A 243931-nucleotide genomic window follows, 5' to 3' on the forward strand; every position below is an offset into this window, starting at 1 on the left:
ACCCTTAACAAATTACAATGTCCAGAATTTTTAAGGTGGTAAATGTGCTTTTAAATGTATATAGCATGTGCAGCCTGGCTGTCCTTTCCATAAGATTTTTTGGTCTAGCATAACTTCAGGCCATCCACCACAGCCAGCACTGTCAGCCAGAACCTTCCCCCTCAGTTGTTGTTGTTGTTATTGTTGTTGTTTTGGAACATTGGCAGACGGATAAGGATGGCTGCTAGGCAACACAGTCAGTCATATACACAGAGCGGCAGCCAAAGATAATGGCTGACAAATTCACACTTAAGAAGAAGAAAATACTAATTTCCCCCAGTTCTGCTCCTTCTAATCCTTTGGAGTAGATGCTGGAAACTGTAGAGGAAGAGGTGCCTCCTAACAACTCTCAGCGCCCGTAACAAACTAGGGTTCCCAGGACTGTTCCAAGAAGCCACGACTGTTTCTAGTGGTTTAACGCAATTCTGCTTTAAATGTACACTTTGCACGTGAAAGTTCAGAGGTCACCCTGCTTGCTCTGTTCTCATGAATGGGGGCAGATGCATGCATATTACCAAGTCGTAAAAACAGAACAGTAGCCCAAGCCAGGAGTATTCTGGGCAGTGCATGAATTCTCTTCTTTGACCAGCCCTGCAAAATACCCCATGTCTAATCCATATGGTTGCGGGTTCAATACAAGTTCAGCAACGCTCAATATCACATTTGTTTACCCTTCCCTGTAAAGAGTAAACTCTCCCTGGTCTTGGTTCCTGTATATATGATGGTTTTCCAGATGCTCCTCCTGTCCTGTCCTCACCTCAAACCACCAACCCCTTCCAGGTCTCCTGTTTCTTAGTTTATCACCTCCTCTGCTCTTCCCAGCCTTCCTCAGCCATCAGCCCCTAGGGTCCCAGCACTAGACAATAGCACACCTTTAAATTATCACACGTAGGCAAATTAACACATGCAAATGAACATCAGCATTTTACTTTGTCTTGCTGAAAGAGATCGCCTTAATAAAGCAAATACTTCTGTGTCCTATTACTGAAACAACTAGCCCTCCAAAAACACTTTGCACTTGTGGTTCTTAGGTGTTTCTATTTTCATTCGGTGCCTTTTCTCTTCTACAAAGTATTTCTGCAATATTCCTTCCTCCTTCCTCCTGTTGCTGAGAGTTAAACAATGGATGTGGCTTAGACTGGTTCCAGTTACAGATGGGTAGCCGTGTTGGTCTGCCATAGTCCAAATAAAAAAACCCAAAAAACTTGGTTGTAAACCCAAGAACAAAGCTTGGTTTATCCGGAGCAAGACAAACTACAAGCCCAGATTCAGACAACATACCAAAACAAACCATGACTTATAACAGTGGTACAGTGACACTACTAAGCTATAGTTTTGTTGAGCATTATGTGCGAACTAACTCAGGGTAAGGCACTGTTCCTTTCTTTTAAAAATCATATTGGCTTGGAAAATTAGATTCAGAGCAGCATGCATCCTGTAGCCCTGCCTTCACACCCTCTTATTTTGTCCAAGAGACAACCTGATACCAGAATCGTTGAGAATGCCCAGCAAACCTAAGTGTTACAAAACCACTGCAGTCTCTGCAGGCATTTTCCTGTTTGCATTTCAAGGAGTAGCAAGTTTTATGCTATCAAGAGCTTAACCTCCTATACCAAGGAAACTTAACTCCATACAAAAAAAAACACCAGCAGTGCTGCAATCAGGTTATTTTACACTCTGAACTTGATAGTCGGTCTAGATGGCAACATGCATTGCTTCACCCATAATGAAGCAAGAGCTTGGTTACCCAACCTGTGGTTATCAAGGCCTGCTGCATTTCAGGGCCCTCTGTTCATTCTGCTGAGAGAGGCCCTGGACTTCTGCCCCCAAAGTCCTGTTCTGGCATTAAGCACCAACCCACAACTCCAAGTCACATTTCAAGTGTGCTAAAGCCTAATAATAATGCAAAGAAAGAAAGTGATCAGCCCAGATCGTGAGCACAAATGGTGGACCTTAAAAGGGGCTTCTACCGTCTGGGCTATGTGTATCTCTAAGTTGTCTCTTGAGGTTCCCATAGCTCAAATGAAAATGATTCCAAGCAAATCAGCTACCGGTTCTTGCATAACGCTGGCAGGCCGAAGTTTGCAAAGAACAAAAGGAAATGATTAACAGAGGAAAGTTGCATGTTCTATAAACTTCTTTAAAAAAGGTGTCAAGATGCCCCTCTGAAATGCACCTTGACTGACATTTCCCAGACGCTTGACCACTGAGACAGCCTTTCCCAAAAAAATTAAAAAGGGAGACCCACCACAGTCTTACACCTGCAAAGTGGTCCCATCATGGTGGGGCTTTGAGGCACCCAGCAGAATGAGCTGGCAGATCCCCAAATGCAGCCAGGTTAGCTTACCTTATTTTGAAGTCATAAAGAATGATCAGATATCCATTAAGTTCCCCATGCCATGTTCCTATGTAACTTACTGTTCCTGGTGTATTGCATGATTGAAAGAAGGCAAGTTCAGAGCGGTAACTCACACAGAGATACAGCAGGCACCTTCTTCTCCTTCTGTAGCCCCACTACATGACCAAGCAAATGTTCCAGTCATGCCTGAAGCAAAGATGGGACAGAATTAACATCCTCCAACAGTGACTGACTGAGAGAGTGGTAGTACAGAACAACTATTCATACAGGTGCACAGCAAGCAGCCTCCTTTACAAAAAGATAATTTGAGCTCAGATATGGCATTCACAGGGATGATCACTTGGTGGTACAGAACCTACTTTACAAGCAAAAAGTCTTAGGTTCAACCCAAAAATCTCCAGTTAAAGGAATCAGGTGGCAGGTGGTGTCAAAAAGTCCTCTTGCCTGAGGCTCTGGAGTCTAGATGCTCTAAGAGCAAATTTAAAGGGGGGAGTGCTGCAAAAGAGCTCATTCCTCCCTCTCCCCTGCCCAGACAGGATGGCAGGCAATGGATTAGATAGATGGGTGTGGCAACCTGTGTATCATGAGATGTCACAGTGATGTCAAGAGATTGATAAGTGGGTTTACCCACCTGTCAAAGATGCTCCACTTGAGCTAATCAGTTTCCTCAGCTCTGCTCTGGAAAGCTTATCAGAAAAATATAGGCAGCTTCCACTGTTCCTTATGCACTTTCTACACATTGTTTGGGAACTCCTGCCCTCATCATCACCTCCTATATTTATTCCTCTTTGTGCAACCAATAATTCCTTCAACAGATTGCTTGATTGCATTTCAAGGCATGTCCCACCCACCCAATAAGAGTAATTGCAAAAAACCTATTCGTAGAGGGTTGTGCCAGTCTTTGCACCACTCAGCCAATCGCAAAACAAAAGTATTGCTATGGCAAGGAGGTCCTACCCGTCTGTATCAGGGCAGAAAAAGCTTAATAGTTCTTTCATTTTTCTAAGTGGCAAATAATTGTTGCTAAGTAGAAATACATACACTGGAAATGATGAGTGTGACCTCCAGCAAAATATGCTCATGATTCCAGACGGCCATGGCCTTTCCCAGCAGACTCCCTTTCATCTACCGTCTCCCTCCCCAGCAAATTGACTCCCCACCCTGCCATTTTTGTTCTCCTGCAAAACTTGTGTCTTCCCCACAAGCTTGATGCTGCTTGTGCATGGATGATGCCATTTTCTGAACAAGGAGCAACAAGTTCACTGTTAAGTTCCTAAGATGACAATATTTTAAATACTCGGGACCCAGAATTGATCCACACAGAATTGGCATGGGAATGGCTTCTAGGTAATTGCACAGGAATTTGCCCTGCAGGAAGAACCAGGGATTTTCCTTGGTTGGAGAGAGGTGTGGATGACAAGTCACTGAGAACACACACAGCCCCGAGACTTGCATTGATGTGACTCCATGGAGAAGCAAGTTGCCCCACAAGAACAGAAGATCGGCTACAGATAGCAATTCCCAGCCATCATGCAACTGTGGCTTTTGATCGGTATGCTGGCACACCACACTAATTTTTTTTCTATGGTGTTGGAACAGCACAATGTGTAAACTGCAAGGAAGATGACGAAAAAGCTCCCACGATTTTCTGAGTTAACAGGGTTGCAATGGGATTTCCACCCCCACCCCGGAAACAATTAACCCAGTAATGAGTGCTAAATGTCTGCCAGATCCCGCTGGATTTCCAGAAGCGGCTTTTCCTGTCCCGTGAAAGATCGCGCAAAACACAAAAATTGACAAGTAAGGAAGTGTTGGGAAGATGGAATAAAACGGGGCTTTTCTGTTTGCTTTATGGAGGTCTTTCCCATAGAATCATGTAGGTGAAAGGCTCACTTGTCAACCGCTCGTCACTTCCAATACAAAGGTAGCCCCAGCTCTACAGTCCCTTCCAGCCATATATATATTTCCATTCAGTTCAAAACCGGCAGCATTCAGGTGCCAGCCATTAGTTCCAAAGAGGATAGCCTGCCGATTTTTTATTATTATTATTATTATTATTATTATTATTATTATTATTATTATTATTATTAGCATGCAAAATAAAGGGTCTTTGCAGAGGTATGAAGTTGAGCCAGACACCCAACCTGGCCCCTGCCTATGTTGCTGGGCTTTCATCACCCTTGACTGTTTGGCCATACTGACTGGGGCTGATGGAATCTGGACAAATATCTGGGGGATTCCACATTGGCTAAGCCCATAAAAGGAACAGATCAGGTAACTGGATGGGCAGAAACGTTTGCAAGCACTTAAAAGTAAGAACACACCCGAGAAGGATTTTCAAGCAATGAGGAACACGCAGCAAGTGCAATGCACTCTAGAGATCTCCCAACACATACACCACAATAAACCAAAAACTAGGGTATTGCCATGTATGGACAACCAATCCAGTCCTTAGCCAAGAATCTCATTGAAATATGATTCAAGTCATGAGTTTTTGAGCCCAGAGCTTGCAGTCATTCCAACTCTTGCGCTGCACCATCATTTAGATGTTGTGAACTTTGGCCTTCCAGATGTTGCTGAACTACCTCTCATCACCCCTGGCCATTGGCCATGCTTGCTGTGGCTGCAGCTCAGCAACACCTAGAGGGCCAAAGATTCCCCACACTTTAGAGCCGTGTCAAAAGCTTACCAGCCACGCATTTTTACCGAATCCACACCTCTTATCAGTAGTTCTTCCATATTTTAGAAATGACCAATAATCATACACAGCCTGAAATAGACTGAAGCATGAAAGTGGAGGGGAATTGGGTTATCCTGAAACACAAAGTATCCTGCTTCGAATACTGCTTTTTCATGGGAAACGCTAGTTTTTATCATTCCCCCGCCCCCATCACAAGAGATTTTTGTTTTGAGTCAGCAACTGGTTCTGCTGGAAAAAGACAACTCAAATCCCACCCTCTGAAGTCACCTGGCTACATACATGGTGCTTATTTTTCCAAACCTCATTCCTCTCTAAGGGGTTGGGGCCCTGCACTTGCTGATCCCTATTCAATAGCATCTTCTTTCCCCATGATTTTTTCTTTCATTCCACCCAGCAAAGGTAAGGGACCCCTGGACGGTTAAGTCCAGTCAAAGGGGACTATGGGGTTACGGCGCTCATCTCGCTTCAGGCCGAGGGAGCTGGTGTTTGTTGACAGACAGCTTTCTGGGTCATGTGACCAGCAGGACTAAACCGCTTCTGGCGAAATGCAAACTCATGACAGAAACCAGAGGGCATGGAAACACCGTTTACCTTCCCGCCGCAGTGGTACCTATTTATCTACTTGTGCTGGTGTGCTTTTGAACTGCTAGACTGGGAGGAGCTGGGACAGAGCAACTGGAGGCTCACCCCATCGCAGGGATTTGAACCTCTGACCTTCTGATCGGCAAGCCCAAGAGACTCAGTCGTTTAGACCACAGCACCACCCGCATCCCACTATTCCACCCAGTATACAGCTGCAGCCTTGTTATTTTTAAACATTGGGCTGGCCTTTAGTTGTTGCTTGTGTACTTCTGGGCATTACCATCCCACGCAGAGCGGTGTGTCCACATACGCCAAGAGTCTTTCATTTGGGATAGAAGTAATGTTTCTTAGATGATCCCTTGGGTAGCATTTTTCACACTGCTGATTACTAGGGCAGCGAAGCTTTTTCCAATCAAACTAAAAACAACAACATGCTAGCAATCAGCTAAACACATTGCTGCCTGAACTGTAAAATTAGAGGCATACCAAGCCTGCACCGCAAAAGTGGGAGAAGTTATAGCCTGCTAGGGGGTAGAGGAACCCATTCTGTAAACTTCCACCTCATTTTTACAGTACTACTGTGGAAGAGGAATCAAAGACTGTTCCCCATGAGATCACCTGGGGCTTCTGACATGTCAGAAGGTACCAAAATACAGCAACTCCTATCAGGGTATGTCGGGGGTATCCCTGAAGGCTGTTGAGTTCAATTCAACAAACAGCCCCATCATAAAATAAGCACATATTGAAGTTCCCCATAGAGCAGGTGGGAGTGAGATTGCCGTAAGGCAAGACACTCTAGCAAGCTGATGGCCAAAAACAGGGACTGAATTGGAGATTTCCTTATTTGCAGCTCAGTCTTAACCATGCTAGGTAGGAGCTCTAAAACTACCCACAACTACAAACGAACATGGCGTGGTTTTTACCAGTTTATTTTTGGTGGTGTGAATACAGTGGCATTCTTCCACAAGATGAAGCAAAGGAATTGCACATGTATTCACCCTACACAGACAAACACACCATTTTTCCAGCTTTGGCAGATTCCAGATTCCCCAAATGCGGTCAGTTTCATAGAACTCCCAGCTGCACATATGCCGCTGGCTCTCCTGCACAAACCCCCCCCCCCAAAAAAAAACATGCATGTAGCTAGCACACTTTACTGGGGTAAGAATGGGACAGAGAGGAGTGGAGTCCAGGAATTAAATTTCAAGTTTCAAACTACACCAAAAGTTGACTTTTCAGCCGCTTGGTGCTCAGCTGAAGTTCTGTTTGGTCTCTGTTCTTTTACCCAGGTGAAGAGCAGAGTAAATAGTGAGAAAAATGGAAAGGATCTTCCCCATCATCGCAGATTGCGGAACACTCTCCCAAGAGTGGTACAAATGACTCTCTCTTAATAAGTAGGTTATTGAGATGTATTTCAGTAAGCATTTCTAAAACTAAATTCCAATTTTCTTTTCTTTTGAATTCTCTGTTTGCTTGCTTTTATTTTAAAAGCTGTGTACCTAGAGAAGCAGAATAAAGTAGTAGTTTGACTCAAGCCATCAAGAGCTGGGTTCAAATTGTTGCTCAGCCCTAAATCAAACTGGATAGCCTTGGGCACATTACCATTTCAGCCAAATCTACTTCAGAGCGGTGAGAATTTAACAGAACAGCAGCTAAATGTTGATACAGAAGTTTTAGTTGCACTTGGGACCCCCTAAAAAAAACCAACTGAATTTGAATCATGACCAGCTTGTCCTATTCATTTTGGTGTGACCCAAGCACAGCAAACCTTTCTGAATACAATGGGTGGGGTGGAGACCAAGTTAGCTGCGTTTGACTTCCACAAAGATCAACAGAAGTCGTCTTTTTAAATTCCGCTGATTCCAATAGGACCCAAAAGCGCCTAGCTTACCCTGGATCTTAGTGTGGCCCCATCCCACTGTAACCCAATGTGACATTATCCTCATCCAATAACTTCATTCTGTACAGCAAGTGTGGGTAAACCTTTAGGTCGCTAGACATTGCTGAGATCTAGAGTTATTATCCTGTAACTTGGCTTCCTCAACCAAGCATAGCACTTACAACCCTCCTTCCTCCCCTACACCCACCCACCCACCCAAAGAGCATTGAACCCATCTCTTTGCAGAAGTGCTGAAAAGCCATGCACCAAGGTGGCCAAGGCTGCCTTTGCAAGATTAAACGATGAATACTTATGGCCACCTAATATTCTTCCTACCAATACCCGGGCTGCTGGTGGGCAAGGGACAAGGCAGGAAAACACCACAAGTCTGAAACAGTTTAAACACAGGACAAAAAAAGGCACATTTTAATATTTACAAAGCATAGCATTTGGGCTATAAAGGTACCCAACACAGCTAGAAAGAAACATCTGCTCCCCCTTAGTCACCTACCTTTCCAAATGGTGGTAATTCACACAATTTAAGATCACAAGCCTCCTACTTTCAAAGGAGCAAGAGACTCAAACTTGCATAGCATCTTTAACTCATGTAGTCACCTTTCCTAGACCAGTATTGAAACTGTGCTTCACGTTCATCCTGGGGAAAGTGGGGGAAAATATCTGCTATAAGTTTTAAACTAGTCCACTGGCTGAGTTGATGCTGCCAGAACTGCTAATGTTTCCTTTTGCTGCTGCAGGGAACCTTGTTCAAAGCAGAAAATTTTTAGAATATTGTCAAGAGGTTTTAAAAATGTAATACTGTTTATTTTTGCTTCAAAAACATTTCAGCATTCTAAACATACAAAAAAAACCAACATAACGTTTTTGCAAATTTGTTTCTCTTTTTAAGTACAGAGTGATTTTGAACTTGTTTTCTGCGCCCTCTCTTCACGTTTTAAGCTGACAACGAAGAGACCTACAGTTTCCGTTTCAAAACTACCCCGCTTAACTAAAAAAAGGGAAAGAAAAAAAAGATTCCATACATTTTCTCATGCCAGCTGAAGTCCCCCCCTCCCCTTCCACAACTAAGAATGGCCGCAGAATGCTAGTTTCACTATATACAGAAAGACAACTTTAAGCTAAATGGACGCCCACTGTAGTGTAAATAGATCTAATTTCGTAGAGCGTGCTTTGAGACACGACCCCTCCGTGGAAGAACATTACAACCTTCAGTTAGTCATATGCCTTCCCACCCTGAGGGCATCACTGCTCAAAGCATGAACCACAAGAATCTGTCTAGTTTTTACAAACTATAGATATGTACAGTTTTATAACCCAGGATTTTCTAGCCAATAACCATATAGTTAAAACACCACCTTACAAATTAAAAAATAAGATGCTTGAGAAACATTTTTAAATGCTTTGTTACACCAACAGGAAAGTGCACAGAGTTGAGGAGAACACAAGAGCGCCTTGCTCCCACTTTTTTTGTTTCGTTTTTGTTTCAAAAATGTTTGGAAATATGTACAACTTTGTTACAGTTTCAGGGTGCCTAAGGGCACCCGTGGCCACTTAACGTAAACTGTGGTTTGGTTGCTTTTTAGCTTTTTTCCTTCCTTCTTTTCCCCCCTTAGAGCACGTTTTATTCGAAATTCCCTTCCCCAAAGGAGCTACGTACGGCGTGGTCAGAATCCAAATTGTCATTTAAGCCTAATAAAAAGGGCAAATGAAGACACCGTCTTAAGCAACAGGTGCCTTGTTTTGTTTTCTCTTTTTCCAAATGGTGTTTCCCCTACTCTATGGTATTCACATGGAGACAAATATTATACAGTTTCTCATTCATCGTCCTCCTCCTCCTCATCTTCCTCCTCGTCGTCTTCTTCGTCATCCTCCTCCTCTTCTACCTTTTTCCGAGCTGCAGCAGCAGCTTTAGCCGCGGCACTCTTTGCACCATCAAACTTGCCTTTAGACTTGTAGTCAGCCACATCCTGCAACAGCAAGAGGGTGAGTTTCACTGGCATTGACATAATCAGCAGGTGTGTCCCCCCTACCCCAAGCCCCTTTAAGTGGGACAGTGACTCAGAATAGCCTCTCTCACATGGAAGAAGGTAAGAGCGCTATTGAACAAGTCACCCATGGGACACCTTGCGAGAGGTGGGGAGATGGCCAGGGTGGGTCTGGATCTTTTTTTAAACAACAACAACAACACACACACAACAAAACTTGTCAGTACGGAGGATTGACTTTGTAACATTGCAACTTCTTTAGCTGGAAGCTGGTGGTGGTCCTTAGCGGCTATAAACACTTGCGTTTAGAAACAATGGCTTGCCTACAGAGAACAGTGGGTGGGTTGCCGCTTGAACAAGGGGCCCCAAGCCTCTTGCACCCCCCCCCAAGATGCCACTCCACCTGGAGATGTGCGCACAGCATGGACTGCCTCCCATTCACCCAAGGAGCTCTAGGCATCTAGCTAGCAACGTCACACTCTGCGCTTTTTAGAAGTCAAGATTCGGTGTCAAAATTCTGTAAACCCCCCTCCAAAAAAAGAGCAGGAGTGGTCCCCCTTTTTAAGATGTTCAACTAACAACTCCCATCCGCCCTGACAATGGTGTGTGCTGGCTAGGGGCTCCAACAGCCTCTGGACAGCCACATGTTCCTTGTTCCAACTATGCAGATTTACACAAGCTAAGGAAAGTTGCATTATCTCCAGCCCTAATTGTTAGGAAGAAGAGAGCAAAGATGCTCCAGAACTCTCAGCCCCTGAGCAAGTTGATCAGTGACACCCGCTGCCTCTTTGCTTACAAGAAGTGCCACAAGGCACCTCCAAATTGCAAGCCATGAGTTTAGAGTAAGAGCCACAGAAACAGATTTTTCTGGGGAGCTTAGTTCCTAGTATGATTCCTGCCCCAATTCAATGTGTTAACTGGTTTACTTTAAGAGATCTGCTTTGGTGGTCCTGATTTGATAGGTAAGATACGTGTACACATGTGATGCAGCCCCTTTCAACTGACTCATGTTTCATCCCTTCTGCACACGGTCACCATATACTAAAAAATCACACTTGCACCACTTTTAAGTGTCATGGGAACTGTAGCTTGCCCTCAGAGCTGCAATCCCCAGCAGCTTTAAACTACAGTTCGCAAGATTCTGTGGGGGGAAGTCATGTGCTTTATATAAATGGTGTGTATTTAACTAAAAGCTTTTAACAATAGCCTTGGAAACTTGTCTTAACTGCTGCTTTTCCCTTAAGAGTTTGCTGACTTGTGTAAGTCAGAACATCTCTCCCATATTAATTTTACACCTAACTGATATGCCTAAGAACCTTGCATCATTCTTCCAATGCATGTAACTTTTCGGAGCTTAGACCCCCAAAAAGCCGCTTACAGGGTGTTTTTAAAAAAACAGATGAGAACTCTGTAGCAGTTCTCTGCTCATTAACAGAATACATGTGGAATTGTATGTGCAATTCAAGATTGTGTTATTGTTCCTAGGATCTCTTGTGTGCATCTGCCCCTCCTTTTAAGACTGGCTGTTGCACATCTCTTGCATACCCCACCGTCTTCTGAAATAAAGTTGGGCAACGGGCCTCATATGTGGTGGCACCCCATCTGCAGAATTCCTTGCGGCAAGAAGCAATGTTTACCTCTTCATTTATTTGTATTCTTCTAGCAACTGAAAACACTCCCCAAGCTTTTGAATTGTGTGTTGATGCTTAATTGTACTGATTCAAATGCTGGAATCTGTGGAGGGTTTGCTGCCATTTTTAGCTTTGATAACTTGTGTCTTATGCTCTCTTTTATATTTGTAAGCTGCTCTGAGCAACTCCCTTTTGTGAAGAGGAAAAGGAGGGGAATAAATGTTTTAAAATACCACCTCTTGGGAATATCATCTCAGGTCCTGTTTGCAGGCTTCCTATAGGAATCTGGTTGAACCTCTGGATATTGCACTACATGCCTGATCCAACAGGGCATTTCCTACTCTTACTTAGAATTATGAAGCTTTCAGGCCTTTTAGCACAGCCCATCACTGTTCCTTTGCGATGGCTGATGGAGAAGAGATGGAAAAAGAAGTTGCAGCTTTACAACTTTATTTTTAAAAAGCAAACAAGCACGCTGGCTTCTAGGAGCCAGGGCAAGTTGGGAAAGCTTTAAAATGTTCAGTACTGGGAGTGTTTCAGTAATTTCTTTCTGCCTTGAGCCTCCAGGACGGGGTGGGCTAATTCCAATCCAGCCAAAGCCTAGGTTTCCTCCAGTGACATGAAGACCAACGTACCATACATTGCCGGTGCTAGAAGGCATTGGAGCCAAGAGAGATGCCTTTAAGCACCTTTTCCTGGTAAGTTTGCATTCACAGATGTCACTGGAATTTGTTCCCAGTTAAGGAGCTGGCTTGGAATGCCCTGTTAAGTTGGAAAATACTCCACCAAACTGGGGACACCGCAGTTCACCTCTAAAGCAGGCTTCGCCAAACTAGTGTGCCCTCCTACCTGTGCTAGCTAGTGCTGAAGGGAACTAGTAGTGCAATGAAGCACCTAGAGTGTGCACCAGGTTGGAGAAGTCTGCTTCGAAGTGTTTGCCATGAGACAAAGTTTTGTTTTGGGAGCAAATGCAAACAAGGGTCCCTTTGGACAGAAGCCACCTGAGCCTTACCTTCTCATACTTCTCCTTCAGTTTTGCAGCCTTGTTGTTGTAAGGCTGCTTTTCCCCATCACTGAGGTTGTTCCACATTTCACCCAATTTCTTTGCCACGTCTCCAATGGAGATGCCAGGATTAGTGGATTTGATCTTGGGACGGAATTCTGAACAGAACAGGAAGAATCCAGACCTTGTGGAGGGTGGGAGGGAGAAGACAAACCACAGTTGAGAGCTGGTGTGGTGGGCCAAGGGTCTTTTACCTACACTTCAAAAAAACTGGTCTTAAAAACAGTAGCTTCTTCTCCACAGTTACTTGGTTCTGACGCAACACTACAGAGGTTTAGCGTTGCACGCCTCAGCCCTGGCCTTGAATGCTCCCCTGGACATGGCTGCTGCAAGACTGGAAGCAAAGGCTTCCCATTTCCTGCTCACAGCAGAGAATCGAGTGAGGAGTTCACGAGACTGAGGCTTATACCCACAGCAGACAGCGCTACTCCTTATAAGCACTGTTTTAGCATCGCACTATTATAGGTCCCGGGGCATTTGTTGTGGGGTGAGGTAGCAGAAAGCCCTAACACTTTGACTAGAACGAAACCAGTGAGAGAAGATATAACCTAGACAGGAGCTAGGAATTTCTGGGTTTAAATTCTACCTTTTTAAAAACAAAAGCTCACTAGATGGGCCTTGGCAAGTCACTAGTCCTCAGCACCCACATCCCTAACCCACCCCGTCATATGGAGACGCAACTTCTGGTTCATCTTACAGGACTGTTGTTAAGTACTAAATGTTATGACACACCGAACACTCTGGAGCGCCATTAAATAATAAAATTAGGAGATCAGGGTCACTAAGGGAAGTCAAGATTTCAAGCTCCTTTTCCCCACCTCCAAGATAGTCACGTAAGTGGCAAATGGTGCCACTCTCAATCAACTACTCAGTGCCAAGATTTAAAGCTTAAGTGATCAGGCATTAGCAGCCTTCAAAAGCATTAACTTTGTTGCTGTTGCTGTTTTTTTAAATTAGCAGTTGCATGACTATCTGGAAAACTCTCAAGTCTTTCTAACAGTTTGTTGTTGGTAATGGGTTAACTCTCACCAAAAGCAGCAGAGTGAGAAGTTGCAGCCAGCTCTGAAGAGGGTTTGTTAAAAAAAAAAATAGAGGTGCTTTATTGTAGCTTGTCTGATATCCCGGGGGGTATGGGAGGATAGCTCAGTGGTAGAGCACATGCTTAGCATTCAGGTCTCAGGTTCAATCCCCAGCATCTCCAGGTAGGGTTAGGAAAGACCCTGGAAGCCACTGCCAGTCAGTGTAGGCAATACTGGCCTAGGTGGACCAATGGTCTGTTTTGGCTTCCTACTGCCAAATCTACTTGTTTCTTTCTTAACTTTGTTTGAATGTAGGTTGCATCTTGCTATCTAACAAATCTGGGAGTAAGTTTATGTATGTATACTGATGCAGGGAAGTTACTTACGGTGGCCGTTTGGGGGCATTGGGGTCCTTCTTCTTCTTACCACCCTTTGCTGGCCCGTAATCCTTCATCTCTCTATCATACCGCACTTTATCAGCTTTAGCCATCTCGTCAAATTTCCCCTTCTCTTTGCTTGACATGGTCTGAAAGGCAAATGCAGGCAGTTACTCATCTGCCTTCCCCCCACCCACCCACCCAAAAGAGCCACAAACAAAGGCAGGTTTATATATCAAGATTTGCTTTGCATGCAGAAGGTCCCAGGCACAAATTTATTGAATGGGAAAGAGACCCTGCAGAGTTGCTGCCTTCCCAAGTAGGCTAATGGGCCAACGGTGTGCCACTGCAGATTCCTATGTTCCAAAAACCTGGCTGAGATGCCCTCAGCCATGTGTACACAGAAATGACCTTCCAAGTGCCCCCTGCCCAAGTCTGTAGGACTACCAGCTCACTGATGCATGCTTTGTATACATGGGAGGCAAGCTCCAAATTAAGACTAGATATGGTGGCTTGCACCCTCTTTTTACTCCTTTTGCACACTGTATGTTGATTTTAAGACCATCTTCTTGACTGGTCAGCCGTAGCTAGACCTGTGCAAATGCTGCCATTCCAGACAAAACAGAGCATGGGTAGCCAACATGATGCTCACCAGATGTTTAGGGCTCTAACTCCAACATGGCCAGTGTCCCTATAGGGCCACGTTTCCTTCCCACCCTTAAAATCAGAGGATGCAGAATTCAGCTTCCTGAGAGCTTCCATTTTCATTTATAAGTTTGTAGCCTCTAAGATTATATAAAGAATGCTTGAAAGTTTTCTGGCAATGCCCAATGAATACTCATTGCTGAAAGCGATGACTCAAGCAGGGTTTTAGACCTCTTGACTTGGGCTGCAAATCTCTCTGCAGTTATTTGAGACAAGTCCCACAAAGCTCAAAATGGGAGCTTAATGAGTTGAATTAATGGAGGCTGCTTTTGTTCCTAAAGCTGAAAGTGTGTGTGTGTTTTAAAGTGCAGGAAGAACACATTCTTCTCTTATTAGGCTGCTGTCTTTATTGCAAGTATAAGAATTTGGGTCTTGCAGACAGTACCTTCCACCTCTCTGAGCACTTCTTGGAGAACTCTGCGAAGTTGACAGGAACCTCCGGGTTCTTCTTCTTGTGTTCTTCACGGCAGGTCTGAACAAAGAAGGCATAAGCAGACATCTTCCCCTTCGGCTTCTTCGGGTCACCTTTAGCCATCTTTACTCCCTGGAAAGATATTTGGGGGGAAATCACCACCTACCACCGCAACAGACGATTTATGTTGTGTATACCAGGCAAGAAAACATAAGTTGCATTGCCCAAAGCGTATTTGCACTTTCATGCATACATGCACGCACCACTTTAAAAAGTTCTCAGCCAAAACGTGCCCATTTCTGTCCACTGGGAAGTTGTGTGTGTTTTTTGAGTCGACATGGACATCATGCAAGCCCTCTGCTGACTTGCACACATCATTATTGTATGGTATTTTCACCTGAGTGAGCATCAACTTCCAGCTGATTTGCTTACATTTGATGATCAAGGGCCATAACTCAATAGCAGAGCATCTGTTTTGCATGCAGAAAGTCACAGGTTCAATCCCTGGCATCTTCAGGTAGGGCTGGGAATGCACACCATTCAGAAAAATTAGAGGGCTGCTGCCAGCCAGTGAAGACAACACTGGGCTAGATGGACTTGACTCAACAGAAGGCAGCTTCCCAATTTCCAATGTGAAGCACATGTGTGAACTAGCCCATAATACCAAAGTATTAAAAGGGTTAACTAATACACATAGTTGTGACTTGCATTCCTTGGCTGGCCCACCCAGTAGGAAAACTCCCCTGCTACTGCTTCAGAACTTAAAAATAAAATAAAATTCATTTCATGTCAGAGTAGCTGTCATGCATCTTCTGTAGGCACTTCAGCATTTTAAAACCCGTATCTCGAAAAACAGCTTAAAATGTGTTTAAAGAGTTTATTTATTACAGCACAAGTTATAAGACTGGCTCTCTTGGTAAAGCAACATCATACTTTTGATGTCAGGTTGGTTGCTGTTTATTTAATTTCCAGAGCAGTTGCTAACTTTTTAGATATGAATGCACCTTTCCCATCTCATTTCCTGAAAAAGCAACCATTTGTGGGGTTAAAGAGGAGAGAAAAAACTGTGTGTGATTTTTTTTAATTAAAAATGTATTTAAAATAATTATTTGTACTATGCTGTCTTTAGAAGTTGGAATTAATTTTCTTTCCCCCCCCCCCCAGGAAAAAAAGAGCTCAACACTCCCTTTTTCAAATTTCCTTTCTTCGAGAAAAAAAAAATTATTTAAAAAAATCCTATTTCAGTCCCTTATTAAAAGGCTGCATGACTATCTGAAAAAGTTTCGGAGGAAGGAGGAAAAAAACCCACCCACATTTCGTTTCTTTATTCCTTTCTTTTTTCAAAAAAATGAATAAATTCTGTCCCTTACTCCCCCCGCCCCCAAGGTCATTGGGGGGGAATCCCCCCCCCCGCGTCCTCCTTTTTTGCTTTACTACATTGGGACAACTTGCATTTAAAAAAGCCCCTTTTATTGCCTTAGCGAACGCAGCTGGGATATGCCTGGGATTGCTATATATTTGCTGGAGTGGCTCCGGTAAGCTGGGTGAAAAGAGAGAAGGGGGAGAGAGAAAACGACAGGTCACGAAAGACACCAATAATTCATCTTCCATTTTGTGTAATGTTTACTCATGAAAGAAAGTACCCCTCAAATAATCCCTTCAGCTCTCCTACGGGGTGCCTTTAGCCCTAGGGGGCAAAGCCGGCTGGAGCTGGGGCAGGCGGCGGGGTTCTTGCCCTTGCTATAGCTATCTCTATAGTCTTGGTGCTTTGCTAAGGCAGGGATATGGAGTTCCCCCCTCGCCCATAGCCAGCCAGCTCCATTCGCTAAAATGGCTTCTCTACAAGGCAGCGAGACTGCTATCCCTAACAAAGCCACCGGCACCCGTCTGCTCGGATGAACCCCCCAGGAAAGGAAACCAAAGCACCAAGGCTCCCCAAAACAAGCCAGCCTTGTAGAAAAAGCTCTGCTCTTTCCTATGAGGGGGGTCTGGGGGCGCCCGGGGGTCGGGAAGGGGGGGGGAAAGCAGCTTTGAAGCAGCCACCCCCCTCTCCTCCCATGTCCCTGCTTAGCGCAATAGCCTGTATAACAAAGACTGCCATGCAGCCATTACAAGCCCTGGCTCAGCACACAGCCGCGCCGAATCGCAAGGAGATAAAAGTGCTGGAAAAAGGCAAAACGGCCCCGAAACAGCCCGGCAAGGGCACGGTCGGATAGGGAAGGAAGACCGGGGAAGGAAGCGAAAGGTTTGGGGGCTCTGGGGGCTCCCACCGGGTTTTTTTTCCCAGCGCCGCTCCCCCTCCCCGCCTCTCTGTTGCCTTTACGCGTCTTTCTTCCTTCAGCGGTGCCACCGAAACGCCAGCCATATTAATGCACACAAGAGCTCAGCTCAAAAAGCAATGTAGCAAGGGGCGAAAGGAAACGGTCCTGGGCTTAGCGGCGGTCGGAGGGGGACGAGGGGCACCTTTTCGGACAGGGGAAAAGGAGACGGGGAGGAAACGAAAGGTTCGGGACGGGTCGGAAGGCGCGGTGGAGAAGGAAAGGGAACAAAAATATACATTTTTTTCAAAAAAAAATTGTAGTTGAAAGGAATAAAGAGGCGAGGGGAGAAGAGAGATGTGTGTTATCATCTCTCCCTTCTCTCTCCGGGACGCGCAGAGCTTATCCCTGTCAGCTGCTAAAGCGACAGCCATTATTAATGCAGAATAAACAGCAAGGCACCAGCAATGCGCACGGCTAAGGCAACTTTCCTCTCTCCCCAAGAAGGCGAGCCCAGGGCAGGAGGCGACACGCGTGGAGGAGAAGCGGGGAACCGGGCTGGCATGCCCGTTAAGCGGGAGGTCCCCGCAGCCCATGCGGGGGAAGTTAATGCACCAGCGGAAAATCCACGCGTGCCCCCCGCCCCGGCACCTACTTTGTGTGTGGATCTGTATTATCCCGCCCCCCCTTGCAGAGTAAGAGACGAGAATGCATTATATATAGCCTTGCCGTGCGCCGTCGCCCTCCGTCCCCCATTCCTTTTTGCTACCACCACCCCATTAAAAATAAATATAAATAAATAAAAATTAAACCGAGCTCCATTTACACCAGGATTCGGGACAAGTCTTGATTTCCGACGCCTAGTAAAAGAACGGTGTGGTGGGTGGGAAGCCAAGAGATAAAAGTTGATCGGGATATTGAGAGACAAGAGAAATGAAATAAAATAAAAATGCAAAAGATTTTTTCCTCCCCCAATTAAAAATGGAGCGCGTTGTTTTGTTCTTAAAAAGGGAAATTAAAAAGAAGGGCTAGCAAAGCAGCCGCTCCCCCCGGAAAAAAGTTGCAAAGTGCTCCACGAAACCTACCTGTATTGTTCGCTTTAACCTAGGCGATATGCAAGCGAAGAGAGCGAGGCGCACACACGACGCGCTAAGACTCAGCGCTAGTAGCTGTGGCTCAGCCTCGCGTTGGCTTCCTACGAGAGCGGCCTGATTGGCTGCGGGGCTCTGCCGTTTAAAACAACCTCCTCGCCCTGCCACTGGACAAGGGGCTCCTGAATATTAAGCAGGGCCCAGCGCCTATTGGCCGCGAGCGGTTAAGTCATTCATTCAAAAAGAACACCCGCCTGGCAGAATAGGAGCACACACACAAAACCCAAGCCACAAACCACTCTGGAAATAGGGAAAAAACAAGGGTGGGAAGTTCGTGGAGTTGCCAGTAGTAAAGTAATAGCAGAACACACAGCTGAGGTAAAGAGCTGCAGAGCGATCGTCTCACAGCCCACCTGACCCTGGCAGGTTTGGAGGGCGCTTCTTCTTCATCATCTTCATCTTTGCAAGATCGGAGATCTTAGTAAGCATCCAGATCGCCACCGGTGTTTGCTCGGGAAGTCAAGCCCACGCAGAGTTCAAGGGGCTTGTACGCAAATCACCTGTGCTTCGGAGTCTAGTCTGACTTTTATGGCGCCCCAGCACACCTGAACTTTTGCAGAAACCACCCCAGCTGATTTTCTTCCGATGGGGCAATGCGTATTAATGATTTGGAGCGGCATTTAGGAATGCATACCCTGATAACGTGGGATGTGTATTTCATGGGATCTCCTCGGATGCCCGGTTGCAGTTCTTTTCTGACACGCTTGGGTTCGAATTCTGTTGGATGCGGGGGGAGGGGGATAAACACGCAGAAGGTGTTTTGGGAAAAGAGAACCGGGCTGCAATAGGACAACCTTATTAGCGAAGCATGATGCCATGGGGTTGAACGTTCATCTGTCATGTTCCCCATCCACGCTTAAACTACACAGCTAGAAAAATGCACATTTTTTTTATAAGTTCAGAACTTCAGCTTGCCCCAACACCCAAATATAAGTCAAGTTCTAACTGAATAAGACTTCAGTTAGGTCACCCCAAATGAGCGTGGCACTATGGAGAAAGTTACTGACCCAACAAAGTTTATAAAAGTATCAAATATATTTTTCTGAGGAAGGTATATCTGCCAAGTTGTGTGCAGTTGGAAGGAAGTTCCTCTGAACTCAATAAAGCTTTCCTCCAAATATGTTTAGAGGCAGTTTTTAAGATTGTAACAGCAGTAGCAGGGTTCACACGTTTACAGGACTTACATTTACTGTATATCCTGTCTTTCCAACAAGGAACTCTTCATTTTATCCTCACAACAACCCTGTAAGGAAGTCTAGGCTGGGAAAGGATGGGTTCAAGGCTGCCTACTGAGATTTATGAAAGGACATCACTGGAAGTGCTTTTGAACAAACTAAGCTAGATATAGGGACGCGGGTGGCGCTGTGGTCTAAACCACAGAGCCTAGGGCGGCGGTTCGAATCCCTGCGACGGGGTGAACTCCCGTTCCTTAGTCCCAGCTCTTGCCAACCTAGCAGTTCAAAAGCACGTCAAAGTGTAAGTAGATAAATAGGTACCGCTTCGGCGGGAAGGTAAACGGCGTTTCCGTGCGCTGCTCTGGTTCGCCAGAAGCGGCATAGTCATGCTGGCCACATGACCCAGAAGCTGTATGCCGGCTCCTTCGGCCAATAAAGCGAGATGAGCGCTGCAACCCCAGAGTCGGTCACGGGGTCCCTTTACCTTTACCGTTAAGCTAGATATAGGTACAGATTATCTGTATTTTGTAAGATTTATTACTCATTATAAAATATTTAATGGTTTTAAGTGTTCATTTTATTATAATATGAGGCAGGGTTGTATCCATAGCACTATTTGTTAAGACATTGATGTCCGGAGCCATCACATAAGGATTCTGTTGGCCCATGAATCCAGCATCTATCTTCCAAACAGGTACAAGACAAATGCTGAGAATTGCTGCTGCAACCCTGCATGACTCACTGTTCTGGGTAGAACACTGCCTCAGGGAAATGATTGGTAGGTGGATTCCTCTGGGTGCACACCTTTCGTTCTTTCACATCTTTAAGGGGATGGGAATAAGAGGAGCAATATATTCAGAAAAATCTGCCTTGGCTTGCTAAAAGTTGGAAAGCAATGGGTAGTGAAAAACTGTAGTACTAAATCCTCTTTTTAGAGGATTTCCCCATCTGGAATGACCCATCTTTTCAAGCCAGACCTCTGTTTTTCTGTTCTAGGTACAACAGCTCCCTGGGTGTCCAGCCACTTAGGTCATTCCCTCTAACTTCCATAGTTAAACATATTCCCTGTTGTAGCTAAAAAAAAACCCTATGAATGGAGAAGAAAAGTGATCTGCAGGGTAGAATTTGCCAGACCCCATGTGCTTCCAAAGCCAGAGGTTAATCCGATTCTAATTTAAATCTATGAGAAGCCTAATGTGGCAGTAATCTAAATATTCTTTCATATTGGGATTGACACTCTATTTAACACCCCTCCTCTCTCACCCTGCCAGTCCTCCCTGTGGTAGTTCCAAGATTCCCAGTAATTGCCGCACCTGCCCTAATAATGTTTGCTGAAAAGTGAGGGGGAGAGATATCTGCCCGTTGCTTATCTGCCATGTGTTTAATCTGTGGTTTGAAAGAATTTTCATTCATTTCCCACCAAAACTCCCACTGACATGAGCAGTTAAGCAAAGCTTTCCAAACCTTTGAACTGGAGCAATAGCAAGCAAGCGAGAAAACCCAGGCTGCAATCCTAGCCCAATTTACATGGGAGTAAGTCCTGTTGGATTCAATGAAATTTACTTCTGGGACTTGGGTGGACAAGTAGCCCACTGTTCAAAAAGTCAAGAGAGTCAGAGTCAGGACTGGCAGGGTGAGAGAGGAGGGGTGTTAAATAGAGTGTCAATCCCAATATGAAAGAATATTTAGATTATTGCCACATTAGGCTTCTCATAGATTTAAATTAGAATCGGATTAACCTCTGGCTTTGGAAGCACATGGGGTCTGGCAAATTCTACCCTGCAGATCACTTTTCTTCTCCATTCATAGGGTTTTTTTTTTAGCTACAACAGGGAATATGTTTAACTATGGAAGTTAGAGGGAATGACCTTTCCACTTTCACCTTTGATTCTACCCATGACTGTCATACGGTCCCCCCAAACTGCCTATCAGCTAATATGGCCTTTGAGCTGAACCCCACCCCGCACCCTGTGTTTCATTCCTTGTCTCCTCACCCCTCCCTACAGTTTTCCCTCAAAAGGATAATCTGTGTTTAAGGCATTGGCTCTCAAACTTATTTCTCTGGGCCACACTTTCAGAATAAAAATTTGATTGTGCCACACCAATTTTTTTAATTGGATAAATCCACTGGAAAACAAAAAGAAACAACTCCCAGCAGTGCTTGACTTATAACAGACAACAGAACTACTTTGTAGTGTGATCTTGGGACATCCAGAAAGTATAAAACAGTGCAGCTACATAGTAACACAAAACACCCCCAAAATATATTATAAACAAGCATACAGTGAGGGGGGAAAGTATTTGATCCCCTGCTTAATTTGCCCGTTTGCCCTGGTGAAGAAATGACCAGTCCATAATTTTAATGGTAGGTTTACTGTGAGAGACAGAATTTTAATGGTAGGTTTACTGTGAGAGACAGAATAACAACAGGTAAACCTCCAGAAATCCAGAAGACAAAAATCAGAGATTGATGTGCATTCTAATGAGTGAAATAAGTATTTGATCCCCTATCAACCAGCCAGGTGTCAAGCTACCTGGTATCTTCACTGTATGGAACGAGTTGAGATTAGAAGCCCCTTCTGTAGGGAGAGGTCTTACCTGCAATCACAGCTTGTTACAGTACCTGTACAAAAGACACCTGTGGACAGAAGCAATCAATCCAGCAGATTCCAAAGTAGCCACCATGACCAAGACCAAAGAACTGTCCAAGGATGTCAGGGACAAGACTGTAGACCTGCATACTTTCACCTAGTTCTCCTCTGGGTCATTCAGATGTGCATTGGCAAACTGCAGATGGGCCTGTACATGTGCTGTATTGAGCAAGGGGACTTTGCAGGCTCTGCAGGATCTCAGTCCTTCACGGCGTAGTGTGTTACCAACTGTTTTCATGGTGACTATGGTCCCAGCTGCCCTGAGATCATTGACAAGTTCCCCCCGTGTAGTTCTGGGCTGCTTCATCACCATTCTCCTGATCATTGCAACTCCACGAGATGAGATCTTGCATGGAGCCCCAGACCGAGGGGGGGTTGACAGTTATTTTGTGTTTTTTCCATTAGCGAATTATTGCACCAACTGTTGCCACCTTCTCACCAAGCTGCTTGGCAATAGTCTTGTAGCCCAGTCCAGCCTTGTGCAGGTCTACAATCTTGTCCCTGACATCCTTGGACAGCTCTTTGGTCTTGGTCATGGTGGCTACTTTAGAATCTGGTCATTTCTTCATCAGGGCAAACGAGCAAATTTAGCAGGGGGTCAAATACTTTCCCCCCTCACTGTATGTACCTTAAGTATGTATAAAAACTCAATGAGAGGTATGAGCTTGCTTTTGCCGGGTAATCTCATTTAGATTAGGTCTAATTTGAGACAAACAAGCTCTCACATCCTCATTAGCACAGAGAAGCCTTACTCTTTTCTGATCTTTCATGTTTGTCAGAGTTGAAAATCACTGTTCACCACAATATATAGAACTGTAGAAGAATAGCCAATGCTCTTGAACTGAGGTGTGAATACTGTTTCTAGTTGTTCATCCAAAAACAAATTATATTTATACGATACCATACTATACCACATTGAAATGTTTAAACGTTTATTCAATTGTCTTTGAATCTTCCTGGCACACTTACCATCCTCTCCATGCCTCACCCTTTAAGATCCACTGGTTTAGGGGATTCTGAGCTAGCTCAACGCCCCCTTGGGCTAGTTTTGTTTCCCCTTATTTTTTCCAAAACGGGTTGTTCTTTGGTCACTTGGGGTTCTCCTAAACCTGCCCTTTGGTTTGTCTACGAGCAGTGCTATTTTGATGACATAAGTGATCTACACACAGGAAGTTGTTGTTGTTGTTGTTTAGTCGTTTAGTCGTGTCCGACTCTCCGTGACCCCATGGACCAGAGCACGCCAGGCACTTCTGTCTTCCACTGTCTCCCGCAGTTTGGTCAGACTCATGTTTGTAGCTTCGAGAACACTGTCTAACCATCTCGTCCTCTGTCGTCCCCTTCTCCTTGTGCCCTCAATCTTTCCCAACATCAGGGTCTTTTCCAGGGAGTCTTCTCTTCTCATGAGGTAGCCAAAGTATTGGAGCCTCAGCTTCACAATCTGTCCTTCCAGTGAGCACTCAGGGCTAATTTCCTTAAGAATGGATGTGTTTGATCTTCTTGCAGTCCATGGGACTCTCAAGAGTCTCCTCCAGCACCACAGTTCAAAAGCATCAATTCTTCGGTGATCAGCCTTCTTTATGGTCCAGCTCTCACTTCCATACATCACTACTGAGAAAACCATGGCTTTAACTATACAGACCTTTGTTGGCAAGGTGATGTCTCTGCTTTTTAAGATGCTGTCTTGGTTTGCCATTGCCTTTTTCCCAAGGAGCAGGCGTCTTTTAATTTCGTGACTGCTGTCACCATCTGCAGTGATCATGGAGCCCAAGAAAGTAAAATCTCTCACTGCCTCCATTTCTTCCCCTTCTATTTGCCAGGAGGTGATGGGCCCAGTGGCGATGATCTTCGTTGTTTTGATGTTGAGCTTTCAGACCATATTTTGCGCTCTCCTCTTTCACCCTCATTAAAAGGTTCTTTAATTCCTCCTCACTTTCTGACATTAAGTTTGTGTCATCTGCATATCTGAGGTTGTTGATATTTCTTCCAGCAATCTTAATTCCGGCTTGGGATTCATCCAGCCCAGCCTTTTTTCACATGACGAATTCTGCATATAAGTTAAATAAGCAGGAAGACAATATACAGCCTTGCCGTACTCCTTTCCCAATTTTGAACCAATCAGTTGTTCCATATCCAGTTCTAACTGTAGCTTCTTGTCCCACATAGAAATTTCTCAGGAGACAGATGAGGTGATCAGGCACTCCCATTTCTTTAAGAACTTGCCATAGTTTGCTGTGGTCGACACAGTCAAAGGCTTTTGCATAGTCAATGAAGCAAAAGTAGATGTCTTTCTGGAACTCTCTAGCTTTCTCCATAATCCAGCGCATGTTTGCAATTTGGTCTCTGGTTCCTCTGCCCCTTCAAAATCCAGCTTGCACTTCTGGGAGTTCTCGGTCCACATACTGCTTGAGCCTTCCTTGTAGAATTTTAAGCATAACCTTGCTAGCGTGTGAAATGAGTGCAATTGTGCGGTAGTTGGAGCATCCCCTTCATAGATCACTGCCTTGCCGTGGTGAAGGGGCTTGAGAAGCTCAGAGAAGCTATGAGCTATGCTGTGCAGGGCCACCCAAGATGGACAGGTCATAGTGGAGAGTTTTGACCAAAGGTGATCCACCTGGAGCAGGAACCAGCAAGTCACTCCAATATCCCTGCCAAGAAAACTCCATGGACAAAGACACAGGAAGTTACAGCCAAGAAATCTACCATCAGCAATTAGTAAAGGTAAAAGGACCCCTGACCATTAGGTCCAGTCATGGATGACTCTGGGGTTGCAGCGCTCATTTCGCTTTATTGGCCGAGGGAGCCGGCATACAGCTTCTGGGTCATGTGGCCAGCATGACTAAGCTGCTTCTGGCGAACCAGAGCAGCCATTTACCTTCCCGCCGGAGCGGTACCTATTTATCTACTTGCACTTTGACGTGCTTTCGAACTGCTGGGTTGGCAGGAGCAGGGACCGAGCAACGGGAGCTCACCCCGTCGCGGGGATTCAAACCATCGACCTTCTGATCAGCAAGCACTAGGCTCTGTGGTTTAACCCACAGTGCCACCCACATCCCACAGCAATTAGTAGATAGGATAATATTGTTGTCAACGCAACTCCCCTATGAGGAAAGCTTTGCAACTTTTGGAGTTTTTAAATTTAAAGATAGATTGAGTAAGGAGGAACATGACAAAGGTGTATACAATTATACATGGGGTAGAGAAAACGGATAGAGAAATGTGTTTTTTCTCTCTCCCTCTCACATAATACTAGAACTCATGGGCATCCAATTAACTGGATGTTGGAAGATTCAGGGCAGACAAAAGGAAATACCGGTACTACTTAACACAATGCACAGTTAAACTATGGAACTCGCTGCCACAAGCCATTTGGATGGCTTTTAAAGAAGATCAGGCAAAGTCAGGAACAAGAAGACTATCAATAGCTACTCGGAGTACCAGTTGTTGGGAATTGCAAGTGCATAAGGGTGCTGATGTGCTCAGGTCCTGCTTACTGGCTTTCCAAAAACATCTGGTTGGCCACTGTGAAGCAAAGTCATGGTGATCATTCATCCTGATTTGCTTATGAGGTGTTTCTGCATCTTCCCATTCATCATTTGATCATCCTACACTTTTCAATGGATTGCACCATCACTTTCAAAATAGCAGAAAGCCTGTTGTTGTTTTGAAGTGGATTTGTTGTGGTAGGGCAAATGAGTGCTTTAATCTAACTTAATTGCAGAAACCTAAAGCTTTTTCGTTAGAAATGCAAACATTTTTACAGGGGAGTGTTGCCACTGAAACTGCTAGTCTGAAGTAGGAACTGCAGGAAAGAAAGGGAAAGAGGTGCCCAACCTCTGTTGATTTTTTCTCACTCTCACACTTGCTCTGTGCCAGAGGGACAGAATCCTCCAGATGTTGCTAGACTACGTTTCCCAGCACCCCTGCCCATTGGCCATGCTGACTGGGGCTGATGGGAATTGGAGTCCGCTAACGCCTAGAGGCCCACAGGCTCCCATCCTCACTGTATACCAAACTGTCACAAACAAGTTTAGGAGTCTTGTTATCACCTAATTCACTTGTCAACTCAAGGAGGGTCCATTATCCTGGCACTCTGACAGATGACAGCATCATTCCTGCTGCACAGTGACAGCTCTGGGGGCCTTGATCCAAAAGTGCACAAGGCCAGACAAATGGCTGTCATGGAGAAGCACTACTACTGAAATTATTCACAACCTCTATTTCCTTCCTACAAATATTAGATACATGATTGCATCCAGTGGCAATATGTGTAAAATAAACCACTATAAAACAATACTACTTATAGCCCTCTGGGATTGTGCAGGAGTTGACAAAAAAATAAAAAATAAAAAAACTTCTCTTTTGGCAGGGATGGTGGGAACTTAATCGTAATAATAAAGTCCAAAATCTTGTCATTTAAATCACTTCTGGGCAACTCCTGGAGGATTCTGCTCTGCATGTATATCAGTTAGAAAATTTATCAAACTTCCGTCTGGAGGAGAGACGTCGCTAATTTATATTCTGTAGAAGCACAGGATAATGCTGCACTGAAGTGACAAGATGAGTAGCGCCAGTAATCAAACTACAAATTAAAGAATTTATTACATATGAGAAGTAAGCTTAAAGATGAGTGGTGTAGTTTCGGAAGTCAAATCCCTCGCAACTTTTGCGTGGGTGAGAGAATGTCGTGTTAGTCAGATTCTGCTTGGCTCGGGAAATCCATTGCAGATTTGCTGTACACAATACCCAAGCTTAGGTCTCAGGGTGGCTGCCTAAGCCACACACACACACACACACACACACACACACACACACACACTGCCAGCCCTGCTCTGCACCTTCAAAGGCTTCTGCTCAAGGAATGTGTCCTTGAACAGTAGATATACCGGTACAAACTTTAGTATTCAGTGTTGAGGTTTAATTTTCGTGGACACTTTAAGCCATTTCATTCTGTTGGTTGCTATGCTCTTTTGGATGTTGTTATTTTATGCTGCAAACCTATCCTGAGATAACAAATTGATGGGACATTTATTAAATGCACTGAGAATTGTTAGGAGGCCTCTATTCCTCAGATCAGAGCGACAATTCGCAGAGTTCCCCAAGAAGAAGGTTGGATTCTGAAACCAGTCTGCTGAGGTTCAGCCAGTGTAACTTGCATAAATGCCAAAACAGGGGTGTTGTGGGAGCTGGGAAGGGACAATGTCTTTCCTCAGTCACCTTACCTAGCAATCTGGCAAGACATAGCCCTTAAAAAGGGTGCTACAAGTCAAGTTCTTCCACATTCTTCCTGAATGGAGTTTGGATAAGGGTAATTTACGCCAGTGTAACTTACACTAGTGTAAGTTACACCAGCTGTCCATAGTTAGAATTGCTCTCTAGGGGTTAATATGGACTTTTATACAGACTTCAAAACATTGCCCAGACATTTCAAATAGGGATGGGCAGTTAAGGGCCACATCCTTTATCAAGTAGTTTTTTTTTGGGGGGGGGGGTTGCAAGCTGTCAGCAGGTGGTGTCAAACTCATCTTATTTTCCTTGTTGCCATTTGTGGACATATGGTAACAGATAAAAGGTGTGCATTGTGTTGTGTATTATTTAATTAATCAGATTTCTTTACCGTGCTTCACCATAAGGTCCCAGGATGGGCTATAAAAATACAGTATTAAAATCAGCTGAAACGTATGCCCATAGTTATCAAATGGTTTGCCTTAATGCACCGACCACATTTGCACATTACAGGAAGCCATAAACCACGAACCACTAGGAACAAGCAGCAGAGCTATGCATGCTGCCACTCCCCGCCCCCAAGCACTGCAGCCACCCCCTCCACCAGCGCAAGTGGGAATGACCCACCACTAAACCCAAACATAGGATTGTGGCCTGAAGAAACAAACCACATTCAGATGACATGGGAAGTCAAGATTTGTGACCCGTTCCTCCCTCTTGCTTGAGGGCCAAGTACTCTCCCTTCCATCTATCAGTGAGTCAGCTACTGTCTCCATCAAGGACTTAAAACTACGAACGTTCTGCTAAGGTAGGTTAGCACTATCTCTGTATTAAAACTGAATGTGCAGAGGCAAAGTTAAAGACAGGCTCACAGGGCAGTCTTCTGACACCTTTGCTATACACACAATCTGTCCCTGAAGGTTGCACTTGAAAACATTTTGGGCTGCAGAAGCCCCTCGCCCTTCCCTTATGGGTAGGTGCTGAAAATGTATTGCATGCTGCCTTTGATCTTGGGGACCCCAAAATACAGAAGTTGGCTATTCCTTGACCATCATTGTATACAGACATGTATCAATGTGGAACTGAGGGAGACAGACATGTAAACAGAGCAAATAAGCTCAGGGGTTTTTTTCTTAAAAAATGTTCAGGGGTACTCTCATTTTCCTGCTCATATTGAAATACTGCCCCTCAATGAGGCCAAATTTAGATTCACACAATGTTTTGGGGTATGCGTACCCCTGCGTCCCCTCCCAGAAAAAAGAACTCGTGCTGCTAATAAGATGCTTGTATATAACATGGGTGAGATTTCACCCTTTCATTGGTCAGAGCGAGTGACAAATTCATTCCTAATGGAAATGTACTCCATTCCTAATGAAAAAGGTGCTTTCCAGTCTCCAAGTCTTGGATCGCTTCACCAAAACAGACTTAACAAATGCTTTTTGCCACACTTAGAAAGAGAAAATAAAAATGCTATTTTATTCCCCTGCCTTTTAAAATTGGTTTTAATGTGCTCATAATTTCCCTATATTTAATTCCCATTAGGCGGGATTAAAAAGAAAAATAAAGCTTGGACTTCGGTTTTTAAGAAGAGAGATAGACAAGGCACACGGAACCAACTCACTCTATGCAAAACTAAGAAAGGTGCCAAGAGATGTCCTGGTTCAGTGCATTAGAAAGAAAACCAGAGATGAAGTTTTACAGAGACAGTTTGAGACCAGGATGAAGGTTGGTGAGACAGAGGTAATTATACTAAAGGAAATTCCACTGCCTCCTTTCAGAAAAGTTAAAATATAGACAAATTCTTTTAACAAAGTGTTTCGCTTAAAGCTGTGGGAGAATAATCAGCTAGAGGAAAGTACTTCTGTTTCATTAAGACATTTCATACTTGGGGACCACAAACCACAAAGCAAGCTTAAGCTGATTAACTTTAATAGGAGTCTGACCATTCACAAATGCATCAACAAATGGTTCGCAGATCTCAGCAATATCTTAACTCAAAACACCACTAAAGCAATTAGTCTGTAATGAGTCTCCAAATGAACCCCAGTCCAAGCTCAGTTTGGTAAGCCATTACAGAAAAAACACACCAGGCCACACTAGCCAAAGTTGAGCTTATTTCAGCCTCCTTGGCATGAACAGAAAATAATAGTAAGCACTTGTTTAATACTTTGATTCGTGCTGTCTTGAGGCTCCAGTCTTTTTACCTGAAATCAGTAACTTGAACACAATGAGGCTCTCATCCAAATAGACATGTAAAGGATTGAACTGTAAATTTTTCAGTGGGACACTTCTTAAAATGATTTGGGAGGGGAGGGCTAGCTGGGATTGCATGATTTGTGGAAAAATTACATTTTATTATGGCAACTGAAACAGCTCTGCCTATTCGCAATACAGTAATATAATCTAGCAAAGATTTCACTGCACACCCACCCACCCACCCTTCAATCTCATTGGCATTTTGCATATTTTTTAAAACTATCAACCAAAATCAAAAAGAAAAATCTGACTTTCTTTAAAAAAGTTAGATTCAGACACCAATATAGGATATGTTAATATAAATAAAACCTATCATTTGACAAACAATACAATCTATAGAATAGCTATGCTTTTTTTTTGGCAATGCAGTATGATAAAACCTCACTCAAATGTTTTGGCACTCAAAAACATTTGAGATTATTCTTAAACAATATTTTAAAAGTCACATTTTAAAACGTAAATGATGCATACCTGCCACACGACTGCACTTTCATACACTAAAGTGTTGAATGCTGATTGCCATTGCCAATACTTGAACAATGTCCACAGGCATGGTTTCTGCTTGTGCTGCAGAGGGAAATGAGGGGCAGGTGGGGCTCGTCAACTGGGGAAGGTAGGAGAAGAAAGAAGATCTTCTTCTAGGAGAAGAAAGACTCTAATCTAAACCTTATGGAACACCTTCAAGAGAAGAAAAAGCTAAGGAGTAAGCCCCACACAAATCCAGAGTGGAGTCCCTAAGATGGTTGGTTGGCGCCTTGTACACCTCCTTCCAGCAACTCCTGAAGCTAAGATGGTGACAAACATCTTGCCCTGCTTTCCTTTGGACCACACCAGCAAGGCCGAGAGGGGGGTCTTGTCATCTGGACAGTCCAGGATCTCCATTCACGCTACCCAGGCTTGCACCCTGTGGAGGTCACTTCAGTGCTGCCCACACAGCATTTTGAGTTCACCCCCAGAAATGCACTCCACTGTCTCTCAAGACGGGCAGATGTCAACAAGTAACAGTGGAAAGGTTCTCTCAAGAAGGTGTTAGCCTTTTAGTTGTATCTTACTTTAATGCATTGTCACATGTCTTAGGAAGGGAACAAATGTAAAGGCTGGAATTAAAACGAAATTAAATAAATATGTTTTCAGACTTTAAAATTTCAGTACCAATATGTAAATGGTGATACTGTATATAACTTTTCTAACTTGTTACAGTGGTGCCCCGCAAGACAAATGCCTCGCAAGACGAAAAACTCGCTAGACGAAAGGGTTTTGCGTTTTTTGAGCTGCTTCGCTAGACGAATTTCCCTATGCGCTTGCTTCGCAAGACGAAAACATCTTGCAAGTTTGTTTCCTTTTTCTTAACACCGATAATACAGTTGCGACTTGACTTCGAGGAGCAACTCATAGAACGCAGTGTGGTAGCCTTTTTTTGAGGTTTTTGAAGACTTTGGTGATTTTTGAAGCTTTTCCAAAACTTCTTTTGCAGCCATTTGGTAAGTTAAACTTTTTTGAGGGTTTTTGGATTTTGGGTTGGGGTGTTTGGAATTCAAGGACTTGTGTTGGGGAGGGGTTTGCAAGAATCTGGAAGCTTGTGTGTTTTTTCCTGCATTTTTATGATTTTTTGTGACCATTGGGGCACTCTGCTGTTTTTTTAAAAAAATTCTGGATTTGAATTTCTGTGTGGTGGGTGGCTGGGGGAACAGTTGAGGAGGAGTTTGCAAGAATCTGGAAGCTTGTGTGGTTTTTTTCTGCATTTTTATGATTTTCTGTGACCATTGGGCTACTCTGCTGGTTTTTTTAAAAAAATCTGGATTTGAATTTCTGTGTGGTGGGTGGCTGGGGGAACAGCTGAGGAAGGGGTTCTTCAGCCAGAAGCAAAGAGTGGAAGAGGAACCTTCTTCGAGTTGTCCCCCAGAGTCTTAGAAAATGTACTGTACACTTTGTTGATTTTTAAATGTTTTTCTGTCATGTTTAGAAACTTAATTTATTGTTCCTTCAATTTTTGAAATGCTCTTTACAACAGTATGTGTGACTTTAAAGAGCACTTAATAAACTCTTGTTGTACCAAATATGGCTTTGTTTGGACTTTTTTTGACCATAGGAACGCATTAATTGAATTTCAATGCATTCCTATGGGATCTCGTGCTTCGCAAGACGAAAAAACTCGCGGAACGAATTAATTTCGTCTTGCGAGGCACCACTGTATTTAATGCCCACTTCCTTGACCATCAGCTTTGTGACACAGACTTTTCTTTTCATTTGGCATTACAAACAGGGGAAACAGCTTTTCTTGTGAACTAATGCCTTGTTATACATAGCAAGATAAAACATCAAAAAGCAAGGGATTTCACATGGGAACAGAAGTTAAACAATTGAGGGTTGTTTTGTTTTTTTGGCAGTGAGATAAAGCTTAACCTGCTTAATTTCTCCATGGCAAGGAACGATCAAAGACTTGGGGCAGTAAAATGAGTTAGCCGTCTTAAGTACATTCAGAAACAGGTGCCATAATTAATGAGGGACACTTTTTTTTCATTTCACCTATAGTTCTAAGTGAATCACTCTTGTCATAAGCCAGGAGTAGTGGAACCTCAGACCCAGAAGTCAAATGCAGACTTCAGAATCTGGCCCTGGCCATGTTCCCCTCAAGCCACACTACTCACCACAGCCTCCTCAAATGCTTTTGCACAATTAAGACCACATCTACACCACTACAGTGGTACCTCAGGTTACAGACACTTCAGGTTACGGATGCTTCAGCTTACAGACTCTGCTATCCTATAAATAGTACCTTGGGTTAAGAACTTTGCTTCAGGATGAGAACAGAAGTGGCGCGGTGGCAGCAGTGGAAGGCCCCATTAGCTAAAGTGGTACCTCAGGTTAAGAACAGTTTCAGGTAAAGAACGGACCTCCAGAATGAATTAAGTTCTTAACCCGAGGTACCATTGTATTATAACCAGTTTAAACAATCATGGGTTCTTCCAAAGAATTTTGGGAGCTGTAGTCTTTAAATGTGCTGAGAGTAGTTAGGAAACCTCTCTTCCCTTCACAGAGATACAGTTCCCTGGGAAGATTGATTGATTGATTGATTGATTGATTGATTGATTGATAAACCACTTTAGGAATTGTGAGAGAGATGGGATGGCTGTCTCCCAACAACTCTCAGCACCGTTAACAACCCACAGTTCCCAGAATTCTTTGGGGGAAGCTGTAAGTGTTTAAATAGTATATTACTTTAAGTATTTAGTAAGGGTGGGGGGCTAATCATACCCTCAAACATGTTGAGGTGAAAAAACTGGGATGCACGTCTTCCGGGGCAGTGCTCCTGCACAAGTCACGTGAGCTGTGTGGGATGCAGCCCCCCAAAAGCATCCCCCCCCGAATGAGATTGTGACATGAGATTGCACTGCCCAAAATGGTCACCATGCTCTCCTGTGAAAAAGCAGGGTGTCCTGGTTTTATCAGGGCTGTTGAGATGTATAGGTTAAGTGCATTCAACTCCTTGCTTTGAAAGAGAAATAGCTGTTTGACCTGTGTTGACAACGCTGCAGTTCAGGAGTCCTCCTATCCCCAACGAGAAATAACACTTCTGGGTTTCTAGCAAGCCATTGTTTGCTTTAAAATGGTCCTACAGACCACTCAACAGTTAGAGAAGTTTGAAATTTAATGATGGGAAAGAATGCTTTGTCGCAATAGCACTAGCCTCTCAGAAGCTACACATATTACTCTGGACTGAGACATTGAAGAATTATGATAGCTGTGGATTCATCTCTGAAATTAGCTTCCCCCAACCCTGAGTTAAAATTGGAGGCATGCTTCATTCTTATACCTGAAAATGTTTATTTTGCACAGCCTTTCCCAACCTGGTGTCCTCTGGCAGGGCTAGCCCAAAACATTTTAGCACCTGAGGCAAGCCACAAAAGGAAGAAGAGGGGAATGAAGATCACCACCAGGAACAAAGAGAAAATAAAGAGCTCCTATCAGAATCTCCTCCTCCTTTGGATCCTGCTGCCTGAGGCGGTCACCACACCTTCTCTAAGGGGTGGGTCGGCCCTGCCTCCAGATGCTGTTGGACTACATTTCCCACCAGTGGACATCATACTGGGGCTGAGGGGAGTTTTAGTCCAGAATTTTCTGGAGGGCGCCGAAGCAGGGAAAGGCTAGTTTGGAGACTGGGTAAGAATTTTAGCCAGTCTATTTCTGGTGCCCTTCAGTGTGAATTACTGCTCCAGATATGCTTCCCAACTGGAAAGGACCAAGACCAGAGCAATGGGTGTAGAGAGCAGCTTCCCCTTCAGAAAGGCACCTTGAGCTCTAGAAAAGTTTCAGTAAATTAAAAAGAGCACTGTCAGATCAGACCAAAGGTGTCCCAGTCTAGCATCCAGTTTGCCACAATGGGGTTAGTATTGCTGCTTTAATGTATTTATCATGGCAGTTCAAGTCTGGGAACTGCTGTTTTTTGTTGTTTTTTCAGACTCAACCAGCACACACACCAACACCAACACCCCATACACTAAACATGTTTCATTTTAAAGTACAGGTAACCTCTTAAATCCATATCTTCCTCCCTGCCATGAGACTCGACACACACTGGGATGTCTATTGAGGACTGCACTGAATTTGTGCAAATTATTAAAATGCTCTCTTTCCTCCTTCTAGGATCTACACCACACTGGAGAGCCAGTGTGGTGTAGGGGTTAAGAGCGATAAACTCAATCTGGGGAACTGGGTTTCACGTCTCCGCTCCTCCACCTGCAGCTGCTGGGTGACCTTGGGCTAGTCACACTTCTTTGAAGTCTCTCAGCCCCACTCACTTCACAGAGTGTTTGTTGTGGGGGAGGAAGGGAAAGGAGAATGTTAACCGCTTTGAGACTCCTTTGGGTAGTGATAAAGTGGGATATCAAATCCAAACTCCTCCTCCTCCTCTTCTAAAAGTTCTGCAGCTATTAGTACAAATTGCATTTTTTTATTACAAAAACCTCAACTGCCAAGGGACTCAGACAGGAAAGGATAGAGTTGCTCCCCCTGTGTACACCTGACCACTTTTGGCATTAATCAAAGAACTAGCTGCCCACTGTAGCATCTGTAAATCAATCTGTGCATAAGGGTTAAAAATGAAAACGTAAGTCATTACTATGGGGAACTCCATAAGGGCTTCACTTTTTTGTGTGTGAACAGCTCCTGGTGCTGAAAAAGAGAAAGACACACACCGTACTTTCCTGCTAAAACTAGTGGAATATTCCAACCAAACCCCTGGGGCACGTCATTCTTCCTTTTTCTTTGCAGAGAGATCTGACAGTGTCAACTATTTGCTGAGCCCTTGCTCTGATTTGTTTGTGAGGAGTTTAGATGATGTTGCACCCAGCCAAGTGCTATCCTGCACTTCCACAGTGCATGTTCCCATTAGTTAGGTAAAGGGACCCCTGATCGTTAGGTCCAGATGCAGACGACTCTGGGGTTGCGGCGCTCATCTCGCTTTACAGGCCGAGGGAGCCAGCGTGCAGCTTCTGGGTCATGTGGCCAGCATGACTAAGCCGCTTCTGACGAACCAGAGCAGCACACGGAAACACCGTTTACCTTCCCGCCAGAGTGGTACCTATTTATCTACTTGCACTTTGACGTGCTTTTGAACTGCTAGGTTGGCAGGAGCTGGGACTGAGCAATGGGAGCTCACCCTGTCGTGGGGATTTGAACCACCAACCTTCTGATCGGCAAGTCCTAGGCTCTGTGGTTTAACCCACAGCGCCACCCGCATCCATTAGTTACCGCATCTCAAAAAGTCTGAGCTCCTCGGCAGCAGTGGTTGGTGCCTATTAGGACTGGGTGGGTGGGTGGAAGGCAGAGATGGCAGCGGTAGATGGAAACAGGCAGAGCCAACTAATGCCAGTCCTGCCCCCATCCTCTTCTCTGCAGAGTTATTGGGCTGCAATACTGAAATTAAGCAGGAGGAAGCTGGCAAGCAGTCTGTCTCCTGGACTGGTTGTGTAAGTCAGAAGGCAGGCAGAAGAAGCTGCCGCACACACTGAGTCAGACCATTGGCCCACAATCTTGTCTACTCTGACTGGCAGCAGAAGTTCTCCAGGGCTTCAGTCATACGGGGCGATGCTGGGGGTTGAAGCTGGGGCTTTCTGCCACTGAACTATGGCTTTTCCTGGAGGTGGAGCTCTGGCCGAAGGTAGACTGAGGTTGGTGGGGCAACACCCTACTTGCTCTAATGGGTCGGGCTCCCCTGCTTCTCGCAAAACCTCCCAATCAGAAATAATTGTGGAAGCCGTAGGTGATTGAATCTCAGCCCCAAACAGTCTGGAAGTTCTTCCACTCATAAGAGCAACCTTTGAGATCCAAGGTTAATCTACATAGGAGAACGTAGGAGATTTCCACACCCCAGAGTCACACAATTGTTCTGTTTCATCCAGGGAAGTCTACTTTGACTAGGAATGCTTCTCTACAATCCCAGATGCAGAAGGAGCTGGGTGTGCTGGTCCCGTGGGTTACCTGAGAGGTGAGGTCCAAGTCCGGTCCATGGTCAAAGGTGCAACGTGGAGGCAGTACGTAGTAGCTGAAGCTGGGTGCTGGGCAGGGAGTCTGGTGAAGTCAGGAACAGGCATGCAAGCAGGGAGCCAGGGTGGGTCCAGAGCTCAGGCAGGAAAGGAGGACGGGGTTCAGGCAAGAACTAGCAACCAACAATGTTGCTCCCGCAACTTGGGACTGGGGCTGGCCGGCTTTTATCTGCCCCGAGGCATAGGGCGGCCCCAGTCCACAGGTGACTTGCCTCTCCTGGGCTGGAGGTGAGCACTCCTCCTGCGGGAACTTAGCTCTCTCCGCCTCTCTGCCCTGAGCCTCTGCAGCTCAGGAGAGGATGGAGGGTTACCAGACCCAGAGGCAACCTGACGGGGCTGAGAGTGGATCACCTGCAGGCAATGGGTCCTCCATCACCTCAGGAGCCAGAGCAGACTCAGCTGGTGCCTGCACCTGAGGATCTAGTACAGGTGAGGACCCTTCAGGCTCCAGCCCCAGCTCAGCTGGTTCTGGAGGCGGGGAATCCTGTGCAGGCTGGGATCCCTCAGGTTCAGCATCCGAGTCCGAATCCCAGGCCATCACACTGGGTTTGGACCCAAGAACTATCTGCATGCAAAGTGTGGAACAGGGAGGAGTGTGATTATTGCTTTTGCCTCTTGATCTCTTGTTGGATTTTGATACCATTGTCCATGATATCCTCCTGTACTGGCTTGGGGGAATGGGAAATGAGGAAACTGTGTGTTATAGTACTTCCGCTTCCTTCAGGACCAAGTCCAGAGAGTGGCTTTGGGAAAGTTATCTATCTTATCCCCCATGTTATTTAATATCTCTAGGAAGTCACTGAGAGCAGTCATTAGGGGGCGAGGTGCCATCAGTATGCTGATTATGCTCAGCTCTATTTCTCCTCAATCAGGAGAGGCTGTGCAATCCCTGAATCAGTGTTTGGATGCAGTGGTGAGGCAGACATGGAAGATCAAGCTGAGCTTGAATCCTGGCAAGAGGGAGGTGCTGTGTCCAAGAAATTCCTCTGTCCAAGAAATTGGTCAGTTGCGTATTATTATTATTATTATTATTATTATTATTATTAATTAAATTAGTATAACGCCCTTCATCTGTAGATCTCAGGGCAGCTCACAACATTAAATTACAATATTAAAAAACAGCACAAAAGGCAAAATAAAAATAAGAACCAAAACAAACCAATAACCTTCCACCACACTCAGCTTAAAAGGCCATAGATTGTTTAATTAGCCAGAGGTCTGGGAGAAGAGGGATGTTTTCGCCTGGAGCCTAAAGATATGTAACAAAGGTGCCAGGCGAGTCTCTCTCAGGAGAGCATTCCACAAATGGGGAACCACTGCAGAGAAGGCCCCGTTCTCGTGTTGCCAACCTCCAGACCTCTCGTGGAGGAGGCACATGAAGGAGGGCCTCAGAGGATGATCTCAGGGTCCAGGTAGAGAGGTGGTCCTTGAGGTAATGCAGTCCTGAGTACCCTGGTTGGGGTAGCTGTACTCACTGTGTGCTCTTTTTGAATGCCTACTTAAAACATCTTTGCTTAGGAAAGCCTATCCATACATGTAGAATGTTCTGTTCTCGTTTGCATCTTATCTTTGATTGCAATTGTTTTTGGATGTTTTTAAAGAGTTGGCTTTATTATTTTATTCATTTTGTAAACTGCTTTTAGGCTTCATTAAAACCAAGCAGCATATAAATTTTGTAAAATGAAACAGATGAAGTGTGATGCCTCATTCCTGAGTTACAGCCCTTACCCCAATTTACAGACTTTACGGACTGTACAGCTCTCTATATTGGACAAACAGGCCAAACCTTACGCCAAAGAATAAACGGACATAAATCTGACATCAAGAATCACAAAACAGAGAAACCAGTAGGAGAACACTTCAATCTCCCAGGACATTCTATACAAGATCTCAAAGTAGCTGTTTTACTACAAAGGAATTTCAGAAATAGACTGGAAAGAGAAGCCGCTGAATTGCAACTCATTACCAAACTTAAAACCATGGAGAGACCTGGTCTGAACAAAGACATTGGATTCTTATCTCATTATACATGACTAAGCCATTTTTCACCTTCTCGCCCCTTGCCTTTTCCTGTAAGACCTATTGCAGTCGTTAAGAGTCGTCAACAGGCTCATCTCAGCTATCTGCCAATCTCCCATTCCCACCACCCTTCTGAGTAATACCCCTCCCCACCTTCTCACTATATAGAAGGATCTGGCAACTTCTGTTTCAGTGTATCTGAAGAAGTGTGCATGCACACGAAAGCTCATACCAAGAACTAACTTAGTTGGTCTTTAAGGTGCTACTGGAAGGAATTTTTTTATTTTGATTACAGACTTTATGTTATATATATATCTCCCCATAATAAATGAGCCTGTTTTTCTCAGACACCATACTGCACACCAAAATTCTAAGAAAGAAAGAAAGAAAGAAAGAAAGAAAGAAAGAAAGAAAGAAAGAAAGAAAAAGAAAGAAAGAAACCCAAACTAGGGGGAGTTTCAAAAGCACTCTGTTATACGATACATGGAGGGTTTAGCTGCTGAAAGTAAAATTAAAAACAAATCCCACCAGGCTTGCGTGGGACGACATAAACCTTTGGATCCCAACCAGAGCTGGTAACGAGTTCCCACAATGACCTGTTCCTTCCAAAGTTGATTAAGCTGTTTAAAGAGGGGGAGAAACACCTTCAGATCTTTCTTATACATGGGACTGAACACTCTGGTGAAATGTAATACTTCTCAAGAAACAAACACTTTCAGAAATGTGTGAAGTGATGTTTAAGAGAGCAAGCTGGACAGGTATGTCACTGCTTTATGTAGCATCTTTGAGTGCCAGAAAATGGCTCCCCCCTCCCCCCCCCCATTTTAACATATCCAATGACTTCTATATAAGATCTGCAAGGGGAGACCTGCAACAAAATGTTGGTGTTTGAAGCACTTCTGTTTGTATTTCCAGGTGCCCCATTCCATCCTGCAACTGGTTTTCCATTCCTGCCCCTCTCCCCCAAAAAATCCCCTGTCAGCATTTTGAGTGTATGCTCAACCTCAATAGGCAATTTTCACTGTCTCCTCCTCTTCTAGGGATTCTTCCCCCCCCCCAAAAAAATCTATGCTTTCTGTGCTTCTGCAAACCTTTGGGATTCTCCCCTCATGTTTAAGGGGGTGCTGCCATTTTGGATACATGGATGTGGACACTTACCACTGAACATCAGAAGTAGAAGGAAATAACAGTGGAGGCTGTCCCATTAGGGCACTGCCCCACCAGTGTCAGTCTGCCCTCATCCAGTCCCCAGCTGTTCTTGAGGCCGACCCTTTCAGTTCTACATGGATTATTCCCCATTACTTAATACAGGGATGGGAAATCTGTGGCCCTCTGAATGTGGTTGGACTCTAAGTCCCATCAGGTTGCAGGTTGACCATTGCTGTGGGAAGGGTGTTTATGGATGAAAGGCTTTTATCTGCCACATTTTCTTACCTTTGCAGCAAAAAGCAATTGCTATGCTGAAATCATAACTAGATCTTTCCTGATTTGAGCTCTTAATGAAGAAACAGCATAATTAAAATAAAATGAGTCTCTGGTGTCAGCATTTACTTCCTTCCCAGACGTAGATCAAATGGGGGGGGGGGAATTCTCACATGTACACTTTTTCTTTTACTTTTTTGAGGTTAGTTTATTGGATGGCACAGTCTTAACTTGTTGAATTTTAAAAGTAACTTGCTGTTAGTTGGCCAAATCTGGCTTATTTGTGGGTTTGGGCAGGGGGAAAGGTGGTGAGATTTCTTTAATTCTCAAACATCTAGGCTGCCCTTCACCAAATGCTCCAAGAGCACATTACAAAAAATAACAATTAAAAATAAGTACAAATTCCGTCAAAGTCGTGCAATTAAACTACAGAATAACAGGATAGCAGTACACAGTAATGCAGCAGAAAGGAAGATATCTAGTCAAACAAAGGCCTGGATAAAGAGGTGCATCTTCACCAATGGTCAGAAGCAAGATGCACTTCAGGTGTTAGGTTATTCCAGAACCTGGGGGCCACCACAAAGAAGGCCCTCTCATGTACTGCCACCTGCATGAGCCATGGAGGGTTTCCTTGCTGATCTTAACACCCAGGCAGATCAATGTGGGGAAAGGCGCTCCCTCAGCTATTTTGGGTCAAAGACATTTAGAGCTTTATATGACAGCCTTAAATTGCCAATCAGTGCAGATCTTTCAAGACCAGCACAAGTGCCTGGCCAGAGATACCCTCTGTACTAGTTGCAATTTCTGAACTCCTTCTGCAAAGGCAGCACCACACAGAGCAAATTGGAACAGACTGATCTGGAAGTTACCAGAGTGTGGAGCTCTGTGCTTGAGCCGTTCCTTTTCAGGAGGGGCCACAGCTAGCAAACCAACCACAGCTGGAATAACGTAGTCATAGCCAAGGCTATGTGGGCCTCCAACAACATACAGTATATGGATCAAGGAGTCCCCCAAACTATGCACCTGCTCCTTCTAGAGGAGTGCAACCCTGCCCAGAACTGGTCATTTCCCTATTTCCCAAAGTTGCGAGTCTGCAATTAACAGTACCTCCATCTTGCCTAGGTTCAGTTTTAATTTATTGGTCTGTATGCAGCCCATTTCCACTTACAGGAAACAGTGAAACAACTTAATTGCCTTTCCTGATTCAGATGCAACAGAGAGATAGGACTCGGTGTCATCACTTTAATCCAACTTCCCCTGACAACATCTCCTAGTAACCTCATCTATGGGGGGACGACAAGACTAACCCCCCAAGGAACCCCACAATTTAGCTCCCAAGGGGCCAATCAGCAGTCCCACATTCCTACTCTCTGAAATCCACCTCAGAAGCAGAACCACTGTAGCACAGTACCCCTAACTTCCAACGTTCAGAGCCACTTCAAAAGGATACTGTGGTATCAAAAGCCACTGAGAGGTCAAGGAAAACCAGCAAACTGCACTTCCCCAACAGACCAGGGTGACCAAGGGAGTTTTCAGTGCCATATCCAGGCTTGAAGCAAGATTGAAAGGTGTCCAGGTACCCACTTTGCATTTAGTTTGGAAGAAGAGGGACAGAGGGAGGGTGATTCTCCCCCCACCCCAAAAAAAGTCACAGGAAATTCTGTCAGCCATTGGGAAAAGATGAGCAGGAGGAGGGATGGAAGTGGGATAGCATAAAACAGTAACTGGAAACATTTTGCAAGTGCAGCTAGACTGTTAAATTCTTAATGGTTTCCGAATCCTAGCTAGAAATGTCCTTTACACTGTATTAAGTAGCATCACAGCTGCAGACCATCCTTTCCCTTTCCCTTCTTCTTTTTTGGCACAGCAATCTAGAAGTACAAAGGGCTCCCAATTAAATTAAATGGGAAACAAGAGGGAAGATTATCAGTCTTTTTTTAAAAAAAAAAAACAACCATGCTGGAATGCAGGTTGTTGCTGTTGTCAACTTTGTCTCAGCTGCTTTATCTGGTCACACTTTATCTTCATGCGCTAAAAAAAAAGCTTCAATCACGGATATCTGCAGCTTTCCTAGGCTGCTGTAAAAGGCAGAAAAAAAGACTAGAACACCCCCATTAGTGGGTACTCCTTGAGGTGGTATGTACAAACACATACACACACACACACACACACACACACACACACACACACACACACACACACCATGTTTTAGCCCACAGGTGCTTATGCTTCAATAGTGTCAATATTTCTTGTTGCAGGATCTACATGGACAGGGACAACTGTTCCGAGCAAAGAAATGGGCCTAGAATTGTGTTCCCAAAGCATAAAGAAATATAAAAGCAAGAGAGGAAAAAGTTTTCACTTTTACTAGTTTGCACTTTGATCAACAACATTATCAGAGTTATTAGTAACAGCATTCCAATAAATGCTCTTAAAACACCAATTAACCTTGAACATGTCCCAAAACTGAGAATGTTTTCCCTCTGCAAAGCTGAGTAACAATAAAGAGTAACAAAAAGCAAAGGAGAGCATGCAGTACCTTTCCAAGTTCAAAGGAGAGAGAGCTCACCTGTTGTCTGGTAGCTAATTATATGGTGGTGATCTGATCCTAAACATCTTCAGCCTTGCAGCTATACTCATTTGTGAGAAAGGGTGCAGGAATAAACCCTGGGGAACAATCCGTACCCATTGCCTTGCAAGGTATCTTTGGGAGAAGCAGCAGTTACGGAGGACACCCTACACCAATCTGAGTGGAGTCACTAAGACGCATTGTACGCCTCCTTCTGGCAACTCCTGCAGCCAAGCTGATGCCAAACATATTGCTCTGCTTTCCTTTGGACCAAAACAGTGAGGCCAAGGGGGGGGGGCTGTCTTGTCATCTACAGCGCCCATAATTTTGGAGCAGTGACTGGAGTTGTAGTCTGATGGCATCTGGGGTCCCCAGAGTTGAAAAGCACTGCTTACTCTTAACATATTGGTAATTTCAAACATTAGAAATAAGGTTATATGGATGGTGCATTTTTTTAAAAGAAGAAGAAGCAAAATTCTTCATGCTGAGAGCCGAATTCATCATGCAAACAACTTTATTATTCAATCTGCTCCCAACACGGTCTAGCTATCCAATCTTCCAAGTCATGTTTTTTTACAAGATGAAAGAACTGAAGTTGAGCAACTGAAGAATTGGCCACCTCTCCAGCAACCATCACCTGGGGGCAGCTGTTCCATCAAACTATCTCAGTGGGAGAGATAGGAAGCCAGGCTCATTCCATCTGCTTTGCCAAAGGAGTAGCTCCATTGGGTACCTCCTGCCCTTAAACGTGCCAGCTATTCATTAAAAGAAAAATTGTTTAAGAAAAGGTGCCTGAGTTTTGATTTCCACCCCCTCTATTCCCAGCCTGTTTTTCCCCCTTGTGTGACTTGTTTGCTAGTGTGTTGTTTTTTAAAGCTTTGTTTTAATTGATTGAATGTAAATCATTCTGGGAGACTTTGAGGAGAAGGGTACAAGTGCCCTCAACAAATAAGATGTAGCTTTTGTGCCTCTGCAGTATGTTTTAAATATGTCTTTATTTTAAATTGCATTGTTTTGAGGGAGAGATAGAAATTTAATAAATAAATAATGATGAGTTGTTGTTATTTTCCCTGCCTCCCCACCCACCAGCATTCTTCAGTATTTTGTATGTAGCTTTCAACTTTGCAGATCTTAAAAGTTTTCGTATACAGTGGTGCCTCGCAAGACGAAAATAATTCATTCCGCGAGTCTTTTCGTCTTGCGATGTTTTTCGTCTTGCTAAGCACGGTCCGTCGCAACTGCGCCTCTTCAAGCGGCTTTTTTAAAAAAGCGCAAGACGTTTTTGTCTTGCGAAGCAAGCCCATAGGGAAATTCGTCTAGCGAAGCAACGCAAAACCGAAAAACCCTTTCGTCTAGCGAGTTTTTCGTCTTGCGAGTTTTTCATCTTGCGGGGCACCACTGTACAATTGAGGTCATTATCAGGATTAATGTAAAACAAGCAGTCTTCTATGTTATTCCATTTATTAGTTACTCCCTACCTTTTCTTTAACAAAGTAGGGAGTAATTAATAAATGGAAAAACATAGGAAATGCAATATTATAAATTAAAATTATAAGAAACCACAGAAGGGGTGGAGGGAATGTGTCCATTCAGAAGTTATTCAATTTGTATGTATGTAAAAAAATCTCTAAAACTGAAAAATAAAATTTATATATTAAAAAATAAACTTCGTAGACCAAGGCTTTGGCTAAATACATATGTACCCAAAGAAGATGAAGTTTTTGCTAGTTTTCCCTGCTTCTGTTTTTGTTTGTTGAAAGCATTCCTCTGGTGCCCACAGATATTTGGCATGAGTGGAAGATCAGATGACAAAAGGTCAAAAATTAAATGGGCTCCTTATGCGATGCTCAGCGGTTACGTAAATGGGATGGGATGGGCATCCACCCCAAATAAAATGTTAGCTAGGGAGACACATAACACTGATGGCTCTTAACACAAAGCGACTCCAGCGACCACAAGGAACTGCCCCCATTCTTCGCATTGCGCATGTAAAATTAAATAAACACAAACTCAGTTCAATAGCAACAAAAAACCAAGTGTCCTTTCTCAGATGACATCTTTTTTAAAATGTACATACACTGTGTATTTTTAAAGGGGGGGGCACAAAATAAATGCTTACAATAAGCTCACAAAGGAAGCCAAAGGTCCATCAATCTTTATTGTTGCTTAGACATCACAGTGAACAATTGATGCAAAGGAATTATATGCCCGTGGCATAGCACATGCAGACATTTTGACTACAATTTCCATAAGGCCCATCTGATTGACACTACATAATCCATCATGCTGCATCAGAACAATGAGGTGTATGAACTCGCCACCATAAGCTCACTTCCTTGAGAATAAGACCTGCTGAACTCAGTAGAATGGGACTATAGCTCAGTGGCACTGACAGAGGATATGCTTTGTGTGCAGAGAGCCCCAGGTACAATGTCCAGCAAAACGAAGAAAGGCCACTATGTGAAACCCCAGAGAGCTGCTACCGGCAACAAAAAATGGGCAGAGCAACTGATGCTACTATTACTTTTGTGCAGTAGGCTTCTTTTAAGCTTTACAAAATCCAGACGTTTGCACCTACACTTCTCTCTGTTCAGGAAAATGGGAGGCACAATCACAGTGGGGGAAAAACAACCCACATTGAAACAGCAATTTAAACAGGAGATTTGGGTCAAGAGATGAAGGGAATGCTTGTGTAAATAAGTGTGTCATCAGAAGTGGGTGGAATGCCAACACATGGGGATTCTTGCATTTCAGCGTTCCACAACACTGGTACCGTTGGGGACATATCTGGGTTCAATACCATACACCTTGTGGGTTCAGCCTGCACATTCAATAAAATCCAGACTTCAGAGCTCAGCAAAACAGGATGTTTATTTAGGCTTTGCAAGGCCAGTATGCCACAACCTCAGCAACCAGCAAGTATTGAGGGTGTGACACACATAAGCATATCAAACAGCAGTATTTATACACTTTTCAAATAAGCGAAGAGGCAGTTCATCACGAGGCATAGCTACAAGCACAAGGCATGGCAATGAGCTTCCTTATCTATTCATTCTGGCCTCCTGTTTGTCCAAGGATATGCAAAAGGCCCCTGTGTATATGCCCTCTCTGTCCCTTTCTCATGGTGTCTTCGAGAAATAATCCTTCCCTAATGCCCCTGACATTCCAACCCTCACTTGCTCAGTCCCTCTCACATGTTGCAATTTTCATTCTATAATTTCAATAATTTCTCTGGCAAGGCCCTTGTCCATTGTTGGTTGCCAACAGCGACTGACTGCAACTCTCCACCATTATAAATAGCATCATGTACTCACACCTGGAAGAAGTCTCTTGAGCTGGGCTTCTCAGCCCCGGGACCAGATTCCCTTGAGAAATCAGCCCCATCTCCTCTCCAGCCAGTTTGCCATTGCTGACAATGAACTATGTGGGAGTTAAGTGGAGCTGAAAGTGTGGGGTAACCAGCCTCATATAACCAACATGCTTAAGTCTTATGAATGTGTGAAGGAATTCAGACCATAGAGTAAGCTGTCCTGCCGTGGATAGCTCACCTTGGAATCGATTAGGTTATCAAGCCTTTGTTATCCTACCAGGGAAGTTCAATGTGTGAGGTCTTAGCTAAATGGAAAAGCACATGAATCTGACCTATGGAGAGTTTGTAAGTAAACCATTTTTAACTTACTAAACGTGCTATTTTTCTATGCTGGGGAGAAGGGGAACTTTGGCTTAGAAGGGGGGTATTTAAAAGGTCTAACAGCTTATATTTCCACCCTTTGCTTTACTGCATATTTTGTAATTTTAAATCTCTACTGGGGCTCTCTCACCAAAGAGTACCACCCCCAAACTTGGGTCTTGCCATCCAGGAATTCTCCTTCTATACCTAGTTTTCCCTTGCTACCAACAGGAAGACTGTTAGGACCCAGGCCAGATATTTATTCCTTGAAGGCACTCCACTTCTGAAGAAGAGGGTGGGAGCCTGGGAGGTTGATAAGTCCCAAGAAGAGTACAGAAGGATTCAAACTTGTCTTGAGTCCTACTGTAGGTAGGACTATGATCTGGTAGAAAACGCCACCCTCAGGTGAAGGGCTGTAAAAGAGGATTGGACAAATTTGTGGGATATAAGGCTAACCACGGATACTAGCAATGGTGGTTACGGACATCTGGATTGATGTTTTATCCGATTTTGCATTAAAGAGTGGGTTTTTCTTCGAAAGGAGCAGACCAAGGGGGAAACCACTCGGACCCATGTTTTCTAGGCATGTGATAAGTGGAAGTGTGGATGAGCATAGGAAACCTGTTCTCAACACTCGTCTGCTAACAAGTCTTTTCTAAGTATGGTTTTGGCTCGAGTTGTTGTACATTCCCTTAAGTATTCTCCTGGAAGCACTGCTTTGAGGGAAACCTTGATCAACTGCAATTGCCAGATGGTCTTTGCTTACTTACAGGAGAGCAATGCTGTTTCGCCAAGTAGAGCACCAGTAGGAACAAGCAGTCATTGGGAGTAATCGGCTTGGCTTTCACAACTTCTTAAAGTGCCAAAAGCTTGCACGGAGCTGTGGAAGGTTGATGTCTCCACTGGCACCGTAGTATTGGGATGCTGTGGGTGGCAGGGGTGGGTGGTTGGAGAGAGAGATAGAAATAGATGCTCATTCTATTCTCTGCGCCTTTTGCCTCTCCTTTGGCTTCATTCAGAAGATGCTTCTCTGCCACAGCAAATGCTGATGCAGCTTCTGAGTCAATGCTGAGAGTGCCAGACATAACTCTCATTCATTGTCAACTGGGGGGGCGGAATTATGGCTTCCCAGCTGTTTTCCTTTCTTTTGATCAGGTTCCTTTCGGAAGGAGCAGCAGCAAATCTTTTTACAAGCTCAGTTTAGAAAGAGGGTGGATATAGCAATGTATAGGGGAACAAAAACACCCCAACAGATACCAGAAGGGGTGAAAGGCCGGTGGGGGGGGGGTCGTCTGTTTGGCAAAGACATTTGTAGCAACAAAATGTACCGCTATGGAACCAATTAGATCGACAGGCAATGGTCAGTAGGTTCAACATCAGTGTTGGGTGGGGGTGGGGGGTGGGCTGCTGCTAAACAGTTACAAGACTCGGACCACAGTCCCATGATGTAAATTTGCATATGTACAGATGACTGGGCAATTATTAATGAGAGTGGAGTGTGTGTGTGTGCCTTGAAAAGCCCATGGAGATAAAAGAGTAAGTGAGGGAAGAGTGTCACCTTTGCAACTTCCTCATACTCTCCAAGCATCCCGATTTTCCAGGAGACACAAAATTACAAAAGCCATCCTGGCTTCTGATTTGATCCCAGAACATCCCTATTTTCCCCTCCAGGGCTGAATTCAGAGAGGAGGATGAGCTGGCATTTGTCCTGAGTGGTGGTGGGAGTGGCAGCAGTGCTGAGGGAGCATCCCACTGGCCTCTCCATGGCTGCCACTGCTAGCCTCCTCCCTTGGGCAGCTCATAGGGGCTGCTGGAGAGCAGGAGAGGCTAAGCCCTGAAGGATGAGCCAGCTCTGAGGTGCAGGCAGAGGGCAGGACAACCCTGGGCAGGAAGAAAGGGAGAACAGAGCCGTGCAAGGAGTCTTGCTTTAAAGAAAAATAATGCCAAAAACATTTTTGTTCAGGCAAGCCTATCTTGACCCATGGAAGATGAACATGTGTTTTTAATCTGGTTATTAGTTTATCATTGATCTTTATAACAAAGTTTTTTAATTGTTGTTTTCTACTGTTTCTAAACAGATAATTTCATTGCTTTATACTTTTTGGAGATTGCTTTGAGGGTTTGTTTGTTTTTAACAGTCAAGCGGTAAATAAATATATTGTAGGCAGCTATTTGAAGTTCCCCTGAAGTTTTCGAAAGCTGGTGAAGATGTGGAAGGGCTGCATGCAGCCCAGGTCACCTCCCCCAAACCACGTGCATGTTGAACTCACCGCAAAGCCCGCTGGAACATGGCCAGGATCTGTTCATGCTTCCAGGCCCATTTCATCACCTTTCACCCTGAAGCACCTGAATTAAATTACACAATGTGCAGTCTTTTGCACTGAACAGGAAATCAGATGGATTTAGAGAAACATTTTGAGATACACGCACACACATATATATAGATACAGTGGTACCTCTGGTTACATACGCTTCAGGTTACATACGCTTCAGGTTACAGACTCCGCTAATCCAGAAATAGTGCTTCAGGTTAAGAACTTTGCTTCGGGATGAGAACAGAAATCGTGCTCCGGTGGCACGGTGGCAGCAGGAGGCCCCATTAGCTAAAGTGTTAAGTACAGTTTCAGGTTAAGTACGGAACTCCGGAACGAATTAAGTACTTAACCCAAGGTACCACTGTATATAACTCTGCATGAGAAAAACAGAGGGAGATAACACTGAAATAGGATATAAATGAATGAAATCCTAAGGGTGGCAGGAGTTCTCCATTAGCAAGCTGTGGTTTGGTTTGAAAGACAGTAGTGAACACAGACAAGCACCTGAGATCCCTGTAAAGTTCAATCACTTTGATGACAAGTTCCCCCAGGATATAAAGTTGTATGCTTTGGTCAACTGCATTATCATCAAGGTGACCTTATTCTCTTCATTAATAGAGGGAAAACCTTGGAAGTTGAACCTCCAGCTATCTTCCAGCTCCATTACACGTTTCTACCAGCAGGGGTCAGATTACCTACTTCACATGACAATGTATGCTTTTTATATATATAAAAAAAGGTGTTCTGATCAATTGCTTTACATTACCCAGAGGCTTCTCTCCCTGTTATCATTATCAATGCAACAATCCCAAACACAGAGAGTAGTGAGTAAAAATCCCCATTGCTTAAAAGATTGCATCACACAACGCTGTGATTGTGTCATTGAATATTCCGTTGTGGTCTGAACACACACTCCCCCTTTTCTGTCTTCAGTGCCATCTCTTAAAACATATTTTTCAAAGGAAATTAGAGCACAAACATAGTTTAGAAAAGCATAGCATGGGGATTCAAGTTAAGCTGCATGCCTTTCTATCCATTTGCCAAATGGAAATGAGAGCTATGGGTTTAAACGCACAGAGACGTTGGCGAGCATTGCACTGCTGGATTGGAATAAAGTCCACTGGTGCAGAATCCTGCCTCCATTGAAACCAGCCAGATACACCTGGGGAGCAAGGCAAGAGGGGGACAACCCTCGTCCACTGTTTGTCTTGAAACAGCCTTGATTTGACAGCACCTAATGTGTGTGTTCACAGACCTGAAAAAAAACAACATTCTGGCATACTAAGTAAAAAAAATACTGAAAATTAATGATTTGTTTGCAAGATTTCTGTTCCACTTAAATCTTCCTCTGATTATCTATTAAATCTATGGCATGAAGACTCTTTAACTTCCATTGGTCCGAGGTGCATGTCTGAACACACGTGCTTGTCCATGTGCATTCAGCACAGAACTCTGACAGCACTGGAATATTTTGCTGGAGTCAGTACATGCATCCATTATGAAAGACATGTTTATCCGTAACCTTATGCCCCATGAAGAAGTCACACACACCAGGACATAGAGAAAGGTTGCTTTATTCAATGAAATGGAAGAGGCAGAGGATCCGGCCCGCGGGCCTTAGTTTGCCGACCCCTGATCTATCTATCTATCTATCATCTATCTATCTATCTATCTATCTATCTATCTATCTATGCAGGCAGCAAATCATTCAGCACAAATACACTTTGACCTTAAAGAGTAAAGGAGTCCCTAATTATCCAAGTCTGAAGAGTGAGCATGACCATTTTCCACAGCGCCCACACTAACAGAAGAGAGGATACAGGGAGGTATACCTGAACTTGGAGACTAATGGAACACAAAGTCTGGGATCAGAGATCCGAGCTGCAAGAAAAGCTGAGCTCTTCCTTTAAAATCCTGGGAACAGAAACCTCTCACCTATTCCTTGGTCTGTGGTTTAGTGAAGCATACGACTGCTCCTTGGGAAGCAAAGAGGGCGTTCCATTGGAGATATGAACTACCCAACCATTGCAAAGCTGGAGTTTAAGCACGATTTGGAGTCAACTATTCTGTAGGAGAGGGGCCAGGTCTGCCTTGGTGAGTGAATGTTAATAACACCTTTATTCCTTTATACCACTGTTTTATTTCCTACAAGATCCTGTTTATTTGCTATTCCATTTACTTTGCTAAGTTTTATGTTGCATGGACATGACCCTAGTGAGAAATGAGAACACGTAGTTCCCCATCCAGTTTGAAACCAGACCAGACCCCTGCTTAGCTTTGCAAATGTCCTAGCAGCTTTATTGCTGCATGAGTTTGCCTTTGGCAGAATATTCCATTGGCTAAGAGGAACCCAATTCTTTCCTATGGGGTGTGTGTGTGTGAAAATCAAACTTTGCTGGTAGCAAAGATTAGTATGCTAATCTACATTCAGTATTAGGAGGGCAGGCTATTTACTTATAGCCTTCCAGGTCACATTTAAGATAAGGACTAGAACCAGGGTCATTGAGGGGTACTTTGTATATCAAGTTATTTTATATATAACATTATGCTAGGTGCATTAATGGCATGACCCATAGAAATAAACAATGCAAATAGTCAAGATTGGCACTTTGTCATTCAACACAAGGTAAAAGGAAATTAATCTTTTTCTGTAATGGTTTTGACTGTCCCTGCAGTGTTTAGCTGGATGCTGGGCTGAAGAGGAACTCTGAACTTTGCCCAAAGCAATTTGCCAGCTTACTGCTAACATTTTCTTTGGACTTAGTGCACATGCTGCTAGCCAGGACTCCCTGCCTTAAGGGGAAACTGGAGAGATAAAGAACAGATTGGCTGGGTTGTTTTTTTTTAAGAAATCAAGAGAGAATACACCAGGCCCTTTTGTATGTTTGACATGAGTTCCAAGCAGCAGGTATGCATGTGTATGTGTGTGATTTCAGTAGGTTTGGCTAAAATATAGTGATTTCCCCAAAACAAAATAAAAAGATTCCTTCCAACTAAGTTTGTTATCGGTATGAACTTTTGTGTGCTTAGTTGGCCTCTAAGGTGCTACTGGAAGGAATTTTTTATTTTGTTTCGACTGCAGCAGACCAACACGGCTACCTACTGTTCCCAAGGACAGGTAACCTGTGGCCCTCCAACTCCCATTATCTCTGAATTATTCTTCAAATCAAGAGAAGGAGCCTTATACCATTTCTATTTAAAAAAACACAGGTCTCTGTATCATGAACAAGAGTAGGCAGTTCAGATCCCCCTAATCTGATGCCTTTTAGGTGGTTTAGACCAGGGATGGCAAATATGGTGCCCTCCAAATGTTTTTGGACTACAGTTCCCATCTCTGCTACTGTGGCCAGTGGTCAAGGACGATGGGAGCTGTAGCTCAACAACATCTGGAAGGCCACAAGTCCCCACCACCATTGATAAGAACTTAAGAACCCAAACCAAAAGTCCATCTGGGCAGCATCTTGCTTCTTACAGAGGCCAACAAAGTGCCTCCAGGAAGCCCACGAACAAGGCAAAAACTCTCTCTGCATTGTGCTCAGCAGCAACTAGTATCCACAGTCAGGGTGAACCTGGAAGCTGTATATAGCTAGTTATGACTAGTATATATGTCCAGACCCCTTTAAAGCTATCTCCATATCTCATGTCAGCAAATTCCTTAAGTTAACCATGATGCACTCCTTTAATTAATACTTCCTTTTGTGTTGGTTCTGATGTCCAGGGCCGAAAGGTCCTGCCTGTGAGCTTTACCACAGGGATATAGTCAGCCACTGTGAAAATAGGATACTGGACTAGATGGGGCAGGCTCTTAATGTTTTTGTTCTGCACTTCTGCCTCACTCTGTGTCCTTGTCTGTGCAATTCCCCCTACTGACCTTGAGCCGGCTACTGCCTCTCGACTTAACCTACCTCACAGGGTTGTCAAGGAGCTTAAATAAGGGGGGGGGGCGTCCTGTAGGTCGCCTTGAGCTGCTTGCAGGAAAAGGGCAGGATATAAAATCAATCAACAGAAGCAGAAATGGATAATTAACGAATTGCCTTTCACATAAGCCTCAAGGCGATTTACAATTATGTATTAAATTATATATTAAGAAACACTTAAAAATAGGTCTTGAAACAATACTAAAACAGCAGCAGCAACAACAAAATCAGAGCCCAAGAAAGCTTGGCCCAAAAACACACACACACACACACACAGAGAGAGAGAGAGAGAGAGAGAGAGAGAGAGAGAGAGAAGTGTGCATACCTTAGTAGCTCACTTGGTAGAGCATGAGACTCTTAATCTCAGGGTCATGGGTTCGAGCCACAACTTAGGCAAAAGATTCCTGCATTGCAGGGACTAGATAACTCTCCTGGTCCCATTTCTATGATTTTATGATTCTATGAATTACTGTCTCCAGCCTCATGAACAAGGATAAGCATTCTACAGAGTGGGTGTTATCACCAAAAAGGGCTGCTTCCTTGTCACCAGGTGACTGTCTTCTGATTTTGGACCAGCTAGCAAGGTTTCCTTGGAAGATCTTAAAGATCAACTAGGTCTATACTGGGGATGAATGGGTGTCAGCTTGCTAGGCATCTTGGATCCGTGGGGGTGGGGTGGGGGAGTTTAGGACTGGGGACACCTGGGTATGCTATGAAGATCACTGGGTGACCCTTTGCATTGCCACTATCTCTCGGCCTAACCTACCTTACAAGGCTGTTGTGAGAATAAATGGTTCTAATCCCCAATGAGGAATGAAGCTCCCCAAGTGAAACTGGCCTAACCTAATGCAACCTACCTCAAAGGGTTGTTGTAATCATACTGTGTATGTGTGTGAAAGGGCTCCTAAACCAGGTACTCAACTCTGTATGCCTGGGAGCCATGAGAAGGGTAGTTGTTGTTTTTTAAAAAGGTAATCAATTAGTAATCAATTGCCATTTTTTGTGCCCAAGTCAATGGACTCAAAACAGTGTTTAAAGCAGTCCTATTTTTCTAGAAAAAGAGGTGCTGGAACTCACCATGAACACCTCCTTTGTTCTCTTATAACGGTAATGGTGCCCACCTGAGAAGTGCCAGAACTCAGTTCCAGTGAGTTCTGGCTGAAAAAAAAGCCCTGGTTTAAAGCTCTAGATTTCTTAGGTCTCAAATATATGAAAGACCACCTTCTTCTCTTCTCAGGTGCTAAACTCAACAGAACTACCTTACCTTCTGCCCTCAGACGCGCAAGAGGATGGCAGATTAAGTGTGAAATTCCATTCCCAAGGAGGTCCATCTGGCACCTTCTAGATCCTGTCCTACGTTGAAGAGAACACCTAGGCTTTTGAAACCTGAAATGTAAGTATTTGGGATCCACCCTGTTCCTATAACCATGGCTTGCTTAAAACTGTTTCTCACACTGAATTTTAAATTCAGGACAGCTAAAAGAAAGTTATTCTTCGTGCAGATCATATGGAACTTGCTCCCCATGGCTAGAAAGTTGGATGGCTTTAAAAGAGGATTGGACAAATTCCGAGAGGACCATACCCTCCAATGTTCTTCGGATGAAAATAGGGACGTCCTATTTCAAACCATCCAACATTTCTCTGATGAAAATAGGGACGTCCTAAGGAAAAGCAGGATCAAATCAGAAACCGGGACAGCTTCTGTAAATCCAGGACTGTCCCTGGAAAATAGGAGGGTCTGGACGATCATGGAGATAAGACTGGATATGGCTTCTAGCCATGTCAGCTATACAGAAGCCAATAATGCTTCTGAATATCAGTTGCTGGAAACCACAAGAGGAGGAGTGCTCTTCTGCCTGGGTCTTCTTTGTGGGCTTCCCAAAATGGGCATCTAGCTGGCTACTGTGAGAACAGGATGCTGGACTAGATGGGCCATTGTGTTGATCTTACTATGTTCTTCAATGGTTGCAACACATCCTGGGATGCTATAATGAAGGACAGGGCCATAAACTGAAATAAATAAATAGTCTTTCTTCATTTCTACAGATTTGACCCAGTCTCCAGGGTCACTGGATGTGCTGTTGCTACTGTTGTTTTGCTCAACTTATTCATGGTTTGGGACAGGGGTGGGGAGGTTGCTGTGACCAAATTCTCTAATTGCAAACAATGGTTGCGAAACACAAGGACAGTGTCAGAGGGGAAAGCAAACAATCTGCTTTGGCGAATTGTTGTCGGCTGCTGCTGCTGGATGCTCTTATATGCTCAGCTCTCACAAGCTGGCCTGACTGTAGCATAATGGCCTGTTAGGGGCTGCTCAGTGATTCCTGAAAGCTCCAGGAAGGGGGGGCGAGAGAGAAGAAAAAGAAGGGAAAAATGGGGGGGGGGGAGAAGCAAAGTCTATTGAGATGCAAATTGGATACACAGAGGTTAGGGAGGGGAATTAGACGGGAGCAACACAAATGTCGCCCAGCTAGTTTCCTTAGGCTGAACTGAAGTGGGATTCTTGATTCTCCACCCCCCATTATTTTTTCATAAAAAGAGATGAAAGGGGGAGAGGCACTAGACAAACCCGCGTGACCACCTGCCAAGCATCCCCTTCACACTGGCTGCTCTGTATTCTGGGGAGAGTCTCCCCGGCCTTGCTGCATTCCCACTGCTAACATCAGCATCTTTGAAGCAAGGAGGCAGCTGAGCGGCTGCAGAAATGAACGCAATGGGGTTTTTTTGCAGGGCCAACACCCCAGCTTCATCCAGCATGCATTTCCTCCCTCTCTCCACATGGTGCTTTTATATCACAGCCCCTGCCGTTGTGCGATAATTTCCGTGCCAAAGTAAGAGGTGAGGCGCTGGGCCCTTAAGAAGCTGCCATGATTTACTGACAGGTGAAACCAAAGTATGATTAGCAGGAGACCCAGACCCCACCCCACACCCCGACTCTCACCCCCTCCAGAAAAGGAAGCAGGGGCGAAGGATGGCTGTCTACACTGGCTTTCACTGAAAGGTTCGCAGAGATAGTGGCTTAGTGGAAATGGATCGATGTGCACTGCCTGGGCAGCAGGGCTGGACCGCCCATGTGCCATGACCCTCCCCCCCCAGCAAGGCTTCAGCAGGGGTCAGCAGCTTCCCATTTTGCCCCAGGCAAACCTAGGGGTGGTGGTGGGGAAATGATTAGGCATGGTTACTTGGAATGCCCATGTTTTCCCCCCGCACAAACACATCATCTTTTTTTCAGGACTGACTCCAACCAACAATAGCAAAGGGCGAGCAACCATCTTTCTTAACCCACAGCTGTAGAACTGTAGAGCTGAAATGGACCATGAGAGTCATCTATTCCAACCACCTGCCATACAAGAACCTTTTTGACCCACAACAGATTAAGAAGCTCATGCTGTACTGACTGACCTGTCCCTTTGTGCAGGGATGGGGAACCTTGGGTCCGAGGGCTGAATGCGGCCCTCCATGCCTCTCTGGCCTGGCCCTTGGAACTCTCCCCAAGCCATATCCACTCTGGCCCTGCTTTGCACCCTCCTTGAGTGTTTCTGCCTGGCTGGAATGTGCCCTTAAAGTCTGATTGTGCCACTTGCACGCCTGGGTGGAAGGCAGAGAGAAAGGTGCACGTTTGTAAAAAGCTAGCCTACTGCACAAAAATTCACATCTGTTGCTCTACCCACGCTGGAATGTGGCCCTCTGGTTTTCCAGAAGGGAATTGCAGCCCTGCCTCAGAGTGTTAGACTAGGACTGGGGGGAGCCTGGTTCAAATCCCTATCCAGCCATTAATCTTACTGGGCAACTCGCTACCTCTCAGCCTAATCTACTTTACAGGGTTACTGTAAAGGTAAAATGGGTTGAGGAAGACTTAACAGGCACCAGCCACCCTGATCTCCCTGGAGGAAGGATGGATGTATTAGGTACCGTAAATGAATCAGGAACTCGCGAATATTGGGATGTTTTTTCAGAAATGGCTGGGGAGTTGCGTCGCCCACGAGGAGGTCACTGATACAGATCAGTAGGAACCTGTGATTCTCATTCCTCAGCAGCAGATTCGCTGGGGAAGGATCACATCTCCCAAGTTGGGGGGGGGGGAGTATGCACGAAAAATGTGATTTCATGGCATCTGAAGTGCTGCCTTGTGGCGTGATACCCAAATCCTGTATGGCAAATTAAGAGCAGTGCACATTTACTGTGCAAAGAAGCAAGCACACTAACAAAGCAACAGCAACAAAATTTGGAAATACTGCTAGGCCATAGCTATTTGGGAAGGGGGATAAGCCTATGCTTTTTCAGGATATTTATTCCAGGGCTCTTCAAACACACTTGAGCAACCCCTCTTCCCTTTGTACTGGACTAATCCCCCTCCCTTTACAACTCACCCATTTCCTCACTATTCCACCCCCCTTTGCCTCAAGTCCTTCTACAGGAGAGGAGAGGTGCTTCAGTGAGGGTGGAGGTGGTGCTACATGCTTAACCCTTTCCCCACCCCTGCTACTCTATTCCAAATTTCCCTCCAGCCAGTTTATTCCCCTCCTTTGGAAATACTCATCTAGAACCATGCAGGGTGGCAACAGTGACTTGGAGTGAGTGGGGTTTGGAGAACAGAAGTGCTAAGATATGGAAAGGGTTCAGCAACCCCTCCTCTTAGCTGCTTCTTTTTTTGAAATCATCTGCTCCTGTTGTGGGTTTTTGATGAAGGAATGAAGGAATGGCCAGTTTTTATTCAGTCTGGTCATCAAAAACCCTGCAGTTTTAAAGCAAAATGCCTCTGGTATCCAACGCTGCACTGTTATCCCTGAATGAGTTTAGCATGGGATGCAAAATATATTTGGTATGAATCTTATTGCACTTTTAAGCCCAAATTTGGTTTGAAGTGGCATGACGATCCATCTTAGCATATAATTTTAATCTTTTCAGCTGGATAACTTTAATTGATTTCAGTTTTGAAAACACACGAGTTAATTGAAAAACTGACTGGGCTCATGAGAAAGTTCTTGATACCCTTAAAACATATGAGATGGCATTTAAGTCACAGGATTTTACTATGTATTGATCTACATTCAGTTAATAAAGAAATACCACAATTAGTTTTCTCTCTCTGTGTAATAAATCACTTTCTGTGTCTGTTGGAAATTGGATTATACTGTCATTTTCTCAAACAAGTTTTGTTTATAGTTGCAGGCAACGTGCACTAGCTGCAGAAAGCTTCCTGAAACATGGTTCCATGTGATGCAGAAGGCAAGCAAGTTCAAAACGGCTGGGGAGAGAAATGCAAACCCCCAGATCCAGCATGCTGGAGGGGCTTGGATGGAGCAGAGCTGAAGTGCCCCTCTCCTCAGCCCCCCCCAAAAAAACCTTTACCAGTTGTGAAGTTCCACCATTGGTGGGGAAACATCAACAACAAGAGCCACCCCAATGTGCTTGCCCAAATTCTAGGCTGGCAGAAGCTACCACAGGTGTCATCCCTGCTATTGGTAGCCAGCAGAACTCCAAAAAACACCCCACTCCATGGGGTGGGAAGCGAGGCTTGGCTTGAGTAGCACAGGGTCTGGTTGATCCCCCTGCTTTCACATGTTGGCAACGGTGCTGCTCCAGGTCTCTTTGCTGCAACACCCTGGCAGTTGTTGCATTTTCTCCTCCCCTGCCCCAAGTCCCTCAAGCCCATTCCATTCTTGAAAAAGAGAAAGGTTAAAGTCAGCAGTTTTAAGAATGTGCATAATAAAATGCAATTGCATATTAAAATACATGTCTGGGTATAAGACGCTCCGGTGCCTGGAACAGCGCGCCCAGGGGCAGGGCGCACCATGGGGCCTCCAGAGTCTGCCTGCCTCCTCCTACTCAGCTGCCCTACCACTGGGGGGAGACAGTGGGTGGACCGTTTGCGCAGCGCGGAGCCTGTGTGCACAAAAGCCACCGCATCTCTCCCAGGAGAGACACGTGGCTCTGGTGCGCTGCAGGCCCCGTGGTTAGTGCCCTCTCAGCGGTGACACCCAGGGCGGACCGTCCCTACCGCACCCCCTTGCTTCGCCCCTGACTACATTAGCTTTAGTTTCAGTTGGTAAGGCTCGAGGATGTGGACAAGGTGCTTGGATCAGTCAAGGCGACCACTTGCGCTCTAGACCCCTGCCCCTCTTGGCTGATAAAAACCAGCAGGGAGGGAACAGCTGGCTGGGCCAGGGAGGTGATCAATGTCTCTTTACAAGAGGGGGTGGTCCCTGCCTGTTTGAGGGACGCAGTGGTAAAACCACTCCGTAAGAACCCTTCCCTGGATTCAGAAAACCTAACTAACTACCGGCCAGTTGCTAATCTCCCTTTTCTGAGCAAGGTTCTGGAGCGAATAGTTGTGGACCAGATCCAGGCACTTTCGGAAGAAACTGATTTTCTGGATCCATTTCAATAGGGGTTTGGGCCTGGTTTTGGCACAGAAACTGCTTTAGTCGCCCTGTATGATGACCTCTGTCTATAGAGAGACAAGGGAAACATGTCCCTGTTAATTCTTCTTGACCTCTCAGCAGTTTCAATACCATCGACCAGGTATCCTTCTGAAGCGACTCTTTGAACTAGGGGTTGGTGGCACCGCTTTGCAGTGATTCCAGTCCTAATTAGATGGTTGTTCCCAGAGGGTGTTACTTGGGGAATGCTTTTTAGCCCTGTGGAACCTTCAATGTGGGGTTCCACAGGGTTCAATCTTATCCTCCACGTTGATTAACACCTGCATGAAACTGCTGGGTCATTTTTATTTCCTAGGACTGCCAGTTATTAACTAGGGTTGAAATCCTAGGCACGTCTGCTGGGGAGCAGTGACACAGAAACATAGGAAGCCGTCTTATAGTAAGCCAGACCATGACCAGTTCAACAAAGTTGATGTTGAAGAATCATTGCTTCGACACTGATGATCTTTGCTTCTCCCAGTACACTGGCTTTAGTTCTCCTGTCTTCCCAAGTGATGTGTAAAAAATTTCAGAGACACCATTGATAGAATCTTTCATGGAGCTGGAGATGGCTTGCCCATTTTGTTTTTTCTCGGTTTCTCATTATTCAGTTCTTCACATCAGTTTGCCAATAAAAAAACAACAATGAATTTTTGAGTTCTTCTCCAATATATGCATTGTATTTTTAATACTGCACAATATTTGGTTGGAGAACTGCACCACAAAATTAGAAGGGCAAATTTCAATAGATAATCACTGTCTGTTTGCATAATGTTTTTGGGAGGGCAGGTTTGCATTAAAATGCGAATTGAATTTCTCCTCCCCCCTACTTAGAAGTAAGCTGTTTTGAACAGTGCAATTTATTTCTGAATGGTGCAGGATTGGGGGGCTGCCTGTCACCTATTCTTTTCCTCCTCCTGAAATTTAGAAGGTAAAGTAATTCTTATCCTAGTGGTGAGAAAAACTTTGTCTATTTAGTTTTTATGATGCTTTGCTGTTAAGGGGCTGGACACTTAAAATATATATAACTGTTTGCAGAGGGTATGAAAAAGTTTGTTTTTTCTCCTGTCTGTTTGTAGATATCCCCTCTATGTTATATGTCTAGCAATCTGTCTATGCCTGAAACCCCCTAATCCATTTCCTTCTGCTGAGACCAAATATATATTATAGCCAGCCCCATTTATCCAGGAGTCTAGACACCCCAAAGTGTTTGTCTCTTGGGTAAAAGAAATAAGAAAAAGGGCAGAATTCAGATTAAAATTCACACTTCTGCATTTTAATGGGAAAACCCCTGCTACTGTGGAACTGAAAACTATCAGTGAAACCCCCAAATGAGTTTGATTTCCTCTGGTAAACTTATCTTACAAACCTATAAGAAATGCTAGAAAGATTCTAAGATTATCCAAGATGCTATTAATGCAACATATTTTGTTCTGCCATGAGAACCCATGGTTGCCATTATCTGAAAGGTTAAACAGGCATTTCTCATGGATTTCCTCAGCACTGAATGCATGTCAATATCATCTGAATCATTGTGTTCTATTAATTACTTACTCATGGGCTGTGGTCCGACCTAATACATGGTTTATACTGGCCACTTATGGAATGCTACCTAACTTCATATGGCAAGAACCAGTGTGGTGCAGTGATTAGATTGCTAGATTAGGACCAGGGTTCAAATCAATTGGGTGGCCTTGTGCCAGCAACCATCTCTCAGTCTATTTACTTCACAGAGTTAGGATGCAGGTGGCACTGTGGTCTGAACCACTGAGCCTCTTGGGCTTGCTGATCGGAAGGTCGGCAGTTTGAATCCCCATGATGGAGTGAGCTCCTGTTGCTCTGTCCCAGCTCCTGCCAATCTAGCTGTTCGAAAGCACGCCAGTTCAAGTAGATAAATAGGTACTGCTGAGGTGGGAAGGTAAACAGCATTTCCGTGTGCTGCTCTGGTTTCCATCACAGTGTTCCGTTGTGCTAGAAGTGATTTAGTCCTGCTGGCCACATGACCCGGAAAGCTGTCTGTGGACAAACACCGGTTCCCTCAGCCTGAAAGCGAGATGAGTGCTGCAACCCCATAGTAGCCTTTGACTAGACTTAACTGCCCAGGGGTCCTTTACCTGTACCTCAGAGAGTTATTGCAGGGGTAAAACAGGGAGGCGTTGGGAGGGGGGAACCATGCATGCCACCTTGAGTTTCTTGGTGGAATGGTGTGATATAAATGTGGCAATAAATAAAAGATAGACACCTCATTCAGGTATACCAACTCTACGGGGCTGAGGCCTCTACAGCCCCTTCCCATGTCCACTGTGACAGGGCTCAGCCCCCCAATCGTGAGGGGGCAGAGGAGGCCTGCTGGTATGTTGCCCTGGGCTGCGCAGCATTGGGAAACGCTCTGCAGACCAGCGCAGCTTGGCACACAAGTGTTGCATCGGGAGGATGCTTGGTCAGCCTCTCCCAAATGCGACAGTCATCATGCACGCAATGTGCATCGCATGTGTGATATCAGCCCCCCCTTAATGTTGGGTGCAACTCAGCACCTGTGGTCTCACTGGTCTCAAAAAAGGCTCCACCCTCTCCCTCTGAGAAATAAGAAGGCAAACCCCCAAGATTTGCAGAATTTTGTTATTTATTTTTTAAAAAGCAAAGCTGAATGTAGGTTGGGAAGGTACATGGAAAACTAGAGGAGAGAGGGGAGGGGTATCCTGGAAGAGGGTGACTGAAATAGTGAACAGCAGCACTCCACTCTGCAATATTTTGTTGCAGAGCCCCTTTGTTGTCCACTTGATGGATGTGTGGATTTGACCATTTTGATTTTCCTGTCTACCCCCCCTTCAGTTCCTTTACACCTTCTCACCAGTTTGTGATTTTTAAAAAAAGAGTCCTAATGAAAAATTCATCTGCCTATTAGTGTGAATTCATCCTAATACATTTCTGTATGCGATTTTGCCTAATTTTTGCCTAGTGTACCCTCACACAATGCATTTTTGAATGCTATTTTCAGGTTTATATGCATTTTTACACTACTTGGCTGCACTGCCCTATTTGCAGAAGGAGGAATCTTGAAAGGGTGGTTGTGTTTCGGCTGGTGCATTGTTTTGGAAAGGGAAGATTAGGTAGGTTCGCCTTAAAATGCGGACTGAGTCAAATTTCTCCCTAGCCCTCTTCTTATGACCCTTTTCTAAGGGTGGTCCTTTTGTTTTATTTTTGGTCTTCTCCACTGTTATCCGTTGCCATTATCAGACAGCGACAGGCAGCCCTGAGGTCTTTATTCCTCTGGCCTCTCTCTTGTGACATTTCTTCTGTACTGTATTTACATGTTTTTGAAGAAGAAGGGGAAGAAGAAGACAAGGTTCATTGATGGAACTCAACAAGGATGCGCATCTGTTTCACTGCAGTAACAGGCTACTTGTCAGAAATCTCAAATCTTTGTCACACAGAAAACAGCTGTCCGGCTTCAGGGACTCGGGAGAAATGGATCTGGTTCTCTTGGGCGAAATACAACGTGAGAAATAATCAGTGAGATAGTGGGGGTTTGCTGGGGAAGAACCCTGGCCAGCAATCCACCCACCAGCACCCTGGAAACAGTGGCTCTCTGGCTTTGATCTCCCCCACCCCCGTCCCGAATCAGGTTTGCAGGGTGGGAGCGAAGGCGGGTGACCGGAGACGCCCTTTTTCGCGGTTGTCGGGTCCCTCAGGGTCAAGCCGGCGGCAACCAAACACCGCCGGCTCTTTCCGCAGCTTAGAGGTGGAAGTAAAATATGTAAAGAATTAGCGCTCTCTCTCTTTCTCAGCCCGCCGCCCGGTCCAAGGGAGGCTCCTGCGACTGTCTCTCTTTCTCCCCCAACCCTTTTAACTCTGGCCTCCTCCTCCCTCCCCCCGCCCTCCTCTCTCCCTCTTCCCCTCCCCTCTCCACGCAGGGCCTGCCTTTTTGCGACTCGTGCGCCCCTGCCCTCGCCGCGTCCCGCCCCCTCTCCTCTCCACGCGTCCCCGGCGCGCTCCTCCCCTCCGCGCCGCCGCCTCCTCTGCTCCTGCCGGCGCCGCTCGTCCCTATCTTTCGCGGAGGCTGCAACGAGCGCCCGACCGCCTGCCTAAGGAAGCCGCCGCCGCCGCCTGAAAGCGGGCATCTGCGCCGCGTCGACCCGGGAGCTCCCTCTCCGCACCGTGCGCCCTAGCCGTGCGCTCCTGCCTCCCCGCCGAAATGACCGCGAAGCTTTGGCGCCCCCGCCTCCTCCTCCTCGCCGCTGTCGCCTTGGCTGCCCTGAGCGGGAGAGGTAAGCAGGATCGGGCTCCCGGTAGGGTAATCCACCAGCCCATCCCGCCCGCGTTGCGCTTTCCCTCAAGTATACTGGGGAGAGGATCCCCCCTGGCCATCGAAGCTCCTCTCCCCTTCTCTCCTCTCCGGCTTGCCTGAACTAGTAGACCGGTCGCCTCCGCGCTCCTTTTGTGTCCATCGCTCCTGCCTGCTGCTCCTGCTTATTCTTCTCCTCACGTCCCGCGGCTTGGGAGACATACGGCAGGATATGGGGGGCTCCGTGCCATGCTTGTCTGGGTTGGGCTGTCTGCATCGTTGCGCATGATCTCTCTGCCCCCCTCCCGGTGGCTGGATGCACCCAGGCCTCACGGATGCAGATGAGTCCCTCCCGCACCCCCGCTCTGCACACACACACGAATAATAATATGTAATTGAATTATATAAATAAAAGATCAGGTGAGACAAAACTCATTTGGCTGGCGAAGCGGCTGCGGGCCTGCCTAACCATCGGCGCAGACCCGCCCCCCTCCACTAACCTCTATTGTGGCTCGCGGCGTGCTCTGGGCTGCATAAAGAGCTGGCGGGGCGGAGGGGGGGGGAGGACTGCAGATCACACCAGCTTTCTAAGCAAGGGCGAGATTTGGCTCTTCTAAGCCCCCTGGGGAAGGGCCCCGCTAATCCTCCAGGGGATGGGTGGGCGTGACAAATCAGTTCAAACTGCGTTGGACTGAAACGTACCCAAACGGAGAGCAGGAGCTGCAGCCTTTTGTAGCCTCGTTTATCTTTGCAGCCCTGTCGCTCCTGTGGGACTCATTCACCTTCCACTATTATCATTGTTCTTTTTTCTTTTTAAACAGCAGGGGGTAATTTCTGATAAAAGATCACAGTGCACCCAACCTGTCTTTCGGGCATCCTCAGAGGAGGGGTGGACGGGAAGCCCCCAAAATAGCGCCTAATAGGAAATCTTTCCCTTACTGGAGAACAATAGATCCACCATGAGCTTGAGTGAAGCCCAGCAGCCCCCGCCCCACTAGACTGGGTTCCTCCTGTGTGGGAATGTGCCTGCTTTCATACCTCCCCGCCCCCCGCCCTGTGCTCCAAAAATATGCTTGAGAATAAATATATTTTCAAATCTTGATTTAATCTCCACTTTGTGAGCCACTTAGAGGAGGCTTCCTCCATACTGACCTGCTTTTCTCCTCTTAAGTATTCCTCCTCTTAAGACACTGTATGTACAGCATCTCATGTTTCTGTAAGCATTAGAGAGGTAGAAACACATGTATATTATTCCCCTCCCCGTTGACTTAAATAATAGGTAGTTTTGTCAACTACCTCTATATCAACTGACTTGGCATAGAGAAATGCCAGTACGGTGCACGCCCTCCCGTATCAAAGGACTGTAGGGCGTTTGAGGGTCTGCAGTTTAGCTAATCCACACCCCCCCATGTTCTCCTCTGTGTCACTTACAACTGGTTCACCTTATATCCCCAGTGTGCCATACAGGTCCACTTCAGCTCATACAGATCAAGGATCTTATGCACATTTACCTAGGAATAAACATCATGGTCTGGCTTGCTTCTGAGTAAAAAGCATGTGTCAGATTGAGCTGTAAATTTGAGAGCCGAAGTTGTCCCAAATTTTTGTGTTGTGCCCAAATAGCACCAGTGGGACAAGGAATAAGGGTTATTAGTAGAAACTGTTTGGAAGAACTCTCTGCAGGTAATAATTGTTTGGTCTGTCAGCTAGCATGAAATGTCACAATTTGCTTTAATGTTTTGTTTTGTTTTTTAAAAAACTGCTTCAGGATGAGCTTATGAATAGAAGGCGTGTTATATTTCACATATTTAGGTGTATATGTAAAATGGTTCATCAGTGTACAGTTAAGTTCTTCACAACTGGAACCACTCTTAGGCCTTGAAATAGTCCTGTGGGTCCATTTGGTACAGAACTGGCAGCTACATCACCATCATCATCATCACCATCATCATCATTAATTTATGACCCGTCCATTATCTAAGGTCCCTGGACGGGCTGCCACAATCAAAACACAGTGTGAAAAAACAGTTTGAAACAACTTACAATCACAGAAATAAGGTGGGTCCCAAAAATACACATCTCAAGTGTCAAAAAGCCAAGAGTCTAGAGGTGTGTCTTCAGCATATGATGAAAACTACAGTGAATGTGCCAGGTGGCCCTCTGGGGAGAGAGGTCTACAACTAAGGGGCTACTACAGAGAATGACCTCTCTTAGGTGAACAGCCCCCTAAGTTTCAGAAGGTGGTAGAACAACCAAAAGGGTCATCCTCTGCTGATCTTAACACCTGAGAGGATCTGTAAGGAAGGGGAATATTTCAGGTGTTTGAGGCCTGAGATATTTAGGGCTTAAAACAAGTTGCTTGTGTTTCTGAATCTCAACCATAATGATTGACGTGGAAACTTGCAGAACATGCCCAGCGTTTGAGATACACAACAGTTGGATTAGACCAAGGGTGGCTGTCGTGTGGCACTCCAGATGTTGGTGGGCTACAGTTCAGTCGTAGAACACCTGCTTTGCATTCAGAGTGTTCCAAGGTTCAATCCCCAACATCTCAAGTTAGGGTTGGGGGAGGCTCCCTGTCTGAAATGGGTAGACACCACTGAGCAAGATGGGCAATGAATGGTCTTACTTAGGCCACTTGCTATGTTCTAGCAGTGCCCATCATTCCTCACCGTTGGGCATGTGAGCAGGGGCTAATGGAAGCTGGGAGGGGAGTTCAACCACATTTGGAAGGCAGCAAGGTCCACCTAGTTTGGTATTTTTCGCTCAGTAGTGGCCAGCCAGGTGTCTCTCAGAGCTTAAAAAAGGGGGGGGGGACTTTGAAGGTGATGGCCTGAACAGTGGGGGGAACAGACCTGGGAAGGTGGATGTTCTATTTAGCCTCTTGCCCACGAATTTGTCTAAGACTGGGAACCTGCGACCCACAGCCAGCATGGCCAGTATGTAGGGATGATGGGAACTGCAGTCCAGCAACATCTGGAGGGCACCAAACTCCCCATTCTAGGCCTACGCTATCTAAGCTAGTGTCGCTCAATTTCTCGTGTGCAGTAGTAATGTGGAATCTGTGGTCCTCCTGTTGTCCTTGGGCCACAACTCCCATCATTTCTGACCTTTGGCCATGTTGCTGTGGGGCTGAGCCCAGTCACATCCGAAGGGCTTCACACCTGTGACATACAAGTCAACTTTGTGTTGTAAAAAAGAACCATTTTCTTCCTTCCCAGTCTGTTTTGCTGGGTGGACCCAAGTTTTGTTATCATGATAGAGAAGTTGAACACTATCTCCTTCAACATTCATAATTTCATAAGCCTCTGTTGTGTTCTTGTCCGCCCCCAGCCCTGATGCTCTAGCCTTTCTTCATAAGAAACAGATTCTTGACTAAGAGCTTAAAAGTGGGGACTTGGAAACCTATGATGGGAACTTGGAAACCTCTTGAACAGCCCTGCTGGGTGTGCAAGTCTGAGAGATAGAGAAGCAAAGATGGTCTACAGAGCTAGTTCACTGCACGGCTTTCTAAAGTTTGTTCAACCTTCAAACCATAGGAAAAGCTCTGAAGGCTACTGTGGCCAGGTTATTCTTGCTTTGTAAGAGGTTAAGAGCCTCTCTCCTTACAGCAGGTAGAATATTTGGATGAAGAGGAATGGATATTAAACATTGCAGAAGAACTGTTTTTTAATTGTAGCTCTTAGTGGGCAACAGATTAGTAGAACTGGCATTTGACATCCAAATAATTAGTTGCATTTACTTTTCTTAATTAATACTTTGCTAAATTATTTCTAGTGCACAGCACAGGGAGCATCTGAAAATTGGAATCAAACTTTGTGTGGGTCATTTTTTTGTTTTTTAAAAATCCCCTTATTCATCTCTGTCCTCCTGCCAGCTCCAAAGCTGCATTGCCTACCTAAGCTTGTTCTTTTTCAAACTGGCATTTGTTTTAAAAGTACACAAAAAGCAAGGGGAAAGCTGACTGTGTAGACAAAGTGGTAGTAAACAAAGGAGAACCAGTTAAGCTAACAACAATAGGGAGAATCAGTGAACTCCCCAAAATGGGTTTTCGTGGCAGATTCACTAAACAGAATGAAATGGGCAGGCAGGGAATTCCTTGCACAGATGGATGTTCAATTTGGCTGAGGAGCCCAGTGGGACAAGGCATGATAAGTTACTCTGGATATGTTAAATATATAGGTACACCTGTGTTTCCCCTCCAGCTTAATTCTGTTTCGCTAAGCTTGCAAACAATTCCACAAACAGTTGTTCTTCCACTGCAACACAGAAGCAAAAACTGACTTCAAGATATGCTGCCAACCCACACATAATCAACAAAAGGTGTGGTGGCACATCAGAAGCCTGAAATAAACAGAGGTGCGAGTCTCTCCAAATTTATGAAAACATTGGTCTGGATGCCTGGAAGCATCTTGTATATTGCAAGTAGGAGACTATGGATACAGTGGTAGCTTGGGTTACAGACGCTTCAGGTTACAGATGCTTCAGGTTACAGACTCCGCTAACCCGGAAATGCATGGGGCCCACTGATAAGAGCCCTCCTGGATTTCTCATTACTTCAAGAATTCATATACGACTTAATTACAGTAATGCTTGATCAGTGTGTGGAACTGAATACGGTGAAAATAAAAATGAGTTAAAACTATAAAATCAGAAATCTGTTAACATTCCTGCTGGAATAAAAAAAAATGCATTCCATAGGCACCTGAAGTTCAACAGGGAAAGGTCCCATCTGACCTCAAGTGGAAGGTCGTGCTTTCAAATTGGGGTCACAGCATTGAGCAGTTCATGGGTTCATATGAGCAGTTGACTGGCTGTTGGCATCTGTGCACCCAAACCATAGGGGACCCCTAGCAGCGACTCCTCCAAAGACCTCAGAGATCAGGCAGCCCCTGTGTTATCCTGAACCCAAGTTGTTAAATGACATAAATTAATACAAGAGCCTTGAACCTCACCCAGTAGTATATGGGGAGCCATTGCACGTGTTTGAGAACTGGAGTTAATGAGCTGGCAATAGTCTGCCCCATCGACAGGCTAACTGGAGTGTTTTGCACCAGCTGGAGCTTCCAGACAAAAAGACCGAAGGTGGTCCCATATAGAATGCAAAGCTTGCTCATTGGATTTCTGTCCCACAAACAAACAGGTAGAAGCAGTGAAGATGAAGAGGAACCAATGACAATGGCTGGAGCCTGGAGCCAGCAATGGATTATTTACAAACTAGGTTTAAAGGGCATTGACAAGAAACACACAGTGATATACAAAAGGAGGAATGTTAGTCAGAGGGATACCTTTTGGTGCTGCTAGAACACCGAGATTGGAAAATAACCTGCTGGGCCAGAGAGTGCTTACATTTCCCTTCCTAGTCAGCTATTCTCACCTCGGTACATGCCAGCTGGCCTGAAAGCGGAAGTCGGCTGAGCCTTCTTCTGTCTGTACACCACAGACCCAGTTTTTACCCGACTGCTACAGGATATCATAAGAGCCTTTTTGAGTCTTTGGGTGCTTCCTGTTTCCTTTCATAGCTCAATTCATGGTACTGGTCTCAACAATTTAAAGGCATATATTGTCTGGGCTCAGGATATCTAAAGGGCCGTTGCCTCTCATGTGGGACCTACCTACTCACTCTGGCCCTCAGTGTTGGACAAGCTTTCAGGAGCAGTGACTTGGTGTCCAAGTCAGAGACTTCTCAGTGGTGGCGTCCAGGCTGTGGACTTCTCTGGTCTGGAAGGTTCTCTTAGACCAGTGATAGCGAACCTTATTTATTTATTTACCTATTGTTTATATGTTCCTTTGCAACAACTTGAAGTTATTTATCAATAAAAATACCAACAATTAAAACAGTTTCATAGATTAAAACAAAATAATTTCATATACAGTCATGCCTTGGTTTTCAAACAGAATGTGTTCCTTAAGGCTGTTCAACTTCCAAAACGTTCAGAAACCAAGGCACGGTTTCCAATTGGCTCCCGATTGCGCAGGTGTGCCAGAAACAATAGCTGAAGCCGCATTGGACTTTGGCTTCCAAAAGAACGTTTGAAAACCAGAACACTCACTTCTGGGTTTTGATTGTTCGGGAGCCGAAACGTACGAGTACCAAGGCATTCAACATCCAAGGTGTGACTGTATTAAAAAAAAAATTGAAACAATTTCACATATAAAAGGAGATTCAGTTGGAGGGGTGTATTTCCTTTGGGGGGCCCCACACGCCTCCACTAGGTGAGTGGGGTTCACATATGTGGACAGAATGGAAGGATAACAACATTTTAATTTTATTTATTTTTTAAAAAAAGACTTCAAACCATCCTGAAAAGTGTCATAGAGTTGGAAAGGGATTTCAGGGGTCATCTAATCCAACCTCCTGCAATGCAGAAATATAAAGTTAAAGAAAAAGCACAAATATATTGAGGACTGCACAAGGCACCCTAAAAGCCAAGGTCCTATAGGATATGGCAGAACAATCATTTTAAAAGGTTTTTACATCTTTCTTGAAGGCAACAGTTGAGTCAGACAACAGTGAATGGGCCATTCTACCCCAGAGAAGTCTCTGCTTTCGAGTGATAACAATCTGACATCCAAAATGCTTGTTGATAAAGCAGTATTAATTGTAGCCCCTTAAGCCTCCTCTCGAAAAGCTTACTTGGCGTTTGAAACTAGATGGGGATGCTCAGTTTGTCATGCTCTTTATTTGCTTCAGTGTTCAGGAACTTTAAAATGAATAATAACATTCCATTCTTACAGAAGCCTTTTAGGGGGTGGGGCAAGGGTAGAAATAGCTAAACCAGGAGATACCTAACTGCATAGCCACCACTAACCACAAATGTTGGCTTCCATGCCTGTTCCAGCCAGGTGGACCGTTCTTTGGCAAACAGGAATAATTTGTGGGCATGGATGACCATCTGCACCCACTGTTGGCATGGAGCCAGGAGGACCTGCCCAACTAAGCCTCCAACCATCCAAACCCTGGCAAATAACTCAGCAATGCACACTCGCTGGAAAAGCACATTGTGTGGGAAAGAAGGAGTGTCAGCTCTGGGTTTCCCCTTGCGATGTGGGAATGGGTAGCATTTAGGAATAATTGGATTGGAGGGAGACAAGTGTCATTCCACCCTCCAAAATCAGAAGAAGCTTTTTGCTGTCATCTGTCTCGGGAGAAAATGGTGGAATGTGCTTTGTGGGGGGTGGGGTGAAGTCAAACTATTGGGAGGTTGCAGAGAAAAGCCCCTTCTAGACACGGGGAGGCTTCTGGAGAGAATTTGTGGGGGTAGGAAGGGTCAAGGTCTCCGTCTCCTTGCCCTAACCTGCAAATGACAGGCACACATGCACGCACCAATACACAAAGGGGAGAGGAATTGATTGCTTAAACCACTCTGGGACTGATAGCTCTGTGAGTGAGGGGAATAGGGGTTTCCTATCAACTCTCAAGGGATGTGGGTGGCGCTGTGGTCTAAACCACAGAGCCTAGGGCTTGCCGACCAGAAGGCCGGTGGTTCGAATCCCCGCGACGGGGTGAGCTCCCGTTGCTTGGTCCCTGTGCCTGCCAACCTAGAAGTTCAAAAGCACATCAAAGTGCAAGTAGATAAATAGGTACCGCTCTGGCGGGAAGGTAAATGGCATTTCCGTGCGCTGCTCTGGTTCGCCAGAAGCAGTTTAGTCATGCTGGCCACATGACCCGGAAGCTGTACGCCAGCTCCCTCGGCCAGTAAAGCGAGATGAGCACCGCAACCCCAGAGTCGTCCGCAACTGGACCTAATGGTCAGGGATACCTTTACCTTTAGCAGCTCTCAACACCTTTAACAGCCCCCCAAATTCTTTGGGGAGGGGGTGCGTCATGACTGTTGAAAGTGGTATGATGCCTTCAGTGTGAGGTTCCAGTCTGGGTTGCAACATAATTTCTTAAAAAACCGTTTAAAATATCACTGCAGTTTCGAAACACAAAAAAGCCATTCCAGAATGGAACACAGTGAAGTAAAATGGACACGCTGAGTTAGATTGCTCTCTAGGGCGGGGGTAGCCAACATGGTTGCCGTCAAGATGTTGGACTTGAATTCCCACCATCCCTGACCATTGACCAAGCTGGTGGGGGCTGGTAGAAGTTGCAGTCCAGAAGTTGCTGCAGCAAATTCCAAGGTAACATCCCAGGTTACTGATCATGTAATTAATTTGAATTAATTAATGTCACCTGGCTCTTGAGCTAGCCCCAAGGAGTGCCTTTTACCTAGAGCTGCCACTCAATTAAATATACCTTGGTTGATGAGTTATGTGAGTCTCAGTTTTCTAATCTATCAATTCTACATGAATTTCCATGCAATAGGAAAAAAAGTCTTGTTCAACCGGGGTGGGGGTGGAGAGGGAGACCACATACTTTATTTTTAGATTACAAATGTAGATGTGCATCATCTTAAAAAGAGTCATTCCCTGTCAGTCTTCCAGAGGGTAAGGAATGCCTCTTTCTCTATGACGTTTGCCACCGCCTGCACTATTTGTAAGTTCAGCACTGACACGGAAGTTGGCTTTCTTTTGTCACAATGAGATTGTTGTTGTTTAGTTGTTTAGTCGTGTCCGACTCTTCGTGACCCCATGGACCAGAGCACGCCAGGCACTCCTGTCTTCCACCGCCTCCCGCAGTTTGGTCAGGCTCATGTTTGTAGCTTCGAGAACACTGTCCAACCATCTCGTCTTCTGTCGTCCCCTTCTCCTTGTGCCCTCCATCTTTCCCAACATCAGGGTCTTTTCCAGGGAGCTTTTCTTCTCATGAGGTGACCAAAGTATTGGAGCCTCAACTTCACGATCTGTCCTTCCAGTGAGCACTCAGGGCTGATTTCCTTCAGAATGGATACGTTTGATCTTCTTGCAGTCCATGGGACTCTCACGAGTCTCCTCCAGCACCATAATTCAAAAGCATCAATTCTTCAGTGATCAGCCTTCTTGATGGTCCAGCTCTCACTTCCATACATCACTACTGGGAAAATCATAGCTTTAACTATACGGACCTTTGTTGGCAAGGTGATGTCTCTGCTTGAGATTATTGTTTGTTTATTCATGATTTTTATATTTTGTGCTGAGCACACTGCCATTGGAAATGTGTGATAAAACTTATTTTTATTTCTTCATTGTGTATTTGGTGTTGTGGTCTAAACCACTGGGCCTAGGGCTTGCCGATCAAAAGGTTGGCGGTTCGAATCCCCGCGACGGGGTGAGCTCCCGTTGCTCGGTCCCTGCTCCTGCCAACCTAGCAGTTCAAAAGCACGTCAAAGTGCAAGTAGATAAATAGGTACCGCTCCGGCGGGAAGGTAAACGGCGTTTCCGTGCGCTGCTCTGGTTCTCCAGAAGCGGCTTAGTCATGCTGGCCACATGACCTGGAAAAACTGTCTGCAGACAAATGTTGGCTCCCTCGGCCTGTAAAGTGAGATGAGTGCCACAACCCCAGAGTCGTTCGCAACTGGACTTAACTGTCAGGGGTCCTTTACCTTTACTACCAGTAGTACAACAACTACTACCAGTAGTACTACAACTACTACTTCTAGTAATGGAAGGGGTTGGATTAAACAGTGGCCTTCCACTGGTCCAGCTCCGAGACTTGTCTCTTGACTCCCAACATGTACCATGGGACCTACTTTCACAGATTCACTTTTGATTTTATACTTAATATGCCAATGAGGTACATTATTAATCCTTAAGTGAAAATTCACAAAGCGATAAACATAGTGTTACCTTAGTATTACTTCTAAAGGAAAACTGCTTTTTCTCATCCAAAAGGCTGAGAAGCTGCTGAAAACCGGTGATATTTCTCTCACAGTTGAGTTTCATTGAGACGTCTCAGAGGCATGTTTGTTCTTTCAGATTTTATTCCATTGAGGGGTAATATTAGAAAGGCTAACTCACAACTCATTTTGTACGACTAAACTGGTTTTTTGCTTTTGCTTTTCTTCTGAGTGTCACAAGCCTTGCTCACAAAAATAGATGGTACCAAATGGCAGCTGGTGGATAATTGCTTCATTTGCCGATTCTGGGTATTATTTACTGACTGAAATCCAAAACCCTGGTAATGTTAGTTGCTGAGATTGCACTTTTAAAGGTTGTGCCACAAGAGAGCTCAGTGAATTGTTTCTCATATCCTAATTCCACTGACTCTTGTGTTCTCAGTGAATAATGATTGCATTTGCCCTGTATGCTCATACAGATTTGTTTTTTAGTTTGCGTTCTGTTGAGTTACAAGGGAAGAATTTTGCCGTGAGCTGCATGTGTGTTGGTGTGTCATGTAGTAGATTTTAGTGTGTGGAGGAGGAAATTTTCTGCATTCTCCCCATCACAGCAGACAAACTCCTACAAAGCCACTCTATTCACTCCTAGAAGGTGAATAGAGTGTCCCTACCTGCTAGAGAGCTCCATCACTAAAAGCATACCTATGGGAAGTGAGAGCTGGACCATAAAGAAGGCTGATCGCCGAAGAATTGATGCTTTTGAACTGTGGTGCTGGAGAAGACTCTTGAGAGTCCCATGGACTGCAAGAAGATCAAACCTCTCCATTCTTAAGGAAATCAGCCCTGAGTGCTCACTGGAAGGACAGATCGTGAAGCTGAGGCTCCAATACTTTGGCCACCTCATGAGAAGCGAAGACTCCCTGGAAAAGACCCTGATGTTGGGAAAGATGGAGGGCACAAGGAGAAGGGGATGACAGAGGACGAGATGGTGGGACAGTGTTCTTGAAGCTACCAACATGAGTTTGACCAAACTGTGGGAGGCAGTGGAAGACAGGAGTGCCTGGCATGCTCTGGTCCATGGGGTCACGAAGAGTCAGACACGACTAAACAACAACAACAACAAATAGGAAGGTGGAGCTTATAGTTTGCCAGAAATACCTTTCTTACTGAAAAATGCTCCTTCCTTTCTCCTGCTGCTTTGCAGTACTCATGGAAATTGATAAAATGAGAATGATTTCTAGCCTTGACGCCACATGTAGTAGCCAAAAGCATCAGGATTTTGACTTGGCAGTAGCAGTTTTACCGTGACCCACCAGCACAGCCTTCCAACCCACGTGTGGGTCCTGTGGTTAATAACTCTGGTGAGGAACATGTAATGTTCTTTCTGAGGTAGTTTATCTGCCTTTGGTCCTGTCCCCTGTCCCGCCCCCCCCCCCGGCTGCACTCAGCTCTCCCTTGTGGCTCCCAGAAGCTGTTAGCATGTGACAGCAGCCACATCCAGGGAATGGTTTCAACTGGCTGGCTAAGCCAGGTAGCCAATGGGTCTCAAACCTTCAGTGAGCTAGAGACTTTCCCTGCATGCAAAGGCAGGCTGTGTGGCAGATTGAGTGGGTGAGAACCTGCAGTGAGTCCAACGGTCAAGAAGATGGTTTCTGCATGAGCTATAGAGGGAAGTGAGGGGCAGATGGGGCTTGTCAACTTGGGAAGGTAGCCCATCTAGAAGGAAAAACTGATCCTAAACTCTGCTGCCTTGTGGCTATACTAATTCGTGAGAATGGAAGTGAGCTCCAAGGAAAAATCTGTATCTGCTGCCTTGTGGGACATCTTTGGGAAAAGAAAAGACCAATGAGTAAACACTACTCAGACCCTAAGATGGTTGGATGGCACCTTGTACACCTCCTTCCGGGAACTCCTGCAGTCAAGATGGAGCCAAACATCTTACTTTGCTTTCCTTTGTCGTTTGCACAGGACCTCCATTCACACAGCCTAGGCTTGCACCCCATAGGGGTCATTGTGGTGCTGCTCACACAGGAATCAACAATATGAGACGCCACAGTTATGAGTTACCAGTTTCTGCAGCCACATTGAATGCTGTGATTCTCCAGTGACTTGGCTTCACCCTAGAAGGTGCACTTCATTGTCTCTTGAGACAAGACAAATGCCAACAACTTGCATAAGAATAAGTCACTTCTTCTTTTTTTAAACTGCAATGGTGTCTCGCTTTCTAACAAAACAATTTTAATTGAGGAGATTCAAGGAACAGCAAAATCCACTTCATGTCTACTCAGAGGTTAACTCCTGTTTTGTTTGGTTTGGAGCTGCCCCCAGGTGTCTATACAGATTTGTCACCTAAATGTTGCATTTTAGGTTCCGCTTCAGAGTGGTCCTGAGGATGCTTACTCCAGAAATGACTAACCCCAGGACAAGTGGGTTTAGGGTTGCATCTAGCCTCCGCTTCCGTTCTGTAAGGGCAATGTGCCCCACTTACCTTAACCCCTTAATGGTTATTCAGTCGGAGGGTAAAGGGCCGTGGGGTTGTTTCCATTGATTTTCTTTTCTCTCTCCCCCCCCCTTTTTTGAACAAAAATGGGACTTTATTCGGCCGATAAACACAAGACACGGCTTTTAAACTAACATAGTGGCTAAGACCTGGTGAAAAAAACCACACAAGTCAAATATTTCTATACACCAAAACAGAAAGGTAAAGGGGGGGGGGCATGGTTAAGAGGGATTCAGCAGGAGCTTGCAGTGTTTCTATTGATTTTCTTAAGGCAGCCATGGCCTTGCGACCCATAGCATTGGCTGATCTGTGGGAACCACACAGTGGAAACAGGATTGGAGCTGTGCTTTTCATCTGGGCACCACTCTGTCATATTTATAGTGGTAAATGACTGCGGTGTCTCAAGACCCTTGAGTGTGTTCCAAGATGACAGCGAGACATGTTGTATTTATAGAAGGCTTCACTTCTGACCCGGAGTGTGAATGTGTCTTGCTAGTGGGGAGTGTATTATGGATCAGCCTTCTGAAAGTCAGAATTAGGGTGGCTTGCAATTCCATAGAAGGCACTATACATCTTTTAACAATCCCTTCTCATACATCTTCCTATTTCTCGTCTGTGATTGGGAATTTTTAAAAATGGCCAACATTTTAGACATTTTGTATACTTGTATACTTGTATACTAATTGCCTGGAGGTGTTTTTAAGTGCACTGCAGGTGAACACAGCTTTAAAATCACATAAATCAACATAGTGCAGAGGACAGAGTTGAACCTGGGAGACCTAAATTAAATTTCTATTTGCTTTATTTTGGGCTGGTATCTGTTGCACAGCCTAGCCCACCTCTCACAACCTTGCCCCCCCCAATAACAATCACTTTATTAATGCAACAAAATGAGTCCTCCCAAGACATGTGCAAATGGATCTGCATTGCCTGAAAAAATAGTCCTCTTTGTTGAGGGGGTTCACCTCTGCTTTGCAAGAGGAGCTCTGAAGAGAGGCAATATCCTTTCACCAAGGAGGAGACACGGGTTGTGGGTTGTGCAGATAGGACGTCACTACAGCCGATAGACAACATGAAGCTGCTTATCATCTGTTTGGTATCTTCTGAACACGTGAGAGTTGGCAAAGCTGATGAATGAACAGTATACAGCATCAAGCCACACATACTGAAAATCATTCCCTGTAGATTCATGTAGTCTGGTGTGGGGTCTTCCAGGGTAGGGTTGTTCTCTGTGGATGGAGGTTTGTATCTGAGAATGCGATTTGGCCGCCATGGGTCCATTATGTTGTTACCGGCCATCGTGCTCCGCTTCTGGCTAACTCTGAGCCCTCTCACAACCTTGTTGTGAAGCGATGTGGAATTGGGGGGGGGGGGAGATTGGTCATGTATACAGTGGATGCTCGGGTTGCGAACGTGATCCGTGCGGGATGCACTTTCGCAACACGCAGCATTCGCAACCTGTGTCTGCACATGCACGGTTGCGATTTGGTGCTTCTGTGCATGCGCAAAGCGCGATTTAGTGCTTCTGCGCATGCACGACTGCCGAAACCCCAAAGTAACCCATTCCGGTACTTCCGAGTTTTGGCGGTCCGTAACCTGAAAAAAAACCACAACCTGAAGTGTCTGTAACCTGAGGTATGACTGTGCTTGCTCTGGGTTGCTTGGAGGAAGAGCGGGATGGAAAAAAATTGAAAGAAACAAAGGAATTCTCTGGCGAAGCTACCTCAAAGGGTTGTCATTATAATGGTGCCCCCAGTTCAGATGAAGCACTGGAGCCCAATACTTGATTGCTCTAGGTGTGGTGGGCTCAGATAAAATCTGAAGAATATATTCCACGCTTGTTTGTGCATTTTTTGATCACAGTGCTTAAAAATGGTATTTGGCTGGAGGTGGGGCACGGTATTGCTTTATTGCCTGAGTATGTTTTCTTTTTTTAAAATGGATGTTATATGCAATATTAATATCATTCTCCCCACTTTCCCCCCTGTGGTAATATGTATTGCATCTCTCTCTCGCTGTAAATAGGTGACAGGTGACCAATAAGTCTAATAAATGAGTAAAAAGAAAGGGAAATGGATGAAAGGAATAATTCAGCATCCCAAGACAGCATTAAAAAAAAGGTTTCTAGTCCTTATGGCTGAAAAAACGGACTATAAAACGTGTGGGCAAAATGTGGCAAAGTCTTAGCTCTGGGTTCTGAGGTTTTCCAGAGCCCCTTGCCTTTCCAGAAGCAGATAACACGACTTGAAATAATGCCAACATGCAGGTGAGGCACGTTTGCAAAATTCATAGAGGCCCCGAGATTTTCAAAAGGACCTACAGCCCAGTGGTGGAGCACAACCTTGTCATGCACAAGGTCCTGAGTTTAATCCATGGCGTCCAATAAAAGGATTGCAGAGCTGAGAAGGACCTCTGCTGGAGACCTTAGACCAGGGGTGGGGGGGCCTCAGTTCTGAGGGCTGAATGCATCCCTCCAAGCTTCTCTTTCTGACCCTCAGGATCCTCCCCAAGATGCACCCTGCTCCCCAGACTCCCCCCCCCCTTGCTGTCCCTGGCCTGGATGTCTCCACTGCTTGCTTGGATGGAGAATCACAAGGTGGGGGTGGGCAGTAGAAAGTAGCCTGCCTGGTGCACAGAGGTAATGTTTACATCAGCTGCTCCTCCCAGGTTTGACTCTGGCGCTGCCCACCGCTGGTATGTGGCCCTCAGACTGAAAAAGTAAATGCCTTTACTAGACCAGCACCAGATTGAGGACCGTGCCGGCGGTTCCCGTGCACAGGACGCTGAGCCGAGGGAAGTACCAAATTGGAAATGTCCATAATTGATAAGATCCACTTTTGGCCTTGCACAGCATTATGTTACGAAAGATTGCCAGAGTTTGTCCCTGGCTAGACTTAATAACGGCTTCCAGCCATTGCAGGCAGTGTTGGCCCAGAATCTCATTCTTGCTTCCTATAATTTGGTGGGTTGTCTTGATGAATAATTCAAGGAAAATTTGAAGAAGACCACAGCTGGAGAGTCCCTGCCAGCCAGAGCCAATAAAACAGAGCTGGATTTTATTTAACAATAAGACTATATATTCTGCCCGTCAGTCAAGCTGCCAGAGTATTTTGCTATTAATTTCTTTTTTTAAAAAAAAACAACCCACAACAAAAACAATTTGATGCCTAATTAGGAGTTAAAAGCGGCAAATCTGTAAACCAGCTTAAAAACAGACATGGAGTGGACCTTTTGAGAATCAGGGACGCTTGACTGATTTTAGCACCATGGATTTCAAGGGGTCTGCTCTAACAGCAGAATCCTAACCATGGCTACATGGGAATAATCTTTCTTATTCTTATGCAAAAGGTTTATATCCTGCCCTTCCCCATTTGGGTTGCTCAGAGCTGCTTGCAACAATTAAAATCTCAGGTTATATATCTCTAGTAATACCTATTTAATGCTCCGAGGCTCTTCGGGAGTTACAGAAAAAGTGAAATCAACATGTGAAGAAGGGCAGTGGAAGTGAGCACTTTGGTCTGACTGCCGTTTCGTCCACCTTCCAGCTTGTGGAAGAAATAAGTCCTGTATTTGTGGACAGGTGCCTCCCCAATCTTAGAAACTTGGAACGCAAAGAGAGCATTCATGAATACAGGAGCTTCTGCCACATCTGTTTGGGGGAAGGTCTGTAGCTCAATGGTAGAGGGCTGGCTTTGCATGCAGAAGGCCCCTGGTTCAGTCCCTGGCATCGTCAAGTATCGCTGAGGGACATTCACTGTCCAGAACCTTGAAGAGCTAATTCCAGTTAATGTGTACCTGGAGAAAGTACCCAGTGTTGCTTGGGAATTCCAAAGAACCCAGACGATCAGTGCAGTTTTGGAAATCCCTGGTTAAAACCAATGGATCTCTGAAAGATTTCATCCGCCATCTTGATTCAAGATGGTGGCCAGAAAACCACAAGACAGAAAACCTGAACCATGATGCTGAGTTTGATTACAATATTTTAAAAGGTGTCCCAAATAGTAGACAAAGAGACAACCCTCTTTTCAAAATTTACAGTAGGTGCTGACCCAGATAGACTCAGTATAAGGCAGCTTCTGACTCTGTAATGCAGAGTCCAGATGCTTTGGACTGCAACTCCCAACAGCCCCAGCAAGCCTCCGGGGCTGATGGGAGTTGTAGTCCAAAACTTCTGGAAGCCACTTGGTTAAAAGGCTGCCTGGAAGATTTGTATGTCCCTGAGCATATTCTTGTGACTGAGGGGTAGAGTTAGTGTGCTTGTTGCTCTCTTCCCCCCTCCACATGTTGACATCACCCTAACTGTAATGTCCAAAGAAGGCTTAAGTCTGGATCCAACCCGTTCCATGAAATGAAATGAAATAAAACAGACCCAGAAATGTTAGACAGCCTGGAAAAATAAAAAGAGTCTTTGCCTGACTGGGCACCAGGCGAGCATCTCCCTGGAAAGAGTGTTTCGAAGCTGGGAGGCCACCACCGAAAAGGCCCTGTCTCGTGTAACCTCCTGCTGTATCTCATGGGAATCTGGAGAAGAGCCTATGATGATGAACTCAAAGTAGAGGCTGGCACAAGTGCAGGCAGGCAATCTTTCAGGTGCCAAGTTGTGAAGAGCTCTGACGATTAAGACTAGCACTTAGAACTGGGCTCAGCAGTGAACTGTTAGCCGGTGCCTTTGGTAAACTGCAGGTGTAGAATGATCAGAAGGTTCAGTTCCAGTTAGTAGTCTAGCCAGGTGTATTCTGGATTAACTGCGGTTTCTGAAACATCTTTAGGGTCAGCCCCAATCATAATGCACCATGGTTGCCTAACCTGTGCAAATAGTCCAGGAAAACTAGTTGGGACAGTATTAGGCAGATTGCTATGCAAATACAGAAAACGCAAAATAGAGCGTCCCCAAATTATACAGAAACCACAGACCAAGTCAATGGGACCAGTAAACATTATAAGAGGTGATTGTTGTAATTGGTAGAAAAAAAACAATGCAATATATTGCAACAATAGTACACAAAAGCATGTAAGATTCTTATTATATGCAGAATAGGCTCACAGAGTACCCAGAAAATGAGACTGAAAATGCAAATGTCTTTGTGAAGCAGAAGAAGAATGTACTACAATCGAGATCTCTTTGTTTCATTGTTTCCTCAAAACCCAATTTAGAAAGGAGGAATTTCTCATGGTTGGCAGCTGAAAACAACCCACTTAGGTTTCTTCCAAAAACCACGCCCCCCCAAACATATTATTTGATGGGAATTGTCCAAAGTAACTTAACCAGCCGAATGTCCCCTAATGGGGCTGATTGTTCCCTGGAAATTTCAAAACGCAGGATTCAATTATTAGAATTAGAAAGTGTTGCAGGGCGGTTACTCTGCGTGCTCAAATAGTGCTATTTATTGCAAAGTTTGAATTTCAGTTGTGGAATGCTTGCAAACCCCTCCCCCCCCCCCCAGTTTGCGCGGGAGGCAAAGAAATACTGAAAGAGTCGTTTCCCTAGATCAGTTCCAAGAGATTTCTTCTCTAAAGCACATTGTTAAAAAGGAACAACTGCCACTATTGATCTCCAAAGTAGAACAGAAAGAAGCTACAACCTTGCAATTTTTGTTTTTTTAAAAAAGAAAGGTGTTTCCCCTCTGAGAAGATGTGAGACAGGGGTCAGCAAAGTTTACCTTGCCTGAGCTGGTTCACTCCAACGGAGATCCCTCTGTGGGCTGGATTGTGAGCGTGCGTGCGCACCTGCGATTTCCGGCACCGCAGAAGCGAGTCCCTGCGCCGCGCCAGTTTAGCTCAGTGCATGGGGACTCGCTGAGTGGGCGGCTCGGTTCGGGGGTGGCTCGTGGGCCAGTTAAACGACCCCTGTGGGATGCTTGTGGCCCATGGGCCTTAGGTTGCCTACCCCTGATGTGAGACATTCACCTGGCAGGTGACCTATGGAAAGGGTTTGGTTTTCTTCTATCTGAAGCCTCCTCGGAGCAAGTCTGGTGCTTGATAAACTGGCCTAATATTTGCAGCAAGGAAAATGGAAGGGTTTGGGGGCAGGAGGAGCATTGCCTGCAAAATGCTTGCAAGAAATGCCACTTTTATAGAACGAAAAGCAGCCTTAGGAGGTTGCAGTTTTAGACAGCAGGTGGGAACACCCTTCTAGGACCCTTCAGGTGAAGCACTCCACTCCTGTCCTCCATGCAACTTTGCAGGCCACCTAAAAAAGCACCACCATAGCAAATCGGTGGACCCTTGTTAAATCCATTGGTGGGCAGCATGTAGTTTGCTCCTTTGAACTTACCTTTGTTCTGTAAGACCAGGGAGGCCCAGGGCAAGTAAATAATAATAATAATAATAATAATAATAATAATAATAAATTAATAATAATTTATTATTTATCCCCCGCCCATCTGGCTGAGTTTCCCCAGCCACTCTGGGCGGCCCCCAATCGAGTGTTAAAAACAAAACAGCATTAAATATTAAAAACTTCCCTAAACAGGGCTGCCTTCAGATGTCTTTTAAAGATAAGATAGCTGCTTATTTCCTTGACATCTGCTGGGAGGGTGTTCCACAGGGCGGGCACCACTACCAAGAAGGCCCTCTGTCTGGTTTCCTAAAGAGTTCCCAGCAAGCCATGCCATCTTTCCCCTGATCTTCTGACCTCCAGTGCTTTTGCCTGGCTGGAATAAAGCCTCTTCGCTGCCCCTGGTGGAGAAATGTGTGGCTTTAGCAGGGCAGGAATGTCGTCTACAGCTGCATTGCCCACATTTTGCCTCTGCCTGCAAGTGCAGAAGGGTGTCAATGAAGAAATATGGCCCCTGGGCTGAAAAAGGTTTCCCATTCTTGTCTTAGATTGGTTAGCTAGCAATAACTTGCAACCAGCAAGGAAGCACAGCTGAATGGTTAGGTATTGCTGACTCCACCACTGTGGTTGGCTGGGGCCGGTTTTGATGGCTTTTGATAAGTAAATCTAGCACAGGGGTAGTCAACCTTTTTATACCTACCACCCACTAATGCATCTTTCTTGATGGTAAAATTTCCTCACCGCCCACCAGTGCTTGATGGAAGGAGGATCCAGCTTGAGCCACAGAACCCCCTCCCGCCCACCTAGAATCCTGAAATGCCCATTAGTGGACGGTAGGGACCAGGTTGACAACCCCTGGTCTAGCAAATCAGGGAGGAAAGTTCTGTTGCAGCCCCACTACCTGCTGTACAGTCATACCTCAGGTTGAAGTTGCTTCAGGTTGAGCTTTTTCGGGTTGTGCTCCGCGGCGACCCGGATGTAACGGAACATGTTACTTCCGGGTTTCGCCGCTCGCGCATGCACAGACATGCAAAATGACACCACACGCATGCGCGGAAGCGGCGAATCGCAGACGAGGGTTGCGTTCTGCTCTGGATACAAACGGGGCTCTGGAACGGATCCCGTTCGTATCCAGAGGTACCACTGTATTAGTTTTCTGACTGCAGAGTGCATGCGCCAGCATGCACACACACACACACACACACAATGAGAGTTGTTACCCCTTGAAACTGCTTGAGAAGCATTCTAAAATGTGATCCTCCACCAACATTCTGAAAAATATAAAATTATTTCTACCACTGCAGGATAGCTCACTTGGTAAAGCATGAGACTCTCAACCTCAGGGTCGTGGGTTCAAGCACCACGTTGGGCAACAGAGTCCTGCGTTGCAGTAGATTACCTTTGGGGTCTCTGTCAGCTCTACAATTCTGTGAGTCCTTTGCACTGCCATTACATTCTACTGTAGGTGTACAGCAAGCCATTAGAGATGACGGGTGCTGGATCCTAAATTCACGATGGGCTTTTATAATAGAAAATTCCAAACCTGGATATCAGGAGTTTGATCTTCTTGCTATGAGCTGGGTGCATGGGTGGGGTGAGTTATTTTGGGCCAGTCACTGCTCCTAAGCCTAACCTACCACACAGGGTTGTAAAGGAAGGACAGAACCATATATGCTACCTTGAGCTTGGAGAGAAAGGTGGGATATAAATGCAACAAATAATGATAGTAAAGATTGTGCTCAGGAGACCATCATGTGGAGGGTTGTCAGGAATCATTCTTCTTTCTGGGGATGGGCACATCACTTACACACCTGGAACTCGCAGATCCCTGGAATAAAGATTCCTTAGAGGCAGCCAGAGTAGCAACTGCTATCTGGGGATGCTGCAAAGACACCAGCTCCACTTAGGATTGTTAACTGACCAGGTTAAAAAACGGTCTGGCTGGCGTGGTTAAACTGTGGAACTCACTCCCACAAGACATAGCTGCATGAACTTTCAGTGTTCTGGTGCAGGACCGGAGGCATTGCTGCCCTGCCTTCACATTGCTGAAGGCACCTGCTGATGGCCACAGTGGAAAGGAGCATAGGATTGGCTCTGTACCATGCTGAGCTCCCTGCTCCTCACCTGTCTTGGGAACCAGTAGTGATGCTTGGCATGGGGAGGCAGGTGAGCAACACCTCTCCACCTGGGCTGCCCCACTGACTGCTACTGTGTAGTAGCCACCGGCTAAGATGACGTTAAAAGAAGATAAAAGACAAAATGTATGGAGGGTAAAGCTATTGCTGGCTATTAGCCAGAATGGCTATGTTCTCTCTCCACTGCTGGAGGCAGCATGCTTCTGAATGCCAGGTACTAGGGATCCCAGGTAGAGACAGTGCTGTTGCTGTCATGTCCTGCTTGCGGGTTTCCCCGTAAACATTTGTTTGGCCTCTGCGGGAACAAAATGCTTGATTAGATGTGCCCTTAGTCTGATCCATCAGGGCTCTTCCATTCTCCTGTATTTTTGAGCTCCAGTGTGCGGATATCAGTAGGTGACTGATAATCTACAGGCTGTTAAAAGCTTTTGCCTGCTAATTTCTGACCCGTAAAGGGGGTCTCTCATCTGCTCTGGTGCTCTTTACAGCAGCTTGATTTGAAGAATCTGCTGGGTTGTTCCTCCCAACAGTTTGGAGAGGAAACATCACCACCTGCTAATGTCTGGACATTGAACAGCAGCCCAAAGCACTGATGTTAGTGGACTGAAAAGTTGTCAGTCTCAGTGCCACCAAGTTGTGCAGTGTGCAAATTTAGACAGAGATCGCTGCTCACTTTGGACTGAAATACTTGCAAACAGAATTGTGCGGTGTAAGAGAGTCCCCTCGCACATCGGTTGATTTTTACCTCCTGAGATTTCCATGGTATCTTTCTCTGCTCCACCCCACGTTTCTAAATAGCAGGTTCCACTGACATTTGCTCAAAGGAAGCCACGCGGGAGAAAAAATCCTCTCCAGCAAAAAGTTCATCTGTTGCTCAGTCTCCTGATCCATAATCTGCTCTATCTTCTGGGTGCAGATCAGGAATATTGTCAAGTCTAGGACTAATCTCAGCAGCCCCTTAAAACATCTTTGGCCCCTAGCAAGTGCTTGACCTTGCCTGTTGCAGGTGCCAAGGCTGTTAGCTACCAAAGAGTACCAACATGGTTTCTCAAGCTCTGCCAGCGCTAATGTTTGTAGTGTTCAGATTTGGCACATGAGCCTCACTGCTTGGCTGTAATTACTTGTCTCGTAAGCACATGCCCTTCATGTTTGTTAATATCTCCAGAGGGTTCCAAATGGAGTGACACATATATTTTATTTTTCCCACACTAGAAATGAAACATTTATCTTCTGCGCGTTCCTAGTGAATGTGTTTATTTGCCAGCTCTTCACATTTATCACAAAGTAGTAGTTCTTATGTTTTGAATGAGGCCTTCAAAGCTGAAACACTGTTCTGTTCCTTTGCAGATAGGAGGTGCAGGATTTGGAAGGGGAAAATCTGGAACTTGCACTTTTGCTTATAGGGGGAAACTTGCAACCGTGTTGAAATGAATAATTATCCTCAACCGCTGATAGACTCCATTCGTATGGCTGCATCAGACAAGAAATTATTGTGGCTGTCAATCAGTTAAAGGATTTTTAGTTGATTAATCACCTGCATTTTGAAGGAAAATGTTTTGTCATAGAATCATAGATTTGTAGAGTTGGAAAGGCCCCCAAGGGCCATCTCATCCGGCCTCCTGCAATGCAGGAATCTTTTCCCCAATGTGGTGGGGCTGTCAGACCCACAACCCTGAGATTAAGATGGAGGAAGAGCAATATAACGTGACAATTTAGTAAGCAAAGTTCATGGTTTGAAGGAAGGGTCTTTTTTCTTTTTTGAATCCAAAATTACCTCGAATAGGAAATTAGTATCCCTCAACTCTCAGCTCCATTGATAAAAATCTGTCCTTGGTGGATTTCATCAAATGATGCTGTAACAGTTGATTAGTCTAGTTTATTGCAAGGGTGAAGAATTTATGGATGTTTTTGGACTCCCATCTATGGGTGGGTGTTGTACATTCTCTTTTAAGTGTTTTCAGTGCTGTTTTTAATAGCATTACTTGTTTAACTGGTGTGTGTGTGTTTAAAAAAGAATAAATTGTGTGTTTTTAGCTGTATTTGTTTTAACTCATGCCGTGAGCTGTCTTAGGTCCTGCACTGGGAGAAAGGCAGGATATTAAATAAATAAAGAAAAATAAAATCAGTCCCAGCCAGCATGACCAATATTCCAAGATTATGAGAGTTGGCGCCTAATAATATCTCGAGGGCTACAGACCCTCCATCCCTAAATTAAATTTTAAAATTGTTTAAAATTATTTTAAAAACATTTGTCTTCAAGGCCTTGTTTGGATATAACACTAATCTACGTTACACGAATGAGCCTTGGGCTAGCAGATTTCCATTTCCGTTTTTTATTAACCCTAAAGTGTGGTTAGTCTTAACACCGTGGTTTGAAGTTGGCTTGTTTTAGTCAACTATAATTGTGACTAATCAGTTCGTTTGGGTTCAGGCACAGTGCTAAGCTAATTATATTTAAAGCTTTAATTAGTTTGGAACCGAGTTATTTAGCAGGCATGTATGAAACTGCTTGGGCATTAAGATCTACCTCGAGAGTCCATGCTGATAAGTAGGGTTGATCCAGTCAGCAGGCTTGATGACCTGGGGCCTTTTCTGTGGTGACCCCTTAGATTATTGAACTCCTTACCCCAAGAAGGCACGGAAAGCCCCCATGCAATAAGTGGGTTAGAAGGCTCATTTATTTTCCAAAGGCATTTAATAATAGAAAATATCAACAATAACAACTTATATAAATACCATTTCAGATCAAATAATGTAAAATATTCTTAATTGAGATGGTTATTTTAGCAATCTGTTCTCAGATGTATGCCAATTTTTTGCAGTTTTTTTTTTAAAAAATTAACTGACCTGCTAGGTTTTAAAAACATGTCGCAGTCTTTCCCCATTATTCATGTGTATGTGTTTATTTTGAGATGTAAGCTGCTTTTGGTGCTTAAAGAGCCAGCCTACATAAAACTGAATAAATGTGCACACACAGCCGCGGAAATGATCTGCCTGAGTTTTGATGCTCTGTTAAGCAACCACCATGCTGTCATGTGGCATCCAAAAATGACCATGGCCGCCTGCATTTTGCTTGCACCCTTCCCTTGAGGATGTGAAACCCGGGTTTGGCTGCTGTCTCTGTACTCTGCCTAATTTCGATCCCCTGCAGCTTTGCGAGAGACAGAGAAGCCACTTCTGTTCACGTGAACTGCTGAGCAGCTGTGTCTTCTGTCTCGGCAGAGAGCAAACCTTCAAGACAGTGTCTGCAAGGCTGAAAGTAGGGCAAGACACCCGGGAAAAAAGCCTTTTCTTTCTTTTTTCTCTTTATTGCAAATGAGGGAGACTGGGTCTGCCACAGTTTCCTTTGTGACAGATTGCTCTGTCTGGCTGGAGGAGCCTGTCTGCTTAAGCACGGAGAAGCTGCTTTTCACAAACATGGAAGCTTGCCTTTGAAGTTTTCTGAATTTCTCCTACTCTGTCTCTTTTCCACTGTCACAGCCACCTGTTTTCTCTGTGGTGGAAGGAGATGGGTGGGTGAAAATCCCACCCCCTACAATTGGGTCATACCTTCCTTTCTAGGAAAACTGTTTTGACTGAGGTCTTCTCGTTATTACCTAATCTTACACCTTATGCACAGATGTGCAGGCAAATTGTGGCTTTCTTGAGCAGCCCTTAACAGGAGATCTTCCGTGTGGTGAATCCAGGCTGCAGTTTTACCAGAGAACACAGAGAGAATGGGATGTGGTGTTAGGTGTGGAATTCAGAGATCCCTGTGTTCATTTTGTCCTGAACACATGTAACCAGTCCTTAATATTGCGAAGATGTTCTCGCCAGCTGCAGCCTTGGAAGCTAGGGAGTTAGCAGAAGAAATTTTTCAGGGGTTGGGCTTCAGAGTCCTGCCCTTTTCCCATAGTTAGCAATAACAGAATGAACGTTGCAAACAAAAGGGTAGCATATAGTTCCTTACATTTGCCATAATATAACAACAACAACAACAGCAGCAGCAGCAGCAGCAGCAGCAACAATAATAGTATTAATAATAGCAACAACAACAATAATAGAAAAGAAGAAAATAGTAAGAAATATCAGGACATATTACGACAGCAAACAATGGCATATAGAAACTAGAGACATGGAAGCCAGGGGAGGGTCGAAAAATTAGGGGGGAAACCCCACCCTTTGTCTGTGGGTGCTTACATTTTTCATTAAAAGATAAAATGGGAAAAGATACAGGCCAGAGCAATCCAAATCCCAAGATACAGACATTCTTCCAGAGAGAAGAGGAATGTCCACCATGGAGCCTCTCCTGTGCCCATGGAAAATTGGGCTGGCATAGGTCCACAGCCAGCTGTGTTTTGAGTGATGGCAGCTGTCATTAGGCCCCCAAAGGGGTGGAGCTGTAGTTCAGTGGTGGAGCACCTGCTTTGCATGCAGAAGTTCCCAGGTTCGTTCCCCAGCAGCATCTCCAGGTAGTCTGGGAACGGCCCTTTCCCGAAACCCTGGAGAGCTGCTGCCAGTCAGAGTAGACAGTACTGAGCTAGATGGGCCATTGAACCGGCTCGGTATAAGGCAGCATTCTAGGTTCCTAAGTGGGCATGGTGCCGATTCTTCCTACTGTCTCTTCTTTCCTGCGCTTATTTAACTGCCTTTCCAATCAGTCTAAAGCCTTTTGTTCCTTTTGACTCTCCCCATTCTAATGGGGATGCCTCTCTTTTCGCCCAGTGTCTGGTTCTTCTCTTCCAGGCAAGAAAATATTATGTCATCTTGCCCTGAACACAGCTTAGCATCTGCCCCACACCCACTTTCCTTTTCAAGCAGGTGTCAAGAGTCTTCCAGTTGGGGGAAGCGTGATGGCTCAGTCACACAGAAGTTGCTTTTGCATTCAAAAGATGCAAAGGTTGGTTTCTCAGTGGCATCTCCAGGGTAGCGCTGGGAATGCCCCCCTGCTTGAAATCCTGGGGGGCTGTTGCCTTCCGGTTAGTGTACTAGTCATGGGACTAGATGGGCAGACAGTTTGCTTAGGTATAAGCCTTCCTGTGCTCCTATACAAGTGGAGCATTGGGGGGGGGTGTGAGGTGGGCCAAAGGCAGGCTTGAACGTGCTGGATCCAAAGCTCATCTATTCCCTCAAGGGGCCCCAGGATTGGGCCCATTACCAATGCCAGCCTAGAAACTTGGTTGGGTGATTTCTCCTCCCCTACTGGGGGAGTTTATTGCATGTTATTGTTCTGTATAATGCCTTTAAAGAAAAATAAACAGTTAAAAGATAAGTTTAGACCAGCTAATCTTACGCTGGTGGAAAGTCTCCATCCTGCAAACCAAACTTGGTCCACCAGACTGTTCCCTCCCAAACCACAGCCACCTTCCCTGCACCTGATGTAATATGTGGGGCAGGTAGACATGCATTGCTGGAGGTTGGACTAGATGACCCTTAGGGTCTCTTCCAGCTCCACAATTCTATGATTCTATGTGGCTGCAATTGGGAACTATAAAGTGAGCTCTTCCCAAGCCCTACACAATGCTTTGAAGTCCCAGTCACCTGATACCAGAGGCCACTAAACAAAATGCAGCAGTTGCTTACTGCAGTCCAGCAAAACTCAGGCATTTGAGAGTCAGCATATCTCAGGCAAAACTTAAATAAAATAAAACACTAAACAAAAACTAAGCTGCAGAGTTTTCTCTGGTGAGGTAGTGGCCTTGAACTGGAATCTTGAAGTTGAAATCCAGAGTCTCACCTGATATTTCAAGGCTCCACCAACCCACCAAATTTAGCCTGCAAGAATCTGGCTCATAGCGCCAAAAGATTTCCCCACCCCTGATCTAACAAAGTAAATGCAATTGAATTAATCACCAAGGCGGTTTACAGAAATGCAAATCAAGTTGCAAGGCATTCCTGACAGTGCAGTCCTATGCATACGTGCTCAGTAGCAAGTCCTGTTGAAATCAGTGGGCCTTGCTGTGCTCGATAGGGATTGCATCCTAAGGACAACACAGATATTGAGTCATTGCTGTGCTGCTGTTATCTCCTCAGGTGGTGCAAGGAGTAAGACACAGAAAAAGCTTGGAGAGGCAGGGAGGGGCTTAATCAGGAAGTGGGCACTGCACTCTCAAGTGCCTCACCTTTTCCAACCAAGCCCCATTGGGCAGGGGAAGCATAGTGCAGGTAGTGGGGTCAAGAGCTCACGTGAGTAGGCGGAGCAGCTGGAACTCCAGCAGGATAAGGGCTGGGGCAGCCAAGGATGGGTGCTGGAAAGAGCAGGGCAAGAGCAGGATTAGCCACTCACAGTGACAAAGGTATTGTTTGGGAGGAAACGGTGCAGGAAGAATGCCAAAGCTGCAGCTACGATTTGGGGATGGGGTGGAGATTGGGTGTAAGGCTGAAGGGAGTGTTTGCACTTTTGAGTTTAGCCTCTCTCCCCTCCCCAACTGGCTGCAATTCCCCAGATGTTTTGTACTAAAGGTGGGAAGGACAAAGGTGAATAAAACACATATGGATCTGGATCAGCTGGTAGATGTTGGCAGTGCCGGATTTATGTACAGCGGTACCTTGGGTTACATACGCTTCAGGTTACGTACTCTTTAGGTTACAGACTCCACTAACCCAGAAATAGTACCTTGGATTAAGAACTTTGCTTCAGGATGAGAACAGAAATCGTGCTCCGGTGGCGTGGCAGCAGCGGGAGGCCCCATTAGCTAAAGTGGTGCTTCAGGTTAAGAACAGTTTCAGGTTAAGTACGGACCTCTGGAACGAATTAAGTACGTAACCAGAGGTACCACTGTATAAGCTAAACAAGCTATAGCTTAGGTTCCCAATCTTTTGGGGCCCCCAAAAAAGTTTAAAGAAAAAAAAACACTGGATGTACATTTCCAAAATATAAGATAAAAAACAATTACTTTGATAAAATACATATTTTGTTACGTGCAAATGGCTTTAGATATTTATTAGGTCCATAAATTACCATATAGCATATATTCAACACAAATTTTGTTGTTATTGCCAAAGGACAGCTGGACATATAAAGGGCCCCCTTACCTTCAATAGCTTAGGGCCTCATCAAACCTAAATCCGGCCCTGGATATTGGGATGATTGCCTTGCAGTAGCTAGGCAAGGATTTCTGAATCACAGTTGTTTAGGAAGGGCAGGAGCGAAATGACCCACCCCACATTATACTGCTGAAATGCAGAAAGCTTTTGGGTTAACCAGGAGTGGATTTCAGTGTGGAAGGACTGAGCTTTGTTAAGTCCTGGTACTAAAAGAACAACACCACCAAATTCCTGGGCTCAGAATTCTCTGATTTGGATTGTGTGACCTTTGGCTCCAGTTGATGGATTTCAGGGTTGTAGTTAAAAAAGGACAAAATAGATTGAAGTCTGCCCACCCAGAAACACAACCCAGAAAATGGTACTGTTCACCATCCTTACGTTGAAAATGTTCAGATTCATCCCAGACTGTAGGCGTATTTATGCTGTGATCTTACTTCATTTGGAATGTCAATTAAGGAATTCTCAGAATTGTAGTTTTGTAGAGGTGCTGAGAATTATTTTCCTTAGCCCCTTCCCACAGAACTACAATTCCCAGAATTCACTGGGAAGACAACATGACTGACTGTTGAGCCAAGTTATGTTTGTAGTGTGGGCTGTCTAATATGATACCTCCCCCCCTTTTTTCTTTTTTCTTTTTTAAATGATATTTATTAAAGGTTTAACAATTACAAAAAAAACACAGAAAAAAGAGACAATAAAGAGTTACAATACATTAAAAAAGAATAAAAAAAGGAATTCAACAATACAAATCAATAAAAAGAAAAAAGGGAAGAAACAAAACACAGAATATATCAAAACCAAAAACAAAAGCAGACAAAAAAATTAAAAAACCAAATCCACTATTCCCAAATCTTTATCTTTCATTAACTTGTTTCATCGACCTCCTCACGCCTCCCTTTTTTGTATTCTAGTTATTAATTATCTCAGCAAATCCTTTCCATCTTTCACTATATTCTGTCATTAAATTACCTTAATTATTTTAACCTTATCTTACCATAAAAAGCCCTAAAGCTTAAAACTTAAAACTTATTTATACATAATTCCTTAAAGCATTTCTACTAAAGCCAAATAGTTTCATTCCAACATTTTTTCTAACACTCATTAATTTTACAAAAATTCTCTAAATGAATTTTTAAACTTTCTTCTAATCTTCATCCATCGTCTCTTCTTCCTGGTCTCGGGTTTTGTCAGTCCTTTCTATCCCTTCCATCTAGTCCATCAACCTGGTGACCATCTCTCCGAGGCTCTTAAGTCTTTTCCATGTCCCTTCTGCAGGTCTTCTTCATATTTATACCTGCACTTTACTTTGTCTTCTGCTGATCTTATTCTTAATTTTCTTCCTTTCTCACTGAGGGGTAGATCTTGGGGAGACTCCAACTTGACAGTATCTTTATCCCTTCTCGACAGGTCAGCTGATTCTCCATAGTCAGCACTGAAATCCAAAAGATATTTGAAGGCATATTTCAAAGTCCCTCCAAGGTTAAGGGCCCCCACAACTTCAGACTCCCCCTGGCCCAAAACCAGATCCCAAAAGTCAAAACATCCCTGCATAGGTGGATCTATCCAGCTTCCCATCTCCAAACCGAACAGTACTCCCATCTCTCCAAATCTGACTTTCTCCAGGTTCAGTCGTCAGAGACAACAACTTATGCTCCTGCAAGGCCGCAACTCTCTCCATTTCTGTTACTTGAGGTTCAGCCACAACCTCCTCCTTTGTCTTCTGCACAACTTGCTCCATTTCTATTACTTGAGGTTCAGCAACAACCTCCTCCTTTGTCTCCTGCACAGCTTGCTCCATTTCTATTACTTGAGGTTCAGCCACAACCTCCTCCTTTGTCTTCTGCACAACTTGCTCCATTTCTATTACTTGAGGTTCAGCAACAACCTCCTCCTTTGTCTCCTGCACAGCTTGCCCTGTCAAAGCAGATTCCTGGATTGGTTCCTGCGTGGTTTCTATATAGGTATTCACTGTTTGTCCAAAATTGCTAACTGCAACAGTCATCAAATCCATCTTCTCATGTAGCTGTTCCAGTAAAGCACTTGTCTTGCAAAAAGCAAGCACTAAAACTTCTTCTGGGCACATTCTTATTCAAGGTCAAATGTTTGGTTCTCAGAATCCTTAATCTCCACAGCTGTAGAATTCCCCAGATCGACTCCAGCAACAGTTTCACAAGCTCCCTCTAGAGGAAACAATTTCTGTTTGTATCCATCTTTTTAAAAGCAGATCCAGCAACAAAATTCCTTTCGTCTTTCAGATATTTTGTTCCTTTTAAGTGCAAAAGGAAACATTGGAATCAATATGTTTCTCTTTTTTAACTATCTGTCAAAAAACGTTTTATTCACAGTCAATGAACTTCCCCAAAGCGTCTGTCTCTGACACCCCGTTCCCAGGTTCAAGACGGTGGAAATTTATCTTTCTTTACTCTCTGTCCTGCAGGTTTAAACAGTCTAAGATTTCCCCCCTCTTCTCCTGCTTCCAAGGGGGGGGGGATTTGGTAGTTTTAACTGATGGAAATTTAGTCCTTTACAAACGACTTTCCAAACTTTAGCTTGCAATGTCTTTGCTTCAGTCTCTTTACAAAAGCGGAAGGCGGACTTCCTGTTTAGACCTTCCCGCTTCGGTGCCAAATTAAAATGTTTCATAATCCAATTTTCCGTTCTACTCATGGGTAGTTGTTTAAAGTCCAATTGTCCACAGGAAAAAGTCAGCGCTCTCTGGTAACAGCAATGCGGCTTCACTCCGTGAAAAGAGCAGTCGATTCGAAGCACCGCGCCGCTCACCCCACGTTGCTCCGGATCCCCGAAACTGGGTTTCCCTGCGAGTAGGGGAGGCGCAAAAGGTGACTGCCGAATCCCACGTCCACAGGCTTCTCCCGCCTGTGGTGTTTAATGGGTTTCCGCCTCACCGTGGCGGTTCAGACCCGAGTTTCATGAAGCGGATTCCTCCCGGTCAGAGGAAATCCGCCATTGCCGGAGGCGCTAACCCAGAAGTCCCCCCTTTTTTTCAGTGGGGAGCCTGCCCTTTCATTGCTACTTTGGACTAACCTCTTTCCCAGTCCCAGATATCAGCAGCATTAAGTAGTATTATGCCTACTATTAAATTGTCAGAGGGTGAATTTTCTGGACCTTCTATCCAGTAAAAGATGGAATGAGCAGTTTTCATTACACAAATTTAAGCAAGACAATGGTATCATTCAGGCATAATGTCAAGCTATGGTTCAGTATTACCTGAACAATATCACATGGGTCTGTATGTTTCTTTCTCCTTCTTTCATGTTCTAAAACCTTTTCTTCCAGGTTCTCAGCAAACCATAGTTTGCTGTTTTGTACAAGCTGAGCAAGCAACAGCTTGGACAAACCATGGTTTGCCAGGTTCAGATTAAATGGCAAACTGGTTTGCAGATAACCCAGGAGCAAGAGAGAATAGTGCTTGCAAAGGGATATGGGAAGTGTGCAACCACAGGTGTCACGTTGAATCTGAATAAGACCAGTAGATTGTTTATTACATTGTGCTAAACTGTGGTTTGTACATATACTTGTTTAGCTGCCAAACTATGGTTGTGTGCCTGTTTCTCCTAGGCCCCCCACCCTCTCAGCACTCACCTTTAGAAGACTGCTCTCTTCTCCATTGTGAAGCAGCTTCTGGAAATGGAACATTGTTTTTGATTCTGGTTCCCTGGCTGATCGCACACCATTGTTACCACTTCAGGCATGATGTCCAACAACAGCTAGGCTTGTTCAACCATGGTTTGGTTGTGTGTCTGAATTAAACCTTTATGCCTCAGCCCTATTTTCTTATCTGTATTGCAGTTTCTCCAAGGTATGTCTAATCGAGTTACAGAATTTTAGGGAAATTCCTGGAGGGTGAATCTTATCAATAGTAATTAGCAATGACAATTTTGTGTGTGGAGGGGAAACACAATAGGAGAAGCCTCTGTCTCTCTCTTGGACTTGTTTGTGAGCTTTCCAAGGGCATCCTGCTAACTTCATCTGGAGATAACTAAATGGAACTTTTGGTCTGATCTAGCAAGGCAGTTTTATGCTCTTGCTTCCTGTGTGCAATCCACCTCTGAGTAAAATACACTTTTAGTTTAGCAGCTGCTCTGCTTTGCTTACTCTCATTTGTCTGTGCCATTCCAGACAAAAAGAGCTTCTTAGATTGCTGCTGATAGCAATCCAAGGCATCAGACCCACCAAATTGTTCTGAGAATAAATAAGAGGAAGAGATGGCAATAAGCCCCAGGTGTTGAGCAGTATGCTGCATACCTAAATGAACAGTGGCTTTTGGTCCTCAGACTCTTAGCAGTGCATTCCTGAGCACATTGACACAGAAGTTCAGTGGGACTTACTCTTTAATAAGTATGTTTTGGATTGCTGGCTGAGTCTGCCACTCTAAGCCCAGTTACTTAGAAGTAAGTTCCATCAGTATCAGTGATGTATACATTTGAGAAGAGGGTCAAGGTTTTGGAGGTGTTGTGGTGCTGCAGTTTGAAAAACACAGAACAAAGCCACCCCCCACCTGGCATGACTGGAACTGGGAAGGGGCTGTCACACAGAGACAGGGAGCCCATTTTGCATGCAGAAGATCCCAGGCTCAGTCTCCAATATATCTAGGTAGGGCTGGAGGAGACGTTGTTGTTGGCATCTGTCTGTCTTGGGAGACAGTGGAGGAGTACGCCTTTGGAGGGGAAGTCAATCCGATGAAGAGTTACAGCACCCGCTGTGGCTGTAGAGACCAATACAGGAGAGACCTGTTTTGTTGCAGATGAAGGCGTCTGGTTGTGCCGCTGCAGATGCACCAGGGCGTCCCTTCTCTCTGAGCTCCTCCCAGCAGTCATTCCTTCTCTGGTCACTGCTGTGGATGCAAGATCTGACTGTCTGTCTCCAGGCACTGCAGTCTCTGCAAGGGATTCCCACATGGCGGGGTTGATGTTGCCAGCTTTCATGTCACGTTTGCAGACATCTTTGTAATGAGAGTCGGTCTGCCAACGGGTCTGGTGCTGGAAGCCAGCTCCCCGTAGAGACACCTGTCTGAAATTCTAGAGAGCTGCTGTAGAGAGTACTGAGCTAAATGGCTAGATCCAGTACATATAAGGCAGCTTCCTACATTCCTATAAACCTCTTTCGGAATCCAAATTCCCCAATAAAGCTTTTGAATTATGGCCGGGGTTTACAGTTGCTTGAGTGGATTTTGCATGGAAAAATGTTTTTCCTCAGATGTGAATCCAAGTGCCTCTCAGAAACATCTTGCCTATTGACTTCACACTGATTCAATCTCGCCATTGTCAAATGTGCCCAAAGATGTTGGCAGGCTTCCCTCAAAGGGATCATCTGACAGGGTCACAGCTCAATGGCACAGTTCCTGGCTCTACCACCCAATGGTTTGTTAACTCATCCTGATCTCTCTGTCGCAAAACCATTCTCTGCTGCCAGCCAGGGCTGCCACCAGTGCCAACGATAGGTGCTTTGGTAAGAGATCGGTTTCCCTTGAGATCCAAGACACAGGAATTCCATGGAAAGTCCCCTTGTATTGAATGAGACCATATGTCAGTATTTTTTTGGGAATTGGTGTTCCCCCACCCATTTGCTTTCGAAGCCTACGTCCATACCCAGCATAAAAGCACAAAAAGAGTGTGCCCATCTAGTGCAGTATCCTGTTCTCACAGTTACCAACCCAATGCCTGTGGGAAATCTGCAAGCAGGAAGTTGAGCACAAGATCATTCTCCCCTCCTGCAGTTTCCAACAACTGGCATTCAGAAGATGGAGAGTGTGTCCAAAGGAAAATGAATTAATACATATTTGTATTAATGCAACATTTTTATATGGAAGTGTATTTTTGTAATAATTTAAGTTGTGCGTTGCAGCTTCAGTTTTCTGTACGCTACTTAGAGATATTTTAATATTAAGCAGTATAGAAATTAAATAACCCACCACACAATCAATCAATCAATCAATCAATTACAGCCTCCAGCCTAGAGGCAGAATGTAGCAACCAGTATAGCCTTATCCTCAGTGAATTTGCATAATGTTCTTTCATCCCAGAGCTTGCATTGTGAGGGTAATTGCTAAGGCAAACAAACAGTAATAACAGACTGCCTATAATCTTTAAGAATTCTTGGAGAACAGGTGAGGTGCCTGCAAATATTGCCCCCGCCTTCAGAAAGGGGGAAAACAAGACCCAGGTTGTATTACATGACACCATCACAAGTGACGGGGGAAACTCCTGCTCATGTCCCCATCATGTTCTGTGGAAGTCCAAAACCCAAGCAGATCCAGAACAAGAGAGCATTTTAAAGCACAGGCTCCAGCTGCAAAGGGTTAACATCTCTCACTGTGTGGTGAATGGCTCCACTCTATAGAACTTTTATCAATAAGGAATCATAGATTCCATAGATTCCCAAGGATCATCTAGTCTAACCCCCTACAATGTGGGAATCTCAAATAAGCATCCATGACAGATGGCCATCCAACCTCTGCTTACAAACCTCCAAGGAAGGAGAGTCCACCACCTCTCGTGGGAGTCAGTTCCACTGCCAAACAGCTCTGACTGTCAGAAAGTTTTTCCGAATGTTTAGTCGGAATCTCCTTTCTTGCATCCTGAAGCCATTGGTTTGAATCCTACCCTCCAGAGCAGGAGAAAACAAGCATGCTCCCTCTTCCATGTGACAGCCCTTAAGATATTTGAAGATGGCAATCATATCTCCTCTTTTCCAGGCTAAACATACCCAGCTCCTTCAAGCGCTCCTCATAAGGCTTAGTTTCCAGACCCTTGATCATCTTGGTTGCCTTCCTCTGCACACATTCCAGCTTGTCAACATCCTTGAGCCAGTGTGGTGTAGTGGTTAAGAGCGGTAGACTCGTAATCTGGTGAACCGGGTTCGCATCTCCGCTCCTCCACATGCAGCTGCTGGGTGACCTTGGGCCAGCCACACTTCTCTGAAGTCTCTCAGCCCCACTCACCTCACAGAGTGTTTGTTGTGGGGGAGGAAGGGAAAGGAGAATGTTAGCCGCTTTGAGACTCCTTAGGGTAGTGATAAAGTGGGATATCAAATCCAAACTCTTCTTCTCTTCTTCTTCTTCTTAAATTGTGGTGCCCAGAATTGGACACAGTATTCTAAGTGTAGTTTGACTAAGGGAGAATAAAGGTAAAGGGACCCCTAACCATTAGGTCCAGTCGCAGACAACTCTGGGGTTGCGGCGCTCATCTCACTTTATTGGCAGAGGGAGCCGGCGTACATCCGGGTCATGTGGCCAGCATAACTAAGCCGCTTCTGGCGAACCAGAGCAGTGCAGGGAAACGCCGTTTACCTTCCCGCCGGAGCGGTACCTATTTATCTACTTGCACTTTGTGCTTTCGAACTGTTAGGTTTGCAGGAACAGGGACTGAGCAACAGGAGCTCACCCCGTCGCGGGGATTCAAACCGCCGACCTTCTGATCGGCAAGTCCTAGGCTTTGTGGTTTAAGCCACAGCGCCACCCGCAGAATAGAGTGGTACTATTACTTCCCTTTATACTATACTTACACTATACTTCTGTTGGTGCAGCCTAGAATAGCATTAGCAGCCTAGAATAGCATTACTTGTTGGTTCTTCCACCTTCTGGGAAATGAAATTGCCAGCGATGCAATGGAGGAATTTACACTCTTACACTCTTGGCAGAGTTTGAATTTCAACAGATAACAGGGAATTTGAAGTCTCCCATGATTACTATTTCTCTCCTTTTTGAATGTTTGGTAATCTGCTCTAGTAAGGCATCATCCAAGTCTTCAGTTTGCCTTGGCGGTCTATAGCAGACACCCACAGTAAGGTCACTGTTGTTTCTCTCTCCTACAATTTTTACCCATATACACACATCTGCTTTTCATGCTCCAGGTCATGGATTTCTTCACAAGTGTACACATCCTTTATTTATACTGTAATGCTACTTCTCCTCCCTTCCTGTTTGGTCTATTCCTTTTGAACAGGTTATACTCCTCAATTCCTACATTCCAGTCCTGAGTCTCATCCCACCAGGTTTCAGTAATACTTACCAGGTCGTATTTGCCATCCTTTATTAAAAGCTCCAGTTCATCTTGCTTGTTTCCCATACTCTGTGCATTTGTGTAGAGACAACTGAAACCATGATTTGTTCCCTGCAGTTGCTTCCTTCCTGTAGTTTTTTGCCCTTTAGCAGGACCGCCCCCTCAGTTTCCTGTGCATCAATGAAGCTGTTATCCCCAGTGCCAGGTGCCCTTTTGTTGTTCGTATTGTTTTCTCCCTCCCCCTCAAGATCTAGTTAAAAGCTGTCCTGATCAGATTCTCAAGACTCTTGGCAAACACATTCTTGCCAACAAGGGCACGGCACTGTGACTTGAAAGGAGCCTGCTTCTGTTTTGCAGGGTGTAGACGGCTGATGGAACAGGTTGTTGCTGCCTCCGCAAATGATGGTTTGTCTGTCATGTCAGCCAAACCTGGGGGGGGGGGGAGAGAACAACCCACTGCCAAGGCAGAGAGAAGAAAAGAAGGAGGGATACCGAAGTTGCGGGTCATTAGCTAGACAAGGAAGAGAAGTTCCTCCGCAGAACTGTATGTGTCCAGCTGCTCAGGCTTCCAGTGGCTGAGGGCATTTTCTTGGCACAGGATGTGAAAGGAGACCTTTTTTCAAAAAAGCTTGCTACTCATATGTGTGTGTGTTTGGGTATGCATGAATGTTGCTGATATAGGATGGAAAATAGAAATCTATTTTAAGTCTTAATGTATGTTCTACTTCTATGGAGTTTGGACTTTGCAGCAAGGATTGGAATAATGCAAAGAAGAAGAAGAAACACAGTAATCAGGCCAGGGTCAAGGCTGGGGGCAAGATGCAGCTCTCCAAGCCTCTCCCGACTGATCCTCAGGACTCTTCCCAGCCATGCCCCCTCTTCCAGGCCATGTCTCTCACCTGCCCTGCTTTGTACACCTTCCCAAGTATTTTTGCCTGACTGGGCTGTCTTTGGAATTCTGAGCATTCCTCTTGCTTGCCTGGAGGGCAAATATATACCAACCTGATTTTCCATTACTCACTCCCATAATTCAGTCTTCCATGGCTGTTGAGTATGCTCAATCCTCATTAGGGTGTTTTTTTTTGGTGGGGGTGTTGTCGCTTAAGAGTTTTGTGTAGACCTACAAGCCTTTGGATTAACCATACCTGCTGATACCCCATTCTTGTTCACTGGTCCATTTTGTCATTCTGGATACCTAAGCATCCTGAACACCTCAATCAAAAGTTTAAAAAAGGTAAAGGACCCCTGGGCAGTTAAGTCCAGTCATGGATGACTCTGGGGTTGCAGCACTCATCTCGCTTTACAGGCCAAGGGAGCCGGCGTTTGTCCGCAGACAGTTTTTTCTGGGTCATGTGGCCAGCATGACTAAGCCGCTTCTGGCGAAACCAGAGCATGGAAACGCCTTTTACCTTCCCACCGGAGTGGAACCTATTTATCTACTTTCACTTTTAGGCATGCTTTTGAACTGCTAGGTTGGCAGGAGCTGGGACTGAGCAACGGGAGCCCATCCCCGTCACAGGGATTCAAACTGCCGACCTTCTGATCGGCAAGCCCAAGAGGCTTAGTGGTTTAGACCACAGCGCCACCCACGTCCCTCAACCAAAAGTTACTAGCCTATTAATGCTTAACACATAAAAAGCCTGTTATAATAATTTATCATCTGAGAAGAGCTACATTTTGGTATCTCTTTCCTGCTTGATTGCCTAAGGTAGTTCTCACTCACCACAGACGACTAGTCAAGTGGATTTTTCCAGGTTTGCCTCAACCATGAGTAGAACAGCAAAGTCGCCAAATGCTTACTGGTTAGTGGAAGAAAAGTCTTTCACTTCAGTACTACTCTATGCACCATAAAGAAAATGAAGGTATCTTATGGACCCAGGACAAGCAGGAATGAAGTTTCTATCCTGTGTTTTCTGACCGCCAAATACCCAGCTGTGAAAAGGCCAATTTCCACACACACCCCTTCAAAAATAAATAAAAATCCTGACAGTGGTTTAACCCAAGAGCTGTGCCGTTTCTGCTTTGCACAACAATGCACTAGTAGCAGTGAATGCCATATTGACAGCCTATTATTGATCCATAAAGGCTTCGCGTGTCTCCGTTAACCTCCATGGACAAGGCAGAGACATTGGCTTCAATTAGCGGGCAATGCATTATTAATTACAGCCAACTTCCAGGAAATCTCTGCTTAATGCTCTTCCGCTGTCCCAAAAAAATGGCTTCTCTTCTGCCTGGTGCGTAGTGGTGGCAACACAAGGAGGGGTGTGTGGCAGAGTGTGCCTGGAAAGCATAGCTCAGTCTTTCAGTGCTAGAGCACATCATTTGATGCAGAAGGTCTCATGTTCCATGCATCTCCAGTTAAAAGGATCCTTAGCAGGAGATCTCTGCCCCTGGAAGGCCTGCTGCCAGTCAGAGTACACAACACTGGGTTGGGTAGGACACAGAGCCTGACCTAGAATAAAGGCAGCTTCCTACACACCTCCCTTCGTAATGGTCTTTCCTCCCACGACGGTGAGTCCTTCCATCGATACCCCCTTCTGACATTATACAACGTTCTAAGCTTATACAGTCTTACACAGCAGCAATAATTAGGGACACATTTCAATCATAAGTGCATAAGCTCTCCATGTGTTGCTTTTCATCTAGATCTGCTATTTTCTGTGCACGGCGAACATAAGCAAACGATTTGGAGTGCTCCAGAATTTACACACCCTAGTGGTTTTGCCTGGCTGGAGTATGTCTTTTAATTCTATTAATTCTAGTGGTTTAGAATCAGAATCTTAGAATTGGAAGGACCACGAGGGTCATCTAGTACAACCCTCTGCAATTCAGGAATATATATATATATATGCATGCCAAACATGAGGTTCGAACCCATGACCCTGGGGTTCAGAGTCCCATGCTGTACTGACTGAGATACCCCAGGTATGTGCGGATGGAGGATGGAGAGGGCTGAGTGAGCAGAAGCTGCTGTAGAGAGATAATAATTACATTTGATGTTGCAGCAACTTTTATCTCTGGACCCATTGACATGTGGCCCTTGGGAAGTTGCTCAGGTGGGAATGTGGCCCTCGGGCTCTATTGTATCTTAAGTTTTTATTGATTTCTTTTCAGGTAAAAAAGGGTGGAGGGCAGAATACAAATCCCTCAAATAAACAGAAAGATGTCCCTTTAGTAAATGCTTCCAAACTGTGAGATGGATTTGATGTTGGTTTCTGTATGCAGCCCTTGGATAACAGCCCTCCAGCCGCCTTTCTGAAACAGCTCCTTGCAACAGTTGCATTCTTCTGTGTTAAAAACAAACCTGTTAATTGCATCACCTTGGAGTATAATGAATTGGTGTTCTTAGCATTTATTTAATCAGGGAGAGGCAGGAAAGGGAAAAGAAAAAGGGGCGGGTGAGGAGAGAAAACCTTTTCTTGCATACAAATATAAACTTTGGGTTGCCCCTGGGCCTTTACCTTCAGCAAGGTTTAAATTGTTTCTATTGATCCTAGGATTAGAAGAAGCATTGCGGTGGTGTGCCTGTGTGCAGACGTTCATTTTGCATCTTCACCAGGCCAAAGTTGCTCTGTTTTTGTAGCTGGCTCCTAAACCATAGCAGCTGCTTTGGTACGGCAAAGTGTCAGATCTGTCCTCTTTACGCCAGCATGGATGCAACTTGCTCAGACAAGGGTGGGGTGGGGCAGGGCGGTGGCGAGGGTGGGACCATGGGGGGCACATTGGTGGATTCAGGTAAGCTGCAGCGATGCTGCTATTGGGAGATCAGCTCCACCCTGCCCCACTGGCTGCTTCTGCTGCACGTTAGCATTCTTTTATAACTCTTGTGTCCTGTTTTCTCAGAAGGCCAGCGTGGCTTGTCCTCCTCCTCAGACTTCCCCAGTGTCACTCCTGAGATTGCGGAGGAGGAAGCCAACAGGCACTGCCACCCACTGGACTTAGTTGCAAGTCCAAAGGCAGGAACACAGGAATCTCCCTTATAACAAGTGAGACCATCTAGCTCAGTACTGCCTACACTGGTTGGCAGGGTTGAACCCGGGACCTTCTGCATGCAAAGCAGATGCTCTGCTGCCTTTCCCCCAGACGTATTCCCTTAGGGCTCTTTTTTGCAATGTAGGAGGGGATTCCCCCACATAAGGAAAGGTAAAGCCAGCCTGGGTGGAGTAGAAAACTGGGACTTGAGATACCTAGGTTTCATTTTTTGCTTTGCTTTTATTATGTTGTGAACTGCCCTGAAATCAATAGAATCAGGAGGGGTCCTGAGGGTCATCCAGTCTAACCCCCTGCAATGCAAGGGCAGTATACAAATTTAATTAATAAATAAGTAGGGATGCGGGTGGCGCTGTGGATTAAACCACAGAGCCTAGGACTTGCCAATCAGAAGGTCGGTGGTTCGAATCCCCGCGATGGGGTGAGCTCCCGTTGCTCGGTCCCTGCTCCTGCCAACCTAGCAGTTCGAAAGCACGTCAAAGTGCAAGGAGATAAATAGGTATCGCTCCGGCGGGAAGGTAAACGGCGTTTCCATGCGCTGCTCTGGTTCACCAGAAGTGGCTTAGTCATGCTGGCCATATGACCTGGAAGCTGTACGCCGGCTCCCTCGGCCAGTAAAGTGAGATGAGCGCCACAACCCCAGAGTCGGCCACAACTGGGCCTAATGGTCAGGGGTCCCTTTACCTAGGGTCAGATTCCCCACCAGATTCCGGTGTTGTTAGCCAGTAACTACGTCGTAGCCCAGTCTACCAGACAGAGTGACCACAAGGATAGAATTGGTGGTTGTTGTGGTAGGGATTGCACCTTATGGTTGCAACCCTGTTCTCCAGGGGTGGGGAAACTTTTTCAGCCCTGGAGCTACATTCTTTGGGGGAGGGGTACCATTCCAGGAGACCGAATGCCACATCAGTGGGTGGGACCAAAGCAAAGGTGGGCAGAGCAAGGAATGTGAGCCTTACCGTTGCAACTGGACCATGTAGGCTATGTCCCAACCACATAGGAGTCAGACATTTTTGCACCCCTCCCCTTTGCCCCTGCTCTCTCCCCTCCCCCCGATTGAAATGCTGACATTTGCTTCCTGCCAGCTCCGGTGCCTTCCCCCATTGTTGCTGGCCTTGTCACTCGAGCCTTAAATTTATTCATGGAAGATGTCAGAGCTCAGGTGGCAGCAGCTAAATCCATTTAGCAGCTGGAATCCAAGGGAAGCCATTTGAACGTTCTCATTTTTGCGTTAACTTCGCATGTGCCGAGAGATGTAAAATCCAGAATGTATGAAGGCAAAAACGCATCAAGAGCGGATAAGCCAACAGCCAGTAATGGGGGAGTAAAAGTAACAATAATAAAAGGCTCCCAAGATGAAGGATTAAAGGTTGCAACCATCAGTAGAGTGAGAACTCAGACCTGGGACTCAAACGCAGCCCCTTGGGACTCTCCTCAGGCCACGCTTCCTCCGCAGACCCCAACCCTCATTTGCTCTGGTCCACAGCCTCACCAAGTCCTTTTGCCTGACTGAATTGTGTCCTTGAACTCTGATAGTTTCTTCACTGCCCAGATGGAGGCTGCAGACATGCCTTTGACTTGGGAGAGATGTAGCTTGCTTTACAAAAGAGGCACTTTTTGCCTCTGGCCACACCCACTGTTGGTCCCAGGAAGCTTGTTCACAAGGGAATTTGGTCCTTGGGCTGAGAGAAATACTATTTGTCCTGCTTCTGTTGTGCTCTATGCCCTCCAGATAGCAATAATACTGGTTTTATTGGGGAAGCATCACAGAACAACGAATAAAGCAGAGTAAATTCACCTCCAGCGTACGATTGTGGTATCAAGAATACATTGCCGAATTCAACTGTAATAAAGCACCCGTCTTGAGGGGTCCTTGGTCTCTCCCCACAACCGCTTTCTTCATTTCAGCAGCCTAGTTTGGGGAAATAGGGGTGTGTGTGTGTCTATTGTTAAACAGTCCAGAGTCAGAAATCCTTATTTACCGTAAATCACTCAGGGATCTGCCATAATATCCTTATCTCAATTTCCCCCTCCCTTCCACCCCTTTCAGTGCAAATATAGAATTATTATCTTTCATCTTGGAGTGCGTTTTGCTAAAAGATGCAGTATCGGCTAGGTGTTGTTTCTCATTCTCCCCCCCCCCTCTGTTTTGTCAGATGATGTGCCAATATTTTTACAGTGTTTTCCCTCCAAACGTATAATAACCAGGAGAACATCCACAGATGAGTGGCATATTGAGAGATGGAAGAATCAGTAGGCTCTGCCTTGACAAACATGAGTGAAGCCCATGCATTTATAGACAAAGAGAGACAAACAGAGAACCTAAACTCTGACTTGCCCTGCAATTTCACAGCGATGAGATTCTGGGAAAGTGGCTGAACCCAATGGGAAGGGACAGATTTGAAAACGTGTCACAAGCTGAAGCAATCTGGCTAAATGCTGCCTTGCCACCTTCTCTGTTTTCAATTGATGACCTCCCTGTATTGGGGATTAGAGACTGGTCATGTAGTGGTTAGAGCAGTGGTTCTCCAAGGGTGTGGCAAGCCTGGTGGGAAGATTCAAGGGCAAACAAATAAACATTTAAACATTTCTGTGTTGAATGTCTATACAATCAGAAACGGTATTCACGCCTCTCTTCAAGAGCATTGGCTATTCTTCTACAGTTCTACATATTGCGGTGAACAGTGATATTCAACTCTTGACAAATATGAAAGACCAGAAAAGAGTAAGGCTTATTTGTGCTGATGAGAAGATGAAAGCTTGTTTTGTCTCAAAATAGACCTTATATAAATGAGATTATCCAGCAAAAGAAAGCTCACGCCTCTCATTGAGTCTGTATACCTACTTAAGGTACATATGTAAGAGGCTCGTTTATAATTATATTTTGGGAATGATTCACGTTCTTATATAACTGCATTGTTTTATACATTCTGGATGCCCCACAATCACATTCTAAAGTAGTTGCGTTGTATGTTATAAATCAAGCACTGCTAGGAGTGGTTTCTTTTTGTTTTCCAATGGATTTATTCCCAATAAAAAAAAAATCGAGCAAATTTTTATTCTGAAAGTGTGGTCCAGATAAAATTTTCTGAGGACCATTAGGTTAGAGTGTCAGAGTAGGACCTACTCAGCCACGAAGCTTACTGGTCATGTATGTATGTGTTTATATGCCGCCATCTGACTGGGTTCCTCCAGCTGCTCTGGGCAGCTTCCAACAAATTAAAACACAACATGACATCAAACATTAAAACTTCCCTGAACAGTTGCTGTCTCTCTGCCTGCCTGCCTACCTCACAGGGTTGTTGTGAGGATGCAGTTCGGATGGGGAGAACTAGTATAGCTCCTTGAGCTCCTTAGAGGAAAGGTGGGATATAAATGCAGCAAATAACTTACCTGTGCTATTTCTTTGTCTCTAGGATATGCCGATGATTTCGACTTCAATTTAGAGGATGCGCTGGATGATGGCATTCCAACGAAACGGCGTAAGTCACCCTTGTGCTGGAGAGAATTGGGTGGGGAGAGCAACCTGCATTATATATTGATGTTTTCACAGATGCAGGCACCTCCTACTGTTATTTACAGCTTAATAATAAACTCAGTGGGTATTGAACTCAATGGGACTTGCTTTTGAGCACACATGTGCTTGTGCTGTGAGATTCAGTGAACTTTTAATTCTTCATCCAGTTAAAATGTCCTTCCTTCCCTCTTTTTGTCTTAACTACAGCTACTCCCAAGCCACCCAAAAAGCCTTCCAGCGGAACAGGTGAGATGTTTTGCTATCTCTTATTTATAGCAAAAGAGTGGAGTGAATCAGGGGCAAGTTGCTGTTTGCAGGTGGGATTTAATCACATAGCGGCAAATTCAAGTTCTGCAATCAAAGATGATTTGAAGCTGTTGGCACAACTAACCTGCTTTGCTCCATAGAAAAGAAATGGACTTTCTGCAGTAAGGAAAGTGATGGGGAAATGCATTGGAATCACATTTGCTTGACAAGTCATTGTCTAACCTCCCTGCAAACAAATCAAAACGAGTGCGCGATAAATAGCTGAAAACATCTAGACTCCATACGTACTTTGTGCGAACAGATCATGAGCAAACCCAGAAGGGACCAAACCCAGGAGAAATTGCTGTTTATTTAGAGACAACTAAGTGTTTCTGGGTAGGAATGGCAACTATTGATTGCAGGTTGTGGGGTCTGACAGACCCTGCAAACGCTTTCTGTTTCTTCTTGTGGCTGATGCTGGTTAATGGAGTGGTAGGGGCCTCTGGCTGGGTTGTAGGGGCAGGATGAAGAAGCAATGCTGAGAACCAACTGGGCAAAGAAGTCCCAAGGCTCCTGCTACCACCAAAATTGCCACATGGCTTGGTCCTTGCCCATTCCACCTCTTTCACCTGGTGCGGGGATGTGGCAATGGAGGAAGCACACGCATGCAGCTCTCCCTCCCCCAATCTCATGTGTGTGAAATGTTGCAGTGAATCTGAGTTAATGGATCTGAGTTCAACAAACTTGACTCCTTAGGTGGGCCACTGCCAGGGACTGGTTGGGCAACAAGGAGTTGTGGCGACAACTGGGAAACCCCCAAGGGAAATCCCAGAGGAAGAAGGCTCAAAGCCTGCGGATTGGTGGTGGGACAATCAGAGAGAGACGATTGGGAGGAGGGCCTGGATGCTGAAGGGGCAACAGGGTTTAGTGAGCAGAAAGAGCTGGTGGCAGGGAACAGTTCAGACTCCAAGGCTGAAACAGAAGAGAGGAGTCAGGGGGCAGCTGAAGAAGCCAGGGAGTCTCCCTCTCCTGCTGTAACAAGTTTCCTCCCCTTTAGTCTCCAAGAATGTGCGGAATAATTAGGGCAGGACAGAGGTCAGAGATGTGCAAGCACAGTTTGAGACTGCTTGGGAAATACCCAGGAGAAAGGTGGGAAGGCAGGGACCTTCAGTCCTGGCAACTGCTCCATAGCGGCAATACCTACTGGGGAGAGTTGCTGAGCAGCATGCCATTTCCTTGAATAAAGAGTTAACTTTGCTGACAACTGAGCCCTGCGTCTTTCTTGCTGACCTGCAGCTGACTCCAACCTTTACAGCTACACCAGTAATGAAAACACTGTACCAGGCACACCAGTCGCAGGAGTGTCTGTATTTTAGTGGAATGCTGTCACTGCCGGAATATCTCTGTGCTGCCTTAGGGAGTCCCTCTTTCATTATGTCATCCTGGCCTGCTTTGCAGGGAAGTTGTGAAGGTAAAATGGGATAAGCCAGGAACTCCTTGGAGAAGAAGAGAAGATACACACGGTGCAGAAAAACCCAACCACCTGTGGCTTATTTGTCTCTCTGTGTGTGCTTCTGTATTTATCTGCCAAATAGGTGACTTGGACTTGGCTGACTACTTCGACACCCCACCAGAGATGACAACTAAATCAACCAAGGTGACCACTGGTCCTTATCCAAGGAAACCAGGTGAGTCCTTCCTTTCCCTGCTAGGCTTTATTATAGCAGAAGGGCAGGAACCTCCAGATAATTGTTGGGCTCCAACTTCCACCAGCTTTAGCCAGCATGGTGAAAGGCAAAAGATGATGGGAGCTGTAGTCCAGCAGCACATGGGGCAGGGGAGGCCCACAGGTTCCCCATCCCTGTTTTATAGCAAAGTTTCCTAAACACCTGAGCCACCCACTGTCAACCTTCACAGGATCAAGAGCTGCAAGTTCTTCCTGTTGCTCCATTTTGGTTTCCATCTCTGCTTTTGCTTCTCCCTTCTCCTGTCTCTCCTTTTCTTTTACTTCTTGGTGGGGGGCGTTGTTTGTACCAGGGGTGGGGAACCTCTCTGCCCTTCTAGGGGGTCCCCATTCCTCACATAAGGCTGTTTCCCCCCCCCCCACTACACCCACATGTCCCACACCTGTCATGACTTCAAAGGAACAATCAGGAGGTTGAAGTGATTGTTCCTTTGCTGGTCCCACACTTTGTTCCAGGAGTGCAAAGTGGTTTCCCCCAAAATAGCTGCTAAAAAAGAGGGGCCCCCTTCCCCTGGAGCAACAGCAGCACAGAGCTGTTTCAATGCCCTTTTTGCAAACAGCCCCATGCTGGTCTTTTGAGTCTCTTGTTCTCTGCACAAGGCTGTTTTGCAGAAGAGCTTTCAAGCCGACCCATGCTACTCTTTGAAGGTCCAACAACTCAGGAGTGCAGCATCACCTGACATTACAGTGACGTCAGGTGACTGATAGGTAGTTGGTGGCCTTGCCCACTTGCCAGATTTCTCCTGCTAGGGATCCAGGAGATAAGGATCTGGACCTGCAGCCAGAAAATGTTCCTCACCACTGATCTGTACTATGACCCAGCACATATGGACACAACAGGCTCCCAGTGCTGTTTTTTTTTTTTTTTTTTTGCTCATGGAAAGAGTTGTATGTGGGTGTTTTGTCCAATATCACTTGTGGGGATGGGGCGGGGAGTTGGGTTGTATCTCCTAACTCCACCCTAGTTGTTGTGTCCCCTATTGGCTCTGCCCCCCCAGGCTGTACTTTATTAATAACAATAATATTTTATTAAGAGAATTTCATTTATGAAAAAGTAGGGTGAGGAAAGAAAGGGGGGAGTGAGTGAGAATGAAAAAAAATAATACTGCAAAATTGCCATACATTAATATACAGATGTGTATATTCTTAATATCCTGATACACATATAATTGTTAGTAACCTAATATATTCTGTGTAAACATTCCAGATATCATGGTATTTATCCAAAGAGAGTCTGCAGCTATAAGCTGCCCATTCATAGGTTGCCACTGTTATCTTGTCGAGCCATTGATTAAGGGGAATCGTATCTCTATTCTTCTAGTTCATCAGTTATCAGTCTATTGGCCACCATTTGGGTGTGTAGAATCCATTTCTGCTGTCCTGTTGTCAATTTCCATACAATGGGTATATATAGTTCAAGAGAAAATTCGCCTCCTAAAATCTTAACCCCGCCCCAATAGTGTTTTGTTTATACAGTCCCCTGGCCGTACTTAGGGTGGGTGGGCAGTGAGAAGAGAGCAGCCCGCCTGAAAGAGGCTCCTCCTGTGGCTTAAATTGCTCCTGCCAATCTTTTCATTCTTTACCCAATCGCCACTATTTTCTGAGTCACCTTCCCTTGTGTTCCTCTGTCTTCAGATGATATCCACTGGAACGTGATGCATACCACCACCAAGCAGCCTAAAACTACCAAGGCTCCACCCAAGAAGGTCCCAGGTAAGTGACAACCTCTACAGAGCGCACAAGACACCCATGGCTCATGCCAGGAATGTGTCAAGGGACTTATTACACTTTTTCTTCCTGGATAGTGTTATTTTCCCTAAGAAGTGAATCAAGTGTGTGATGCTCCAGGGCCTATTCTGGCATACCATTCCACAAACAGGGCAACTGTGGACATCCCCATGCGCAAGCCTTGGCCAACATGATAGAGTACATCCAGGGACAAGGTTGTCCCAATGTTTCTCCTGCTCCCATCCTTACCGCTTTGGCCTCAAGTGGGAGGATGATGGTGCAGACAACGCTGTTAAGTGCAGGGCGCGTCTTGCAATATATCCTGTTTTCCCGAAAATAAGGCAGTGTCTTATATTAATTTTTGCTCCCAAAGATGCGCTAGGTCTTATTTTCGGGGGGTGTCTTATTTTTCCATGAAGAATACGGTACACATTTATTGCCTAATTGTGAGTGAGCCAGACTTCATCAGGGCAGAGCGAGCAGCAGGTGGCAGCTTGTCCTGGCAGCGGCGCGGGCTCTCTGATTCGCACTGCCTGAACAGCTCCGGTTGCGCTGCAGCCAATCAGTGAGCTGCGCGGCAGCACCTGCCGCTACGGTCCAGAGGAGTCAGATGCCTTACAGTAGCTTTGGGGGCCTTATATTCCAGGGAGGCCTTATGTTTGGGGGAGGCCTTATTATCTGGGAGGTCTTATTTTCGGGGGGATGCCTTATTTTACAGCGAGAGGCAAAACTAGAAGTATGTCTTATTTTTGGGGGATGTCTTAAAAGCTCTAAAGCATATAATAATCTAATACAAATTCAATCTGGGAAGGTTCTGTTACTTTGTTTTGTTTTCAAAAGCCAACCTAGAGGGAGGAAAAGTATAAATAGACCTATTCATTCATTCACTCATTCATTCATTCAAAGACCTCTTCATATTTTCCTGCAATTTCAACTGCTCAGTAATTCAGTTATGTCCTGTTATGCACTTTGCACAGAGGTTGCCCTGCACAGTGGTTCAAGCTGCAGGGAAAAGCACATACTGTCTTTACCAGTTTGAATTTGTATTAGATTATTATATGCTTTAGAGCAGTGGTTCACAATTAGCTGATTACTGAGAACTCCCTATTTTCCCTATTTTTCAAAAGCCAAGCCACGGACTCCCCTACTTTTGAAAATTTTGGTAACTCTTATTTACCTCTGCAAAGCAATTTTTTGAACAAAATGTGGAGTAGCCCCTAATAAGCAGATGATTTTGGTATACTAAAAAAACAGGCCATAAAATCTGTGATACTACCATGCAAAAATGACAAAAATTTAGTTGTGGGGGAGGCCAGGGATGGGGCCACAGACCCCTTGGGTGCGTTCTCTGGACCCCCAGAGGTTCCCTAATTGGTAACCACTGCTTTATAGAGCAACAGATGCATTCAATAGTAATCCATGTGCAATTTCCCAGCCAAAGATCCAATGGATTTCGACTTAGCTGATGCTTTGGATGACCACAACCCTGGACAAGGTGGAGGAACGCCTAATGTAAATCCTGGTGGAGGTAAGTTGATAGATCAGTATTAGCTTTGTGCTTTACTTCTAAATTTTAGATGATTTGGCCAGCATTTTTCTCACAATGGTGCTTAATATGCATCAAACTTTGACACCCGCAGATACCATGGAACTGGGTGGCTTGGAAGAGACCACATGGCTCATGAGTGGCATTATAATAGGAATTGGGAACCCTTTACAGCCCCAGGGGCCACATGCCAGTGGAGTCTTGTGGAGGAAGGTCTTGAGTTGGCCCCTAACTTCCCATAGGTTCCCATAGTGCAGAGCCCGTCAGCCACAAAAAAAAGTCTACCAGACCAGGCCGCTTGCTGAATGTATCAATGTTAGCAACATACCGTATTTTTTGCTCTATAAGACTCACTTTCCCCCTCCCAAACAGTAAGGGGAAATGTGTGTGCGTCTTACGAAGTGAATGCAGGCTGCACAGCTATCCCAGAAGCCAGAACAGCAAGAGGGATTGCTGCTTTCATTGTACAGTGATCCCTCTTGCTGTTCTGGCTTCTGAGATTCAGAATATTTTTTTTCTTGTTTTCCTCCTCCAAAAACTAGGTGAGTCTTGTGGTCTGGTGCATCTTATAGAGCGAAAAATACGGTATATCTTCTCCCTTCACTTTCCCAATGTTAAAAAACAAACAAACATTTTGTACAGTTTCCCTCCTGGTCACCAGGAGATGATTCTCCAGGAGGCCAAGTGAGGTGCTGTTCACAAGTTAAACCTAGCCAACCTACGTAGGAAGAGCGAGTTGACTTGGGTGAGCATCTGTGTGTCACCTTTCCCTCTGATGCAGCCAGGTGCGGTGGTTGTGGATGGGCCCAGCTTAAAGCGGGAGAGGGGACCCATGGCATTTGGGCCCAGAGAAGCTGGTGGAGGAGGCCCCACTTATTTCAAGCCCAGAAACCTTAGCACGTAGATTGGATGAGTTGATACAGAGGTCCCGCTGAGTGAAGGAGATTCCCCTTGTCAGCCAAAACTGGGTTGGAAGAATCCACTTCCTTTAAGGCTGCCGTGCTCACATTTTGAGCCATCTGTGGGGCGTATAGGAAGGACTCTTTTCTCATGTTGATGTTACAGTGAACCAAACCTCTGATGTAGCCAAAGTCTTGGGGTGGCAAACAAAACAGGATACCTTCTCATGGCCAAAGCTTGACAGCTCAAAAGGCATACAGGAAGTCTGGATGACATGCTCAAGTCACGCTTGAGTCTGCCGTAGGAAGGGGTTGTTGTACTTCCCCATTGCACAAAGAAAGCCCTTAAAATAGCAATGGGAAAGGGACACAAACACACATTTTTGCCAAAAGGTAGGTCACTGTGACTTCACCTCTGGCTTTATGGCTGTGCTTATTGGTTCATGGGATTCGCTGCATGAATCAACAGCACAGGCATAGTAGAGTGGATGAACAATAGTAATTTAAACAGAGGACCTGTAATAAAATCTTGCAGCGTGGGGTGTTGCTGTTCAGGGTTGCATTCCATTCCTCGTTCCCTGCCCCATCCCAGCAGTCAACATTCTGTGGCCTTAGAGCATGCTTAGTCCTAATGTGGGGCTAATTTGGGGTTCCCTCCCCTCCGTAGGGTTTTTTCTAAAGGTTTTCTGGATTTTTGCAGATGGTAGGGCTCCCCCAAATCTGCTGAGGATTCTCACTTGTGCACGGCCGGTGCTGTTTTAGCAACATAAGTGGTGGCATTTGCACCCTGAACATTGCATATAGAAGAAGTGGTCACATTGATGCTTTGCTGTGAGAAACACATGGCCCTCAGCTTTAAACCTCCTCTCCCTTTCATATGACCTGTTTGGCCAGATAAATTTCCTTATGGATCATTCATGTCTCCCTTGTTTGTCTCCCTCCACCCTATCCATATAGGTAACACTAGAGAAATAAACAGATGTGTTGGCAGAATGTTCATGTTATTGATACCAACTTGCACTCTTTTTTTCCTAAAACATGCGTAATTTGCTTTCATCGTGTTGCAAAACCTAAATCAACAGCTGCTATTTTCTGTGATCAGTTAATGAATAAAGAATCCTGTTCCAGGCTCGAAAGGTACAGGTGGAAGAGGTGGAAAACCTGGTAAGGAGTCTTGGATGGGCTCCCAGTTGCTACCTTTCCCCTTCCTGTCACAGTCCTTTGTTTTCTGCCGTCCACTCCTTCTAAGCACGGAAAATCCATCCTGTTACTTATCTGTGCAATGCGCTGGGGGCGAGGGGGGATTTTAAATGCTGAACGCCTCTACTAATTTTCCCTTTCAATTAGCATTCTCTAATTTTCACATTTATTATTGACTTGGTCAACTTCAGATCTTGTGAGATGGCCTTTTGCTGTTCCCTGCGTTACTTTTTTCCAAAAATGAAACACTCTAAGAAAGGCTGCCATTACGAAATCGAAAACCGGATAGTGATCCATTTTGTACATCCCAGCAAGCTGTAGCTAATAGTTTACCATCATGGTTCCTAGAGGGCACTTTCACTCCACCCCACAAGTAAGCAGAGGAAATAAGCCATGATCCCTAGCTTAGGTGTGCATCTGAGCCAGGCACAATGGTCTGTTTTGCTCCAGCAACCCATCTTCAGTTACTACAGATTGTGTCTTCCAGGGAGCAAAACCCAACTGTTGTCCCTGGTGTGGATTTAACCTTAAGGCAAGAATTGTGGTTTGTATCTTCTGCCCACTAGTGGGAAGGAATGAAACAGTTGAAGAAAGACATAACCACAGTTTAAGGGAAGGTGTGGCCTAATATCACACTGCTGGAAAGCTTCAAGGAGGGATGGGGAACCTGTGACCCTCCAGTTGTTTCTGGACTACCTTGGCCGTGCCGGCAGGGCAGAAGATCCCTCACCCTGGTTCAGAGCCAGTTCCTTCCTGTATTTATGTGGAGAGAGCACACGGGGAGGAGTGTCCAGGGAACACTTTTATTTGTTTTCCTGTTACCTAAAGCAGCACTTCCTCTTTTTCTTTTTTTTTTTTAAGCTGAGAGAGGTGCTTCCCGTCAGGGTTGTTGTGGGCCAGTTGCACTATTGACCTGACTGTCAGCATCATTATAAGACAGGGACAGGGAACCTTTTGCTTGTGGGCCAAATGTGACCTATGATGTCTCTCCATTTGGCCTGCCAGGCCATTTTTAGAAAGCCATGCCCTACACCTGACATTATGGTGGGTAAAGGTGAGGTGTGAAAGGAAGAAACAGGAATTCAGGTTGACTTTGAATTGTTCCTCTGCTTGAACAAGGCAGACTCCCAACCACCCATCAGCTGATGCGCGGTGAGAGCACAGCTTAATCAAGGAGGGTGGAGCAGTTCCCACTGAACGAAAATACCTCACAGCAGGATAGGACTGATAGGAAAAGGGCTGTTCTTCAAATCTCCAAATTTCAGCGGTTTAAGGAGAAGGCTGGAGATGCTTACAAAGGGCTTACAAACACCCCTGAGCTGTGTTTTGAAGTCCTAACAATTGGAGCTTCAAAGCGCAGCATGATGTCAGGTGATTGACGTATGGGTGACCCCATGCACCTGCAAAATTTGGTCTGCCAGAGTCTGGGGAAATTTAGATCTAGCTTGCTGGCCAGAAAAGGTTATCCACCCCTGTAATAAGGGCCTGTCTTTATATTCTCCAACCAGTGGGGCCTGGGAGAAGGATTTGCCATCTAGCTTTTCCAGTTCTCCTTTTTCTTTCCCAGCTTTCTCCTCTGCTTGCTCCCTTCTCCTCTCCACTGCTATCCAGCATTGTGGGTTCCTTGCTTGCTTGCTTCTACCCACAGTATCACGTGGGAGAGTTTGGAAATTTATACATGATGTGCTTGGTCTTGAATTCTAAGCAAGCAATAACAAATTGATCTGTGTCTTAAGTTTTTGTGAGTTTTTTTCTATACCACTTCATTTCTGAGGTTTCTAAGCGGCGTACATAAGACTTATAAAAGCATACAGCGGATAAAATCAATTAAAATGAATCATCTTGCATGTGGCTGATCAGAGCTGTTGCTATCCCAGCTGGCCATTGCCAAAGCATGGTGTGTATTTGTTTCCTTCTTAGCTACTGGAAATTTTTTTGCGCAACATTAACGCCAAAATGTTTGACTTTGGGTTTAGCTGGTTGCATAGGAAGAGAAAGACCTGGACTATACACACAGCTGTAGAAATCATTTTGATTCCCACCCCCAGCTGACTTTTAATGATATATTGACCTACATTGATATCTGCCATCACTTTGTCTTGTTTTAAATAGTTGTTCAGATTTTTAAATTTTATTTTTATTATTGTTTTGTATTGTAAGCCACCTTGTTTGAGTACATGCCCTGAAAGGTGCACATAGGTCACATAGAATTGTAGAGTGGAAAAGTGGCCTCAAAATACTTTAATATTAATAGAGAACAGGGTTCTGAAGTGATAAAATGCTCCAGGTGTTGGGAGGCGAATCAGAAGTTTTGAATCTCCCTTTTGTGAAAACACACATACAGGAAAAAAACAACCCCCTGAGAACAGAAAACTAGCAGATGAAACGAAGAAGGCTAGAAATCTACCCTATTGTCCTAGTGTTCTGTTTTCATTTGCAGCGAGTTTATATCGTGTGTGCACGCGTTCAGAATGTGTATCCCCCCTCACCTGTAGCCTGAAATGGTACATTCGGGTTGCCAAGTGAAAAAAGAGAGAGCAGGACTTTTATCGTTGCGTTAAGCGGGGATTTCAGCAGCTGAAGCTCATCATGACAGGTGAAGAAGAGGACAGGGCTACTGCCCTTTAATGGAGGTGTATTTCTACACATCTATTCAGAAGCTACACCTTCTGAAATTCCCCACCTACACAACGCGCCTATTTGGCACAGTGTTTCTCAGACTTGGGTCTCCAGCTGTTGTCAGACTACAAATTCCATCACCCCTGACCACTGATCCTGCTAGCTAGGGATGGTGGGAGTTGTGGTCCAACAACAGCTGGAGACCCAAGTTTGAGAAACACTACCCTAACCCACCCTAACCAGTCCTCCTAAAGGTCCCAGCAGCATCATGTCTTGCAGGAGGACATCCATTAGTTCATCCTGCACGCCTAATTCAGTTTTATGAATTTAGCAAACCTCAGCAGATTGCTAAAACACACACAGAGTTTTCCATTTCTGGAAGTATTTGATATGACTAGTCATGCTGTTCCCCATAACACAAATGTAGAAGGATTCTTCCTGCTTTTAATTCCAATAGGGCAGGAGGGGGGAACTTGTGGACCTACAGATGTAGGTTGGACTGCAACTCCTATCATCCCTGATTGGTCATACTGGCTGGGGGGTGATCGGAGTTTGAGTCCAACAGCACTTGGAGTTCTGCAGGTCCACCTCCCACTCTACTGTAGGGATACTGTAACACCCGTAGATGTTATTTTTTAAGAAACGATTATTTTTAGTTTTGCCACATCTTTTGACTGCACTGGTCCCAAGAGCAGCGCACAGAAATGCATACTAAAATACTAAAGCAGCAGTCTGTATAAAAACCCGAACAGTTCCGTCACAGGAAAACACACACCAAAAGCAACAACCAAATAAATAATCCAGCAAAACCACAAACAGACAGAATAATGGGAGCTGCACCAGTATCAAGCTGGCATATCTGTCTTGTGTGCACTAAAATGATGGCAGAAAATCTCTTGCCACAGAGTATGGGATTCCAGAGTGCTCTTTGCTACCCTTCTTCAAGGGCAGCCTCACATAGGGTAAGTTAGAGTAGTCTAGAAATCATTTGAGTATGCTCAGCCAATGGCAAGCGAGGGATGGGGCATTGACTTGGAGTTGCCCTTGTTGTTGTTTTGCTTCTTCTCACATCTTAAGTCCTTGTTTCCCAGTCGGTACCTAACCAGCACCAGTCCAACTAAGAAATGCTTCTCTTCCTCCTGAATGCGGCACTTAAAGCCATCTTCCTTTTAACAAATAGGAAACGAATGTCTTTTTGAACCTAAAAACTTTTTCATGGGCTAATGCAAGCAATTCCATCCCCTTCCAACCTTTCAGGGTTTTCGGATGATGACTTGGCTGGAATTGTGGACGAGGGCGGCTACCAGCCAGATAAAAAGAAAGGTAAGTTCTCTCTTTGTTGCTCAGCTAAGAAAGGGGACACCAACAAAAAGGGACACAAAGTACATTTTTATATGGGCAGTCCAATTGCAAAGTTAATGCCTGTAGAGCTGGGATGGGGAAATCTGTGGCACTCCAGACTAAAACTCCCATGATCCCCGACAACTGCCCTTGTGTCAAAAGCGAGCCAGAAGTAAATCACACCCCGCTAGTTGGAGTTAACTCATGACACAGGTGGCGCTGTGGTCTGAACCACTGAGCCTAGCGCTTGCTGATCAGAAGGTCAGTGGTTCGAATCCCCGCAACAGGGTGAGCTCCCGTTGCTCGGTCCCTGTTCCTGCCAACCTAGCAGTTCGAAGGAACGTCAAAGTGCAAGTAGATAAATAGGTACCTCTCCAGCGGAAAGGTAAACGGGTTTCCATGTGCTGCTCTGGTTCGCCAGAAGCGGTTTAGTCATGCTGGCCACATGACCCGGAAAAACTGTCTGCAGACAAATGCCAGCTCCCTCGGCCAGTAAAGCGAGATGAGCGCTGCAACCCCAGAGTCGTCTGCGACTGGACTTAACTGTCAGGGGTCCTTTACCTCTGCCTTTTTATGCACCAACTTGGAAGAGTGTCAGGCCGAATGAGCACAGAGCTTGCCCCCAAGAAGCAGTTGCTAACACTGAAGTTCTCCCTGTCCCCACAGCTGCTAAGTCCCCTCCTCCCCAGGGTTTTTTCCAAGCAATCTGAGACTGTCCTTGTATGTCTGCTTTTGCTCCTCCTGTTTCATGCCCCTTCTGGTTCTGGGAGACCAGGTGGGAGGAGAGCTTGTTGCAGCAGGAGGGGGAGACACCCATGACACTTCACCAGGCACACTCATCTCTCCCTCTTGGCCTCCTCCCCTGCTTCAGCTTCTGCCTCTGATTCTCTGCCACCGACTGTCCCATCTCATTGAGCCCTGTTACCTTTTCAGCATCTGACCCCACCTCTTCCCAGTTGTCTCTCTCTCCTTGTGACTGCTCATCATTGTCCCACCACCACTCCCTGGGCTCTGAGCCTTCTTCCATTGGGGGTCCCCTAGCTGGTTCCTCCCACCATTCCTCTGTGTCCAACCAGTCCATGATACATTGCTGGCTAGTGCTGGTGGGAATCATAGTCCAGCAACATATCCAGGACCACAGGTCCCCCATCTGGTATAGGAAGCTGCCTTATACTAAGACCACTGAGTCCACCTTGCTCAATGCTGTTTACACTGTCTGGCAGTGGCTTTGCAGACTGTGGACAGGAGCCTTTCATCTCGCTGTGAGGACGGCAAGCGTTGAATGAGGGGGCTTTGTATATGCATAGCTACACCCCTTGCCCTGCTTAGAGATTAGGTATCCGACTGAAACAGTGGGCAGGAAATGACTTCTACAGCTTCCTTGATAGGTGGCCAATCATTTGAATTTCCGAAAAAATAGTGATGGGTTTCTTTGATTGTTCTTGACCATTTCCTACTCTCCTAATTCAGATATATTTAGCATTTTAAAAGAAAAAGAAGTAAAGCAGCCACAGGCTGCAGTATTTGAAACCTCCACAGCAATTGGCTGTATGAACTCTGGCTTCAGTTGATTGAAGCCATTTCTCTCCAGCTGTAGACTCTGCTGCCAAAGGGGTTATGGAGAGTTTACAAGCATTCCAACGTTTCAGAGGCACAGGCCATTCCAAAGCATGAGAGCAGATGCAGACATCTGGAACTAGTAGGAAGGGGATTCAGCAGAGAAGTGTGTTTGCGGCGTAATTGAAACGTTGGTCAGCAGTTGCATGTGTGAAAGTTATATAGTATGTCCTAGTGGCGTGAATGGGGATAGCATTTGGACAAAGGGGTAATGGGCTTGTGTCACTTGTGTTGTGTCTTTAACACAGTGGTGGCTGCTGCCCATTAGAGCTGGTAGGTTGGAAGGCAGGAAGCCCAAACAATAAAGGGAATGGAAGCCAACGAATTTGGCTAGTTTTGCCACCATCTACTATGCAGAGTTCTGCAAGAGGAGGGGGAAGCTGACAGGCAGTGGTTGCAAGTAATAAGGCAGGCAGAAACACAGGAAGCTCCCTTATACTGAGTTCACACCAGTATTCCATCTAGCTCAGTACTGTCTGATCTGACAGTGGCTCTTAGGGGTTTCAGACAGGAGGCATTCCCAGACCTACTTAGACTTCCCAGGGATTGAAACTGGGTCCTTTTACATGCAAGTACCCGACCATTGAATTGCAGCTGCTCCAGTTGGTGTGGGCTGGCCAAGGGCAGACTGGAGTTGGTGGGGCAGCATCCTGCTTGCCGCAACGGACCAGCCTCCACTGATTAAACATATTTTCCCCCACAAGCTTCCATCTAATACTGATTTATCGCATTCTTTGCTTTCTATCCTGCAGACATTTGCAGATGACATTGTTACTATGAGCTTACCCACTTCAAAAGGGGGGAAAGAACTCATACTGGAGAGCCAGTGTGGCGTAGTGGTTAAGAGCGGTAGTCTCGTAATCTGGTGAACCGGGTTCGCGTCTCCGCTCCTCCACATGCAGCTGCTAGGTGACCTTGGGCCAGTCACACTTCTGTGAAGTCTCTCAGCCCCACTCACCTCACAGAGTGTTTGTTGTGGGGGAGGAAGGGAAAGGAGAATGTTAGCCGCTTTGAGACTCCTTAGGGTAGTGATAAAGTGGGATATCAAATCTAAACTCTTCTTCTCTTCTTCTTCTTCTTCTTCTTCTTCTTCTTCTTCTTCTTCTTCTTCTTCTTCCTGGTTTTCCTACTGGACCCCTTGGGGTTCCTTCAGTGCCCTAAATTGAAACCAGGGCTATGTGAGGAGCAATAGAATACCCCTAGTTATGATTCTGTAGGAACACAATCTGTTCCTACATCCGTCAAATTGGTGAGTCAGTTTCCCCAAAGATTTGTTGCTGTCAGAGATATTGTGTGCACTGTCTGTTAGTTTCTCCAACTTGATTACAAATGGGAAAAATATATAGCACAGATTCAAGTTACCAGTAAGGAGATTCTGACTAAACATAAGGAAGAGCTTTCTTATGTTTAAGAGCTGTTTGGCGGTGGAACAGACTCGCATGAGAGGGGCTGGACTCTCCTTCCTTGGAGGGTTTTAAGAAGAGGTTGGATGGCCATATGCAATGTATGGTCTAGTTGAGATTCCTGCATTGTAAGGGATTGGACCAGATGACCCCCAGGTTCCCTTCCTACTTTACAATTCTATGATTCTATGATTCCATTCCCTGCCTATCATTTTGCACTTTGCTCTGGCAAGTGGATCTTCATGTTCTAGTGAGGAAGGAAGTAGATAACCCAAGCCTGATGTTTTTCCTTCCCTGGTTTAGAATACAAGCAGTGATGTGTTTTGCATGGGGGTTCCATTCCTGGCCCCTCTGCACGCCAGCGGAGGGTGCATAAGCCCACCCTGTTCTGCCCTGCTCCTGTTCTGCCCTCTTCCAGGTCCAAAAGGAGCCGAGTGTTGGCGATTGCATGTCAGTTGGATGCGCCTAAAATGCTTTCCCAGCCCTGTTTCTGCAGGAGCTAGTGCTCTGGGCATGCCTCCTGCTAGGAATGAGTCTAGAGCAATGACCCATGAAAGGTGACAGCCTCTTCTCAGGGCTCTCAGCTTATCTTCTCTAGGAACGATGGATTCACACCCAATGCAGAGATGCAGCGGAATCACCTGACCCTAGCAGAGCCTAATGAAGGGCTCCTCAAGAGGTGGCTACCTTGGGATCACAGGAACCTTTAAGCATTCACTTTAACTCCTTGCCTAATAATAATAATTTATTTATACCCTGCCCATCTGGCTGAGTTTCCCCAGCCACTCTGGGCAGCTCCCAATCAAATGTTAAAAACAGTACAGCATTAAATATTAAAAGCTTGCCTAAACAGGGCAAGATGTCTTTTAAAAGTAGGATGATGGCTTATTTCCTTGACATCTGCTGGGAGGGCGTTCCACAGGGCGGGTGCCACCACCGCGAAGGCCCTCTGCCTGGTTCCCTGTAACTTTACTTTTCACAGTGAGGGAACCACCAGAAGGCCCTTGGCACCAGATCTCTGTGTCCAGGCTGAACAATGGGGGTGAAGACACTCCTTCAGGTATACTGGGCTGAGGCCATTTAGGGCTCCTTCAGGTATACTGGGCTGAGACCATTTAGGGCTCCTTCAGGTATTCTGGGCTGAGACCATTTAGAGGTCAGCACCAACACTTTGAATTGTGCCCGGATATGTACTGGGAGCCAATACAGATCTCTCAGGACTAGTGTTATGTGGTCCTGGCGGCCACTCCCAGTCACCAGTCTAGCTGCCACATTCTGGATTAAATGAGACTTACCAACCCAAGGGAAGCACCTTTTGCAGTATTAAACTGCTGCTATCTGTTAAGGTCCATGTGGATTCCAGCAGTTTTTGGACACATCAGATGATCTTCCACCCCCAAGTCTCAGTATCCTACAAAGGAGTCATTTTTTTCAGACCACCCCATCATTTTTTCCAAAGTAGGGTGGAGCAGGGGGGGGGTGGGAGAGAGAAAGAGAGGGAAGAAAAATGCTGCCTATGCTGCAGAGTGCAGAAATTTGCAGACAAAGCCTCCAGTCTCTGCAAACCCCACCCACCTCTTGACTGCGCACAGCGCTAAATTTATAATCAATCTCATTTATTGCTCAATGCAGTGCTACCGAAGCAGCAGCTGGTTAATTAATATGAGGGCTACCAGTGTGTGTCTCTGTGTATGCGCAAGGCTGCAGTTGCAGAGCAGTCGAGCCCTATTCACACAAGTTCCTTCGTCAACATTTTAGAAGATAATTAACGCTGCCCCAGGATTTCTACATTCTCCCCCACACTTCTCAGAATTGGCTTTGGGAGGAGGGGTGTGAGAGGGAGGACATGATCCCCCCACCCCCAATTTGTCCTTGCTTTCAACTCCAAGATGTAGATCAGCCATCTCTTGACAGAATGATTTTCATGGAGGCAAACTCGGGGCAGGCATGACGTCAGGGCTGTAAAACGATGTGTGCATTAGAGGATAGCGGGGGGGGGGGAATCTCTGCACAACACCTGGTGGGGGTCTTAGCATTCTGTTTGTAGGCCTTTCCTACTGTGCAGCTTTTCACATGTGTTTTTTTCCTGTGAATATTGTTGCAAAAAGCAGTCCTGGAAAGCAGAAACAATTTGTTGGAAATAGCCCCGACAGAGCTATGTTGGCAGCTAACCTGTACATTGATTGCAGCCAATGCACCCTGTCCGTAGTGCTGCTTTGGAGGTAGGCATGCCACCTGGAACGTTTTGTCCCATTTATTTGGCAGGGGGTGTGTCCCTCTGAACCAGAAGGTCAGATTTGAAGAGACTCTGTCCAGGGCAGGGGGAGTGTATAATACTTGGACCAACTGAAATGGCCCAACCCAATAGAAATAGGCTAACATTTTATTTGCACTGTTGAAACAGGCCAAGAAAAGCTGAATTCTATGCTGCCTTTTGTTGCATAATAATTGTTTTGAATAATTTATTGGACAGTTTGGCATCATCAGCCTGGTTCTGCGAGTCACAGGAGGAGTCCTCCACCCATAGCCACTAGAATCCTTACTCAGCCATCCTATGGGCTGCCATTGGCAATACGCTTTCGAGAGTATCATTTCATCAATGACCACTAGAAACAGGTTGGCTTCTTTCTTAACAAAGGCTGGATTCTGCATCTCAGCTATTCCCCAACCTGGTGTTCTGCCCAATGTTTTGGACTCCAGTCCCCATCATCTTTGCCCATTTGTTTTGGTGGCTGGTGCTGATGGCAGTTGTAGTCCAAAGCACAGGGTTGGGGAAAGCTTTGCCACACTGTGTTACACTGGACACTCAGGTTGCAAACGTAATCCATGCGGGATGCACGTTTGCAACCTGCAGCATTCGCCAAATGCAGTGTCGCATTTGCGCACGCGCGGGTTGCGATTCGGCACTTCTGCGCATGCATGATTTAGCACTTCTGCGCATGCACAAGCGCCAAACCCCAGAAGTAACCCGTTCCGGTACTTCCGGGTTTCGGCAGTCCGTAACCCGAAAAAAACACAACCTGAAGCGTCTGTAACCCGAGGTATGACTGTACTCTCTTTCAGCACACCTGAAGAACCGTAATAGAAGCATAACCTTGAGTATAAAAGGCAACTTCACGTGTTTAAAATTGACCTTATTCTTGGTTATGAATGAAGGCAGATACTTTTGCCCCAAGGAGCCACTGTCTCTAGCTGGAAGGGAAAACTTTTCCCCATCTCTGCACACTAACTGAATGGCACTGTACTACATCTCTTTCTATCCCCCCCCCCTCTGACTCAACTAGGAAATGTACCTGCTCTGAAAAATTGCTCAATTCATTGTACAAAGTATGGTAATCATGTCTCTGCCTCTCTTAGCCTCAGCTTTCTGGCTCCTATCTGTAAAATGGGGATAATGATCCTGACATTTCTTCCAGAGTGGTTGTAAACATTAATGAGACAATACATGAAGTGCTTCAAACATTTACAATTGCTTTAAATAAATACCTATTGTTATTTCCAGGTGGAAGTTCAGGAAGTGGCGGCAGTGACAATGACGGTAAGCAGAATTCTAGAAATTGCAAGTCCATCTCTGCTTCACACAAATCCCTTTCTGTGTCCTGTATCTAAGCTGAACTGCAGGTGCCTGAGCTGACTACTTGCACCTCCCCGCTCCCCAAATAGCTTGACTCTAACATCCATGGCACACATGGAGGCACACACGGAGAGGCCCCTGAACCACGCAATATAGTATTGCAAGTTTTGTGATTACCCCTTTGAGGTTACAAAAAGAACGTGGGGAGTAAAATGAGCCACATAATACATAAATGTGTTGGAAATAGTTGGGCAAGAGTTATCAAACTGTGATGTCGGGTAATATCAATTATTGCCCTTTTCACATTTCTTTTCAAGAGGGTCCCTATCATTGGGCTATACCCACTGTTTGAATTGACCCCTTGAAATCAGTGGGCATTCTCCATGGATTTCAGGGGACGCAGGTGGCGTTGTGGGTTAAACCACAGAGCCTAGGACTTGTGATCAGAAGGTCGGCGGTTCGAATCCCCGCGACGGGGTGAGCTCCTGTTTCTCGGTCCCTGCTCCTTCCAACCTAGCAGTTTGAAAGCACGTCAAAGTGCAAGTAGATAAATAGGCGGGGAGATAAACGGCGTTTCCATGCGTTGCTCTGATTCGCCAGAAGTGGCTTTGTCATGCTGGCCACATGACCCAGAAGCTGTACGCCGGCTCCCTCGGCCAATAAAGCGAGATGAGCGCCGCAACCCCAGAGTTGGCCACGACTGGACCTAATGGTCAGGGGTCCCTTTACCTTTACTCTTGAGTATAGCTGACATTAGATCTCACACATAGTTTTTAAGTCAAATTTCAGCCTTGCCAAAGGCCCTTTGCAAACAGGCACTGTTACCTGAAACTCAGGGGAGGAGAACCTTTTTGTCCCCTTAGACAAGATCCTTATCAGGATCTGATAAGGGTGGGGGAGGCTTTAAGAACAGAGCAAGAATGAGGACTTAAAAGGGGAGAGGCAATCCTCTCCCCCCCCCTTAAAGATTGGCACTTGTGTGTTTCTGCACAAGCTGCTTCAAACAGTGCACAAGAAGTGTGAGCTGCTTCAAATAGCACTTTTGAGAAGCACTTGAAAGTAGCTGCCAAGGTCCCATTTTCAGCTGAAATGGGACCTTAAAGCACTTCTCAAAAGCACTTTTGAATCATCTCCTCCTTCATTTAAAGGACAAGGGGGCAGATGCTTCAAACAGCACTTCTGAGAAGCTATTTAAAACAGCCCATGTGATCTTGCTTCAGCTGAAACCGGACTGCAGGCTGTTTTAAAGTGCTTCTTAAAAGCATACTTTTGGTGTTGCTGCTCTTGCTCAGCTGATCTGCAGAGATTAAAGGGTGCTCATCAATGGTTCCTCTTCATCCTGGAGAAGAGTGACTAGTGGGGTGCCACAGGGTTCTGTCTTGGGCCCGGTCTTATTCAACATCTTTATCAACAACTTGGATGATGAACTCAAGGGCATCCTGATCAAATTTGCAGATGACACCAAACTGGGAGGGGTGGCTAATAACCCAAAGGACAGGATCACACTTCAAAACGACCTTGACAGATTAGAGAACTGGGCCAAAACAAACAAGATGAACTTTAACAGGGAGAAATGTAAAGTATTGCACTTGGGCAAAAAAAATGAGAGGCACAAATACAAGATGGGGGACACCTGGCTTGAGAGCAGTACATGTGAAAAGGATCTAGGAGTCTTGGTTGACCACAAACTTGACATGAGCCAACAGTGTGACACGGCAGCTAAAAAAGCCAATGCAATTCTGGGCCTCATCAATAGGAGTATAGCATCTAGATCAAGGGAAGTAATAGTGCCACTGTATTCTGCTCTGGTCAGACCTCACCTGGAGTACTGTGTCCAGTTCTGGGCACCACAGTTCAAGAAGGACACTGACAAACTGGAACGTGTCCAGAGGAGGGCAACCAAAATGGTCAAAGGCCTGGAAATGATGCCTTATGAGGAACGGCTAAGGGAGCTGGGCATGTTTAGCCTGGAAAGAGGGGGTTAAGGGGTGATATGATAGCCATGTTCAAATATATAAAAGGATGTCACATAGAGGAGGGAGAAAGGTTGTTTTCTGCTGCTCCAGAGAAGCGGACACGGAGCAATGGATCCAAACTACAAGAAAGAAGATTCCACCTAAACATTAGGAAGAACTTCCTGACAGTAAGAGCTGTTCGACAGTGGAATTTGCTGCCAAGGAGTGTGGTGGAGTCTCCTTCTTTGGAGGTCTTTAAGCAGAGGCTTGACAACCATATGTCAGGAGTGCTCTGATGGTGTTTCCTGCTTGGCAGGGGGTTGGACTCGATGGCCCTTGTGGTCTCTTCCAACTCTAGGATTCTATGATTCTAAATCCTGCTGCTTTGGCTGTGCGATCCTGTTCTCTGATAGGAATAGAGGACCCAGCCGATCCAGGATTTAACACCAGTGACACAGCTGGTGGCTGGGTGTGGTTTGGAGAAAATGATTTTGTGGTCCAAATTGGACCACCTGATGGGCCAAAAGAAGCCTGCAAGCTAGAGGTTGCCTATCCCTGCTCAAGGCAGAAGCTCAATCCACATAAGGTAGGAGCTCCTCAATGCTGAATCAAGTACAGAAGTTCCCATCTCTTTTTGGTAGATGTTTGTTCTTGCTAAATTCATTGTATTTCTTCTTTAGTGCAAATCCTAGTTTACTGTTGCATCTGAACTGGCAAACTATGATTTACACTCCATACCTGAACTGCAGATGAGTTTGAGGTTCATTTGTAAATCCCGGTTTGGAGGACAAGCTGCTATGTCTGATTAGGCAAGTTGCCACTTTTGATTGCTCCTCAAACCAGGATTACAAACCAGCTTCAAAATTTTAGTGCAAGATCCTTCTATGGTATTCAGGTACAAACAACAACTTCCTAATTCAGACATCAACTGTGGTTTTCTGTAAAGACGAAGTAACTCGTTGAATCAGAGGGGAAAACATAAATGAAAAAGCTTCATTCACACAATGCCAAACTGTAATACAGAATTGTATGTGAAGCAGACCTCTGTGATATACCTAGCAAACAAATCAACATAGTAATAGGTTGACAATTACAAGTACATTAACAAGCATGACTGCATGAAGGACTTGTATTAAATGTATATTAAACAGGCTCGGCCCAGTATACCTGAAGGAGTGTCTCCACCCCCATTGTTCAACCCGGGCACTGAGGTCCAGTGCTGAGGGTCTTCTGGTGGTTCCCTTACAGCGAGAAGTGAAGCTATAGGGAACCAGGCAGAGGGCCTTCCTGGTGGTGGTGCCCGCCCTGTGGAATGCCCTCCTATTAAATGACAAGGAAATTAAAAACTATCTGACTTTTAGAAGACATCTGAAGGCAGCCCTGTTTAGAGGAGTTTTTAATGATTGATGTTTTAATGTACTTTTAATATTTTGTTGGAAGCTGCCCGCCCAGAGTGGCTGGGGAAACCCAGCCAGATGGGCGGGGTATAAATAATGAACTAGTGGTTGTTGTTGTATGTTTTATTTGACACATTTTTGCACTGGTATGTTTTCTGCTGGCCTTTTGCAGGTGCCTTAGTAGTAGAGACGGGAACGATTGCTGGCATTGTCAGTGGCCTTGCCATGGCCCTGATTGGTGCTGTGAGCAGCTACATCTCCTACCAGCAAAAGAAGTTCTGCTTCAGCATACAACGTAAGTGACTCTTCCTGCCCTTGCAAGGCCTGTCTGCAAGTTGGAGTGAAGCCCCAAATGGGTGTTAAGGATTTGTGAAGGGGTCGAGAACCAGCCTTCCCATCCACTGTAGGGTCTTGAACCTTGTTCACAAAAAGTGCCCAGCAAAGGAACATCATTGCATTGCCAATATAGGAAGTGGGGTGTGTTCAAAAATTGGCTCGCTCCTGAACTGGCAGTGAGGAAGGCTTGCACAACTTCCAACCTGCCAGGTCCAATTCAGCCTATTGGGGTGCTTAAGGACATTAAGAACAGAAAAGGCTAACCAGGCATAATATATAGCTTGCAAATATTATTATTATTATTATTATTATTATTATTATTATTATTATTATATAAATTTTTCATTTAATTTCTATACCACTTTATATTTTTAAGAAAAATCTCAAGGCAGATTACAGCATATTAAAACATCAATAAAACAACCCAGAATCAAACATTTTGGAAGAATGTCAAATATTATACATTCAAAGCAACATAATTAACAGAAAACGAAAATAGTATCTTAAAGATTTCAAAATAAAACATTGCAAAGGAGGTCAGCTACAGAATACATATTTGATGCAAACAAAGTTAACAACAACAAAAATCTTAAATATTTCAGAAAAACGAAAACAATTGCTAAATGAAATCAAATATAAAATGCACGTTTAAAACAGCATAATTAATAAGAGAATGAAATATTATTGTAAGTATGACACGGCTGTTTGGCAGGCACGAAAAGATGGGGCAAAAGAATCCAATAGTTAGGGTTTGCTGTCAGGCATAGCAATGTCCCTCGGGTTTCACCCGGTGCCTCTTTAGTAGAGCTGGTGAGTCTGGGCCCTGGCCTCTAGGCCAGGTGGAAAGGGCATTGCAGGGAGCGGCCTTCAGCACTCACAGCCATGGTGGGGCCCATGGAAGGTTGTCTTAGGCCTGGCCATAATTTCATGCATATCCCAAAGAGCTGCTGCCGAAAAACATAGGAAGAACCCCACTGGATCAGGGCAGTGTCCCAGCAAAGTCCAGCGTCCTGTACTCACAGTGACCAACCACATGCTCCAATGGGAAGCCCCCAAAGCATGACGTAAGAGTGTGTGTGTGTGTGTGTGTGTGTGTGTGTGTGTGCGCGCATGCGCTCCCCAGTAACTGGCATGCAGAGGCTACTGCCTCTGACAGTGTCCATTGTGTAGACTGTGGGGTAATACTAATCTAGGGTTTCCAAGGGCTTTTATTAATAATAGTGAGAATCTCTCATTTTAAAATCAAATTCCTAGTGCATCTCCCTCTGCTAGCTACAGGGATAGGAACCACACAGCCTCCTGCAATGAAATTGCTATTTTCACAGGAGTCTCTAAAACAAACAGGTGTGTGCCTGAGTAAATTAAGCCAGCAGGAAAGTCAAGAGGAATGTGATAAAATGAACCCCTCCTTTACTTGTGTTGTTTCTTTGCCCCATCAGTGATATTTTTGAAGAACAAAAAACTCTTTGCTTGCGCTCTCTCTCTCTCTCACACACACATGCTCTCTCTTTCTCTCTCTGGAAAAAAGCTTCAATAAAGGCAGCACTGAGAGAAGGCAAAACCCTAGAAAGACGGCAGGAAATTAAAGTTAATTATAAAGGAGGCTTAATTTAAGCCATCAGACATGGCGTGCTGGGATAATGTCATGCCTTAGATGCATTGCAATGCACAGCGGAGGCTGGCGCGTCAGCCACTGAAGTGACTTTTTATTGACGAACATAAAACTGCATTTGGTGCTATCATAGACACATGGCAAGAGGGAGAGGTCTGTACAGGAGCCACAGGGCTGCAGCACATGGAGACACTCCCAGGCAGATTCATACGTGATGCTGAGCTGCCCTTTTGCACTTCTGAATGACCAATGCAAACATCAATTTACATAAACATGGCAGGAGGAGACAATTTGCACGAGTGCAGTAGCTCAGAGGCAAAACTAGGCAGCTCCCTAAAGAAGCACACTTAATGGGACACTCATCACACCAGCAGCCTCCCATGAACATATACTTACATTGAATCACTGGTCTATCTAGCTCAGCATTGTTCACACTGACAGGCAGCAAGACTTCAACCAGGGGACATTCTCAGCCCTGGAGGTCCCTGGAGATGCCAGGGCTTGAACCTGAGACCTTCTCGTGCAAATCAGATGCTCTACCACTCAGCTAAAGCCATTCCCCTTTAGCTGAGTGGTAGGGCTGTGGCATTCATGGTCAGTTTGTCTGATGACACCCTTTGTGCTACCCAATTAAAGTCACTTGAATGCCGCTTTCTGCTTGCCCTTGGTTGTAGAAGGCCTCTTCTTCCCTTTGTCTTTGTCTTTGTACAGAAACAAAGGAACTTTGTACAGAGTGGGGAGAGCTCATTTATTTCAGACCAAACTGTTGTACATGCTTTGAAATTGCATCCTCTTTTTTGGCCCAATGAATAAAGATTAAACTGGGGGTGTGGCCAGCCGGAACTCTTCTGCCCATGTTCAATGTACACATGGATATGAAAAGCAGGAACGGCACTAGAGCAAAAGATATTCAAGCTCATTTGCAGCTTGCTTAGATTGGCCCACCAATAACAGGATGGTGTCCCTGCACCTTTTAAATAGGTGTGTCAAAGGGGGAATTTTTGGCAGGTGTAGCTTGCATGAACTTCAGAAGAATTTGTTAATACAGATGAATTGTCCAAAAAAGGAATGGCCGTAGCTTAGTAGCAAAACTCTTCTTTACATGCAGAAGGTGCCAGGTTCAATCTCCATGGAGGGCTGTGAATGTCCCCTGTTTGAAACCCTGGAGAGCCACTGCCAGTCAGTGCAGGCAACACTGAGCTAGGTGGACTTGGAATTGGGCAGCTTCCTATGCTTCAATAAATGCCTTCAGTGTGGCAGCTGTAAATACCAACAAAACCCCAAAAACAAATAAAGGAACACCATCATAGTTCTCTGAACGATTTGAACAATGCTTGTGCTGAACACCATCAGTATACCAAGTGGATAAAGCGGGAAACAGACAATACGCGTTATATAACATATTGAGAGTAACCATCAAGGCGACATCTGGAATCCCTTTTTAAAAAGGGACTATTAAGAACAGATTGATAAAATGAATAATTGCCACACTTTGGCCCAAAATCTACATCTATGAGATGCTTAAAAGCATGATAGTTCTTGATTGAAGTAGCCAGGTGTGCTCAAATTTGTAAAGCTGATCCCCTACACTTGAAATACAACCCAGGAGCCACAAGCTGGCTATACAGGCAAGTTTATCATGCAAGGCTAGTGCAACAGCTCAGGCAGACTGAAAAATTCCTAGACCGTTATGTAAGAGAAACATTAAAACTGGCTAAGTTCAAACTTCCCAAAGCAACTTTAAAAACCCTGTGATGTCATTTTAAAACAGGCATAGGCAAACTTGGCCCAGCAGATGATTTGGGACTACAATTCCCATCATCCCTGACCACTGGTCCTGTTAGCTAGGGATGATGGGAGTTGTAGTCCCAAAACATCTGGAGGGTCGAGTTTGCCTATGCCTGCTTTAAAACATTGTTTTTTAAAAAAACAAATATTAGTGTAAACTGCTAAGCTTAGCAATACAAGTACAAAACCTTTCCCTTACTGTAGTTGCCAGCTGAAAATCCTACATATCAAAAGGTGCCTTTAAGAGTTTTAGTTTGCACTTGGGACTCAAGACTACTAAAGTGAGTGGGGCTTCTTTTTCTGTGCTGCCTGCAGAACCTGCTAAGGACAATCGCCTGGTAAAAACAACAATTGCTGTTTTTTATGTCTCCAAAGGGAGAGCAGGCATATGCAAGCAGTGTAGGAAGAAAGAACTAAATAAAGAACAGTTGGCCATGCTGGCTGTGACTGATGGAAGTACAAGCAAAATCTAGGTGGTCACAGGTTATTTACCCCTGCTCAAGGAGCAAACATTTGCGTTTTTCACAGCTTGTAATACACAGTTTAGTCACTTTATTGGGCAGGCTTGATTATTTTGAGTACACCTGGAGATTTTAGTCAATAACTTGAAATATACGTGGATTAATCTCAGCCAAAGTGCATTAAATACACAAGCAACCATTGCATGTGTCTGCTGGGTCTGCTTTTCAATATATGTGGCATTCTGCAGGTGCCAGTTTATACCATTGCTGCTGCTGCAAGCTCCCAGCTGGGTCAGGTGCCCACAGCCCTGTGTTGGTGCACATACACACAAACACACACACACGTATGTAAGAGTCATCCTCTCATTGCCATAATTGCTGTGCCTGAATGGAGTGCCCATTGTAACCCATTGCTATGACACTCCTTCTTCTCAAGGCATGAACCCTTTATTCCTAAACACCATTGCAAATGATGGTCTTTCAGTGCCAATGTTTTTCATCTGTTGTTGCTTTCAGAGGGTCTTAATGCAGAGTACGTGAAAGGAGAAAACATGGAAGCGGTGGTGACTGAAGAACCACAAGGTAAGATACTGTTTTCAGGCTCAAATGAGGCAAACAATTTTGTTGAAGACTAATTCACACTGACTTAACTTTCGCTCTTTCCTTCCCAGTTAAATATTCTGTCCTTGAGCCACAGACTGCAGAGCCACCTCCGCCGCAAGAAAACGCAAAAGTCTGAATCCCAGACTTGGTCTGGAGAAGAATCAATGGCAACACACACACACGCTTCTCACATGCTTGTAATTTAGCTTTTTACAAACATTTGATTTGGATCCAAAGCTATTTAAATGTGCGTTCTTCTGATTAAGACAGGCTTCTTATTGTGGTAGCTGGTATTCTGGTTTTTTTCTTTTCTTCGTGAAGAGTTGTAGGTTTACATTCACATGGTCATGTAGGAGTTTTGTCAGGTTGAATTCAAGAACAAAAGGGTGCTTCAAATTGGTGTTTCACATTAGAGTTAGGGATTTTCATGAAGGTTTGCGGGGGGGGGGGAAGAAGCAGCTGAGTTAGTGACTACAGGTGTGAGAACAAATGAAGTGCCTGTAAATTAACAGTCCAAAGCAAACCATTTAAAAAACCTTTATGAAATGACTTTCAGCCAAATTCTGGCTGTCAGCCATAAGCATGTAGCTTCCACTGATAACAGTGGAAGTTACATGAATGTTGGAGGGTGGAGTTTAGTCCTTTAAGTAGCTACACCTCAAGATATACAAGTGCCTGTGGGGTAGGTCTTCATTTGACAGAGGACAGCAGGTGAATATTACCCCATACAACTGGGCTTCTCTACAGATATAAACATCCTGAATTTTTTTGCTACCAGAACCCTATGCAGCTAGTTGTTGTGGATGCAATGTTTCCTATTTAAAAATCCAGGGACATTTCAGGAGGTCAGAATTTGAACCTATACCCAAGCCCTTCCGCCGGCAAAGAAAGCAAGATTTCCTTTCCCTGTTCAGTCCCATAGACTTGGACCGACAACATGGGTTTTTTGCTCTATTTTACTCCAGATTTAGAACATGCTTGCATTTCCAGGATTGCGAGTCTGCTTGCTGCACTGGGCAATAACGGAGGTTGCAGTCACACAATCTATTGTGCAGTGACAGAGGATGTTGCAGTGCAACTGTTAGCTTGCTCCTCTTCGTTTTGTCAGGCTCTAATTCCTGGGTTGGCTAAAATCCAGGAACAGAACTTAAGAGCTTTCAGCTAGGAAATTAAACCACAAAATGTGATGCAACCATGGATAAAGAGCTCAGTTAGTTTCCCAGTGATCTTGTAGGCCACTGGGTTGTAACCAAGGCTATTCCTATGCAAAGCAGACCCACTGAAGTTAATGGAGATTATTAAGTTAGGCCCATTAACTTAAATGGGTCTACTTGGAGTAGAACCAAGGCTGGATGCAACCTACTGACTCCAACCTCTGCCTTGATGCAGGAAGTCTAGAGTGAGAGCACCCACAACAGTTGGCTGTTCATCCTCTGCTTGAAAACCTCCAACTTAGTTGCACTTTGGGTTCTGACCTTCTAATTGAGATCTCTAACGAGATACCAAGGATGACCTGAGAGCCCTTTGGTGCAAAGCATGCACTCTTAACTACTGAGCTCTGAAGTAATCTAGATCAAAAATCTGGCCCATGTTGGTGATTTTTAACAGTCCCACTTTTCACCATTGTAGCAAGGTGAATACTTCCGTATGATTATGAATTATCAGTGATGTTAGCGAGTCATTAAAAAGGGAGTACTGTTTCTTTTTTTAAAAATGCACACATCTGTATCATAAGGTGGTGAAAAAGAACTCTTGTGGATAAAAGATCCATTTAGCTTTTGACTGTTTACAAGCTTAATTTTTACTGATATATTTTTAAAAGGAATCTGGAAACATTAGCACCCTGCTTTAGCAAGGGAGATCTGCAGGTGGAAGTAGCGGGGGATGCTGCTATGCATCTGGACTCTACTGACATGGCTGGATAAATCTCCTAATGGAAATTGAACCACCAGTTGTTATGACCCATGATTAAAGCTGGATTGGGTTTTAGGGGTATAGCTAGGATGAAATTTTGCCCTGAGATCCTCACCTCACCTCACACATGTCCTCTTTGAGGCAGGTGCCACTGATTTCAGTGGAACATGCCTCCATGAAATGGTGCTTAAAACTGTAGCTTAGACGTTTGATGACAAATGTGCAAATTCCTTCTGCTCTGTTTTTGTTTCACCACTTGCATTTCAAGAGCCCTACAGTAGCTTTAAAGAAATTCACACATTTTGAATGTATTTAGCTTCTATGACAATGCTACGATAAGCTCTTTTACTCCTAAATTCTCATCTTAACTGTTGGCTTCAATGGGAGTAAAGCAGGGCAATACATCTAAGAAGGAATGCAGCTTACTTGCTTATTGAAGGGTGCTTCATACACTGGTCACCAGAACGGAAGCCACAGAAAGTTGCTTCTGCCTGGAAGCCTGCTGTGCCATGGACGGTCTTCACTCAAGTAGGTGAAACCACGTGAAAAGGAGCGTTCAGTCTGGTGGAGTACTGTCATGGAAACAGTTTGGGGGGCTTCTACGTTTTGAAGTTACCCTTAAGTACTATAGAGTAGGTTTTTTAGGATGGCTGTGGTTTGCAATTTTTGCAGAGCACAAATTAGTCAGATACTAACAATACCACACAGCTGAATTGACATAATGGTAATTTCCAACTACTATAGCATATATCTTTTTAATTTTTTTAGTCAAGTACATAAAAGATTAGAGTAGGATGAAGTAGTGCATCTTTAGATAAATAGTGGGGAAATAATAAGTGTAACTATGATGCTAGTACTTGCACTAGGAGTCATTTTCTCAGATAAATGAATATAATTCCTTATTTCTTCTTGCCAATGATGGGAAATGTTTCTGTAGATGTAAATTGTCGATTTTGTTGTATTTCTATTACTGAACTGTCCAGCCACTGATCTGAATTTTGAAAAACAGTGCATCTGAGTGTTGAAAATAACCCACTAACCACTTAGTCATTTGAAATGTGTATGTATTGCAGATTTCTTTTGTGTGTGTGTAAAAAACAAAAACTCACAATACTTCCAATAAGTAAGATATCGGGCTTTCAGGATAAGACAGTAGGTTAACCTTTAAGCTACTTCCTTCCCCAAAGCCTTTTTATATGAATTTGGTAAATGGTTATGCCTTAATGTAAATTTTAGGTAGAATATAAAAATCAAAACTATAGAAATGCACAGCAAACAGGAGACACCTGTTTAAAATGTTATAGCACTATAATTCAGCATTAGGCATACAGGGCAATTATCACTATTACTATTGCCTGTAGAACCACTTTAAAATGTAGTTGAACGTATCCCCAAAGAAATCTGCTTTGTCGGATAATGGGGACTGACTGCATTCTCCACTCAAAAGTACACAAGCAGCTCTGTTCTCTGGTTCTTTGTGCTAGATCAGCAACTGAAGTCCCCTTTGCTAAGCCTGGCCCCAAGAGCTACCTGCCCACTCCCCACCCTCAGTCACTCAGCCAGGGATAAAAGTGGCAGCTACAGTAATGAGACCTGTCAGGTGGCCACTAATCTCCTTCTACAGCAGCGTTTCAGAAAAGCTAACTGCTGATCAGAGTTCTGCTTACACTATTACTATTAATAGAATGTAAAACAACCATTGATCTAGTTAGCTCAGCCCAGTCTGCTCTGACTGGCAGTGGGTCTCCAAAACCTTAGGAGGCTGAGACAAACAGAGAGGGAAGGAGTGCTTTTCCAGGCCTAATATCTGAAATCCTTTTAAATAGATGCCAGGGATTGAAACCAAGACCTTCTGCATGCAAAGCATGTGCTCTACCATTGAACTATGACCTCTCCCCATGGGGACCTTCTTTCCATTGTCTGTACACAACCAACAATATGTTTGGCTTTTCCTGGCTGATTTCTCTGTAGCAGTGCCAACTTTGTAGTACTACACCTCCAGAAGGGATCCATTTCTGTTTTTCTGCTCTTGTGTTTTTATGTTCATAATTAATACTATCTGTGCACTGAAAAGCCACATAAATAAGCTCAGCCAGATGTTCCAGAATAGGTCAAGTGACATGCATTAAAGTCTTCCATCAGGCCAAAGATAGATATATATAAAAGACCCCTTCCTGTGCCCTGAATTTATACACAACACACATTCTTGCAAGTAAAGAGAAGATGCCTAATTAGAGAATGGGAAAGTGGTTTCCTGTATTTTTCAAAATTATGAGAATATTGGAAGGGATCTAGCCACATTAACTCACTTAAGTGTTGGCTTGGCTCTTTTCTTTCTTAACTTGTGTATTTCTTGGCAAAGTGTTTTAAGGCCACAGCGTCAGCTGACACTGTCTCATGCAACTAACAGCAAATGGCCCTGTTTACTATACATTATCATTGTCAATAGATTGTTTGCTGTTGTGTGAATTGAGGTTCATCCGAGAGAAAAGTGCATAACTTTACAAACATAGAAGGAAACAAAAGCAAATAGATGAACTTGGCGAAAGGGAGGGGAGGGGGAAGAGAACCCAGACAGCAGATTAAGAGAGTAGATTGTGTCCAAAAGATGCCAAGCGTTTATTTAAGCAATACATACAATTCTTTAGCTAATACAGAAATGATCTGTCCCAGATGAAAATTGTGCATTATGCTGTCAAAAGGCGGACTCATTTTGCTAAAGTGCATATAAGAATTACAGGGGAGGGAAATCCGAACTTGATTGCTGAACTACAAACTGGAAAACAATAAAAAAATTAAAGACTTGTACAACAACAATGTGCCTGTGTGTGTGCTCTGTGGGCGTGCATTTGCAGCGCAAGGCCAGCAAGCTCTTTTCCAAAGTGAAAAAGGAGAGGGAAATTGCAGGCAACTTGAATCTTTTTAAACAATAGCTGGGGAATTGTAAAGCATATACCTGTCTCTGCAACCATCAAGTCAGATTTCCAATGCAGCAATGCCTACTTTCAAATGAGACACACAAATGATTTTTTTTCTACCTTTTACACTGAGTGAAAAGGTTTCCTTTTTGGTTGGTTTTAAAAATTAAAGCTCTGGTTGCTACCCTGCCTACTCTGGAGGAGACCAAAGGCAGGCTTAACATGAAACAATCTGGCAGTCAGTATCTAAAAGCAACATTGCAAAGCCATGACATGCACTATGTGGGACTTCATGACATTTTTCTTTGAGCAGCAGATGTCCTTGACACATCACAAGTTTCTTTTGAAACTTCCCACATGGCAAAGTGGGGCTGCTCTTCGAGGAAACAAAAAGTCTAGAAGGGACTAGTTGCGGTTTTCTACACTTAATCCCAAATATTTAAAGCCTGTTTTGTTTTCTAAACTAGAAAAATATAACCAACAATGTATGCCCCCACACTCAGTGTATCTAGCAATTAATGCTAGGCTTTAGAATTTTAAGTGGAAATCTTCAACTGTTAAAAAAGAGTTTCCCCCTTTTTGAAATCCATTTGAACTGCAAATTTTCAAGAAATGTATTTCTGTTCCAGGACACTAAACAAAATGGGATTTATAAGGAAAAAGTTAGCATGGGGAAAGCTAGTATTCTTTTGAGCATGTAATAAAAGCCAGTTGGGAATTTTGTATGAAGCTTAACGTAAAAGGGAGTTTCAGCATCAAGCCTGTGAAAATAGGACAGATATGGCGGTGTAAGGTGGCATCTGAAGTGGCAGAGCTGCAAGATACCCAAGAGGTCATCCAATCCAACCCCCTGCTCAGTACAAGCTCTACAACTAGAGTATTCCTGACAGGTGTTTCTCCAGCCTCCACTTTAACACCTTCAGCAAAAGGCAGCTTGCCACCTCCCCAAGCAAAACTGCCCCGTTGCAGAACAGCTTTAGCTCTTAGGAAGTTTATTTTCATGATCCCAAAGCAAAGATGTCTTTACAGGGGCTAGAAAAGTGGGTGATTGGCAGTGGCTGTGAGCCATTTTTTGGCAAATATGCGACAAGTGAAGTCCGAACAGAATACTGTTGCACCAATGCAAATGCCACCTTCACTGCCCCCAGTGGTTCTGCCTAGCCTTTTACAAGCCAGAGAGTAGGCTGAAGTGCAGTCCTACTTATCCAGTTTGTGAGCCACCTTACTCCAATCCCTGTCACTTGAATAGACATGATGCTGGTTGGTCACTTGCGTTGTATGGGCAATGCAAATCCAGAAGAAAATGAACCAAAAAGGACTAAAACAAGTCTTTATTGTTTCAAGGAACCAATTAATGACAGTTTTTCCTTAAAAACTTACTATCATTACAATTTACTACCCTCCACCCCCAAACATTTGAAAAGAATAGTTCCTGTAACTCTGCTTAAGAAGAGTGTTTGGCCTTGCATAGACTTGTATGCAATAAGAACAACCGAAGGCTCTTGGTGTGTACAGATTTTTAACAAGATATGATAAACAAAATAACTGCAATTTACACATTTCAAAATCTAGCTAGGTGAAAAGGCCATTTGAAACTAAAGTTTTGTACAGAGCAATGAATGACACAACTGAGTCAATTCAGTACCTCACTCAGGTAGATAAATGGACAATAGCTACAGAAAAATTGCAAAACTTCATTTAGCAATCTTGGCTGTGAAGATTATATTATAACTACCAAGTGTCTCGCAGTTGGCAAATCCTGCTCATCCTTTAATGGCATATTTATTCAAAATATACAACTGGCTATAATTAAAAAATTAAATCCATTTCAAAGTGCATCAGATCATCTACAACTGTCCCAAGAAATATAGTATTTGTTGTGGTCCCCCCCTAAAAAACATAATAAGTACCAAGGAAACCAGAGGGGTTCCCCTTTTAGGAAGGATGGTCTCTGGGTATGTTTTGGCTCACTGTGGGCTTGGCAGTTCCATGGAAATTCTCACTGCAGCATTTACCTGATAGATGAATTCCCAGTTTCTGAGCAGTCTGTTGCAGGTTGCTTAAGATAAAAATTAACTTTCTAATTGCCAATTCAATTAGAGACATCAAAAAGACACATTACAAAAAAAAACACCCTGTCAACCACCAGCTACAGCGTTACACGCAAGGAAGCACTTTTTTTTACCTCAGCATAACAGCAGGAAGAGTTGATGTTGACATATTACTCTCAGGGGTGGTGGAGTATTCCACTGCCCAGAACATGCCCATAGTAGAAGTGCACCTCTGTTTTAGCCTTGCATCAGACAGAGGTATGCACTGGTGTGGCTGCAGGAGAAGATCCCCGGTCTGATGAAGAAGAAATGGAACGTGTTGCTGCTTCCCTTTGCAGCTCTTCAACCCTCTTCTGGAGCTCGGCTCTGATGACAAGGAGTTCTTTCAGATTCTGATGAATTGGCATCTGTTGGAAATGAACACAGATTTTGTTTGAGTAATAAAATGCCAGATTTTGGGGGGTGGAGTGTATTCCAAGTCAAAGAAATGCAAATCTACTATTAAATGTTTATTATTCAGCCATTCATTAGAATCAGGTTTATCCCGACTCGCCGTTAAAAGAAATGCTCAGGGCAGTCAAAACCAACAATACAAAACCAACAAAATAAACAGCAGTTTAAAAAAAGATAGCAGATAACACAATTACACTTAAATTAACAACTTGGGGAAATTTGGAAAGGCAAAGGCACGCAGGAAAAGGCATCTATGCACAATGGCAGGAAGCCATCTCAGAAGGGACGAGATGGGCCTCCCTTAGCAGGCACAGCCACAGAGAAGGTCAACTCTCTGGCTTAAGTTATTTGTCTGTAATTGCCTTTTGGATATTAAAACTGGAATAAATTCTTCCCTCCAATAAAGTACACCTTTTACCAAACAGATAGCAGAGGCTTGGAAAACTTAGGAAGACAGGCAGGAAGATGTCAAAGGCATACTGCTTCAGTGTTCTCTTACCTGGTTTACCATTGTTAACTGTCAGAGAAAATGGAAATTGCCTCTTCAGAAACTGAGAAAAACCTCATCACAGCTAGCCGCCTCCTATATTAAGACGGTAGTTACACTGTGGCCTCAACCCCAGATTGGTCTAATCCTGCTCTTTCCCCACATTTTGTGATATTTCTTATTTATTTTACTTGTTCAGTTTTAACTGGGCACTCTTCATTAATTAAGGCCCCAGTAAGGTTCCTGCCAACCTAGCAGTTCGAAAGCACATCAAAGTGCAAGTGGATAAATAGGTACCGCTCCGGTGGGAAGGTAAATGGTGTTTCCGTGCGCTGCTCTGGTTTGCCAGAAGCGGCTTAGTCATGCTGGCCACATGACCCGGAAGCTCTACGCCGGCTCCCTTGGCCAATAAAGCGAGATGAGCGCCACAACCCCAGAGTTGGTCATGACTGGACCTAATGGTCAGGGGTCCTTTTCCCTTTACCTTTACAGTTAAAGTGTCATTAAATCGGTTCCAGGAAAATCAAGGGGGGGAAGGCAGGGAGTGGAGGGCAAAACTAGAGCTGAAAAGGAGAAATTTGGGAGTTGGACATTCCCAACAAAATTGCTAATTGGGCAACTGGACTTCAGACTGCTGATATTGCTGTGAATTTGGCACAACCTGTGTACATGATTCCATATTCTTTAATACCCGACAACCCTTGATTTTTTTGCAAAATTGTTACAAAGGTACGAGAATATATCTCCATTGCTTTGTTCTCCAAAGGAATTTTACACTGGTGTAAAATTCTTGGTGGCTGTCTGGGGAAAGGGGAAGTGAGAAGCATGAAGCAACATGGGATGGAACTGTAAACCAACTCTTGAGCATGGGGCAAAAAGGGATCAGCTCAAAGGCCCATCTTTGAGCTCAGCTGCCCAATAAAGGCAACAAGAGTACACCTTGGAGAATGACACCAGTTCCTTCACTAGTGAGCAACCAGTCCCTTTTCACACCTGAAAGGAGACCAAAGAAACATGCATATCAGAGGGTGTTATTTGTAGGTAGGGTTTTAAAGCCTGATATGAAGAACAAATGTGAACCAATTCCTGGTCTGTGTTCAAGTAGCTTTTGTATCCCTGCTTTCCTGAAATAGGTGTAGGTCTCTTCCCTTTAGTGAATTATTTCCCTTTAGTGAATTATGAGTGTCACTGTGGACAGCTTGTAGTCTGCTGCTAGGCAATGCTTTGGTTTTTTTTTATATAAGATATTTATTAAGTTTTTCCAAAAAAAATTACAAAAGAAAAAGAAAAAAGAAAAATACAAAATAAAAATAGTTAAAAAAACAGTTCAATCCTTCCATCACATATTTTTCATTTGCTTATTTCCCGGACCTCCTCACGCCTTCCTTTTCTGTATTCCAGTTCCAATTGTTAATTCAGCAAATCCCTCCCCTCTTCATTCATCTTAATCTTCAATTTTTAAATATTATAACATTAATTTTTTTTAACCTATTAATAACCATTTTCTCATATTCCCTTATAGCATTACAGCAAAAGACCACTTAGTTTCTATCCAACATCATTCTAACGTTCATTAATTTTACAATGTTTCTGTAAATAATCTTTGAACTTTTTCTAATCTTCTTCCACCAACTCTTCTCCCTGGTCTCGGATTCTGCCAGTCATTTCTGCCAGTTCCATATAGTCCATCACCTTCATCTGCCATTCTTCCAGGGTGGGTAGATCTTGTGTCTTCCAGTACTTTGTGATGAGTATTCTTGCTGCTGTTGTGGCATACATAAAGAAAGTTCTATCCTTCTTTGGCACCAATTGGCTGACCATGCCCAGGAGAAAGGCCTCTGGTTTCTTCAAGAAGGTATATTTAAATACCTTTTTCATTTCATTATAAATCATCTCCCAGAAAGCCTTAATCCTTGGGCACGTCCACCAAAGGTGAAAGAATGTACCTTCAGTTTCTTCACATTTCCAACATTTATTATCGGGCAAATGATAGATTTTTGCAAGCTTGACTGGTGTCATGTACCACCTGTATATCATTTTCATAATATTCTCTCTTAGGGCATTACATGCCGTAAATTTCATACCTGTGGTCCACAACTGTTCCCAGTCAGCAAACATAATGTTATGTCCGACATCTTGTGCCCATTTAATCATAGCAGATTTCACCGTTTCATCCTGAGTATTCCATTTCAACAGCAAGTTATACATCTTTGACAAAGTCTTAGTTTTAGGTTCCAACAGTTCTGTTTCTAATTTTTATTTTTCCACCTGGAAGCCAATTTTCTTATCCAAATTATATGCCTCCATTATCTGATAGTAATGTAGCCAGTCTCGCACTTTATCTTTTAATTTCTCAAAACTCTGCAATTTCAATTTGTCTCCTTCTTGTTCCAAAATTTCCCAATATTTTGGCCATTTGACCTCCATATTAAGTTTTTTCTGAGCCTTCGCCTCCATTGGTGATAACCACCTTGGGGTTTTGTTTTCAATAGATGTAGGTCTCTTCCCTTTAGCGAATTATTTCCCTTTAGTGAATTATGAGTGTCACTGTGGACAGCTTGTAGTCTGCTGCTAGGCAACGCTTTGAAAGCAATACACATTTTCTACTCTGCAGCTGAATATACCCAATATGGGAAAGTGAGACAGCCACACACCTATTTCAGTTTTCTGCACAGAGAGGTGGACAAGAACACCAGTCTGCTTCTATCTAGCAATTTCAGGGCTGGAAAGAACCATCGGTTTCCTAATCTTGCTGTAAAATTGACTGGGAGATCACTCAATAACACTTCCAGTTTTCCTATAGATAATTAGGCTACAAATATATGAAAAGTCATTAGCACTGATAAACAAAAAGATGAATCCCTCCACTTTGATTCCAGAAATTAAATTACTTACAGAGGTATCAGTTGTTCTACTAATGTGTTAAAACAAACACAGATGAAAGAGAGGAAAAAAGTCACAATGGGAAAACATCTGCTAACCAACACAATTTAATCTTCAAGGAGCCTTCAACAAAAAACTGATGCCCTGTTTGTTATGTTTCAAGGAAGCGCATAGTTTGCTAAACCACTGGCAATTGGTCTACCAGGTCAGTTCATGCGGCATTTGATTATGTGAGCAGTTGCTTGTTTTCTATGTCATCATTTCCCATGCCCAGAGTGATGTCTGATGAAAATGCATACAGCATACACTAACTAATCTGCAAAAGTAGCTGGGGGCTTATTTCCACTGGTTAAACGGTGTACTATATTCCTTGCAACTGTTTTAAGTTGTTCTTTCAGTCAACACACCTGAGTAGTGAAGTACTAGTTTTAAGTTAGGCGAGCGATTCTAGGATTTCATTTCATTATTTATTGTGTATTTACTAAATATTGAAAATTGCTGCCTGCCACTGTGTAGCTAATTATAATAAACCTGTGGATTTAGAAGTGTGAGGTTGCTATGACAGTTTGATGGGCAAGGCTGAAAAATAAAAACCAAGGGAAGAGGCTACATGAAGCCAAAGCAGCTTCTGACTCCCAACAAACTCAACCACAAACCCACACAGATCCTTTATGCCTGCTAGAGTACCTTCTTTTTCAAATTATAAATGTCAATGACGATGGAGACTGCACCAATTTCCCCCCTGTTCTCTCAGCACTGTGAAGTACGTCAGGATCACAAAATCCTCCATGCCAACAAGGATAAGCATAAAAGGCAGTATAATAGCTACTCACTTACAGAACTACCAGTTCTTAATTGTATGGATAGCAAGTGTGCATTCTTGCACTTCCTTTTTACTTGCTCAAGAACAGCTATTCAAAAGAAAATTGTTCAGCAATGAATGTATATCCTCTATTGTAGGTCTCTTTTAAAAAAGAAACATCACAATTTTAGCACTGGGAAGAAAAGCAGCAGTAGAATAAAAAGACTATTTTAAATCAATTGCTTGATGTAGAGCAGACATAGGCAAACTCTGCCCTCCAGATATTTTGGGACTACAACTCCCATCATCCCTGACCACTGGTCCTGTCAGCTAGGGATGATGGGGGTTGTAGCCCCAAAACATCTGGAGGGCCGAGTTTGCCTATGCCTGATGTAGAGCCTGATCCTATCCCCGCTTTTGTAGCTACTGTGGTGCAACAGGGAAGTTCTAATCTGCTTCCCTCAGGGCCTGGAGAGTTTAAAATGGTACCACTAACAGTGCTATTCTTCTAGAAAAAGAGGTGCCGGAACTCATCTTTGTTCTGGTATAAGGCACTGGCATCCAACTGAGAGGTGCCAGAACTGAGTTCCAGAGAGTTCTGGCTGAAAAAAAGCCCTGACCACCACTACTATCCTTATGGTCAAAAGGCTCTTGCAGATTTCTCAAGCAGTGCAAAACCAATTTGATTAGAGACTGTAGTGAGACAACAACAACAACAACAACAACAATGGCATGTGCACCAAATTTGCACAATTTGTAATCTACCATGGTGACAGCAACTAACAAGGCATGCAGGGAAGCCCCACTGCCACATTTTTATTTTGTTGGCTGAAAGGGATTGCAAAAACAAGGGTTATCAATCACATAGCAGGCTTGATACATGGGACTGGTGAGCTGTGTTTAATTTGGTGGGTCACAAAATTATTGTGTAGGCCTACTGCACACCACAAACAATGTTGGCTCCATGATCGCACTTTCAACTCTGAAGAATGGGGAGAAAGGAGAACCTCCTCTTCTCCACATAAAAAGGCTACATCAGCACTAGGAACCTTGGACTCACTCTGTCACCCTTCAAAACCTCTGGCATGGCACTATTATGTTCCTTAAGAGCTTCCAACAGTGGCAAAAGTTGCTGTTCTGAATCCAGCACAAAAAAATGAAAGGCTCTGGACCCAGTCCAATGAACTCTGTAGTAGAGAAGAGCATAAAACTATTATTTTATAGAGTCTGGACACATTCCTTTGATGGCTCAAAAGGACAATGTTCTACAGTTGTTGCTTTTGATAGTCTTTCAAACAGCAAATATTCCCACTAGAACTAATTTCAAGCCCTAAACAACACTGCACAATGAGTCCCATGAACGAAAGCATCATAGTCACATTGGATCAACATTTTAAATCTTCCATAAAAAGGAGTGCTTCTGAAACGTAGCAGAAATACAAACTGAACGTGCACAAAAAGCAAATGTCAATATCAGATCAATCTCCCAAGCGATTTACAAGCTTAAGAGGCTCTAAAAGGAACAGGGAATCTGAGAATTAAAGAAGCAACAAAAGAGCAAATGTGTTTTGAGGAATGGAAGCACAGCATTGTCACTTTGGCAAAGAAAAAGTAGTTCAAGATCAGGGAAGACAAGGGGGGGCGGAAACAACTCAAAACTTTGGGAGGCTGAGAACATAAAATTGGCTGCAAATCGGCAACTAGTATGAAAAGCAGGATAAACATAGGCTAGACATACAGGCATGAAATGGCAACATGTTAAAAATTAGTAAATGGTGCACTATACATATTTTGAGGCTCACCCATTTTGTTTTTCGCTATAAAAATGCTGACTCCATTGAGTCACAGAATTCTACCTTTAGATCTAGATGACATTACTAATGGTTCCACACTGTTGCTGCTCCCTTCTCTCATAGGTGAACTTGAGCACACTTGAACTGTCCTACTCACACAGTTCATGTTTGTTCAGAAGTTAAGTCTCACTGTTTAATGGTGCTTATTCCCAAGTAAGCATGCATAAGATTGTAGCCACATTCTCAAATCGGTTTCTTCTGTAAGGTATTTATTATAGCAAGCAACTGCCATTTCAGCAGCTCCTCAGCTTAAAGCCTTTGAATACAGGGACTGTGGTTTTGCTCAGTGAACTGATGGAACTAACATTACTTTCAGCTGGGAGACTTGAGAGCAAGGACTTGCTTCTATGAGGCACTTCCACAGGTCACTTGTTGATACTCCCTTTGTGCACTGGTAAGACACAGTGTCCTGTTTCAAGTGCCCCTCTGCCCACCTGTCTGCTACAGGCATCGCCACAGGCCCAGTGATGGCACAGCAGATCTAGCTGCATGGCTTAGGCAGGTTTGTTGGTGGGATACAAGCTCCTTCCTTAGCTCGAAGTACTTTATGGCAAAAGCCAGATAAATGGTTTTCTCCGTTTCAATCAATCATTTTATTTGCATACTGCCTTTCCAAAGTTAAGACCATGCTCAAGGAAGCTAACAACATATAAAAAATCACGTACCTACAGACATAGCAAAGGTAGTCATAAATAATAAATAAAACATCAAAAAGCACACAACCAAACTGAAATCCACATGAAATCGTAAGGTCCAAAAAATAACAGAAACAACAGCAACAACCACCCTCCCACAACAAACCCCGAAACAAAATCCCAGCCAAGGATTCTGTTCAGCAGCCTTGGTCTTTTTAGCTGGAGTCAGTCAAAGCCCCTTTCTTCCAGGCCAGGTGGAAAAAGGCAGGGAGCTGGTCCTCCAGGACTCACATCCAAGATGGTGACATATTAACATAAAGAGTACCGTATTTTTTGCCCCATAGGACGCACCGGCCCATAGGACGAACCTAGGTTTTCTTTGGGGGGGGGGGGAATAAAGTTTTTTAAAAAATTATTTTCCCCCCAGGCGCGGGGCTGGGGCGGGGGAAGCCTGATCTTCCCCTGACCCCAGCCCCCAGAACAGGCAGCTCTCTGCAAGCCGTGGGAGACCGGCGCGACTTCCCGCCGGGCTCCCACGGCTTGTGGATATCTGCCTGAAGCCCAAACCAGGTTGGGGAACAGCGGGATGGTGGCGCTCCGCCTCCCCGCTGTCCCCCAAGCCTGTGGGGCTGGCGGCGGGGACAAGTGTGCGCCAGCCTTCAGATCAGGTCGGGGGACAGCGGGATGGCAGCGTTCCGCCTCCCTGCTGTCCCCGGAGCTTGTGGGGCTGGCGGCGGGGAGAAGCGCGCTTCTCCCCGCCGCCAGCCTTCAGACCAGGTCGGGGGACAGTGGGAAGGCTGTCCCCCCAGCTCGGGGGACAGCGGGAAGGCTGTCCCCCCAGCACACTTCTCCTCACCGCCAGCCTCCAAACCAGGTCGGGGAACCAAGACAGGGGCGCACTGTGCAGCGCGCCCCGTGCTTCGGGCTGCAGGCTGCTGCCCGCAAGCCTTGCAAGCCCGCAGGAACTCCCACCGGGCTTGCAAGGCTTGTGGATAGCTTCCTGAAGCCTGGAGAGCGAGAGGGGTTGGTGCGCACCGACACCGCTCGCTCTCCAGGCTTCAGCGAAAGCCTGCATTCGCCCCATAGGACGCACACACATTTCCCCTTCATTTTTGGAGGGGGAAAAGTGCGTCCTATACGGCGAAAAATACGGTAACTATGCTGAGGAAAGTTAACAAAAAAAGGTGGAGCATGTCAGTTAGGGCTAGGTGTTTTGGCTATACGTCTCCACCCAAAGACCTTCACATTGCCAGTTTCATCAGTTCAAGATCTCTTGAAGTTCAGTGTCAAGCTGTTTCCAGCAATAAACTCATGTCACAAAACAAGAGAGGGGGTTAGGGACAGGATATTCCCAGCATGCCACACAGTCCAGACTAAACCTCTTAGTCCTATATGAGCCAAAGTGTAGCTGTGACAGGACTCCTTTGCTATTAATCCCAGCAAGTGGCATTCAAAAGCATGCTGCCTCCAACAGTGGAGGTAGAATACAGCCATTGTGCTAGTTGGCCTTGATAGCCCTATTATGCTCCTTGAATGTATTTAGATATCTGCTAAGAAAAGAAGACATTTCTTTTACCTGTCAGGAATCTTCCAACATTCAGTTTCATTGGATGATTTATATAATGAAACATTTGTCTCTGACTGGAACCTTTAAGGACCATTTGCTGTTTCCCATTGTTTGCTGATTCATAAGTTCTTATTATTGTATGACTTAACTATCTGTCTATAGCTGTGGTATGTAAATACTAGAGTTTTTTGTTTTTGTGTTACACTCTATTTCTATTGAAACATGCATAACACATATACTTAACTATGGGTAGATGGGGATGCAATTCTTATGTTAGGACCTGACCTCAGGCTGCCTGATCTTTCCTGCACAGAAGACTTTTCTGCACATTGCCACACTCCAAGTAGCCTTGATCCAACATCTCCCTATCAAGCACTTAGTGCATTCCTCAACAGAAAAGGAATGTCAGAACATTTTGTACGGCAGAACGTACAAAAGTGTTTTGGCACTTTTAGTAAGAACCAAAACAGAGGGCTTTATCAGATGCTAGTCCTACTCAGAGTAAACCTACTGAAATTAATGGACCCAAGTTACTAATGTCTATTAACTTCAGTAAGTCTATTCTGAGTAGGACTAGCAATGATTACAACCCAGAATTCTACACCACATGGGCACAATCCTCATTACTGTTAGAATTGGTGGCATTCAGAGTTACTGACCAGATCTGTTTAGAAAATTCTCATCTCATCAGTAACATAAAATTCTTGCAAATTTGCATTTTTAACTGATTTCAGAAAGAATCCACCCTGAGGAAAGAAAAGCTGGAAAATACTCTCTCACAGAAGGTGCCAAGGTATTCCAGAGAGAGGGGTTAGGTACCTTTACTAGCAGTCGTAAAAGGTAAGTCTGCTTTTAGAAAAGGGAGAGAAAAGAAGAGTCAGCACAAACAGATAATCCAATCTGGCAACAAAATGAGACTTTTTTTAATAGGTCCTATGAGAGAATTAGTGATTATGCAGCTTTCGTGTCCAAAATTTCCTCCTCCTATAGCAACACAAAACCTAAAGGTAAAAAGATTTAGTGCTAACTGGTAACAGTTTAAGCCTTAAAATGTGGCTTCTAAAAGAGCTGAGTAGAAGGAAGATGACCAGCTCAGATGTTCAGCCCTAGTAAGGTTGGGAAATTCAATTGGATCCTATCCCAGTAACTTTTAATTGTGTGCTGTGCAGATACATATTTCAAAGAATGCGTAATCCTAGAAGGGCATCAAACTGAAACCGGGGAGAGGGGGGTGCTATAAAATCAGCTACAGACAGGTAAATTGGAGCACTGTGCTACCCACAGTTGCCTCTCCTAAGTTTTGAATACTGACTTGTTTGAGTGAACTGCACCCTAGGCAAGGGTAGTTTTAATCCTATATTATTCCTGGGTCCTGGCCTCCAGTGTCTGCAGGACTGCCACAGACTTCTTTGGTCCCTGAAAAAATGAGTGCGGACACAGATGGGGACTTGCCCATTGCTAAAGGTGGCAGATGAGAAGACTAATAATCATAGATCAGCACAAATTATAAACCAAAACGATGCACTTGAGTCACAAATCCAAGAAGGAAAGCACACACAATGACTGCCATCAAAGAAACATTCCCTCACAGCAGATCAGAGGTTGATTCATGGTTGCTTGGTCAGCATCTGACAGCTTGCACATGTGAAAATCTGCCACAGAGAGAACTTTCAGATCACCACAAAATACAGCAAAGCTGAGCAAAAAATAAAAAAATATATAAAATGAATGAAATGGTGATGTGTGTGCAATGTGTTAAAGAGCTGCATCTCTTACTTTGTGCTGGGTCCCTCCTCCCTCCCTAGTTCTCCACACATTGTCTAGAACTTGAAGGATTTTGGAGGGGGCTGGGAAAGGGAGTCTATCACTTTATGTTGGATGGAAAGAGATTTTGCTCCTCCACGGAACTGAATAGCATGTGCAGGGAACTATAGGGAGTGCCTTGGAGGCACTTGGAAGTAGCAATACTCACACAGCTCCCAAGCATCTCTGTAGCACAGAGTGGCAGGCTAAAGCTCTGCATGTCCCAGATTTGTGGGGGTGGGCAGGATTGCAGGCTATCACAAATAATTATTAGCTATCAAGACCAGTCAAAATTCTGAAGCCCTCCAACTGGCCATTTTGAGCAGCAGCCAGTTGTTTAAAAATATGTTGCTCCAGTCAGAGATGAAAGGGACAGAATCACATTCCTTTGATTATTTTACCAAACAATCAAAGCCCTGACGGTTTCTAGACCTCTTTAGTATTTCCTTTTTTTTTTTTTAATGGCAAAAGAAATTCAATTGAAAAGCAAACAAATGCATACCTGGGGTCTCATTCGTGGATTCCATCGTACATAGTAGTTCACCCATAATTCTAAATGGCTTAGACTAGCAACTGGATATAGGACATGGTTTTCGTAGTTTACATAGAAAGGGTTGCTGAATTCATCAAGCTGACTATTAATGTAGGACCATAAAGAGATTGTCTTTGTGCTGATCTCCTGAAGGAAAAATAATAATACTTGTAAACAATTATAATGAAAATATTTTCAAACCCTCACTATTAAGGAAGCATTTTTACATCAATCTGTTGGCTGAGGAACATCTTCTGTGGAACTCGTGTGCATTGGGGCATCATCTTAGGTAGGTTCTCTGTTTGGGGTACACTTGTTTGTCTTTAGAATGCAACCTAGAATACCCTGCCCTGTAAACAGACACAGAACAAAACCTTACAATTTCCCACAGTGGCCACAGTGCTGGGGAAGACTGGCAAAAATGGACAAACCATCTTCCAGGGAAACATTTATTTTCACCAAGGAATCCTCAATAAACTACATGGAATGCCAGAGCTACAAGGACCACAATAGGAAACGCATCCGCTCCGGTATTAAACTTGCAGATCTCTTGCGAAGGTTTTGAATTTACTAAGAGCTCATCTACACTTCTGCTTGTCCTGCCATTTCCCCCCAGGAAAATCCACGGCTTACCACTGAATCAGAGCAAACATCAATCGGGTTGTCTCCAGATTGACATTTGCTCCAATTTGGCACTGAAGAGCAGTTTTCCGGGGGGAAAGTGGCAGTGCAAAGGCAAAATGTCTCATGCAAAACATGAGACAAGTGGAGAACAGCTCAGACTCCTGCTTTCTAGTCACAGAAGAAGTGGAAGTGTGGACAAGCCCTACATTTTGCACTGAGTTTCTGTTTTAAGAGATATCATGGTCCCAAACTCGCTTCCTTTTAAGAAAAAGACTGGCAATATTTTGATGCAACAATAATTTCTTATCATTTTTCAAATTTAACGTTATCAAATAAGCTTCCATTGGAAAATACTGAATTTCTACCTCCACCTATAAGGAAAAATAGGCTTAAAATGGTAAAGGTAAACACTGAATGCTATCAGAAGGGGGGTGGAACCCACTGAAAAGTAAGAAAATTACTGAGATGTCAGGAAAGAAAAAACACTTACGTACAGAAACAACGAGGCAGTATTTTAGAAAAGGGTTATAACCTATTTTTACCTGTCTCCCTATACCTATCTAAATACTATGTTTCTAATTAAATGTCCATGTTTAGATTTATTCTTAGGAGTTTTTAAATTCTATGACCAAATACAAACATCATTATGAAACCATTATTAAATCAAGGTTTCAGAATCTGAATTCTTATCAGCATCATCTTGCAATTTTATACTCCTCCAGTGCTACAAAGCATCTGTTTTCACTACAGCTGTCTCTTAAATTGCATTTTTTTAAAAGGAGCTGCATTAGATTATCCATTCATGAGAGGGAGCTGCCTGGTAGGCACATACTTGGTGAGAATATGTAATTCAGCTCCATCTTGTGGTGCAATTGTGCAATTTGCTGTGCTGAATCAGTCACTTAAAGTCAGATATATACCAAAACACAAAAGGTTATGTTTGTACTAACATTTTTCTTCCTGGGAAAAGGGGGGTGACATAGTTTAGCATGTGCTTTCCCTCGGCTCTCTCTCGAGGTATAAATTAGCACGATTTGGCTCATTAGCTGGGTGTTGTACCCAGGATCCTTCAAAAACCACTATTCATATTTCTCATGCAACTGAGGTATGCTCAGAAAGATCCTGACTAGAGAAAAATCATATGTGCTGAACATATGGAACCACCTTATTTTGAGAACATTAGTCCATTGAGCCCAGTACTGACTACACTGACTGGAAGCAACTCGCCAAGGCCTGCCAAGCCCAGAAGGCTTTTTTCGCCTTTCTATTTGATGTCCTTTTAGATGGAGAAGGAGGCTGGGACTCTCAACTTGCTCTATCACTGTCTCATGGGCTCCCCTCAGGTTTTATAGAGGCTCACATAACCTAATGGATTTGAAGAGATGGGAGAAGTTGCCTGTATTCGTGGCATCTGGTGCCTATTTGGTATGTCAAGAGGAATATGAAAATTCATTTCTAGGTGACATTTAAAAACTTTCAGCTCTACAGAACAGGAAAAACAGCCTCAAATTTTCTTTTGGCTCCTGTAAAACCATTACATGGGTGATTTACTTTACCTCTTTCATTCGCTGATGCTCAGAGTTGTATAAAAAGGTGCCAAAAAGACAGCTATAAAGATGATCCAAAATGGTGATCAGAAACAGCTCATTGAATTCAAATGCTGCTGGAAACTAAAACAACAACAAAAAAATTATACTTTTTGTTAAGGGAAAACAGTACAGTAAGCTTGTGCACATTCAGCCTTATGTGTGTGGCAAAAAAATTGTTTAAAAATTTAAGAGGGTGTGGGAAAGGGGTGGGGTTCTGGGGGAAATGGCTTTAGCAATCCCATCCGTTGTTGAACCCAATGTGTTTTGACTATACGTAATTTTGGATTTAGGTGTGATCCCTGGAATGTAAGCCAGATTTCAGGCCTATTGTATTTTATTTGACCACACACACACACACAGAGAGAGAGAGAGAGAGAGAGAGAGAGAGAGAGAGAAATCTCTAATGTAAAATGCAATATGAAGGTTTACAAAATGTCAAAGAGACATTTAAATTGTAAGACTAGAGAGTTGTACTAGCATTTGGCAACTCTGGACAAATGCACTGTATTGGGAGGGTGTTGTTTAGGAAGGTTCCCATAGGCTCTTAGTTTCTTTTCTGTGAATTCAAGAGACTCAGTTCTTTCCCTTATGAAAGGAAGCAAAGGAAGACTAATGTTGCAGGACTCACAGAGAATTGAAGCCACATCCAAATAACTACATTTTATTGCAGCGCTTTTATGTAACAAAATACTTTTCACATATGACAGTATCAACTGAAGTTCATACACTATCTCAATTGCAGCTCATCAAGATTAGGAAGGTATTGTGTAATTGTGTGTGTGCTGAGCTCTTGCAAATGAAAAAGGATTCTTCTATCACTGGGAAATTAGAATTTTCTTTTTCAGGGACTCCACCATTCAAAATGTAGTTTTTGGAAAGAGTTGTCAGCTCAATGCTTCATCCAAAGTAGACCTCAGTGGCTGTGCTGTCACTTGAAACATTTTTACATCTGTTGGGGTGTGGATTCAATTCTGAGTTTAACAAGGCAGCTATTACAACATTTGCCTACGGTATGAAGCAGTGATAAGTGGCATATGATGTAGGTTTAAGTATTTTTGCTGCATCCACAATAGAAAAACATGTGGCAATCTCTTTTAAGCGCTGCTGGATGGAGGCTGTGCCCACCACGCGTAAGCTGAACCCATCTATCCTTACACCCCTTTTGTGCCCTCCTTCCCACCTCACCTCAAGCTTTTGACAATCTCATCCAATAAAAAGGCAGGAATATAGCTAGGTAAGCATTGCCATAACTTCTGATCTAGGCAATCATTTTGAATAAACCTATAAAGCAGTGGTCATCAACATGGCAGCTGTGGGCACAGATGTGCTCCTGGAGAGCTAAACAACCTCTCACCCCTGCCTCTGCTAAAATGAGGCTTGAAATAGTTCTTCTATTGTAGCCAAGAGAACAAGTTGCACTCTATGTGTGTGTGCTGTGCTCACGGCAGTTTCTATAAGGATATTCAAGCATTAAAACCCCAATAAGATATCAACTTATTTTAAAGCCAGAAGGCTGCTGGGTGTGGATCGGTGCCAAGGATAACCTTTTATGTAAGCATGTAGCTCACTTCCATTTGGCAGCAGCTAGTGTAATAGGTGGTTATATAAAGACAAAGGTGCCATAAACCCTGTGAACTGGTACTGAGTCTGTTTGAACTGCTGCAAGTACAGGGTAATAAACTATATGAGGGGAAGAGCTCTTTTCTCTTACCATCTTTCAGGATCAAGACATTGATAAATGGTTTGGATGAGATTAAGAAATTGTGTTCTCTGAAAAAATATGAGGTGTCTGCCCTATGAACAATGTCCCAGTTTTCCCTTTTGGTTCTATTGCATTCTACTTTCCTCTCCTCTCAGGGCTATAACTGTTCAATGTTTATTTTAAATCTCTTGCTGGATTCAGATTTTGTACACATGTGGAACTGGCAAAGTCATTTCACAGTCCTTTACTAGAGGGCAACTAAACAGTTTATAGCAAGTAATAGGGAGCAACAAGGGAGATCACAAAAAACCCCAACAACAAGGCTTTCTGAGTTAAGGGTCTGCCACTAAAGGGTTTTTGCTGCTTCCAGGTGTTCAAAGCATTTTGGAAATTTTTCTCCTGCAAAAAATAGTTGCATGACTTTCCAAAAAGGAAGCAACATCCTTTAACTGAGCATGCTGAAAAAAACAAGGTAACATCAAACACCTCCTTCATGCAAAGTTCAAATCACAGAAAAATAAGTGAGTGACTTTTTGCAGAGTAGCAAAGTATAACAAGGTCCCAATTTTCAAGCTGCAATGCAAAATATAAAGGAAGGGCAGCTTGAGATGAATTTTGTTGTTTGTAAAGGAGTTTGAAAGAAGTATTATTTAAATCCACAACAGAATTACATAATAGAAGTTCAGAATTAATTTAGATCTAGCAAGAGGGCACCAGCAACTGCCTTTGGAAGAATAAGCTCTCTGTGGCAATCATGCTGAAGCAGTGTTGAGATGTGGTTCACAGTTCCTCAAATCAATTTATTGGGAATATGAACTTAAGTGTAAAATGAGCGTTATACAGATTTGTGGTATTGTGCATTGTTAAAAGAAATGCAAGTATCATCCATTTTATAAAATCTGCTCTAAACCTCAATGATAAATAGAATGCATCACTATTAATTTGGTCCTAAATAGGCAAAACACAAGAGTTTGTATACATTAGTTAATGTCTTTGGTATGTAAACTGGCTAACATATCACAGAGAGGCCACAAACAGCAGTTTCCCAAACTGTATTCATATTAAAAGCAAGGTTATCCATTCCATGTGAACTCAAGTTAATCAAAAAGCTTTGAATTTTCACTCTCAAATTTCTGTTTCTCTCCAGAAAATATTTTTGTTTTATCATGTCATGCCAGAGAAAACTTTATTAAACGTTCAGGTATCAAACACCAATAAATAAGTTGTATCCTTCCATGAACAGTTGGGCCTTTGATCTGATGTAGGCTTCTACTGAGGCTTCTACTGATGAAGAGGGAAGTGACACGAACATCTATGCTGTTGTCCAGGGTCCTACAACCCTCTGGACCAGACTATTGGGGCAGGGGGGAACTGATGAAAACTGCCATTTTGGTTAATGGAGGCTAGGAGCAGCCTTTCCATGGGGAGAACTTTGCTCATAGGATGACTGGCCCCTTTGTGGTAATTTCTTAATGTTGATCTTGCAAAACCTGCCAATTTAGATGTTTTCACCTCTGCATACATTTATTTCACTCTGCTGTGTGCACTGAACTAGTTCCAAAATTTCACTGCCCCGAAAGAAAGCATTACTTCCTATGTGGATTAGAAACAGAGAAGATATTTTAGAAAAATATCCTTACCTGCTTTGTCATTTGCCAAACGCAATCTATGAACTGAAGGAAAATGGGTGATCTGTCAGCATCAGCATGATCATCATCTCCATGACCTACACGCTAGTGAGGAAGAAAGAGTGTCAGGAGCAACGCTTCCTTTTTTCTTTTTCTTTTTTTGTCAAATGTATTTAAAATAGCTTTTTTTAAAAACTGCCCCAGAACAATTAAGAAGAGTTATCAGAAAAACTAGGTTTCTTCCAGCAATTAGCTACACTAAATAAGCTACACTGAAATAACAACCAAAACCGATTCAAGTTATCAGTCATGCTTAGTATCCTGGTGGGTAAAGAGCAGATCTTACCTAGACAGGTGGCACAAGTTTTACAGAATTTTATAGATAGGAGGAGAAATTCAAAAACCTTTTGAAATTACCATTGCAAACCGATGTCCAAAACTCATCCACTCCTTTTCTATGAGGACTTCAAAGCCTTTGATAGTTCTGTAATGGCTGTCTAGCATTAGCATGGCTAAAGAGGTCAGCTGAGCTGTACGGTCCCAGCCGTCACTGCAGTGCACCACCACTGATGTTTTACCAGATTCGATTTTGTCAGCAATTCTCACGGCTCCTGAAAGAAGCATCTTTAAAAAGACGGTTCCAAGTTGAAATATCGCACCAAAGCAAACTCGGCTATAATACATTTTGTGATAAGAGCAAAACAGCATCTCTGCATAATTGGACTGAAGACCTTTCTAGTCTAGCATTCTGTTTCCAGAAGTGCCCAGCTGCATGCCTGAGGGACCTTACAAGGGATGGCTTTTTCTTGTTTCTCCCCAGAGCCTAGCATTTAGAGGCATCCTGTTGCCGAACATGCAAGTATTGATTTAGTCACCGTAGCCAGGCTTGTGCAGGGGGGCAGCCAAGTACATTTGCTTTGGGCCTAGGAGGGCTAAGCCAGCCAGGGGCACCCCCACCAGCGGCCTGCCAGACTTATACTGACATGCCAAGAGCAAGCCTCCCTCCCTGGGTCTAAGACAAGCTCTGCACAGGCCTGATCATTACTAACAGCTGTTGATAGACCTCCACAAATGACATATAGGCTGCATTCATATGCAATGCTAAATCATGGTTTACTATTATGTGGACAAACCTCCACAATCCCAAACAAAGCATCAAGCTCATGCAGACTCCCCACCCTACCTCCTTCTGTGCATCTAGTAGGAGGGCTTCTGGAAAGCTTAGTCCAGCATATAAAAGAATCTTAGTGTTACATTTCTTGTAAACCACTTAGAGGTTTTACTGCAATCAAGGGGTATAAAGTGGTACCTCGGGTTAAGAAGTTAATTCATTCTGGAGGTCTGTTCTTAACCTGAAACTGTTCTTAACCTGAGGCACCACTTTAGCTAATGGGGCCTCCCGCTGCCACCACGCCGCCACTGTGCAATTTCTGTTCTCATCCTGAAGCAAAGTTCTTAACCCGAGGTACTATTTCAGGGTTAATGGAGTCTGTAACCTGAAGTGTCTGTAACCTGAAGTGTCTATAACCCGAGGTACCACTGTATAATATATCATACTCTAGCCTATTTTAATAACAGAGTTTCACAATCCATTGCTTGAAGTCGGCTTATTATTATAAAGTCAGTGTGTGGAATTATGTCCTTGTACTGCTAAGCCAAGGTTTAGCATTACATGCACACACACACAATGCTGAACAGATCAATGCACTAAACTGTTGCAGTGGTGTAACTCATTACCATCAACATTTCTCAGGTAGATGGGGTGAATGATTCTTGGCAGAACATATCTAAAAACTATGCCAAGCATGAATACTAAATCCCAATTACAACTGCCTGGAAAGCACATCAAGATTAGATCATTTGCTTAACCTGTGGGAAAGTTTGTTTGCTTGCTTCCTAAAATTTGTACAGTGGTGCCTCAGGTTAAGAACTTAATTCATTCTGGAGGTCCGTTCTTAACCTGAAACTGTCCTTAACCTGAGGTACCACTGTACACTGAACCTGAGGCCTCCTGCTGCCGCTGCGCCACAGCCATGTGATTTCTGTTCTCATCCTGAAGCAAAGTTCTTAATCCGAGGTACTATTTCTGGGTTGACTTCTGGGAGATGATGGCACCTGGTCAAGTCTCCACTGAGTCTCTGCTGTGTGAGTAGGAGCTCTAATTATCAAATTACTCTGATAAAAAGGCTCAACCTATGAAAGTAACTGCCAACTTTTATCAGTAAAAGACTGCGGGAGCTGTCAGGTGGATTTTCAAATCTCCCCTCCCTTTTGAAGCTACTTAAATCAACTTTGAAGTCCCCCCTTGCAAAGCCCTTAAAACTGTGGGCTGGATAAAGTAGCCCTATTTATTTCTGATTCTGAGCATGGTACTTACAAGACAACGTTGCAAAGAACTGGGGATTTCACCCACACAACCTGTAACAACTCCCCCAATGAGGAAACAGGCCAAGATTTCAACCTACTTTCAACCCAAGGCTGATGAAGCAAATAATCCAGGAAACCTTCCTTCTCATGAGTGGTCTGTTGACCATACCTGGATTGGAAAGGAGGAAAAAACTAACGACAAACGTGAGGGAGTGGACCTGGCAACCGAAATAAAACAAGCTGAGCTAGCCAAAGAGGGACCTGAAGCAAGTCTAGAACAGGAGCTACTCCTGGAAAACCTAGAAGCCAGGTTAAACGAGCCTCCCCTCCCCTCCCTATCAGGAGAGAAATTAAGGCACCCTCCCTCGACTGAGACAGACAAATGGCCAAACAGCCCAAGGTTACAGCACCCGGACAACTTTATCTTCTACCTGTCAGGGATGTATGAAGAGTTACTCAAAATCCATTCTACACAGATAAGCAAAGAACTTGAGCCAATTAAAAATTTCCTTTTGGAAAGCTTGAACCTGCTTACCACCCTAACTGAATTAATTAAGAGCCGTGAGGTCGCTTTCCCCAACATGAAATCTAGTAATAGGACTAATGGAGATGAAACCAAGCCAGGACTCGATTACAAAAAAAACAAACAGAAACAATTCAGTGCAGGAGGGAGGGTCCCTTGCTCCCAGGAAACTGGCCTTAAAGAGAAAATGCCCAATGCAAAAAAAGAAAAAGACCAAAAACATCAAATTGGGAGGCCGAAAGGAACAGCGACCTGCCGTACTAAAAAAATGAATTTCCAAAAGCTCTTTAAGCTGCTAGAGAATACAACAACAAAGAACTCAGCTTCTACAACCCAAAAGAAAATCACAAACTCATGTGCACCGATAAAGCACTGAGGAAAAGCCCCATGCCCTAGCAGAACACACACCGCCCTCTCAGCTCCCAAGCAATCAACCCTTCTCATGGCATCACAAGGAAATCCCGTCTATCCTAACATAACAAAAATGGTTCAGGACAAAACAACACAGATTCGCTGGAAGCTAACGTTAAATAATCACAAACTTGCCTTCACAACTCTACCCACAAATAGAGGTCACCCATTGTATGCTCAAAGAAAAGTAAATATTCCTGAAAAAATCAGCATAGTCACCAGGGTCCTTGTGACAGCAAAAAAATATCACCAATGTAAAATTCCTCCCACATCATACGGCCCAAAATAGGGCTGTAGTGACTTTTAAGGACGGGTTAAACGGACCCTTTCACATAAAGACAATTCCCTGAGGGCTGGTTTGCTTGTGCACCGTTTTTTCAAAAATATTGAAGACACTTTACCGCTTCTAGGAGCATATAGGCCAGCCAGACCAAAAACCAAAACCAGAACTGCAGAATTTGAAAGGCTGGCAATCTCAAACAGTCGGGCAGGCGGCACAAAACCTCACCCTCATCAAACAAGTTAGAAAAGGATTTCCCCTCAATGATGAGCAACTCCTAACAACCTACCTCGAACAGATCCAACTTTCCCAGGATGCACTAATTGAAAGACTGTTGACCCTAAGGAAGTTCCTATCACTTCTAGCTCCGCCTCCTCCCATGGAATTTAATTACATCAATTGCAAATCAAAGCCTTTAACCAATGAGGAATGGACAACTTGACGATATCTGTCTCCAAAATAAACGGGCTCTTCTACACCCCCTCCAATAGCCCAATCCAAAACGCAACAAGTCGAACTAGTGGTGCCAGCGTCGGGAATCGGCTCAATCTTCGTGGACTGCCTGGGCATCCTAGAAGCTATTCATGCAGAGGAATGAAATAAAGTCTTGGCGGGTGGCTGCCTGGACGGATAAATTAATACCCCTAAATTAGTCTTTCCCCCAAAAGGCTCCCCCATTTCTCCGCATCTTGGCTCAATCAACTCAAAGGATCTGAGGAATTATAGGCCAATTAGCTTATTAAGTGTGATTAGTAAACTCTACTCAAAGCACCTCCTTAATAAGTTTACAGAATGGCTAGCGAATGAAGATATCCTGGCAATAGAACAAGTGGGATTTAGACCCGGAAGGTCCACAACAGATCACTGTCTAATGTTACAACATCTCATTGACATATACAAATCAGGAGGGCAGGCCTCACTATACGCCACCTTCATTGATCTAAAAGCAGCCTTCGATACAGTCTCCAGAACCAGACTCTGGGATAGACTCCAGGGTACCACTATACAGTGGTACCTCAGGTTAAGGACTTAATTCGTTCTGGAGGTCTGTTCTTAACCTGAAACTGTTCTTAACCTGAAGCACCACTTTAGCTGAAGCGTATGTAACCCGAGGTACCACTGTAGATAGAAGGCTTCTGTTCTTAATTCAGGCACTGCACACAAACACGGCTCTTAGAGTCAGGTGTATCCACCTAGGACACCTAACATCAAAACCTTCAAAGGAGTCAGGCAAGGGTGCTATTTAATTTTTATTTAAATAATTTAGTATCTGCACTCAATGACTTAGAACTCCACCCTCCAAAGCTCACAAATCGGCATATTTCGGTCCTGTTATATGCCGATGATGTGGTAATTCTATCTAGAACTCCCACTGGACTCAAAAGAGCACTAAGAAAGCTCGCAGCATACTGTGAAACTGAATGTCTCAAAATTAACTATCAAAAGACCAAGATACTCGCTTTTGGGGGAAAACAAAGCTTAGAAGCTGGGAACTTCAAGGCCATAAATTAGAACAAGTCACAAATTATAAGTATCTAGGAATGGTGGTACAGGCTTCAGGAACCAACAGACTTCACATAAACTCCATCGGGAGCTCAGCGGGAAAAACCGCAAACTGTATTCTTAAATTTTTTATACAAGGCCAAAACGTTGGCACAGCTCCTTTATGGATCCTTTCTGGGCCCGCCTTCCTCTGCTTTTTCCCGCTTGAGAGAGTTCAATCCAAACTCCTTAGAGCTTTCCTACAAGTCCCCAGATGTGTTTCAAACGCATGGGTTAGACTAGAAACGGGGATGATGAGAGTGGAGGCTTATATCTGCCTAACATCAATCTACAACTGACATTGACATTGAATCTGCTCCCCCAATGAATAGCCCCACTGATCCTCTGTGATCAGTTCCAGTCAGGCTGGCAGACAGCAGTCCTGAACACCCTTCAGAAACTGGGTTTTGCCCCTCAAGCCCTTCTAAGTCCGGGGTTTGGGCCAGGCAAAAGCTATGGTCAGGCAAAGAATCATAGACACCGAGAGACAACAAGACTGCTCAAGGTGCCCCGACTAGAAAATTGGAGAAATTGAGAGATATATAGCCACACCGGCAGCATATCTCTTCTTTCTCGTATCCAAAAATGCAAGAAGGGCTTTTACACTCGCCAGAAGCTCGGCTCTGTCTTCACCAGTCCTGGAAGGATCCTTTTAAAAAGTCCCATATGCTCAGAGACTTTGTGCCTGTTCATTGGGGGATATAGGAAGCCCAGAGCACCTGTTCTTTAGATGTCCCTTTTATGAAGAGGCAAGTAGTGAGACCATTGATCCCCTGCTGGTGAGGCTTGCTGACCTCCCGGAAAAGCAAAAATTCGACCTTTTCCTGTTAGGCAAAGATCATAAGATGACCTGGATGGTCGCCAGATTCTGTGTACAGATCTGTAGGCGCAGACCATCCCCTGACTCAAACTAGTTCGTTAAGAAAACCCCCAAACTTGGTTCCATGGGTGACTCTGGGTCATCTCTCTGCGGTAGCTTATCTTAAAGTTTTAAGTGTCTATACGCTTAACCGCATTTATAAATTTTAAATTTATTGTTGTACATTGTTTTAAATATTTGTTTTCCTTCTGGGATTGTAACCCCAAGTGTGTTTTATAAGCTGGCCTCCGACCGTAATAAATTATCTATCTGGGTTAACGGAGTCTTGTAACCTGAAGCATCTGTAACCTGAAGAGTCTGTAACCTGAGGTACCACTGTACACCACTTGATTGTAAAAAAGAAAAAAAAAAGCCTAAAAGCAGATTACAGAAGATAAAACAGTAAAATCAAGAAAAAATTACAACCCTGCTTTAAAACATAAAAAGTTAAAATACTAAAACATTAAAATTACCTCAGCTTTCTGAGCACCTGGGTAGGCTTGTCTGAATAGGAATGTTTTTAGCAGGTGTCAAAAAGAGTACAGTGACTGCACCTGCTTGATATCAATAGGCAGGGACTTCCAAAGTGTAGGCATTGCCACACTAGACAATTGAATCCTTACAAATGTGGAACAGTTATTATATGCCACCTGAAATAGTACCAATTTTGCTAACTGAAGTGGTTGAGTGGGCACTTGTAAGGTAAGGTGATCTTGTAGGTAAACTTTGCAGTACAGTCAAACCTCAGTTCCCAAAAGCCTCTGTTACCGTACATTTCAGCTCCCCAATGCCGAAAACCCGGAAGTAAATGTTCTGGTTTTCAAATGATTTTCAGAACCCGAACATCCGAAGTGGCTTCCGCTTGAGTGCAAGAAGCTCTTGCAACTAATCAGAAGCCGTGCCACGGTTGTCAAATGTTTCGGAAGTCTAACAGTCTTCCAGAACTGATTACAGTGGTGCCTCGCAAGACGAAATTAATTCGTTCCGCAAGTTTTTTCTTCTTGCGAGTTTTTCGTCTTGCGAAGCACGGTTTCCCATAGGAATGCATTGAAAATCAATTAATGCGTTCCTAGGGAAACCGCTTGCCAGGCTGGCGGTGCGGAGAAGGGCTTTTCTCCGCACCGCAAGCCTTCAGGACAGGTACGGGAACAGAGGGGAAGGCGCGCAGCGCTTTCCCTCTGTTCCCGGGGCTTGCGTGGGAGGAGGGTTTTTCCTCCCCACCGCCAACATTCAGAACAGCATTCTGAATGTTGGCAGTGGGAAGGAAAACCCTCCTCCCACCCCAAGTCTTCAGGAAAGCCATCCGAAGCTGGGCGGCGGGAGTAGGTGTCCCCGCCCCCCCCCGCCCGGCATTGGAGCTTCGTTCCGATGCCGGGCGGCGGGAGGAGGCGTTCCCCCCCCCGCCCGGCATTGGAGCTTCGTTCCGATGCCGGGCGGCGGGAGAAGGCGTCCCCCCCCCCGCCTGGCATCGGAGCTTCGTTCCGATGCCGGGTGGCGGGAGGAGGCGTCCCCCCCCGCCCGGCATCGGAGATTCATTCCGATGCTGGGCGGCGGGAGGAGGCGTTCCCCCCCCCCGCCCGGCATCGGAGATTCGTTCCAATGCCGGGCGGCGGGAGGAGGCGTTCCCCCCCCGCCCGGCATCGGAGATTCGTTCCGATGCCGGGTGGCGGGAGGAGGCGTCCCCCCCCCCGCCCGGCATCGGAGATTTGTTCCGAAGCCGGGTGGCGGGAGGAGGTCCGAGGACAGTGGGGAAGACGCGCTGCGCTTCCCCGCTGTCCCGGAGATTTCCCTATGGGGTGTCGTCTTGCGAAGCAAGCCCATAGGGAAATTCGTTTTGCGAAGCGCCTCCAAAACGGAAAACCCTTTCGTCTAGCGGGTTTTCCGTCTTGCGAGGCGTTCGTCTTGCGGGGTACCACTGTATGTTCGACAACCAAGGTTTGACTGTGTAAGAGTTGAAAGCACCATTATACAATGTAAGCTGATCCCCACAAAAAAGTCTTTTAAAATCAGCAAAGCTAATATTTAGACAGGGCAAACTTCACATTCTGCCCATTAGATCTGGAAATTTAATTAACAATTTCAGTTCTCTATAAAGCAATAACATGGAGTTGCCATCTTTCTCTTTACAAAACTACCATTTGCTGAATTTTCTGATGTCAATAAATTCTGTTAGCAGCTTGTTATTAAGACTATCAAGAGACTAATAAATATTCTGTTCTATCCTGCTATGCCATGAAATGCTTGGGGTTAAGAAACACCATCTACAAAACCTTTTCAAAATCAATAAACTGGATAAAAAACAAAAACACTAGATAACAAACTAAAAGGAAGCCCATTTCCAATGAAGTCAGTGTTTATCTCTGTTGGCATCTGTGCTTTGATCCATAGACAATATACAAACTAAACCATGACACTGCATGTCTTAGCTGGAAAGCCATGAAGGTATGCAGTGTTTGCAAATAAGGCACTTCTGGTAGTTAGCCAAGCAGAATTGTAGTTCCCATGGCAGTTTGCCAGAGAGAGGCTGGCAGAGGATTTGTCTAGATTGTGTGTGTGCCCATATTCTGTGTTGTGAAGAAACAGAGCTATGTTCAAGAGTGAAAATGATCCCTGGTAATTCCTACCTAAATATGAGGACTGGTGAAGCAGAGTGAGACTGAGGTGTCAATCGGTGCATTCACATCTCTTATCTGCTATGAAGTCACTAGATGACTTTTGGCAAGCTATCATCACTCAGTTTTGGTCCTGCAAGTGCAATATGGAGAAAATAATACTGAGCTATTTTATAAGATTGTTGTAGGAACTACACTAACATTTATGAAACACTCAACTGTCTAAAAGAGCTGTGCAAACTCTAAATGTGGTGAGGCTTCCAACTGCAATTAAGTCAGCCGTTCATGGCTAAACTTAATTCTCCCCTCTTAGGCAAAGATCACAAGACAATCTGACTGGTAGCCAGATTCTGCACCCAGATTTGTAGGCACAGATCATCCTCTAGAATACAATAATTTACTAGGGAAAAGCTGAAGTCACCCTTTGGGGCACCTCAGGATCAATTTTTATGGTAGCCCAAATCTCAGTTGAATGGGTGTATGTATATATCTCAATTTTAACTCATGAGCCATTGCTGCAATCTGCTCCAATTGTATATTTTATCTTTATGAACGCTGTCATTATTGTGTTATGCGAGCTGGTCTTTGACCATAATAAATTATCTATCTACATGGCTTTGTAATTTTGTCCAGGGCAGGGAGGGGGCGTGCAGGTGTTATTTGTTATCCTATTGCCAAGGCCAAGAATCCCAAAACTTGAGCTGAATTAGGTGTAGGGTAAGTAGTCGTCAGTTCCTCTGTCCTACAGTAGAAAGGCTTAGCCCATACCTAGTTAAACTGTAAACAATTTTATTCAAACATGTTTGTAAAGCTGCCCTGAAGAGTTAAATGGGTTACAAATGTTTTAAACAGCGTTAAGTGGATAAAAAAATAAATAAGGATTGCTTCTACTGGAGTCTATAATACACACTAACAGCATATAGCAGTAGTTTTATATAATCTGAAAAACCCAGATTCTGAAGAATCAAGGCATTTTCCCTTTTCAGATTATATAGAGAAGTGACAAAAGAATAACACATGGAGAAAGATTTTAACATTTTAAAGCAAAAAACCCACAATTTATATTTTCAACAAGTCAATTACCCGTATGTATTCCAGCCAGTGTGTACTCTCCACATTGGACAGCCATCGAGATTCATCAATTGTAGGGTAAACGATTTCCTTCAGTTTACGCAGTGATTCTCTCATTACATGGATGTTTGGAATTTCCAAGAAAACCAACTCCACGTTTGGGTAGGCACTTTCACTTTCATAGCCGCCACCTTTTGTCTGAAAATACAGTTTAAGTAATTTAAATGTATCTTTAAGATTTAAGATTTCTTGAATGCCCACCAGGGAGAAAAAGCTAGCTGGCAAGCATGAAGGAAAGGGCTCTCTCAACAGTGGCCTCACACTTACGGAATTCTATTTCAAGGGAGATGTGCATGGCCCCTTCTTTATGGGCCTTTATTTACTTCTTTAAATATTCATGTACCACTATATAATAAAAAAGAAAAATACCAAAGAAGTTGCAGCAATAATACATAAAATAAAAACCACATAAAAGATTAAAAACAGGTATCAAATACTCATTATGGAAACAAGTATTCTTAAATTTCCTGCATTGGCCTGGCAAAATAGAAAGGTTTGGTGGGATTTAAGAGAGATATCTGTTTCAAATTGGTTTTTCTTAAGATATTATGGTTATGCTGGCATAAACCAGGGCTGAAATAGCATTAAAATGTTTTAGTTAGCTCTAATGGTGTTGTTGTTGTTGTTGTTGTTGTTGTTGTTGTTGTTGTTGTTGTTGTTGTTGTTGTTGTTGTTGTTGTTGTTACTGCTATTATTGCTCATTCTTATGAATTATGATTGTTGTATTAATATTGGTATTCAAATTTTAAATATATTTTTCATGATTGTATCTTTGATTGTGTATGTTGTATTTTATCTTTTATGGAAGATGCCCTGTGGGAGTTTAGTGCTAAAAGAGTGGCCTTAAAATATTTTAGATAAAAAAGGTAATTTCAACATTTTAAAATTTAAGTATTTCAGAGCGATATTGAACTAAGTCATACTCAGAGTAGACCCACTTAAGTCCATTAATTTCAGTTGCCCTACTCCAAAGTGTGACTTGGTTGGATGTCACTCTGAATTTTAAATAAATGTATATGTTTTCCCCTTATGCTAGTTATACCTTATTCGTATCTGCAACACTGTTCTGTCTAGCATCAAAGATGAAGAGCTTGTGGGACTGAGCATTGGCATCCATAATCGTCTGCAAATATTTCTCATCTTCTTTGCATCGCTTGTCATTTGGGCCCACTAGAGGTTGGCTGCAACGTGTGATGGTGGCCTGGCTTTCAGGGTGGATCCAGGATAACACCTAGGTTAAGGGGAGAATATATATACACCAATATATATGCAGTAGAAACAACTGCATAAGTCATATTAGCAATGGATGTAACGTCATAAGAAGACAGAGAATAAAGGTACTCGTTAAAAAATCAAAAGACACATGTATTTTTTTTACATGGCCATCAAAACTAATAATACAGTTCTGCATGAAGTTTCCTGACAATAGCAAACCACCTTTGGAACTGTTAGTACTTTCAAAAGTGTTTTTGCAATACAGTACAGCAACTGGGGACTTGCCTGCTGTTTGATTCCCCCTTCCCCAAGACACACACAATTCTCTCAAGGGAACTTAATGGCTAGGCATGGGCGCAGTGGTGTCGCAAGGTGGGGGGGGGGGTTCACCCCAGGTGCCATGTCTGGAGGGGTGACAAGAAGCTACCCTGTGGGGTGCTCGCCCCATGGTGCAGTGGCGTGAGAGGCCATCACGCAGCCGCAGGTGGAAGATCCTCTGTTCGCGGCTGAACCGTCCATACGGTGCTGGGGCCGCAGCAAATCACTATGTACAACACATGTGTGGTGTCACACACATGCGCTGTACATAGCGGTTTTGCTGCCAGAGCCGCCCAAGTGCCATACGAACAGCAGTAGGATCCCTCCGTCACTGCTACAGCCGCAAGTGGAGGATCCCTCCACCACCACTGCAGCCGCAAGCACAGGATCCTGCCACCGTCCATACAGTGCTCAGGTGGAACCAGCAGCAAACCACTATGTACAACACATGCGTGGTGTCGCATGCATGCGCTGTATGTAGCGATGCCGCACATGCGCCCTACATAGCGATGCAATGTGTGTGCAGCTGGCAGTTTGCCCCACCCTGGGTGTTGGTTAGCCTTCAATCATCCCTGCACGGGCATAAGGGTAGCCTGGTCCCAAGTTATTTAAGGGTTTGTAAACAATCAACACTACCATGCACCTTATCCAGGAGCAGAGGCAGCCAATGGACCTACTTCAACTAAAGCATAGTATGTTGAATGAATATACCTCACAGAAGTATTCTGCACTAACTTCTAGACTAATTTTGAGGACAACCCCACAGAGTGAATTGCAATAATCAAGTCTTGAAGTTACCAGTGAATGGGACCATGGAGTGGATCATTAACCCCCTACAAACTAATTTCCCATACCATTACTGCTTATTGTCTAAACACAGAAGGACAATCTTCAGAAAATGGCTTTTCACAATAGGAATAATTTTGATTTCTGTTAGTCCCAATTCTGACATCAAATATTCTTCGCACAAACTGCTGAAGTGCAGTCCAACTGATTTTTGAACCTATGAAGTAGATTTTATGCGATCTTCCCACCACATTTTGCACAGACAGAATATAAGTGCCTTTTTACACTTGGGTTCCCAGCTTAGGACTGTTTCTTGTTTTCCTTTTTAGTTCACATAGTCTTCCTTCCAATAGAGAATTGAGCAACTAGTTTTGGAGCTCTCAGATTAGGTGTCAAGGTGCATCATAACCCATACACCAGCAATTGTTTTTTAACTCAGGACTTTTACTTACTGGAACTCTGCCTTTTGCCCGAAATGCTGCTACTCTGGAGAGATCATCATCTTTTACACTAGCTGGCACAACAAGAACAGCAGGGTATGTATCACAGAATTCATATGTGCTGTTGATTTTGGATATTTTCCAACTCTCATTGGGTAAGCCCTGCATAGAAGCAAAACAATGTTTTAAGGAGTCAAGGTTTACCCATCTGATTTCAGGGTCCCCAAAAATTAAACCTAAAACGTTTAATTTAAACCTAAAACATTTAATTAAACCTAAAACATTACAATTATATTGTAACTCATTTTTATTTTTATTTTACAAGGCTTCTGAAGGTTATAGAAAACCAGTATTAGTCCTGAATGCATGAGTAGATCTTAGTTCAAACTCTGAAAGGGGCAGAGCTCTGCTTGCATCTCCACAAACTACTTGCTTGCTACAGATGGACATATAACAGCTAAAGGGAAATTTAAGCACAATCCTGGCATATTGGTTTGTTATGTAAAAGGAGGTGCCAGAATTTGCTTATTTTCCTCTTTCCTTTTTTGATCATGTAGCTGTACCTTCACCTTTACCTACTGTATATAGCAACTCACACTAAATGCATTAACAGGCAGGCAATATATAAATACAGTAAATAAGATCAAGGCGACATGCACTCCCCCCCACTAACTGCTCTCGTGGCCAGGGCCTATATGCATATAAAGGTGCACACAAATATTGATTCACAATTAGCAGGAGGAGTAAGCATGAGTCTACATTTCTTGTGGCACACAACACAGAGGACATGCAGTGTGAGGTCATGCAGGAAGTGGCTGCATTACTGGATGTGGGGCATTAACGTGTAGTTCCACTCTCTAGTCCAACTATTATGTCCAGGAAAACAATGGGGAAAATGGCATGGTTCTTGACTTTTCAGTGTCCATCTAGTATCAGCAATGTGCCGACAAATTTTTAAGTACTTGACTTAGTCTTTTAGATCTACCACAAATGGATATTCAGGCAAAATAGAAAACAATGCAAATTATTTTTTAAAAGTGAAAATTGTCATTACCTACCTGCCTCTTGTATTCTGCCATTGGATCATAAACTTTCCAGCCATTAACAGGAAATTTCTCTTTATAGGTGAATGCAAAGAGTGGCTAAATGCAGTGAAACAAAAGCATACATTACTACTGTTTAATTACACTATTTCTCTCTTCATTTCTTAAGAGTTCAGAAGAGCATTTTACATTGAGATTAAAACTCAGTAAAAACATTCTTCATAAATATCAACAATCTTAATTTCATCAACTCTGCCAAGTGCATGTGGCTAGCAACAATAGAGAACAATGAAACATTCACTTCCACACAATGGAGTATGCCTCCAGGGGTGAAACCAAACCACTGGAGAATCACAGTGCCTGCAGTGGCTATGATCTCTCCAAGGTGCAAGCCTGGGCAGTGTGTATGGAGGTCCTGGGCTGCCCAGATGACAAGGCCCCCCTCTCAACCTCACTGATGTACTCCAGAGAAAAGCAGAGGAATACGTTTGGCACCAGTTTGGCTGTAGGTGTTGCTGGAAGGAGGCGTACAAGATGCCATCCAACCATCTTAGGGACTCCACTCTGGATTTGTGTGGGGGTTACTCCTTTTAATTTTTTTCTCTCAAAGATGCCCCACAAGGTGGTGGGTATGGATTTAGACCCACCAAAATTAATGAACATGACAAAGTTAGGTCTATTAATTTCAGCGGGTCTGCTCTGAGTAAAACTTATTTGAATACTGCTGTAAGTTCTTTTAACTACACTACTAAGAAGAGTGAGAATCATATTGATTTTTTAAATTCTTAAGCACCACAAGACTATATTTAGATTCCTCCCACTATATAGTTTGAAAAATGAACCAATGTTGAGGGTATAGAACTCCTAATTGTAATACTTACAAGCCCATGAGAAAGAGGAAATGCTCGGTTAATAAGGTTTTGAAAAATCTCCAGTCTATGTTCTTCCTGTTTATAGGCAAGCCGCAAGTTTCTCATATCCTGTGAAAAGATATCTTAAGCTTTGGTATGTTAAGTGAAAAATTACAGCAGTTACAAATATTATTCAAAAGATTTTTTTGCACTGAATAGTGGTATTAAGGAACCTCCTCTTTTAATCCAGGTTTATCTGAAAATTAATAAAAACCTGTTCTAAACTTTAGGTCTTAGGACCAGTTACACCAGTGCATTCACAACAGCCATAAGAAATAAGCAAGTAACAGTGTCTTATATATCTAAGATATATCACTGGGATTCCACAATGAAATTAAAGCACAATTTAAGTACACTTCTGCAAAATTAAACTGATACCTTGCAAACAATTTCTATTCCACAAGAGTTGTCTCCATGGCTCTGCACTCCAATCTTTTCAACTCTGGCCATCACTCCAAGAGGCACATCAAGAACAAAATGTGGATCCTGAAATTTGAAGAAAAAGTAAACACCACGTTTCTTTATTGCAGGTGTGAGGAAATATGTAATATTCTGTTTGAGATAAAAATATACAATTATATTAGGCCACATAAAGCTGAAACAGTACTTTATGCTTAGTTTATACATGTGTCAGTTTCTGAAAAGGAAAGCACAGGAGTAAGGCTGTAGCAGAAAGATGCATGACGTGCAATAAGAAAAAAGGGCTCACCCTCTCAACATTCTTGAAATACATTTTGAAATCTGTCACTGATAGTGTACCACTGATGGCTCCAATAAATGGGCAGATATACATGACGTCTTTAGCTGGGAAAAATAAGACACTTTATTAGTACTAAAAATCGAACTATAGGATTATTTTTATTATGTATGAACACAGGCAAAATACCTGATGCAAACAACTTCTACTAATAAATGCCTTTTTGAGGCTGGAATTTACACATGGAATGAACTGAGTTTATACAGCCAATTATTTCAGTTTTTTAAAATAATGCCTATTTCATAGCACTTCAAAAGTAGGCATTTTCATAACTGAAAAAATAAAAATAAACAAAAGCCTAGCAAGTTATGGGTCACCTGTAAAATACTTGATGATTACAAAAAATAAGAATACCATCTAGGACATTTAAAATGTTTTTAAGGACACAATTTTTTATTTTAAGTTGATAGTTTTGTACAGTCATCTACATTTTTAGTAATAAACGCCACTGCACAATCCTACTTTGAGGGTGCCTTACAATGCAATCCTGAATAGGTATACTCAGAAGGCTTCTGATTGCAATGGAACTTACTCCCACTTAAGAATATACTGAATTGCAGTCCCACTGTCTACTTCCCTACTAATATCTTCAGAATCCAGAACTTTGGAAGCTAAAATCAGAACTACAGTGGTACCTCAGGTGACAGACACTTCAGGTTACATGTTTTCGGGTTGCGCACCGAGCTGAACCCGGAAGTACCGGAACAGGTTACTTCCGGGTTTCGGCACTCGCACATGCACAGAAACGCTAAATCGCACTTTGCGCCATGTGCAGAAGCGCCAAATTGTAACTCGCATGTATGCAGACGCGGTGATGCAGGTTGCGAACGCTGCGGGTTGCAAACATGCCTCCCGCACGGATCACGTTTGCAATCGGGGGTTCCACTGTATAAGGCATATTTATGGCGGTAGCAGAGAAGAACTGGGTACACTGTGGACAAAAAATGTCATAAATTTCAAAATGACCAACACATAAGCTTGGCAAATCAAACATGACATTTAACAGAACCTTTATAACTACATCTCATTCACTGAAAGCCAAACTTTTGGCAACTGAGGGAACCATTCTATTCCTCTCAACAATGACAACGACATTTAGAAGCAGATCTGAAAGTTCTGTGAATTAGTCACATGGAAGAACTTATCTTGCAGGCAAATGAGCAGACATCAAATCTGGCTTTCCACTTCACAGCCCAGATACAGATTCAAGACAGCACCTTATGAATAAAATATGACCTAACAATTTCATTTTGCACTAAGGCAATACCGAGAGTTATGCTAAAAAGGTTCTGTGATACATGGTGGCAAAACATACGATTACGCACTCTCCACTCCCCCTAGCAGTGAGAAGTCCAGGGTCAAGGCCCAGGTTTAGTTTTCTTTGGGTGAGCCCAGCCACCACAATTTTATTATGTTTTCATAATATTTACTTTATTTTCGGACCCCTTTCTCTTCAGCCAGGCCAGAACGGCAGAAGGTTGGAGGACACAGAGGCACAGATTACATCATCCCTCCTCCACCAGCCCACTTCGTAGAAGGCATTCCCCCCCCCCCCATCTTGCTGCAAGGTTAGCAACCTGCGCTTCATGTTGGAAATGATGGAGAAAGAATCTTCTGTTGCCAGCGTGGAAATTCAGGCTAAGAAAAAACATTGCAACTAATAACTTTTGTGGGCTTACCTACACGGCAGGTAAGATATTCTTGGAAGCAAGCAAACAGAAAAATGGGCATGCATTGATTCCACACCAGAGTCCCTAAATTGCATCCAAGGCTGCTTCCATGTACTCTCTGCCTTATCAGTCTCAAAAGCCAAGACCTGTCAAATGTTCCCCCTCTAAATATTTCACTTTTAAGTACTGAAATCCTTGGCCAGTGTGGTGTAGTGGTTAAGAGCGGTAGTCACGTAATCTGGGTAACCAGGTTCGCGTCTCCGCTCCTCCACATGCAGCTGCTGGGTGACCTTGGGCCAGTCACACTTCTTTGAAGTCTCTCAGCCCCACTCACCTCACAGAGTGTTTGTTGTGGGGGAGGAAGGGAAAGGAGAATGTTAGCCGCTTTGAGACTCCTGAAGGGGAGTGAAAGGCGAGATATCAAATCCAAACTCTTCTTGGCAGCCTGGAAGATAGGTATCTAAAGGACTGCTTTCTCTAAACAAAACCTGCACATCAATTAAGTTCTACCTTAGAGATCCTTCTGTGAGAGCCTCTGCCTTCAAATGCTAGGCAGAGGGCTACCAAAATGAGTGTTTTTTCCACAAGTAGTTCCCAAAGTATTGAACTCCATTCCCACCTATGTTTTCCTGCAATCTTCTCTGTTGCTTTACTGTTCCTTGCTTTTTATTATATTTTATTCTAATTTTTCTATTGCTTTGGGACTAGTTTGGAGGGTAAAATACTTTAAATCAAATACCGTATTTTTCGCCCTATAAGACGCACTTTTTCCCCTCTAAAAATGAAGGGGAAATGTGTGTGCGTCTTATGGGGCGAATGCAGGCTTTCGCTGAAGCCTGGAGAGCGAGGGGGGTCGGTACGCACCGACCCCTCTCGCTCTCCAGGCTTCAGGAAGCTATCTCCCAGGGCTAGCGGAGAGCTTGCCTGCACCCAGAAGCTTGGGGCGCGCTGAGCTCCGCACGCCCCAAGCTTCAGGATTAGCGCAGCTGTCCGCTAGCCCTGGGAGAGGCGCCCGGCTCTCCCACGGCTATCGGAGACCTTGCCGGCACCCAGAAGCTTGGGGCGTGCTGAGCTCCGCACGCCCCAAGCTTCAGGATTAGCGCAGCGCACCTGGGGGGGAAATAAAAAAAAATTTCCTTTATTTCCCCCCCAAAAAACTAGGTGCGTCTTATGGACCGGTGCGTCTTATGGGGCGAAAAATACGGTAAATAATGTACAGAGTGATGTGAGCATTCAGAGCACATCACATACTCACACATATACCCCTACTGCACATGGGGGAGAAGATACAGTGGTCTGAGTATGATCATGAACATAATGTCAAGTTATGGTTTGTATTAAAAGTGAAGGAGCAAATTGCAATGAAATTAATGAAGGGAGGTAGGCAGCATGGAAGCCTGAGGCATCCTGCTTCGATAGTTTAAAAAGTTTATAGGATCATGAAAACTATGTGTGAACCAATCCAATCCTTAGGAACACTCCAAACTTTTATTCCAAAGAAGGGGAGTGTTGAGGGGGAGAATATGTTGTATGCCATCCAATCTAGACCACTAGCATTCTACTCCAAAGGGCTGTGATATTATCACAATGGAAAAAATAAAACTTGAAGAAAAAGTACTTGAAGCTGCATAGAATAACTGAGTACCCAAGTACTTGACACATCAGTCTCACAGCTACTAATTTATGAGCTAATTTATAGTTTATTAAAATTATTCTCAGATATGCTTGCCTTTTGTGCATAGTATCTCCTATGGCCTAACTTAGGTATAAAGGCCGAAATAAATAAATTGTCCAGTAGCACCTTAGACAACTAAGTTTGTTCTGTGTATAAACTTTCGTGTGCATGCACACTTCTTCAGATACCAAGTATAAAGGATTAAGGATCCAGAATAAAAACTGATCAGTGTAATAATTCTGAAATATATAAAACCAAATGAGTAGCTTTCATTTTGTGTTTGGCCACAAACAACAATGTTCTCAGCCACTCAGTGCTCCACTTACCAATAGCTTTAATTGATTCTCCAGGAAAAAGTGGAGCCTCTTCCATCTGGGCGAGCTTGTTTCCATCCCTCAGTGCCTGGCAGAAATTCAATGCTAAATGTAAATCTTACATTCCACCTGCAGAGCTTAAACATCAACAACAACCACAAGGTGCTTTTGCTAGGAGGTTACTGTAGCAATACAAAAGATAGTGATTTCTTCTCAAAGCAGAGTTCTTTAACGCTACGGGCTGGTGTGAATGTACACATAATTGAAGTTAAAGAAATCAAGGGTGAATTATTCTCCTTCCCCCATCCCTTCCAACTTGGATGCAAAATCCCCCTCTCCTTTGCTGAAATGTAGTGTTTCATCAACAACTGCTAATCAACGTAACCAGTTTTCATCTAGCCAGGATCTGAAAACAGCTTGGAGGCCTGTTTAATCAGGAACCCTGGTAAAGACTTAAGTATAGTTACTATTGCTGCAAAAGTGATGGGAGAGGGTGAAATTAGTTCCCAAGATGCAAAAGGTAGAGAGGGAGAGGGAGATACAATGTGGTCTGTCCCTGATCTCTTAACCATGGATTAAGAGAATCTGCTCAGATTTTATGTAGCATTACTGGATTTACAGAATAAACAGTGTCAATATTTACAATATGGATTAGTAGCAAAGCATTCACACAAAGGTAAGACCAACTACACAAAGGTAAGACCAACTATTCCAATTAGCACATAGAAGACACACAAAAATTCGGCAAATATTGTAAGTTGTTGGGTATTTTGACATACAGCTCCCAAAGTATTTCGCAGTGTTATTTTTTATACAGCTGATCAAATGTTTTCAAAGTTTTTATATGGCTGATCAAATGTTTTCAAAGTTTTTTTCTCACTTTTTAGCTACTCAATGCTTTTTAAGTTTGTTTTTCAGATCCTGCCCTGTGTCATATTTCCCCCCTGCTAATGGAGGCTCACAGGCCCCATAATCCCTCCCAAAATTAAGCAAGGAATGATAAATCATTTGGCTAAAATTTTACATAAGAAAAGCAAATATCAAGTTGCAATAACTAGATACTGCACTTTCATAATACATTTTTTAAATGTACACAACAGGTATGCAGTATGTAAATATACATATTTGTATGTAATGTGAGTGACCATTTAGTCCATTAGCAATGCCAGCTAGCTTTATTATGGAAACTAACTGTGCAAGAGAAGGTCTGTTTGTGAAGCAGACTATATATCTGGTCCATAGACCAATATCTAGAGAATAAAGTATTCCCCAGAAAAAAAAAACAGGTTGACTAGCTATACAGAACTGAAGCACATCAGATAACTCTGGAAGCTTTAATAAATAAATATTTTACTGAACATTTGTTCTAGTCCATTTTATTTTCTGAAGTTTGATGGTGCAGCCTGCTTTTATTCTCCATTTTTAAAACACTCCACAGCTTTGCCCTGCCACAGTTCTTGCTGAACAGAGCTGATTGAGCTCTCAGTTCAGCTTTTTGCTCTGCTTGCTTAAAATCGTGCTTCATGACCACAGCAGTATTTACTGAACCGAGGATAGTGGGAGAGAGCCGTTCAAGTGGCCCTCAGGAGTCAATTCAAGGAACAATGGATGGTCTCCCCACAGTGGCAGTCCTCTGTGGCAAAGGAGGATTTCCTTCAGCTCAGGGGCCTCAAGTGTCCCTTATGCAAGAACCAAAAGCATTCCAAATTAATCTCTAGCCATCCCCCAGTGAAAATCAATCAGCATCTTGATGAAATACCAGTTGTGCACATGTAGGTCTGACTAAGGCATTTACAAGAACTGAAGATTCAGTAAGTCAGATTATGAACAATTTTTCACCACATAAAACCACTGTGCCATAATAAGCAGATCACCCAAATGGCTTGATGTTTTAATCAAACTACACATGATGCAATAACTCTATGTCCATATTTTTAGATCATGCTCATGGCTTGAGTTCACCCCTGACTGGTACTATTTTGGGGGAGAAATATAGTGTGGACTGTTCATGCCCAGATATTTTTTTGAGATCACAATGTATTTCCTTGTAAGGTTCAGAATAAAATTTGCAACATTTTAAGTTCTGGCATGTACAAACATCCGGTCAGTTTAAAAATAAATGCTCGCAGAGGTCCACCACAACTTCTGCTGCATTTCTGATTTACAGGTCAGGATTAATATTGCAATCCTTCCGACAGTTGCCTTCCCATATGTCCAAATGATGTTCACAGAACTAGTGTTTGTTTCTGTGCAATACTGCTCTAGCGGAAGTGTGGTGGAATTATTTTTTTAAAAGCAATTGGCCAATTTATCACTTGACATTAACAGATTTTGATGTGAAATACTAATATGACATCTGGCATACTATGATTTATACTCCTTATCCTACATACAATATTAACTGGTGTAATTAACTTACTGATTCATTAACTGCATATTTAAAATGTAGACTTTAATAAGTTTTTAATTACAAACACTCACCACTAAATCATATTCAGTTCCACTGGTCTTGTAAATTTTGTGCCTCACTTCACTCACAGAATTCATTTAAGATTTGTTTCAAAATAACATATTATTCCAAGGCCAATAATTTGTATTTTTTTGTCATTCTGATGTTTGTTGTACCATGGATCCATCTCTGTATGGACATTTATTAGTTTTTTATATGTTTTATTTATTTATTTAAATGGTATAAATCAATAAAATCATAAAATAATTGAAAATCATAAAATGTCACCTATATTGATATTGTAATATTTTAAGCAGCACCTTAATGGTTAAAGGGTAACTCCCTAAACTATTTTTAGTCAACGCTATTTATTTGATATAAAAATTCTTTTTATGAACTTGAACAATACTCAACTATATATAAATTTATACAATCAATCAATCAATCAATCAATCAATCCATGTTTGGACTTTATGACCAAGATGCAAGGAACTGCTTAATCAGATCTTCATGACCAAGGGGATTTTGACCTTGAGTTAAGGGGAAGAGCCATAGCTCAGTGGTAGAGCATCTGCTTTGCATGCAGAAGATCCCAGGTTCAATCCCCAGCAACTCCAGGTAAGGCAAGGCAAGGCAAGGAGAGCTGCTGCCAGTCATTGTAGACAATGCTGAGCCAGATGGACCAATGGTCTGACTCCATATAAGGAAGCTTCCTATTTTCTTGAACAGTAGCCCTCCCCACCTCCCCCTGGCAAACAGCTTTTGCAATCAGAGGGACTTCAAGAAGCAAAACATAGCGAGAAAGGAAGAGGGTTCCAGCTCTTTCGATTATAAAAAGAGTCAAAAGTCTCTCTGCACATGTCCAAGCTGTTACACATACTCTTGGCTAATATATTGAAATAAGGAGTGCTTCGTTTTACTTCTATCTGAATTTACCATTCTTGTTTACACTGAAGTAGTTGCACATTAATAGGTTACTTAAAAAGCATTCAGAAATTGTGACTTCCCACTCTTGCCTACTTTCACAACAGCTGGAAAGCACAGGGATGCAGTGTACCCACAGCCCACACTGTCAAGCTGCTGTTGCCAAATGCAATGAGAGGAAGGAAGGAGTCCTCTGGAGTGCAGATGTTGCACAGCTGCAATGGTCGCAAACCTATGCCATCACTGGACTGTGCTTGTTACTGAAAGCTACTGGACAACAGCAGAGCTCAACTTTATACCTCACTTGCAACTCAGAGAAAATGGCCTTCCTTCTGAATGTGCCTTAAATGCTAAAAGCCTTGTGACCATCCCTGTCAGGCATTCAATGAGCTAAGTATCAATCTTACTCTGACTCCTAGTGTGGACCTTACACGTGTTCCTGTTGTGAGTCACCTACACTGGGGGAGGGGGACAGCAGCGTAGCTGGCCACTCAGACACCCAGGGTGATGTTTGCGCCCTTCACCTGGGGGCGGGGCAAGCAGGAGCAGGGCACACTGCACCTCACTGCCACCTCCCTCTCAGCTGTAGGGCAGCTGAGGGAGAGGCAGCAGGTCGAAGCAAGACCACACTGCCGTTTTGGGCAGCGTGGACCTTGCACACAGTTCCCCCGGCACCTCAATCTCAGTCGCCTTACAGCTGAGGGGGAGGTGGTGGGCAGATGCAACCCCTATGCTGCCGTTTCAGGCAGTGCGGAGCCTGCGGGCACCCAAGCCAATGAATTACTTCCAGAAGAGATGCATGGCTCAGGTGCACTGAAGGCCCTGCAGTAAGTGCCGCCTCCCACAGTGTGGCGCCCAGTGCCCCCCCGCCCCCCTAGCTACACCTCTGAGGTGAGGGAAATATGGCCTAGGTCAACAGGTGCCAAATACAGATGGGAGCAGGACCCTAGGTTACCAATCCAAAGCCTGGTGCAATGGGGCATGTCTGCAATAGTCTTTAAATATGTGCTTTTTACAAGGAGCAGCCTGCATTGATCACTTGGAATGACTGTGTTCTGCATACCACTGGAAGTGATACGCCTATGGCCTCACTTCTAGTACATTTAAAAAGTAATCAAAGGAACTGTACATATTTACCAATGCTTATGGAAAAAACCATAGATATAATCTGCTATGTGCCTCAAGACAAAGACAATGCTCTAAACTACCCCCTAGCTTCAATGGACATTTAGCTATGAGTATGTGTTATACATCCTCAATTCAAATGAGAGAGCTTCAGAGAAGTACTAATTTTCACAAGTGGGGGAGGATTTAGGGGAGTGTGTGACTGATTCACCTGCACTGCGCACCAAACCAAGAGGGCACTGCAATGGAAGGTGAGAGGTGGGGGGCACCAAACTGTGGCATCGCAAAGGGTGCTGCTGAAATTTTAAAGCCCAAAGTCCACCACTGTTCACAAGCACTGAAAAACAGTTTTTAAACTATTCTCGAACTTCTGAAGAGTAGGTAACAAAAATGAGAATTTTCACAACTCCAACATTCACAGTGACATTCTATAGAGTTAGTGAACAAAAGATGAGTAAAACTTGCCACCTGATCAACTTCTGCGTCAGAAGGATAGCCATTGTGTCCATCCTGAATCTCCTGAATAGCATGATGCAGCAGTGGGCAAGCAGAAGTAAGAGAAAAAACATGCACATAACAGGTGAAAGGAGAGAATTTTAAAAACAGAGACAGTAGATACTCCAAAAGAAATGTATTTGATAAGCTTTTTCATTCCTTGCAAAAATCAAATAGGTCAAGCAGAGACTTTAGCACCTATTAGATCCAGTCATAGTTTGTTTTTTTAAATATTGGGATGATCTGGAATATGAACATTCCTGTTCTTCCAAACGTAAGTCCAGGTACCAAAGAAAACAAAGTATGTACTGTCTTTTCTTTTCTTTTCTTTTTTTGAAACAAGCAATCTTCAAAATAGCAAAGACAAAATGCAGAGTATAAAGTAGGCCACATGCTTGACATAAAAGAAGGAATTGATTATAGACCAATGAGAGAATCCATGCAGTTATTTAAAGATAAAACAATTAAATATCTGTATCCTCAATAGAGATATTAAGACAGTTGAAGTACTGCTAAGAACTTAATGGCCCCATCTGCAGATCTGCCCATTACTACAAACCCTGATACTATGTTGTTATTGCTGCTGGATATGCCAGCAAGACACTTTAGAATCAGGTTTAACCATTTCTAATCATTTGTTTCTTAAGATTTTGTTGCATGAAATATTTTTCCACACACCAGCTGGATCAGCAAGAACATAATTCGTCAAAATATATAAAGGTCCATTTCTTTGCATTTCTTCCTTCTCCAGACAAAACTTTAAGGAGGTGCTTTCTGAAGTATTTGCATTTCAGAGACTTCAGTGGAGACCATGATATTTTTACGACATTTGCTTTGTATAGAGACAGCTGATTAACAGCTTCCTTTATGAGATTGCTTTTAAGCCCAGGTGAGTTCCAGGTCACAACTGTTGAATGGGAGGAATTATTATTTGAACAGGCAACATCTTGTGTTCAAACCTCAAAAGCTGAATTTAATGCAGCTCTACAAATTAGGCCCCAAAAGTTACTAGCCTACAAATTTTTTACTTGCCTGCTTTTTAGTCATAAAAAAGACAGATATGGACAGAGCACTCCATCTCTCCTTTGCCAGCCCTACTCACAAGTAAAAATCAGGCTAGTAGTAAAAAGGCTGTAAACTGGAATGCAGCAGGCTGGTGTAGGAGGCATTCTGCTTGGTTTCTATGCTGACTGAGCAGGAAGAGACTTTGTGTTCTGTATGTTCAACACACAAACACAGCAGACTGGTGGGGGGACGGAGTCAAGCTTGCATACTTGATTTTTATGCTGGCTTCATCCCCTTGTGTTTCCAGCAGAAGAGTGCAGCAGCCTGGTAATAAAGACATGAATCACTGCCCCTTCACCACAGGCCAATACTGTTTCTGATTCTGACATATCCAGCAAAAAATAAAAAATAAAAATACAGTGGGCTAGCAGAGGAGAGATGGGTCAGTCTGCCCTTCCTCTGTCAGCATGATTGGTTTCTGTACTGGCTATGGAGTAGCAGCCAGAATGCAAGCAGAACAAGCTGGCAGAGGAAGAACAGAATGATCTCCACCACCAGCAGCAGCCCACCTACATGGAATTCCATAAGCTTTCTCTCAGTCACCTGGCTTGCTGCCAAACATAATGTGCAAACATGGCCCGAGCCCAGTAAGGTGGCACCTTGCTGGGCCAAGTTTTGAAGCAACTGCATAAGTTCTACAATACTCTTTTTTAATAATTCCTATTAAACCATAAAATAATGTTCAGTTGACCTAAAATATGCTAGTAGCTAAAGATAATTAAGATTTCCAACATTTTTATAATTTCCATTTATAAAGAGAAGAATGATACTTTGAATCAAATTTCCCCCACATCAGGAATATTGCTGAAGAATACAGACGCACTTGTATTGTACTGCAGGGAGAATTATGGCAGTCCCAGGTATTATTTTTTAGTTTTGAACAAGAAGATGCAGATGCAAAGATCAGGAAGAGAAGGCTAAAGCAATGCAATCTGGAAAGAAATTGCACATAATTTTAACTGTAACCATTTTTACCTTGTCCTTAGATTTATGTGTATCACTATTCAATAGATAATAGTTTGATAAAATTATACATAAGCATTCTGGGAGTCTAGAGAGCAGGATAAAAAATGCTGTATTTTAAGCCTTTTTTGTAAAAGGCAGGTAGTAACCCACTGTTCCTCTTTTTGAGGAGCAGCCTAAATCAAGATTTACCTTCCACTTCCTCTCATTCTATGACTGGATAGTGGCTGGAGGGAAACTAAAGTTATGCCCCCAGATGCTTCATTGGCCTCTAATATTCTATTGTCCTCTGAAAGCATCACCAACATCCAAAGAATGTGCCTCTGCCAAACAAAACAATACAGAAGAGGGATGCCAGGACCAGCAAGAAATGAGACTAGGATTTCAATGGAAGCAGACCTATGCTATGCTAGCCTTCCAAATAAGTCCTCAAAGTTTGCTAGATCAGGAATATTAGCTCTTTATGGCACACTATTGTATAGAAATGGGTGGGGAAGCCAACTGCATCAGTTTTAAACAGCCAGCCTGCCAGTTCCCCTAGAAATTATTTTCACTCACCACTGGAGACTGGGTAATTGGCTGTTCTATGTGTTATCTCAGGAGCAAAGGAGTGGGAGGAATATTTTCACCTGGGGGTGGGAGGGATGCACTAGATTCTAGAATAGGCAAAGGCAATCTCCAGCCTGAAGGCAGAATTAGGCCTACCAAGAGTCCTAATCTGGCCCAAGAGGTGTAAAGCAGGCTGCAAAGGAACAATCGGGAGTGTTAGAATATACTCCTGATTGTTCCCCTGCAAGCAGAGCATTTTCAATTTGGTGCTCAATGCAACCCCTGCAGAGATTGGCTCCATCTGGGAACTCCCAATCTAGAGCTCCCAAGGAGTCAATCCTTCTGCAAATGGGGTTTGCATACTTCCTTGGATGACATAGCTCAATTCAAGCTATACCAACAAACGGATATTTTTGTTTTGCACCCGGGCTTGACCTCAAGAAATGAGAGCATGCTAGATGTGTGTTCCTAACTTTTTCCTTTGAAGCTAAATCACCTGATGTCATGGTGACATTAAGTGATGGGGGAGCTCAGGATCCAACTGTTCCTCAGCCCTGATTTGAAACTTCATTTGCTGATTTGAAACTGAAGGCAACAAAAAACCAAATACATGTTTTTTTAATATCCAGAATGAACACTGGATGACACATTTTAGCAATTATGGGACAAAGATGTATATCATTGCAGCAGTGCCTAACTTGGATCACAGATTTAGAATTTTCCACTAAGAGTCTTGCCAATATGGGAATGCGTGCATAAACACAAGCATTGATTGAAATCTTATTTAAGTAGGATAGACTAAAATGTACTGTTTGTTCTTTGGTTCCTTCAAATATCTGTAGCACACAGAAAACACTGGTAATACAGTACTCTGTGCTCCAAAACATGTAAGCATCAGTTGAGGGGGCCTATTTGTCAGAATTAATGTAATAAAACTTAAATTAGTACCATGCATTTCCAACATAACTTAAATATACTGCACTCTCACACACTGGTTTTTACTGCTCATGACAACACTGTAATGTACATAAAACATTTCTATGGCAAACAAGCTGTTGCACTGCATAGCAAGATGGCCCGACTGGTTTAAACCGACCATTTATGAAGTAAAGAAGAACACTTAGCACACTGGATTCTCAACACAGCACAAAAACACAAAACAGGTAAAAGGCTGACTTGCCAATAGCCACATTTATTCTTACCCTTACAGTAGGCCTCCTGTATACCTGTTAGTTAAAATACAGATATTATCCAACAAGTCACGTATTCAAATCCTACATTTGGGAAATACCACCTACAGGCCCATATTACTAGAAGCATACCAATGACCATGCTATTCTTTACATGCTCACTTGTGACACAGTTAAATAGAAATGAATCATGAGGCCCTATGTATCCATGATGACAGGGTAAGCAAAACAAATCAATACACTTCCAAGGTTGGTGAAGTAGTGGGCTGAATAAACAAACCCAAAGGGTGGAATATTCTGGCAGCAGATCTTGTAATACTGCTTAAGGAAACATCAAGATCGCACAATTGTTTGTCTGATGTTTAAAAAGATTTTAATTTGTGACAGGAAAAAAAAGGTATTGGTGATATGCAATACTAGTCTATTCACAGAAGATGCATTAAAGTTAATGGATATGACTAACTTAGATACATTAATTTCAGTGGGTCTACTCCAAGTAGGCCATAACTGAATGCAACCTACACACTTTAACAAGAGCATGTGTTTCCACTGCTTCTACATGCATTAAAAAAATATGGAGCTGAAATAGGCTTCACCTATAATTCGATCAAGGGCAGTTAACCTTTATTTGGCCCAAGGGTGACATTGAATGTACAAAACCTTCTGGAGATCACAAACCCTGATGGATGTGGCCACCTTAAACACACACACATGCCATAACCCCACACATCAGAGCTACACCCTTATTCAAAGTGCCTTGAAAAACAGAGTGGTCTTTGAGGTGGGGGGCGGGAGAGAGTGTGCAATGTGGTTTCCCTCCCCATGTGCAAGTTTCCTCTGCAGTGCCCAGTGCTGCAATTGGAAAGAGGCAGGGTTACAGAGAGAAAATTCAGGTCAGCAAAGGACCTGTGACCACCATCGCTGCTAGGTAATCAAAGTGCTCTGGAATAAGGAAGGAGTGCTCGAATCTGTTAGCGACATTAGCAGGAAGAGGAGAGGTGCTTCATTCAGTCCTCCTGCTGCTGTTACTCTGCAAAAAAATTGTTTGGGGGCTGGCAGGCCAGAGGAAAATACTCCATCCCTAAATTAAATAATAATGTGCAAGCTTTGTGTACCTATGCTTAACTGACAACAGATTGTATCTCAGCTTGATACAATTTAAATTTACTCCTGAAAATTTCTTAGAAGTGAATATATATCATACCATAAATAATGTGTCCTTTATTTTTGTCCACTTTAGCCTTTTTAAATAATCAGAAACAAATGTCTCCTTCTAGCCACCTTATAGGTAGGCCTCGAGCACCCAAGCTGGCAGTGCGTAGTCCCTACCAAAAGTTAGAGCAAGAAAGATGAAAAGGAAGGAGACAGTCATGCTCTGTGTGGGCCCAAGATATTCTTTAAGACCCATGGCGGAAGGAATCAAATGATAAAACAGAGACAACATGGCTGTCCAAACAAAGAAGAAAAAATGTGGGTCAGAACACCATCAACTTAGCCAACAAAAAATCACAAAACGGATGACCTAATAATAATAACTAGAGGCGTGCTTTCGCTAATGGGGCCTCTTGCTGCTGCTGCTGCGCCGCAGGCACACGATTTCCATTCTCATCCTGGGGCAAAGTTCTCAACTTGAGGTAACTCTTCCAGGTTAGTGGAGAATGTAACCTGAAGCGTTTGTAACCTGAGGCGTTTGTAACTTGAGGTACCACTGTATAGTCAACACACATTGGGTTTAATGGCAGGTGGGATTGCCAAGGTCTTTTTTCCTAGATGTCTGCCATCTTTCCACTCCCTTTTTTTAAATAAAAAAATGGTAAGTGCATAAAGCTGAATGTGCAAAAGTTAAAGGCACATAAGCTGTGAGATACTTGTACTTATTCCAGTACATTAGCAATTTGCCGCAGTACAAGAGCACTGACTGTTAAGTGGCTCAATCATCTATACCTGACGGTGCTGACTTTAAAAGATTCCTCTCTTTTCAAACGTGTGTGATATTTGCCAAAAACAGAGATATGTTAAAATAAATTCTGTTCTTGAGGACTGCACCAGAATTCCCCAGTACATTGAATCCAAGCTCTAAAAACTCAGATTCCACAGGTAACGTACAATAGCTGTAATGCCAAAATTGCCACATTCATTTATCCAAGGCAGCAGCCGTGGTCCAGAGAAAGCATTACATTTTGCTGCCACATGTTACAGAAGTTCCAAGTACAAATTTCTGACTGCTTCTATAGAGAAAAGCACACAAGAGGAGAATTTTAAAAATAGAATCTGATCAAGCATGCTTCAACAGATTCATCTCTAGGTATAGGAACAATCTATTTCCTATTCACGGGAGTTTAAAGAGTTTCCTACTTCTAGAGAGAATCTACTGCCTTTTGAATCCACAAAACACTGGTAAATGACTTAATTTGCTTGAAATGAAACAAGACAAATATTCATTTGGCTGCTTTACTTGAAGAATGCATGGCAATTTGCTTGCTTTTTAAAATCAAAAAGCAAAGGTGAAGGATGAAATAAAAGTATTTTCTCACAATCAATCACACTGAAGACCCAAACTAAGTGGCAATTTTAGATTTCAAATGGCACTAACACAAAAAAGTAACAGTTTATCAGATCTAACTGCTTCACATATAAAATCTTACCCTTTCATGTTATCATCTTAACCCTTTTCTCAGATGACAGAAAGATACATTTTTTGTTTTTGCTCTCCATTCCCTATGCATATCTTATTTGGGGTAAGGACTGATGTGGCACCATATACATAAATTAAAAGAATGAATAAATAAGACTTACCCGGTACTCTCTGGATACACTGTCTGAGGGCACAGAACCTGAAATCTGACTAGAAATTGTAGCAGCAATGAGTTGCTTGCACCATTCAACGTGTGATCCTGTGGGGCTACAAGAAAAAGAATATATAACAAGTTACTTAGCAGAAGATTCTTACTTTATAAATAACTACTGAACATTTAGATTCTGCATTAATTGTTTAATTCAGATGATCCTTCAAACCACGGTTTTACAAATTAGAAATGAACAGCACATTTGCATGACCACTCTCTGCCCCCTCGTGTGCAGATTCCCTTCTCCATTTCCATGTTTCCTTGACAGTAACATCCAAAAGGGAAAGACTATAGTTAGCACTAGCTGCAAAAGAAAGATTTTGAAAATGCACTTCAAACCATGTTTTCAAAATAGTAGTCTGGAAGTTAGCCTCAAACATATTTTGCCCAACAGACATTACAGCAAGCCAATGCTTGAAGTGAGTAGGAAACCATCCCACTTATAAAGCAGATCTAAAACATTTTCTCGTCTTTTCAAGTGATGTAATTAAATGTGGCCTTATTTATATTAAATCATCCTGCTTTTTCTTCTTGCTCTCCCATTTTGAGCACTCCTTATAATAACCCAGAAATGGGGAAACTGGTGTATGTGAAGGCAGAGGCAATTTCTGAAGAAGTACCGTATTTTTCGCCCTATAGGGCGCACCGGCCCATAGGGTGCACTTATTTTTTTGGGGGGGGGAATAAAGAAAAAAAAATATTTCCCCCCCCCCAAGCCCCAAAGAGCAAAGAAGCCATGACAGCGAACGGGATAGATCCCACTAGCTGTCTTGGCTTCATTTTTAGCCTCGGGGCTGGGGGTCCAGGAGCGAAGGTGAGGTTGCGCTCAACCTTGCCATCGCTCCCGGAGCTTGCTGCTATCCAAAGCCCGGGGAGCGCGGCGCTGTAGCCCACTGCGCACCCCGGGCTTAGGGCAGCTATCCGCAAGCCTGCGGCGCCCAGCAGGAACTCCCGCCGGGCTCCGCAGGCTTGCGGATAGCTGCCCTAAGCCCGGGGTGCACAGTGCTGCGCTCCCCAGACTTCAGGCTGCAAGCACCTATCCGCAAGCCTTCGGAGCCCACAGTTCCCGCCGGGCTCCGCAGGCTTGCGGATAGCTCCCTGAAGCCTGCATTCGCCCCATAGGACGCACACACATTTCCCCTTCATGTTTGGAGGGGGGAAAGTGCATCCTATAGGGCGAAAAATATGGTATTTTAAAACATTAGTTAATTTTTCTATTGAGCAGACAAAAACAATTAACAAAAACAAACTGTGCAAAGAATAATACTAGGAAAGTCTTCTGACTTGAAAAAATAACTGGACAACAAGAGGAGAAAACTGATATCTGTTTAAGCATGAACATTTGTAACTAGAAGCATACAGATTATAGACCAAGTAGGTTTTTAGGGTTAGCAAATCCCAGAATTTTAACTGGATGACCCATTAAGTCTTAGCAAGAGGTTCTTTCTTCAAGAATGCCTAAACACTCAGGAAAAACACAAAAGCAATTTCCTGAAACAGCCTGAAGTGGTTTGGCATCAAAAACTGAGAAGACTGCCAGATTCTGGGAAGTGATGTGGGAATTTGAGATATGCTACAACCAGTTTCAGCTAGTGAAATATTGAAAGGAATGGAGACAATGTATTTTCAGTAACTTATTCTATGGAAAACAAACTTTCCTCAACCTAATGAAAGTCCACAATAAAGGGCAGGTTATATAAATGAGTCAATGTTGTTGAGAGTTGTACTAGAACTGGGGAAATCAAATTTCAAATTCATGAGGCTGATGTGGGGTGGATTTTTCCCTGAACTTTATTTCTCTTTTTTAAAAAATATGTCTCATTGGTTCATTAGTAACAATGAATGCAAATATATTAAGCAAGCTGAGCAAAATGTCAAGGTTGTATTTGTTTCTCAGGTGATTGTCCCTAGTAAGTATGTGACACATTGTGAGAGGTTAAATACTTCTGGGATATGGACAATTTTTAAAAAACTTGGGATACTTTCTGTTAGCTCAATTAAAAAATACAACTAAATTACACATATTAAATTAGATCAGTCTGGATTAGAAAAATTTTCTGATGCAATTTGAAAATATTCTGATACAAGTTACCCAATGGAAATTTTTCAAATTATAAATTTTATGGAGAACTCACACACCACTCCCCACTTCCTTTCTGCTCCCTCATCCCCTAGTGCCTATGCCTCAGGTGTGTGGGACCTCATGCCTGCATGCCAAAAGTGGCCCTCCAGGCCTCTCTATTTGGTCCTAAGAACACTTCCCAAGGCACATCTCCTCTTCTCTGTCTACTCCACCTCTATTTAGCCCTTCCTGTGTTGCTTCTCAATGTCTATTTTAGAGTAAGTCCCTTGGGTTTGGGACTTAAGCCATTTTTTAAAAAAAAATAACAACACCATGTACGTCAATATTGTTATATAAATAAATGACACTATTTGGAGGGGAGTTGTGAGGAAAGGGGAGATGGAGGGACAGCAGTTTGCCTAAGGCTGCCTAATAATAAGTCCATAGCAGAGGCAGCATTTAAACTGGGGACTTCAGGGTTGGCAGCTCAGTTCCTTGTCACTATATTGCACTAGTTTATAGGATACACCATTTAATATCATCATACCCAATAGTGATTAATACATGTACTAAACATTGTATCATTTAACTATTATTTTTAATAGTAAACTTCCAAATGACTTCTAGGCAGTTTATAAAGCATAAGAACCAACTACACAATACCGTTAAGATAAAGAATAATTAAAAGTACACAGCAATTAAAATAAACAATCAAACAATCCCATTAAAACAGCAGATCAATTATAACAGCAATTAAAACAGGAGGATCAGTTCAAGAAATCAGAGAAACAGCCTTTTAATTCATATTGCTACATATGAATCCTCTGGTATGTCAGCAGGGAGTGCATGCCACAACACTGGTGCCTGCACAATTCCCACCAAAGTGATGACCAGCTTTTGAAATTAATAGGTTATTTAGTGGAGAGACTCATGTGGAAGTTGGAATAGCACCGGATCCCTTGAAACCACTATCAGCTGCTCAGGAGAGCTCTTCTAAAGTCCTTCTGGGCCTGATTATAGAAGCATAAAACTGTAAAGTTGGAAGGGACCCCAAGGGTCATCTAGTCCAACCCCTTGCAATGCAGGAACTAAAGCATCCATGACAGATGGCTACCCAACCTCTGCTAAAAAACCTCTAATGAAGGAGGGTCTACCATTAGCTCACTTCTCTCATTCAATCTCATAAAAAGCAGGAGGGTGCATTTATCACTAGCCTCCACAAAGCAGGATGTGTCAAGTTTGGCTATTTTCATGTGTATATCCACAACCACACATACACACACACACAAATTCTATGTGGGCTTTGGCAAAACATTTGATGAGACTCTGTAGCGCTTCCTTGGAGTGTGCTGTCAAGGCTGTTATCTGCAAACATAAGGACCCACCACACTTTTTTCTTGGCCCCTGCCACTCCTGGAATGGATGTGCACCCTGTCTTCAGCTGAAGGCATATGAGCAACAGGGAGAAGAATGTGCCAAAGAGAATTGGGGCGAGAACACAGCCCTGTTTCACATTGCTCTTTTCAGAGAAGGCGTCAGAAGCTGTCATACTGGACATTGATGCACGTTTTCATTGAAGGACACAATCATCTTGTGGAGGTAGGCATCTAGTCACATTGTGTATCCACAGCAGTGACCAGAGGAGGAATGACCACTGGCAAAAGCACAGAGAGAAGAAATGCCATGGTGCACCTGTAGCAGTAAAACTTCATCTGCCCCAGCTGCAACAAAACATATCTCTCCTGTATCGGACTCTACTGGCAGAGCAGGCACTGTAACTCTCCAACTATTCAACTTCACCCTCAAAGGCACACTCTTCCACTGCCTTCCGAAACAGACAGATGCCAACAACTATACCTATACATATATACAGACATACACAGACATAGGTGCATACATGCATATAGTATACATATATAGTATACACACACAAATACACACTCTCTCTATATTATATATATTACACTTATTATTATTTATTTCTATACCACCCTCCATCCAAGGATCACAGGGCAGATTACAATACAGTGGTACCTCTGGATGAGAACGGGATCCGTTCAGGAGCCCCGTTCGCATCCTGAAGGCGAACGCAACCCGCGACTGTGCGTGTCGTGATTCGTCGCTTCTGTGCATGCGTGTGACATCATTTTGAGTGTCTGCGCATGCAAGAATGGCGAAACCCGGAAGTAACGCGCTCCGTTACTTCCGGGTCGCTGCAGAGCGTAACCTGAAAACGCTCAACCTGAAGCACATTTACCCGAGGTATGACTGTATAAAAATGTAAAAATACATGTATAGTATACAGAGATCTTCTTTTTCTTCTTCTCTGGCAATTGCTTGTAGCTGAGTAAGATTCTCTTCCATGAACATGGTTTTAAGGATGAGTCTGTAAGTGACAATGGAGCAGTGGCGTAGCGTGGGTTGTCAGCACCTGGGGCAAGGCAAGTAATTTGCGCCCCCTAACCCGTGGATTTGCGCCCCCTAACCCATGGATTTGTGCCCCCTAACCCTAACCCCCAGATGTTGCGCCCGGTGCGGCCGGGCCCCCCTGCACCCCCCACGCTACACCACTGCTATGGAGGCCAGTTCTGCATCCACACGTCCTTTCAAAGCAGGGACATAAGTTTCCGGGTGGGAGTTGATCATGGTGAGGGTTTGCCAAACGCGCCTTCCTCTTGGCACCTTTCGTCCTGACTTCAAGCGTCTTCAAAGCCCATGGGCACCTTTGGAAAAGGCTGCTCTCCCATTGGAGCGCTTGCAGGCCAGTGTTTCCCAACTGTCAGTTGCATTTTTTTTTGAGAGAGTCTTTAAACCTCTGTTGTTGACCACAGGCTTTACACTTTCCATTCTTAAGTTGGTAATAGAGTAGTTGCTTTGGAAGAAGATAATCAGGCATCCGAACAACATGCACACGCACACACACACACACACAGGCATACACACGTACATATATGCATACACACGTACGTATATGCGCACATATCCATATAAATGCACACGTATATAAACATGCAGACATATACACAGACACCTTTGCACGCGTGCACCCACGTACCCACCCCATCCCCCCACCCCTTCTCTCTCGTCAACCGATGCTCTTATAACGAAAGGGACACCAGGAATAGGGAGCGGCTTTCCCCTCCCTCCGACAACACACAAGCCAATCCCCCGGAGCGTGATGAGAAGGCAGCCGGCGAGCACAAAGCGGCGGCGCTGCCACCCCCGCCGCCTCCTCTCGGGGCCCGACCCTCCCGCCCTCACCTGTCCAGCGTCTCCACACTCGGCTGGCGAGACCCGGAGGCGCTCGAGGACGAGGCCGCCCCAGTCGCTGCAGCCGCCGCCGCCGCGGCCGCCCCGGGCCCGGTCACCGACGCCAGGCGCGTGGGTCTCCTGAGCGGGCCGGCGGGTCCCGCTCCGCTCTCGGCCGCCGCCGCCGCCGCCCTGCCGTCCATGTTGCCGGTGGCCGTGGAGTGCGGCCGCGGGCGAGCGGGCAGCGGGGGCTTCCTGCTCTCCGTCCTCGCTTCCCGGCCTGGCTCGTGAGGAGAAGCAAGGAGGCGGCGGCGGTGGCAGCCGGGAAGCCAACTGTCACCTGGCGGAGGCGGCCGCCGAGGCAGCGCGCGGCGGGCTCCCTACCCACAGGCCTCCGCGGCAGGAGCACGAGAGGCGGTTGCTGAGGCGGCTGAGGCTGCGATCCTTCCCTGAGCTGAGGGGTGGGGGTAGAAAAGGGCGGGTCGGGCGGAGCCAGCCGACGGAGCGTTCCCATGAGGGGGGAACAATGTGCCGCGGCCGCCGTCGAGATTTCAGCCCCGTTCACGCGGCGCTTGTGTGTCCCCGCGCCGGCTGCGCGCAGTCCCTACTCGGAGTAGACCCGTTGGAATCCATTCCCCACCCCCACCCCCTGCTTCGACGTGTCTGCCTGCTGCTTCTCGGGTGTTTTTCCTCTGGCCATGATCATGATTGGAACGGCAGATCCTTGTTCTCGCTTTTCTGTCCCATTGGGATGGGTTCCCGCCACCCTCGCTTTTAATTCGTCCCATTTTAGGCCCCCCCCCCTTTATTCCCTTATGCCTTTTAAATCGGCGGATGACAATTGCTGTGCAAATGGGACTCTCGAAATCTCCACCCTGTTTGTGGTGAAATGGAAATTTGAGCAAGAGAGAGGTTTCCTTAAATTTCTCTCAAGGCAGCGGTTCTAAAACTTTTTTTTAAATTCCCCTCTCTGGGGCACACTTTCAGAATGAAAATTGCCACGCCGGATTTTTTATTTATCGGTAAGAAAACCATTGGGAAACGAAGAGGCACAACCCAGCAGTACTTGCTTTATAACACAGGACACGACTGCTTTGCACTATGATTGGTTGACATTGGAGAAAGTATAAAACAATGCTGCTGCATAAGAACATAAACGATTTCCAAAATATATCAATAAACGATCCTCCTATTTTCTAAAAAATATGTTTAGAGGTACACCCTACTCATCTTGAAATACTGCCCCTCAATGAGGCCAAACTTAGATTCACAAAATGTTTAGGGGTATGCGAACCCCTTCGTCCGTCCCCCCCAGAAAAAAGCACTGTGTATATGTGTATAGAAACTCAATGAGAGGTGTGAACTTGCTTTTGCCAGGTAATTCCATTTATGTTAGGTCTACTTTGCTATTAATGCCAGGGTTGCAGGTTATCCCTGTATAGGGCTGCATATTCCTGCATTGAGGGGCTGGTCTAGACTACTAGAGGGTCCCTTTCCAACTCAACAATTCCATGATTTATAATATGTAGTGTGCGCCTCAGACTTTGGCAAGCAGAGGGAGTTCTCCAATAAGGGTCTTACCAGGTGGTTGGTTTAGCATCACTGCACTAAACTGAAAGTATAAAGGGGATAAGAAAGGTGCAGATTAGGAGGGGGAGGGAGATTACCATTTCATAAGATTTCCTGAATTTGCTAACCAGTTATAGTGGAAATCACAAAGGACCATCAGAATCCCCAGGTAGTTTGTTGATGTTCTCTGCCTGAGATGCTGAAGCTAATACAGAAGATCCATCTGTCAAGGCTCTTGGGAGCTACCAATCCTTGATTTAAAATAAGAGCACTCCTCACCACAATACTATTAGTGAAAAAACAGGTAATGTACCTCTCACCAGCACTGAACCCCTTAGATTTTGTAACATCCTCCCTCCTTTACATGTGGCAGAGCAGAAAGGAAACGCATATGCTAAAAATAAACAGCACTCACAGCTGCTAATCACATGCGCTTAACTGTTTGATGAAGGTGGCTTGCATCTTCAAAATGAATTCAGGCACTTAAAAATCAAATTTCTAATATACTAGCCCATTTCACAGTCCACCGTCAATTCAGCAAGCCACTAACCAAATTAAGAATGCCCAATATAGCTGTAACTTTTAAACTTACAAAGCTTGGTGATCATTAATGTTATAGCAAGAAACATGGTTTTGACCTATAAAGCCTTGTGGCTCAGAACCCCAATGCCTCAAGGACTACATCTCCCCATATGAACCAATCTGGACCATGCGTTAGCCATCCAAGGTCCTTCTCCATGGGCCCTCTCCGAGGGAGATGTGGAGGGTGGCAACCTGAGAGTATACTCTTAGTGGTTCCCTAGAAATGGATAGATGGGAGACTGCCTGCTCCTTTCCGTGAGACAACTCCTTCTGGGGAGGCAACTAGCAGTAAATCTGATCCTGACCCCACCTCCAGAGATATGTCAGAGCCAGCATGAGCAACCTTGCAGACACAGCCCAAGTGAAGGAGCGCCCAGTCCCAGAACTCCAGCTTCTTGTCGCGCAAACACTCTGCCCCACACTCCAAAAGAAAGGTACAGAAGGTTGTACTGCTTGTTACAGGGGTAGGCAATCTAAGGCCCGGGGGCCGAATGCGGCCCAATCGCCTTCTCAATCCGGCCCGCGGACCGTCTGGGAATCAGTGTGTTTTTACATGAGTAGAATGTGTCCTTTTATTTAAAATGCATCTCTGGGTTGTTTGTGGGGCTGACCCCTGGCTTGTTAGATCAACGTATTAAGGTTGCACTTAGCCATGTATATTACATCTGGTGTACGTTCTGAACCTTGTAACCTGTAGTTTGTCTAATGTACTGATCTGATTAAGCATTAAAGCCTTTGGAAGAATGGAAGTTTGGAGTTCCAGTTCTTCGTAAGGTGGGGAGGGCCAAGGCACCTGGGAAGAGCAGTCTATAAACTGGGGCTGCTACAGAGAAGGCCTCTTCTTTATCACCACCCTTCAGACCTTCCTTGGAGATGGTTCAATAAATTCTGTTCCGTACAGTGTGGGCCCCTAGGAATGGTGTATAGGATTGGGCTGTTTGCTACCCAGAAAAGAGGCATAAAGAAATGTTCAGCTTTTTTATTTCATATGACTTAAGCAGGTATTAAAAAATCAAGTTATACTTTCCCAAACATTAAATTCTCTAAAATTCAGGACACAGCATCACCTGTGGTGGTAGAAACATCAATCAATGGTATGCATATAAGGAGAAGGCAAATGTATTTAAATCTGTTTTACAATACTCCCCGCTTTGCCGCATCCCCCCACCCCCTAGTTGAGCGTGTAGTGTTTTACTTAGTAAAAACAAGCAATATAGCAATTAATCCACACTAGACAGTATGAAACATACATGATGTTTTAAGGGTTCCCGTGAAAAATGAGATGCTTAAAAACTGCAGGCAAACAAAAGGCAATTATATCAGTCTGCATAGTTTTTCAGAGTTTTATGCTCGGTCATTTAGAATAGGCTGATGGGATACGCGAGTTTCCTTGTAATTCAAGTTATGCAGTTCATCTCAGATTTGTTACCCTTACAGAAAACAACAAGCCATGTACATGTGCAATGAGATAAAGACAAAAGAATCAAAGGTGTGTGAAATTTAGAGGACAGGTATCAAGTGGAAGGAAATAAATCATGCATCAACTAGTGGAATTTATTACTAGTACTTCAGTCTATCCCTGAAGAAGTAGTGCAAATTTATCAGTATACTATTAACCGTATTAATGTGCTCTGCTTTTCTTTTAATGAAAATATACTATTTCTAAAATATCCCAATGTCCTCTAAAACTAATAAATTTATAGTATTTTATGGACTTTGTCTTCAGTCTTTGAAACCGAAAATATTTACACTTTACAAAGAAAAGAATACTCCAAACATTTCAAATTAATTTACAAATTATTCCTAGGATATCCTTGCCACCTTACATTTTGTAGATCAAAAATTACACATATAATAATTTACAAATGGTAGACAAACACCCTCAAAGTGTCAAATATGTTGAAAATAAGTCACGTTAGCTGCAAACAGTTCTTCACAAATCCTGTTCTTCAAGATATTCTGAACTGACCAAATATCACTTAATAAACTGTTTATCCTAAATAAAATGTGGATTAAAATATCAAGTCTGTGCTGACTTCACAAGTGCTTGTAATGTTTTTAAATGATTCCTGAAAGGAATTATAAAATTTAACAAAAAACTGACATGAAGGCAGACAGCAAACCGAGTGATCTGCAACATTTAAATATTTTCAGTGCACTCCCTATTTTCTGCATATTGTTTAATATATTTGAGAAAAATACTAATTTATTATGGGAACAAGTTATACAAGCTCACACATTATGTTCCATCTCATAAGGCTGCTGCTCTGAATAGGCACAAATTTAAGTCATGATAGCTTACCACTATCACTGAAATAAGTTTTCAGTGTAAGAAACCTTATAAAACTAGTCCACACAGTAATTGATCCTCAAGAGCATGTGCCCTTAACAACTTTGCTTCTTACACCACAGGCTTCTTACATGTGCATATGATTCAGCAAATTTCTCATTGGCATCAATGGCACTTTGCTCAATATATGAACTTAAACATGCATTTTAAGTCTGAGCAGGAGAGCCTATAGACAAAAATGAATTCATACTGTCTTTAAAAAAAGATGATGGCTATTATTGAAAGCGTTAGCTATATCTATTTGGATTGCAGTAGGAGGGGAAAAAACACCTTTAAAGATATTATAACTGCTAGTTGGATGACATTTTTCCCAGGCAAAAGTTTGTGAAAGGCACATAAATCTATTTTTAAAAGCCCACTTGTGCTCAAATCCTCTCCTATAGGGACAAAGATTTTAGGAAAAAACTCTACATAAGGCACCAATGTTTTCCTCTTGTCCAATACATCAGAATAAGCACCACTTATAACAATGTTCAAAGAAAATAATCCAACCAGTCTCCTTCAAAAGTGAGTTTGCACGTGCGACATCATCTGTGAAGAAGATGAGGAGGAATTGGGAAATCTGGGGTTGTTCGCAATTTGCAGTTCTTCTAGTCGTCTCACGTAGTCATCGCGCAATGCCAGTAGCTCCATGTAACGCTGTTCCACTGGATTTGGCTGCTAGACACAGTTGAAAGATTTTAAAATATGTTATTTGGACTTCGCTGAAGATACAGAATAAAACAAGATTTGATAGCTAAATCAGATCCAAGACCTCCATCTTCAAGTCCATATGTGTAGAGATGACTGGCTGCATTCAGATATTATGCTTTAGCAAGATTTAGCAGGTTCATGCATTTCCCTCCCAAATGGGCTCAAGAAAGAATTCAAAAACTTCTGCTTTTTGTTAAGAGTAGCTTGCTGCGCCACCTACTCAGAGCTATGGTTAACATCAACTATTTATCTTGTTTTTCACCAGTAAAGGTTCCAACATCAGTTTTTTTAAAAAGGCAGTACGTGCCCCGAGGCTTACAATCTAAAAAGACAAGACACAAAGGGAAAATAGATGGGGCGGCAGGGAGAGGAGATAAGTAAACTGAGGAACAAGTTATTCTAATGTTGCAATGACTGGCTCGGGTGGACAAGTTCAAGAAAAGTTGCCAAACACTGTCCATCTCTCAGCTGTGCCAGCAGAGTATTCCCACTTCCTTCCTCCGCTGCAGCCTGTTGTAATTGTTGCTGCCAGGCAACAGGGGATGGGAAGATGCCGCCTCATTTGTTCTCTTCCCTCCTCTTATAACAGCCTGTAGTTAGTTCTCTATGGTTCCGAAAGCAATACTTGTTTTAAATCAACTATAGTGAATTAACCACAGTTTGTTAGTATGGATGAGATGACAAACTGTATGGAGGTCCGAGGAAATAAGTGTATGGAAGTTATGTTATTGAAAATTAATGTGTGTTTTTAACTGTTTTTTTTATTTTGTATGTTTATTTTTCTTTTTTCTTGTTATATCTTAAAAACTGTTAATAAATATCTTTTTCAAACTGTAGTTGACTAGGAGCAGAAGCAAAAGTTTCCAGGCTTCCTAGTCCTAGCCCTGCAGCAGGAGAGGGGAAGGTGATCTGCATAAGCCTTAGAGCAGGTTAGATCGATCGTAGTTGAGAATGACACCAGAATTCCACCTTTCAATGAGATCTTTCTTCAGGGTGACATTTACTTACACACACACACACACACACACACACACACACACACTTAATACAAATAATGGCAATACATGAAATTTCTCCAAGCACTTTGCTTTCCTAGGCCCTTTCAATAACAAATCTCTTAAAGCAGAGCCTAAGTCCAGCATTAATATGCCTCCCCAAACCCTTTATCTGCTTGCTATCAAGCCAAGGAAGAGCACAAACGAGACCAGATAGTTAACGCCATTTGTGGAGGTTGGGCAGTCATTCCAGTGAACTGGGCTGCACCACCTGCCCTAAAATATTTAAATGTCCCCATTCCGAGTGCTATGGTTATGTATGTGGCTAAAAAGAAACAACTTTACATATCTCTCTCCCAGTAAACTAATTTACAGGTGTGTTTTTATGTTCTAGAACGCATTTCTTTTCTATCCATGCAAAGACCTTCAAAGCAGGCACACTGGATTTATAGTGTCTGCAACTCTGAATGGCATACAGCGCATTGCCTGGCTTTCTTCCAGCCCCCAGCATGCTGTAAACACAACTGGAGACACAGTACAGAAAAACGCTGCCTTGAGGCTGCTGCTGCTTTCCAGTGGATTGCTGATAAAGACTGCTTGTTAAACACAGACGCTCTCTTCTCTCTTTGCTCCCAGCTGTTGTACCAAATATTGAGGCTAAGAAGTATCAAGTGTATCCCATCTTTTTCTCCTCAGTAGATCGACTTTTACACAGTAGTTAACCAGGAAGAGAAATACGGAATGCTTGAAGAGCAGCCAGAAGGGGTTCAATACTGAGGCAGAAAAGGGGATTACTCACCTTGCATTATAGCTTTCTAATTCCCCAACCCCAAGCACATTCCCATGTCACGTACTTCCAAATAAATGTTCTTATGGCTGGCTTCCAGTATTACCCCAAAACAGGGAAGCAGAGAATATAAGTCCTGCTAAATCAGTCCAGGGCCGATCTACGTTCTCATAGCGGCCAACCCGCAAACTACGAGGAGCCCAAAAAGCAAGATATGAATGCAACAGCACACTTCTGCTTGCGATCACCAGCAACTGAGTTTCAGAGGCACACTGCCTCAGATACTGGATTTAATATAGCCCTCATGGCTAATAGCTACTAAGAGCTACATTCTCCCTGAATTTGTGACAGGGTGACAGCCTTCACTGCATCTTGTGGGAGGGAATTCCACAGTCTAACTGTATATTCTGTGGAGAGAAGTACTTTATCTTGTCTGTCCCTCAATCTCCCATCATTCAGCTTCCTTGGATGATTCCCTTCTCACTTTCGCAACACCATGCACCTTTTTATACTCATCACATCCCTCCTTATTCATGTCCCCCCCCAAACAGCTACAAATGTTGTAGCCTATAACAACACCTTTCCTTTCTTTTTTCCCCCAAATCATTTTTATTAAATCTCCCTAAATCTCCCAGAACATTATACATTTTTGAACCTTTAAAGTTTCTTTTGGACATCCCACCCCCATTTCCTCATGTGTTTGGTTTCTACAACATACAATTTTACTATCTAAACACCAGCATTGTTACCGTATTTTTCACCCTATAGGACACACTTTTTCCCTTCCAAAAATGAAGGGGAAATGTGTGTGCGTCCTATGGGGCGAATGCAGGCTTTCGCTGAAGCCTGGAGAGCGAGAGGGGTTGGTGCGCACCCTCTCGCTCTCCAGGCTTCAGGAGAGCCCCAGCACCAGCCCCACAAGGTCGGGGGACAGAGGGAGGCGGAACGCCGCCATCCCACTGTCTCCCAAAGTGGTTTGGAGGCTGACAGCGGGGAGACCCCGCTGCCAGCCCCGCAAGCTCCGGGGACAGTGGGGAGGCGCAGCGCGTCTTCCCGCTGTCCTCGGACCTGATCTGAAGGCAGGCGGCGGGGAGAAGAGCGCTTCTCCTCGCTGCCGGCCTCGCAAGCTCCGGGGACAGCTGGGAGGCGCAGCTGGACGGGTGATACTTTAATATGTAATCATTTTCTGCAACTTTTCCAGCTCTACAAGGGTCCTTTTCGAGGTGCAACAGCCATAAGTGTATGCAGATGTGTCATTACCAAGGAGGCAGGCTTAGTCGTTGCTTAAGAACTAAACCTGCTTCCGGGTCTGGGTCCTGACCGGAAGGATACTGGAATCAGCAAGGGAAACCCACATGACCTGAAAGTGTTGCTGTGCAATGCCAGGTCAATGATCCATAAAACCATTGTGATCCATGACTTGATCGTGGATGGAGGACTTGACCTGGCATGTGTAACAGAGGCTTGGTTGGATGAAGCAGATGGGCCTGTCCTTGCCGCTGCTTGTCCACCAGGTTTCTCTTACGCACAGCAACCCAGGTCATGTGGGCGGGGGGGGGGGTTTGCAGTGATTTTTAGGAAGTCATTAGTTTGCACCAGGCAGAAGCAGGATTTGAAGAGAAGCAGGATACAGAACGGTTAGCAAGACAGACTGGTGGCTTGATGTGGCATGAGGTAGCTCCCTATTTTCATGCAACTTTGAAGGGGAGTGAGAGAAAACAGGTTACAAATCTATAAAGTGCTACAAATACTTCAGCATCTGTCCAATACTTTAAAATAATCATAATCATAATAAACTTACTTGATGCCTGATTCTCGGGTTCCACCTAATATAATAATTGACCCAAAGTTCCAAGTGCCTCATGCTTGCTACAGGATAAAGAACACGATTTAATTCTTTAGCATAAAAGGGATTGATATACTTTGATTTTGCACTGTTGATCAGGGACCACAGAGATAACGTTTTTTCACTCAGTTTCTGCAAAGAAAACGAAAGTGTCAGCATTAATTTAAACCACTTGGCATGCTGTAGAAGAATGTGATGCAGCTTTTACATTTCATACAGCTGTTATCTCTTAGAATCACACAGGCGATAGATATACAGTATCTTTGCTAAAAAGCATCTTCAAAAGTAGCCCTTCAAAGTGGCAACCTCTTCATTTTCTAACTGCATGTAAACGATGAATATGTTTTAATGCTAGTATTTCTCTGTCACCAACTTCATTTTAGCCATTCATTGCTGCAACCAAATATAACTATGCAAAGAGCTTAATTTTAAATAAAGTTATTAAAGGCATGCAGCTTTCATCTTACATGATCACTATTGCTAACTCTGAGTTCAGATTGATTTTTATGGACCTAGAGATAAGATATGACTGGAATAACAGACCCCAAGTAACATGAAATGGTGCATATAACATGAAGCATAATACAAACATACACAAAGTCTTACATCCTTTCCGAAATCAGTCCAAAATCACCTGAGCACTAACTTACCTCTTTCTCTCTCACAGAGTCGCAGTTATACAAGAAAGTACCAAAACGGCAGGAGTACAAATGATCCAGAATTGTAATCAAAAATTGGTCATTGAATTCAAAAGCTGTAGGGAACTAAATACAAGAGGAAGAGAAATCAAGAGCAAGTTATCTTTTATCTTTTTGAATAACAGAGGTGTCTTTCATATGGCAACAGTAACAAGTCTAATTTATTTATTTTCCATTTCTCCCCCTTTTCAACATATTTTTCATGCACTACTTTGAAATTAATTTACAAAAATTATAACCCACCTTACTCTGCAATGCAGAGATAACACAGCTTACAATAGCTTGTATAATACTGAAGGCGGGATTTAACTAATGGGTCCCAACAACAGTAGGCCTACACAAGCTGTTTGTTCTACAGGGCTTCTATCTCCCCCCCACACACACATTGGCTCAAGAGGGTATGGGGAACCCCCAGAACAGCACACAGAGCAAGGAGTGGCAGGGGGTGGGGTTGTTCATCTGGCAAGCCAAAAAATGCTTGCCCTGAGAGAACAACTGCCTTAGTGTGTCACTGAATTCCTCCCTATAAAAATGCTGTTTTAAAGAGAAGCACAAAACACAAGACTCCAGGCAACCTAAGACCAGGGATGTAAAAGCCAAAACCAGCTCCCTGAAAGCAAATTGTTGGCCAGTGAAAGTGGCATAACATTGGCAGAATATGTTCCATCCTGCTAACTCCGGAACAAACTATGTTTGCTTCATCTTGACTAACTGAAGTTTCTGGGTGGTCTTCAAAGGAAGCCCCACATAAAGTGCACTACAAAAGAGCTGAATGGAGTATGAAAGACTATTGCCAGGTTTGACACTCCCCAAGAAAGCAGATAGTTGGAAAACCAGATGCGGCTGATAAAATATACCCTTAGCCATTCCTACATCTCAACACGCATAAGCAAAGATGGATTCAAGAGCATCCTGTTGCAAAACATGCTGAACAGCTACTTCAAAGTCATCAAAACCCATAATCAATGGAATTTTACCTTCCACAAATTCAGTTTGTTCACCTTCATTGATCCCACATGCCCCCCCCAAATGAGTCAGAACTTGCATTGCATCTCCAAAATTAGTCAGAGGAAACAAGAGAGAGCTGGGTTCATTGTCATACTGGTGATACCAAAGTCTCTGGATGACCTCACACAGGTCATCTTAGAGAACAACTCCCAGTCAATTTACTAGGTATAACCAGACAGGATTACATTCGTTACATTAGCCTTAGGCAACACAACTTACTTGTTTACAGATCTGCCACACACAGTCAATGAACTGGAGGAAAATAGGTGACCTATCAGCATCAGCATGATTTTTGTCTCCATGACCAATTCTCTGAAATGAGAATCACACAAACCTCACTTGAGTCAGTTCACTCTGTCTTGGGAATCTCAAGATGGCCGGTGGCAAATGTAAGATTGACTCAATGCTGACTATTCTTCAGTGAATTTAAATGAGAATTAATGGTCCAGAATGAAGTTCACTCTTTATAAAACCTCAATGATTTTATAGTTGCACTGTTTTGTGTGTTGAGCCAAAGGTGGCACCCTTTCTTTGGCAACCCTGCACCTAACCACTCCCACGAGCCCTCCATTGGTCCTCTGGCTCAGAACACTTTGGCTGGTTTGTGTCCTTGAATTACCACAGTTAAAAGACCAATGGGCTTTTAAGTTGTACTGATTTCAAGAGGGAGTTAAAGCACAAGCTTGGCTGGATTATGTCCCTAATTTGGAGCGTTTTCTCTCAGTTTAGCACCCCAAGTATTTTTATACAGAAAACTGTGAACCTATTATGTTTAAGAATATGCATTTTACAAGCATTACCCATTTCCACATTATGGATAATAAGGGGAGCATTAATATGAACGACAATAAGTCTATCATCTACAATTCTTGCAGGACCACCCCCATGTTACAACCGCCCAATCATTTTTCACTTTCTAAATGTTGAACAACACACTGCTAAAGTGACAGCTCATTTATTCAAAGGTGGCCCCATTTGCCAAATAACTTGAAACTAGTTGGCACAAACAAAGGCTTTTAAAATGGACTTGGAGTTGTTTTCAAAGGGCACATTAATTTATTATTGAAGCAGCAGTTAGCTGCCAAATTTTCAGTTATGCTCCTATACAACCATGTGGTTTTGCTTAGGGCAAAGATTTAGAAGCCATGTCTCTTTGGTCTGGGAAAATCTGCTCACATACACATAGACAGCCCAAGTTTGCTATAAAGGCCTAATGGTAAATGAACACAGGTAAATTAAGTTTGTGTACATGACTGCTTGACACAAAACACTATTCTTTAGATCAGTGTTAAACCAACAATGCTAGTGAAACTGTTTTACTCTTGCAAATATGCTTTTAATCTCATTACTAATTTATAATGGATTTTATTGTTTTTGTACTTTAAAGCTTCACACAAGAGTCTTAAATTTTAAGTAGAGGTGGTGAACTAATGTCTTCCTGGGCCATATTGCACACAGAGAAGCACTACTTCAAACGCATGTATAAAAATGTCACTATCAAAATGTTCCTGGAGGAAGACACATAGGATATAGGCTGACTCTGCAACTGAACTGATTCTTCCAAGTGTCAAAGCAAGTTTAGTATATCCAATCAAGTGTCAGGCAGTCTGCAAAACACATTTAAGCATAGGCTGCTGAACAGAACTCATCATTAAAGAGCCATAGTAAAAGCAAAAGAGCACAAAACATAATGCCTTAAAATTACACACCAAAACTCGCACCAAAATTGCCTTGCTGTGCATCAGAAAAATAAACACTGACATTACATATATCTCAACAAAGCTTAAATGCACCCTATGAGGTAGATTGGTATTACCCACATATTGCAGATGGTCAGTGGGGGTGCTTAAGACTGTCTGAATACTTCTAAGACAGTCTGTTATAGATTGCGGGGGGGGGGAGGTGTGGAGGGGGGAAAGTGGCACTTGCCTAAGGACACACAGAGAGCTCATGGCAGAGGAGATATTTGAACTGGAAACTTCCTAGTTCATTATTTCAGTCTCTTAGACAAATGTTACACCACAGCTAGGAAAAAATTTGAAGGTCCACTTGTCCAAGAGATATGTGTGGTTGCACTTACACCCCACATGTGCTCATATGGGGGCTCATATGATTGCGGCATACTTGCATGAAACCCGAAATCCCACAGATTATGTCTGTTCTCCCTGCCACCTCCTGAGATTGACAGTGTTTCACACCAAACTCATGTTTTGGCTTGGTGTTCTGTGTGAGCACCAAACTCAACAATGCTTAGCATTTTTTAATGTTCAAAGTGCTTCAAATGCACTCTCGCAAAAACCCATACAATAATCCTGTTTGACTAGCCACCCACATATTACAGACAGGAAACTTGTGACAGACAGATAGTGGCTTATCACATTGACCCTTCAGCTTGGTTCTTATTTGTTCTCACCGAAGCAAACTTGTGTCCAAAGCTTATCCATTCTTTCTGCACCAAAACTTGAAAGCCCACAATCGTCCGGTAGTAGCTGTCCAACATCAACATAGCTAGAGAGGTGAGTTGTGCTGTACGGTCCCAACCATCACTGCAGTGTACCAAAACCGAACTCTTTCCAGAGGAGACTCTGTCTGCTACTTGAATAGCACCTGTTAAAACAAGCTGGCGAAAGGAACAAAAATACAATTGAGGTAACACTAAAGTTCTAATTAAAAAACTGAGACCACAATCCTGTGCTGCATAAGTGCACAAGTGTCAGGCATAGGTCAGCAATAAAAATAAAAAAGCACCCAGTGTCAGTGAAGCTAATCCATTATTCAAAGTAACCAAAACAGTGCAGGGCTAGCAATCACAGCAACGTTTCCCAGTAGGTCTTGCCCCAATAAGGCACTTGCAAGGACTGAAGGCCTTCCGACTGCTCTCTAAGGTTCCTCCTTCCCCAGCAGCCTATGGCTCCTTTGCCTTGTCTCTCATTGCGTCCCCCCTCTTCATTTCTCTCTGTGTTCTGGGAGACCAGGGGGGAGAGAAGCTGGTCACAGCAAGAGGGGGAGGCTCCTTGGCTTCTTCAGCTGCCTGCTTCCACTCTGCCACCTGGCCCCCCTCCTCTCCCGCCTCTGAGTCTGAACCACTCTCTTCCCCAGCCTCTTCCTGCTCACCAAACCCTGTTGTCTCTTCAGCTTCCAACACCACCTCCTCCCAGTCTGCTCCCTCTTACCACACATTGTCATCCCACCACCATTCCCTTGGGGGTTCCCCAGCTGGTGCCCCCCACCACTTCTCTGCATCCAGCCAGTCCATGACAATGAGCCAAGTGCTCTTTTTCATCCATACCTTGATATGTTCAAGCCAGTGGGTGGACTCCAGGCTAGATAGCCAGTGAGATTCCTCTACATGAGGGTAAACAATGTCCTTAAGCTTTTTCAAAGATTCCCGCATGACATGAATATTATGAATATCTAGGAAAACCAGCTCAGCATTGGCATATGCATCATCACTTTCATAACCTCCTCCAGTTGCCTGAGAGTCAAAAAAGGAAGTGTGTGTGTTTAGCCTCCATTGCACAATTACTACAATATCCCCCCCCCCCCAAGGAAAACAATTGGCAACTTAAAAAATAAAGAGTGGTTACATCATACCATATTCTCACCAAAAAGAAAGTAAATTTGAGTTTAGACAGTTTATAATATATTTCAAAGCTTTCCACTAAGCAGCAGTATCTATTTACCAAATAGATAGAATCAATAAGTATCAGTACACAGAGCAAGAAGGAACTACTAAGGGTTTATGTAAGTGGACATGGTTCAAAAGGCATTTCTTTCTATCACAAGAATAGTATGTTTAACATCAAACATCTAAGTGGGTATTATGTAACACAGTCCAAATTTGCTAGTTTCCAGCACCATAAGCATTTGACCAATTAGTATTGCTTTAATCACAGCCCCAGGGCCTTCTAATTCCATTTTAAAGCCTCCTTTCTTCTAATAAAATCTTTCCAGTTCAAGCTTTGGCATCCTAATAACTTTTTTTTTTTTTTTTTTGGCCAAGCACAACTTAAAAATAAGCAAATGGCACTACAAAGAAAACAGTCTTCATAATTTAGTTGCTAAATCTGCTCCATGGCAAGGGCTAGTAAAGAGACGAAAAGTACGCACCCCTGAGGAGTTATGGAAACTCTGAACAGACTTTCCAAGGCATTTGCTGTCATCACATTTCCCAAAGCAGAGCAAAGTTTAGCCAAGTTCTTTTAACTAAGGAAAAGCAAGTGCTTCTTTTTTTAACCAACGCTACGTAGTATGTTAGGCTGCAGAAGCCTATCTAGGCCCTGTCTGTCTGGAGCAAAAGGAGACAGTTAAATTTAGCTGTGGGAGGGGCTGAGTAATCCTGGGGTGTGGGTCGAGAAATAACAAAGCAAAGAGAATAGCCAGAGTGCAGGAGGGAAGGAATGCAACCACTAGACTTATCATAAACAATTTCCAAATTTTGCATTTTTCTCCATTTAAAGCAATTCCCCCACTGTTTCCAAAGTTTAAAAGGTCAGAAACACTGTTCTTCTTAGACTAAGGAGAGAGCTGCCAGACGCAGTCCTGGATATCATAGAAGTTGCACATGAAGAAGCAGACACACAAAACCAAGAGAATGCATTTGTATGCTTATCATTTCCTCTATGAACCTACCCATCCATTCAGATCTGCTGGCAAGGCACTACTCCAATTCTTACCCATTAGGGAGTCCTAACCTGCTCACCTTTGGTACTCCCTTTTCAATCAAAGCATTTGGGCAAAGTGGATTAAACTAGCTAATTTTTTTATTTGTGGTTTCCTGCTGGGTTTATTGGAATTTTAGCATTCCTTCCGGTTGCATTTTATTGCCCATACATTTTTCAGTTATTTTTAAGTCACACAGGGTTTACAGTTAACAGAAGCAGGGCAGAATGGTTTAAAATAAACCAGATCTGGAGATGCCATGCCCATCCCCCGCCTGCCAAGTTTAAATCTTGTTAGGAGGAACTTGAACTCCTACCACAAAGGCTTACTTGAAGCAGATTCTGCGGCTGACACAAAATGATAACATTCCGGTCAATCACGAAAAATGACTGTGCAGAATATGATGCCATTTACAAATGACAAATCCAGAGAGCATTCTGAAGTAGCAGCTATTTCTAATATCTACAAAATACACTGCAAATAAAAGGCTCTTTAGCTACTGTTATAGTGGTGCTATGAAGACATTCACTTACCTTATTGGCTACAGCATTAACACTGGGTCTTGCATCATAAATAGTCAGTTTGGAGAGCTGGCCATTTGTTTCCCTGATGAGCTCTAGATACCTTTCATCATCTTTGTTTCTTTTGCCACTCATACCAACAAGTGGCTGGCTAGAGCGCGTGATAACGGCTTGGTTCTCGGGATGGATCCATGACAACACCTGTGGCACAGAAATACAGTTGGAGCCCAATTGCAGAAAAATTGGAAGAAAATGTACTTTGCATCTGCTGAAGTTCAATTCTCTAAGCAAGTCTGGAATTAATGTTAGACACCCTTTTAATATTACATGAGCACCACAGAAAGCATATTTCTGTGGATTCATCTCACAGCACTCATGTGATATTGAGAGGCCTGCAGGTATATGGGTGAAGCCAATCATGGAAGTCCTTTCCAAAGAATGGAAGTGCATGCTAAGATAATAAGGTAACTTTTGAAAGGGCACCGCAGTCGAGGATGGGAAGTTAATAGTTCTGAAAATGCGTTCAACAACAACCAGTTCAAAGCTAGAATCCTTCACTCATACAAGGAAGATAACAGGAGTGTTCCAAATACCGACAAGAGCTCGACTGAAGTTCACAAGGGAATTAATTAATTTCCCCTTTTTTTCTTTTTCAAATTGAAGCCTTTAATTTTGCTCAAGACTAGATAACAACTTTTAAGATATCATTCACTTTTACAATTAAGTTATCTAGTCAATTATACAATAGTCTCACTTTAGAAAATGCTGAGGTTATTTAAATGTAAGATCATAAGCGGACAAGAATAGTTAGCAACTTAGAGGCATTTTATAATAGCTCTCTTCCTGCTTTGAAATACACAAACAGGTTTCTGTTTTCCAATACTCATTTGCTCAGCAATTCTCAACTTCAAAAAACAAGTGATAGATGAAATCACTTACAGGAATTCTACCTCGGGACCTGAAAGCAGAAACCTTCTTGAGATCCTCATCTGTGGCATTATATGGCACTACCAAGAGGGATGGGTAAGTGTCACAAAGTGCATAATGCTCATTGAGAAATGTTATCCTCCACTGTTCATTGGGCAGACGCTTAAAGAGAAAAGAGATAATATTTATGTTTCACCTTCTTGTATCTGCTTAAAAGCATGCGTCAAGGAACATAACTGGTGTGCTATTATGGCCACAGGGTGGCAACAACCTACCAATTTACCATGGATAGCTCTAAACATCAGAACAGGAGATGTGAAGAAGATAAAGGCTCACATGTGAGCAGACGCAGCTGATAGGGTGTTCTCTGTATCTTAAAAATTATAAAAACAGTGAGGAACCTTAGAGCCTTTTTCTTCTCTGGAGTTTGACAAAAAAACAGAAGTGATTGGAATTTGCTCTGTCAGAAGGTATTTGTCCTACAGAAAAATCAGTAATTAAAATGTAAACCAAAAATGGTACCAAAAATGGCAATGGAAAGCAGCTGAAAGGAAGCTTCCTTCTACAACCTCTTTTCACCATTATAACTCCCAAATATCCATTACTTGTGTTTAAGGGTCAATGAAGTTGAAGGCAGGTTCTGTGTTCAAATTATACAATTAATTTCTGCAAGGAGTCTGCTGACCTAACAGGATGTTGGAGGACGACCCCCAAAGCCCACCATATTATTGAGAAAGGATGACTAGCTCCCCATCTGCACTTGCATGCAAACTGGGATTTATGTGGGCTTTTGAATATTTTTTCACCTTTTCTTAAGATCTGGATCTCTAACCTAGGACCATACAGATAGATTCTTGAATCTGAATACTCCATATTCCATCAGAAAAATTACAAGAGGAAAAAAATCCGTGAGAGTTATGATTTATATTAACATGCATTCAACTTTTTTAAATCTATGTTTGTAATTCTCACAATGCAGTATGAAATGAGGCTTTGGGATTGTTCTGAGGTTAAATTGGATGCATCTTACTTGAACCAATTTTTCATCTTGTCATTTTCTCTTTTTAAACTGAAGTGTGGTATTTTGAAATGATGTGCACAGAAGAGGCCACTTAAATTGTGCCCTAACTGCACAAATCGTTTTGAATTATGTGGAATAAAAGCAGCAAAAAAGCTGGGTGCATGATCTGTAAAGATCAGTAATGTCAGAAATGTCTAACTAAAGGTTTTTTAAAAATCCCAAGGCTAGGAAAAAACGCCTACACACCTATACAGTGAATTCCATTAAGAACTGAATGCTTTACTAAAAAATATTTTTCTTCTGGATTCAATATAGGATGCCAGTTGTTGTTGTCGTCTCAAGAGACAATGGAGTGCACCTCTGGGGGTGAAGTCAAACGGGTGGAAAATCACAGCACCTGCTGTGGCCGAAGAGTAACTCCTTAACTGCTGCCTCCTACATTGTTTCTGCTGCATTCGTAGCACCAAACTGACTTCTCTGTGGCAGATTGTACAGTGGTGCCCCGCAAGACGAATGCCTCGCAAGACGAAAAACTCGCTAGACGAAAGGGTTTTTCGGTTTTGCGTTGCTTCGCTAGACGAATTTCCCTATGGGCTTGCTTCACAAGAAGAAAACGTCTTGCGCTTTTTTTTTAAAGCCGCTTGAAGAGGCGCAGTTGCGACGGACCGTGCTTCGCAAGACGAAAAGACTCACGGAACGAATTATTTTCGTCTTGCGAGGCACCACTGTATGGAGTTCCTGGGCTGCCAGATGATAAGGCCTCCCTCTTGGCCTTGCTGAGCAATACATGTGGCACCAGTTTGGCTGCAGGAATTGCTGGAAGGAGGCATACAAGATGCCATCCAACTGTGTTATCGAGACTCCACTTTGAATTTGTGTAGGGTTTGTTCCTTAGTCTTTTCTTCTCCTGAAGAAAAGGCAGTGGGTAAGGACTTTTCCTTTGGGTTTACTCCCAAAGCCTTTCTCACAAAGGAGTATAGCCTTAAGGCAGCAGATGTTTAGGATCAAAGTCTTCCTTCCGATAAATGGGTACCTTCCCAGGTTGACGAGCCCCACCTGCCCCTCACTTCCCTCTACATCACGTGAAGTAACTGCGTTCTTGACCATTGGACCCACTAACGGTCTCGTCCACTCAATCTGCAGGAGCCTGTCTTCATGTGCAGGGGAAGTCCCTAAGTCACTGAGGGTTTGAGACCCATCAGCTACTCTCACCTAGTTTAGCCAGCCAGTTAACGACATTTCCCAGGGTGTGGTCACATACTGGCAGCTTCCAGTAGCCACAGGTGAGAGCTGAATGCAGAGTGGGGACCAAAGGTGGACAAACTACCCCCAGAAGGAGGATGACATGTCCCCCACCAGTACAACCCTTCCCATAACACCCCAGAGATGGTTCAACATCACACCTGTCAGAAACTATTTCATGAGTCAGATTCAAATGTTTTGTAACTTAAAAAGTTTCTCTGTATCCTATTTTTCTGTTCATTTAACCTGATTCAACCCCACAGTATAAACAAAATGTCACACAGAGAAACAGCTCTGCAGATGCTGTGGTAAAGAAAAGACTTACCTGTCTCCTGTATTCAACCATAGGATTGTAGACCAGCCAGCCATTTTCAGAAAACTTCTCTTCATTTGCAAATGCAAAAAAAGGCTAGGAATGAAAAGAAATATTAGTCCTCGCAATTGCAACAGACAAAAGTATCTTCAAGGGGACAAGGCTGTCTTCAATTACGTCCCTAAAATAGTCAGTGACTGCTTTGCACATGTTCCTATCAGAGTCACTCTTGAAATTCAAGCAGCTTCCCTCCTGTTAAAAACATGCTTTCATTTCCATTTTGAAATGTAAATGCAGAAGAGGATTTATCTTTAAAACCTAGTTATATGCAGTTCCCTGTTCCATCAAACAGAGAGAGATGTCTTTTCAAGCTGAAGACTATCCAATAACACTCATTGTTGTGTAAGACAGATTAGTTGCCATCAATGAGAGAAAAATGTGGGTCGGAGAGATGGTATTGTCGGCCATCTTCCAATGCGCCCCTAGTGGCCCCTACCCTGTCTAAGCCTTATGGGTTCAGGAAAGGAATGTGGGAATGCAAACTGCATCTCTTGACCACATTTAGTTGCTTCTGTGTCCATATTATTCAACTTCAAACTGGTTATAAATTATGGGTTAGGAATAACGGTGCAGAGATGACATTAAGCGTGCGGGAGCGGATATACAGTATTTTGGGGCCAATTCTGAACACTTCATCTCAAGTTTCAGTTTATTTAGGCTCTTGCCAATATTAGTAATCTAAATTACACCTACTCCAGGAATTCAAATATTTTAGGTATGCATCTTTTATTTAGAAACACCTCCAAAGGTGGACTAATGTCTGTGAATATACCAGGGATTTTGTGCCTGAAGTAAAAGAGAGAGCAAGAATACACTTCAGTCTTAAATCCTTGTCAGAGATGTAAGAGCCCTCTCCACCCATATGGCCAACTTTTAAATGGCAAGGAATTGGCAAGGAAGGGTGAAAGTGAGGTGAACTGAATATGAAGTGCATCCCACGAGGTACAGGAAACCTTGGCAGATGTTACTAGAAAGATCTCATGCAGCTAGTGAAAAGTGAGCTGCTAAAATATGACAGAATAAGGTGAACTGAAGAAACGGGGCATCATTAAAATCCACAAACTGCTTCTCTATTCTTGTTTTTACAAAGGCAAGAAAATCAATTCCAGGGAAGGGTGGGGGGGAGACGATAATCACAAAAGCATTTTTGAAACAGACTAGTTCCAGTACCACAGGACTTACAAGAAAACGTTGAGCAACATTCTTGTTCAAATTCTAGTCTATCTGAACATGTGGTATGGAAAGCAAAATGCTCTCCATAAAAATGATTTAAAATTGTATTATATGCTTACGAGCAAGAACAGCAAATCAGGAGCAATATCCTTTGCATATGTCCCTGAAGAAAGCCTCCTGTTATCTAGGGAAATTATCCAGCCTCTATCCGTCAAATGGATGGGAAAGCTAGTGTGCTGGGTGCCAGAATTTTTGCCCTTGAAACAATACTATTCACACAGGGGTATTTAAAACACCCAGAATCTCTTAAAACCACTAGAGTGGAGGTGGTAGAAAGAAAATACAAACAGTCCTGACCATAAAGAAAAGTACTGAGTATTTTGCTCTGGTGTCGTAATTTAGAGATGCATGAGATTTTATTTATTATTTTGATTAGAATTATATAGCACGTTTTGAATGGTTGGTGCATTCTTAATACAACTGTATATTCAACTTTTGAATAAAATTAAAGTGAGGGGACTACATCCATTCTAATCTTTGGAACATTTGCTTCAGCATATTGTGCTCTGCAAAAGCTGCACAGTGCCACCCTGTCTGGAAAATAACCATCTCTGTGTATTTGCAGAGTAAATGTAAAAAGCGGCAAGAAGAACTCCCTCCCCTTGGCTAAAGATTGAGATGCATCCCTTGGCCATGTCTGCCCAAACACTATGCAACACCCTTGCTGGCCCATCTGCACTTGCCTCCTAGCAGGCAGCCTGAATGCATTTTTTAAAGAGAGCTTTCGAAGATGCTGCATTAACACTGCAGTCCAATTTTTCATTTTTGGGCTACTTGCAATTTTTTAGCTTCTGGAATTATACTGCGATGTTGATTTATTTCTCATTAGCTGCTCTCAAGTGTTTTTCAGAATACAAAATAGGAGGAAATGCTTTGGGAACAAGTTTATTCAATATACAACAGTAGTAACAAAATGCCCAATCCACAGCTGAATATTGAGCTTTGTGTCTCTGAAGAAGCCTGAATATGCTGCTCAACACACAGCTCTGCTCATTAACACCTGAAGAGGTATCCTGATTACCCAAAGCAAAGCACCAACATCCAAGAAACTAAGGAGTGATCAGATGATAATCAACTTATCATGTTTTTCAGCTATCACCTGGCATGCTGATAGTGTTAATACATGAAGCATTTATACACAATAAAGGAAAATGAGAAATCAGTTTGGGATTTTTTCTCTTATGTATTTGTAAGTTGTATGCAATCTACGCGTGGGTACACACTGGGTACACAGTTATGTGCACAAGGGTTACATTCTGAAGATGGAACATATATGCATAAACGCATATACCTGAACCGCTGTGCAACACCTCTTAAGCTCTCTTAAGCCTTGTTTACTGGACTCTGGGATGCTCTTTCATGGGCTCTGGTAGGTTCTCGTGAGATCTCGCAGGGCCATCCAAGTTCCTGCAAAAGGCTCCCAGATCCCAGTAAGCAAGCCTGGCACAAAAGGAGCTTTTAAGCTTTTAAGTCTAGTGTGCAATTAATTTGTGGGATTCCAATCGGCTGGCTTTCCACTGCACAAGGTTGAAATAGTGGAGGTTAACCACGCCCAAGGTTGAAATCATGCAGGTTAATTGTGCCCAAGCTGCAATCATGCTGTACAGTACAATTTCCAACACCCTTCCATTTTAAAAGTGCCACATGTTGGCAATGTTTGATCAAGATCTTAAGAATGAAACTATTGATCATATAAGTAGGGCCTTGAAACAAGATGCAGCAATGTGGAAATGAACCACAAGCCAGGGTCTGGAGCGCACAGTGCACCAGGGTCATGCCTCATTTCCTGGCAGCATGGCAGCAGCAAGAATGGAGAGCAAAGAATTTCAGCAGCTTGCCATAGGACACTATGTTCAACTTTAAACCATTGCTCTTTTCACCTAGGGGCTCAGTGTGATGTGTGAACCAGGCTAAGAAAAATTGGCCCTCTGTGTGGTTATTTTGTATACATTTCACAAGATAACATCTTCCAAATCTCAGGGTCTTTTAGTCCCTGTTCACCAGCTTTTCCCATTTTATTCATGTATATGTATCACTCAACTTGGGATAATATTCCATGTTTCTGATGAAGAGGGTCCATGAAAATGAATGTCTCAAGAATCTTATTTGCATCCTTCCTTTCAACCAAGGAGCTCAAGGTAAATTGTACTCCTCATGATCATTTCATCCTCCCAAAAACTCTGAGGCGGATGCACAGTGACTGGCTCATGGTCACTTAGCAAGCTTCACGGCCAAATTGGGATTTGAACTCCGGTCTCTCAAGGTCCTTGTCCTACTCCACCAAATTAGCCAGCAGCCTTTAAGATGGCACAGGAGTTTACCGAAGTTCACATATATATGTGTGTCTAAAATAATACATTCTCCTGCATTAGATTATGGAACATTATGACTGCATTCTAAGACAAACTTACTTGGAAATAAATCCTATATAACTCAGTGGGATTTTCTTCTGAGTACATGTGGTTAGGTACAGATAGCAAGACTCAGACTATTATTTTAAAAACACTTTCATTTAAAAAAATTAAAAATGTAGTTTAGGAACAACTTACCGAGTTATATGACTGTGGAAAAGCACATTTGGTCAGGACCTCAAATATATCTCTTCTGCTGTGACCTTCTTGTTTCAATGCAAAGCGTAAATTTCTCATATCCTAAAATTTAAATCAGAAAATTTAAAATTTAAAAACACAAAGTGAACACAAAGAGATGAGCAGACAAGTCCACGCATTCCAGACAAATCTATGCATTCCAAGTGCCTCCTCTCTATTTGTTCATTTGGTTTAGTCCTTCTGAACAGTCTCAGTCAAATATTGTGGTTTAACTAGTTTGTGGATGAGGCATCTTGTGAATATGTGGGGGGGGGGGCAAATCATAAGACATTTATCAAATTTCAAGGACTGGTCTTTTATAGTAGCAGGCTAACAGAATCCATTATGCTTTAAGTTTCTGAAATCAACTGACACCGGTGATATAAATAAAGTACTTTGATCCCTTTCCTAGAGCAAGGGAACATAGTTTAGTGGTTCAGCACTTGCTTTGTATGGAATAGGTCCCAAGTTCAATCCTGAGGAAAGACACAACGTACAGTAGGCAATATTGATGGACCTATGGTCTCACTCAGTAGAGGGTAGCTTCCTATGCCCCAGGTATCTTTTTAAAATTATAATTAAAAAATAGATGGTTGATAACTAGATGAACAGAGCAGTACTGCAGTCCCATCTCAACGATCCTGTCAGCCTGAACACCCATAGTGAAACAGTGATGCAATTTTATTATGCCCATTCAGCCAGGATTTCCTGCTTCATCTCTATCTTGCCAACATGTCTCCCATCCACAAATTGCCAGCTCCATCTGCAAAGCTGCAGAAGGAGACAAGCCAGTTTCAACAAATTACTACACTCCAAAATCCCAGGCATCAGCCTTCCTTAGGCAGCTCCTTGCTATGAGTGAGGAAGACTCACTTGAGTGTTTCAGCATAGCTTTGTGGAACAGAGCATGTGAAGTAGGAATACCTTCTCCCTTATGTTCCCAAGATCCTAGGGATAGGCTCTTTTTGGTGAAGGCAGGAAGAAAGAAACAAGGACTTTTCTGCAGAGGCACCTTCCTTGCAGAAATCCTTGCCTAAGGAAGTCCCATCAGACTCACTCACTTCAGTTTTTTACTGGCCTCGGATTGATTTCACTCCTATCTTGCGTTTATCTTGGATACTTTATTTATCTTATTTAACCAAAGTTATGCACCACTTATTAGAGAAGAAGACCTAATCGGTTTACAAAGGACAATCTAAAAGACTCATCAAAATTAAATAAGAAACGAATGTATTAAGAACAAGTTGCTTTTACATGAACTTGTATTTTTCTTATACTGCGGTATAATACTTAGCCTATGTACTATACAAACATATGTTGCACATTGTATTCAACACTCCACTTTAACATACAATACAAGGAGAGATGGTATAATAGGCCCCACTCCACCATCTACTGCTGGGAGGCCAGCTCTATTTGGCTCCTCTCCTTCCCGAACTACTTACATTCTAATGGATCATTATAGAAACTATGATGCAAGAAGGAATCAGGCTTGAGTTTGCTTGCCTTCACCTTCCTTTCACATTGCTTTTTCCTTATAGACTACAGGCTTATGACAGCAGGGACTGTCCCGCTTTTACTGATCTTCTGTAAGCCACTATGGGAGCCTAGTTAGCTGGAGAGCAGGAGAGTAATGCTTTTATTACACAAGCCTTGAAACCTGCCTTCAGAGCCCTGGCAGGTCACACATTTTAAATCAAAACTACTGCAAGAACATATTATTGTATTCAAAATTTAGGAATCAACAAAATAAGATGTGCTATTGCCTAAAAGAACAAAAATGACTACTATTTCAAACGGCAAAGGATTGCTCTGAATCTTACCTTGCAAGTAATATCTAGCCCATAGGAATTCTCTCCTCTGCTGGAAGCGCCTCCCATTTTCTCAATCCTTGAAATGACGCCCAAAGGGACATCCACTATTACCACTGGATCCTAGTTAGATAAATGATAAAGCAGATTATTTTTAACATGCCACATTAATTTTTTTAAGCAAAACATGTCTATCTTTCAAATATTTCACTGTCACACAGATGAAATTGTGTGACATTGATTTGATGGCAACTGCATTCACATGATGAACAGCGTGCTAACTGTATTTTTCCATGTATAAGACGACCTTTTTCTGATTTTTTTGGGTGATAATTTGAGGATCATCTTATACATTGTGATAAATTGTAATAAATAAATTTTGTGATAAATTGAGGGACGTCTTATACATATGCTAAGTAAACAAGGGCTGGTGCTGCAGCAGCAGCAGGGAAATGTCAGAGAGGAGGCTGCTTACTTGCTCTTCCCAGCTTAGGAAGTGCCGGTATGCAGGGTATTACGGCACCAGTTCCGTCAGTCAGAGCAGGGGATCGTCAAAAAGCTGCTCAATAGCTCAGCGAACTTACAAAAGAAGCACAACTGTTGAGGGCTCCCAAAAATATGGGTTGTCTTATACATGGGGTCGTGTTATACACAGAAAAATACGGTAATTTGCCAGTCAGACTAGTAGCGCTTGTAAAAGGTAAAGGACCCCTGGATGGTTAAATCCAGTCAAACTTGACTATGGTTAAGTCCAGTCAAACTCCCTCACTTCAGGCTAAGGAAGCCGGTGTTTGTCCGCAGACAACTTTGCGGGTCATGTGGCCAGCATGACTAAACCGCTCCTGGCACAACAGGACACCGCGATGAGTGCCAGAGTGCACGGAAATGCCATTTACCTTCCCGCCGCTGCGGTACCTATTTATATACTTGCACTGACGTGCTTTTGAACTGCTAGATTGGCAGGAGCTGGGACAGAGCAACAGGATCTCACCTCGTCGCTTGGACTCAAATCAGCAACCTTCTGATCAGCAAGCCCAAGAGACTCAGTGGATTAGACCATGATGCCACCACTCAATGCAAATGTAGTATGTATGAGAGGTGGGGGGGGGGGCAGATTTAAGTTTTTCCTATATAACAAACTCAGCAATGCTGCCAGGAAGTCACCTCCAAGCCGTCGCTGCCACCACCACATCCTCTCTCTGTCACACTCTTCAGTTACAATACAATGAAAAAAAAGACTCCTGGGTGAATGAAATACAAAAGTGTATCTCAAAGATAACTGAACAAACTACTGCAAGCATCTATTGTTAATCTCATATCAATTGAGTTTGGCGACCTAGTTTCAATTGCAGGTGTTTTGACAGAACTGTGAAGTGAGGCAAATTCTCTCTCTCTCTCTCTCTCTCTCTCTCTCTCTCTCTCTCTCTCTCACACACACACACACACACACACACACACACACACACAATCTTGGAGCAAGTCTTTTTGTCTCACTGTCAGCTGAAGAGGTCATAAAAACAGAGGCGACAGATAAAAGAGCCTGCTTGGGTCAGGGAGGCTCAAGCCACACAGCTCCTCTACCCGAAGTCTCTGGAGCATCACCAGGTTGGTACACCCATCTTGGAGATTTAAAATGTTTTTCAGAGTCAGCTGCTTAGCTCTATGTAAGTTCTAGCGGGTGGCACTGTGGTCTAAACAACTGAGCCTCTTGGGCTTGCAGATCAGAAGGTTGGCAGTTTGAGACCGCATGACGGGGTGAGCTCCCATTGCTCTGTCCCATCTCTGCCAACCTAGCAGTTTGAAAGCACACCAGTGCAAGTAGATAAATAGGTACCGGTGGTAAGGTAAATGGTGTTTCTGTGAGTTCTGGTTTCCGTCACGGTGTTCCGTTGTTTAGTCATGCAGGCCACATGACCCAGAAAGCTGTCTGTGGACAAACGCTGGCTCCCTCGGCCTGAAAGTGAGATGAGTCCCACACCCCATAGTCACTTTTGACTGGACTTAACTGTCCAAGGATCCTTTACCTTACTAGCTAGTGTCTAAGGCATGGACTAAAAATAGGTTTAAGTAAAAAAGCACCCTCTGAAGAATCCCCTTTTGCTTTCTGAGCTGTAGAACGTGAGGGTAAAGTGGTGTTTGCTTCACATTGCATCTGAGCAATATAAGCTGGGCAAATTCATAATTGTAAATCAGGCAAATTCAACATGGCAAACTGCAACTATAATCAAATTTAAACCAGCAGATAAGCCACTTTAACCAATCCCTTACATCCCACGATATGCTGCTATAGAGTATTTACCGATTCCACACTTCTCAAGTACAGCCTGTAGTTTGTTATGTATAGTCTTCCTTTAACAGGTCCATTAAATGGGCACATGTAAATGACTTCCTTGTCTGTGGAAGCAACAGTAGTTATACATTTAAAATATTGCAACACAGTCAAAAATCATATTTATTTCTTTGGGATGAAACAGCAAGGATTTGCTTTCAATTCAGATAAGTGGCAGAGCTTGCTTATACCAATATGCCATACCTCTTTAAAGCAGGAAATTGAAAATAGGAACACAGGAAACTGCCTTGAACTTAATCAGACCAGCTTATTATCAACTACAGGCTGGAGTCTCTGTCAGTCCTGCCTAGAGATACCAAAGATTGAACCCAAGACCTTCTGCATTCAAAGCAGAAGCCACTGAGCTTTGACACTTTCCAAAACACCAGACAAGAAGGAAATAACCACCTAAATAGCTCCAGGTGCCCAATAAGGCTTTGTGTTTGTGAATGCAGAAAGTTGCCATGTCCTTATTGGTCCACTCTCCAGGGTTCCAGAGAGAGACTTTTGCTAGCACTGAACCTGGGACCTTCTGCATACAAAGCACATGCAAACCCTCTCTTCCTATGAACCTACCCAGATCCTGTGATCATAATCTGATGCCTTTCTTCCTGTGCCTCCTCCACGGGAGGTCCAGTGGTGGCAACAAGAGAATAGGCCTTTTCTGCAGTGTCTCCCTGTTTGAGGAATGCCCTCCCTGGGGAGGCTCACCTGGTGCCTTCATTATACACCTTTAGGTGCCAAACAAAAATGTTCCTTTTCAACCAGGCTTTGGGCTGACTAACATCCTGCATACTTTAAAATGTGTTTGTCTGCTGGGGGAGGAGGTGTCAGTCTTTTGTTCTGTTCCTCTTTCTATTATGTATTTCATGTTTTGATCTTGTATTTTTATGCTGTGAGCCACCATAAGATGAAAATAAATTTAACAAATAATAAATGCTCTACTGCCGTGTTATGCCCCTTGCCATAATATTCCTATCTATATTATTTTCAAAAAAGAGGTAATCCAAAAAAAGGAACAGGTAAGTACAGCGCTTTCATACTGCTGAAGAATTTTTTAAAATCTCTCCATACCCTTCCCATGAGCAATCCATATCTCCATAGTACTCTTGAGCAGCTTTTGGCACATGAGCAGCCTTCCTCTACCCTAAACACTGTAATACATGAGTTTTGAAGCTCACAGGATTTTCAAAAGCAGGATCTGTGAAGTTCCACAGGCAGTGTTCAAAACTCCCTGTTTTAGGCGCATTTTGCAAAAGGGAATTTCATTAGCGCAAGCAGTTTCTGAGCTCTGGGCGCAATACTGCACCTAAGATTTCAGATTAAAACTGCCACTGCTGAAAGGAAAGGAGGACCTTTTTCTGCCTCCCCACTTCCAGCTACTCTCTGAAGACTGGAGAAGAGAGCCTCTTAAGAATATTAGAGAGGTGGGCAAGGGAAGGGCTAGACCATGTGAAAAATGAACATAATATTTCAGCTGCCGTTCATTCATTTTCAGCTTTGTATTCTTGTTCCAAAAAAGTGCGCCTAGACATTCCATTGTTGCGCCCATTACCTAGGATTAAGGTGCCATTTAGTTCCTAGCTTTCATATCTCAGTTTCTAACACTGTCCACAGGACAATCCAAATGGCTGAAAGTGCCCCTAGTGTAACTTGGAACCCATCCTGACTATGTTAAATGGACATTAGCAGCTGCACCAAGTGATAACTTGCACAAGAGAAAACAGCCACCACCGTCCAATTATGATAGGATTATTTCTGAAAGTATTGTCTATCAGGCATAGATGGGCATTGCTTTATGATACCAGCATTGAATATTGGCTCCTGCTAGGTCTTTTTAATGCCTGGCTGTGGTTGAATGGACAGCTACCAGCACATGTCCAATTGGTCAAGTTACAGTTAGTGACTTGAACTCCATACAGATTTATGTTTATTATTATTCTGCATTATACAGAACCAGGAGCCACTGTTGACAACTTGAGAGAGCAAGAAGGACCAGAAGATTTGGGGGTGTAGGGAGAATATAGCAGTGGACACAGGGGAATGGTTCTTAGCTCAGAAGCAGAGCATCTGCTTTGCATGAAAAAGGTCCCCAGTTCAATCCCTCCAGGCATCTCTATGTAGGGCTGAGTGAGATCCCATCTGAAACCCTAGAGAGCTACTGCCAGTTAGTGAAGGCAACAATGAGCTAAATGGTCCCTCAAAGGCATCAGTGATCAAGCAGGGATATAAGGGATCAGGCATTGTGGACCCAAGTTGTTAAGGGCTTTGCAAATTAATACAAGAACCTTTAACCTGGTCCAGTAGTGTAGGGGCAAGCAGTACAAGCTCTTAAGCACTGGAGTTATGTGCTGGAGACAGTCTGTCCCTAGTAGCAGTCTAATCACAGCATCATGCTCATTTTTGTTTTTCAGCTGAAAATACCTCACTTGCACTCACACTTCCACCCTACAAGCTAGATGCTCTTTTATAAAAAAACAATAATACTCAGATAATACAATAAAGGACAGCCTAGATTCTTCCGAAAGTGCTAGCTCTTGACACAGTGGAGTTTATTTTAGTGGGGGACGCTAAAATATATTATCCTCCACTTGCCCTGTTCATGGATCTTCTTGCACATTTGAACTGGCTCTTGGGAAATTGATTATGCACAACGGTTGGTCTGTGTTTTTACCTGTCCCTCTGGTTTCCCCTGGTAGGCGAGGTATTTCTTCATTGCGTTCCCAGTTAGTTCCATCTTTCATAGGCTAAGGGGAAAATAATATCAAAAGAAGAACTAGTTAGATCATGCAGTTTTACCATGGCCCTGCACCTGCAAACTTCATATCAGAAGAGGAAGCTGAGAAATTACAGAGCTCTAGTACACGCTTGGTGTTCTCTATCTTTCCTTTCAGGTATTAAGTTTTAAGAGAAACAGACGTTACAAACCTAAAGATGTTAGGAACAATCCAGGTCCTCAAGCACAAAACTAATGACAGCTAAAGGCTTCAGAAATAGATGTCCAGAAATATTATTGATATATATAAAAAATAAAAAAATAAAAAGAGAAAGACAATTTAAACCAGAAAATATACTTGCCTTTTTAACCGAGGAGCCCTCGAAGGAATTTGAGTTACATCTAGGGGTTGATGAGGACGCCATGCTGGGGGGGGGAGGGGATCTGTTAAGAAAGAACGCATACACTATGTAAAATTTAGCTGGATTGCATACATTATTATATTCCAATGCAACACTTTCAAGGGTGGGGGGGAAAGATCATTTCAATAAATGCCTCCACTTTTACTCATTATAATCACAATACTGGATGGCTTCCAAAGATCTCACGTGCTAGTACACTAAAAGTTTTTTGGAAAGTGAATTAAAACATTAAAAGTGGTTCCAACAATGGTAGCCAGCCAAGCCAACAGAATACTTAAATAGCAGAAGTTTCCATTTGGGGTTGAGTGTTGGTGGAAATCAGTTTTAAAAAAAAAAAGTTAGCCGCTTTCACCAATCCATTTTAGCAAGATTGAACACACCCACAGAAGACAAAAACAGTAGTAAACTTCCGGTGTTAATTCCTGAAGTGAAGTAGTTATAAGATGGGTGCTTGCACCTCCTTGATGGGACTCCTTTAAATTGCTGTGCTAGTTTTAATTAATAGCAAGTGCATTGGTGGATTTTGGATTGAGGTGGGAGAGGTTGAAGTTCTCCTCCCAAAACAAACATTTCAAGTCAAAACGGAAGCTGGCCAGCATGTGCAAGTCTACACTTTTTAAAGATCTGACTCCACCCAGCTCCTAGCCACAATTGGTCAAGCTACAGGGCAGGGCCAATTCTTATTTCCTTCAATCCAATTCCTGCGTAGCAGCAGCAGCGGGCTTTAAGCTTTCCAGCCAGGTGCTTACCATTGCATGCACGCACATTTCACAAGGGCTCTTCTGAGCTGCCCTCACCATCCACCTGAATCTAAGAGAACAAGGGAGGTGGGAGTGTATTTATTTGACCTGCACCAGAACCAGGGACTCAAACCAGCCAGGAAGACAGCTTGCCGTAGTTTTTATCACCTCTGCATGTGGTGAACGCATCTGCTCAAGTCTGCCCTGAGTCGCCTGGCGGCTTACTGTAACAACTTCAATGTGAGTTGCGGCACCTATTTTTCGGGGTGGTGATGTTGGGAAGCACTGAATATACGGTTGCTAAGACAGCAAATTTTGGGAGCTCTCTGATTCCTCAAGAAGCAACATGATCTGGCTAATAATAATAATAATAATAATAATAATAATTTATTATATGTACCCCCGCTCATATGGTTGATGGCAGAACACTGATGGCAGAAAGTGAGGAGGAATTACAGAACCTTTTAATGAGGGTGAAAGAAGAAAGTGCAAAATATGGTTTGAAGCTCAACATCAAAAAACCAAAGATCATGGCCACTGGTCCCATCACCTCCTAGCAAATAGAAGGGGAAGAAATAGAGGAGGTGAGAGATTTTACTTTCTTGGGCTCCATGATCACTGCAGATGGTGACAGCAGCCCCGAAATTAAAAGACGCCTGCTTCTTGGGAGAAAAGCAATGACAAACCTAGACAGCATCTTAAAAAGCAGAGACATAACCTTGCCAAAAAAGGTCCGTATAGTTAAAGCTATGGTTTTCCCACTAGTGATGTATGGAAGTGAGAGCGGGACCATAAAGAAGGCTGATCGCCGAAGAATTGATGCTTTTGAATTATGGTGCTGGAGGAGACTTTTGAGAGTCCCATGGACTGCAAGAAGATCAAACCTCTCCATTCTGAAGGAAATCAGCTCTGAGTGCTCACCGGAAGGACAGATCCTGAAGCCGAGACTCCAATACTTTGGCCACCTCATGAGAAGAGAAGACTCCCTGGAAAAAACCCTGATGTTGGGAAAGATGGAGGGCACAAGGAGAAGAGGACAGAGGACGAGATGGTTGGATAGTGTACTCGAAGCTACCAGCATGAGTTTGACCAAACTGCGGGAGGCAGTGGAAGATAGGAGTGCCTGGCGTGCTCTGGTCCATGGGGTCACGAAGAGTTGGACACGACTAAACGACTAAACAACAACAACAACAACATCATCTGGTTGGGTTTCCCCAGCCACTCTGGGCAGCTTCCAACAAAGATTAAAAATACATTAAAATGTCAAATATTAAAATCTTCCCTAAACCGGGCTGCCTTCACATGTTTTCTAAATGTCAGGTAGTTGTTTACCTCTTTGACATGTGATGGGAGTGTGTTCCACAGGGCAGACGCCACTACTGAGAAGGCCCTCTGCCTGGTTCCCTGTAACCACACTTCTCACAGCAAGGGAACCGCCAGAAGGCCCTTGGCGCTGGACCTCAGTGTCCAGGCTGAACGATTGGGGTGAAGACGCTCCTTCAGGTATACTGGGCTGAGGCCGTTTAGGGATTTAAAGGTCAGCACCAACACTTTGAATTGTGCTTGGAAATGTACTGGGAGCCAATGTAGGTCTTTCAGGACCGGTGTTACATGGTCTCGGCTGCCGCTCCCAATCACCAGTCTAGCTGCCGCATTCTGGATTAGTTGTAGTTTCCGGGTCACCTTCAAAGGTAGCCCCACGTAGAGTACGTTACAGTATTCCAAGCGGGAGATAACTAGAGCATGCACCACTCTGGCAAGACAGTCCACGGGCAGGTAGGGTCTCAGCCTGCGTACCAGATGGAGCTGGTAGACAGCTGTCCTGGATACTGAATTGAACTGCACCTCCATGGACAGCTGTGAGTCCAAAATGACTCCCAGGCTGCGCACCTGGTCCTTCAGGGGCACAATTACCCCATTCAGGACAAGGGAGTCCTCTACACCCACCCACTCGCTGTCCCCCAAGAACAGTACTTCTATCTTGTCAGGATTCACCCTCAATTCATTAGCCACCATCCATCCTCCAACCACATCCAGGCACTCACACAGAACCTTCACTGCCTTCACTGGTTCCAGTTTAAAAGAGGTAGAGCTGGGTATCATCCGCATATTGATGTGCACCCAGCCCAAACTCCATGATGATCTCTCCCAGAGGCTGCATGTAGATGTTAAAAAGCATGGGGGAGAGGACAGAAGCCTGAGGCACCCCACAAGTGAGTTCACAGGGGTTTGAACACTCATCCCCCCCCACCACTGGTGGTTATTGAAAAAGCTCCAGAGATGTAATAACACTAACAGTAGTTAACTTACAAACCACTGTCACATTAAAACAATTATTTAACACTTGAAATGTGAAATCACAGGAAACCCAACTATCCCTGTTAAGGTATCAACACAGTAAGATAGCACTTTTATACTGCAGATGGGGTACCAATGCTGAAAGACAGTGGTTTCCTTAAGGTGGTCTTCCTTAACCTGGAGCCTTCCAGATGTTTTGGACTACAATCCCCATTATCTCTGACCATTGGGAGTTGGACTCCTACATACCTGAAAGGCACCAGGCTGCAGAACACTGGCTTAAGATGTGAGCTCATGGGGCAGACAATATTTGAACAAGAAGCTACTTAGCTCATAGCTCAAGTTTCTTAGCCACTAGGCGACACTTTGCTCTCAAAGATTCTGAATGCAATCCTACTCCCACCTACCTTGGATGGAAGCAAGCTTTATTTGAAAAAAGAAAGGGTGGGGGAGCAGCTCTTTTGAGGCTGCATGTCAAGTTACTCTCTCTTATTGTTTTATTTTGTACCACTTGCAACTTGGTAATCTGCGGTCAATTTATTGTTATTATTATAACTGCTTGCTTAATTGTTTTCATATCTGGCACGGTTCTATCTTATGTTAGGCATTCCGACAGCCCTTTTTGGTCTAAAAATGTGGGCTGCAACTGATAATACATATCTAAAATTAAACTTCTGAAGCTAAGACTACAATGCTTCAGTGGGTAGTATTTCTGCTTAAACACAGTACCTGCCTAGCAGAATAATATTTCCAAATAGCACCCTGGGAGTTTTGCCATCTTAAAAGGGGAAATTCAATATAGACGTTGCTATGTAAAAACACCCACTTTTTCTTCCCATAGAACTGATTATATGAGTTGTTTCTGGAAAGCTGCCAAAGAAAGACTGCAGCAGAACCTGAAACGGTACTCTATCCAGAGTCTTAAAATAGCAGAAACTATCCAATTGTTAAGCAGCAGTCATTGCCATTCCAGAGTTCATTTCTATTGTTTTAATCCGGTTTCCTGGAGCTGTGCATCCCTGTCTTTAGATCATCACTACTTGGGACCTCAGGAATCCCCAGAATATATATCCTTCAGCAGAAACTGCTTGCATTTCAAATAATGTACTTTATAAACTAGTCATGAAAAGATAGCTATTTACTACTACTCAGAACGTTTTTTTCTGAAACCCAAGGCTAGTAATATACCTCAAAATCTAGCTGCCAACATTTCTTAGATGCCATTTAATAAAATGTGATGCTCATGGGAAGATCCAGCTGCAGCAACGAAGCTCAAGACCTCTGTTAATTTCTTACTCATGCAGATTTGTAGCTTGCTACCTTCAGGTAAACATTTCCACGCTGACTTGCATATCACACAACACAAACATGCATCTGCTCTGGAACCCCTGTGCACTGCAGAATATTGGAGCACATTTTCTAACCAAGGGTGTACAGCCAATTCTCACGGCAGAGTCCAGGTCCACTTGGCTCAACACTGCCATGCATGGACTTCATATGCCACTTAAAAGAGGTCCAATGCTTCCCTGAAGCTGATCATTGCACGAGGAAGATTGGGAGCAGAAATCAACATGTCTCTGAAATCAGCCCCATGAAAGCTCCCAGGAGTCCCCAGGGCACAGAGTGAATACCTCAAACAGAGGCCACTGGGCAAAAAGACAGGGATTCCAAATGGGACCAAAGAGAGAGTTGGCCATATCTACAACATGCATTTCAAGCCCATTTATACCACTTTAACAGTTATGACTTACCCTTAAGAATTCTGGAAATTGTACTTTACTCCTCACAGAGCTACAATTCACAGCACCCTTACCAAACTGAAGTTTCCAGGAATTGTAGGGTGAAGCCATGTGCTTCAGATGTGTGGTGTGGATATGACCACTGACCGAAACCCCGTGCAGGAGACAGCAGGCAGAAGATAAGAGTTATAAAGAAAACAACGTTAAGGGATAAAGCCCTGCATTGCTTTGGAATTCTGGAACAAGATGTGGATCCTGAACAAAATCCAAAGTTTTCTGGAATACAAAACACCCCTGCAGGCAAATGAAATTTGTACTGCTACCAATGTGTACACTGGGACCTCTTTGTTTGTTTGGCAATGGCAAGTCGTCATCCGTCCCCCCCCCCTGAATTTGTGCCCATCTTTTTAGGATGACGATGCAGTAATGCCTCTGAAAAAACATTTACTTTGGGACTGTGACCCAGGAGCTAAATGACCCGAGGTATTATATCAATCTGTATATTTACTCAGCCGGGAATAGTTCCAACCCCACAAGCCTCCGCATGATTCCTACCAAACCTCTTGCGGAGAAAATTATATCAGTACATAAGCTAGAGATGCCAAGGAGCCTGAGGCAGGTAGACAGATGCTTCTTCTTTTAGCTCCCGTCATGTGTGGCCGTCCTTTAGGAACCAGTGCTCTTGAGAGCAGCTTGTTCAGCTGTAGATATGTCATGTTTTGGACAATTCAGAAGCATTGTAGCCACGTATTTTAATAATTCTCCAGTTTTTGCTAGCTCATTTTATCTCCATTCATGCCCCTTGGATGTTCCCTATATAGTGAAGTTGAAATGAAACTTTATAGTAAAAAAAAGGGGCGGTGGAGGAGAGTGCAAAGGCAAATGCAAAAGCGGCAACTTTCTCACTCTCCAAATTTTTGCTCTCCTACAACTAGCCTGTTTCAGAGGGATGAAGGGTATCATCAGCATATTTCAAAGTGGCTACAGAGCCTCAATGTTCTGGAAGACCTGCTCAGACCTGCTGGTAATGTTAGGCTGGCTAAGAAAATATGGCTGCCCCGGAACAACCTAGCTCAAAGGCTTATTCTTTCTTTCAAACCTAAATGCCTTCAAAACAAATGTGGGGTTGTCCAGTAGCCCAGTTTCAGTCCAGAAACCCTCTGAACTAAAAGGCTACACTGTAGTTCTCAACACCCACTACCAACAGTTTGGGGGCACAGCAGACATTTTCTGCAATCCAATGTTTGCTTCCAACCATCTGTTAGGAATCATTGACATCAATAACTTCCACCAGTAATGAATAAGTACTTGCTTTTAAAAAGTATTTTTAGTCCTTATAAACAGGCAAAGGCTTCTTTCAAGATGCAATGTTAATACGTTTTTTCAATCTAAAAACCCCCCAAATACTACAGTCAACATTTGTCTGTCTATAATAGAGCCTATACTGGCATAGAGCAGGCAGGGAGCAGTCATTTATTATAACTGAGTTATGGGAAGAAGGTAGAAAGATGACATTACTGCCTTCTTTTTAAGATGGCCTTCACATAGACAAGAGTGAAGAGACCCTTACCTCTGTAGACTCAAACCCAAGGCTTTCCTGTAATTTGGGCCTGCCTGCAAATTGGATGCTATTTATTGAAAATACACGGGGGGGGGTGGTTTGAGGGGGGAATCAGCCCGGAGCCTCTCTCAATAAGCCAACAGAAAAATTAAAAGTGATTGAGAAAAACTTCTCATACATCTAATTCAGCTATTGCTTGAAACAGTTTCACACAGAGAGAAAAGGGAATGTCCTGTCAAGCCTTAGAACCAAATCCTAAAATCAATTTTACAAAAATAGTTCCATTTCAAGCAACAGTTGAATCATAACAATTTGCAAGGCCTTTCACAATTTTGGAAGGCAATACTAAGCTGCCTCAGGAAAACATATATAAAATGAAATAAAAAATTAAGTAAAATAATAGCACACCCCAAAAGATTGCTTTAGAACAACTCCCCTTAACTGCTATTAATTTTCTGAATTTCCACCTAGAACACTACTACATTTTTATCCAGTCAAAACATTACAGAGTATCCAGTTCGTTTACGAAGAAACAACTTTCTAGAGCTAAAAATAGGCCAAAAGAAACTGAAGCTAGAATCCAAATTCACACAACTATGTTGTGTAAACTATTTCAGTACAAGGACTTAAGAGATTTTTCTTGTGCTGCCTATTTTGCAGATTCCAGTAATATTAATAAAAAGGAACTTCCTGTGTGAGAGTCTCTGCCTCACATAAATGCACACGCTCTCAAAGAGATCAAGAAACTTCAAAACTCTGGCATCCAAATGGCAAATAAAGTTGCATGGCCTCATGGGGAGACAAACGCATGCAGGAGTATACAAGACAACTACATACTCACACATGCATGAAAGTACTGTAACTTCTAATACAGATTCCATATAAAAAACAATAGTAACTGCAACCATCTCTATAACTCACTGGAAGGTAACACTATAGGGCAGCCTAAAAAAAACCCAACCCAAAACCAACCAACACCTGAAGTTTTCTTGGCTTGCTATCACAACACTGTTAAGAGTTGTGGCACTAATAAACAAAGCTGTTATAATGCAGCACCTGCAACAAGTCATCATAATTGCGGTCAGTTTCTTATTTCCAACAGTTGGCTAGATCACCTGCTTGCCCACTATAACTTTCCTGCTGCAAAGCAGCACCCCATCACAAGTGATGCTATACAATGGGGGGTGGGGGAGCTTTTTCCGCTCAAGGGCCACATTTCCTTATGGGCAACAACCTTCCAGGCGCCACCTGCCAGTAGATGAGGAGCCAAAGGCAAATGAGGCTTGAGCAATAGGTGCAACTCTTACCTTTGTACAGCAGGCAACATTCCAGCCTCTACAAAAGCCAAAGTTTTCTACACACATGAACACACAGGCACACCTCTCTCCATTCCAGCCAGGCAAAAGCATCTAAAGAGTGTACAGAACAGGGACAGTGAAGAGTGTGGCTTGGGGAGTAGGAATGCTCTGGAAAGAGCCCCAAGGGCCAAACAAACAGCCTTGAAGGGCCACATCTGACTCCTGGACCAGAGGTCTGCATGTAATTACTGCAGGTTCTCCCAGTTCATTACTGGAGGAGGAAGAACTGTGCCTACTGAGTTCCTGAACGGATACTACAGGGGAGGAGAAGGGTCACAGAGCCTCTGCAGGCCTGCGAACCAGCCAAGACCAAAGGACTAAAGAGCCTAAAGAAGCAGACTTTAAATTTTTAAACTTTGATTGCCTCCTTCTTGCCTATAAGGTACCATTCCTATAATATATGACTGAGAACATATGGAACTGGGCAGAGGCCCTTCTCGGTACTGGTGCCCACCCTGTGGAATGCTCTCTTACCAGATGTAAAGGAAATGAGTAACTATATAACTATATAACTATAACTATATAACTATATAACCTTTAGAAGACATCTGAAGGCAGCCCTGTATAGGGAAGTTTTTTAATGTTTAATGTGTTACTATGTTTCTATATACAGTGGTACCTCGGGTTACATACACTTCAGGTTACAGACTCCACTAACCCAGAAATAGTACCTCAGGATGAGAACAGAAATCATGCTCTGCCGGCACAGCGACAGCAGGAGGCCCCATTAGCTAAAGTGTTGCTTCAGGCTAAGAATGGTTTCAGGTTAAGAACGGACCTCCGGAACGAATTAAGTACTTAACCGAGATACCACTGTATGCTGGAAGCCTCCCCGAGTGGCTGGGCAACCCAGTCAAATGTGGAGGTACAAATAATAAATTATTATTACAATTAATAAATTATTATTATGACTATATTCTCCAACTGATGTAAGTGTAGCCAACATGGTGACGTCAAGATTTTGTTGGACCTAAACTTCCATCAGCCCAAGCCAGCACAGTGAATGATCAGAGATGATTGCAATTGCAGGACAGCAAAATTTGGGGGGCTTCACACTTCATTTCTCTGCACCAATGACATGAGACTCATTTCAGCATTCATTTCATGAGAATGCCAAGTAGCCTAAAGATCACAGTTGGACACAAACTGAAGCAAACATGTAAACCAGCGAGCAAAGCTTAAATGCAAGATATATTTGCAAGATCATGACTTCAGTTTGGTAGCTGGGAATTAGATTACGGCTATGAAATCAACACCTATTATTTGATATATCTCCATTCAGGGATAAAAGAACATATGAAACAATACATGAGTCAGGGAAAGAATTATGTAGACAACGCAGCCCAATAAAGACGACGCCCCAAACGTAGAATGCTACAATATTCCTCAATGCTCAAAATTCAGAATACAATGCGTTCAGAAATCACCTGGCATTACATTACAATATTTCCCCGACAAGAGGCTGAACCTCTGCTGAACCTAAACAGGAAAGCCACCATACTGTGAGAAGAACTTACGCATAGCATGCTAAGAAAGAAAAGGCAAAGCTCCTGCACAAAGTCTTATTTGAATCCATCTAAAATAGGGCCAAAGTGAGGCCTTCTAAAAGCTTGTGGGAGGAAAACAACTGGAGAGATGAGGGAGTGGCAAAACACATGCTTTGTTCATGTTCAGATAAAGGGTCTGGTGACAGGTGATGGGAAAGACTAGAAACCCTGAAGAGTCATTGCCAGTCAGAGTGGACAACACTGGGATAGATCAGAGAATCCTAAAATTGTAAAGTTGGAAGTTGGTCAGGAATCTAAACCAAAGTATCCAGGACATATGGCCACCCAACCTCTGCTTAAAACCTCCAAGGAAGGAGAGTCCACCACCTTCCATTCCCCAGCCAAACAGCTCTTACCACCAGAAAAGTCTTCCTAATATTTAGTTAGAATCTCCTTTCATGTAACTTGAAGCCACTGGTTCGAGTGCTACACTCTGGAGCAGGAGAAAACAAGCTTGCTCTATCCTCCATGTGACAGCCGTTCAGATACTTGAAGATGGTGATAGTATCTCCTCTCAGTCTCCTATTTTCCAGGCTAAACATACCCAGGTTCCTCAACTGTTCCTCAAAAAGCTTGGTTTCCAAACCCTTGACCATCTTGGTTGCCCTCCCCTGAACACGTTCCAGCTTGCCAACATCCTTCTTAAACTGTAAAACCCGCCAAAAAAAAAAAAAATTGTAGCACCCAGAACTAGACAAAGTACTCCAGGTTGGGTCTGACCAAGGCAGAATAGTGTGGAAGTATTACTTCCCTTGATCAGGACACTATACCTCTGGTGATGAATAGGATTAGCTTTTTTTGCTGCTGCATCACACAGATGGGTAGGTAGTCTAACCTGCTCAAAGGCAGCTTCCTATGTTCCCAGGAGGTGAATGTCCCCTAGCAGAGGAAACAGTGAGAGTGGGAGAAAGAACAGAAGATAATCCCATCATAGGTTGAGACTGAAAGGGAAAATAACTAAGGAACTACTATTTAATACAGTGGTGCCTCGCAAGACGAAATTAATTCGTTCCGCAAGTCTCTTCATCTTGCGAGTTTTTCGTCTTGCGATGCACGGTTTCCCATAGGAATGCATTGAAAATCAATTAATGCGTTCCTAGGGAAACCGCCTTCAGACCAGGTCCGGGGACAGTCTGTCCCCGGACCTCTTCTGAAGGCTGGGGGGGGGGGTGACAAGGGCTTTTCTTCCCACCCCCAGCATTTTAAAAAACCCCGGGACAGCGGAGGACTTCTCCGCTGTCCGGGCGATCTTAAAATGCTGGCAGGCGGCATTTTAAAATCGCCCCGGGACAGCGGAGGACTTCTCCGCTGTCCGGGGCGATTTAAAAGCCCCTGGGAAGGCAGGCAGGGGGGACAAAGACTTTTGCCCCCCGCCAGCCTTCAGAAGAGGTCCTGGACCTCTTCTGAATGTGGGCGGGGGGCGAAAGTCTTTGCTCCCCCCCGCCTGCCTTCAAAAGCCCTCCGGGACAGCGGAGAAACGCGCTGTGTTTCTCCGTTCTCCCGGGAAGGCAGGCAGGGGGGAACAAAGACTTTCGCCCCCCCCCGCCCGCCTTCAGAAGGTGTTCCCTCCCCGCCGCCCGGCTTCGGAGCACCATTCCGAAGCCGGGCGGCGGGGGCAGGTGTTCCCGCCCGGCTTCGGAGCATCATTCCGAAGCCCGGCGGCGGCGGGAGGAGGCGTTCCCGCCCCGCCGCCCGGCTTCGGAGGAGGTCCGAGGACAGTGGGGAAGACGCGCTGCGCTTCCCCGCTGTCCCGGATATTTCCCTATGGGCTGTCGTCTTGCGAAGCAAGCCCATAGGGAAATTCGTCTTGCGAAGCGCCTCCAAAACGGAAAACCCTTTCGTCTAGCGGGTTTTCCGTCTTGCGAGGCGTTCGTCTTGCGAGGTACCACTGTATAAGGGACATCACAGAGATATAAAACTACAGGGGTGTAGCTACTGTAGAAACCTTAGGGGTATGAAGAAATGAAACTTAGGAGAAAATCTGAATTAGAGGAACTGCAAAAAAAATTTAAGTGGTAAGTCAAACCACTATACTGATGTAGAAGTGAAAACAATATAATTAGAAGGAGCTCTCATTTAGTGGGGGAATACTATATAGAGAGAATATTCATCCATGCGGTATGCAAGGACATATGGAAAAATGTGTGTAAAGGGAGAGGCGAACATATTAAGATTTTAAAGCACACAGAACACACATGGGAGAACCTGCTGAGTGTGTGTGTCCATGAAAGCAGGCAGGTGTGGGATGGGTACTTGTGTTTGAAAAAGAAGGTGGGACTGGAGTGGGCTGAAGGGGGAAATTCCTTAAATGGAATGCATTGGAGGAACCTGAAGACAACCAACAGCACAGGCTAGGAAGCAGCAGGTCTCAACGGGCAAGCCTAACTTATGGACAGTAGCATAAAGATGGAGTACGGCCCTGAGGCAGCCCAGGGGGGCTACTACTATACCTGCGTTTCCCAACCTGTGGGTTGTCACCTGCAAACGGCCCACAGAATCCTGCACAAGTGGGTTGCGGGCTCCACAAATTCCCTTTGCATTGGTGCCCCGAGGGACGGTTTCAGAGGAGGCAAATCTGTGCTAAAGTGGTGGCGGCCACACAAAAAAAGAACTCTAAGTTCCCCAAAACTCACAACAATACACCATGCCAAGTAAACCTGAACGAAGAAGATTGGGGACCACAGGGGGCAGCTGGGGGGGCCTCTCTCCATATACATATACATTTACAAATACAGTACAGTATGTTTGTGTGTGTGAAGCCACAAGCCCCCTCCCCTCGCATGAGGAAAGCTAGCACTTGCCCACGTACCCTGATGTGCTGCTTTTCTGCTTGCGGGAGAGGGCGCGCTTCTGGTGCCGTTTCAAGGCGATTTAAATCTGTATTCCCTTCGCCCCCCCCTCCCTCCACGAGCTGCAGCCTGAGGGGAATCAGTCGTCACCCACTCAACCCCATCAGCCCCCCCCCGCCGCCCCCCCCCGCGGGCAAGGCAGGCCTCAACCGCCCACCTTCCAAGGAAGGGGAAAAGGGCTGCCCTGAGGCTCACCGAGCTGTAGCGGCCTCGTCGTCTCCGTCGCCAGCGTCCCGCACCCTCCTCCTCCCAGCCCCCGCTTTTTGTTTCCCCCCCTTTGGGTCACGTGACAACAGCTGACCGGAAACGGCCGCCCTCTTTCGGGGTCGGAGCGAGCGAGGCATAGTTTATACGGGCAAGAGGGAAAGGAGCGGAGGGTGCCGGGAGTTGTAGTCCGAGGGGCCTACGCCCTGACGTCACGCGCCCCTCGCTCTCTCTCCGCCCGCCCGCCCGCTCGGTGCTTGTCGGGAGATGTAGGCGTTTTGTACAGCAAAATCTGCACTCTGCCGTGCCTCCGCTGCAGAGCAGAAACTGGTGGCTGCTACTTTTCAAGGGGCGATTCTGGACCCTGGGCTAAAATGATTTGTTTTGTTTAAGGAAACGGAACCTTGAGAGCTGGAATGGGCTCCCTGAAGGTCATCCAGTCTAACCCGCGAGCAATGCAGGAATCTCGTTAGGAGGACGCTGCTAATGTGCCAGCAGCTTTATCGATGCTGCAGCACCTGGTGGTATCACAGCAATATTACACAATGAATTAATTTCAACCTCTTTAAGCGGCTTACAAAAAATAATAATATTAAAAATATCCTTCAAAGTAATTAAAAATATTCCAAAAGACAATTAAAATTAGTAGTAATTTAAAAAAAAAAACCAGTTGAAATGCATCCATAACTTCTGGTCTAGATAGGCTTATTTATCTATTTTTGCTTTTATGCCCCACCTTTCCTCCCACTAGTCTCAAGGTGGCATACCCATTGTATCCTCAGAACAGCCCTGTGAGGTAGGTTTGGTTTAAGCAGCAGTGAACAGGTTAAGGTTGCCCAATGAACTTCATAGCTTTGTGGAAATTTGAACACTGATTTCCCCAAGACCCACCTCATCCAACACACTGTCTGCGGGTGGGGGCCCTCTTATCTGCATACTGCTGAATGGATTTCTACCACAAAGTCCTGCTCTGATGGCACTACCTGGCTGGCAGATTGTAGAGAAGGTGGGTTGTAATGTCCTGTGTAAGGTTGGAAGTAGATTTCACCTGGTGCAGGTAAGAATTACACCCACACCTTGAAAAACACTTGACGTTCCAAGTGGCTGTAGCAATAGGCAGGCCTTATTACAGTATATCCAAACTCTTACTGATGCAGTAACACTTTTTTGTTCATTCATCACTTCTGAGACTGGTTCCAGTTCCAGTTTGTAAGTGCACCCTTTAAATTAAAATAAAGTTTATGACTTATTTCCATGAATACAGAACAAAATCATAGATAGGTTTTCACATAGCAACATCTATCTATCAATCAAAAGTAGACAAACGCATTGAATGTTGTCAGTACTAACAGAGTAACTTCATTAGATAAGAAATAATTCTTACAGAGAACACAATCCTCTTCCATTCTGGAATGTGGGTTCTACACAGATAGCTTCTGGCAATATCCCTAATAGCAGTAGTGATGGAGCACTCATGAAAATGCTAAAGAGAGTGTGTTTGTGTGGCACTAGTTCACATATTACATTTGTTCATACCATTATGCATCTGGAGAGAGTTGTGACTTCATAAAAGGAAGGTGGAAGGGAAAGAAAGAAGCAGATAACTTGTATGTATTTAAAAAAATTATATTAGAGGTTGATTTTTTTTTAATTTTCATACCAATACTTGCCTGGAGTCTTCTTGTAAAATAAGTACAGTGGCATCTCAGGTTACATATGCTTCAGGTTACATACACTTCAGGTTACAGACTCCACTAACCCAGAAATAGTGCTTCAGGTTAAGAACTTTGCTTCAGAATGAAAACAGAAATCGTGCTCCGGCGGTGCGGCAGCAGCAGGAGGCCCCATTAGCTAAAGTGGTGCTTCAGGTTAAGAACAGTTTCAGGTTAAGTACGGACCTCCGAAATGAATTAAGTACTTAACCTGAGGTACCACTGTAAAAGATAGTTCCTTAAAACAATAAAACAGGCTAATGTCTTTTTGAGCTCTGTTACTTCTCTTTTTGTCTATTTCCCTTCCATAGAGCTTTGCATGCACACACTGCCATTTGCAAAAAGAAAAAAAGGACTGCCCTGCTCACTCCGCACCCCCCCCCATCCACACTTCCTTTTTCAGACGCATGTTTGTGTGCTGACCTCAATTCCTCAGCGATGGCTCCGTCCTATTTAAAGCCCACTTCCCCACCTTGTCATTTTACAGCACAGATTGCTGGCTGAATCCATATCTCCGTAGCTGAGCAAGGCATTACCTTGCAGTAAAATGAGGCAGCAGCCCGAGGCCTAGGCAGGACAAGTGAAAGAAATTGCAAGCGAGAAGCACAAACTCAAATGGCACATATTGCTAAATCAGCAGTAAAGTGCATCAGACCTGCCACACATGCTGTCAAAAATAAGAGAATAATTTCTCTCCCTCTCTCACAGTGCCAGAAATTAGAGCCACACACTGAAGTTGTGTACGGTGCCCCCAATTTGATTGCTACACTCACCGTGGCAAATATTCCACCAAGTGTGATGAGCTCCAGTCTCAGCCTTGGAGGTGGAGGAGGCAGGGTGTACTGTCTCTCCTCTCAAGGATGGGCCTGGAGAGGGGGTGGCTATGAAGAGTCACCCTAGAAGTCCTCCTTTTGAGAATCAAGAGGTGGACTTTGCGCTTTCAAATTTCAGTGGTGCTCTGTGCAATGCCAACAATTTGGTAGCCCCCGCCCACCTCTTGCCTTCCATTCTAAGTCATTGGGTGGAGCTACACACGGGGGATGGGGGGGACGGGGACTACGACGCTATAAATAACTCAGAAATTAAATTGTTATAACAAAAAGAAAAAAAACCGCTATGGAAAATTGTGTAGAAATTTGTTTTTACTCTCTGGTGCCATCTGGTGTTGGATTTTTAAAGCGCGTTCAAAACAGTGTTTCCTTACTAACGTCCACTGCTGAGGTGCCCTCTGCAGCACCCTCTTGGCTCGACACCCAGTATGGGTTAACCAGATGTGATCCCCTAAGCCTACCTCTGCTAGAAGAGCCTCAGAAGGGCAGCTCAAGGAATGACCTGCCTCCTCCCTAGACCCAGCTCCAGATGCTTGGAGTTGGGGAGGTGAGGGCGGATCATCCCTGGTCAGTGCCAGGGCAGGAATAAAACTTCATTCACAGAAAGAGGGTCACAGCCGAGAGGTGTCTTGAACCCAGGTCTACCTTGTCTGACCCTTTGCTACACCACACCGGCTCTATTTATTGCATACCCTTTTCTGGCTTGTGGGTCCCTCTCCCCTTTCATATGCTACAGTTCCCTTGTACAAACCTGTGTGAAAGTTTTTTCAAATTGAGACTGAACTTCTGCACTCCTATGCAGCTGTATTGAACATGAAGCTAATGGGTGTCACCAAAATGTTACTTTATCTTAAGATGTCAAAACGACTCAGTAGCCTGGTTTGGACATCACACTAAGCCAAACCAAGCCATGGCTTAGCACAAAGGTGGGGTCCAGCAGAGGCGGTTTTGGGGAAGTGCAACCAGTTCTGCTTCACTGGCCACCAACACTAGAGGGTGCTACAGGACTTGGCAACTATAACATAGTGAATTGAGCAGGATGGAAGGTGATAGGCAGATGTGTGTGCCAAATTTTGGCCTCGCAAAGTGTGTTGTTGAAATTTAAAATACCAAAGTCTGTCGCTAGGACCAGGAGAGGAGATTGCAGCTGTTTTGCTCTTCCCCGGCCATTTTGCTGCTGCCCAAAGCCATGGCTTTGCTTAGTTTAGTATGGCATCTGAATCTGGGTCCATGGTTTAAGTCTCCCCAAACCCTGAGCTGTAACCATGGTTGGCCCTGTAGGTTACAGCTTGTGGTTTGTCTGACTAAACCACAAGGTTTGAACAACAAACTCAGCCAAGCAAAGCCATGGTTTAGCTAAGCTCAGCAGTAGAACTGCCAGGAAGAAGAAAACTCTGCTCCAGGAGCCTGCACATTCACACGGAGCAAAATCATGGCTCAGTATGGCATGCAAACAAGGCCAGTGACTCTGCATAGCCACCTAAGGCATAGCCACCATCTAGTACCGTAATTCTCTCCTTTTCCTTTTCCTCTTCCTCTTCCTCATCTAGTAATTCCCTCCTTTTCCTTTTCCTCTTCCTCTATGTATTCACAGTACAGCTGCATTGGAAAGCCCAATGAGTTGTGTTCAGCATTTATCATTTTTTCTGGTAAATGTCCACTGTATTTTTTAATTTTAATTTTTGCATTAAGGAACATACTACTACAACAATTTATTACTTGTAGTAGTGGTAATAATAATTTTGTTTCCTCCGTCACTCTGGGCAGCTTCCAACAAAACATAAAAACACAGCGAGACCTCAGACATTAAAAACTTCCTGATACAAGGCTGCCTTCAGATGTCTTCCGAAAGTTGTGTTGTTGTTTATTTGTTTGACATATGACAGGAGGGCGTTCCACAGGACGTGTGCCACTGCCGAGAAGGCCCTCTGCCTGGTTCCTGGTTAGCTCACTTCTCGCAGCAAGGGAACCACCAGAAGGCCCTCGGAGCTGGACCTCAGTGTTCGGGATGAACAATGGGGGTGGAGATGCTCCTTCAGGTATACAGACCTGAGGCTGTTAAAGGTCAGCACCAACACTTTGAATTGTGCTCGGAAATGTACTGGGAGCCAATATAGATCTTTTAGGACAGGTGTTATATGGTTCTGGCAGCCACTCCCAGTCACTAGCCTAGCTGCCACATTTCCAAGTCGCCTTCAAAGGTAGCCCCACGTAAAGCGCATTGCAGATGATCACACTGACCAGATGCTTGGAAGCTGTGGCTGGATGGTTTTGTGGGAGCTGAATGAAACTAAATCCTTCGAAGACAGAGGTCCTATGGGTGGGTCGGGATGGTATGGGGATGAGGGATCAACTCCCTTCTCTTGCGGAGGCCCAATTAGTGCCATTGCCTTCTGTTAAGAGTTTGGGTGTAATCCTTGACGCCTCCTTTTCCATGGAGGCACAGGTTACAGCAACAGCCAAGGCGACATTTTTCCACCTTCGCCGCATCAAGCAGTTGGTCCCTTACCTTTCCCGCCCCGACCTGGCCACAGTGATCCATGCGACGGTCACCTCCAGGCTTGACTACTGTAATTTGCTCTACGTGGGGCTGCCCTTGAAGCTGTCCCAGAAACTCCAGCGGGTGCAGAATGCTGCAGCGAGGCTCCTCACAGGGTCTCTGCCATGGGAGCATATTCACCCAGTGCTTTCCCAGCTGCACTGGCTCCCGGTGGAGTACAGGATCAGGATTAAGGTGCTAGTTTTGACCTTTAAAGCCCTTCACGGCCTAGGACCCTCGTACCTACGGGGCCGCCTCTCCTGGTATGCCCCACGGAGGACCTTAAGGTCCATAAATAGCAACACCCTAGAGGTCCCGGGCCCTAAGGAAGTCAAATTAGCCTCAACCAGAGCCAGGGGCTTTTCAACATTGGCCCCGGCCTGGTGGAACACTCTGCCTCACGAGACCAGGGCCCTGCGGGATCTGATTTCTTTCCGCAGGGCCTGTAAGACAGAGTTGTCCCGCCTGGACAACTTTATTTATAAATTATTATTAATAAATTGGCTTGGAGTCAATTTGATTCCTTCCCCCTCTTTCTTTTTTCCTTTCTCCTCCTATGATGAGGCTGCATTTTAACGTTTTAATGTTGTATTTTAATCTTGTTTTTTAAGTTGTATTCAATCAACTTGTTTTTATTATTGGTTGTTAGCTGCCCTGAGCCCAGCCTTGGCTGGGGAGGGCGGGGTATAAATAAAATTTATTTATTTATTTATTAGTAGTAGTAATCCAAGAGGGAGATAAGTGGAGTATGTACCATTCCGGTGAAACATGACACAGGTAGGGGTCTCAGCCAGCCTACCAGATGGAGCTGGTAGACACAGAATTAACCTGCACTGCCATGAATAGCTGTGAGACCAAAATGACCCCATTGTCTGTGCATCTGGTACTTCAGGAACAGGGAGTCCCCCACAACTGCCTGCCCCCCGTCCCCCAGAAACAGTACTTCTGTCTTGCCGAGGTCATAGGGTGCTGTCTTATTGAGCCAGAACACCAGTCCATGTAATTCAAGAGAGGTGGCCAGAAGATAGCTTTCTGAGTAATTTGCAGTAGATCATTGGCAAGCGGATTCTGACTCCCAACTGCCTTTAACACTACCAACTTTCCACACCTAAATTAGGTGGCTGAAATGAAGAAAACTGACCAGGTATGGATTTCTGTGTGAATGGACTGTGAACTTGGTTCAGTTCTAGTGCTGCTAACAAATCCCTAGTCTGAAACGAACACTGTATTAATTTTAATGAATGCCTTTTGCAGATGGCTCTGGGCTCTGGTTGGGAATCTTGCATGCAGTTCTGGTGAGTGGGGATGACACCAATGGGTTGCATCTAAGTCCAGCTCAAGAGTAGACTCATTGTAGTTAATGGCTATGATTAAATTAATGGGTCTCCTGTGAGTAGGCCATAGTTGGATGCCACCTAAAGTAAATCAGGCGAGCCTGTGGTCTGCACAGCGCCTGGTGTACAATTACCTAGAGAGTCCAGGGATTTAACTGAGGTTTTTCTGCACTGCTAAACCACTGAGCTACAGCCCTTGTTTTCTGCATGCCGCATAGGCGACATAATTTTTTATTTTATGAATGTGTGTTGTGTTTCTTCAATGGGGGAAAAAAACTTACAAACAATAGAGTAAAACAATTAAAAATGCTCAATAAAGTGTTACAGTTAAAAGAAGAGTCCTGCACTGAAGGAGAACACCAAATACTCAGCTTTAAACTTCTTTAATCCCTGTGACCAATGAATATTTTCCAGAAACCTGGTGTATTCCCCTAGGCTAGTGGAATAGGATTCTCCAGTCAATTAGCAAAGCTCTGGGCAGTTGCCTCTGAGAATTATCCGTTTTTTTACTGTACTTACATCCATCCTTTATTCCCCGCAGCTCTTTAGGGAATAATTCCCGATGGGGGGAGGGTGGAATTACATGATTTCTTTTCATTTGTATTTTAATGTGTTTTATTATTCCAAAGTGACCTCTCTTTGGGGTTTGGCAGATCAGAGTACTTACAGTAATCTTCTGAGGACTTCCTCATTACCAACCACCATTTGCACTCAGAGCAATGGAAGGAATTAAAAAGCTCATCTAGCAAATGAGCAGGGATGCCTGCACATATTAGCATGGAGCCAGGTAGCTCTTCAGAAACCCTGCGCCCCAAGAACCAGCTTTCAGTTTGGAAAAGAAGCACATTTGTAGCCATAAAATACTGTGGATAATGTGTGTGTGTGTGTGTGTGTGTGTGTGTGTGTGTGTGTGTGTGTGTGTAGACCAGCCGAAGCTTTTCAGAAGCCAGTGCAACTTCGAGTGATTGGACGTTTAGCTTCTGTCTGGTGCTTCTAGCTGGTCCCCTGTTTCTGCAGATGTCAGTCCCCATGCCTTCCACTCAGTTGGTGCAGAGGTGCAGGTTCAGGCAGAGTCACCAAGGCAGTAATGGAAGACAATCATGCATGCATGCATGCAATCAATCTGCTCCTAACTCCAAGTGCATGGGCCCAGATGCAATGGGTGCAACACCATACCCTCCAATTGTCCCAATTTTCCAGGTACAGTCCCAGAATTACGAAAGCCACCCCAACTCCCGATTTCATCCCGGAATGTCCCTATTTCCCCCACCATGCCACCAGTACTGAGCTTGAGGATGAGCTGGCACTTGTCCTGAGCAGTGGCAGCAATGGCTGCTGCACGGCTTCTCTATGACGGCTGCTGCCAGCATCCTCCCTTGGGCAGCTAGTAGCGGCTGCAGGAGAGCAGGCGAGGAGGAGGAGGAGAGGCTGCCACCACCAAGGCCCAGCCCCACGGTGATGTGCCAGCTTGGAGGGACAGGTAGACGGCAGGGCCATGTTGGATGGGGGGAAAGGGGGAGCAGAGTGCAAAAAGTATTTATTTTTATTTATTTTTTATGCTTTGTGCATTTGTCTCTAATATCGCCCCTTTCTAAAATTTATTTATTGGTGTGTGTTTTTCTTTTTTGTAAATCTACTGAATGATAAAATAAAATAGGGATTAAGGGTTGTTTTTTCAGAACGGTGGAGACCGTGCATGCTTGGTCCCGTTGGTAGCAGTCTCCCTTCTTCTGATAGGAAATGCTCTGAGGGGGACACACTGAAAAACTGGGGTTCAAGGAGGGTCAGTTGGAGGTGGGGAATGAGAAATGCCATCTGAGGAATGTCGGAGGATATGCAAGGTGGCGTAGGAGGCAACTAAACGATCCTTGTGGCTTCTTGTTTGCATTTATTACTGGGAAGGGGGATTGTAGCCCTCCAGATGTTATTGGACTCCACCCCCCACCCCCAAGTCAGCATGGCCAGCTTCCCGCATCCCTGCATTAGTGGGAGGTGCTGGGTGGCCAGACCCACACACATCAAGAATCCCTGTATAAAAGGGGGCAGGGGCAGAAAGTGGGGAAGGGAAAAGCATGGGGAGAGTGGTAGTGCTGGAGTGTGGAGCAGAAAGCACCCACAGCATGTGAGGAGACCTGAGCCAAGGCAGCAACACCTTCCTCTGAGGCCCTTGCCATGCTCTCTCAAGAGAATCCCCACTCACAAGCTCATCCTCCCTCCTCTCATGGAACAGAAGCCGAGATTATGGCAAGCACACCACGATGACGTACTGACAGGGCCGGCCCACCCGTGAGGAAAAGTGAGGCAACTGCCTCAGGTGGCAGGATCTGTGGGGGCAGCAGACCCAGCTTCCAAGGAAGGCATGGCTGCCATACACTCTATAAAGGTTGGAGCTGCTGCCTCTCGGCAGTGCCCCCCATGCTGCCTCTTCAGCGGCTTCTTGGTGAATAGGAGGTGCTGCTGGTCTCTGCCTACCCTTAGGGAGGAAATGGCAGGGGTTGCCCTATGGGGTGTCTGCACCCGCCCACCATGAGTCAATGGCCATTGATTCCCCCTTCAACCATTGACCCCTTCTTCCATGATGCCATTTTGTGGCCTGCTTCGGGAGCCATGAAGTCTTGGGCCGGCCCTGAGTACTGACAATGTGTAAGATTACGGCAAGTACCTTACCTGCCTCATGGGGCCGTTGTGAGGATAACATGAGGAAGCGGGAGAACATCTTGAGGGCCATTGGAGTGGAAATATAATAAACAAATAATGAAAATAAATTAAAATGCCCCATTTTCCTACAAGGGCCTCTGTGGGCCCAGGAGTAGAGCAGTGACGCACCTCTACGTGTATGCTTAGGGGGCCTCCCCTTTCCTGTGGCCGCATTTCACACTGAGTAAATACCAGTATAACTGAGAAGAGAGCTTTCTTTTGCAGGAGGCCATGCTGACATAGGGGTGGCAACTTGAATAAAATATTCGGGGGCGGATGGACATAATCCCCACTCTGCATAATCGATCTTATACACAGCACACACACATTCCATTTGAATGGCAATGCCCATCAACTTCTGCTGGGCGGCCCCCTCAAATATTTTGGAGGGGGCCTAGGAGATGGTTCTTATGCCTACAATTAATGTAGGCTGCCTACAATCAATGGGAGAGGTGGTGAATGAAGATCGGGGGGGGGGGGGAGGAGGTGAGAAGTTTGTGAGCTTTAGTGCCAAAAATTTGGTTAGGAAATATGAGCTTCAGAAATAAAGTGCATGCATTTCGCTTAGTAATAAGAAACCTCTATATTTAATACTACAGGGTTGTTGTTTTTAGATTTTACGGTTGCTTGTAATGGCAACTGGTGATTAATAAATATTTATTATATATTGGATTACATTCTTGACGTCCCTAAGCCCTTGGGGTTGAGATTGATGGCAGGTTTATAAGCTCATCAAGGAGGCCAACAAGGTTTGGGAAATCCTGGTCTCCCCTGACAGACAGCAGATCCCAGAGAGAGAAATATCTGCCTCATCATCTGCTACCTGATTCTTTTGGAGCCTTCTAGATGCAGAACATGTGCTCTGCCACTGAGATATGGCCCTTCCCCATAAACTGGTGGGTTCCTGCCAGCACTGTGCTATTGTGGCAGAAACCAATGGTGTCACTACAGTGGTAGATGTTGCAGGGCCACAATGGGAAACCCTGCAGATCAGGCACCAATTCCCTGCTTCGTGTACCAGGGCTTCCAAAAGGTGTTAAGGCAGAACTACTAC

General features: G+C 44.0%; 4 protein-coding genes and 1 pseudogene across 11 annotated transcripts; 1 reads left to right on the forward strand and 4 right to left on the reverse strand.

Moving 5' to 3' along the window:
- Window positions 1-8360: 8360 nt before the first annotated feature.
- Window positions 8361-18265, reverse strand: HMGB3 (high mobility group box 3). Its single transcript, XM_081179099.1, has 5 exons — window positions 18114-18265; window positions 14744-14902; window positions 13663-13802; window positions 12207-12381; window positions 8361-9545 (listed from the first exon to the last, which is right to left on the reverse strand). The coding sequence occupies exons 2-5, from the start codon at window positions 14891-14893 to the stop codon at window positions 9393-9395; spliced, it is 618 nt and encodes a 205-aa protein (XP_081035225.1). The 5' UTR covers window positions 14894-14902; window positions 18114-18265; the 3' UTR covers window positions 8361-9392.
- A 44053-nt stretch (window positions 18266-62318) lies between these two features.
- CD99L2 (CD99 molecule like 2) lies at window positions 62319-136615 on the forward strand. Of its 3 annotated transcripts, none has more exons than XM_081179080.1 (12): window positions 62319-62631; window positions 105715-105780; window positions 106023-106061; window positions 107657-107749; window positions 109441-109518; window positions 110969-111061; window positions 113107-113142; window positions 117055-117124; window positions 123668-123696; window positions 127257-127379; window positions 131798-131863; window positions 131953-136615. In XM_081179080.1, exons 1-12 carry the CDS (start codon window positions 62559-62561, stop codon window positions 132018-132020), a joined length of 834 nt encoding a protein of 277 aa, XP_081035206.1. In that variant the 5' UTR covers window positions 62319-62558; the 3' UTR covers window positions 132021-136615. The 3 variants fall into 3 exon arrangements, with proteins under 3 accessions (XP_081035206.1, XP_081035205.1, XP_081035207.1); XM_081179079.1 differs by having other exon boundaries at window positions 62321-62631; window positions 117055-117120; window positions 123661-123696; XM_081179081.1 differs by lacking the exon at window positions 113107-113142 and having other exon boundaries at window positions 62322-62631; window positions 117055-117120; window positions 123661-123696.
- Window positions 75726-76170, reverse strand: LOC308578588 (PAT complex subunit Asterix pseudogene; annotated as a pseudogene). The gene has a single exon. The product of its transcript is annotated as a PAT complex subunit Asterix pseudogene (transcript).
- A 1417-nt stretch (window positions 136616-138032) lies between the features above and the next one.
- MTMR1 (myotubularin related protein 1) lies at window positions 138033-191738 on the reverse strand. 4 transcript variants are annotated; one of them, XM_081179013.1, is made up of 17 exons: window positions 191109-191737; window positions 185736-185841; window positions 182952-182975; window positions 179146-179196; window positions 174192-174267; window positions 170473-170567; window positions 170142-170249; window positions 169734-169832; window positions 168868-168951; window positions 167822-167971; window positions 166093-166281; window positions 165003-165188; window positions 155743-155949; window positions 155338-155430; window positions 151963-152076; window positions 149753-149929; window positions 138033-139174 (listed from the first exon to the last, which is right to left on the reverse strand). In XM_081179013.1, the coding sequence occupies exons 1-17, from the start codon at window positions 191297-191299 to the stop codon at window positions 139016-139018; spliced, it is 2109 nt and encodes a 702-aa protein (XP_081035139.1). In that variant the 5' UTR covers window positions 191300-191737; the 3' UTR covers window positions 138033-139015. The 4 variants fall into 4 exon arrangements, with proteins under 4 accessions (XP_081035139.1, XP_081035141.1, XP_081035140.1 ...); XM_081179015.1 differs by lacking the exon at window positions 179146-179196 and having other exon boundaries at window positions 191109-191738; XM_081179014.1 differs by lacking the exon at window positions 182952-182975.
- A 2473-nt stretch (window positions 191739-194211) lies between these two features.
- MTM1 (myotubularin 1) lies at window positions 194212-233942 on the reverse strand. Of its 2 annotated transcripts, XM_081179024.1 has the most exons (15): window positions 233757-233942; window positions 221410-221491; window positions 221006-221078; window positions 218302-218396; window positions 216015-216125; window positions 214153-214254; window positions 210323-210406; window positions 207747-207896; window positions 206820-207008; window positions 204914-205099; window positions 204038-204244; window positions 201844-201936; window positions 200569-200682; window positions 199874-200050; window positions 194212-196257 (listed from the first exon to the last, which is right to left on the reverse strand). In XM_081179024.1, exons 1-15 carry the CDS (start codon window positions 233903-233905, stop codon window positions 196099-196101), a joined length of 1971 nt encoding a protein of 656 aa, XP_081035150.1. In that variant the 5' UTR covers window positions 233906-233942; the 3' UTR covers window positions 194212-196098. The 2 variants fall into 2 exon arrangements, with proteins under 2 accessions (XP_081035150.1, XP_081035149.1); XM_081179023.1 differs by lacking the exons at window positions 221410-221491; window positions 233757-233942 and having other exon boundaries at window positions 194212-196254; window positions 221006-221098.
- Window positions 233943-243931: the final 9989 nt, after the last annotated feature.

The sequence above is a fragment of the Podarcis bocagei genome, assembly GCF_964188305.1.
Source record: "Podarcis bocagei genome assembly, chromosome: Z".
In the NCBI taxonomy this organism is placed as follows: Eukaryota; Metazoa; Chordata; class Lepidosauria; order Squamata; family Lacertidae; genus Podarcis; species Podarcis bocagei.

Excerpts from the sequence above, each read along its gene's own strand:
- HMGB3 (XM_081179099.1), bottom strand. The coding sequence starts at position 14,893 with ATGGCTAAAGGTGACCCGAAGAAGCCGAAGGGGAAGATGTCTGCTTAT. Across the intron at positions 12,382-13,662 it reads AATGCCCCCAAACGGCCACC|GTCTGGATTCTTCCTGTTCT; the intron begins GTAAGTAACTTC and ends ACCCTCCACAAG. Across the intron at positions 9,546-12,206 it reads TGAAGGAGAAGTATGAGAAG|GATGTGGCTGACTACAAGTC; the intron begins GTAAGGCTCAGG and ends TTGCTGTTGCAG.
- CD99L2 (XM_081179079.1), top strand. The coding sequence starts at position 62,559 with ATGACCGCGAAGCTTTGGCGCCCCCGCCTCCTCCTCCTCGCCGCTGTC. Across the intron at positions 62,632-105,714 it reads GGCTGCCCTGAGCGGGAGAG|GATATGCCGATGATTTCGAC; the intron begins GTAAGCAGGATC and ends CTTTGTCTCTAG. Across the intron at positions 105,781-106,022 it reads TGGCATTCCAACGAAACGGC|CTACTCCCAAGCCACCCAAA; the intron begins GTAAGTCACCCT and ends TCTTAACTACAG.
- MTMR1 (XM_081179013.1), bottom strand. The coding sequence starts at position 191,299 with ATGGACGGCAGGGCGGCGGCGGCGGCGGCCGAGAGCGGAGCGGGACCC. Across the intron at positions 185,842-191,108 it reads AGTGTGGAGACGCTGGACAG|CCCCACAGGATCACACGTTG; the intron begins GTGAGGGCGGGA and ends TTTTTCTTGTAG. Across the intron at positions 139,175-149,752 it reads ATCCACGAATGAGACCCCAG|ATGCCAATTCATCAGAATCT; the intron begins GTATGCATTTGT and ends CATTTCCAACAG.
- MTM1 (XM_081179024.1), bottom strand. The coding sequence starts at position 233,905 with ATGCCTCGCTCGCTCCGACCCCGAAAGAGGGCGGCCGTTTCCGGTCAG. Across the intron at positions 218,397-221,005 it reads AGGGGAAACCAGAGGGACAG|ACAAGGAAGTCATTTACATG; the intron begins GTAAAAACACAG and ends TTGCTTCCACAG. Across the intron at positions 207,009-207,746 it reads GGTCCCGAGGTAGAATTCCT|GTGTTGTCATGGATCCATCC; the intron begins GTAAGTGATTTC and ends TCTGTGCCACAG.